The sequence below is a fragment of the Anabrus simplex genome, chromosome 14 (genome assembly GCF_040414725.1).
Source record: "Anabrus simplex isolate iqAnaSimp1 chromosome 14, ASM4041472v1, whole genome shotgun sequence".
In the NCBI taxonomy this organism is placed as follows: Eukaryota; Metazoa; Arthropoda; class Insecta; order Orthoptera; family Tettigoniidae; genus Anabrus; species Anabrus simplex.
The window spans coordinates 41,703,987-41,992,344 of NC_090278.1; positions in this window are offsets into that span (position 1 = coordinate 41,703,987).

Genomic DNA, 288,358 nt, shown 5'->3' on the forward strand with positions numbered 1-288,358 from the left:
CAATGTAAAGAGGATGAAAACAGCACGAAAATGGCTAGAAAAGAATCTGGAAAGCAAAAGACCTAGAGGCAGGCCAAGGAAAAGGTGGATCAGTCAAATAAAGCGAGACCTGGAAGGCAGAGGAGTGGAATATCACCAAGTTGAGACCTGGATAGACAAAGATGGAAAGCGCTCTTATACTCGGGCGACTAGAGACCTTTAAAGGATGATGATGATGACCATCGTTTTATTTTCATGCCCTTCGTGGCCCTTATCTTCCCTTTCACGATTTCCTCATTGTTCAAAATGTCAGTCTTCTTTCAGTTTTCCTTTTATTAGTGTTAATAGAGGCGAGAGGGGGGCGCGATAGCCACCCTTTGAACATCAACACCATCTCTTAATAGAGGATAGTTGCACAGTTATACTTCCTCACAAATTAATAATCATCGCCATGAGAAATCACCTGAGGATACAAAATTTAGATGCACCCTGTATGATTTAATTTTACGCTGACCGATTCTCAGCTATTAGCAGAATGCACGCTGGATGGTGGCGACCTCTCTATATAATGGAGAAGGGCTCGCCAAAGTTCTGTTCCCGCAGTGTCTTGGCTCCACACAGCAATTAGCACTGCAATGCCTGATGGGAAATCGATGTCGGCGCAAGGGGGTGAAGAAACGGCTGGGAGATGACAGCAGGTGACCTCAAAGGGTGAGAAAACAACAAGAGCGTATCATTTTATAGATCTATATAAGCCGGCATGTTCTTTGGGCCGTAAATCCACAGGGCTAAGCTCTTAATTTCTGCCTTAGCACGATACCCTACATCTGCTCTAGTTAATCTGTCATATTCACACCTTGGTCAATCCCTATCGCTTCCATGAAAAACTAACTGAACAAGTCCTCGGTATTTATTTATTCATTTATTTATTTATTTATTTATTTATTTATTTATTTATTTATTTATTTATTTATTTATTTATTTATTTATTTATTTATTAGTGCCTTTCTTGCATAGGCGAAGTTACGGCTCGAAGCACTATCTTACACTTAACCACATGCTAATTAAAATCTTAAATAAAGGGCAAAGACACTTAAAATACTTAAAATTACATAAATTAATAGAATTAATAGAATGCTTATATGCCAGTGAATGCCCGCCCGATGGCCATGATCGTAAAGGCACTGAAGTCTAAACGATCTGACATCGAGGTTAGCCGGTTCGAGTCCCGAAAACATTTTCACCATCAGAATGTTGGCCGGCAGGGTAGGGGAGGTGGTGGTATACAATTTCTAATCACTAGATTGCGTGCCAAAATCCTGGATTAAATTCCAAACCTCTCCGCAGTGCTCATATGGAGTGACGGCATATGACGCTGTTGATGGTGATTCGTCCGTCGGATGGAGACGTTAAGCCTGGAGCAGACCCCTTGGTGCTATTCGACAGGAGTAGGCTATGTGCCGGCACCGGGTTTCACCCTCTCTCTACTATCATATATCACGTCATTCATTTCATCTCATGAACTCCTCTCATGAGGTTGACATCAGGAAGGGCAACCGGTCATAAAAACCCGCCACGATACATTCATATCACCTCATACCCGACCCCGTAGAGAAACAGGACAAGGGTTGGACAAACAAACTTGTATGCCAGTGAATGCTTAGTACTCAGTTATAAACTTGACAGATTGCAAGTACTAGAAAAAAAATTTTTTACTAGTGGCTTTACGTCGCACCGACACAGATAGGTTTTATGGCGACGATGGGATAGGAAAGGCCTAGGAGTGGGAAGGAAAGGGTCGTGGCTTTAATTAAAATACAGCCCCAGCATTTGCCTGGTGTGAAAATGGGAAACCACAGAAAACCATCCTCAGGGCTTCTGACAGTGGGATCCAAACCCACTATCTCCTGCATGCTAGCTCAAAGCGGCGCGCCTCTAACCGCACGGCCAACTCGCCCGTTAGAATAATTTGTAAGAAGAATATTAGGCCCTATAAAAACTACATAATTTTGAAAATTAAGAAGTAATAACGAAATTTATCAGAACATAGAAAACATATCTGTAACATTAAGGAAGAGGAGACTGTTACTTTTTGGACATTTTTACAGAATGGACGACAGTAGACTAACCAAAATGATCTTCACGTATCTTTGGAAGAAAAAGTCAACAACCACCTGGATTCAAGAGATCAAAAACAACATCAGAGAAGAAGCAATGGGAAGAGAAAGTTCCAGGAAGAAAGTTTTAAAGATGGAAGGGAGGAAAAGAAATCCAGCACAAAGTGGTCTGAAGAAAGAAAAAGAAACATAGTGAATGAAGGAATATTGGAAGAAAAGGAAGAAACAACAATAAAGGATGAAGAATTCAATTTGGAACGTGGTCCCTAACGCAAGGGGAAGAATTAAGGGGCTCCGGTAGAGTGCACCTTTCCTCATCATCTAATGAAGGTACACGTCTGAAAAAACGTGAACCTTCGATGGCTTTAGCACAGGGATTTCCAAAAGTAATGTTCCGTTTGGCAGAATTTTTTATTTAACACTATCTTTTTTTGCACTTTTGGAGGTGCTGTATAGTCAATAATTCGCACGCTATGATGTATAATACAATATTCATAAATTAAAATACTCACAGAAACATACTTTCAAGGCAGTCAAAGTTTCAATGCATTCCAGAACAATAACTCGGGTCATCTGGATCGTCCTGCTAGGTTTCTAACAGCCTTCTGTTTAGTATTCTTCTCTTTTCTCGTGCATTATTTTCCACTTCCGTTAATACTTTATCTGAAGCCCTAACCCTTTATTTGTCAACCTTATACATGGCCCTTATCGTGCGATACCCAACGCTAATTACCAAATTCCTTCAAAGTCTCACACCAAAACAAGTTGCCATTGTTAAAAGTCATTACAGCATCGTAAATACCAAAATGGAGATCATTAATTGACACAGAAAGTGTTTCTGGAAGTCTTGACAAAATAACACAGTTGATGCACTCATTCTGATTTCGGGTACGACTATGTAAACACTTTTTCGGTAACTGTACATCAGATAGGTTCTTGAAAATAGGCCAAGTTTGTTTATGACAGCGTGCGGTAAATCATCCTTGTGTACAAATATGCGGCCTGCTGCTTACACCTTGTGTCCGTTCCTTCGGGGCAGAGTCCGTGATTAGTGGACGCAACGCTGCGAACACTGCTTCCTCTTAAATCGTTTACTTGAAGCATTTGTAGGTTGCAAAATTGTATGTAGTATACTCCAAATTAAACAGGACAATCCAAAGATCAATAATTAGCAAAAAAGAACGAAAATGACATGCGTAAATTCCATCATTTTCTACCGTGCTGTTGCCCGTTAATGGGAAGTTAATATGAAAGGCAAGATAAAACCTTACTCCATATTTGCTTTAGTATTTTCGTTCCGTTCAATCCATTCAAACTTCATTTTCAAAGTTGCGAGGTTACGGCGATAGAGTTTAAGTCTGTCCAGAGTGTGAAACCAATCTCGTGATATCCAACTTGAGTGAAAGTTGGAAACTAATATGGAAGCATCAAATAGGTGTTCTGCATAAGGTAGCTTGAAGTTAGGCAGGGGTGAGATGACTACGCGTGGAGCATAAGTAAACTAGTCCAGCTTTCAAAAGTGTTGCCCTTCTCGTGTAATACATGACAGGAAAGTTAGATGTCCCTGAAGTTCAAGTTCATAATGAATACACTTGGATGCCTTTCCAGTATCAACTGCTTCAAAGACTTACTGTGAAGTAGAAAGGGTGGCCTACTTTGTCGTACTGCAAGGGATCTCAATACAAAGTAAGGTACAGGAAATTCAAATAATGTCTTCAATATAACCGTCCCGAGTCTGACTATAAATCCACGATATTCACTACATTTCCTCCCATGCTCAGCAATATTATACGCGTAATTTGATTTCCTAGTAACATTGTCATTTTACGTCAGTTTGCAAAGGATCCGGGGAAGTTTCTGATAGGTGTAGACAGTTATAATGGAGTTCAACATGTCTATAAACACATTTACAAATTAAGGCAATCGAAGGTAGTTAGATGATGCGGGAAAATATCGTATTATTATTATTATTAATAATAATAATAATAATAATAATAATGAATGTTACCGTGGTTTAGGTGGACCAGCAGAGGTGAAAGAAGGTGCCGGGATGAATGGGTCTAACTACAAGGTTAAAGTAAATTTAAAATTTTAACAAAGGTTATATTTTCAGAAGAAACAACAAAATTATAACAACTTATCACTTGGTGAAATAACAACTTGGAAACAAGACTTAGAAAGATCCAAGATTTCAGAATTTTAACACTCTTGGGCTACAAGCCCTAGATTATAATTTTGAGCTCCTAGCTCAACTTTTACAGGCGAGGACAAATTGTTCAAAGGGAAGAAAGCCCCTAATCCCTTGAGAACGTGCTCCCAACTTCACATATCAGGCCTCCCAGAGGCACAGTTACCACACTAGAAAAGAGTTTTTCAAGCCTATTTAAGGCAATACCAGAAACTTACAATTATCTGCCATCAAGGCACAACTTACAAAAAAGAAACACGGGTATCTTGTGCCCAACCTACTGGGCCTTAGCAGAAGAGAACAGGTTAAGTAAATGGCCCGAAACACCAAATTGAATGGAGGCGTGTACTTGCACTCCTAAATATGCGTTCTGAAAACCTAAAAGGCACTAGACCGATGAAACAGGGGCTATTCCCAAACTATGGGGGTGACTCGTATAAGAATAATTTAATACATTACGGAAAAGAAGAAAACCAGTTACAAAACGTAGTCACCTCAAACCAATATGAAGGGGAGCTCGAGAAGGTAAATCACTCTCTATCCCCGAATTACAGTTACAGATTTTATGAAATTCTCACATTACGCGGCAGAATTTACATTTTAGAGAAGTTGGTTACATATTAAAGTTTCGGACCATTCCATCGGGTTAAAGTGCGGAGCTAGCAAGAAATAAAGACGTTAAACGGCCATTACCGTGCTGAAGAACTGCTGCCTGCAGAAAGAGCACCTCCCGCCTCCTGCTTCACATACACACACACACTGATCTTGATCAAGTGGGCAGGAGACATGAAAATTGGCAGTTTATAAACCCTCAGGGAAGGTTCGAGACCTTTCATGAATAATCAAGCCACACCCTCTCAATTTTATTGGACCATAAAAAATTTACATTCAAAGTCGAAGAAGAAATCCAGGATTGGTCGGAAATTAATTACAAAAATTAGCGATTGTCTGGATTCAAAACTGGCGGAAAGAAAAGATAAATATTGCCAACCCACAAATAAATGAACGAAATTTAGTAATGAAAAAACTTATGAATACAAAATTTCTTCAAAAAAAAGTTCTTGTAGTGACATCTGTTGTAGAAAGTCCAAACTTCTTGATAAATGGTAACCAAAACAGGTTGAAATACACACAGTCCTGGAGACTTTACAATCACAAAATTAAGGTAGTGTCATCTTCTGAGTAAAAGTTTAAGGAGGGCTAGTTCCAAGTTCACTGTTCCTCTAGTAGAGGAGGTTTTATTGGCGCAAGATTTAAATGTGCGGCGTAGAGGTGTACCTACCGGTACAATAAATAATAAATAATAATAATAATAATAGGATAGAATACAATTAGATAATATTAATTCTCAAAACAATTCTGTAAAGCCCACCCGACTAAATATAGGATGAAGTGAACAATGTAAACAGGAACACAGCGAGAGCATGAAGAGATACTGGGAAGAGAAGAAAATCAAAAGTGCTAATGAGTTTAGGCGCACTCCTTATTTGGGCATAACGAATCAAAAAGAATAACCTCGATTTGCTTAGGAGGAAATTCGGGAGGAATCAAAGTCAACTGCATGGTTTTTGCTCACTTACGGAAAATCCGGAGGAAGCGTCCATATAGATCACTTCCTAGAAAATATCGCTAACAAGACGGGACCAAGGATGTCGAAGGAGACGACCAAGTTCATGATGAATGAAAATATGGAACACAATTCCTTGGAACAGAGATTGGACGGATTCAGAGGGTTAAAAATTCCAAACACATCGGTGAAATCATATAAGAGAACGCTGCTGTAGACGATCGTGTCTTAGAAATGGAGAGAGCTTATAGACTAACTAAAAACATCTACAACAATAAATGCATCTCATGGAATAAGCCATAACAACATTGTAGTAAAAACAGAATGCCTGCATGTCAACGAATGCCTTTCCGTGAATTGCAAGTTTGAGAAGGTGGGGATCCTAGCAAGGAGAATACTACGGAAAATGTTGGGCCCAGTCCAGACTGAAGCCGACTGTAAATTCCAGAACAACAATGGAGTCTATACAACTGTGGAGAAAATTTCAGAGACGATGAAAAAGAGCTTATCATTTCTCGGACATTTGTACAGAATGGACAAAACCAGACTAACCAAAAAGTTATTCGACCACCTGTGGAACTAGAAGACATCGAAGGCATGGATTAAGAAAATTCGTAAAGATCTAGAGAAGTCCAACACTCAGGAAGTTCAGATGTTAGAGAGGAATACATTTCACACGAACCAAGTGGCTCGTCTATGCAGAAGGAGGCGGGGAGGCTCAGAAACGACACAGTCGACACCAACATCAGCAGTTTTGAAGTGTGTTGTTCATCAATATTTGTATTGTAAAGTGAAGCACACCAGATTGTTTAGTTTGTTATGCTTTTCCAGTTGGATCGAGGCTGAAGGTGACCCAGTGTATCTGGGGTCGACATTAGTCCCACTATACAAGCTCATGCACCCTTCTCGATATGTGGACACATTCTTGTGTTGTTATTCCCATTGCTGTGTATCAATGTACATTATTTCATTTGTTGTAGTGTGGGAGTTAGATAATGCTCCAAGGACTGCACCAGAACAAACAGGATATGGGACCGAAATTAAAGAGATGTACACCTTTGGCTAAAGAGTTGTTGGCGCCTTAGTCCTACTTTGTACAGCGCTCCAGTGTCCTGTAAGACAGGAAGATGCAGCTCGATACAAAGTTGGAAACTAAGGTCCAAAGTTCATTAGCTCGCTACAAACTTGTGCTCTAGCTGCGACAGAATGTACGAGTCTAGAAAGTTGATTGGAAGACAAGAGTACTGGTTCAAGAGACGTGTCTTAACTGGCACTCAATTCAGGAGATAACGAACCAAGCTAATGAGATTGAGATAAAAAAACTTTATGTTATCACAAAGTCCAGGAAGACTATCACTATTAGTAGTAGAAAACTCTATTAAAGGGACAGAGAATGCCCTATCCTCAAAATATTAAATCGTGGAACACTTAAGGAACATTATCTCTAAACCAACTTAAGTCAGGCAAGCAATATTTTACAAGTTTGGAATTGTAGTGACTGATGTTAGTAAAGTAGGAATTGTTCTTTTATATCTAACTCCTTTCTGAATATGCAGTCGAAAACAAAAGTCTACCTACACTTCAAAATGTCATGTAATTGTAATCAAAGCAAAACAATTTACTTACCTGCAGTCACAAAATAAACTGATAGACTTGTAAATACTTCATGGCGTTAATAACTAACTATACAACTAAATGTCATATAGCGTACATTTCTGAAACGAAACAAATATTCAGGAACAAAAGTGAACAAATACTCAAAAAAAATTCATTCTCAGACCAAATTTTGAAGTCAGAGTTTGACAGAGCTGCGAGAGACCTAAATAAGAACAAGGCACCTGGAATTGATGAAATACTCTCTCAATTACTGACAGCCTTACGAGAAACCAGCATGGCAAGGTTATTCCATTTAGTGTGTAAGATGTATGAGACAGGAAATGTGCCATACGAATTTCGGCAGAATGTTGTTATACCTATTCCCAAGAAAGCCGGTGCTGACAAGTGTGAAAACTACCGCACCATTAGTGTAGTATCTCATGTCTGCAAAATTTTAACACGTATTATTTACAGGAAAATGGAAAGACACGTTGAAGTTGAGTTGGGAGATCAGTTTGGCTTCAGATGAAATGTAAGAACTCGTGAAGCAATCCTGACTTTACGTCTGATCTTAGAGGATCGAATCAAAAAGGACAAGCCCACGTACATGGCATTCGTAGATCTAGGAAAGGCATTCGATAATGTTGATTGGACCAGGCTATTTATGATTCTGAAGATGATAGGGATCAGATACCGAGAACGAAGAATTATCTACAATCTGTATAAAAATCAGTCTGCAGTGATACGAATCGAGGGCTTTGAAAAAGAAGCACCAATTCAGAAAGGAGTGAGGCAAGGCTGCAGTTTGACAGCCCTCCATTTCAATGTTTACATAGAACAGGCAGTAACGAAAATCAAAGAGGAATTTGGAAAGGGAATCCCAATCCAAGGAGAGGAAATCAAAACCTTGAGATTTGTCGATGGTATTGTTATTTTATCTGGGACTGCAGATAATCTGTAGAAATTGCTGAATTGTATGGACGAAATCTTGAATAAAGTGTACAAGTTGAAAATAAATAAGTCCAAAACGAAAGTAATGGAGTGCAGTCGAACAAAGGTAGGTGATGCAGGTAATACCCTTAAGTTAAGAAATGAAGTCTTATAGGAAGTACATGAATATTGTTACTTGGGTAGTAAAATAAGTAACGGTGGCAGAAGTAAGGAGGACATAAAATGCAGACCAGCACAAGGAAGGAAGAGCTTTCTTAAGAAAAGAAATTTGCTCACTTCAAACATTGATATCGGAATTAGGGACATGTTCCTGAAGACTTTCATCTGGAGCGTGGCATTGTATGGAAGTGAACATGGACGATAACTGGCTCACAAAGAAAGAGAATAGAAGCTTTTGAAATGTGGTGTTACAGAAGAATGATGAAGCTGAAATGGATGCATTGATTGAATCACAAATGAATAGATACTGAATGGAATTGGTGATAGGAGATCGATTTGGTTAAATTTGACGAGAGGAAAAGATAGAATGATAGGACACATCTTAAGACACCCATAACTTGTTCAGTTGTCTTTTAGGGAAGTTCAAGCGGTAATAACGGTAGGGATAGGCCAAGGTATGAATATGACAAGCAGATGTTCGCTATAGTAGTTATGTAGAAATGAAAAGGTTGGCACAGGTTAGGGTGACATGGAAAACTGCATCAAGCCAGTCTTTGGACTGGTGACTGAAACAACAAGAAGTGGAATATCAGTCCCAGAAGGCGTTACGTCAGACAGTCTCAGTGTTCCAAGTTACTAGTCTGTGAAATTGAGGACTTCAAGGGTCAGCTCTTCATCCTCCAATAAAAATATCCTATACCATGCGAAGAGAAGAATATGCAAGACACAAGGAACGCGAGCTATTTCATGACGACGTTAAAAAGGAAAATGAAGGGTTCGGTAAATATATCCTAAAGAATTCCAATAAAAGACTGTCTAGCTTTGGGCTGTATTGTGTACTACCCTACATATATTGCTTTTCTTCTCTCTACGCTTCATTGGTTTTTGTATCCTATCTAGCTTCCGCAAAGAGAATTATTACCCAAATCTTTACAGTCTCCCGAACACAGAAGCAATTCCCTTGAGGCATCGTGCGCCAACTCGCTCTGACGTTTAATGCTTGATGTATTGAGATAGCCACTGTCTGGAAGATATTACAGTCCACAGGTGTTTCAACTTTAAATCACTCCATCTGTTAAGCGGAGTTAGGACTGAATTTTGGAACTTCTAGAGTTTTTATCAGAATTTTACCAAATTTAGTTATTGCATTTAGGTAAAAAAATAAACACAAGTTCTACCAAATTAGAGGAGTGTAGCTCTATAGGTTCAAAAGTTACTTCAATTCTTTATACATAAAATTAGTACCGTAAAAATGCCCCTTGCTTAACAGATTTCATTTTATCAAGCTGAAATTTTTCTTGGAAACATTATTCTTATATAGTCATCTCCGTACAGACCATGAAGGCCCTTGGAGGGTTGGAAGGTAAAGGCACTTGATGGGGTAGGTTGGTCAGCTTTATCCCCGGCCACCTTTGCCCCAGGAATTAACCTGGTACTCATTTTTGGTGTAGGCTGAATGAACCTGACGTTCCTGTGCACCTCCAGAAGTGGAAATGTCGTTTCTTAAGTTTTACGACTTCCTGACGGGGATGCGAACCCACGTCCGTACCGCCGCGGCCAGGCAGCCCCTTTGAAAACATTTCTCAGCAATTGTCCCGAAAGTTCAAGGGAGTAATGGACTTGAGTCTTGGATAGCTCTATCAAACTAAAACACAATCACTTCCAGCCTAGTCCGCCTCTTTGCTGTAGTGGTTAGCGTGATTAGCTGCCACCCCCAAGAGGCCCGGGTTCGATCCCCGGCTCTGCCACGAAATTTGAAAAGTGGCACTAGCGCTGGAACGGGGTCCACTCAGCCTTGGGAGGTCAACTGAGTAGAAGGAGGTTCGATTCCCACCTCAGCCATCCTGGAAGTGGTTTTCCGTGTTTTCCCACTTCTCCTCCAGGCAAATGCCGGAACGGTACCTAACTTAAGGCCACGGCCGCTTCCTTCCTTCTTCCTTCTCTATCCGTTCCAATCTTCCCATCCCTCCGCAAGGCCCCTGTTCAGCATAGCAGGTTAGGCTACCTGGGCGAGGTACTGGTCATACTCTCATTTGTATCCCTAAACCCAGAATCTGAAGTTCCAGGACACTGCCCTTGAGCCGGTACAGGTGGGATCCCTCGCTGCGCCTTGCAGTACGTACCCATGGCCAGTAGGTAGTAATGTTCGGTCTTTGAATGTAAAATCGTGAAAAATCATATATATATTCAACTATGGGAATCCACATCACATATGAGTGTTACGCTATTAGCCCCAGTTAAGAATTGCTGGTACATCTAATACACTGAACGTATGTTGAACATTAAAGCTTGAAATTTTCTTCATCAAACGAAAACGAAAAATAATTCATGCAGTAGAGCGTTAAAACAATTTCTGATAAGAATTACATCGCAAAAAGCATTTTGTAGCGAGTAAAATATTGAAAAATTGCGAAAGTGAAAGAGAAAGAAGGCAAAAGATTATTTACTCATTTCAGAACTGCCCTGCGGCATATGTCTCCCCTTCAGACCTCATTATTAAAGCCCAGATTTTCATGCGGTAATAGACTAGATTCCAAACTAATTTGGTTAGTAGGAAATGTCGGCCACCCGCTCTTCCATAACGTAGCAAGAGTAACATAAATTATAGGGGTTCTGATGGACCGTACCCCTAATGTTTATGCTAACCCCATTGCATAATCGTTGTGAAGGTAGACTATACTTGCTTCTCGCTTCAGTAAGTTTGCATTCTGACCTATTAATGCATAAAATTCCGGGTTCTACTCATTATCCTTTCTGCCACTTTTGATGTCTTCCTCTCACGGCTTCTCTTTCTGCCGTGACCCACAAGGTCATAACATACTGTGCTTTTTCAGTGCGTGTGGTAGGTCTTTAAATGCATTGCACTTTGTACTTAACGGTCACAAAGGGCTTTAAAAATGGCGGGGCTATTTAATTGATACAGTCGAACCTCGATATATCGAACGTCCATTACTCGAAATTCAAATTCCTGGCCGTTTACCCTATTCTTCCCGTGTATTCATTTCTCTATCACTCGCATTTCGGCAACACGAATTTATCGATCTCTCGAAGCAAAGTATACTCTGTAACTCGAATTGTGTGCAACATTGACGGTGCAATACAGCATTTGTAGTTTGTGGGGAACAAGTAAAGAAAGGGTTACAATGATGCTGGGAGCTAAAATGACGGGAAGCGAAAAACAAACTTCTAGTGATGGGAAAATCGGCGAAGCCTTGTTGTTTTCCGTTTGCGAATCGCTTACCGGTCACTCGAAACAACCGGGAAGTCGTGGGAGACAAGCTCCATTTACGAAACTTGGCTGCGTGATTTCGAACATACATGCAGAGTCAGTCGAACATAAATGGCAGTATTTCTCACAGGAATAAATATTGTTGAAAAGTATGTGGAAGAAATGAAGGTTAACAGTAACAAACAGAAGAAAGTATTTATTTTTTCTGAAGGTGTTAACAGAGGTAAGTTGGTTTCATTACTGCACGTACTGTATTCTATCTTCTAAAAAGTTGCCTTAATAAGGCTCATACTTAAAGCAATGGCGTAAAATACGAGTTTGTTAGTAGTATATTTCTAAATACCGTATTCGTTATAAGCCGTAGATACAAGTGATTCAATTAAACGCTATACAGGCTCAAAAACGGTATTCCCTATATCTCGAAATTTCGATTACTCGTAATAAAATTGATCTCCAGAGTTGACTCGAGATATTGACGTTCCACTAAAGGAGGAATAGACTATATAATTATTTTCTTTCTGTTTTCAGAATTGAGCCTCTATCGACCAATTTCATTCTCAATGTCGTTTTAATCGTCTGCCGGCGTTGATATCTTGGCAGTATCTCTTGAGTCCATCGATCAAAGCTTCCTTCCGCTCTTCTGCTAAACAGCCTCTCCATTTGCTGGGTTCAGTTTCCACCATGAAACACTGATGTCTTTTCCCTATCGTTCTGAAACTAACCCTGTCACTGATTCTATCCTCCTTAATGCCCACCTCTCTCAGATCTTTCACACACTCTCGGAACCATCTCAACTTATATGCCTTTAGTTTTAGAAAATTCCAGATTTTCCTTCTGTGCCGGTCATTATGCATTCTGAAGATGTGCTCATATAACAGCAGTGTCCTCTTTCTAATTGCTATTATTATCGGTTCCGTCTTGCTGTATATTTCTTTATAGAATTTCAGTCAAACCTGCTCGTCAAGCCATCTGTTGCCCACGGTCTTCCGTAGTAGCCTGCGTTCTCCTGTAAGTAGTTGATAAACTTGTTCTTTTCAATTCATGCACAGGGTCTCCGAAGCATGTAAGTCTTCTGGTATAACAGCAGTGTTGTAATATCTTAATTTGACTCCGAAACATAGCATCTTATTATAAATGTTTTAAGTCAATTCCAACGCCCGGTCTCATTCCCGGATGCGGATATTGGTCGCTTCTTGTTCTAGTCCATTGTCTTCGATTACTTCACCCAGGCACTTGAAACTTCTCGACTCTTCCAGTCTTTCCATGTTCTGTTAACATCCATTCTGGACCATCGCCCAGGTGGTAACGGTTCGCAGGAATCCACCGCTCCTAGGAGCGCAAGCAGGCCTTCGGATTCTGGGGATCCTGCACCTACATGCTTAGAAAAGGATTCCAAGACTGGAATTGACTATATTTTTAAGAATAAAACAAAAAACTCTTTTAGTTCCAAAAGTCAAATATTTCAGACATGACTCCCCTTAATGTCTGACTGGAACATTCCGCCTCTTAAATTATCACCTCAACACCAAAGTTCTGCAAATCGGGGATAAATGCCTTGTGGCCTTCGGAGAAGCCTAGTGAAGGTATTTTGATTTGACTCCCCTTTAGGGGACCTGCGCGCCGTAATCTGTTCAGTGCAATTGTATCTATAAGTGGACGATGATGAAAAGCCATTGTTGTAATTTATGGTATTTTAGTGTTTTGGTCGTTAGTCCATAGACAGGTTTGATGCAGCTCACCATGCTACACTACGCTGTGCTAACTTATTCATTTCTACCTAAGTACCTACTACATCCTAGATCTGATCTAATATATATGTCGTATTCATACCTTGGTCCACTCATCTCGTTCTTACCATCTAAGTAGTAGAGCTATACGGGTTCTAAATCACTGGCATCAGAATTTTTTCTGATGAATCAACACCCGAGATCATTGACCCCGGCCAAGGTCACTGACCCTATGACGTAATGACCACGTGACCGTGACGCCACATTTTACAAACAAGGCCACGTGCTTGACTACGTGCTTTTGACAGCTGAAATCTATTCTAGTTTTAAGGCTAGCTGCCCTTCTCGACACCATCCTGGAAGGGTCTAACCTCAGACGATCCTAGTTTAAGGCTAGCTGTCTTTCTCGACATACCCCTTTCCAACACCATCGTGGACGGGACCTAACCTTCCCGAAAACAACTTAGCGGGGGCTAAGGACCCAAGTTTTAAGGCAACTTGCCCTTCTCGACACTATCTTAGAGTAGGGGATCTAAGGACACTAGTATAAGGCTAGCTGCCCCTCTAAACACTATCTTGAAGGGGGCTAACCTCAGAGGCCCCAAGTTTTAAAGCAACATGCCCTTGTAGACACCATTTTAGAGTGGGGATTAAGGACTCTAGTTTAAGGCTAGCTGCCCCTCGACAGCGTAACGTTACGGTGGCCAGCTCAATCCCTTCTTCTCCTCCTCCTCCATCTTACAGTTTTACGGACAGATGCCCTCCTGCGCTAGATGTCCCTCCCCTCCTCAGAGGAAGCCTAACTACACCATCAGTAAGGCTTTACCTCTCCATTCGACGCGTGACCTCTCCTCCTGAAGAAGACTAAACATGTTGTTAATGAATCCTGTTACAGAGGACCGGTAATGATGTTCCCTCTACTAAGAGCATCAATATATAGTCTGTTATTATCTTAGAGTGAAGATTTGAATAGTCAGCATACATTCCCCATCGTGCTTTGAACAGAAAAACTTACCTTGATTATATTATAGAAAGAGGGAGGCGATGCTGTGTTGATAAAAATAAGAGAAAACTAACACGCAGGCAGATCATGATTACATGGAATTAAACTATCTCTCTTTCTCTCTCTCTCTCTCTCTCTCTCTCTCTCTCTCTCTCTCTCTCTCTCTCTCCTTATTTCGCAAATATAACATCAACTTTATCACGAAAACAGAATAAAAAATTATATTTTCGAACTCTGGTTTCTCTCTGTTCATCATCAGAATAAACATCTCTAATACATGCATTACATGGATTTCAAACCTTGAAAAAATCATGGATTAGAACCCTGTTCTCTCAGTTCATCGCGAGAATACGAGGGTTGGGGTAAACGTCATGGCAACTTTTTTTCTTGAAGATACCAGTCCGGGTGGAAAATGTGACATATACAGACGAAAGGACAAGGTGTTAACTACATGTGTGGACAATGAATAGCACTGAAATATCGTAACACACTAATTTATTACGGTACTATACAAGGCAATATGGCTTTTCTGGTGTAAAAAATTACAACACAGTACACATAAAGTTGACATGACAAACCTGGGCCTAAAGACCCTCAAAGTAGTCCCCTGCTACTGATACCACACGCTGCCAACGATGTGGGAGGCGCTGAATACCATCTGCCTCAGCATTTGCCACACCATGTGTGAATCTGGTCACCTGTTGGCGCACATCATTAGCAATGTCCTCTCGTGTTGCAAATCGCCTACCACGTAGTGGTTCCTTAATCTCTCGAATGAGATCAAAGTCACAGGGCGAAATGTCGGGAGAGTACGGTGGGTGCTCCAATTCTTCCCATCTCCAACGTCGCAGCAGCTGCCCTACACACTCTGCTTTATGTTGTTTTGCATTGTCGTGCAGGATTATTGCACCGTCCTTAAGATCCGGACGTTTCTATCGAACGCCACGTCGTACCTGTCGCACCAGGAAGTCCTTGTATTACTGTGCGGTCACTATTCTGCCATGTGGAACAAAATGGCAACCAATGACACCCCTGATGTCAAACGCGACGATCACCATCAATTTGACTGGGGAAAGATTCTGACGGACCTTTTGCCTCCTTGGTGATCCAGCATGTCTCCACTCCGCAGACTGACGTTTCAGTTCTGGTTCGTATGCCCTGGCCCAAAATTCATCGATGGCGATTATTCGCGACAAGAATTGATCGCCATCCTGTTGCCAGCGTGCAAGGTGGTCGGAATATATTGCATAGCGCACCAACCTTTAAACTTCCGTCAGTGCATGCGCTACCCACGGCGACGCGATTTATTGCTATGTGATTTACGTCGCACCGACGCAGATATGTTTTATGGCGACAATGGGATAGGGGAAGGCCTAGGACTGGGAAGGAAGCGGGCGTGGTCCTAATTAATGTACAGCCCCAGCATTTTCTTCGTGTGAAAATGGGAAACCACGGAAAACCATTTTCAGGGCTGCCAACAGTAGGATTCGAACCCACTATCTCCCGGATGCAAGCTCACAGGTCCGCGACTCCAACCGCACGGCCAACTCACCCTGTGCGATGTGATTTTGCGCAGTTGCAGCTCATTACGCAATATCCTGTGGACGGTGCGTTTCTCGATGCCATTTGCCCTCTCTAACCCCAGTAGCATCCATCGTCTGTCTTCATCCAGGAGCTGCTCGATGACGGCACGTGCCATGTCGGTTCGCACACTGACAGGTCGTCCCGAACGTTGCTCATCACTGGTTGACACACGTCCCTGCTGAAAGTTTCCTACCCACCGTGCTACTGTACGGTATGGTAGCCCAAGGGCTTCCACTAATTCACTGTGACATTCCATCGCATTTCTCCCTCGAAGAACGGTTATTTTGATGTAAGCGCGCTGCTCAACACGGGTTACTTTCATCTCGTACGACACTCACCAACTGACTGATTTCACAGCCCTCGCTACACTACTACTAGCTATCACAGAGCCATCTGTTGTTCTCCATACACACTATGGCTGCAGAACGTCGACACGACACATATACGTTTGTGATCCGTTCACGTATCTACAAGAAAAAGCTAGTTGCCATAACGTTTGCCCCAATCCTCGTAAAATATCTCTAATGCATGGAATCGAACCCTGTTCTCGCTGGATAAATGCATGAATAAGCATACCTCACTCCTTATTTCGTATGCTGTCTACACATGCTTCATAAAACATGTACCGTAAAAATTCATACATGGAATCGAACACTGAATCTCTTAGATGTGTAACAACAGACTATACACGTTGACAAACACACTACTTCTTTAATGTCTCACGCAGCCAACACTCTCCATCTCAAAACCGAACACACGCAACAATACAGAATTGATTGTGGGACAAGCAAATGCTGTGAGGTAGCCGTTACACACATATATTTATCACTACGTGCAAACACATACACGAGTTTTAATTCTCTCCACACTCATTGACAGATACAGTAATTTCATTTTTAGTATTTAATTGTGATACTTATATCCTAAAAAGGACATGTTATAAGGGAGAGGGTAGTAACACATACCCCTTTTTCTATCGAATAGCATTGTGAGGATAGCATAAGGCTTTACGTCCCCATCTGACAAACAAAATAACTATGAATAGCGTCCTCTCGCTGCGGAAAGGATTTTTGGATTATTTTATTATCGATCACATTTTATCAATAAATCATAGTAATTAAGATATATTGAGGTGTTATTCATAGCTTGCTGGAAGAGAACTAAGATAGAACTAAAATATAGCTTAATCTACTATTTCAGATTTTGAAGCGATGCGTTAGGTGGAGACGTCAATGAATAGTTACGATATTTGATTACCTATCGGCGTCTTCTTGAATTCACGTAACATATAACAACGATAATTACCCTGGGATAAGAGCTGGCTGGAGTTTTCTTATGCGGACGGTGAAATATATAAAGAGAAACTGTGAGTCTGCTTGTATGTAACAGGTAATGTCAGGGACTACAGGGTCGATATTGATATTCCTTCACAATATGAAAGATAATATAATTCAGGAGAACATAGGCTATTTATGAGCATCATCCTGTAATATGGAAGTCTTCGCGTCAGAAGCGTGACTGAAGAAAGATCAGCAATAATACATCGGTTGGCCGGCAGGCGCCTCCCGTTGACTCATCACTGCCCGCTCCGCGGCAGAGCAACAAGGACAAGACTTCGCTCACTTTATCCGTGGATGACATGAGATAACAATTAAAGTTAAGAAAATAAGAATTAAGAAAATTAGTAATTATGAATAAAGAAAATAAGCTCGAACCTTATGACGGGAGATGTTGAAATGTTCTCCTGCCTTGACATCGTCTCATACACACGCACACGTAATTGAGGCTGTTTGAACATTTTCGTAGCCTGCAAACCCCGGCTTCTTGTTGTTCAAGTCGTCTTGTGGCCGTATGTTCTCATCTTACCTTTTCCTCGTTATGTACACGTTTTTTTTAACACTTCGCTTCTTATCAATAACGAACCTGTTACTCTCAATTTGTTTACGAGTTTGCGCACGTTCTCTCTATGTGGAGGGCGTACACCTGGAAGTTGTGTTACAAATCACCTAATGACTTCCCTGCAAGACTCTGTTTTCACATAATTATGGTACCGTGTACACATGTGAAGGCATTACGAGAATTATACCCCGCAGTAACACTTCACAACTCTAGAACAGTTGGAGCGACAGATCAACCCTTAAGCACGGACATGAACTGCGAAGTGCGGGCGTTACTGCGCTGTGTAACGGGCAGTGATGAGTCAACGGGAGGCGCCTGCCGGCAGCCAACTCACTGTATATCGCAATGTTTCCCGGCCTGTATTCACACAAGAACTATTTGTCTGATGGAGGTAAAATGTATAGCTAGTACCTAGACGATTACTTAATATTAAGCTATCCTTTTATGTGGGCCATGTAGTGATAGAAAATGGGAAGCAAGTTAGTGGAAAACATACGCCTAGGACCCTTAAAACTGAATACGTTCTTTGAATGGTTAGTCCTATTAAAGAATGGAGCGCATCAAGGGTACTTAAAATTCGATTTAGTATAAACATATATAAGTTTTCTTCGTATCTCTAGTAGTTTTCGGGAAAAAGTGTTTTGCTTTCTTTCGGCGCATGCTTTATCCTTGTTCTCCTTGTCTTGGTTTCTCTCACATTAAAACTAGTAGACGGAACGAGCTCAAATGTTACAAGCATACAGCTGTAACCCTTGCTTAACATATAGGCTACTTACTATTACAATGTATATAAAGGGATATTTTTTTAGTTTTCTTAACGTCGCTCTGACACGCTGACATGACGACGATAGCATAGTAGAGGCTAGAAGTAGGAAGGGTGCGACCGTGGCCATAATTAAAATATAGCCTTTCTTGTGTGAAAATAGGAAACCACGGAAAACTATCTTCAGGGCTGCCGATAGTGTGGAGCGAACCCAACGTCTCCCGAATGCAAGCTGATTGCTACGTGAGCCAAGCTGCAAAACTGGTAGTAGACAAGGGAGCTTGTCATTATAATGAAAACTCCCCATCCCGGACTTCACATAAGAAACGACTTATGGCAGCTTGCCGTCATGTTTCTCAGCTAGTAAATAAGGAAGTGTATCCCTCAGATTAGGATGTATATTTTTGTGACATTTCCAACGTATCTTTCCCCTTACGCCTAGAAAAGTACGTTATACTGTAACTATACAGACGAGGTAGTAAACTTGCCTAAATGGCAAGGCGAAATCAGCGAAATTTCAGTTACTTCTTGACTGCATACATGGTAAAGGAAATTCACCTGTGAAAAACCTAAAATCTAAAATTTTCATCCCTTCACCTTAGAATTTTGATCATTTTATGCCAGTATCAATACGATGCAACATACAAAAGAACACTTTTTGAGATATGAAAAAAATTAACAAATTTTTAAAACTTTCCGACGTATTTATAAAATGTTCCTCAGGACAAACAGCTGAACAGATCTGGTTGAAAAATTGTATCTGATTTTTAAAATAGTAATATAAAGAAGTGATGTGTGGCTTCTGACAAATTTTAATTACATTAAAAGAAAAAAATTTTCACATAGACATAACTCAATTTTTATATTTTATGACGATCATCATAAAAACACCATTTCTCATTAACTATTGCATATGTTGTAAAATTTGCAGATCAGTTAGTTATTCTATTGTATCTGAAACTATCCTAAGGGTTTCAAGTAGATTGGCTGAAAATTGTGGCATTAGGAGCTTTTTGAATCTTGAAAAGTGCTGGGGGAAAATCCTGACAAAAATGAGATTGAAATTTTAGAGATGAACAAAACTCCAGTACCTGAATCTAGTTGACTTATAAGCAACATATGTTGGACCGTCCACCGCCTTCGTCCCAGTCTCACTAGCAGTTATTGAGAGTTTTAGTTTCTTCAGGCTGTTTTGAACCCTTTTTGTTCAGACACTCCACGTTTGTCCCTCATTACACCTAATTTTCTGTCCTGAGCTGCTAAATTAACACCTCTAACACTTGCCTTTAGTTTCTCACTTGCTTCACAACCCATGTTAAATTCAGCAATTGTTGATGTTACAGCAATCTCCAATTTTTCCTTTGACACAAACACTTCCTTCGGGCCTAAATTCCACTATGCAATGATTCGTTGGCATTCTGTTTTTAACTTACTGTGCAGCGCTCTAAAACCTCATTCGAAGCAAGTCTTTGATACATGGGTATTATTTTACACACTACCTGTGGAAATAGTATAGTCTTCATGTTGCTACTGTCACGTTTTGTTGAATCTATGAAAAACGAAACTGAAAATATTTATGAGAATAGTGACAATGCGAGGCAATGAGCACTTGCCCAGGATCATTTAAATGGCCACTAAGGGATTTGAATGACTGATATTCAAATGAAACAAAGCGCAAAAGGAAAGTACAAGGTATGCACATACTAAAAACGTAAAAAAGACAAAATGGAGTGTTTGCAAAATTGTTATCAGATTTTATCAATACATTGCCTTGACTCTAGTACAAGGCACTCACTGCTGCTTTTCTATGGTTCTATGGTTTCTATGGTTTTCTATGGCTCACGTTGCGCGAAACACAGTAAATTCCCAACATGGTGTGGAGAAAAGAAATCCAGCTTTAAATTTCATTCCAGATTCCCGGCAAAGGCACCACCGGCGGTAAAACACGTGAAATACATATGTTTCTCGGTTAATGTTCCACTGTGGCAGAGCGGAATATATTTACTGTTGTGTTAGCTAAGTTTTAATTAAAGTATTTTACGCTGCCCTCATATAATGTCAACTCCAATTCATATTTTCTCTCTGTGTGTTCGTAAACGAGAATGCATGGAGGCAAGCAATAGGTAGTGTTAATATAAAATATTTATTGCGTTCCTGAATTATACTAACAAATATTTGTGAGTTATAGGGAGCACCAAGCTCCACATCTTATGGGCCATGAAAGATACTGGAGGATTTTCTATTTATTCACATCAGAAGCACCATATTGTACACACATGTCAATGGAATGTCTTACATAGCTAAATACTAGCTGATGTACCCGCGTTTCTCTACGGAATTCTATACTGTATACAGAACTCTCGTATGCAAGTAAGATCGCATTAAATTGGGTAGCTCTTAACGTTACACCAGAAACGCGACGACCATACCTCTTTTCTCATGTGAAAACTGTTGCCTAAAATCAGTCGCAATCAAGTTGGGGAGTTTTCATTATGATGGCAGTCGCTCACCCTCCACCTGCCTTTTTACATCCTTTTGTGGATTTCCAAACTGAAATCAACAAAGGTCATTACAATAGCGTCAATAGGAAGGTCAACAATGCTGCAATATAAATACTTGATCAAATGAAAAACCGCACATTTTGTCACTTTTAACGAACAGTACTACATTGCCGATCTAAGGGTCCAGAGTTCCAGAGCTTGAAGTACCAGCCCTGAACACTCCTCTCCCATTGTTTCGTTAAAAGTGCACAGCGGTAATTACAATCAGTGCCTCAGCGTAGGAATCTAACAGCTGGAATACAATGATGAAACAGTGTGTTACGTACCATTAGTTATCAGCAAATTTATAAACCAGAGGAATGTCATGATAAAGAAGAGAGTTATCTAACACGCCAGGTACTTCCAGCCAATATTCAAGCCGGAGGTTATACTCGGTACGCAGTAGTACCCCATCTATCGGAGATGAGAGGCAGCAGAAGAGACAAGCACATCACAACAAACAATGGTCAATTTAATGTTATCGTTGACCTATTTTTTACGCGTACGATATTGTGGGTTTTCACATTTAGTTTTCTTCCGACTCTGTGATATAAGGCATCAAATATAAAGTGAGTCCTTCTTTCTTTCGAAGTGTCATATCCCTTCCAGCTTTCCTCTCTGATTAGTGCTGTATAGAGGACGCTTGACTATTTGTACTTCCTCTTAATACAATAACTACCACCACCACCAGTCTTATCATAGTCGGTACGGTAAAACAGAATAATAAGTAAATGATCGTAAATTGTATTCTCTGTGACTTATGTTATGAAGTATTCTTCGATAGGACCAATAGTAATAGGTAATTAAAAATTAAAATTTTAGGTGCCTCCATCTAAACTACCATTTCAACGAAGGTGGATAACATTATTTATATCATAGACTGTAGTTCTTTATTTCCAGACAGTACATACCAGTTCACATTAAATTCTGTTTAACCATTTTTTCATGGCTGAGTGGACTTAGCAATGAAAATCCAAATTCATGAATATCACTGTTTTCATAGCCGGTACGTTAAAAATGTGTAAGGTATAAATGATCGAAAATGTAATTCTATATAAGTTCAGTTATCTATAATTTATCGATAAAACCACTAATAACATGAATACTATATTTGAAAACTAAACTCAACATTAATACAATTATTTATGGCCTAGATAGCGACTTACTCCCCGACTTTACATACGGATTTCCATAAATTCCCTCCAGCCGCTTTCTCGTGATGCGTGTATATACATAAGACAGACAGACATTACGGAAAATTAAAAACTGTATTTGCTCGTTTCTGTGGACATTACCGATACAGAAAAACCATTCTTTATAATTCTGAGCAATGTACAGAGAAAACTCTTATTTTATATACTGTATATAGATAGATCAATTGTGTACACTATTGTGAGCAAAGATACCAGTAACAGAAACCTAATGAATTACAAATATTGGTCGAATAGAGAAAGTAAAGAAATTCAAATACCTTGGAGAAATAATTCAAGAACATGGTTTAGAAAATTCAGCTGTAAAAGAAAGGTTACATAAGATGGAAAGAGCGTAAGGCATCACTAAGAATTTTTACAAGAAAACTTTATTTAAAAACCTTAAAATAAGGCACTGTCTGCACATTTCTCACAATTCAATGAGATTTGCATTTGTGTATCTGTGAAATGGTAGTTTATTTCTCAAATATATATGTTATTAATGGTCCTATCTATAAAGATAAGAAACAAACGTTATACATAATACACTTTCTGACTGTAGTTTACTCATATATTTGATACGATTTATCACCTCTGTATACAAAAGAAACACACCGGAATTTAAAACAATTCGCTAAAATCGTTCGCATCACAACGAAACAGAGCTAGAACATAGTTCCTAGCTCATTTATTAAATGAGACGTTTAGAGTAATGAAATGTCGTATGGCTTTTAGTGCCGGGATATCCCAGGACGGGTTCGGCTCGCCAGGTGCAGGTCTTTCTATATTACTCCCGTAGGCGACCTGCGCGTCGTGATGAGGATGAAATGGGGATGAAGATAACACATACACCCAGCCCCCGTGCCGTAGGAATCAACCAATTAAGGTTAAAATCCCCGACCCGGCCGGGAATCGAACCCGGGACCTCCTGAACCGAAGGCCAGTACGCTCACCATTCAGCCAACGAGTCGGACGACGTTTAGAGTAATAACGGCAAATTCCAATTCTCACTAAATTTGTGGATCAGAGTAGGAGTGCAGTCTCCTGTAGCAGACTGAGACACTTTTGATTTGACCGTCAAAGGAGAATTAGGTCAGTGAATGGAGAACGTGCAATGCAACTCCCGTAAAACTGTCCTAAACAAGTTGGGTTTAAGTTGCGTTGCACCGGTGTTCTAAGGGATTTTGTATGGTTTTCGAGTTCCGGTACCTTTGCAAAATTACAAAATGATCTTCTGGAGTATTTTCTTCACTTTTCCTTTCCGTAGATGGTTAGGATTTTTGACGCATGAAATGTCCAGAACCAGGTAATCTTTAGATCCAAGATTCACAAATGGCAAGTTGACCAAGAGGAAACAGCAAAGAAGAAGACCGGAAAATTTGGTTTGAAGACAGAAAGGTAGCCCACAGTAAGAGAGAGAGAATCCATAAGGGATAGCTGCCCTAGAACAAGGGGTACCGTACGCTAACAGGATCAAATTATTATCCATGTTCGCACTATTTATCTTAGGTTAAAATGAACTTATATTTTTTTAATTTTGAATTTCCCCTGTTGTAGCCCTACAGCTATCCCCGATCAGGAAAACTTTATTTTTCTTCACACCTACCGTACAAATTATGATTTACCATTGCCAAAGAATCTCATGAAACATGTAAACAAATATATTTTAGACACGAAACGGGAATACCAAAACGAACGAAGAAATTCATTGAAAATTTTGTGACAGATCCTAGCGCACCGAACAGTAACCCAATCACTTCCCAGCAACTGGCGGGTATGTGATACTTTTCCTCGAAGTACTTGAAACAGGGTTCGTAGTGTCTCTTCTTTTCAGAATCAACTTCTTTGGCCTGTGAACTGTTACCAGAAATCATTCTCTCTACCTCCATTGCTGTCACTTCCGACTTAATAATAACATATTCTAAGCTTTCCCTCTTGTACAGACCGATGTAGAGATAGTTTCGTTCGAGAGCTGACTTACATACAGTACCTCCATCTTCATTGCAAACGGTTATGCCTTTCATCATTTAGTCTGTGAACCTCCTCAAAATACTCTACGTAGTGCTAATGGGCTTATTCACAAATATATATCTAATAATAAATCCGTCATGAGTCTAGAGTCCTGATCAGCGTTGGCCTACCAAGTGACCACTGCCCAGCCCAAATGTCTGCAGATTACGAGGTAACGCATGAACCTTATGGCCGTTATTCTTGCCTGTCAAGACTGGGGTTCTTAGCATTCTTTGCCCCGTCCTTTTTTTAGGAATAACAATTAGGCTATCAAGGAATATTAGCTATTGGTAATTATAAACAGAAGAATGTAAACTACAGAATGAAATAATGTAATGATAATAATATACCAGCAGAGTTTAAAAAACGTAAAGTGGTACTCTCGTTCGTCAGTAGAGAGAGCAATGGTAAAGCATTCTTAAATTCAAACATTCATTGTTAGAAAAGTTTTACTCGTGAGATTTTCTTAAGATGCGTAGCAAATTTCCCTGGGAAACGAAAAGAATTTCGCCTTCTTTTCTTGACACGGTAAAAGCCCGAAGACTATCTGAGATGCGTAGAAGCAAGGTCAGCAATCTCCACTTTTACAGTAGAAATAAAAAACTTTAGAGGTGTTCATGGAATGAAAATTCGATCAGTAACTATTTAGTTACGTAAATTGACATCAGAAAAGCAATTGTACATTTTCTTTTTATTGCAAATCTACTGTGATATAAGATAATAAAGCTCTTAATTAGGAGATTGCTGACTTTGCACATCAGATGGGGAAGAAATTCAGGTTTCTAGCAGAGCTCTGAGTTTATTTGAAGAGTTGAAATTAAAATATGGATTACAACAGATTATTAAACTATACTCTGAAATAGTATTTCACAACACTCCCAAATGTTTGGGCCCGTTTTGTTGGAACTACATAAATATTAAAACTGAAGTTATCTTCTACATACAAAATTCTGGAGGCTTTTCCATTAGTTCACATGCACAGTCATTAGTGTCTGTCTCGTAAGGCAAATCGGATGTATTGACATTGGCAATTAGCGGCTTGTAAAAATCTAGCTTTTCATTCTGACGCCAGTTCTCACTAAAGCGAATTCCAAGCAGTCGTCTGACAGGAGCAATTTTCTTAGGATTGATAAGGTTTTGTTGCTGTGGTTGGATGATTTTCGGAACCATTTGCTTGACATTTTATAATAGCTACTATCATGAATTCACTCAGTGGAAGCACCACAAACACAAAATATACCACTGTGTCATATTGTACTGTAAACAAAATAAAAGAGATGATGGACAGTCACATGGCCAAATGGGATCTCCGAATGGCGAAAGCAGATATTTCAGGCTTTGCTTCTCAGATTTTAGGAAATCATCATGGAGATTGCAGCCTTTCAATAGGGGAACTAACCCACTTACGGCTGCTTTTGCTTCTCATAACAAGTGGAAAATATCAAGGAGAATCGATTACTGCCATAAGGTAAGTTATGAAAAAATGGAGATTGCTGACTTTGCTCCTAGGCACTGAAAGCCTACGAAAATGTTTTTAATGGACTGCATATGCACATGTGGCTGAGAGATATGACAGCATTAGGAGATACCCGGTATTGCTCATGTTGCGAATACCTTGTTTCAGAGGCTTCATACAGTAGCGACGTAACACAATCATATACATTATTTCAGTAGTATACATCCATTTTGCGGCGCTCACAAGTAAGCGATCGGGACAAATGAGCATTCAAAAGAAAGAGAATAGACATTAGCAATGATGAATTGCACTCTCATGTCATCAATATCGATAATTTCCTTAAAACATTAATTTCAAAGTATTGTACGAAGTGTGCGATTTGCAAATCCTGTTGCGGTAGGAAAATACGTGCCATCATTGCAGTGCACTTCACATTTTGGCCGCTGAGACACCTGTTCTATATCATAATTATCACCTAAGAAAAGAATGATAGTAAAACCAAAATTTGCTTTCGGAACATTCGTCAGTATAATAATGCACTTGCATTTGTTCACAATAAATGTTAAAAAATCAAAGATTACATTAAGTGGTAAGTAAGACTGTCTAATATTGTACTGATTTGTGCGGGCTACTCCACCACATACTTTATGAATATGCGAGATTTCTTGCACGGGTCCCCCTGTATTTAATGATTTAAGAAGTACAATTTAGTTATATTCCTTCACTTTAGTCCCCCGCAAAGTCTATTACATTTTGCTAAACTTTGGGAAGCTGTAGGGGACCGTTGCCAAAGTGTTCTCTGTTGATGACAGCGACGAAGTATAGATGCTACGTCAGAAAATCGGCGACCTCGGAAGGGTTCCTCCAACATCGAAAACAAGTCGAAGTCACAAGGATTCACGTCTGTGAATTAAAATTGCGCGGACAAACAAATATACAGACAACAAACAGTACCCGGGTTTGTGGGATAGAGAGGACGGCGGTGGAGGTGGGGGTTATATAAATCGAAAGTGAAGAAACAAATTAAAAACTGGTAAGTTTTCGACGTTATCTGAGCAAATTTCCACCGAGAGGTAAAGACTGACAATTTACCAGTTTAAGTGCGGTGATTATAATATTTTATTCAAGACCATACAATAAAACTTTCACCCAAGGACCAATATTACACATTTATTAAAATTTAAAGTACGGCATGATCATATAGTTAAGCCGGCCATGAGCAATAAAACCTTAGATAATCATGTATCAAAGGATCTCCAAGCATATTAGGCTCTAAATGAGTCAGTACTAATACAATACACTTTACCAGTCATCAGGAGGTTACGATGAAATTTTGGCTTGTTCCTTTGTATAAACTGACACCCAATAGGGCTTCAACACACTCCTAAGCCTGGGGGAAAGTAAATTTAAATTTCAAAGCTTCATGTATTATTATCAAGCCTTACATAGATTCAAACATATACTCCCCCAAAATTTCCATCATTACTCAGACCAACATTCTTTTTGGGAGGTCGACTAGGGCATTTTTAGCAATTATTTTAAAAAGTGAGATACCCCTCACAATGATATTTGTCCTCAAAAGCTGTTCTAGAATATTTCCAAACTTGATTTGTTCAGCGTTGTTAATTATGTTTAATAATTTGAATTGCCACCGGCCTATTCTTAGCCATAATGAGCTGTGGCCATCACAGTTCTACTCATTCTTCTCTCTGCACTAAGAAACTAACAGACACTAAAGAGACTGCCAGACTGTGGAATAAGCGCGGCAGAATCATTACTCAGTATCCGTGACCTTGGCAAAAATGTATATACCCCTGCTAGCCTTTCTTACAGCACATGCAAAGTGTCCACTACATGCTGTGGCGCTATACAAATCGGTTAACTGCGACGAACGATATTTTGTGTTTATTTCCGCTAACAATAAAGAAAATAATTAGCTGATAAGTAGAGCCGGGATTTTTATGAATTAATAGGTTAGAATGCAAACTTACTGAAGTGAGTAGCAAGTATAGTCTACCTTCACAACGATTGTGCTATGGGATTTGCATAAATATTAGGGGTACGGCCCATCAGAACCCCTATAATTTATGTTACTCTTGCTACATCATGGAAGAGCGGGTGGCCGACACTTCCTACTAACCAAATTAGTTTGCAGTCTAACCTGTTACTGTATAAAAATCCGGGCTTTACTGATAAGAGAACGCGGCTTGTACAAATTGCTTGTTTTTAATCATTCTAGTGGATGCCAGCCAGTGCCTACCGGTGCCATTTCTGTACGTTGGTGAGTTGATGTGGAATCCAACGGGACGTAATTCTACTTATGTTAAGACATTTCCTCAGAATCTGTCACACCGTTTGATGACTGAGACCAACCTCTACGGGTAATTCCCGGACAATTCATCCTTGGTTTACGGAAACGCGACCACTCACGATGTGAATCTGATCTTGACGAATGGACGGCCGAAATCCGCGAGTCTCACTCCGACCCTCATGAAACGTCCTGACTCATCCTGCAACCGTCCTATACGGTAATGCATTCTCGCTATAGGCTTCACGTAATCCTCTATAACATTCTGATGCATTTTTGCCCCGGGAAATCTCGATTTTAATTCTCTAACGCTGGTCACCCTTTCAAAACATGCTTTAGAGCGGTGAAATTGACACTCTTCACTTCAACGCCACACAGCAATAACACTCCCAACTGGATGCACACTACACTTTGACAACGGCGCCACCTGACAGCACTTACATACTATTTGCTCATGAGCGATCTCCGCGAGAGTCTGGACTACGTTGCCGTTACTTTACTTACAGCCCTTGTATCCAATTGTGACTGGTAACATGAAGAGAACACAGCCTTGGTGATAACAGTTTTATCACTGTTAGTTCTATGTATAGAGTAAATTTCTTTATTTTTATTGTCCATACACTAAATAAATAATTACGATGAGTCTGCACTAATACGTCCTTTGCTCTACAGACGACAAATCCTGTCACAACGGATGGATGCGGAAATGCTGAAAGAAGCCGGCTATAGAAATGCGCGCAGTCTATTGGAGAACTTGTATTGAGACATATGTAAGCTGCTTTTGTCAGCAGCAGATGACGGAGATGGCACAGTATGTCATTTCCAGCGAGGTGCTTTCATTGGCAACCGAGTAATCAAATGTAACAAGAAGGAAAGGAAATGAAAAGAAGCGATAACCTGCCTGATGCAGTATTCCTTCTACAAAGAGGTACAGTAATTCAATAGCTAGCAATAACCGGCAACTGGTTTGGAACTCAAAGCGCGAGGAATAGCTGTAGAAAATAAATCACTAGCGTGAATGCAAAAAATAATACCCTTTAAATCAATCATTCTTTCTTTCTTAACCCTTTTACAGAACCAGACACTATTAGGAGGCAAACAAAGACTGGAAGCAAAATTTGGAAAAGGCCTACGGCAAGGATGTGGACATGTCATGACTGATTCATCATCGCCGAGCCAAAACTACTGGACATAAAGAAATGAAAGTTTGCGACTACATTTTTATCACAGTGTAAGTACTCACTAAGGAAGGATTTTTGGATACGCGGTCGCTAAGAGGGTGAAGGGGGGTGCGGATTTTAAATTGAATATATCTCAAAAACTTATGAGTTTGAAGACGTGAAAATTAGTATTTTGAAATCTCATTTAAATATAAAGAAACACATAATATTCTTGTTTTCAGAAAATCTACTTAAGGGCGGTAAAATTAAGTGAAAAGTGGTGGAATGTTTTTTATGAGCATACTTATATGTCAAAAATATTACGAAGGAAATAAGAAATATTACGATGGCAGAACTCGTTCACGTCAGCCAGAATGTGGCTGTATAACCCAGGAAGTAAGACATTTCAGCGTCTTTTATAAGGTAAGCCTCGCTTTAACCAGGTGCGCGCGACGTAAGTTCGGCTGAGGCAGCTGCCATAGAGCAGAATACAAACACTGCGCGTTCGGTCTGAGTTTATATGAAAGAGCCTGTATATACATTCTTACCAAGAATGTTTTAATTATATTTAAGTCAATAGAGAAGCAAAGATCAAATTTATCACATGTAACCAACAACCGTGGCATACAAGTTAAATTCAAACTGTAGATACAATTTGCAGATAACCGAAAATAAAAGAACATGTGGAGAAGGCGGTAAGAGAGACCGGTACAGGGGATAATGACCAAATTGCCAATGAGTTGATGGATGGAGAAAAACTTGATGAAGGGAAGGAATTGAGATATCTAGCAAGTCTGATCACATCTGACGGAAAAAGAAAACGCCCGAACTACACAGGCGAAGGAAGGTTTACAAAAAAAAGGAAATTTCTACTAACATCTACCTGGAGGTACGGAAGCACTTCGTGGAAAGTTTTCTATAGAGTGTTGTAAGCTATGGGTCGGAAGCATATACCCTGCGGAAAAGCGGAAGTACTGAAACTCAAAGCCTTTGAGATATGGTGCCGGCGTTGACTCCTAAGACACATTGTACTTATAGCGTTACAAACAAAAACTCTTTCGAAAGAGCAAATCAGACGAATCACCTCGGTAGCTACATTTTATTTCGAGCTATCGAAATTTTGAGATTAAAAATACTGTTTTTAGCATATACAGCGCATATTTGAATCGTATGTATCTACGGGCTTGTACTGAATACACTAACAAACTCATATTTTACGGCATCGCTTCAATTATGACCATTATTAGAGTAACTTTTTTGAAGATGGAATACAGTACATACAGTAGTGAAACAAACATACTCCGGTAACACCTTTGGAAAAAATTCGTTAGTCTCTTCTGTTCTTTTACTGTTAATCTGCTTTACTTCCACATACTTTTCAACAACATTTATTGATGTGAGAAATACTCCCATTTATATTAGACTGACTGTATGTAGGTTCGACACCAGGCAGCCAAGATTCGTAAATGGAGCTTGTCTCAACGACTTCCGGGGTTGCTTTCGTACGTGACCGGTAAGGAATTCACACGGGAAAAACAACGAGGCCTCCCCGATTTCCTGATCACTAGAAGTTTCTTCTTACAGTTTCCATCATATTCGCTCACAGCATCACAGTAACGATTTCTTTACTTGTTAACTGTTCCCCACAAACTACAAATGCCGTATTGCACAGTCAATGTTGTACAAAATTCGAGTATTTTTTGCTTCAAGAGAGGAAACGTTGGCTTCGAGAAATTGAAAAATTCGTGTAAACGAATTTTGAGTAATAGAGAAATGAATACACGTGAAGAATAGGGCAGACGGCCAGGAAATGGAAGTTACCTCGATATTCTGAACATTGGAGTAACGGAGGTTCGTGGCATCACGGTTCGACTATATTTACTGCTTGTGTTTCTTCGTGTAAGGGCTATGAAGCCTTCTCTTACACTAAACCTAGATCAACAAATGAGAAGTGTCTAAGGAAGCCTAACTTCGCAACAGATAAAATAGGGCTTTATCCACCCATGTACTCAACAAGTGAAATTTCCACCTTTAAAAAGTTGTGGGAAAAGCACGTGGAGTGCACCCATTGTCGGCTATGGTACGACTTTTAAAGAATTACGTCTTGCTCAACGAATTTATGTATGTATGTATGTATGTATGTATGTATGTATGTATGTATGTATGTATGTATGTATGTATGTATGTATGTATGTATGTATGTATTTATTTATTTATTTATTTATTTATTTATTTATTTATTTATTTATTTATTTATTTATTTATTTATTTATTTATTTATTTATTTATTTATTTATTTATTTATTTATTTATTTATTTATTTATTTATTTATGGAAAATTACACAATATATATAAAATAAAACAAAACGACAGTTTGGTTTTTAACAATCTAAAAAGGAAAACAATCAACTGGGCACCTGAAATATTCAAAGTTTTATATATAAATTGTCCAGCCACTCCATAGCCATTATAAAGGCTTGAGCAAATTCTTCCAGCGAACCTAAGTACGCCCAGTTACGACATGCCGGATAAACTCCACAGTCACAGGTAGGTGAAGTCCTCATGCCCCACTACTCCCATGGATGGTCCGTACCCTCTTAAGGGCAACTCACGTTTTACGTGGCAGATCAGAAGCTGCTTGTGGATATTATACAGAGACTGCCACTCCTTCGGAGGTGCACTGTTCCATTCCTGCCTCCTTTCTACTGAGGCGTTGATGAGTGAAGCTGATTTCTGCCCGTGGTGTGGTAGTTGGAATTAAATGTACATTACTGAGATGAACGTCAGCACTTATGATCTGGTGAATGCTACACTGAGCCAATCAACAAAGATTCTTGGCCCTGCCTTAAGAATCCTTCAATTCAACATAGAAGGCATAAACAAGTCCAAGTAAATCGATAATGTTCAACTAATGTAATGGACGTCGGCGAAATATTGAATTTTAAACTGATACAATTAACACTAAGTCGTAAATAATTAAAATCTATCCTATAAAGTAATTACAACTCGATTAGTAATTTTATGCTACTAGTGCTTTATCTCAACTTGAAACTCGTAAATTGACTTGAACGTCCAATGTTTAGAAATTGTAGACCGTTACCGTGAAAATATTTGAACAACGCATCTCGAACCACGGTATCAGACCATAGAGACTTCACGCCTTAATTCGCACAGCCACAAGGCTGGCTGTTCTCTGTTATATCTTAGAATTTCTTTTTAAATATGCAAGTATACTGCTCTATTGAACATTCACTTTCATGAAGTTTTTATATTGGCCCACCAAGCCCCGTCTGCACTCAAATTTACCAGTGACAACTACTCAAATGTAATTGAACGATTGCCTCAATGCACTTGAGACAGCCGAGATATATCTCCTCATTAACATCCCATCACAACAAACCTTTGAATGGATTACTTCCAACACCCAGTCAGAGCTCCATAATTAAGTGAAGATGAAGGGAAAATTATTCGCACCTCCCTGAATATCTACATCGTTCATGAGAAAGTCCTGTGTATTACAAGCTGTCTCCTGAGGCGCTAATAGGATGTAATCTGTTCACTGGGCCGAGTAGTCAATGTTTGTGCTTAATTATCCTCTGAGTGGCCCACTCACCCCTTTAAAACCTTTGAAACACTAACATTTGGTGTATTTAAAGTCTCTTCAATTACATTCTCAATTAACAGGAACTTGAGTGCCAGATTTGCACTGGAAGAAGTTTCAAAAGGAAAATTACGCGCTATGCAACGTCTCAGTCACTGTACTGTAAGGAAATAAATAGATCATATATATTAAAAAACGCTAAACAAGAGGGAGATTAAAAAGGTGCGGTTTGTATCAAAATATTCCAAAACGTCTCAATAGATCAGGAAAACTTCTTGAAAAGTCAAGGGAAATATATTTATTTTCAAGATCAAATCATTAAATGACCACTCCAATAATTGCAGGCGAAGGCTTACCCTTACCCGCAGGTTTCTCAGCGATTAACACTTCCCCTGATGACTGAATAATATTATTCTCTGCTAGACATTCTTTGCTTCTCTGACCTTCGCCAGCTTCTGAATATACTCAACAGATGGCAGAACGTTCCTTACGTATTGCTAAGAGAAAAAAAGTCTACGTACGTACAGACGGGAAGCTATCAAGTCTACTAGCCTTGTGTATGACCATTAATAAAACGCTTGGAGAAATGCGTGAAGAAGTGGGTAGTCCACTTGCTCGAACGGTATTCGGCCACAGCCAATTGTAGTCTCGGGCAAGATCGTTTGACGTTAAGATCCAGATACGGCCGAATGGTCGAAGCACAGGTAACATTGTATGGAAAGGTAAGGGTGTATTCTGCACGAAGGCAGGTCCGAACCTCCGCAGAGGTGTGACTGAGCTGGAGTTTACGTGCGGTAGGGTGGCCAGTTCCTTTCTGCTCCTCCATTCCCTTAAACCCCACCAAAAGCGCGTGGCAACCGATCCAAATCTTGACCACGCCGAATGTTGCTTAACTTCGGAGATTTCACGGCATCTGGTGTTTCAACACGGCTACGGAAAGAAGTGTTTTAAACTAAATTACGAATGAACGAGTTATTATGTACCGGTATTGCATGTTTAAAAATTATTGAAAACGACAGGCAAAACAAAATGACTGCGACAGAGATATGAGGACTGCTGGAGAGTAGCACGGCTCCACCAGTTGTATATAATGTCATGAATTGTATTATTCAAATATATATAACTATAATTCATATAAAGGTTGTTCAAAAGGAATACGGACTGGTCTCTGGGAACACAGACTACGTAGGAAGTTCCTGGACTGGCCCTCTAGTGTCGCTGTGGTGTTCTACTGTTGAGAGTTTACACAACAGGATGTTGTCGTGACAATTCTTCACTAGCCCTAGCAAGAGGCAGTTGCGTGCACAACTAGGGTCTCTGTTGTGAATGGTAGTTGAATGTCAACGGCGGAACTTGAGAATGTCGCAGTTTGAGCAACGGGCAAATTTCAAGTTCTGAAAATCTGCTAGCGAAATGTTTGAGAATATGAAACTGAAATCGTTTGAATCGCCACGGCAGGAACATGTCACGAAGAGGCAGGTCAAAAGACTACGTGATAAATGAGTTGTTAGCGCCAGTCCACGAACTGTAGTACATGCGTGTATGTTGTGTTGCCTCAACTATTGGCGCCAGACCACGAACTGTACTGCATGAGTGTGCGTTGTGTTGCCTATACTATTGGCGCCACTCCACGAACTATAGTACATGAGTGTACGTCGTGTTGCCTAAACTATTGGCGCCAGACCACGACCTTCCTGACTGTACTGCATGAGTGTACGTCGTGTTGCCTGAACTGTTGGCGGCAGACCACGACCTTCCTGACTGTACTGCATGAGTGTACGTCGTGTTGCCTAAACTATTGGCGCCAGTCCACGAACTGTACTGCATGAGTGTACGTCGTGTTGCCTAAACTAATGACGCAAGTCCACTAACTTCTTGAATGTAGTAGTGTACATATTGGATAATATACACTATAAGAAAACGAAAACTTTCTGGTGATAGCTGGAGTAATTCCACTGATAATTTAAGATTTGTTAAACATAGACTGGTGCCTAATAACTAACACTAAATTTCAATTAATTGCAAATGATCTCCATTTAGGACTGTCCCACAGGTGGAAGATTCCCTACCAGTTCCTTGCCTAGAATTTTCTTAAATTATATCAAATAAATGTTGTAATTCTATTAAACATTACCTTTGAAAAATTAGTCCAATCTCGAATAGCTCTTTCTTTAAATGAGTATTACTCCAATTCGTCCTCTTGAACTGCACCTTTATCTTCACTGTATGATGTTATCTACTCTCTTAACTCTGCTCCTTTGTCTGAAATCTCCCAGAACAAATAGTGCCACTTTTTTTGGATCTCTTTCCAGTTCTCGTATTTAAGTAATCCTAATTGGGGTCTTACCAGCGACTTATACGCCCTCTCCTTTACATCCTTACTACAATCTCGAAACACCCTCATAACCATATGAAGAGATATGTAGACTTTATTTACAATCTCCTTAATGAAATTGACTACTAAAAGGACTTTAATTGTGTTTTGAGGTCGAAGTTGTGGTGTGTTCTAGAGGGAATGGGAATTCCATCTCATCTCATTTTACTTATAAAAGACTTATAGGATATCAACTGCGAAAAATAAATCATACGTCGTGTCATTCTACGACGTACAGAGGTTCACTTGTGTTCTCCACCTTCCTGTATGGACGTGAAACTCGGACCGTAAGAGGTAAGGACAGAAACCAAATCAACGCCCTTGAAATGCAATGTTGGAGAAGTATGTTGCGAATACCGTGGACAGCCAGGTGAGGAAATGGTTCTGTCATCAAGGAAATTGGAATTCAAGAAATCCTATGCCATGTTGTGTGCCAAAGAATCCTGCAATTCTTTCGTTACATTATGAGAAGAGAGGATGACAACCTGGAAAAACTAATTGTCCAAGGAAAAGTTACTGGCACAAGGTCACGAGGAGGGGTCGCAAAAAGATGGGATAATCAAGTAAGAGAGATCATGAAGAATTACTGTCCGAAAAACGCACGTTCGTACCGAAAGGCATCAGCTTATAGGTCACGATACTCAGTCATGAGTGGAAGGAGAGAATGGACATTTTCCTTATAGTAACACCTGGCCGTCTCTATCTGTATCTGGTTCGATTTGCTGACGAACTTCTTGCCTTCTTTTACATATGTGTACTAACTGACATGGCTATCATGGTCGCCTTTGACATCTCATTGTACACGCAAATTTAGCCCAAGCAGACCACAGATGTCGCCTTTGTCGTCCTGTGATTTTACGACGTTATGTTCCTGATCTTGTCTATCTGTCTTTTCCACGGCTCTTATTCTGATGCTTGTTGTTTAAAGGGGCCTAACATCGAAGGTCATCGGCCCGGCTCTTATTCTAACGTTTTATCTTGGTGAAGGGTAATGGAGAGCGACTCTAGTTCTTACAAGCGTCATTTCAAACGTTTAAAGAGGGAGGTCCGGCTCCATGGCTAAATGGTTAGCGTGCTGGCCTTTGGACACATGGGTCCCGGGTTAGATTCACCGCAGGGTCGCGAAATTGAACCATCATTGCACGGGGGCTGGGTGTATGTGTCGTCTTCGTCATCATTTGATGCTTATCACGACGCGCAGGTGAGAAGACTTTCACCTGGCGAGCCGAACATGTCCTCGGAGGTTTCCAACGTGCTTTATTGCACTTAAATGAATGGCCTGATTCGGCCAGCCAAGTAAACAACACCCTGCTACCTTCTAAACAGCCAATCGTTCCGAATTCAGGGCCACCTCGGTGGACTGAGTAGCTGAGGACTCTGGAAAACTCCAGCCAAGTAAACAACACCCTGCTACTCTTGCTCCTAAACCTTCTAAACAGCCAATCGTCCCCAATTCAGGGCCACCTCGGTGGACTGAGTAGCTGAGGACCCTGGAAAACTCCAGCCAAGCATCCCTCTCCCTATCGCCCCTCGTCCTTGCAAGAACTCAAACCCCGCCAAGAGAAACCAACAAGACCAATGAAAATTCTCACTTCCTACGGTCAAAACCACTTCCAAATGCCTTCTCCCCACTAACAAAAGCGTTACTAACTCTCAGTACCACACCAATTAAATACCACTCCCACAAAATAGTAATCATCACCACGACTATTGGAAACCACAAGATGAAGCACTGGTTCTCGGAGACGAGGTGGGTTCTCCCGCACCAAAACGTTGCTTAATAAATGACGCTGCTTTTCAAAATTTAACATCCGCACATCATCATCATTGCCGGGTCGGGGTACTCCACCTTCCCCTTTCCTTCCACGATCTTGTCCCAGTCTAAATTTCGTCTTCTTATTCCGCTCTTCACTGATTCAATCCATCTTGTTCTAAGTCTTCCTCTTGCTCTCTTGCCCTCGCACTTTGCCTCCAGCATCTGTCTTGGAATTCTATTCTCCTCCATCCTCTTCACATGAACATCCGCACACTCACATGAAAATAAAGTGTCAGTCTACGAAAAATGTGACAGTCATTGCGAAACATCACCGTTACAGGCCCGTTGCGATACCCAGGCAACATTGGGCGTGGTCAGCACCTGGATGGGCGACCACCCAGGGGTGACACATATCGAAACGCATTGTTCACGGCAGACCGACAGAGGAGCGCAATTAAGGGCACCGGTATAGGTGGAGATAGGTGTCTGATACCAGGGCATGGTAATTTATTAAGTTATTAGGTGAGTTATTAGATACTTCTCTAGAAGTGTGGTTTTTTTAATGAACAAGAAAACAGTCTTACTTAGAAGTTGCAGCTACATGTTACATTGACTGTGCAGTGTATACACTCGTACTTAAACATTGTTTTCTTGTTCATTAAAAGCAAATGCACTTCTACCAAAGTACTAAATAACTTACCTTATTGCTATATTGGATGACGTTTACACACTGTCAAGTCAGTGGTGACTGATAACCATATCTCGCAAGGGGCTCCTTTGCTCCTATCATCGTGTACTTACGTTGTTGTTGTTGTTGTTGTTGTTGTTGTTGTCTGAGTTATCAGTCCATATACTGGTTTGAATCAGCTCTCCATGCCAGCCCATACTGTGCTAACGTTTCATTTCCACATAACTACTGCATCCTATATCATCGCACCTTGGTCCACCCCCACCGTTCTTACAAAGTACACGTCCCTCAAAAACCAACTGAACAAGACCTGGGTGTCTTAAGATGTGCCCTATCATTCTATCTCTTCTTCTGGTCAAATTCAGCCAAATCGATCTCCTCTCACCAATTCCATTAAGTCTTTATCCGTGATGCTACATACCCATCTCACTTTCAGAATTCTTCTGTAACACCACATTTCAAGAACTTCCATTATCTTTCTTTCTGATCTACTTATCGTCCATTTCTCACTTCCATACCGTGCCACGCTCCAGACGAAGTTCTTCAAAAAACATCTTTCTAATTGCTATATCAATGTTCGACGTGAGTTCAGTTTCTACAGGCGTAATCATGCCGCTTCTTTACGATGAGTACATCCGCTCGTCATTCGGGTACTGTCCTCACTGCCACCGCTTCTCTGCGGTCCTACGGCTCGGTACTCCGCGATGAAGTCTTAAATTATACTCCTTGTACGAACAGATCGATCAAAAAATGTCTTCAAGTTGGACGCAGCTTTTCTACTTTGAATCGTGATTTTGAACTAATACAAAAGAGGTGAAAGACCTTGAATGCCAGAAGATGGATGGTGTAGGGGCTGTAATAGAAGAAGCTAGGCCCTCCAGACCTTTAAAAGCAGCAAAGAGACTCATTAACACAAACAATCCTCAGAAAAGAGAAGTGTATCAGTCTCATGCCGCTCGCTTGGGGATTCCCGCGGCCTATAATTAGAAGTACGAAGTATTAAATAGAGACATTGACATGGAAAAGGTAGTAAGTCATAAAAAGTGAATATTATAAGAGAGGAAAAAATAGTCTTGCCGACATTGTGAAGCGGATGATATTGAACAAATATCAAGTATAATCAAGGAGTTATCAGTGTAACAGTTCAACACAAAGTTATTTTTCGGGCATAAATTATGCGATAAAACACATTGTAAAAACTCACTGTCTTATAAGTTTTCCAGCTGGCGTGTGTGATTGAAGCACAAATTTCACAGTGAGACGCACTATATTCTTGATCAACGAAATCCACCATGGCCAGTAAGTCCTTCAGTTCCCTGATGTTTGGTCTCCGTCCAAATGGTCATGAAGTCTATATGTTGTTGATCGTATGATAGGACCGTCCTCGTTTTAGGATATTGTGATCCTACCACGGTTCTCTTTGAATGTGCCTTGTCTTGTCTGATGGAAGTTCAGCTCTTCAAATCCTTATCCACCTCACAGTGCTAATCTTAAGGTGTTCAATATTGAAATATCTCTTGCTTTCTATGGCGAAGTCACAAAAATCCCCAGGCGTCGTCATGATTGCATGAGATGGTTGAAAATGTTTAGCCTCTCCGCAAATCCTTGTGGGCCCATTGTTGGACACACGTAATACCTATTTATAAAACCAAATAACTAGTATGAACATCATATCAAGATACTGGCAATAACGATTTTCCATTTTGAATGGAATAGGTTCAGGAGACATTCTAGGAGTAAAAATATAAATATAACGAACTACAACAGCTATAAACAAGGTTTACACGCCGTTGACTGTCAACAAGTGGCAAAGAGGCAAGGTCTGACTTTCCACCTTCACCATGTCAAACTTTGTGGGCTTAACATTGATTCCATCTTGCGTCAATCGTAGAAGCAAATCGACTCTACCAATTCAATTGCTATCTTCCCATGACATTTGCATCAGCGTTTATTACTTTCTCCATGAAAAAACTTGATTTCGAAGTTCTTGACTTACTAACGTTCCCAACTTAATAGTGAACTTAAACATTATAACCAACTGGTCCGCCTACTCAAAACAATTTATAATATGTTATATTTGTTACATATTTCGTCCCCTAAGGGACATCATCAGTTATTGTAAATTAATATTAATATATCACAATACAAATTAGATATTATTAAAATTGGAAAGACACATTAAAATACTGATGTGTGGTACGACATTTAAAATGAGATCTTAGAAATGTTGTTAAAACTGTACTTCATATGATCAATAAAAACAATTGAATTGTCCATTATGCTCTTGATAATAGTCTTGAGAAATAACAGCACTTGTTTTAAATCAGATACACACTTACCTCAGTAGAATTGAGTCCTTCTCCGCACATCGGAGCCAATAATAAGGAATAAAATATTACTCATAAATAAAAAGAACTTGACCACTACGGCCCCGAGTTGACTTTAAATTCTGAAGCATTCAATGTACATACTATCTAAGGAATATATATCAAAGATATAACACGTCTTTCATCAAGAGATACATATCAAGTATGCTATTCACAACAAATGATCATTTAAGATTTTATAAAGTACAACTGTTATTTCCCAAGAATATTATCCAGAGCGCAATAGACAATTCAACTGCTTTTGCTGATCATATGAGGTACAATTTTAACAACATTTCTCAAACCTTATTTCAAATTTCGTACTATACATCAATATTTTAATGTGTCTTTCCAATTTTAATAATATCTCATTTGTATTCTGATATATTAATATTAATTTATAATAACTGATGATGTCCCTTAGGGGACGAAACATGTACTAAATATAATAAATTGCATATTGTATTGAATAGGCGGACCATTTGATTATAATATTTAAGTTTCTCTTAAATATTTACTATTTGATTATAGTCAATACGGGATTAGTATTACTTGAAATGAAGCTGTTAAAGCTTGTTACATGTAACTTTGCCATGTGAACGCCTCAAGTAACTTATACTCTCTGTATTTGAAGGTGCTAAAATTCGGCGAAATTGAGGAATCGACGCAACACTGCATGTTATGAACAGGGGTAAAATGAAGGATTTTCTCAACCTGGAATAGCAACACTTCTGTGATGATTTAGAATAAAGAGAAAGGTTTATTAAAAATTGTGCACTATATTCGTCCAGGAAATAAAAAGTTTTACTTAAACGTTATTGTGCATTAAGTAACTTCCAACATGTACTAGTCACAATATTTATTATTCTTTTAAAGACAGTTTCTCACACAATGTGTGTGTGTATCGTCCGCAGTACAAGTTTGTCTACAACAACACGCAATAAATCACTTGTGTGATACGCCATCAGATAGCGCTCTGATTAAGTTTATCAGCCCATGTAATCAAGTTGGGAGCGGCGACACTTCACGGCTTATCAAACAAGATAAAGCCTAAATATGTTTAGCACATGATAAGCGCCAGATTGCAATTTTTAACGTTCTTTTGTTAAATGTGTGTAACATGGCATCTATTGTTTGTTATCTTCCTGGATTACAAACAATCTGATATCCGAATACGGCTACTGGGCAAGCTGTGGCATCATGGTCAGTGAATGAAAATGTTTCATAACTCTAAAGGACTTCATTGGAAAGCTGAAGAATGTAAAACAAAACTCAATGCTGATTGTCAATTTAATAACTCAATTGAAGACTTCCTCCTAATAAGGATGTAAACAACAAATATTTGAGAAGTGAGATTTCAGTGAAAATAGGGTGTATTATCACCAGATTCCGGAATTTTTGGTATTGATAAGTTAGGACAGGGCCCCTCAGGGTGCATGTACCGATGCACTGCACTTTGCTAGGTTTACCAGATTGCAGACCCGCACTCCTCGATTTTGCTCTACGCCTGTCTCCTCCTTTCTCATTGCTCTGCAGCGCTCCGCCATCCGAGAAGATTTGAGCCGAGATTATCCGAATCGCCCCGAGACCGCTGTACGGCACACAGAACCTCTGCGCCTCGGTTTGCCCGCGTGAGATTTTTGGGTTTGAGAGGCCCTAGGTTAGTATACAAACTTACTTAAGGGAGCAAAAAGTATAGACTACCCTGTACAACGGTTAAGCTATGAGATTTGCATATATATTAGGGGTACAGTCTATAGAACTCCAGCAATTTATGTTACTCTTGCTACTTTATGGAAGAACAGCTTGCACGATCCTTTCTAATAACCGAATTAGTTTGCTTTCTAACGCATTAGTGCCTAAAAGTCCCATGTCTAATGGTCACGCCTCTATGCTGCGGTGTCATCTTATGTCTTACATTTGAACTTCAAACTGTTTTCAGCCAGCAGGACTTTGTCCTCCGTGGTGTGCTTGTGTTTGTTCTCCAGCAGGTGTAATAGATCACTTACAGTAAATAAAGGCCATAGAGGAAATAACGTACATATTTTGAAATATTTTCTTAAATTATTATTTGTTATTGTTACTTTTTACAACTACACCAACAATGCTTGCTATCATTTGCGTTCCAAGTACACGTACAGGAGTTCTCTTCTCTCATATGCAAATACATGACATACTAATGTTATTACATTTAGGTCCCGTTAACGGCATTTGAATATTTTCGGCGACGCCGCGGTGCCGGATTTTTGTCCCGCATGAGATTTTACGTGCCAGTCAATCTTGTGAGATGTGCTATTCTCTGCTTGTTTATACCTCAAATATAAACTATATATTGTGTCTTTGTTTCCTTTAGAGTATTTTATCAGATAATATCATGTGTTCAAATGTAATTTTGTTACCGAGTGAGGTGGACGTGTGGTTAGGCGCGTGAAGCTGTGAGCTCGCATTCGGAAGATAGTGGGTTCCAACCCCACTGTCGGCAGCTCTGAAGATGGTTTTCCGTGTTTTCCCATTTCCATACCAGGCAAATGCTAGAGCTGTACCTTAATTCAGGTCACGGCCACTTCACATTCCAAGCCCTTCCCTACCCCATTGTCTCAATACGACTTGTCTGTGTCGGTACTACGTCAAGCAACTTGTAAAAAAATTTAATCTCATTACCTTTGTATGATACAGCTAGACTCATTATAAGATGTCATAGCCATCTTATTGACAGTGCTGAAGATAGTACTTATTATAATTAGTAATACACTGTCGTATCAGCACAGTATGTAGGCTCACTTGTGATGCCTGCAAAATATTTTATATAGGAAGGACTGGCCGAACCTTTAATCAAAGATATTAAGAACATTTCAAGGCAAAAAGGTACAACAAATATTCAGGTTTTGCGGAACACATTTGTGACAATAATCATAACATTTTGGGGATCGAAAGGGACACGAAATTAATTGTTAAAGATAATTACGGATTTGATCTAAATACCTTCAAAAATATTGAGGTAATAATTTCGTGTGGCTATTTCTCGCCGAGTGCAGTCCTTGTAAGGTAGACCCTGCGATGAGGGTAGGTGGTATCTGCCATGTGTATGTAACTGCGTGTTATTGTGATGGAGGGTAGTGTTGTGAGAGGTGTGTGAGTTGCAGGGATGTTGGCGACATCACAAACACTCAGTCCCCGAGCCATTGAAATTAACCAATGACGGCCAGCACGCTTACCGTTCAGCCATGGAGCCGGACAACATTGAGATATTCCTCGCCCAGAAAACGGATCGTGATAAAATTTTAAATGAAACAGTCGCAAGCAACATATTGTTCACAATCTTGAGGTAACGTATTATAATTTGCTTCCAGCGTGCCCGTACTTAAAGCTGAACGTTTGCCTAATACTAGATCAACAGCCTGAACACGAGGATAATCCGGCCCTTCCTACGATATGTCATATATACTTTCTACATAATCATTATTAAGTTTTATATATATTTATATATTGCGTGGGTACTTTTACACTTTTTTTTGTCTTTTTTATGTTTCTAACGATTGAAAGATAAGAGGTATAGAACTAAATGAGGCCACAACACTAGTTGCAAATCGAGGATTGTGGCGACGTTTAGTAAATTCACAGAGACTTGCAGACTGAACGCTGACAGGCATTACAGTCTATAATGATAATGTATGTATATATGTATGTTTTCTTATGTTACAGTTGACTTCAACACGGCTCCATTTTAATTGTTTATAAATCAATGTGACAACACACTCGTGTAAAATCAAATGTTTTTAAAATAATTTCAACACTGATGATGGACCTTAGAGTCCGAAAACCGGTTTTTTTAAATTTAGTGTGCTGATACGACTTTTATAATAATAGACTCTGTCCTTGTGACAGTCCACAAAGACTGCGAAATCTTTGAGTTTCTCAAATAAATATACAAAGTAATACAATTCATTATTTTAACCTGAATCCATATTTTTATAGACACCTGTAGTCAATCGGTGAATACGGATGACACATTGATCGAAATGACTTCAATTCCAGGCAATGAAAGAAGCACACGAATCAATCTCGCATATCACATCCATTAATTATGCAACCCGGTGGATGTGTATCGCGGGAGAGTATAATCTGCTTTATCAAGCCCAATGAGCCATCAGTGAGGACGTGTCCGTCTCTGTTATATATAAAAAAGAAATCCTCTTTCCCCTGTTGAGTTCAATCATTCAGAACTGACCTTTCACGTGAACAACATGAAATATTAATACCTATCATGTAGACGCCAACACGTTCACGCCACTCTGCTAGTAACTGTTATTAGAGGATCGAAAATTCAGAATTGATGAGGGACGTCCCAATGTCTATCATCACAGCACATCTACTAAGGTCACGTTGTGCCGAAGAGGAAAAGTAAGGTAACACAATATCATTATAGGCAATTTAGCAAAAATAATTCGAACTAGCTGTAGTATGCATCATTGGCGGGAGATGTGCATGATTACATTTTTGTCGACTCCTGGCGTTGCTCCCCAGGTTCTCAGGCACATAGTTAGGCATTCCTCTGCCTGTCAGCGGCTTGTTGTGACATACTCGCCTCCTGACTCATCGGGGCACTTTTCAGTTTCATATTTTTTATTGTTGTTGATCACTATTTGATCTCTTCCTCCCGGAAGTATAAAAGAAAGCCTGTCATCGAGTTAATATGCTAAATATTTGGAGATAGGCTGTCACTATTGTGACGGCCGCAGGGTTTTGAGGGTTTATGCAACCTGGTGGACGTGTATCGCGGGAGAGTATAATCTGCTCTATCAAGCCCATAAGTGAGGGCGTGTCCGTCTCCGATATATATATTTTTAAAGAGTTCCTCTTTCCCCTGTTGAGTTCAATCATTCAGAACTGACCTTTCACGTGAACAACATGTATCTCTTATTAGGAATAAAAGACAAATATTATGTTGCATAATAAATTGTAACCGAGCTCAATAGCTGCAGTCGCTTAAGTGCGGCCAGTATCCAGCAATCGGGAGATGGTGGGTTCGGGTCCCACTGTCGGCAGCGCTGAAGATGGTTTTCAGTGGTTTCCCATTTTCACACTAGGCTGTACCTTAATTAAGGCCAGGGCCACTTCCTTCCACTACCTAGGCCTTTCCTATACCATAGCTGAAATAAGACCTATCTCTGTCGGTGCGACGTAAAGCAAATAGAAAAAACTTGTATCTAATAAACCACGGTACATTTGGAATGTGGGTAAAAACTCGGTGTAGAATCAGCCCGTGATAAGAGAAAATCCTAATAAAACCTTTCATTTCCATTTTTAAATTTGTTATTCTATACAACTGACCACGATATATTCAGAACGACAGCTAACCTCTAACTGAGCGCGCGAGTCAACACAGCGCCATCTTGTAACAGAGTATGCGTGTGACGTCACAGATTTAGCACGAATTTTGCATTGCATTGAAATGCTATTTCATGAAAACCACTTTTCAGATTTACACGTAGATGCCATCTTGTGTGACGGTAGACACCAGGCATATGCTAGTGCTGTATCCTAATTAGCACCAAACTCGCTTTCTTCCTACTCCTAGCCCTTTCATATTCCATCGTCGTCATAAGATCTATCTGTGTCGTAAATCTAATTGTGAAATTTAACCACGGTAATCCTTGCTCATAAAGAACGAGTACATTACCTAGACTACGTGGTACATCACGTGTAAAAGGGAGATTATCCAGGAAAATACTGAGGGCTTACTTGAACCCACATCACCGTAAAAGTGTACTGTTAACGGGAGACGTGAACGAAAATGCACTGATTTTCTAAATTCTCCGTAACTTGGACACTATTTCAGTTAGAATCGTGAAACTTTGAACATTAATTTAAATGGCATTGTTCTTGACTATAAACATTAATCTTTTAATTTAGATTTTAAAAAATTGAAACAGATATTCATTCAAATTTGAATTTTGTCATGTTGATGTACCTTTAACCCAGCAAAGCCGAGCTCCTGGACCTTGTAATTTGTTTAGTGATTTCTAATAACATGATTTAATGCCTGCATTTCTAATTTCATGCCTATTTCGATTTTAAAGAACTTTTGAATTTAAAAAAATTCCGAAAATTATATATTAAACTCTAAACTCCATAAGATGACAGATTTTGTAATTTCCTTGCAAAAAATGTATAAAAGTGTTTAGCCTGCCTGTATATCAAGTTTTAGATTAACAAATTGAGTAGTTCGAGAGAAAAAGTACCTTTGTCATAGAAAATAGGAAGTGAGGGATATGACGATAGAATTTCACAGCCGAGGTTCTCGACCTTGTAATTCTTGTAGTAATTTCTAAGAACATGATTTAATTCCTGCAGACGTCTCATGCCTATTTCGATTTTTAAAGAAACTTTGAATATGAAAATTCACAAAAATTATTTATTAAAATTTAAACTCCATAAGATGATATATTTCCATTCCCTTGCATGAACATGTGTGAAAGTGTGTAGCCTGTCTGTATATCAAGTTTCAAATTGATATATTTTGCAGTTCCAGAGAAAAAGGTACCTTTGTCATTGAAAAAAGGAATTCTAGGAAATGACGACTGAATTTCACAACATGAAACCTCGCGCGGTATTTCTCAAATCAAAATAACATTTTCGCGCTGATCGCCATGCTTTATCAACCGAAAATGAAAATTCACAGTCTTGTTCAATACCCCTAAATATGGTATCGTCAACCGCTTGATAAAACATTTATAAGAGCTGAGCAAAAAAATTAAAAATGCTAGCATGAAAAAGTTGGGGTGGCACGTGACACGCATGTGTTAGGATTTTAGTGCACATAGACACTGAATTCAACCAAACCCTTTTGGGTTCTAGATTACCAACATCCAATAAGCCAGCAATTTCAGCGAAAGAATAATCTTAGTTTTGAAGTATTTCGTGCACGTGTCCCTTTGAAGGTGACGCTAAACACCTGGTAAGAAATTCTATTTATGTGCCTTCTACATAGCCTGTTCTTCTTCAATAGTCTGTTCATCTTTGCCGGTATTTATCGCACATCCCTGCTCAATCCACCTCTCACGCCGCTGATGTATCTTTAACATGAATTACTGACTCCGCTGCAAGCTCAGTAATAACCCCTTAATTCACCTCCACTGCACATACATATTTCATGTCTTGGTTAATGCGATGCATCGTAATAGAACACTTGAGGTAAACTCAGTGCCGTAATCCTCTTTGTGAAAGCGTGAACACGCAACGCAAGCTTACTGCCTCCACAATATGTACACACAAACATCGATACCGTAGGAACGAATGTTAGTGCATAAGATTCTGAAAATATCTCAACCGGTCAAACTCCTTACCACAGATCATTACAAATAATTATAATCATATCCATCAGCACCTTGAGTTCACACAGAACCACAATTTCACCTCACACACGAAAATTCGAAACAGGGTTCAATTCAAATTTTGATCATTTCTACTATTTATCGTTTGTTTTATTTATTTTTGGTCTGCTTTCCGTCCAATATTCTTCGTATGCTTGCTTCCTTTCTTGCTTTTTGACTGTCTACAAGTCTCTGTTGTTTCCTTGATTTTATCTTTTTTGTCTTTCTTTGTATATTTGTCCCTCTGCTTGCTTGAGTGTTGTATGCCTGTCTGTCTACTATTTTTTTGCTTGTTGATTGTCTATTTGTTTGCAAACATTTCAGTTCGATGTTTCTGTTTTGTGTATATTTTTCTGTCAATGCGACGGAAATGTTGTTTTGTTTCCTTCTTCCATTGTTTGTTTGTTATCCGCTTGTCTCTCTTTTCTTCTGTTGGTACATTTCTCGTCTGTTTGTTTGCCTATTTGCTTCCTTTCGGCTGTACATTTGTCTATTTCTGTCTTTCGTTTCTTCGCGTTTCTGCTTGCTTGTCTGTCTGTGTGTCAATTCATATGTATATTATTCCGTGTGTTTGCCTGCTTGTCGGATTTTTGTATGTCTGTATTTGTTTGTTTGATATTTGCCTATTTACATTCTTCATATGCACTTACATTTAATTGCCTGGCCGTCAGTCAATCTCTTTGTTCGTTCATATTGTACCGGTTACGACCTGTACATGAGTATTTTTTTTAGTATAAATCACATTTAATTATCACGCGTGATGTTCTGAGCACGCCTGGTTTGTTTACCGCCAGCGGGGCAAGCAAACGAGTGAAGGACAGCTGTGAGCTGTGACGTAGCCACAGGGGCTAGTTAGACCACCCGCCGGTCACACACGTGTTACCAGCCTGGACTCGTATATTCTAGACTCCACGTCACATCTTCTGGATTGTTCGACGGGGAAAATTTTGTAACTCCCGTAATAATTATGCTAGCGGCTTGAGCGATATGTCATCTTGTTTGGGATCACCTGAACGTCGCAATGCTCGAGTTTGAAGTAAATCCATCGTGGGATTCAGGAGATATTCAGTCAAGCCGTATTGTGACGTAGACGTCCCGGATGGAATAAAAGGAGGGCCCACTGTAGCCTATTCACTCAGTTACAGCTGAGTAGTCAGCGTGGACACACTCGCTGCTACTATCGTCAGTCCCGACGGGAACTCTGTAATTTTCTAACTATTCATAAAGTGAACTTGTATTTTTCTTCGAGTGTGGGAGAACGAATTCTTCCAAGTATTCTCAAGTGGACTTGTAATATTTCGAGTGTCAAAGAACATTTTCCAAGTCTTCATAATTGAACTTACAATATTTACGGGTGTTCGAGACTGGAATTTTTCCAATTATTCATGAAATGGACTTGTATTATTTACGTGTGTTAAATTCATAATTGGACTTGTATTATTTACGTGGGTTAAAGAACAAATTCTTCGTAAATTGAACCTGCAATACTTGCGAGTGTTAAGAGACTCATTCCTCTAATAAACAGTTATTTATAAACTTTGCTAGTGATGATCTCTGAATGTGCTCAAAGTTCCCGTAAGCATAAATTTGTGATTTTGCCGGTACTGATTCAAAGACTTATAAATTTCGCCAGTGATAGACTGTAAAATTATTCATGTGGATGGACTTGTGTTTTTCGTCCATGTTCATTCAAAGACTTGTACATTCGCCAGTGTTGATTCAAAACTTTATAAATTTCGCCAGTGATAGACTGTAAATTTATTCATGTGGATGGACTTGTGTTTTTCGTCCATGTTCATTCAAAGACTTGTACATTCGCCAGTGATGAACTTTAAATTTGGTCATAGTTTCATGAGAAGGGACTTGTGTTTTTTGCCAGTATTTATTCAGAGACGAAGACTTTTGCTAGTGGTGAACTTTGAAAGTATTCATAATCCTCGCATACAGAGACATCATTTTACGAGTGTTAAATTTTGAAAGTCTTGACGAATAATAACCAGTGACTTTGCTAATAGGTTAATCACCCAAGGTTTTTTTGAACTCAGATTTATCAGTACTGCGAGTGACCTTGGAAACATCAACCCTCTCAGTCACATTGGACTGAGGTAGTAAATGATTATCTGCAACATCATCAGGATCATCGGGGTTCAACCTGGGCCTCGAAAGTTCGAGGCATCTCTACCTTCTACCAACCCAGACAGTCCAGCCGCTTCTGTACGGAGTCCCTGGAATCTTCTGGAACGTGATCCAACCTGCCCGGCTTGCTGAACTGGAGAATCCGAGCCATATTATAGGACTATATCTACCTGGAGGTGATGTGCAATTTCATGTCAGTCAAAGTCACAGTTTTCTTGTAGATAGGACCCTACCTCGTGTACCGAGCCCTAGCTACTAGTCACCCACTTTTTTGCCATGAGAACTATATACTTGCTTACTTTAAAATATAATATGAGAGTCGGGCTCTTTTACCGGTACAATATATTATTAATTTTCCTGTTTTGTTGTATTTGTTCTGTCAGTTTGTACGACATGTTGCTTAATTTTGTTTCATTCCTCGATTGATTGTCCGTTTCTTTTCCAATTTATACATTTTTCGTGTGATTGTTTGACTATTCGCGTTCTTTGTTTGTCTCATTTGTTTTCTGGTTGCTTGTCTGTCTGTCTGTCTTTTGTATACTTATCCGTTTTTTCTGATTTTTGTATGCCCAATTGTATACTTTTGTTTCCTATTTGTCTCTTTAATAGATTATATATTTGTTTGCTTTCGTGTATTTGTTAATCTATTTGTTTGTATAATTTTACGGTTTTTTCTTTGTTTTCTGTCGGCTTCTCTGTCATGTTGTTCTTAGTTTGTTCTGAATTTTTGTCTTCTCCTTTGTCTATTTGATTTTTGGGGTTTTGTTTGGGAAAAATTGTGTAAAAAATTGTCTAATAAGTCAGTATTTAATTTCAGCGATACCCAGGTTGCGCACCGGACTATACCTTAATCGGTTAGTACATTTTGACGTACCAACATCAAGGAAATGCCCCATTTGTCCATTATTAGTAGGTCCACAAGGAAAAACTTTGGACTGGTACATTTTCTCTGCTACACGGATATGTTTTTAGGGCTTAGAAAATGAGGCACCTAGTAGTGATACTTTGATTGTTCCCTACTTAGTAGCCTCTTACGACACGCAGATGTACAGAAAATGAATCCCTTGACTCCACCCACATGAAAGATACAGAGTTCCGATAAATTGAAAGGAAAAAGTGAGTGAATCCACAAAAGGATGCTAAGGATTTAAAACAATTGTGATAAAATGAAACATATTCTAGATCTTGTTAATCAATACTACTCTTAGTAGTAGTAATAATGAGAATATTTATCAAAATGGACAAGCAAAAAATTAATCTTCATCAGATTTAGTACAAAATTAATTGCCTTAGATTTAAACAGTATTTTATTATTTAGAATGCTAATTTTACTGTATAAATATTGCACGTATAATTTGTGCTTTTCTCTTCTTTAAATATACATTCCCTTATTGTTTTATATAAGTTTGCTGTTTTTATCTGGTTTCCACTGCTCTCTATTTAATGTTTCTATTATGGTGTGGTGTTCTGTTTCACGTTTTCGTCTTCCTCATCTACAGAAATGTTCTCTTATTAACCTAGTTCCAGTTGAGTTTCTAACTGGCCAGAGGGTGCTCTCATTTCATTTGCGCACAACAGGGAATGGTACTATTTAATTCGGTGCAAGCTTCTACTAGCAACAATCAAGTTCATTAGTACAGTCCAAACTCTTGTGTAAGTTTTCGTGATTAAACGAAGAAATAAATAAATGTTCTTCTTCTCCTTTTCTCTAGTACTCTCTCCTCACGGTAGATTATGGAGTATTTCTTATTTTGTCCTTCCTGTTTTGTCGGGCTGAGTGGCTCAGACAATTAAGGGGCTGCCTTTCTGAGCCTAAGTTGGCTGATTCGATCCTAGCTCAGTCCGGTGGTAATTTGAGGTGCCCAAATACGTCATCGCCGTATCACTTGACTTACTGGGTCGAAAAACTCATCCGAGACAAAATTCTGGCACATCGGAGTCTCCGAAAACCGTAGAAACAGTTAGTTGGACGTAAGCAAAATAACATTAAGAAGGAAGTCAGCTTCCAGACGAAACTATCTTTACATCGGTCTGTTTTCAGACCAACTTTGCTTTACGGGAGCGAAAGCTGGGTGGACTGAGGATATCTCATTCATAAGCTACAAGTAACAGATATGAAAGTTGCAAGAATGATCGCTGGTACAAATAGGTGGGAACAATGGAAGGGGGTACTCGCAATGAGGAGATAAAGGCTAATTTAGGAACGAACTCGATGGATGCAGCAGTACGCATAAACCGGCTTCAGTGGTAGAATCATGCGAGGCGAATGGAGGAGGATAGGTTACCTAGGAGAATAATGGACTCTGTTATGGAGGGCAAGAGAAGTAGGGGTAGACCAAGTCGACGATGGTTAGACTAATTTTCTAACGATTTAAAGATAAGAGGTATAGAAGTAAACTAGTTGCAAATCGAGGATTCCGGTGACGTTTAGTACATTCACAGAGGCTTGCAGACTGAACGTGAAAGGCATAACAGTCTACAATGATCCGTATCCAAGTTAGCACATCGTAAATGTCAATATCTACAGTTTTGCTCTAATTGTGTTTAGATTGGCTCTATAGCCGCTAGATGGCACCGTACAGCGTTATCAGATCAGTACAGCCTGCACTGTTGAGACGCCACTCTCTGTTAGGACCAAGGAAGAACAGCGCACCGTGGTCTGAGCGTGTACCAGGAGCGGAAATTCAGAGAATACTTTCAGCACAACACAGAGACAATGTTTTGCCACTGTGAAGTGTTTAGCAATGGATTGAACAGTTCCAAAGGGATCGCACGAGCGTGAAATATGAAGAAAAATCCGGGCGTCCATCTGCAGCCGTAACTGGTGCCAATATTGAACAAGTGCGTGATATGATCCTGAATAACAGACGAGAGATTGTTGTATGAATTTCCGTTCCTGGTGCACCCTCAGACCACAAGAAACGGATTACGAACGCTGGTGCAAGCAGAGAGTGGCGCGGCCATCTTTACATCGCATCATCTAATAACACAGACTCAGACAACGCCACAGAGTCATTGACTTGCCCTCCGTACTCTTAGAGGTCGATCATCTACTCTCTTACCTTTGCGATCAGTAAACCTCGAATGTTTAGCCAGTCCGTTAGAATGCAAACTAATTTGTTTAGTGGGACATGTCGCGCAACCCGTCCTTCCTTACTGTAGCGAGAGTAACATAACTTCCAGGAGCTCTGATAGACCGTACACCTAATATTTATGCAAATCTCATAGCATAATCGTTGAGCTTTTATTTTACTCCCTGCAGTAAATTTGTATTCTGGCATATACGTGCCTAATAATAGTACTAGGAATTATGGTGATGGTGATGATGATGATAATAATAATAATAATAATAATAATAATAATAATAATAATAATAATAATAATAAATATTTATGAGATCTAGATTGCGTTTCTCTTTTCTCACAATTCATGAGCCTTACCATTCATTTGTCAATACATTCATTTCCTTACGTTTTATCTAAACACATTATCTGCCATGTGAGTCAAAGAAGGCGTTATATGTAACCCCTGAATTGTATCTTCTAAATATTAAAATGCAACTTAACGTGATTTTGGTAAGGTTCTATATCCAAATTATTATAATGGAGTAATTCTGGAACATGGTATATGCGCGGGTGAGAGGCCTATTATATTATTACTTTAATTTACTGAGATTATCGTTGTGCTGCCTTTTTCTGTTTCTTAAAGTTATTATTATTATTATTATTATTATTATTATTATTATTATTATTATTATTATTGTTATTATTATTATTATTATTATTAATTTTGTTGGTGGATTTCTTTCTACTTTTCTTGGTTCATATTTGTGGTTCCCGTTGGACTGTTGTCAATGTTTTGAAAGACGTTTTGTGCTAGTTTCTGTGTTCGTTATGGATCATTGTTTAATTACTTAATGGGATGGTTTATGTCCGGTCTTATTCGGGCATTACCGTTTTCCAGGGCCTCCTAAAATTAAAATTTTATAACCGGCATTTAAATCCTCTGTTAATAGGTGGTTGGAGGAAATGTTAAATTCAAAATATTATAATTATATTATTGTAATATCGTGGTTGAGGAAGCTGAAATCGGTTTCTAGCATTTCTTAAAGATACTTATGGTTTCCCTCCTCAGATTATTCGCGTCCGTGTTTTCTTTCTTTCATTATTGCGTGTCATCCTTTTATCTTATCTCCGGTACGTTAATTTTGTGTGGGCCTTGCCTATTGTCTTAAGTGAGATGTTGGCTTGGTTTTCGGGAAACTGCATGCTTCGTGTGTACCATTGTTTGTTTTCTGTAGAATTTTAAGTGTTTCCCTTCGTAATTTGTAAATTATTTGTGACATATTTTTATTTGGTTCGTGCGATTTTCTCTTGTGATCTCTTAATTATTTACGTGTGGAATATTTGGTTGGCTATCGTTGCCTTTAATATTATGTGTGATTCCGTGTTTCTGCGATGATTGAAATCCTTGTGTACAGGTTCTAGAAACAGATTTCAGTTTAATGAGATTAATTGTAGTATACCTACTTACAAGGAAAAGTTGGCCAGTTGTGTAATTAATATTTAAAGCACGGATCCGTTTAAACATTTGTCATTGAGTGATTCGGATGCGAGCTGCAGTCTCCGCTTATTTCTTGGTACTGTAAGAGTTACTTTAGTGTGTAATCTGAAGGTGTTTTCACGTTTTATTATCTTAAAAATATACATTTGTTTCCTATTTTAATGAATTGAATTATTATAATTACTTTTTCTTCTTCTATTTACTTATATATTACTACATAAAAATTATTTTACGTTGTTATCCGAGTGCGCACTCCTAATATATTTTCCTTTAAAAATTGATTTTTATCCATAATTCAAAGAGGTTATTTACTAATTTATTATTTCTTCAGTTTTCGTTCATCAATTCTGTTTAATTTTTTTCTAATTTTAAGTAAAGTTCAAGTTATTTAAACATTTATCTTACTTTCATTTAGCAGTTAGTAATGTTGACCTGGCAACACCTCAAGTAGCTACTTTGATCCTGCCCTTTTCCTTTACGTTCTGTGCCCTCCACGCTCGTTTTGTTAATGCTGCTGCTGCTCGATGGTAAGTATTTTGCTTCTTGTGCTCATTTGGTGATATTTATGGGTTTTTATTATCATTCCTGTTTTTATCTTTGTCGGGTTGAAAATTTTATAAATTTTTCACAGGCTGTAGGAGAGATTATACATATTTACAGGACGAATTTTGGTCTACAACATGAGTGTATGTACTCGTGTATCCTCATCTTACAAATCAAATTATTAGAGAAACAGTTAATTCTTCACTTAAATTTCTCTCCTCTCAAGAATCTATTCCCCATCACTTCCACCTAAATCCTCACTATGGCACGCGCAATAATTCCCATCCCCCTTCGACTGTCCTCAGCAAGTCAATACGTCCGCCTGTAGCTCGGCTGGCCGAACAATAATCAAGACGGATGCCGCAGGGGAGGAGTATACAGTCCCGCAACACAATCTCAGTGTACTGTATACAACCCCGCCATTAGTTACAAATGTAGCTGCCGGCAGCCGCGCCGGGTGTGTTTACCACACTACTGCCTTGTGTCCAACGTCATTGCTTTGATTCCAGTGAGTTAAAAGTAATATCCTCGGTATAGCCTATCGTGATTGTTACTCTGAAACCTTGTATCATTAGAAATAACTAATTAAGTTCGTGGATTGGCCGTCTAGTGTCGCTAGTTCCAGCAAGAGGCAGTACGGTCTCTGTTGTGAAGGGAAGTTGAATGTCAGCGGCGGACTTTCAGCAACGAGAAAATTTCAAATTCTACAAAAAATTAGGCAAATACGCAGCCGAAACATTTGAGATTATGAAGCTGAAATCGCCAGAATCACCAGGACGGGAAAAGGCGGATCAAAAGACTGTGTGATCGCTGAACTGCTAGCGCCAGTTCACGAATGTATTCACTGTAGTATGTACATACTGCAACATGCCCTACGGTGCCTTTCTCTTCAATTTTGCCTCACGAATGGGTGATAAATCTAATGCAACCTTTGGTGGCCTCGTAGTCCTAATTCTTACCAAGTTCCAGGTTGGACTGATAAAAATATAGGTATCACCATCGCGCTGTACTTCCTCATACTTCACCTCAAGTTGTAGTACTAATTTAATATGATGTTGCCCGTGCAATATTTCCACTTAAATGTTGCTAATTAACTATCCGAAATCGGGGATGGATATACCAATCAAGTGCGGTGGTTGCATGTCCATATTAAGTCAATATCTCAGGGTAAAAACATCTATGTATATTCAAAAATACTATTTACCTTCGCAAGTTCCGTTGAAGAGGTTGCATACTTCAATATGTTACTCATTTTCTCCAAAATCCTACCGTAGAATCAATATGAGCCTCTGAATATCATGATTCCGAAATACCAGTCTAAATATATCCTATAACTACTCTTCCTATCTCTACCTTTGAAAATAAACGCTAAAATAATCTTAAAACTAATTTATTAGCATGTCAATACTATAATTAACAAAATAATGATCATCTTTGGTAATAGAGCAAAATAAACTCGAATATCACATATTATCTTTCTTGACAACTCAAATTAATGAATTAACATAATTAAAATTGGGCAGGTATCTTTAATTCATTTGGGCAATTATTATTTTGCTGCGTGACCACATTTCATCATTTTATTTCATCATGGGGACAATTAGGATTTACTCTTTATTAAAGGACGGAGTGGTCTTTCTTTCCTTTAGGTCTATTTGCAGTACTCTTTGGAATTAGTTTGGGAATTTGCGTATTGACTTGTTTATGGTATGAGATAAGTAACTCTTTCCAATTATGACTTCAAAATGCCATTTTAAGTATCTAAAAGAAATTAATCCTAACCATAAATATTAATTCCAACATCCTTATATATTAAAAATGTGTGCCAAAATAAAATTAAATACCTTCATTTACGAGTGCCATCTCCATGTTCTTCAACCGTCATAACCCGCCAGAATCGTACCGATCAATTAATTATTATGTGTATTTTCAATTAAAATGGTTTCTTCTACTGCCTACTAATTTTACCATTTTCAGGTTAACGCGTGTTCCAATATTGTATATTCACTATGTGAGACAAATACATATTACTAGGCGACTATATCTCTTTCCCATATGCACTTCAAATACATGTAAATTACGATCAACCTATCTCCATATTTCATTTGAGTTCGACCAATTGACCATTTAACCTCACTGCTACACTTAATATTCACGTATCTAGGCCTTAATTCCACTGCTTGCCTCATTTTCAATCACAACATAACTGTAGCTAAGCATAAATTCGCGCCTATTTCCTTCAATCATTTACTTACACAATACCTATTCAATATCTCAAATCTCCAACAACATATTATCATTTATGCTTTTAATTACTGCGATTCCTCCGCATACAATCAATATCTCTACTCAGCTTCTTCATAATGTCTACCACGTCGCAGTAAAACATTTCTTTTACCATAATATCTACTCAAAACACCGCAAGCTGCTACTGTTTATTTCAACTCATCGTAAATATGGACGATATTGGCCTAGTTATTCAATCTGGTCATTGGGTAGCCTAGGTTTATTATTATTATACTGCACTTCACTTTCATATCTCAGCCTCGCCTAGCTTGAATACGACGTTCCCCTAAGCATATAGGTTCAAAAACATCAATTCTCTTCCCGATACTGCTCACATTAACCTCAGATCAAACTTATGAGCACGGCAGTATATTACTACACATAAATAATACGTATCTGTGGTTATTTTCTCCGGCATATGCCTTAGAATTCACACCTTGGCACAAACAGGTCATATCTTTGGCACTTCAGCATTCCTACAATTATACTACACCAAATGAAATACTTTATAGTTAAATTTCTTATAATGTTACTTATCTCAGGCCATTTTATGTCCGACGTTGCTTTCTTCTTCCTCCTCACGGCATCTCGGAACGTCTAACCTTGTGCTGGATTACGTCATGCTGGATCTCTAGGTCTTCAGGCTTGAGCTTACGATGATCTGGTCAGCCTTCCTCCATCGCTTTAGGCTAGCTCCATTTCGTGTCCAATTTCCATGCAACGAAAAGATATTATTAAATTGATAGAATACATCTTAATTTTCAGTATATAGAGGTCTTCCAAGGACTTTGTCTAACTGTATTTATATTTCTTTTCCTCTATAGATACTGCTCAGATTCAATTTTATTTTCATAAACTGGTTCTTCCTTGGTTTTCTATGTTGTCTGAATAATGTTCTTTAAATCTTATAAATGGGCTATACGTATAATTTGAGGAAAATTTGGCCGTTTATTAAGTCAGTGTAGGCCTTATTTACGAATGCCGTATTCCGACACCTCTTCTTCCGTACAGTATTTGAAATGTATTATGCGTGTTTCCCTGCCGTTTTTACGTATTTTCCGGTAGTTTGTTTCTGGATTCTTCCTTCGTATGGCTCCTATTATGGTTATATTGATTATGTCAGCTAATCTTCTGGTCAGGTAATTGCAATTCACAGTTCGTTTACGACGAAAATCTTCTTGCCAAAAAAGCTAATAATAGAACGTTTTTCAATTTTTTTACGTACAATGGTTCATTTCTCATAGAGTTTCCTTTCCATCTCGCCAGGCACTGCCTCATAATTGCGGTGAACTTGTCATAAAAAGTTATTCCGTGCATTCTCAACGTTTGAAGCTGATCTGCGCCATTTTTGTTCCGATCTATATTCATGTAAATTGACGTCAATCGTAACGTAATGGTACAATAGGTGTACGCTGTATTGCCTGCACTGTAGGCGCCAGTCCATGAACTTATTGCCTGTAGTATTATAACGTTTTCAGCAAAGATAAAGAAATCATAGAACGTAATTAAAAATTGAAAATGTAATAGAAAATACAAGTGTAAAAGGGACTGGTTTTAATTCATTGTCAGGTCATTTCCAAATTTTAACTGAATATGCATTATAACACAATAAATTAGTGTGACCAGACAGAACAAACGCATTATTATAGAAAGTATTTCCGTTAAAATGTTTGTAGTTTAAGTAATATTGAGGAGCAAATATTCTGTTAGGTACTTTTGTCACTGGAACTCTAAATAGTTCCATATGAAAGTCACAAATTTCACTTCAGTCATCAGAAAACTGACTGCATATAATATATACAATTATCAGAATTAAGTTATTTACAATGAACGCACAGATTAGTTAAATAATATTAAATCGCCGAATACAACAATATAAAATAAACTGTTCTGTCGCCTTTTTATTTATCGATTACTTTTATTTATGTATTTCTCAACCTATGTATTTACACATCTATACCCCCGGAATTCAGGCAGCAGTAGGTTAGAATATAAACTAATTCGGATAGTAAGAAGTGTTATCAACCCTCTTTTCCCTAACGCAGTGAGAAGAACATAAATTCCAGGGGTTTTCATAGACCGTACCCCTAATGTTTATGCAAATCTCGTAGCATAACTTAATCGCCAATCAAATATAATCTGTAGTAAGAAACAGAGGAGGACAACCAGCAATATTTACCTTCTATAAATTTCATTTCTTTAAATAAGTGACTCAGAAATTAGAAAATACATGAGTGATTGCACACTGACAATGTACAGCACAGATTTGCAGAGCGAGAAGCTGGCACATTCACCCTTCCTCTCAAAACTCAGCTGGGCACATTGGACTGTGGTTCTACCTGTTGAACTTCCTATCAACTAAACTAATGACGTCAGGCACATGCACAAGTTACTATCATAATGCGGCATGGCTACGACATCCCTTTATTACAAAAAAACACATGTTTTCAAATTTCAACTTTTTCACCCTATTCCTTCTTTGGTCCTCAATTTGTATGGCACATTTATAAATATTTTATTATTAGATTACAACTGGAGAGGGATTTTAGGTATTTTCATAAACGTGTATTTTTGTCAGTTCTTTTTGGACCCTTCTTGTCATACGGAATGACGCACAGATGTTCTTTCGTTCTTTTACTAATAAATAGCGGAAGTTCGTGGTTAGGGAAGGTAAACCTTCACTAGTGCATGTATACCACCACTCTATTGATCAGCGAATGCTTACCATAAAATGAATAAAACACATCCACTAGTGAAGGTGAACCATGTGGATGTGTACAGTAGCAGATTATTAACGAACCTCCTATTAGCGTCCTACCATGGTACCTGGCATCGGCATGAATGTAACTGTCGTAAGTTGGTTATTGTTACGTTATACAGTAGCGCAGGTAAGGTTGAGTCAGTGAAATTCTACAAATTTCGTAGAGTATAATGGGGAAACTCCAATTATATTGTCTTCATGGACAGAGGAAATTAGGAGTCACGTATCAGCAAGGTATCACTAAACTCTGTACGAAAGAATAACGCCAACGACTACAAATTTTTTATGAGATATGAAGTGGTCGAGGTGAATGGAATAACGAAATTAATACAGCCAGTTACTGAAGAAGACAAGATTCAGTACCATATTTATGATGAAGAACTGAATTAAATTCTACATGATGTTCAATTCCGTTCTTTTTTCATCAACTTCCAGTGCAAGAAATTATTTCTTTTTCTGCCCGTAACTTATTCTTTCATGCTATTTTATGTAATATGATTATGTTTTCAAATCGCAGCTCATAAAATGTAAGTTTCCAAATATGACTGTGTTTCGTTATTGCAGCACCATGGTTCACACACTCGCTACCTCTTGATCAGCACAAGCGATGGTGCACCATCACTGAAACTTCCACTACAACATATTTCTTACTCGCTTCAGTAAGTTTCCATTCTATCCAATTACTAACCAAAAGTTCAACCTATATTTATTACCATTTCATATCTAAATTTCTCTATTTCATATTTATTTATTATTAATTTATTAAGTATTAATTTGCATATTTCATGTTATTATATATTTTTATTAAATTCAATCACTTATTGGTTAATTATTGACAAAATTAGATAACTCGAACAAGTTGTTCTGCTGTTGACTTTAGTGCTTCACTCCAGCTCGAAATTCTAAGATATAAGATAAAATATTTCTTCCAGTGGAACCCGCTGCCTCAGGAATTATGTTGAAGAAAAGTCTTTGCAGATAATTGTTTGCGAATATCTGAAACAAGATATTCAACCTTTTAACACCACGTTCCCACCGTTTCGATTGTGAATGCCACGAAGATGTAGTTGTCCGTCAGTGCTCTGTATTTCGTCCTTTTATTGCGCACGGCCAATTCCGCAGAAGAACCGGCAGCCTTTCAAGCCAAGTGTGAGGCAAATGAGATGGTGCTAAAGTTTTAAAACACGTGGCATCCCACAGGAAAGATCTGCCTTTGTTCCATGGGACTAAATTCAGACCATCATGTATTTATTTCTTCTTCTACTTGGTTCGAATAGGCCTACACAGGACCACGCTTGTTCAACTGTTAGGCTCTGATCTTTTCCCAGTATTCTCGCATTTTCTGCTGGTGTAACTTCTTTCTTTCATCTGTACATGGGTACCTTCATTACGAGGTTTTTCCTGAAACCCATGGACTTCTTCCAGGGTATGTCGTACACGCCGTCTATCTTGACGATTTGATATGCCCAGTTCTTCAATGTCCTCAGTTTCTGTCAGCCAAGTGGTAAGAATCTTTTTGTTCTGTCAGAACATGAGCAGGTGATTGGTCCACCTAACTGCTACCTACTCACCTTCGTGGACCGGTCGAAACTGGATGGAAACTTCCAGGATATGAATTCGGGCCTCTTAAACTCGCGATATGGAGTAAAAACAGGTTGACTAGAAATGTAAAACAGAGTTTATTAAAATAAACTAGGTAAATACATTAAAATGTGGATACAAAAATAAAATTGGGATATACAAACGGGAACGGGTACTCACATACATAGTCCTTGAGGGTGTCGTAATCACAATCGAGTCTTTTGACTCACAAAATTCAATCTCATGAATTTTTATACAGACGTAACAGAAGCATAGCGAAAAGTGATAAAACTGTATTCAATTCCTTTCTCTTTATTGACAGAGATAATTAAGATTCGATGCCAAGCATTTCTTTCCCAAGGGCAAGAGACGTCCATGACAGGTGAAAGAAGCAGCCTCTACATAAAAGGAATACAATCTTCACATCAGACAAGACAAGGCTTCTCCATTCTCTGTCAACCATTTGCCACAGTTGGTCGTCCGTACGAGGCTGGGGCAGAGTTTGCAAACGGCGTCCAATGAGATCCCACACGTGTTCGATTGGTGAGAGATCCGGAGAGTACGCTGGCCACGGAAGCATCTGTACACCTCGTAGAGCCTGTTGGGAGATGTGAGCAGTGTGTGGGCGGGCATTATCCTGCTGAAACAGAGCATTGGGCAGCCCCTGAAGGTACGGGAGTGCCACCGGCCGCAGCACATGCTGCACGTAGCGGTGGGCATTTAACGTGCCTTGAATACGCACTAGAGGTGACGTGGAATCATACGCAATAGCGCCCCAAACCATGATGCCGCGTTGTCTAGCGGTAGGGCGCTCCACAGTTACTGCCGGATTTGACCTTTCTCCACGCCGACGCCACACTCGTCTGCGGTGACTATCACTGACAGAACAGAAGCGTGACTCATCGGAGAACACGACGTTCCGCCATTCCCTCATCCAAGTCGCTCTAGCCCGGCACCATGCCAGGCGTGCACGTCTATGCTGTGGAGTCAATGGTAGTCTTCTGCGCGGACGCCGGGAGTGCAGGCCTCCTTCAACCAATCGACGGGAAATTGTTCTGGTCGATATTGGAAAAGCCAGGGTGTCTTGCACATGCTGAAGAATGGCGGTTGACATAGCGTGCGGGGCTGCCACCGCTTGGCGGCGGATGCGCCGATCCTCGCGTGCTGACATCATTCGGGTTGCGCCTGGACCCCTCGCACGTGCCACATGTCCCTGCGCCAACCATCTTCGCCACAGGCGCTGCACCGTGGACACATCCCTATGGGTATCGGCTGCGATTTGACGAAGCGACCAACCTGCCCTTCTCAGCCCGATCACCATACCCCTCGTAAAGTCGTCTGTCTGCTGGAAATGCCTCCGTTGACGGCGGCCTGGCATTCTTAGCTATACACGTGTCCTGTGGCACACGACAACACGTTCTACAATGAGTGTCGGCTGAGAAATCACGGTACGAAGTGGGCCATTCGCCAACGCCATGTCCCATTTATCGTTCGCTACGTGCGCAGCACAGCGGCGCATTTCACATCATGAGCATACCTCAGTGACGTCAGTCTACCCTGCAATTGGCATAAAGTTCTGACCACTCCTTCTTGGTGTTGCATTTGCTCTGTCAGTCAGTGTAAATACCTGAAACCATTAGGAGTAGAATCCGTAGGTTCTATTTAATCATATACGTTGACTCCAAACAGAGGGTCATACTGGGAAAATAATGAATCCATTTAAAATATCATTTAAAAACAATAAGAATCATCTCATAGCCCAACGTCTCTATGTTTTCCATTCAAGCCAGTTTTGCCTCCCTCTTTCAAAGAGTAAAAGAATCAAAGATAAGTAAGAAAGAAATGCTTTTGCAATCTTTCATAACAAGAGGTGCCATCTGTCTAATCGGGATGAACTACACGTCAAGTTTGAGAATATCAAACAGTCACATTAATTTATGACATCAATAAAGAACGCAATATCGGAACGTTCAACATGAAGGTAACTTGGTGAGGCACATTGGTCAGTCTTTTGGGAGGCGGTCTTACCATACGGCCATAGAAAACTACTCTCCTTTTTCTAGCACAAACAGAGTGTCTCCCCATATGTTCCTAGAGCTCGGAATTGTGCCTTCTATGGCATTATTCATCTTCCTTTAGCGAACCTAATGTTTTCTGAGAGTTCTTCTCTTTCTCTATTCCAGACCTCTTCGTTTCAATGAATGACACCATTTATTTATTTATTTATTTATTTATTTATTTATTTATTTATTTATTTATTTATTTATTTATTTATTTATTTATTTATCTTCAGCTAGTAATGTAAGGTAAGGGTTATAGTGCCCGAAGGCAGGTCCGAACCTCCGCAGAGGTGTTCCTGAGCCGGAGTTTACGTGGGGAAGGGTGGCCAGTTCCTTTCCGCTCCTCCATTCCCTTACCCCAAACAACAGCGCGTGGCAACCCATCCAACTCCTGACCACGCCAAATGTTGCTTAATTTCGGAGATCTCACGGGATCCGGTGTTCCAACACGGCTACGGCCGTTGGCTATCTCCAGCTAGTAGTGCGACAATATTCGGCAAAACTATTTCGCCCAACTTGGCAGCCAGGAACATGCAGGCCTTCACATATCGTAGAGAACAGCCGTCCTTATTTAATAGTATTCTTCCATGGTTACAATTATCTTCATTAGGGCTCACTTCTTCCTCCAAATGCTCTCTCTCTCTCTTATTGGCATTCGCCATTGTTTACACTTCCTATTCGAACGTATGCAGGAGTGAAAATAACAAGGGAGGTCTAATGGAACAAAGGAATGCTTGATTACATTTATGAAGAAGAGACAAAGTTCGATTATTTACTCGAGGAATTGACGTTCGAAACCATTTCCTTGCTCCCTCCTGGGAGGTGCCGGTTCATTTATATAGATTCTGCGAAGAATTGGAACCGGAACAGTAAAGAAACGAAAATACAGGGGAGTATAATTGTTAATGACAAAGAAGACGTAGTAAGGATGAAATTACCCCAAAACTTTCGTCTGTAATTTGGCAGGGTGAACGCATAGAATACAAGGGAGAAATGCGGTGTGAGCGGGTAGAATTTCAACAGAATATGATTTCACCCTCACAAATGAAGCGTGTTTCTCGTTAGTTTGGAAGCCGAGAGTTGTGAAAAGAATGAAAATTGACTGGAAGATTACCCCTCAGCCAGCGTTGTGGTACTTGTGAAAAATAACCGGTGGTGTGAGGTCCGCACTTGTTCAAGCCTGAATAAAGTTTACAATTTCTAAAATATTGAATTAGATCAACAACGCTGTAATTAATATTAGTTCTAATCATAATCAGTTAGTATTAATTATAATCATTTGTCTTAATTATTGACTTACAAGGAGAAGCTAAACATTCGATCAACCAATTAAGTACACTGAACACTAACTCGTGTAATACGCTTTCGCTTTCGAAAAAAAAAAATGAGGACAAATGTCATGACGCAGGATGCGCTTCGGACTAAGTGGAGGTTAATTAATTTCGTGTGGTTATTTCTAGCCGAGTACAGCCCTTGTAAGCAGACCCTCCGATGAGGGTGGGCAGCATCTGCCATGTGTAGGCAACTGCGTGTTATTGTGGTGGTCGATAGTGTTATGTTTGGTGTGTGAGTTGCAGAGAAGTTGGGGATAGCACAAACACCCAGACTCCGGGCCAATGGAATTAACCAATGAAGGTTAAAATCCCCGATCCGGCCGGGAATCGAACCCGGGACCCACCTAACCGAAGGCCAGTACGTTGACCATTCAGCCAATGAGTCACCTACTTAACTCAAATTGACCTCACAAGTTTTTGTTTGCAATTACCTAATCGTCTTGGGATAACATTTTAATGGAAGTTAAAAACTTAAACTCAGATTGGAATTTAGTCCTGCTATTGTAGGCCGTTAGAGTCGAACCCCGATATCCCGGCCGTTTGTTCTATTCTTCACGTGTATTTATTTCTCTAATATTCGAAATTCGGTTACACGAATTTCACGATTTCTCGAAGAAAACTACTCCCTTGAAGCAAAAAATAGTCTATACTCTAATTTTGTGGTTTGTGAGGAATAGTTAAGAAGTAAATAAAGATTTACAGTGGTGCTGGGAGCCAACATGACGGGAGCCGAAAAACTAAAAGTTCTAGTGATCAGAAAATCGGCTAAACTTCTCTGTTTCTCGGGTGTGAATTAATTACTGGTCTTGTGCTAAAGCAACCCCCGAAGTCGCGAATGACGAGCTCCATTTACGAATCTCGGCTGCGTGGTACTGACGAGAAGTTTCAGCGTGAAGGGAGGAAACGTTAACAGTAACAAACAGAAGAGACTAACGGATTTTTTCCAAAGGTGTTTCTTATTTCACTATTGTATTCTGTCTCCTAAAAAGTTACTACAATAAGGGTTGTAATTAAAGTGATGACGTAAAGTAGAGTGTATTTGTATATTTTATATACTGCTAAAAATAATGTATTCTGTATAAGTTCGTAGACGCCGGCCTCATGGTGTAGGAGTAGCGTGTGTGCCTCTTACCCGGAGGCCCCGGGTTCCATTTCCGGCCAGGTCAGGGATTTTTACGTAGACCTGAGGGCTGGTTCGAGGTCCACTTAGCCTACGTGATTAGAATTGAGGAGCTATCTGACGGTGAGATAGCGGCCCCGGTCTAGAAAGCCAAGAATAACGGCCGAAAGGATTCGTCGTACTGACCACACGACACCTCGTATTCTGCAGGCCTTCGGGCTGAGCAGCGGTCGCTTGGTAGGCCAAGGCCCTTCCACTGTATCTCCCACTGGTCCAGGAATGTAACTGTTATTATTGAAACTATCTCTTCCTTTTATTTAACTTTATTTACCGTTGCCGCACTTACAAACCCGGAACCTCTGGGCCTTACGATTTGATATTCCACTGCGCATCCCTATTATAATAACTGTTTTATTATTGTTCCCCTTCTTACGTGTTCTCCATTGTCGAACTCAGGCTCTCCCAAAAACCTGCTACAGTAACACCAAGATAAAATGTATAAATCTGTTTGTTCCTCAGTCACCTGAACTGAAAGTTAAAATATCGTTTAATACGAAGATCATTAATAAGTCTGATCCGCCTCTGTGGTCTAGTGGTTAGCGGAGACCCGGGCTCGATTTCCGGCTCTGCCACGAAATTTGAAAAGTGGTGCGAGGGCTGGAAGCGGGTCCACACAGCCTCGGTAGGTCAAATGAGTAGAGGAGGGTTCGACTCCCTCCTCAGATTAAGAAAAGTCACTACTTTCATATTACTGAATTAGCTGCAGGAAACTCTTGCGCTCTGTTGTACATAACTCGAGTGGTACACTGGACCTCACAACGCCAAACCCCACGGCACTTAACGCCCTTGAAAGAGCTTTGGCCTGCCCAGTGACCGCTGCTCAGCCCGAAGGCCTGCAGATTACGAGGGGCGTGTGGTCAGTACGACGAATCCTCTCGGCCGTTATTCTGGGCTTTCCAGACCGGGGCCGCTATCTCACCGTCACAAAGCTCCTCAATTCTAATCACGTAGGACCGAGCTCGATAGCTGCAGTCGCTTAAGTGCGGCCAGTATCCAGTATTCGGGAGATAGTAGGTTCGAATTCCAGTATCGGCAGCCCTAAGATTTTTCCGTGGTTTCCCATTTTCACACTAGGCAAATGCTGGGCCTGTACCTTAATTAAGGCCACGGCCACTTCCTTCCCACTCCTAGCCCTTCCCTGTCCCATCGTCGCCATAAGAGCTGTCTGTGTTGGTGCGACGTAAAGCAACTAGCAAAAAAAAAAAAAAAAAGAGAATCACGTAGGCTAAGTAGACTTCGAAATAGCCCTCAGTTCGAGAGAAAAATCCCTGGCCTGGCCGGGAATCGAAACCGTTGCCTCCGGGCGAGAGGCAGGCACACCTCACAACGCCGCTTAGGTAAATTTTCTGTTCTGGTGCGACTTTCTTTATTGTTGTACGAAAATCGGTTTCAAGTTATAATTATGGCTAAACCCGGATCATCAAAGTTGTGCATCGGCACTGCTTCTTTTGAAGAAGAGGTGTTAGCGATATTGAATGAATACAACAGGGGCGTAGAGGACTCTGACAGTGACTACAACTCAATGTTCAGCCTTTTTTCTTTCTTTCTTTCTTTCTTTCTTTCTTTCCTTTCTTTCTTTCTTAATCCGTTTACCCTCCAGGGATGGTTTTCCCTCAGACTCAACCAGAGATCCAATCTCTATCACCTAAAGGGCAGTGCCTTGGAGCCCCAGACTTTGGGTCGGAGTATACAACTGGGGATGAGGACCAGTACCGCACCCAGGCGGCCTCACCTGCTATGCTCAACAGAGACCTTGTGGTGGGATGGGAAGATTGGAAGGGATAGGCAAGGAAGAATTAAGGAAGTGGCCGTGGTCCTAAGTTAGGTACCATCCCGGCATTTGCCTGGAAGAGAAGTGGGAAACCACGGAAAACCACTTCTAGGATGGCTAACGACGGAATCGAACCCCTTCTACTCAGTTGACCTGCCGACGCTGAGCGGTTCTCGTTCCATTCCCCGTCCCACCTTTCAAATTTCGTGGCAGAGCCTCCAGGGTTGGCAGCTAATCTCACTAACCACTACATCACAGAGGCGAATAGAGATAAAACTATTATGTGATATACCCTCTTTATTGGTTTATGTCACACTAACTTCTTTAACGGAGGTGCCGGAATAAGAATAAGAATAATATGTATCTATATTCAGTCTTCAGCCATAAGGCTATTTGTATCCTCAACACCCACACCATTAGGTGTCATAGATGGACTAGGCATCACTAAAGAGGCGTACTAGGGAAATGACGAGTGAGGTGGTTCCCTGTTGCTTACCTCACCGAGCCAGAAGTTGCTATTACATATCAGTCTGCCAAGCCCACTGAAATGCTTACACTAACCGATCCTGTGAGCAACATTTTCACACCATCCATAACAGGGACTGACTGCATAAGGAATGGTATTACTAGCATCACTCATACCTCAGTCACTTTCCTACTGTCAAAGCCAAGGATGAGACTGAGACAGATCAATGAAAGTAAGACATAGTGCACTGTAAAGACTACATCTCGCCAGCAAAGGCGAAGAAGAAGATTAGTTTGGAAGAAAGGGTCTTGGAAATCCTCGAAGGACAGTGCCAAATGTTTCAAGAACAAACCACGAAAGCTGATGTATTTATGGCCATCTAGAGGTATTATTATTATTATTACTATATTGTACTTTATTATCTCCATATTATCATAAAGCATAATAATTATTTTCGGGGGTAAATTGACGAGTGAAACAATCGTTATACTTTGACCCGTTTCTCCTAAAATTGCATAGACCTAATTTACGAGGTAGATAGGTGTTATTGTTGTCACCTGTTATATTAATACAACATTTGAGAACATTTCTTAACTACAAGGTACAGATTTACAGTATCATGTCCTTGTATTGTACCGCCTCTTTGCGTGACGTCATCACAGCTACAGTAGTACTAGCGTGCTACTGCCAGCTGAAGACGAAGGGGTAATCGGCAGCTTTACCGTGCTCCACTCTGTATTTATATACAACATTTACAGAAGTTTGATGATGAGATCAGGAGAGCGCCTGTCTTAGGGACCAAACATGGCGGCCTTTCTCAGTACCTCTTCCAGTCTAAGCACAGCCATTTCCCGCCGCCATCTGGTGTCGTGCTACATTGACGAGCGAGGAAATGAAGAACTCCAGCGGCAGGACTTGATGAATGTACGGTTCTAATGGCGCTATTTCCTAACATCATTTCAGGCTAACTCGAGCTTTGAGGATAAATGGGAGATATGAATGTTGCAACAAGGGGACGTGGAGCTGGTAAGCGCAGAGCCTCAGTGAGGAGTGTGTCATCTGAATATATAGTCTTCCTTCCGTATGTAGTTCTTTATTTATATTTATATTTATATTTATATTTATATTTATATTTATATTTATATTTATATTTATGTTTATATTTATATTTACATAAACCTGATACTCCTCATACAGGATAAGACAAAATGGCCTTTGTAGTGTTTGGTTTAATTTATGTCCTGAGGTTTAATTTTATCCGGCGGTTTGCCTATTTGTCTGTTACCGCGTTATGGGAAAACGGATGATTGGATGTCCATCAAATAAGTTCAGTATAAGGCTGGTACTACTCTATCAAAGAAACTTGTCAAAGATCTTCAGTAAAATATCTTTCATAAAATATATGACTGTAATGGAGGAATATTTTCATAAAACGTCCTTTTATAGAATTTCTTTGATAAAATGTATAAGCATCGTGCTATCCTTTGCAAAAAAAATTAATTTGTTAAATCCAAAACGACGGATCGTTAGTTAAGTTGCAACATTGCTACGACAAAACTGCTTATTTCTGAGTATGAAATGTTGTACAAGACAAGACACTAGGAATATGAAAATAGTAATTTAAAACAGCAAATGTATTTAAAGACAGCGGAGATGATAAAGGATGCTCAGCTTTGGAAGTGAAGAAGAAATTGAATGGATTACATAGCCAGTATCTGGTTGAAAAACTTAAATGTAATTTTTAAATTATACATTTCTTCTAATTCATTTCATTGCGTTTATTGTAAGGAAATTCTTGGAATGAATACGCTGGCAACGTGGCGAACGCAATGTTATCAACTAAATGCTTGAAGGGTAAAGTGAACTGTCCGGCTATACTGGGGTTGATTGCACTTCATGTTCCAAGCAAACGAACAAGGCAGAAATGCACATTCAACCTGCCCAAATGTAGTCCGGTTGCACATGAAAATTCTTGGTTCACGCAAGCCCTTAGTACCATAAATAAGCTGGAAGGGTCACTCGACATTTTCCACCACCCCTCCACTGCAATTCGGAAAGCTATTCGCAATGGTGAAACGCGATAATTTCGTAAATTATGTGAATTATTATGAGAATAGTCTGTAGAAAATACGCGAACATGTTTATCTGTATGTTTATATATATTTATATATATTATTTAATTTTCTATTTAATTTTTTATCACATCATCTGTAATTGGAACATCCTGTATGTGATAAATAAATATATTCTATTTTCTGAGAAGCCACATGAGAAAACCTAACACCACGTGAGTTATAAACTTAGAGTGTGAAAAATGAGAAATATGTAGAACATGAGCTATACTCTCTTGTGATGGTTTAGTTTAGAACATACCGGTACATATGATAAGACATTTTTGTCATTACAATATAAGTAAAAAATAATAGTAGCTAAACATGCACTCAACTGTTCATCAATTTTTACTGGTTTTCTACTTACAAGCTGATTTACATCGCACAGACACAGACGACGATGGGACAGGAAAGGCCTAGGAGTAGGAAGAAAGCGGCCGTCGCCTTCATTAAGGTGCAGCTCCTGCATTTGCCTGGTGTGAAAAAGGGAAACCACGGAAAACCATCTTCACGGCTGCCGACAATGGCGGTCGAACCCACTATCTCCCGGGTGCGAGCCCACAGTTGCGCACCCCTAACCGCACGGGCAACTCGCACGGTTTTTACTGAGCTGTGATAAAATATTTTTTTTGCTAGGGGCTTTACGTCGCACCGACACAGATAGGTCTTATGACGATGATGGGATAGGAAAGGACTAGGAGTTGGAAGGAAGCGGCCGTGGCCTTAATTAAGGTCATTTGCCTGGTGTGAAAATGGGAAGCCACGGAAAACCATCTTCAGGGCTGCCGATAGTGGGATTCGAACCTACTATCTCCCGGATGCAAGCTCACAGCCGCGCGCCTCTACGCGCACGGCCAACTCGCCCGGTATAAAATATTTTATGTAGTGTAATGGTTAAATGCATGTATATTTCAATCTATATTATAAAATAAGAGTTTTGTCTGTACATTGCTCAGAATTTAAAAAAGAAGCATGCTTGTATCGGCCGTGTCCACAGTAACAAGGAAATGAGTTTTCTTAATTTTCCGTCATGTCTGTCTGTCTGTCTGTCTGTCTGTCTGTCTGTCTGTCTGTCTGTCTGTCTGTCTGTCTGTCTGTCTGTCTGTCTGTCTGTCTGTCTGTCTGTCTGTCTGTCTGTCTGTCTGTCTGTCTGTCTGTCTGTCTGTCTGTCTGTCTGTCTGTCTGTCTGTCATGAGAAAGTGGCTGAAGAGAATTTAATTAAAATCGGTATGTAAAGTCGGGGAATAACGCACCATAATCTAGGCTATGGTAGTACAATATGCAAGAAGCATATAATGGCAATAATTAAGACAAGAGTATGTTCCGTCAAACGAGCGAAGCGAGTTTTAGAATTTCCATACTCGTGTCTTAATTACCATTATAGACGAGTTGCATACGACTGTTTAAGCTCGACGAAAATTATGACTCTATTTTTTAATATTCATAAATTTCTGTCGAGATGTCGCTTCACAGGTGAGTTTACTGAACAGAGCGCATGCGCTGGGTTATTGATTTTCCGTGAGTGGATCAGAGACCTTGACAATGTCGTATGTTTTCAAAGCTTTGATGGAAGGTTGTCATAACCCAGCTTTATTCCAAATACAAATTGTTTATTGCACAGTTGGTGAAGTGAATTTACGGGGATGTGCCGTGTCGTTGTGGAATATTGGAAGTAGAAAGTAATTATAACTGTTAGAACTAGAAGAAAATGATAGTTTAGATATGAAATTACGATTTTTATTTTTTATTTTACTCTTTCTTTAAATATTAAATTAGATTATGTGTTAAATACTGTCGCTTTATCATTGTAAATATAATATTAGAATAGTTCACATATTAGGTTATTAGACTGATTAGAAGCATTAAAAAATCGCATGTGGACATTTACCACTGTAATTGCGATTATAAATCCTTTAGTGCGCAATAAATAAATAAATAAATAAATAAAGATGTGTGTCCGACATGCTTGATTTTGGAAACAGGTGTGAAGCTAGTGCGTTGAGCGCAGGTGAGATGCTATCCTTACCTAATTGGTCAAACAGTTGTATCATGAACTGCGATTGGTGGAGAACCTGCATCATAATGAAAATCTGAGCTCTGATTGGTGGAGAACATGTATCATAACGAAATTTGAACTATAATGAGCCTTATTAAGATTCAGTTTACTGGCATATAATATTCATACTTCGGCACCGTCGAGCATAAATAATTTTATTCGCACACAGTGGAACGGTAGTTTAGGGGAAGGTCTAAAATTCAATTCTCAAAAACCTATGACTTGAATCTTTCACGGTGTGTAGAATTATTTAGTTCTCCTTCCAGGTTGAACCTTGTTGTTGTTTTCTGTACATTACGTATAGTTTGCCGACGTTTGGAATACAATAGAGCATTCTTTGTCAAAGCGACTGAAATACCCCCCTACTCTATCCGAGGTAATGAGTCTCCTAGATAGGGGTATTTCAGTAACCTTGATGAAGAATACTGTAATGTATTCGAAGTGTCGACAAACCGTACGTAATGTACAGAAAACAACAACAAGGTTCAACCCGGAAAAATAACTAAATAACTCAAAAATCTATGTTTTTAGTGGTCCAAACTACATGTAATTAAATTTCCCATCATTTATATCTTATTCATTTTTACCGTACCGGCGATGATAACAGAGATATTCACCAATTTCGATTTTGTTGCTAAATCCATATCAATGCCAAGCCATGAGAAAATGGGTGAACAGAGTGTAATAAAATTCGGTGTGTAAAGTCGGGGAATAATTACCCACATTCCTAGTGTATGCCACGTTTTATTGAATTTTATTTCTAATGAGTAAGTCTACAAAACCCTGCGGCTGTTATAATACTCACAGCCTACCGCCAATTTTTTAATCATATGTTTTTCTTTTCGAAACTACGATTTCATTAACTGTTATTTTGATTTCCTTGTTTCGTTTTCATTGGGACAGACAATGACACGGCGTCATGTTGGCAGGATGTTTAATGGAAGGACAAAGGGACGAGGCTAGCTTTATATCAGTTGAAGCAAAGACACTGGCACAAGGAAGGCCAACTACAAACAGCTACAATACGGGACAGCCTCGAGGGAAGCGGCCTAGAAACAGGAGGCATTGTTCCGAGGTTACTATGGTGACAGTCTCAGACTTCAGCTACTGATATGAACAACAAACCTGTGTTCGTATAGTGTGACAAGCATATCAATTGAGGTCACTCAGTTAATGAAATGAGACCTGCAAGCGACGAATAAGAAATTACTACCAGTTTCCCACTGCCTGCACCCGGTTCAAGATTGACTGTGTGACCTGCAGAACGCTCTTAACTGTATATAGTTCTAGTTCTTCAGAAGGTTATTACGACACATTTTAAGATAAAATATCTAGTGAATTTCACATGTAACGTACTTTTACGAACAACACTCGTATGTTACATGCTCCAAGACTCAAAGACTTAGTTTTTTAAGCATTTTCCACGATATATATTAATCTTTAAGATGTTTTTAAAAGAAAATTAAACATATACCGTTATTAAATATGTTAATGCTGTTTTAATGTAATATTAACAAAAGATTATTGAAGGGGTAGAAAGGTGCATTTTTAACTTGTTAGTTGAATTTTTTTACATAAATGTGGGCCAGAAAGAAGGTGTAGGTCTGATCACTCAGAAAAATCGCGATGCTTTTCTGTGGATGGTTTCCAGTTCTCGTAGCAAGTAGTCGTAGTATGAGTCCCATTAACTGGACTTATACTCTAAGAGACTTATACGCCCTCTCCTTTACATACTTGCTACAAAACTTACATCATCTCATAACTAAAGCCCGTATTTTCATGCGGCAATAGATTAGATTGCAAGAAAAATTCGTTAGTAGGAAATGTCGGCCAACCCGCTCTTCCATAATGTAGAAAGTATAACATAAATTATAGGCGTTCTGATGGGCCGTACCCCTCATGTTTATGCAAACCCCATTGCATAATCGTTGTGAAGGTTGACTATACTTGCTTCTCGCTTCAGTAAGTTTGCATTCTAACCTATTAATGCATAAAATTCCGGGCTCTACTCATAACCATGTGCAGATATCTGTAACCTCTCTTAACAACCTTGTTAATGTGATTACTGCATTGAAGACCTTTCCTTATATTAACACCTAGGTACATCCTTCCACTCAGTGCTCCTGAGTGCGTCCTGTTTTCTTATCCACCAATTGGATGGAGTAAACTTTTGATATTCTTCTTCTTCTTCTTCTTGCGTTACGGCCTCTGTAGGACCACGGACAGCTCCTTCATGGATTGCATTTTCTTCTTCTCCTCCCAGAACCTCTTCATCCTTTCTCTTCTTCTCTCCCGCTCTTCTTCCGAGATATTCAGTATCCTCTTCTCTTGTCTACTCCACTGGTGACTCTCAATCCTTTTCCTGTATCCATCCCTATCGTTGATCTCTGGCATATTAGTCGGTATGTACTTGCTAAACTTTTGATATACACATACGCCTTCGCTTTTCTGCTTTAAAGGGCATCTTTTTTTTTTATTCCTGGTCCCTAATACATTTCCTGATTTTCATGGTGTACAGCAGACCCTAACGTGTGTGTTGTTTAGCAGCAGTTTCAGTGGAACTCACCATCTTTGCTTCCCTTCACCCAAATGAAGCACTAGCCGAAACTTCGAAATGTGAAGGTAAAAATCGATTTATGTATAAAATAATTACCCTTCTGGGTGAGGAATGGAAACTTTTAATAAGTAGGTAGCTAAGAGATAATCCCACATTCTACAAGATTAAATGTTCTTATATTATGCTGCTCGTGATTATGAAGTATGAATATTTACGATGTTATCTTCCGGTAGGTGTATTACGTTAATAAGGAAGCCGTGACAAACGTTTATTTTTGTGTAACTGCTACATATGTCACTGCTACAATAAAATAACTGTGAAAAGTAACAGTCAAAAATAACCTACAACGTAATTCACGCTTTACTGATCATGGCTTCAAGCTTGTCTCCTTTCAGCTGTGTTGCAAAGTCCTATTCATTCACTCCGATATGCGCGCACGCATCATTCCACTGTTGAAAGTCGGTGCAGCAAAACACGCATTTCTATAAAATTAACGAGAGGCAGACAACAGATGAAATGAGAAGACAACATAGCGTCTTTTCTGATATTTAGAGGAGTGAGTTTGACAATGCCTCGCTCAAGGATAGAGGACAATAAAACATGATGATCTGTCTGCCAAACCTCGACACAAACCAGTACAAGAGGATCGATTAAGTAAAATGAAGTAATGTTATCTATAATATAAATATGGAAAGTTAGCATAGTAATTTATTTATAGTACAATAAGAATTATTACAATATTATAACGTGGGTAGCCATGCCCGATGTCTGAGTCAACAATTACCCCTGAGCAGTTGAATATGTCTAACAGTTTACACTTGAGTTACCAGATGACAGCAGCAACTTATGTATATTATACACTGTAGTGTATTTGACTTACAGCAATCTCCTACGAAAGCACTCTCACTTGGAAGGCATGCGTAGAAATCATCCTGGGTAGGGCCCACATCTTCACAGACATGCAGGTCTCCTAATAGACCGTCTACGAGAACAAGACCCGCACCTGGCCTCTCCGGAGGCCAGACGACATTATTAGTATTATTATTATTATTATTATTATTATTATTATTATTATTATTATTATTATTATTATTATTATCTGAACTCTGAAGGTCATATTCTGTGTCTGTAAGCTGCTACTAGTGACAGTTACCACTTCCCAGTTACTGTTTTTCCTAGTACATAATTCTGTTGTCGTTACTCAGTAACCTGTTATTTTTTGGCCTCGTTACATTCGTAACAGTGACAGGCATGTAACTGTGACAAAGTAACTGCTACGTTATTTTTCAACAATTTCTACTTTCCAGTCTGTCGAACACAGAAGTTGAATATAAAAATTACACAATAACATGCATTTGTTTTTATTAAAAACGAATAAAAATTGAACAAATATAACATGTTCCATTCTTGAAAGAACAACGTCAGATTCTATCAAGTCACACTAAATAGTTAGAAAAAATATTTATATTTAGGTAATAAATGCTAGAAGCCAGCCCTGTGGTGTAGGGATAACATGCCTGCTTCTTACCCGGAGGCCCCCGGTTCGATTCCCGGCCAGGTCAGGGTTTATACCTGAATCTGAGGGCTGGTCCGAGCTTACGTGATTACAATTGAGGAGCTATATGATTGTGAGATAGCGGCCCCGGTCTAGAAAGCCAAGAATAACGGCCGAGAGGATTCGTCGTGCTGACCAGTAATCTGCAGACCTTCGAACCGAGTAGCGGTCGCTTGGTAGGCCAAGGCCCTTCAGGGCTGTAGTACCATGGGCGGTCAGTAAATGTTGGAATAGAGATAAAGGATGAAATAATTAATATAAGCTCCAGAGTCCAAGTTCCTAAATATTAAACAGAATTACACATAGAACTTGTCAACTTCATCGGCATATGCACCCTCACATGATGAATACACTGTGACAGTAATTCCTCCAACTGCCAAATCTACCCACATAATTTGCTCATTTACGTACCTGACAGAAACTACATTGCACACAATAGTTTTCCTGATGAACAGTCCTACCCCACAAAGTGCCCTTTCATGTTTAACACATCTTAAGGAAACGTTATGATCTCTTCCCCGTTATCTGTCTTTATCCGAATTTCACTAACACCAAACACATCCTTGTGTATCCTCATTGCTGACATAACAAGTCAGCCCCAATAATATTAATAGTTCTCCATCACCTTCTTTGCCAAGTTGTTTTCATGGATTACCTCGCCTGTCAAATGGAAAGGGGACTCCGTTACTCCGTTACTTTCTGTGAAGTTCTGTGAAGCAGGATGCTACACTTAATTACACATAGTCCTAGTGAGGATCTCTCCTCTAACGGTTTAGAGACCAACAGTGGATTGTATAGTCCTAGGTGCCTAGGTCGAAGATGATGCATGACTCACAATATGACCGAGATGCCCACTCCCATTGCATAGCAACTCGTATCCCGACTCTCAGGACCACTTACTAGGTCACTCAGCCGTTGCCCATGGTTCACGAACTAGGACATGACTAGAGTAACACACATCCCTATTTTTTAATAAACCTCATGTTATATAACTTTATGTGCAAATGTTTGGATTTCGTCATCATCATATTTTTTTATATTTTTTGTTTCCAAATTTGGGTAATTATGGACCATATCGAATTTTCAAGGCTTATTTTCCTCTCTTCTCTTCTTTTCTCTTCTCCTTCCGGAAATTGCATTCGTGTTTCGTGCTAAAATTGATCATAAGAATGTATTTGATCGTCTCCTCACAATTACAGGCCTTCAGGTTGCATGTAGAATTAAATGAACGGCATTTGTATGCAAAGCTTCTTGAAGGAGCCGTTCGACTTAAATTGGAATGCATTTTCAAGCGAATAGAAGATGATGTTATTGGAAGAGCAGTTAACAGGAGGCTAAAAGGAAACCTAACGATAGCATCTGCAATTATGTGAAGAACTAGAGGGGGAGTCTATAGGAATGGTTACTTTTGTATCGGAACGTAAACGACAATTGCTACTTTGAGGGCTTACAACTTACCAATGTACTCTGATCTAAGAACTAACCTCTTTTACTAATGAAAGAAATTCCCAACCTTTTTCTAACATCGAATTATATTCCTTCAGTCCATCGGTTATTTCCTAGCTCCGTGGTGGGAAAATTGGGTGGATGTGATGCGAATGTAAATCACACGACCATTGTAGGCTGGCTGAAATGTAAGACTTCTCTATAACAAGGCCCACAAGAGTTGGAGTCTAACGTTTAGCGATAGCACCTCAGTCTAAATCACATTAGAGAATGACTCGTTTGTACATTGAGGAAATGGTCCTTTCATGGACACATTAGAAGAATGGATTACGAGAGGTTGTCCCAACAAAATACTCTACAAGAAAACTGGAAAACGTAGTCTGGGTGGTTTACAGAGGTGTACAAATACCTAGCAGAAGTGAGTGTCGAGGAGGAAGAGATGCAGGACATTTTTTATTATTAGTTGTATATCCTACAATGATATTCTGCCTAAATCTAACAAAGTATACCATAACATTTCAATATTTAATGTATGTGTAACCATGAAGAGTTTTCTGGAGTTAATCCTTATCGTATGCTTTAATACAGAGGTGATTGCTAACAATTTGGTTGGAGCCTTTAATGGCCAAGACTCCTAGGGGCCGAATTCATAGACAGCACTTGTACATAAGTATATTACCTACTTACAGTAAGAGTCCCACTTATTGCTATAAGTGGACCTCCCAGACACACTTAAGTGACTGACTTATGTTGCAGCAACATGGAGGATAATGATTTACTGAATATGTTGCATTTGACTCACAGAATACTTTCCATGCACACAGCAGATTTGGAAAATCCTGTCTAAATGTAATGTGACCAACAATTTAAAGAATGTTTAGTTTTAGTAAAGTGAGAGTTATGAATATTTTTGTTCCTTTGATTGAGAGAGTGAACATAACCTCTAGAGGACTCACTATCTCACAATTAATGACGATATTGTTTTGAGATTTTATGCCACCTTTTAATTTCAGGTTATTGCTATTATTGTTATTATCATTACCGGTATTTCGCTTAATTCATTGGAAACGTGTTACAACTTGATAAGTAAACAAGACTGTAGGCCTATGGAATAGTAAAGAACTATACTCAGGAAACTGAACGTGTAGCACTACCACCATTTATTTTGAGGTTGATTTGTGCTAATTATATCAGGTTAGTCAACCAATAGTTTGCCGGATTATATCAGAAGTTTCTGAAATAATGGCATCACACATCAAAACATACTATTTACATTTTATTGGGGAAGTTATTAGGCCTATTAAAACGTCACGGCAACGGATATATTTGTCAAATTATTAAAAGCGGTGTAAGGCTAGATATTCTACATTTGGATTAATTTTTGTATAGGTTCGAGTACCCGGATAACTATAAAACATATTATATTAAGAAGAAAATTAGACTCTGAGCATTTCCGTAGTTTGCATTGTCCACAACAAGTTTTTCCCACGTCATTCATATTCTGATGAAAAACTGCGTCGGTCTGCTTGTTCTATATTACGTGCATCTACTTCGACACAAGTTCTTACAGGCGCCGTCTCAGCTCGCTGTTTTGTTATCCATTCTGATAACCAAACACAATATAGACGATCTTTTAACCTCAAAAATGTCGCGTGTGATGTCCTTCGATAAACAAAACACAATAGATCAACCCACTATTCGGTAGCCAGAACTATACGATCCAGAAAGCATGGGCATTTCGTATACAGCATTGCCACATCTCCAGTGTATCAATGAGTGCTGTTTATGAAATGTAAACTCATATAAGTGAATACTTATTATAAGTGATCCCTTATCACTTAAGGGTTCCACTTACGTATAAGTGCTGACTAAATCCCAGTATACACTCTTCGGAATGCCCACACTTTTGAAGAACTCAACTAAGACTTTTTATATGGTTGCTCTTGCTCCGATGAAAATCCCTACAACCCTTATGCAAGACATGTGTTATGATTCCTTGAAGTAGCTGGTGTCTGTTTCATACCTCACATCCGGTTGTTTCCACCGTCAGCAAGACATGGCACCTCGTAACCTTTCTGGGAGAATGCTGCTGCTTTGCCTAACTATGTCTCCCAGTGGACATGAACCAAGAACATTCAGGTTCACTGCACGGCTACGTCCAGAGAGAGCCCGTACTGGAATAACGTTGTATTGCATTTCCACTCTGATCCGGAGAGTCCTTGCCGCGAGTTCTTAATGCACACCATTTACTTCATTATCTTTCAGGGTTATCGGATCAGTACAACTTGCGCTCTTGTAACGTAAAAATGGGCGCCCCACTCTCTGTTTGCACCAAGGAGGAACAGCGTTTCGTAATCCGTTTCTTGTGGTCTGAGGGTGCACCAGGAGTGGAAAATCATAGAAGACTTTCAGTACAATACGGGGACAATGTTTTGCCACAGCGAAGTGTTTACCAGTGGACTGAACAGCTCAAAAGGGGTCGCACGAGAGAGAAGGATGAGGAAAGATCCGGGCGTCCATCTGCAGCCGTAACTGAACAAGTATGATCCTCAAAAACAGACGAGTGATTGATGATGACGTGGCAAAGCATCTGCCGTCGATTCAGCTCCGATCAACTGGTGAAGGAGGCGGTGCATATGTGCCTTGCTGCGCAACCAAAAGCGTTTTTTCACAGACGGTATCAGAAAGCTTGTGAAACGGTGGAAGATGTGCATTTAAAAGCAGGATGACTATGTTGAAAAATCATATCGATAAAAAGTGTGTACTCTTTTTGTGATAAATTGATTGCAGATTCTTATTGACTTGCCCTCGTAAAGCGATTAATATTGGCAGGCTAGTTATAATTCATATCAAATGTTTGCTCTTTCTAATCTAACCAACAACAGCCAAGAAGCACTTTATTCAATAAAAATGTCCACTCATTTGTATCTAAAAGTGGAATCCAAATCTCATACGAAAAGATCTCCTTGATAGTTAGGCTACCAACATCTCGTAGCTCACTTTGGCAAAATCCCTCAGGTGAATAATGTCAAATATTTAGGGGAAATTCACTCATCGCAGGGAATAACAAGATAAGACAAAAAATTAAAGTTCTCAGGGGAAGCGATTTTTTGTCTTTAAACAATACGAAATCAGCGATTCAGCAGATGTTGTCAAACAATTCTGCGTTGTATGAAACAGCTTTCCAAATGATGTTTTGGTTTGATTTTGTTTAATTCAAAATATTAATGAATAAGGCCCGGATGTTTTTGTTCGGTCATATTTTCGAAATCTTGCCGCTGTCTAAATTAACATTAAATTGAAAATATACTTTTAAAATTTAGAACATTCAATAATAACTAATAAGAAATAATATTAATTTTATTGTTTTTGAATATATTTAATTACTCAATTCACAAGTAACTCTCGACTCTGCACAGAATGAAATAAATGACATTTCGACGGGCGATCAGAAAGAATTACAATAGAAAATTGCATATGTTTAAAAGTTTTGAAATAGGAACGATCTTCTATTTTCATGCAACGTTGACTTGTAACGGGAAAAAGATTTCTCAAAGTCGCATGTTTGAATAAGTCATATTATTAGAGTTTAATTCAGACTCACTATTCTGTCACTTTACATGCATCTGTCTGTTTTTATACAGCTTACCCTCCTCATTCACACACAGATATATTTCTAAGAAAGATAATTGTAAGAAATTACAGACTACAATTATATGTGAAAAATTTGTCTTCGAGATCATTGAAAGCAGGTATGCGAAAATGGAATAGAAAGACAAAAATACGAAAATTCAAGGGGAAATATGGCCACAACATAAAAAATTACCGCAAAATGACAAAAAACATTAAGAGAGCCGAAATGTGGTTTTATATGACCCGTGAAAATTGCAATTTTTAGCCACCGTAGAATAAAACCATGCTTTTTTGTATTTTCCACGGATATAACATAGGTAAATAAAATATGACATCATAAACATCCGGGCCCTATTAATGAAGTATCTGCTATGGATTGTGAATTAAACTGAGTTGCTCTACATTGACAAGGCATTATTTTCTGATGCGAACCACTCAAAACCAAAATGGAGTAAGTGCACTGTTACTCTGTTTAACAGCAGCAGCGGTGTAAATTCTCTAGCAATAATTCATTTACAGGATAATAATATCCACGTCCACAATAACTACAGAATATGTATTACAAACTGACTTACCGAGCTCGATAGCTGCAGTCGCTTAAGTTCGGCCAGTATCCAGTATTCGGGAGATAGTAGGTTCGAACCCCACTGTCGGCAGCCCTGAAGATGGTTTTCCGTGGTTTCCCATTTTCACACCAGGCAAATGCTGGGGCTGTACCTTAATTAAGGCCACGGCCGCTTCCTTCCCAGTCCTAGCCCTTTTCTGACACATCGTCGCCATAAGACCTATCTGTGTCGGTGCGACGTAAAGCAACTTGCAAAAAAACTGACTTATCTGGTTGAAGCTAGTTTTACTAACAATACTCAGAACATCAGCAAGATAACTCAACTTATCTGGTTCCTAGTGGTGGTGGTGATCATTGTTTAAAGGGGAAGTACAACTAGGCAACCGTCCTCTATATAACACTAATCAGAGAGAAAAAAGTGAAGGGACCTGACACTTCGAAAACTGAAGGTATCGGCCAAAGAAAGACAAGGACCACGAAGGGCGTGAAAATGAAAGACTCCGTAGGCCTTGCAAATGTAATAGCCTCGGGATCGGAAAAGAACAAGGGTTGATCAGGGAAGGTCGCATAGGACAGGTGAAAATGAGGAGCCTGGAACAACTAAGTGGAAGCAATGCCAGGACTCAGCTAAAGGCCCCGTTGTCGTCAACCGGCTCTCCAAAGTTCAGATCCCCTGGGGCCCCTTTGCCTCTTACGACAGCAGAGGATATCGTGGGTATTATTTAACCGAGCCGAACCACAGCGCGTATCTGGTTCTTACCGGGGACTGATTTACCTTACTGAATAATCTTTGGCTATTTCTTCAGATTTATGACAAGACGAGTTACGTTTTTAGTGTCAAAGGATAGGGGACAGTGACCTTAGTAGGTTCATAATAAACGCTGATCATTTGAGCCAGAAAGGAAATTCCTTACGAAAATATTTAGCCCAGTGTGCATAGCAGGAGTGTGGATGAAAAGAAGGTGTCCTGAATTATACCAGCACTTTGAGAAAATATCAGACACTATTGCCGAAGGACTATGGACGTTTCCTGGATATATTCAAAGTGAAAGACTTACTAAAAGTATATTTTTATGCCTCCTCACTAAACATCACGAATAACGGGATAATCGAAATTTAAAAAGACCATCAAGAAATCAACATAACAGGTGAAATGATATGGGACAGGCCTAGGTTTAGAACGTTGGGGAACAAACATTATTTTGCAGGAACACCACCACTGCATAGACTGAAGAAACAACAGCGAGAAGATGAAGAGATTCTGGGGAGAGAAGAAAGCAAACTCATGCGTTAAAGAAATTCTACCGCACCCCTTAATTGGGCAGAAACTTGTGAAAGAATATCTTCTGACATTGTGCCCTTTAGCCGGCCTACCTATCAATTTCTTTTTTTGAATATTTTCAAAGAACATGGAAATTTATCGAACATTTTCCTTGTATTCCAATCCCTTACCTCTAGTCCTACAAACAGATGTTTGCCTCAAACTTTATCTTCACATTATTATTTTTCTTAGTTATAAAAGCTACACTCAAGGTTGTGCGTCAGCTAACATCATTCGGCGCCATCCCTCGACTGACAGCTCGGAACATTACTACTTAGTCAGACAGCCCGTCTCCTTACTCCCAAGTCTTCCTAGCACAAACGCTGCAACATTTTCTTAACACTACTTGTATCTCGTATCATGAATCCTGGAACACTGGAACCATACTCTAATTGGGGTCTTACCAGAGACTTAGCAATACTTCCTTACAGGTGCTCTCATATAAACTCACATTAAATGCACGGTGTTTGTATTCTGCGCTGCGACCGCCCTGTTTTAAGCTTGTATGAAACCTTACCTTATAAAAGATCCCGGAAGTGCCGTCCTTCCTGGGTTATACAGGCATTGTATCTGGTAACCACACTCTGGCTAACATTTGAGATTTCATTCGTAATGTTTTATTTCAGTTTACCCCATCACACTGTTATATCTGGAGGACGAGAAACTAGACCAGCACTGATCACTCTGTCAGCAAACACTTCCCAGATTGTAAGAAGGAAATCTTCTGCTGTATGAGCAGGGGCTGAAAACACCCACGGAATTTTTCTTCTTCCTGTAATTGATGGAAGAACGACGTCAAAATGTCGTGCTCAGTCATTCGTCTTGCGGTACAGCAATCTTCCTATCATAATGAGCGACTTCATAAAAACACGCTCCCTTGTCAAATCGAGAAGGGAATTATTCAGTACAATGGTGGGCCCTCCTTACAAACGCCAGTTACACAGGAGTTGAGTTGGAGAATGGCCCCATTCCTAGGATTTTCCGCACACCAATAGCAAGAGTTATGACTGTTCACGCGACCCAGGCCTCATCCGAGAAAAATACAAGCTGTGAGTTGAATCAATCCTCTCAGAATATCCCACTTTCGTGATTGGATCAGCAGATGTGCGGTCTGATGTGTAGCTCTGTGTCCAGAAGAAACTGAAACCCCTACGTGTTGTGCTGATTTTGTGAGTAATTTATTCGGTAACCGTTCAAGATTCACACCAATGTCGTTCAGCTCTTCCTCTGTTAAACCGTTCGTGTTAGCGCATGTTTTTATTGAGCACTGATCCAATCATTTGAGATGTATTTACAATCTGTGCTCGTGAAGGTGGCAGATAATTTCTGAACGAATGCATCGCATAACCATCGAGCCGACTAATGTTTACATAGCAGAATACGGCGTTGCAATGATAACTGTTAACAGCTGAGATTCAGACTGGCGACTGATGCTTGCGAGGTCGAACACGTACAGGCTGCTTGGCGCGTGCAGCTGACCTAGCGCAGAGTACGAACACTGTGCGCTCAGCATGGGTTTATATAAGAGACCTTGCACTACTTAGTTAATTATTACAGTGGCATTCGAATCCTTTTATAATATTTATCTGATACGTGAAGAAATATATCACAATTTCTTCATCTCCATGTAGAACAGGTGATATCGTTTCCTGCATCTACTGTACTTTGTGAAAGACTCCTCGACTTTGAATACCAATGTTTCTCTTACACATCACAGAACTGGTAATTCGTAAAAAAAAGTTTTTCAAGTTCCCCTTTTCAAGACAGAATGCACTAAACAGTCTGTTTGATTTGAGCTTATACTTTAAACGAAGCTTGCTTAAGTTTCGGATTCAATACCGGATCCTGAAAAAGTTTTCAATTGAGTTGAATAAAGTTTGCTCGCGGAAAGAAAGAAGAATAGAACTCTGAGCTGAGAAGTTCCTGAAGGTAAAGAAATGCCCTCTCAGCACACAACATTTATAATCACCACTTTTTTCGCCTACAAATGTAAGAACATGTAGATCGTTCAATATTCTTGTTAGCTTCAAGATGATGATGTTTATGCAAACTTTCTTCTCTTCGTGTCAGTCAACACAAATGATCTGTCAGAGCGATGGCAGCTGAAGTATCCTCTACTAGAATATATCGCCATTATATTGAAACATATTGTTCGTCAAGACGAGGGGGATAATTCATCCGTCCTTCAAGAAGCCGTGTATACTACTTCTAGAAAAACACACACGCATGTTTCAACCACGCATTTCCCTACGCAAGTTAACCAGACTAGGACAGTTCACTAAGTATAGTAGGTCTACGAATTATTGCATGTGGTTAAAAATTTGTGACATGTTCTTGAACATTTACGCCACATATTTGTATGTTTATTTTCTTTTTATGAAGGAAGCCATACTTTTTAGTGTCGACTTAGTTTATTTAACTTAAAAGCTTTTCGATCCGTCTCATTAGAATTGAACTCTCCCATCCTCTAGTTCCGGATTACCACGAACTTGGGACAGAGTAATCATTTATTCAGAATTATTTTGATACTTGGATGATTTGATGATCCAAATACCTATTACAGTCTTAAATATTACAATTGCCATCGCTATTTACACCCAATCTCTAAATTATAATTTCTGAGTGTGTTTGTTTTATTTACCCTATAAATTAAGGCAGTCGTAATGCTGTACCTTCTCCTCACTAGTCCTTGAATGTGGGCAGATGATTTTAATATGATATTAACTCATGTCTTTTGCGCACACTGAATAGCTTTAGCATATGTGCTACGAAAAAGGTAATGACTTTTTAATATTCTCCAATTTAACATTTCTTCTGTAGATATTTTATTACAAAAATAAACTATTCTAGAAATGTCAACCAAAGTAGATCCATACTACCACAACGGTGTGGTAAACGTTTGGTAAACATCTTATGGAAATTCACCCAGTACGTTAGAAGAAAAGGGAACATTTGTTTGGGAAAAAGAGATTGTGAGTGAATTCCTTTTAAAATAAAAATTTCGATAAAACTCACCTACTGCAGAATAGAAGCTTTAAAATTCCTCCGCCAAAACAACAACCCATCTTGCGATTTCAGCTCAAGCAGAGTGACCATCTATGCAACAGATATTTCCCTTCGAAATACGCCAAACCACAGCCTGAGATATGTGTTAATCAGTGATTCATTGCACAAAACGTGTCTTGAAATGCAAGTGCACCGATATATTAAATAAATAACTTAAAACAGCAAATGAAACAAAATATGTCACATTAAACAAAATGATTCACACGTTAAGAAAATGTAAAAATTTGCCGATTTGAATCTTTACGTACTTCCCTTAGTGCTATTTGTTTTACGGCGCACCGACCCAGATAGGTCTTACGGCGACGATGGGATAGCAAAAGGCTTAGGAATAGGAACGAAGATGCCGTGGCCTTATTTAAGGTACAGCCCCAGCATTTGCCTGGTGTGAAAATGGGAAACCACGGAAAACCATCTTCAGAGCTGGAGACCAGTGAAATACGAACCCACTATCTCCCGAGCGTCAGCTCACAGCTGCGCGCCCCTAACCACACGGCCAACTCGCCCGGTAATGAGTTCCCTTAACAATGTCACATAGTCTAGGACAGAGATGGCCTATCTATGGCAGGCGTGCCACAAGGTGGCAAGCAAACGCGAATTCTATGGCATTCCTTACAACATACTAACATATTTGAATGTTTTCAACATGTAATGAATAGGTCGAAAATCTACCTACATTACGCTTTAATAAAGAAGTATGTCACAATTAATTCTATGGCCAAATGTTCTACAGATTAGCGCCTGTGTCATCTCCATCGCCCAGTATCGGTTATTCCCATAAGACCAATGTATAGCGGCTATCGTGCACATTAGCCACTGTGTCATCTCCATCGCCCAGTATCGGTTATTCCCATAAGACCAATGTATAGCGGCCATCTTGGAGAAATATACCTTATTTATAAAATCGACCTGTTTTTAAATGTAGTTTTCTGTGATGTTTGCAAAATGAAACGATGAAACACTCAGTCGAATGGAATTATGTGTAATGCAAACTTATACCTAAATGAAGTCATATGATGGGTTACATGGTGATTTTGAAAGAAAATAAACGATGGCACACGATACCGTAAAAGATAATAAACAAGACTTTAACTGACACGAGAGTGGATGAAGGTTGACATCCCTAGTCTAGAAAAACATGCATCTATTAATTTGTGTTAGTGCAAGTATTTATTTATGTCACGAGTCTAAAGAGAGGTATCCTTAGCTTACAATAAACATTATGAATTAATTGAATGACTGTATGAATGAATTGCCTGATTGGATTGGACTCATGTATTTATGTAGATAGAGAATGTGATTTCTACCTCAGGGGTAATGTACAAGATGGTGGCAGCGCGCAACTACTTAGTGCTGGGGTCCCCGAGACAAGATGGCCGCTATACATTGGTTATATGAGACTAGGTTTAACTAGCTGGGCCAGGGGCTAATGGTGGTACATTGTTTTTACGGGCCTAACTTAGGAGAACTTTGGGGAACTGAGACAAGTGCTGCTATACACTATTCGAATAGACCCAAATAGGGAGCTGCTTCGGGGTCTCACAACTTGTAACATATGACCTATTAGTTTTATCAACCTAACTTTGGGGAACTGAGGCAAGGGCCGTAAGAAAAGTGTATAGCAACCGTGTTGCCCAGTTGCCCTCGCCTTAGTCCCTGACAGGATGATAAAACTCATAGGTCAAAGTTACAAATTATGAGGCCCTGAGGTAGCTCTCTAGAGTTCGGTCCATGTGAATAGGGTATACCAGCCATCTTGCATAGCAGCCCTTGACTCAGTTCCCGAAAGTTAGGCCGATGAACATAATAGACCATACGTTACAAGTTGTGAACGCTTGAGGCAGCTCTCTTGTTAGGTATATACGAATAGAGTACAGCAGCCACCTTGAATCAAAGGACTTTTGCGGCCAAAACTTGGACCGATGAATAATTTAGTTAATACCTACTTAGAGTTAACACTTGTTTTTTATTAAAACATTAAGAAAAAGGAAACAAGGAACACTACTGGTAGCATAAATCATGACAAAATGAAGTTGCATCAAATAAAATTACAAGTTGAACACAGGGCACTAAAATGAATCAGAATTAATGAAAAATTAATTCAAGTTACAAAATTGTTAGAAAAAACTTGCCTCGTTCAAACGTGAAAAATGATATAAGAAGACTTTACACCATTGTGGATTACAATTGATTTCTGATAGAAAGATCGACGCTTAAACTCCTACGACAAATTCAAACTTGAAATAAAATAAATTGTGCAACAGGAAATGGCACAGCAAAATTAATGGCCAATGGCCCCACAGGAGTTACCTTTCGACTTATTCAAACCAATCAAATTTAAATGTTTAACCGAACGCTTGTTATCTTGCACTTGGAAACATCTCGAAGCTTGTATCTTGTGCACGCTCCAAAAAAATCGACACGTGTGTACAGAGTGCCCACAAATTTTGACGATAAAATTTAACACAATTTTAAATGATCCAAAATTTACTTGAAGAAGTCCAAATGTATAAACTCTCGTAGCACACGTCACAATTTCTACGATAGAAATTAAACAAATTCACAGAGACATTCCCACCCTGACCTACTGTGTAACTGCTTGCACGGTAAGACGGGAAATGTAAACGAGGCCTTCAACAAAATTGTGTGAGCCCGCATACGTAAAATGTGCTTGTTTGTTTGTTTGTTACAGAACGTTACAACTAGAAGTCACACATGCTGTGATAACGTGGAACAAGGGAAACATTGTCATACTAAAACCTTTAAAAATGTTAGATAAACCACCTGGACAGAACACTGTAACAATTCTAAGAAAAAATGACAGTTTGCGTAAAGCCAAGTCAGATTGTGTTGCTATACAAATGATTAAAGACTCAAGAAGAAAAAATATAAAATGGGAAAATGAACCCAAAGATAATGAGGACCCTAATTATAGTGAAGGATTCTCTTTCACCACTTCCTAGGAAGAGATGCGTAAGATTTTTCTGAGATATACATGTCGTAAAACATGATGTTTCATTTTCTCAAAACTACAAATTCTGAAACAAATTTTCCCGTTTTCTCGGAAACTATAAGAGAAACTTGAATTAATATTTCACAATTTGTAAAATCTGCTGTATTGAAGTTGTGGATCCTCAATCATAGTGACTACACTAGTATTTCTGCTGTAATAAAAATATGAATTCACGCTTCTCACAAAAAATTGGAACGCATGAAAATTAATTTATACATGTCTTTCGAAAGACAAAACCACAGCATTTCTGGATCAGAGAGATGCACAAAGATCATTCATCACTCAATTTACACTGAACATTTCAGAGAAATCCGTTCAGTAGTTTCTGAGAAAACAGGGAATGAATTTGCTTAATTTAACATTGTCGGTATAGGGCCTACCGTCTGACATTGAAGTATACGCATGGGAAATGCAGTAAGTCATAAAATTTGAATTTTACAAGAGAAGAAAAATAGTTTTTCCAACATTCTGAAGCAGATGTTACGGAAAATAAATAATGTAGAATCAAGGAGTAATCCATTTATAAGTTCACCACACAAATTTATGCTAACTACGTTTCAGGCACAAAGTGTGCGATAAAATACGTTGTGAAAAATCACTGTGTCACCAGTTTGTCAGGTAATGTGTAAATTTCAAGCGGAAATTTCACGATAAATCAAATGATACTTTCATCCAAGAAATCCAGCATAGCCATTAAGTCCCTTTTTCAGTTCTCTGGTGGTTAGTCTTCTTCCAAATGGTTGAAAGATCTATACGTTTTTGATAGGACCGTCCTCGTCTGAAGATATTGTGCTCCTTCCAGGGTTCTAACATATCAAAGACCAAATTCCTTCATTTTTCTCTTTCATACCCTTACTCTTATGGATACCCATTAGCTAGCACAATATTTTCTTTATTTCTCTGTTCGCAAGTCTTTCTTTACTGACATTATTTTGCTAATTTCAAAAAAATTCTGAAATGATCGTTTGTTTGTACATTCTGATATAATCATCCGTTTCTCAATGTCTTCCCATTTAATAGTTACTTTATCACTCAATCTATTTTCTTCGTTCTGGATCTCTTTCTCCCAAGCCTCTCCCATTCCTATTCTGTCTAGCATTATTTTCACCTTGCTTATCAAGCACTCATCTTGTACATGTTCCATCTCACGTTGTTTTTCAAAATGTAGTATTACCCACCAAACCCCAGCACCATATTTGTTTTCCTTCTTTAATCTTAACCAGTAATCTTTTACTTCTCTAGCTATATCTGCTTGTATACTCATATCTTCACATATAATTCTGACTCATTAGATGTACATTCTGACAGCTCCATTATTATATTGTAGAACTTACTATCTATTTCAAAAATGGTTTTCACTGCCGCAGATGTAAAAATCTCGGCAATAAGCCGGCTTTTGGGTGGTTAGACCGTGTGCGTTTGCAGAGTTTTGCCCAGACGTGCCATTTGGGCTCATCAGTTTGACTGGCACACCGCTCCAAGACTCTGCTTAGCATTGGCAGACCACCCAAAAGCGAGTTCTATTCCCGAGATTGTTGCTATCTTTACCCCTAATACCTTACTTACTTGCTTCTGCAATGCCCCATATTTGTGCTGCGTACGATGCTCTGGCTTTTGCAAGTAAATTTAGAACATTTTTCTGTAGTTCATATGGAGTATTTGAAATACACACCATTAAACTAAAGAATGATAGGTTTTGCTTTACAAAAACATCCTTAGATTCAATCAAATCACTTTAAATGTTTACGTTACGTGAACTACTCACTAAATAAAACTCAACTTGATAACGATTATTTTATTTGCATCTAACGAATCATTTTCGAGAGACTTCCTTATGGAATAGGGAGTGGACAAGTGTAGAATTCTGTGCATCGAAGGTGGAAACTGATTCAGGCCCTAACGAAACTACCACGAATGAAAAATCTTTGTTAAAAAGAGTCTATATGACTGTCAGGCAAGACCATGCATCAATACTTCACATCACAGTCTGCAAGAACACATCGATCATCTGTACTCTAACGGCCCCGTTTGATATGCCTCTCAGTCATGGTCATTCATCAATACTTCACATCACAGCCTGCAACATTGCATCCCCAACATCTGTGCTCCAACACTCGTCTTTGATAATATGTCTCTTAGTCATGGCCATCTATCAATACTTCACATCACAGCCTGCAAGATCGCATAGACCATCTGCACTCTAACACCCCTCCTTGATAATATGTCTTTTAGTCATGGACATCCAACAATACTTCGCATCACAGCCTGCAAGATTGCATCCAACATCTTTACTCCAACGCCCCTCTTTGATAACAGGTCTCCCAGTCATGGCCATCCATCAGTACTTCACATCACAGCCTGCACTGTGGCTGGATCACATCACAATTTTGTGACGCAACTTTTCAGATGACCCAAGACATATTTATGTCAACAATGTAGAAATTTCAACTTTGTTCCCATAAATAACTCAAGGAATTGGATCTACTTCAACTTACTACTTTTCTTTAAATAGTACAGTACTTTAAATAGTCTTTCAACTTGATATTCCAACCCTCTTATGCTGCACTTGTCTTAACATCAACAACGAGAAAGGGTTGAGCACTCAGCCTCAATCAATTGAAAGCCGATAAAAACGAAAGGGTGTCGCCACAGCTCAGGAGATTTACTGGGGGGGTACATCAAGTTCGTTACCATGGCAACGGCACTGGCCCCGATGTACCTACGAAACTGGCGGCCTACACAGAAAATATAACCATGGTGATAATCCTCAGTTTGATCTCCCCGCTGTTTACCAGCTTAATTTCCCCTCCAACAATATTTCAAACGCAGTTTAAAGTCAGAAAGGGAGTGTTGTACAAGCTTACCAGCAAGGACTAAAAGTATTTTAATAAAAACATACATGGAAACACAATTTTAATACGAGAACTAGGGTGATTATTAATTTAGGGTGAAGGAACGCATTTGCATTATTTTTATTTATTTAATTTACTTTTTCTACTTTTATTTATTTATTTATTTATTTATTTATTTATTTATTTATTTATTTATTTATTTATTTATTTATTTATTTATTTATTTATTTATTTATTTATTTTTATTTAACATTTCTTCGTACATAACAGGGATCCGCCTCTGTGGTGTAGTGGTTAGTGTGATTAGCTGCCAGCCCCGGAGGCTCGGGTTCGATTCCCGGCTCTGCCACGAAATTTTAAAAGTGCTACGAGGGCTGGAACGGGGTCCACTCAGCCTCGGGAGGTCACTGAGTAGAGGTGGGTTCGATTCCCACCTCAGCCATTCTGCAAATAGTTTTCCGTGGTTTCCCAATTCTCCCCCAGGCAAATGCCGGGATGGTACCTAACTTAAGGCCACGGCCGCTTCCTTCCCTCTTCCTTGTCTATCCCTTCCAATCTTCCCATCCCCCCGCAAGGCCCCTGTTCAGCATAGCAGGTGAGGCGGCCTGGGCGAGGTACTGGTCATCCTCCCCAGTTGTATCCCACGACCCAAAGTCTGAAGCTCCAGGATACTGCCCTTGAGGCGGTAGAGGTGGGATCCCTCGCTGAGAAAAACCGACCCTGGAGGGTAAGCAGATTAAGAAGAAGAAGAAGACACACAGGACTTATTATGGGACCCAAAAATCACAGGGTACCTATTTTGCTTTTCCGTAATATCCGGCTGGCACTTACAATATTAATAATCTTCTTCTTCTTGTTTCGTTGATGCCCCTTGGAGCACGTGGTTCTTAACTCTGGTGAGCTTTCTTCCTAGCTCAATATGCCTTCATCTTTGCACTGTGGGTTGCTTTCCTTTCCTGGACCACTTCACTCTCACTTCAGGACGCAGTGTTTTAGCTGTCAGCGACTGAAGAGTGCCGGATATTCTGATCAGCATTCTAAATGTATCCCTGTTGAATATATCTTCGGGATCAGCTTTAAAATATTCTAGGTCTTTTCGAACCAATTTCGTCCATTTAGCATTAGTCCCCATCCCTCTAAAAATCGTGTTGGAAATTGTTTATGTCAGTCTCTCGTTGTCCATTGCGACTCTGTGGATCAGTGGTAGAGTGTCGGCCTCCGGATCCCAAGATAGCGGGTTCAAACCCGACAGAGGTAGTCGGATTTTTGAAGGGCGGGGAAAAGTCCATTCGACACTCCATGTCGTACGATGTCGGCATGTAAAAGATCTCTGGTGACACATTTGGTGTTTACCCGACAAAATTCATTAAATCTCACCCACAGACACCTAGGAGAGATCCGGTTTACTCGATCAGCCATCTAGCGGGCCTACAGTAAAACGGAATGTTGAAATTGACCAGCAGACAGCCAGATGGCGTCAAATTGAAATGCCTGCACACGGTAGCTGAGGCCATATTATTATTATTATTATTATTATTATTATTATTATTATTATTATTATGTCATCGTAAAAGATAAGTTCCCTCTTCCTCATGGCTGATGTCATGTTCTCTAAATATTGGTAAAGCTCAGATAGATAGATAAGAAATGGGTGAGCCTTGTCTTCGCAGAGCTCCACACGTAGGTCTATGAAGACCCTTTGTGCCCCTTAAACAGGTTTGCCTAGTCCAGCCCTAGTGCTCCTATAAAGGATACTAGTATCCGGATATTGGCATTCCTGATGTCTTTGGTAAAGCTCGTTGTTATGCCTAATTCTGTTTTCACCTCCCTCTTTAATGCTGCTCAGGATTTTAACTTTGAAAATCTTTCTTAGATCACACAGTACAGGGCCCCTTTTAGCAAAAAGGTAATTGACTAAAGTATTGAGGGTAGAGAAATGGTGAAGATGTCAGAAAGCGTGTTGTGGAGAGCTCTATCAAATGGAGAAACAAAATTTTAGAAGTCATATCCGGTCCAAATGTTATTCAACAAAAACCGTAAAAATAAACTTGTTCCGCAATTATTATGCGGTGTTCATTTTAAATATTTCAATAAATAGATTGAACATTTGTTAAAATATTCGTGCGCCATCTGTTTGAATTTCGAAAAACTAAGGTCTCCAATTCGATTTGAAGGCGGTCATGTATGTTGTGACAATAGCGTTACTAGTGGTAGGGTTAGTCAACCAATGAGTTTCCAGTTTGAGGTTATGCTATCACGTGAGTATGCCATGCGCCATTATGCTTCCAACACATAAACATCGTCTGGTTGCAAATAATAGGTCATAAAAGTGGAAAAGCTTAAAGCGGTAAAATATAGTGATGAACCAGGAACGTATGGTCATTCGGATGAAGATCCCGTGATAGTAAAGCGATCAACAAAGACAACTGATGAAGATAATCGAACTAAAAATACTTCAAACGATATTAAAGTGCACTCATCAACAAGAACAACCAAAACGAGGCGATATCACTCACGAATCCGGCAACTGGTGCAACCATAGTGAGGAGTTCAAGAAGCCAGATAAATCGTTTGACTTAAGTGACTATAAAAGACGAGAACACCCTATAGATCTCTATACGAAGTTATGTTTATTTTGCTTGGTGGTATTATCGTATTCTGCTGGAGTGACATGAAGATATGCGCAACTCTTCATAATTAAAACATTGATTTGTGGATGATTTATCCGTTAATAACGATTACAAGATAAAGTTACCGTATGGATAACAGCGTATTTTTAAGAGTTCTTATCGACAAAAAAGTTTGCAACATCGATGTTCGATTGAGGAATATGATTAAGTGTAGAAGTTTAATTAATAAGTCTGTTCGACTTTTAAATCCTTACATGATCTGAGTTCAGACCGACGTAAGCTAGATTGGTTTCTATCTTTATAGTGGATGAATATTTTAGTACGAAATGACCAAATAGTCAAAATAATTTTTATTTGGAAAATAAAAAATCAAATATATCTGAAAAATATGTATTTATATGTATATAATGATAGTGATGAATATCGTGTACGTTGTAAGCAATCTCATGGTTTAAAAGTTCCCTCTTCCACATTTCATGAAGGAACATTATCAATGTTCAGTTGCTTGTCCAAAGGACTAGAACTGTGGATTTTTCTCAGGATCTTTCGTTCTTTCAGCTCCAAATACCGTAGTTGTCTCTTTTTGACCATTTTCAAGCATTCTGAGGTGTACAGTACAGAAGATCTTACCACGCTTTCATTTTGCCGAAGTTTGAGGCGAAGTGAAAGAGATTTTGACTTATATTACATAACATCTATTTTATATAAAATGTAAAATTAGTTTTTCTTATTTTATTATTATTCTCCATTGTCTTTATTTTCATTGTTTTATTATGTATTTACTTTTATTACTATGGTTGTTGAATGTAATGTTACTGTATATTTTTAAAGAGACAAATAAACAAATATCATTATTAAAGACCAGATTTTTAGGAGTAATAGGTTAGAATTCAAACTTACTGAAACGGGTAATAAGTATAGTATACACTACACAACAGTTATGTTATGAGATTTGCATAAACATCGGGGGCACGGTCCGAGAGAACCCCTAGAATGTATGTCACTCCCACTACATAACAGAAGAACGGGCTAGAAGACACTTTCTAATAACTAAAGACCGGACTTTTATCCTGTAACGTGTTAGATTGCAAACTAATTTCGTTAGTAGGAGGTGTCGGCCACTCGCTCTTCCGTATTGCGCCAAGAGTAACGTCAATTCTAGGGGTTCTGATGGGGCCGTACCCCTAATGTTTATGCAAACCTCATAGCATAATCGTTGTGAAGGTAGACTATACTTGCTACTCGCTTCAGTGTGTTTACATTCTAACCTGTTACTATCTTGGGTCTAATAAGTAATTATATAGACAGCATTTAGTGTGAAATACTCGTTGGTTATTGATAACGATTAAATATTTTAATAATGTTTATTTACTTCGACTTTTCCCAATTAAAGACTGTCGCTGAGTACAAATTATACAGTAAAAGGTGAGAAATTTTCAAAGTGATTTTGAGGAGTTGATTATGTACTGGATGGTTAGTAGGCTACATTTAACATTTGTGATTTCATTTAAGTGGTTTGGGAGATGTGATTCATCAGCATTTGCACTGAAAAGTTCAAGGCACCACAACAAATAAATTGCATAATGAAGCTGTATTGTCAGCCTCAACAAGATAGAAGGTCGTAATGATTGGGTAACTCAACCTTTACAATACAGAACCACATTAATCCTTTACTTTTTTATTTTTTTAAACCGGGCGAGTTGGCCGTGCGGTCAGGGACACGCGGCTGTGAGTTTCCATCCGCGAGATAGTGGGTACGAACCCCACTGTCGGTAGCCCTTAAGATGGTTTTGCGTTGTTTTCCATTTTCAATCCAGGCAAATGCTGGGTCTGTCCCTTAATTAAGACCACGTTCGCTTCCTTCCAACTCCTAGGTCTTTCCTATCCCGTCATCGCCACAAGACCCATGTGTGTCAGTGCGACGTCAGCATGACGTACATTTTTGTGCCTGTCTGTAAGTCAGGCTATGGTAGAGCAGTTGATGATTGCGATTTAATCAATGACTTATCCATACATTTTTAAAAGTCAAAATGACTCAAGTCTATCAGTTCATGTTATTAAAATATTTTGTGTTATAGCAACAAATTATTAGATGATAAAAGTCCAGATATGACAGACTGAGTCAATTTCACTCTTATAATCCATGGATAAGTCATTGTTTTTAGTGCTACTAAGAATATCATGTGTCTTTTATTATAATTATATCTAGGCTGAAGATGTCTCACATGGAAGAGACGAAACATGTTCTTTTCAAAATAAAGTAAAATAAAAAGGATTAATACTTTACAGTACTGTATAAGTGCAATTACCCAATCATTAACACCTTTTATCTTGTATATTTCAAGGCAGTCACTGAAACTTATCGTATTAACTCTTTCGCTGCTGTATGCCAGATACGTTGCACCATGAAAATCGCATTATTGCGAGTTCATAATTCCACTTGCTGCGGGCGTCGCAGTTCCTCAGTACATCGCTTCTGGTAGCCTTCTGACATCTCTTGACTGCGTATAGAAATATTTGAACTTGCAATTTTGTAAAAAAAAAAAGTCTAAAAAGCGTTTCCTCAAATTTTCAATTTGTTAAAATTATCATACCACCAGGGACTACAGAAGTTCTCTCTAACGTATCTTGCAATGTGAAAAATGATAACTTACCAAGAAAAAAATTTTAATCTTATTACGCAGCCAGAGAACAGTATGTGCAAGAGAATTCCCCAGCGAAAGAGTCAAATAATTTGCAGACCTTGGCGAAGAAGAACGGTATTAATCCGATGACTTCGAAACCATCCAGCACAATGGGATGGACGGTTCTCATGTTCCTCATTGGTTTGTGTTTCGGATGTCTCGAATCTGACCGACTGACCTATTATAAAGCCATTTCGATAGTTTTCGATGGGTGCTACCTGTAAAAGAGACACCGTTGACCGAAAAGTTCGATTTCCTTAACGCATGAGCAGAACGTGCTGTATGATGCTTCCCTAGCAGTTTCTAACAATCCTTGTTTGATAAAATAAAATGTTAGCTGTTGCAGTCACCTAAGTTAACTAATATTTTCAAATAAAGATTATTTTCCCCCAGATTTCCTGTAATGTAAATTAAACTACAGTATACTGACATCCTACCATGACGAATATAAGAAAAAGTGTGCGGACTCCTCGAGTTCAAGCGCGCCCCGCCAGGCAGCGCTAGACTGGGCAAACACCACAGCACCGATGCTGGTCTTAGGAATGATGCCAGAGGAAACGTATTACTTCGTAACTGATAAGTATATACAGTGTCTTTTCTTAAAAAAAACAATGAGAGATTACAATTAAAATACCACGGTAGGGTACAATGGAAAACTTCATACATGAAAATAAGAGCTATGGCCCTCATCACACGTTGCGGAAAGCAGAGGTTACCGGAGTGTACATATTCAGATAAACAACACATAACTACCAGCATATTGAACCCATGACCTTTGTGCCCTAAGAACATTATGCATAATGTAACAATTAAACTAAAAGTTGGATTCTTGATAGCATGGATTTGACACGTGACGAGGGGGTGATTACCTTCGGTCCCACGCTCTGGGGTACGTGACGTCAACCACACGTGTCGACGGCGGAAGAATCTCAAGTCATTTTTATGAACTATTTCAAAGCGCGTGTACATGGCGTGACCACGCCAAGTCAAAAAAATATAGTGCCTATCAAAGGGGGTCAATCATCTCACAAATCGAACCCGTAAAAATTTTAAATGTCCATGAACACTACCGCCAGAAATGTAGCAAGCATGTAGTCACTTTCAAAACTCTTGAAATTGCAGTTTAGGTAAGTCAGAAAATTTATAGAAATTTTCTTGGCGGCAAAGGGAGAGATCCGAAGAGAGGGGGTAACTGCTATAAATATGAAGGGACGCCATGACGAAGTCTCCTTCTCCGGCATTTGTGATACAAAGCGGACGAAAAATTGTTGAGCTGCTCTGCAAAATCAAACCAACGAAAGTAGACTGAGTTCAACTGCAGATTTTAGCCATTGCGGCTAAGTCTTGACTCCACGAGGTGATAGTTTTCTTGAGTGAAATAATTGTACCAGATAGGACGGTCAAAGTACTGAATAAATTCTAATGTGATTAAGTAATTCGTGTGCGTAAATAACTATAGTCCATCGTGTGCACTCAACAAACAAGTGAAGGGTATTTTCTTTTTTTTTATGCTTTATTCCAGGAAACATGAAGAAAATTAATAATGAACTGTGAAGCCATGAATGTAAAAATGGCTAAATAAAATCCCAGGGTCACAGGTGAGCCCTATGACGAATACTGGCGTGACGACATGAGGTAGGTGACTTTCCATCTTACTACCTCTTATATCTTGTCTCGTGATTTCTTGTATTTGAATGGGGATATACGACGCAGTGGTCACCCCTACTAAGTTTTGTAAATGTGAGAGTACGACTAAAAGAGTCATTTGTTTTATTTTCCACTTGGATAAAGGTTTGAAGTCTTGCGAGTGCCGTATAATGTTGTAAAAAGTTATTGAATAGGGTCCCGAAGTGATATCACGTCTAATGTAGATCGTCATCCGTGTGAAGTGTACTGCCTATATTTTGTGATGTCAAATTAAGATGTTCATTCAACGTAAAATTCTTCTGTCTGCAATTTGACGTTAATAATAATAATCCATGGTCACTCATTTTCAATCGAGTGGAAGCGCGCTGTCGAGTGAGAACCTAGGGTGATGAATTTGGTCACGGAGAGAAACGTTTTTATTTAATGCCCATGTTAAACTGTGTCTGACTGACAATAAAAGATCTAGTAGAATGTTTCAGTCACTTCTCGTAAAAATCAAGTTATTAAATACGATATCATTTATGCGAAGTTATTCATGATTAATGCATTGTGCGATATTAGACGTCGGGATTTCTAGTGAGGATTTTATTCCAGTTCTTTGTCGATGATAATTGTGGAGCTGGGAAACAGAGGTTAGTTTTGTGAATCAGGTTGGACCTGTCATTGAAGCCGGGACACGGAAGCCCGAGGAGTGTTTTATATGAGTTGAGATGAGATGTGCGAATCAGGTTAGAGTCCTGTCATTGAAGCCGGGACATGATAGCCCGAGGAATATTTTATGATGTTGAGAATGGAAAGAAATTCATAGAAATCCATAGCGGTATCAATTGGCGATGCGTATAATTAGTGTGGGCATCTTGAAGCATAATCTGTGCATTTTGTTGGTTAGAATATCGTATTTGTTTAATTATGTCGGCAGAGTTTAAAGGGAGCATTTTGAGAAGTCAGTCAACTGTAATTATAACCAGGTGTTTCCTGTAACTGCCAAGCGAGCTCGGGGGGATGAGAGGCCTCAGCTATGATAACGGGAAGGAGTGGAGTTGAGATTGTACTGTAATTCTCGGCCAGGGGAAACGTTAAAATGCTGGATTTAGTTGAAATTCATAGCCGGTAATGATCTAAGTATTGTGAAATACTGTAATTGGGGATGTAATGAACGTTTGAAATCACGAACTTTGAGTATAAGGAACAGAGTAACCTAATTCAGGGTTGTCCAAAATATAGAGCGATGGTCGTGATGATCGGTTTGTCTGTGAGGGGTGTGCAAAATTCATTATGGTAATGACGAGATATGACATCGTAATTATATGGCGAGTTGTTTGGTTTGTGCGTAGATTATTAGGATATCCAAGTGTTAATAACGGTTAGGACTAGATTAGATTTTTAAGCGTGATATCACGAGACAGGATATATATAGCTGGACATGAATTATGTAAAATTCTTTTCCAGCCAGATAAACATCGCAATATTGAACTCACATCACAGCTGCGTAGAAATTTGTGAAGAAACCAGAGTCCGCGGAGATAAAATTTGTTGTTCGTTAATATTTCGTTAAATCTGTACCGGGCGGTACACCTCCACGCCGCTTATTTAAAATTTGCGCCAATTGAAACTCCTCTGCTGGAGGAAGTCGGAACTTTATCTACGGTATTAATTTTCAAGTTTCTCAGAAGATGTCACTACTGGGAAATGTTGTAGTTTCTGAACTGGGTCGTTTTCGACGCATTTTTGTTTCCCTACTGTAAGAAGTGTGAACTTTCTCTTCTACAGGACACTACTGAAGATCAACAATAGTGCACCCTAGTGCGAAGTGAAAGAACTGGTTTTTTTGAGAAATTTTTATTTCAAAAGTTTGTTTCTTGTTAAATTTCTTTCTGTTATTGTTTAAGTTGGCTGTATACCCCTTTCTTTCCCCTTGTTTTGTATTTAGCCAATCCCGAATTTTTAAAATTAATTTCTAACCAATCAGGCGTATCTTCTCCAAAGGGGATATGTTGCTGTACCCTAGCCAATAAAGTGATTGTGGGCGGGTGTTTTCTTCCCTGAAACGCCTCGAACTTTCCGCGAGAGTATATAAACTGCTGATTTTGGGGTCTCTGGGCCACTTCTGTACCATCTTTCAGTGTGTAAAGTACATAGCAGGGGGCGGGAAGCGCCTCTTTCTTCGGGCAGCAGTTCAACAATAAGGTAATGGCCGTATAATAACTTCTTTTCTTGCTAGCTCAGCAGTTTAACTCTCGGGGCGGGTCCGAAGCGTTTCCACATTGTAACTTTCCCTAAAATGTAAAGACACTCTGTATTTATTCTATCTTTTAAACTACATATTGGGATAGAGAGTGCTTAACCCTCTCGAGCTCCCACTCATATTGTTCTGAGGTGAACTTATTTTTCTCAACCGATTCTTCCGTAACAGTAATGTAAATTGTTTCTTTCTTAAGTCACCTCTTTAGTATGGGATTAGCCCTTGTATTAACGGCCTAGTGCCAAGTAGGTTTTAAACAAAGTGTATTAGGAGCGCAAGTTCGCCTCCTCTCAAATTGTTATTTTAGAGGTCATGTAATTAATCTTTTTCTCACTTAATAGACCTCAGTAGGTTGGGTATTTTACCCCTGTGTCTATGTCCTGAGAGGACAACTTGAAGGTGGAGTTTGGTGTGGCCTTTGAGAGGCTTAAAGTTTGAGAGCGAGTGGCTCTTTCTTGAAAATTGAGTGTTGTATGCCTCGAGGAGGCTTTTCTGTGTAATTTGGAGCAAGTGCTCCTGAGCATGAATGGGGTTTTCTGCCCCTCTGTTAAAACATATTTTGGAGTAAGGTTGGGCTGATTGCCCAAGAATTGTGAAGTCGGGGCGCGAAGCCCAAATCCGGTAAATATTGTAACTATACTTTGTTGCCTTACTACTCTGTACCTGCCATGCTTGTTATTTCTTAATTTTGAAAAGAAAATATAACCTGGTTAAATTTTACATTAACCTTAATTTCGTAGTTTGAGACCCGTTCACGCCCGCACCTTCTTTCACCTCTACCTACCGCGAAAACACGGTAACAAAATCATTTAAATTTATTTAATTATTAAATTCAGTGAAATCGCATTTGAAATAACTTTAATCTAGCGAATAACTTGGAGATGCATTCTGGAAATTTTAGTTTGTTTTCTGGGGAATATTAACATGTAAAGTAACGATTAAGGGGACATATCCGAAGGAAATGGATTTTTACTGCCACAAAGTTTGTGAGCATTGCTATTGTTGTAATTATTGAACTTTGATTGATTGAGCAGTGAATGTGCTGGGGATAGTAAAGTGGAACTTTGGTCATCAACCGATGTAACTTAATTGTGTTTAGCCTTCAGCCCAGAAACTTGGATGGTCAGGGGGTCATCAACCTCAGTGACTTAGATTAGGGCCATATGCCATCGTAGCATCATTTCCTTGCGGTCATCATCCACAATGACTTTAAAGTAACTTAGAAGATTAGATGTCGGTCCATGACATAGACGCAGGTCACATCGATTCAATTAAGGGTCCATGCCGTAGAACCACTGTGTGGCACACACCGATTGGACGGCCTTAATTATACTCAGAGTCCAGAGTTCGTGTTACGAGGGCTGGACCATAACGAATCACTATGATGGTACATGTGGTCTCACATGGAAGCCGAATTTAAGGATTTCCAGACTTTCCTTTCTTAAATGATTAATAATTGAGACAATGGTTTCTAGTAAGAATGCCCATCAGGCAGTTACGTTAAAGTCTCACACCAGTGTTCTGACGTTTATGTAAAAATGATTGTGGTGTCCAGTGGACACAATTGACTTCTATGATACCATTGACATGCTTCAGAATTTTCCTGAATAAATAGGAATCTTTTAAACAGACCTTTCATACCAGTAGATAGATTAGAATTAATGAACCCTACCTTTACCTCAGCAAGTGACGAAGAACCCGAAACGACCCAAGAGACAGATCTCATGAACTTTGCTGATAGGTAAGGAAGGTAGGTATCCCTCAATATGGACCTAAAGGGTCCATTAAAATGGCTTCCAACGTGGTGGCATCAGTCACTTAACAGTGGAGCCTAAGTCACGATAGCGAGGAGGATAATTGTACACGTTGTGCATCATTAAAATGTTGCCTAACGTGGTGCCTTCAGTCACTTAAGAGAGGGCCTAAGTACATCGAGAGAAGAACTACAAGTTAGGTTGGTTGACATCAGTGAAACGATGACCAATTGTAGGATTGTTATACGTTGGTCGACCATTAAAATGTCGCACCAACGATGGGGCATAAGTCACGATAACGATGAGGGAACCTAAGTCACGATAGCGATAAGGATATTTTGAAAAAAATCGTGTACTAGGGGAAAAGAGAAATAATGTTGAGGCTATGCCACATTATGGATGATAAAATCGTGCGCCAGAGTTGATAGTGAACTCGAAGAAATAGATAAACGCCCGATGAGTAAGGCTAGGAGATACCACTATGAGAATAATTTATCTACTGAATGAAAGGTATAATTTAAGTGTGTTAGTGTAATTTCCCAAATTTTTGAATACTGGTTTGAGTGTTTTGGCTGATCACTTTGATCGAGTGAACATTGCATTTCACGTTTTATTAAATAAAACTTTTAGAGAATATTGCATTAACAGTGTGATGTGTTAGATAGGAGGATGTTGTGATGTTTATCGTTGTAGTCCTATTATACGCCGTTGAAGTCTCGGGCTCACCGATGACCTATCGTTTTCTGTTAAGTACAGTATGTTTATGCAGGAGGGAGAATTGGCCCAAGGGCCGTTGTACCAAATGATCAAGGACTTAAGTGAGAATATTAAATCTATGAGTGTAAGGTTGAAAACAGTGGACAATAAATTAGATAGTGCAGATGTAGAATTAAAAGGTATGAAGGAAGTTGTTCAAAATGTTGACATTAAAGTGCAGGACACGCAGGATAGTTGTAAGGAAGCTAGCGTTGATATTAGGAAGGACATTGGTGACTTTAAACATGAAATAAATCAGCAGTTTATAGAAACTCGCGAGCTACATCGTGTTCTTAGTGAAAATCAGGACATAATTAGAGGAGACCTCGATAGGCACGTCAACGAAAGTAGGGAACTACATCAGCAGTTGATGTCAGATCAAGCTGAGCTTAAGGCCGATCTGAAGACAGAGGTAGAGAAGTTCAACATCATGCGTGAAGACGATAAGTCAAAGGTCTTCACAGCAATGAATGAACATAAGGAAATGTTGTGTAAAGAGATAGCCGTCGTAAATGACAAAGTAGACCAGGTAGCCGAAGACGTCAAGGCAACTGTAGACCAGCGTATTGAGGCCATTGACTTTAAATTAATCCAGATGAATAAAGAGGATATGAGAAAATTAGGTACAACTCAGGAAGAAACGGCTAGGAGTATTGAGGAGGTACAAGCAGATATTGAGGAACTAGGAAAAGATCTAGGCGATACAAGGGTAGACCTATCGAAACAACTTAAAGACACCCAAGATAAGGTCATAACACTGAGCGACGAGTTGACATCTGTTCATGAGGCTCTTAAGGGGGAAGTTAGTGCCCATAAATTAGAACTGGATGGGTTAGTGAGCAATATCGTAGGAGTCCAGGCCAAGATAGAGGAAGTGGTTAGTAAATCTCGCCGCACCTCAGATATGTCGTTCAGTTGCCCTAGCAACACTAGTAGTCCCATACATCCTACAGGGAACGGACACTTTGACAATTCTACCCATTCTCAGGGGCAAAACGTCACGAACGTCATAAACATGATTCGACTTAAGGAAGATCAGCCTAAGAAATTCGATGGCAGTGGTACCCAGACGCCAAAGGGTTTTCTTAGAGAACTTAGGGAGTATATTCGCGATAATAGGATACCTGAAGAGAGGCAACTAAGGACTGTGGAACGGTACCTAGACGGAGTTGCGTCGCTGTGGTTCAAAGGTTTCCGATATAGCTTTGACACGTTCGAGGAATTTCAGACCGCATTTTTGGGCAAATTTTGGAATTCTGAGATTCAGCAGAACCTAAGGCTAGAGTTATATAGTCGCCGGTATAACACAGCAGGACCGCCGAAATTTTCGTTATACTTTACCGAACAATTAGTTAAGTTCAAGGAACTGGAATCAGCCCCAAGTCAGCAAGAACTGGTTCAGGCTATCCAGAAACAGTTCCCACCGGATATCCAGAGAATATTAATTGCTGCGAAGGTCGAAACCCCGATGCAGGCGGAATTGATATTACGGCAGCTGGACCAGACCCATTCGCATCAATCAGCCCCGCGAATAGTCAGGCATTCAGAGCCCCAGGTGAATGTCGTAAATCACAGCCAGGAGAGCGCGCCAGATAGGGAAGTTTCACGAGCACCGAGATATGAGAATGAGGGGCGGCGGTTCGACACCAGGCCATACCAAGGTAGGAAGAACTGGGAACAGCCCAGATACCATCACGAAGAGTGGGACAGACGCCGAGAGCAATGGAGAAGAAACCAGGGTCGATACCAGGGGAACTCAGATCTAAGACGAAGGAACCCACGCGGGAATGAAGGCAACAGAAGAGGGGATGGTTACGAAAATTCCAGACGTTCTGACCGTTGGCACGGGCCTGAAGAGAGAAGGAGAGAAGGGGACCAGTATTTGAGAGAGCTGAGGTCAGGTACCGGACAGGACAAGTGGAAGGACAGCATCCAGCGAAGGGAAGTCAACACTGACTGTGTAGAAGCTCAAGACATGTCCCATACTGGAGCTATCCGAAAGACCTACCACCTGGATAGGGAATTAAACCCTAACGCGCCTCATTTCGACGAAAGTCTGAATTCGTCAAATGAGCGGGGAAAAAACCGCCAAATTTCCAGTAGTGGTTACGAGACAGGATTCCCACACACAGCCTGAATATGTTTCTCGCGACGGCTGGATAGTAGCCCAGGTTGACTCCTGGATTATACAACCAGATGAATTAGTGGAAGACCACCTCAGACAGGAGGTTAGGAAAATAAGAGAGCTACCAATCATTAATGTCAGGATATGCAACTTTAAGGTGAGCTGTTTATTGGATACAGGCGCCAGCATCAGCTTAATTTCACAAAATGTCTTTAACGAATTGTCTACTCGGAAGAAACTGCCAGAAATTCCTGTAGCAAATATCAAAATTAGAGGAGTCATTCCCGACAAAACTGCCATTTGTAAAACGCAGACGTTTTTGGATTTGCAGATAGGAGACATGACATTTTCGCATCCTTTTGTCATAATTTCAAAGCTGCACTATAATGTTATTCTTGGAGCAGACTTCATTTGTGAAAGTAATGCCGTCATCGATTTAGGAAGGAGAGAGGTGAAATTTAGGAAGGATGACGGACCGGAATTAGTAGCTCTAAACGAAGAATCATTGGGTCAGACTGGGAGAAGAATGTGTGAGGAAGAAGTCCATTTCACTACCGTTTCTAAGGAGACAGAAGAGGAGATAGAACAGGGAACAGAAGAGGTCAACCAGGAAGAGTGGGATGTCCTCGAGACTGAATTGGGAAAGGCTGTAGAAGATTTGATAAATCAGAAAGTATCAGAATGCCCAGGGACGGCGGAAGAGAAGATGAAGTTGAGGGAACTACTTCTCAAATATCAGGATGTATCCGATTCAAAGCCAGGATGCATTCCAAATTTCAAATATGTGTTGGCTGTAAATAGTTGGGAGCCGTTCAAACGTAGGCCGTATCCCATTCCGGAGAAACATCGCCAGGAGGCTGGAAAAATTATTAAAGAGATGGAAGAAAGTGGGTTGATTTCCAAGGCAAATACACCATTCGTTAATTCCTTAGTTACCGTTCAGAAGCACGACGGGTCCCTGAGGGTATGCTTGGATGCGAGGGTCGTAAATGACAGGCTAATCCCTGAAAATGATAGAGCTCCTCCCATCAAAGAAGTTATTAGGAGGTTCAGGGGCAAGCGCCGCTTCACTAATATTGATCTGACCTCGTCGTATCATCATATAATGCTCGATGAGAAGTCAAGATTGTTTACTGGATTCCTGTATGACCAGCACACGTATGTTTTTAACCGTCTCGCGTTTGGAATAAAAAACGCCGGTGCAGCTCTCATACGCGCCCTAGATCGCAACCTCACCGAACAAGTTAAGGCCATAACTACGCGATATGTCGATGACATATTGCTTTTGACGAAGGATTTCGAGGAAAATCTTCATCATCTCGAGTTGCTACTCGAAAATCTCAGGGTGGCTGGTTTTAAGATCAACTTGAAAAAATCAAATTTCGGACAGGAGGAAGTTCTCTTCTTAGGACACATCATTGATGGTGAAGGAGTACGCCCTAACCCAGTGAAATTGCAGGCAATTGACAACTTTCCAAGGCCTATCAAGGTAAAGAACGTCCGACAGTTCTTGGGTATGAGTCAATTTTTCAGTGATCACTGTCCAAATTATACGGAGGTTGTGGCTCCATTGCAAAACTTGCTAGTAAAGAACAATCGATGGAAATGGTCTAGGGAACATGAGATATCTTTTCGGGATACTAAGGAGATGTTAGCTAGAAGTGTGAAGCTAGGGTACCCGAATTTCGATAAGGCCTTTATCTTGCAAACTGATGCTTCCACCGTAGGGATTGGTGCAGTTTTATACCAAGAGGAAGGAGAAGAACCCAAGAAGAAGAACTACTTGGCATTCTTTAGCCGTAAACTTAGGAAACACGAGCTAAAATACAGTGTCACTGAATTAGAAATGCTTGCAATTGTTCAATCACTACAGCACTGGAGAAAGATGATTTTTGGATTCCCTATAACCATTAGGACGGATCACAAGGCCTTGACCTTTGTGATGAAGACGGTAGTTGCTAGCGAGAGAGTAGCTAGGTGGGCACTGTTTATCTAGCAGTTTGATCTGACCATCGAGCACTGTTCAGGAATGTCAAATGTCCTGGCGGATGCCCTAAGTCGAAACCCAAACGATAACGAACATGAGGTGAACTTCGTGGAGTTAACTGACGAAGATAGAACCTTTCTAAATGAGCTGACACGATTACCAGAATGTCAACGACAGGACCAGTTCTGTGGCAGGTTAATTTCATTGTTGAAGGGAGAACTTCCACATGACGACCCAGGACGTGGAGAAGTTGAGAAGCTAGCTGAGAGCTATTTGTTTGTCGACAACACCTTGTTGAAATTCATAGACAAGGATCACACTAAATCTCGAATTGTGGTACCACCACCACTTAGGAAGGGTCTTATATGGCATGCCCATAGGATAACCGGTCATGGTGGGATTGACATGGTCACCGCCACCCTTCAGGAAACGTTCACTTGGGTTCATCTACGAGAAGACGTGAGAAGCCTTGTAATTACATGTGACACATGCCAGAGGGTTAAGGCGAACCCGTACCTCATTCGACAGGCACCGATACCTCTCTTACCAGCTAAACCTCGTGAATTGTTCGCGATGGATATTTACGGAGTCCTTCCCAAGTCACGTAGAGGGAATAGATACGTCTTGGTAACCGTGGACGTATTCTCTAAGTTCACATCGTTATGTCCATTACAGAAAGCAAACACTAAATTGGTATTAAGAGCTATAAATAGGACCATAATTCCAGCTATGGGGAAGCCCAAGTTTTTATTAACGGACCACGGCACACAATTTACCTCAGCTCAATTTAAACAGGAGTTGCAAAGGCTTGAAATTCGACATATTCTTAGTTCAGTTCGCCATCCTGAGGAAAACCCGTCAGAGCGAATTATGCAGGTCATCGCGAAGTTCTGTCGGATCTTCTGTGCTCAAGAGCATTGGAGATGGATGGATGTGTTGCCTATCATAGAAGATTGCGTGAATAACAAAATCCACGAATCTATAGGATGCGTCCCAAATGTGGTTCATTCCAATATTTATCCTCTGAGACCATGGCACGCAGTGGTGAAGTGTCCTAGCGACCCACGGCCGACTCAAGCGATGCGCATTGAAGAGACAGATAGGCATCTTCGTCAACAAGCTGACCGACGTTTGAGACGCGTCAAAAATAAGAGATTTCATCGGCCCTTGAAAGAAGGCGAATATGTGCTTGTTCGTAAACCCGCTCTTTCAAAACCTGAGGACAAGTATTACGCGAAGTTTGCACCGTTGTATATGGGTCCATTTAAAGTCATCCAAAGTTTCCGAAATAATTCCTATAAAATCCAGTCGTTAGATGGACGCTCTGAGGCTATTTTCAATGCAACCAATTTGAAAGTTTATCGCAAACCTGAAGATATGGTGGTCCAGGAAGTTAACCTCATTGAATCAGTGGTGGATCAAGATGTGGAACCGCTCGAAGAAAAGCAGGATGACCCACTGAAACGATGTAGGGAATGCAGGCAAGTCCCAGACTCTGTGATATTGAGAGCATTTGAGGAGTATTGGAATCTTACAGAGAAAATCTCGATAGAACAGGGAGAATTTGAAGAAGGTTCTGAGGAGGAAGACTTTGACGGCGAGGAAGGGATAAATAGCTCAGTCAAAAATTCAGTGGAGAACTACCAGGAAGCTGAAGGCATCAACCAGTATCCGTACACCAGAAGATGAACAACTGCATAAGAGAGAGGAAAGGAATTTACATTCAAAGGTCATGTTTCAACAGACGTCAAAATTAGAAATTTCGCCATCTGGAGTATTTTAAAGGAAATTCCTTGTCACTGCGCGAAAGGAATTCGTGTCTTGGGGGAAATATGAACCCATGACCTTTGTGCCCTAAGAACATTATGCATAATGTAACAATTAAACTAAAAGTTGGATTCTTGATAGCATGGATTTGACACGTGACGAGGGGGTGATTACCTTCGGTCCCACGCTCTGGGGTACGTGACGTCAACCACACGTGTCGACGGCGGAAGAATCTCAAGTCATTTTTATGAACTATTTCAAAGCGCGTGTACATGGCGTGACCACGCCAAGTCAAAAAAATATAGTGCCTATCAAAGGGGGTCAATCATCTCACAAATCGAACCCGTAAAAATTTTAAATGTCCGTGAACACTACCGCCAGAAATGTACCAAGCATGTAGTCACTTTCAAAACTCTTGAAATTGCAGTTTAGGTAAGTCAGAAAATTTATAGAAATTTTCTTGGCGGCAAAGGGAGAGATCCGAAGAGAGGGGGTAACTGCTATAAATATGAAGGGACGCCATGACGAAGTCTCCTTCTCCGGCATTTGTGACACAGAGCGGATGAAAAATTGTTGAGCTGCTCTGCGAAATCAAACCAACGAAAGTAGACTGAGTTCAACTGCAGATTTTAGCCATTGCGGCTAAGTCTTGACTCCATGAGGAGATAGTTTTCTTGAGTGAAATAATTGTACCAGATAGGACGGTCAAAGTACTGAATAAATTCTAATGTGATTAAGTAATTCGTGTGCGTAAATAACTATAGTCCATCGTGTGCACTCAACAAACAAGTGAAGGGTATTTTCTTTTTTTTTATGCTTTATTCCAGGAAACATGAAGAAAATTAATAATGAACTGTGAAGCCATGAATGTAAAAATGGCTAAATAAAATGCCAGGGTCACAGGTGAGCCCTATGACGAATACTGGCGTGACGACATGAGGTAGGTGACTTTCCATCTTACTACCTCTTATATCTTGTCTCGTGATTTCTTGTATTTGAATGGGGATATACGACGCAGTGGTCACCCCTACTAAGTTTTGTAAATGTGAGAGTACGACTAAAAGAGTCATTTGTTTTATTTTCCACTTGGATAAAGGTTTGAAGTCTTGCGAGTGCCGTATAATGTTGTAAAAAGTTATTGAATAGGGTTCCGAAGTGATATCACGTCTAATGTAGATCGTCATCCGTGTGAAGTGTACTGCCTATATTCTGTGATGTCAAATTAAGATGTTCATTCAACGTAAAATTCTTCTGTCTGCAATTTGACGTTAATAATAATAATAATCCATGGTCACTCATTTTCAATTGAGTGGAAGCGCGCTGTCGGGTGAGAACCTAGGGTGATGAATTTGGTCACGGAGAGAAACGTTTTTATTTAATGCCCATGTTAAACTGTGTCTGACTGACAATAAAAGATCTAGTAGAATGTTTCAGTCACTTCTCGTAAAAATCAAGTTATTAAATACGATATCATTTATGCGAAGTTATTCATGATTAATGCATTGTGCGATATTAGACGTCGGGATTTCTAGTGAGGGTTTTATTCCAGTTCTTTGTCGATGATAATTGTGGAGCTGGGAAACAGAGGTTAGTTTTGTGAATCAGGTTGGACCTGTCATTGAAGCCGGGACACGGAAGCCCGAGGAGTGTTTTATATGAGTTGAGATGAGATGTGCGAATCAGGTTAGAGTCCTGTCATTGAAGCCGGGACATGATAGCCCGAGGAATATTTTATGATGTTGAGAATGGAAAGAAATTCATAGAAATCCATAGCGGTATCAATTGGCGATGCGTATAATTAGTGTGGGCATCTTGAAGCATAATCTGTGCATTTTGTTGGTTAGAATATCGTATTTGTTTAATTATGTCGGCAGAGTTTAAAGGGAGCATTTTGAGAAGTCAGTCAACTGTAATTATAACCAGGTGTTTCCTGTAACTGCCAAGCGAGCTCGGGGGGATGAGAGGCCTCAGCTATGATAACGGGAAGGAGTGGAGTTGAGATTGTACTGTAATTCTCGGCCAGGGGAAACGTTAAAATGCTGGATTTAGTTGAAATTCATAGCCGGTAATGATCTAAGTATTGTGAAATACTGTAATTGGGGATGTAATGAACGTTTGAAATCACGAACTTTGAGTATAAGGAACAGAGTAACCTAATTCAGGGTTGTCCAAAATATAGAGCGATGGTCGTGATGATCGGTTTGTCTGTGAGGGGTGTGCAAAATTCATTATGGTAATGACGAGATATGACATCGTAATTATATGGCGAGTTGTTTGGTTTGTGCGTAGATTATTAGGATATCCAAGTGTTAATAACGGTTAGGACTAGATTAGATTTTTAAGCGTGATATCACGAGACAGGATATATATAGCTGGACATGAATTATGTAAAATTCTTTTCCAGCCAGATAAACATCGCAATATTGAACTCACATCACAGCTGCGTAGAAATTTGTGAAGAAACCAGAGTCCGCGGAGATAAAATTTGTTGTTCGTTAATATTTCGTTAAATCATTTAAATTTATTTAATTATTAAATTCAGTGAAATCGCATTTGAAATAACTTTAATCAAGCGAATAACTTGGAGATGCATTCTGGAAATTTTAGTTTGTTTTCTGGGGAATATTAACATGTAAAGTAACGATTAAGGGGACATATCCGAAGGAAATGGATTTTTACTGCCACAAAGTTTGTGAGCATTGCTATTGTTGTAATTATTGAACTTTGATTGATTGAGCAGTGAATGTGCTGGGGATAGTAAAGTGGAACTTTGGTCATCAACCGATGTAACTTAATTGTGTTTAGCCTTCAGCCTAGAAACTTGGATGGTCAGGGGGTCATCAACCTCAGTGACTTAGATTAGGGCCATATGCCATCGTAGCATCATTTCCTTGCGGTCATCATCCACAATGACTTTAAAGTAACTTAGAAGATTAGATGTCGGTCCATGACATAGACGCAGGTCACATCGATTCAATTAAGGGTCCATGCCGTAGAACCACTGTGTGGCACACACCGATTGGACGGCCTTAATTATACTCAGAGTCCAGAGTTCGTGTTACGAGGGCTGGACCATAACGAATCACTATGATGGTACATGTGGTCTCACATGGAAGCCGAATTTAAGGATTTCCAGACTTTCCATTCTTAAATGATTAATAATTGAGACAATGGTTTCTAGTAAGTATGCCCATCAGGCAGTTACGTTAAAGTCTCACACCAGTGTTCTGACGTTTATGTAAAAATGATTGTGGTGTCCAGTGGACACAATTGACTTCTATGATACCATTGACATGCTTCAGAATTTTCCTGAATAAATAGGAATCCTTTAAACAGACCTTTCATTCCAGTAGATAGATTAGAATTAATGAACCCTACCTTTACCTCAGCAAGTGACGAAGAACCCGAAACGACCCAAGAGACAGATCTCATGAACTTTGCTGATAGGTAAGGAAGGTAGGTATCCCTCAATATGGACCTAAAGGGTTCAATATCAAAACAAACATCCATAAATATTAGACTTGACTTTTTAATTCCCCATTTGCTGCTGCACTCCCGTCTTCAATATTCTTTTTCTGTTCCTGATGGTGTCTAGGTTCCTTTTCTTCTTGGGAGTTTCACGGGACTTATTCTCACTTGAAATTTATTTCCGAAAATTAGAGAAAATATGAGGTATTGCTCCTGGTGCAATTTCCATTTCGCACGAGAGATATATGCTTTTTCACCACTCACTAAAAAATTATCTGATTTTACATAAAAATCATCAGAGAATAGAACATGACAAATTCTGCTATTACACGTTAACACAGTATCCTACCGTTGAATAGTCCTGGCCCATTTTACAAATTTATTTCTACCTTCGGTCTGAAAAAATCGCAGTCATCAACTACTCTACCATAGCCTGACTTACAGACAGGCACAAACATGTACGGCATGCTGAACAATTAAATTAATGAAAACACGTAAGATACGTGCTTGAAGCACATAACACACAATGAACTTAGTTCAGGAACTAAACACAAAGAAAATTCAACTTATTCACTGAAATATCTCGCTCAGTAACGTCCCCTTCACTTTTCTACACCCGGCTTGCCGGAACTACTGGAGCACTTGTTGGATATAATCGCTTGCAGTGCTTGCAGTGGTGGGAAAACGAACTGTCATGCTATAATGGCTGAGTCCTCACACTTGTTCTTATATTCTTCATGACAGTACTAAAGTTCGTGGACTGGAACCTACAGTGTAGGCAATACAGCGTACACGCATGTACTACAGTCAATAACTTGTTGGACTGGCGCATACAGTGTAGGCAAGACAGTACACACCTATGTACGTACTACAGTCAATATGTTCCTGAACTGGCGCTAATAGTTCATGCCTTTTCGCGTGTTTCTTTCCGTCGTGATGATCCGGGCGATTTCGACTTGATCATCTCAAACTCTTCGCTAGTGGATTTGTCTAATTTCTGGCAGAAATTGAAATTTTCCCGTAGCTCAAACTATGACATTCTAAAGTGCCGCCGCTCACATTCAACTACCCTTCACAACAGAGACCGTAGTCCTGCTTATACTGTAAGCACGCAACTGCATCTTATTAGGACTAACGAAGAACTGTGGTGCAAACTCTCCGCTGCAGTTCACCACAGCGACACTACGTAACCAGTCCACGAAATTAATGACTAGTGCGTGTAATTAAAATTTAATAACTCTTGCTCGTGGAAGTATTAAGAACTCACATGACCAGTAATGGGCGCATTTCGTAAATCTTTTAAAATTGCTAATAGATGCGATGTCACGGAACATAATTATCAGTATACCTATTGGGAGAGAGGCTTTGAATTCTAAAGGAAAATCTTTTTTTGCTTCTCCTGCATTTGCACATAGGACGTCTTCATTAATCCATACACATTTCGGGGGGGGGGGAAGGAGATAGACATACACACAGAGCACCAGACGTCTCTAAAGTGGACTACTCAACACCTCCCAACATCTCCACTTCTATTTGATCGGCCGGCTGACGCCACACCTCTACTTTCACACTCCGCCGACCTCACAAAGCAAATAGGCTGGAAGTTGGCCTTCCCGTCGTGCCAAACTGCATTATCCACGATGTTGATCTCACGTATTCTGAAGAATATCGCCACCACTTCTTCCGCATTAACTGCATCCCAGTTACAAATGTATCTCTGGTACAGGGCAACTTTGTCCCAGACGTTGGGTCCTTCTACAACTACCCACAGTAGACGCCGTACAGCAACTGATCCACCACAGTGTGTACTTCTCCACCTCCATGCATCGAGTGGAATCTTGTCTGCACTACTTCGAAGACGAAGTTGAGCCGATCGCCACAACAACTCCACCTCCATGGATACCACTACCAAAAACTTCGTCCTCTTTCTGTCACCACTATCACCTCCTCTGCTCACACCTCCCCAAAGTTCCTATAACCACTAAAGTTATGTCCCATCCTTCCCCACTTCTGACGTATTCTCTCCCCATCCGTCAAACCCCACATCACGCTTCACTACAGCCACCTGGATAGGAAACTGCCACTGCTTATTCATCCGACACAGCACGTCCACTGTCGTCACCACCGCCGCCCGACTGCAACACCATCTACAGCTGCGTTGTTCGCGGCATGAACCTGAAGCCATATCTCATGAACTCCGCAAGGCAGGATTCCCAGTGAGAAGGGCGTTCACTAGGCAGATGGCGCTGAACGCCTCATCGACATCTTTACGGCTGCCACTATCGTGTTGAACCTCTCGTACTCCTCCTCAAGCTCTGACCTGCCCTACCACACCCCTCCTCATCCGTCCACCTTGTCCACATATTCGTTTTTATCCACCCCCACTCAGTTACGTTTCACCACCACCTCCGTCTCTTACTCACTTCACTTGTTAACATCTCCTCCTTATTTCATATCCTTGCACCCCCGTTTAAACCTTCCCTTCTTTAAATCTCTGTTATACGTGCATTTGTCTCTGTATTTACCTAATTTTATATATTTAATTATGTACCTATGTTTACCCAATATTGTAATCTATTATGAAATTCAATAAAACTTAGCCCAATCGTCATGAATTCCCCTTCCATCTCTTTCATTTCTCACGTCCTTTACCCAACTCTTTCTTCCCGCACATCTCTCCAACCCGCCCGCATATCTTGGCCAGAGAGAGGGCTTAACCCTCTAGGTGGCCCGTCCCACCCCTTCAGGCTGGGAAATGAAAGCATTTGATGATGATGGTGATGATGATTATGACGGGGAACAAATAAAGGAAAATATGTTATTTCAGAACAAAAACATTTTGATTAAAATGCAATTGATTTTGAAACTTAAACCTCGCTGTTCTGCTCTCAACCACATTCTCCGTTTTACAAAGAGGCTTCTTTTCTCCTCAATTTCATCATCTTAAAACGTTTTCATTCTCTCTTCTCGCCCTCAAGAAGGACACAAAAACCTAATTAACTATAGAAGCTTCCGTCTTCCTCGCGGCAAATTATTTTTTTCTAATCAAAGTGAATGAATTCTTAACATAATTTGTCTAACACGATGAGAAAGGCGTGCGGTGATGTAATATAATTAGTTACAAAGCACAAAGAGTTTCGTTTCACAAGACTTACAACAGAAAAGTGTTGAAAGTGCCAAGGATAGAGTCATTTTCCAAGTTAATGAGCTGCGGGGTGGAAGGTTCCGTAAATAGCTCTGTCACGTAATCGTAACGAGCGGATGCAAAATTAAGTTAAAAACCAATCTATCTCGTAAGTGGGTTAGTAGACAACAACCAAACTGGAAGTGGCACAATGACAGGGCTATATAACACTTGTTATTGGTTAATAATTATCTGCGTAAACTGATTTCATACAGGTGTCGGGTGAGAGGTTTAAACCATCATCAGTACAGTCGAGAACAGGCGATCGTGTCGATACATCCTAAGAGGCAGTCAGGTGGTAACGAGTCACCTGACAAAAAATCATCATCATTTCCCTTTCCCAGCTGAAACCGGGTGAAGGCAAATATGTTTGCTCTGCACCATTCCTCATCCAGCACTGTGTTCAAGTCCAGGTTCCGTTGTTCTTTGCTGTTCTTCATAGAGCATATCCTTCGTAATCTTGGTCTTCCTGATCCTCTCTTCCCTGTCATCGCCCGTCTTCTTTTGTCCACTTAACATGTCCAAACAATCTCAATCTGTTCTGTTCCAGGTTGCCCCTGTAGGTTGGGGCAATATAACAGCACACACGGTATCCCCTGCCTGTCGTAAAAGGTGACTAAATTTAGAGCCTGGGTTGGCGGCAACGGTGCCCTTAGCTGAGTCCTGGCATTGCTTCCACATATTTGTGCCAGGCTCCTCACTTTCATCTATCCCATCCGACCTCCCTTGGTCAACCGTTGTTCTTTTCCGACCTACTGAGTCTTTCATTTTTTACCGATGCAACTGCAGAACTAACTATGAAACTTTAAAGGGCAATGAACTCTTGCATACGATTTATATTTTCTTTGAACTTTAGGAGACATATTTCCCCTTATTATGAGAAGCTACCCTGGTTGAAAATCGATCAACTAAGAAATCTGCATACTACGACACTAATTTTTCGACTTCTGAACGAATCTACACCTGAATACCTGAATACCTAACCTCACATTTTAACTTCCTCTCATCTATCCATGGACATAATACCAGATCGACTTCTACCCTTCTGATACCGATTAATCATTCATCTGTACACAGCCACTCTTTCCAAGTGTCTGGGACAAGGCTATGGAACACACTCCCTGTTCAGTATACGCAATAGCACTTCAACAGTCTCATTTAAACGGTCTTGTGGAGATTTTCTCTTAAATACGTGATCAGCTTGTATGAATGTTAGTGGGTGCAAGTATGATTTAGAGCTAGGTGATGTAGATAGGCTAGATAGTATTAATCAATGAAAATAAAAATTATGTTATAATATTACTCCATTCATTTAGGTATAGCAGTTTCCGAGACTGTTAATGTTATTTTTCCAAATTATGTGACTATGTACTGTGTGTTGTGGTTAAGTGTAAGAGAAGGTCGTGAGCACTAACTTCGCCACATGCAAAGGCATAAAATAAATAAATAAAATAAATAAATAAATAAATAAATAAATAAATAAATAAATAAATAAATAAATAAATAATGTCTTTTTGGCCGATAGTTTCATTTTTGGACGTGTCGGATCCCTTCCATGTTTCTCTCTGATTAATGTTATATAGAGGATGATTGCTTAGTTGTACTTCCCCTTAAAACAATAATCACCACCATTACCACCTGTTCCAGGTTGTCACTTAGCTCTTCATTTCTCACTCTATTCCTCCTGGTCTTCTGGACCCTACTCTCATCTCTCTGAGTCATTGCCCAGGTTTCTGCTTCATATGCCATTAGAGGTAAGTAACATCCCTTGTACAATACTTATTTAGCCTTCATTGGTACATCTTTATTCCATATTAATGCCCATAGCCGGTGGAGGAGAGCACTTCCCAGTTTTATCTTCCTACTAATTTCCATATCCATTCTTCCATTTTCTGTCAGTTCACTTCCCAAATGAATCGATTAGTTTTAAAACCCTGTAAGTCACATTTTTTGACAATTTCGTTGTATGTGACAAAATGAATGTTGAAGCGTAGAAACATCATTTTGTGTAGAACACCCGTAAGTCTGCTGTATGCAAAGACCGTGAAGGGATCATCAATATTTGGTTGGGTTTTTAAACTCCGTAAGTGACTGACTCAAGGTAACAGTGTTTTACCGCTAGAGTGTGCTGTCGATAACACGTATTTCACTAATCGCGGGAAGCACATTGTTATAGAAGCGTTTCCAATTGTTGTGCACGCATGTGTTCTTCAGACGATAATGATGTTAGTGTAAAAATTAGAAATACGCATTTATATAAGTGAAACAAATTCAAACGTAGGCTGCAATAACAAAGAAGGGTGTCCACGAAATAGTAATGTACCTTGCAGGTAGTTTGATATTTAACCTAATATTTTCTTACTAATGATGCATAATTTAATTGAAAATAACTTCTCCAACCGTTCTAATATTTGTCTTCTAGAATTGTGTTTATAATTGGAACACCACTAACAAGGAGTAAATGGGGAATTTTCATTTTCATTTAAGAAGCATGTTCCATATCATTAAGTATAAAAATATTCATAATATTATAAATTTCTTGTACAATTTTTCGAAGAATGTATTGGTACTGTAAATGTTTTTAGTTCTTTATAAATTAATAAAGCAGATATACATATCAGTAAATCATACGAGTATGATTTTTGGTTTTTCTTGCGTTGTTCATTTGGTTTTAAAACCCCGTAAGTCACAAAGTTTTAAACTGTTCTATAGACAATGTTAATAAAAAATAAAACTTCATATCCTATTTCCATGATGTCTTTCTAAAGGTATTAATCCTCAGAGACAAAAATGTTTACAAATATTCTCTGGTTTATTCACCAGTCAGTTTACATTTCGTAACTTGCCGCGTTTCTACAATAATCGATTCAAATATTTGAACTGTTCTACTGTTTTCGGTTCCTTGCCTCCCCATTTAACTTCCTCTACTCATCACCATTGCCTTGCTCTTTTCCCATTTTTCAATCGTTCTGTTCAGTACATTACATTCATTCTTTTCTCTCTGTACTCCTCCTTTTTGCCTTTATGATGTCATCCATTGTCATCCTTGAACAGTGAAGGTGACCGCAGATTATCTGTTCTTCTCACTCTTGTCCTCACACAGTTGCACATTTGTCATATAATGCTTTAATCTTTATTATTAGTTCTTTGCCATTGCCCCTGTGTATCAGGATTTCTCAAAATTTTGATCTGGAGATGCTGTCGTATGCCTTTCCTACGTCTATAAAATCCATTACTATAACCCTTACATATTCCCAACTCTTTTCCGCGATCTTCCTTCTTCTTTTTCTTCAGCGTCCTGCTGTCCTGGCTCATGTCAGGGTGGACATTGATGCTATGGCCCATCGCTGTTTTTGTCGACCCTTTGATCTCCCACCTGCAGCCCGTCTGGCGTCTGCCCTTATCACATGTCCAAATCATCGCAGACGATCTTCATCTCTCCCTGATGGATGCGATCCAGCTGCCCACCTCCCGTCTCCATGACGCCAAGTCGACGCTCTGTCTCAGTCGTAGTTGGCCAACATTAGCAACCATACAGTGCTACAGGTCGGGTAGATTTATGATTTGAGATTACCTTTCATCTTCCGGTCACAAGTGACGCCAGTTGTTGTTCTCCATTTCGTGCGGACTGCGGATAACCTTGCATTGACCTCTTCGACAATTCGGCCATCATCAGCGATCGTGGAGCCAAGGTACTTGAATCTTGTCACTCGTGGCAGGGCCTCACCGTTCACTAAAATGGTTCCGTTCGCTTGTGGATCTGACGTCATATATTCAGTCTTATTTTTATTTAGGCGCCAGCCGATCACTCCATTCTTGTGTTTGGCATTGCAGATCAACCTGGGCCTCAGAGGCCAACATGACATCGTCTGCGAGGAGAAGCGTCCATGGCAAAGAACGGTGCAGGTCTGCTGTTACAGCGTCCATCACTAGAATGAACAAGAGCGGTGAGAGTCCTGAACATTGGTGAACGCCGACGGTTGGAGGAAGGTCATTGGATGCTCCTGCGGCGGCCTGAACATAGCTCCGTGTGCCTATATAAAGCAGCTGAATCCAACTGATCTGTCTCACAATGAAAAATTAGTTCCACTGTTGACCTTCCACTTCTGCCAAAAAGTATGGTAGAATATTACTTACCAGAACTAATAAGACATTGTATTTCCCCAAATGGAGACTGACCCCTAGGACAAGATAGATGTTAAAGGTAACTGTGACGAGTTGATTGCATAATGGTTGATTAGCACATTTTCCGTACGTTGTTGCACTAAATAGTTTGGTTCTTTAGGACTTGGATAAAATATTTCAAGGCAGTCATTACAACTTCTCTTATTAATGCGTGACCAAGGTTTAAATATTTGCACAACTAGACTGTTACGTGGGTTTCCGTGGTCCAAAACAGGGGTTTCCAACATTTAAGTGCTCGAGAGCCACATTGGAAACCTCCGACATGATCGCAAGCCGTATTTTAATAATAGGCCAATTTTCGTAAAATTCCGCAAATAGAACAGAGGTACTAGTATGAAGTATGCGTAGTTCAAGTGAAAGGAAGGGGTTTTTTTTGTAAGTTGCTTTATGTCGCACCGACACAGATAAGTCTTATGGCAATGGTGAGAGAGGAAAGGCCTGGGAATGGGAAGGAAGCAGCCGTAGCCATAATTAAGGTACAGCCCCAGCATTTTCATGGTGTGAAAATAGGAAAGCACGGAAAACCACCCTCAGGGCTGCCGACAGTGGGGTTCGAGCCCACTATCTCCCAAATACTGGATACTAGCCGCATTTAAGCGACTGGAGCTATGGAACCCGGGGAAACTACGGTTTAATCATTTTAATTGCTTAACCCTCTTGGAGCCGGGAGCCGAACTGGTCGGCCCCTCACCATCATCTGGAAGAGACCAGAGCTCCGCCTCCACTCTACTACTGTAAAGTGCCAGGCCGTTTTTAGAGGAAATACATGCATTTTAACATTCGCGTATATCTATCGGTGTATGGCAAATAAACCCCATGGCACTACAGACCTTGAAGGGCCTTGGCCTACCGAGCGACCGCTGCTCAGCCCGAAGGCCTACAGATTACGAGGTGTCGTGTGGTCAGCACTACGAATCCTCTCGGCCGTTATTCTTGGCTTCCTAGACCGGGGCCGCTATCTCACCGTCAGAGCTGTAATCACGTAGGCTGAGTGGACCTCGAACCATCCCTTAGATGCAGGTAAAAATCCCTGACCTGGCCGGGAATCGAACCCGGGGCCTCCGGGTAGGAGGCAGACACGCTACCCCTACACCGCGGGGCCGGCCGAATGGCAAATACCGGCAAGAAATGTTCTACACATCGACTACATGAAATGAACAACTGGTTCAGATTGATATAAAGAATTCAAAAGTAAACGTTTTGAGATTCTGAAGGTGTTCGTTATCAGTAAAGCCCGGATTTTTATGCAGTAACAGGTTAGATTGCAAACTAATTTGGTTAGTAGAAAGTGTCGGTCACCCGCTCTTCCATAATGTAGCTAGAGTAACATGAATTTTAGGGGTTTTAATGGGCCGTACCCCCAATGTTTATGCAAACTCCATAGCATAGTCGTTGTGAAGGTAGACTATACTTGCTACTCGCTTCAGTAAGTTTCCATTCTAACCTATTAATGCATAAAAATCCGGGCTCTAGTTATTATTGTTGATATTATGGTTGTCGATAACGTTCATATTTATGAAGAGAAAAACAGTTTCGCACTTTCTTTCTCAATATCTACTTTTAAAATATCATCTACGATGCAAAAGAATATACGTGATAATGTAGCATTTATTTCTAAATATAATTCTATAAAATAATTACATTGAACGGGAAAAATAAAAATAAAAAAATAAAAATTCAAACGTATGTCACTAACGAAAATAAGACAATTTTACTCACCGATGAAATTCGTGTTGTGGCAAATGCTGAAAAGAAATTTTATGTGTTGGCTAGATTGTATAAAATAGATCTGAGTTACTAAATAGTAAAAAAAATACCAAAACACGAACTGAAATTAATAATGTATTCAAAACAAAACTTAAAGAAGGACAGTTTATTGGGAGTAGCGTGAAGGGTACAATGATATACAGTTATGAGAGCCTAAGATCCCAGCAATGTACTTCCATGAGTACTTCCCTCAATATTTCTTCAAGTGTGCAGCACTGCGTACGAATGAGAGAAGAAGGAAGTCGCATTCGGGAGAAAGTGGGTTCGAACCCAACTGTTGGCAGCCCTGAAGATGATTTACCCTGTTCACACCAGGCAAATTCTGGGGCTGTTACTAAATCAAGGCCATGTCCACTTCCTTCCCACTCCTAGCCCTTTCCTATCCCATCGTCGCCTTAAGACCTACCTGTGTCGGTGCGACGTAAAACAACTTGTAAAAAAATAAGAAGAATTGAAACCGCTTCTTACACCAACGGCAATTGAAGTATTTTTTAGTGTTCACTGCGTGCTACATTGCACAAAATGTCCACAGTGAGGCTAGCATGCAGTTTAAGATATGATATCATCACATAACCATTTTATCATGGTTAAGACCCAGCACTGGCATCTTTGAGGGTTCATTTTCCACCTAAGAATGGGTTTTAATTTTTAATTAAGAATAACCTATTCAGCCCAAGCGAATCCTTAAAAAGAAATATTATTTATTTATTTATTTATTCATTTATTTATTTATTCATTCATTTATTTATTTATTCATTTATTTATTCATTTATTCATTTATTTATTTATTTATTCAGTTATTCATTTATTCATTTATTTATTTATTTATTTATTTATTTATTTATTTATTTATTTATTTATTTATTTATTTATTTATTTATTTATTTATTTATTTATTTATTTATTTATTTATTTATTTATTTATTTATTTATTTATTTATTTATTTATTTATTTATTTATTTATTTATTTATTTATTTATTTATTTATTGACTTTATTTATTGACTTTAGCAGTGGCGAAGTTAGGGCTCGTGGCCCTCTCTTACACTTAACCACATAATTGATCTACAGATAATACATATGTAAAAGAGCTGTACTATTCTATCATAAAATAAAAGATAAGCTAAAAATTACAGATTTGGACAACATATAATGAAGAAAGAAAGCAGAGTTCAACAAATAAAACAGAATAAAATTCGGAGCATAGAGATAATGAGAAAGAGACAAAGTCATAATGAAAAAGTAAGATACAAACTGAAAAAATAAGCAATACATAAAGAGAACTCAATAAGTAATAAAATAAATGGAAATATAAGTATGGCAATAAAAGTGATCTATGTACATGAGTAAGAAGCTAAATATTATGTACATTACACTATAATAATAATAATAATGATAATAATAATCACAATCACACAACCTATCATACGTCATCATACACACGAAACAGTCAGCGATATTCAACAGGTGATATCTACATGCAATCTTAAATTTCGATATTGAGTCTGAGTTCCTGAATTAGTTCTGACTTGGGTGTATAAAGGGTATACAAATGAATATATTTTTGCAAGAGCTATGAAGTATTTTTTCACATTTCTTAGAACATTTTTTAAGACCTCGCGGACCACTATTTTTAAATCCCTAGTCTAGAAGGAAAGAACCGTTGGATCAAAGACTGGACAAAAATACGCCAAGAACCTTTTAAATTTAGAATATATTTTCTAAGTTATCTGTTGTTCGATTTGATAATGTTTTTAAACCAACAACAATTTTAAACAGTAACAACAAGTAGAATTTAGCATAATATTTGCAGAATCATAAGTATGGAGAAGAAGCTCTTATTTTACCATACAAGACTTAAAATCGTCACAGGTTTACAAGTATCTTTGGTTAAAGAGGCTAGAACAATGAGGCTTCAGCCTTTAATAATGAAGTTGTCCTTCAGAGGAAAAAACGAACCTTCCAAAACCAAGGTATCAATAAGGGAATCGAACTCTTACTTCCAAAGTTACATTTCAGAAGGGTCTCGAACCCCGAGACAAAATTTCAATTTTCAACGTGCTAATGGGCCAAGAATACCCTTTACGAGTTCGTATCAGAACACCTCTTATTATTCTCAAGAGCTAATCGGCTTTAACACTCGCCACTTTTACTCAATAGGCGAGCCACACACACACATTACCGATCGATCCAGAAACACAGGAATCGAGGCTCATGCTAAACGGCCAAGAAAAGAAAAACAAAAGGTTAATCGAAAGTCCGAGAACAAAATGAAAGGGATGATAAACATCTCAAGCAATCCCGTGACATGACTTGTCATAAAACCTAACAGGACAGAAGGCTCGATGACATAGACGATAACTATTTACTGTGTTATGGGCGTTCGGCTAACTAGTTGGTAAGTATTTACTGACAATTTAGATGGTTAATTTTTTATCTTTCTGGTCATATTTTGTCTTTATTTACTAGTACCAGTGATCGCCGGTACGGATGGTATAGTAATTGGTAGCAGAGCGTGGTTATTGCAATTTATGTACCAGTAGTCCATCTAAATTCTATCCTAGCCTATAAAGCTACATAATTAAATCTAACTGAAGAAAATCAAGAGGAAAAACTGGCACAAATATTCCTTAATAGAAAGAGGATTTAGGGATTGGAATAATTTACCAAGGGAGATTATCAATAAATTTCCAAATTGTTTCCGATTATTAGGGCCATTCAATGAGCCGGAGGCTTTAAAATGAAAACCGCTAAAAGATCTTAATGAAACTGTCTGCGGAAGAAGGTGCGGTCCCTATAAGAGTGATTAGGTCCTAAACTCGCCGCTGGAGAGACATGGACGTACCAGCTGACGACAGAGCAAGCACGGTTTAAACGTCCACTGCACCCAGTCGTACTGATAACAGTGAAACGGGGGCTAAAAGGAAAGAGCAAAGGGGTACAGAGCGTTTCCTGACAGCAGAATGAGTGAGGGGAAAGAAACTTCATCTAAGAATGGCACAAGTGTCCGGAGAACACTGCATGCCTGTTGCAAGGGTCAAGGCGTGGCACAAGCGATTCAGAGAAGGAGGCATGTCGTTGGCTGATGGTGCACGGTCCAGCAGGTGGATGCCCTCATTATGCAAGACCAGCAAGTTACGGCAGCAGCCACTGCCTCAGAGGCCAGTGAGAGCATCGGAAGTGTTCAGGCCACCACTAAGGGCAGATTGAAATTTCGTTAAAAGTGCGCCAAATGGGTGCCCCCAGAGTATTCAACGAGCACAGGAAGCATTTCGAATGGACCTCTCTCTTGAACATCTGCTGCGCTATGCCAAGGAAGGGAGTGAGTTCCTGTCACGAGTGGTCGCTGGAGACGAGACATGGTATCATCACTTCAAACGCGAGTGAAAATGACAAAGTCTTCAGTGGAAGCATGTAGGGTTGACGCGATCCAAACATCCAACGTGAGATAAAGAAGGCTCTGAGGGGCAAACGATATACCTCGTACACCGAGATCAAGCAGTACGTTCGGAACTGGTTCACAGCACATCCCCAGAATTTTACGAGACGGCCATTCATCGCCTTGTGTCGCCGTGGGACAAGTGCCTCAACAGTGCTGGGCAGTACTTTTGATAGAGGATTTCATTTTAAAGCCGCCGGCTTGTTTCGTTTTTAACGGCCCTTATATTTGAGAAAGACTAAGCAAACAACAGATAGGGAATCCGCCACCTAAACGGCTGCCTTAAGTGCAGATCAGTGCTGATTGAAAATAATTTCTTCTTCTACGTGTGAAGAGTGTGTTGTCAAAATTTGGCGATACCTTACCGTAACACCCTGTATACACTAGCTGTCAGTATCTGGCCTGAGCTCCGCACATCCCGACGTGGTAGGTATCACTGACCTTACAGGCTCATCTAATATTTCAATACTCCGCAGGTAGCAGAGCAAGAAGGAAAGCAATTAATTATAATGTGGAATGTTCACCTCGTGCCAGAGAAACAAATTACATGAATAAATTCCTCGCTACAAGAACCGGAGTTCTCTCTCTGACAAGTCTCGTTAATAAATATGTTACATATTTCAACTCGTTGTTCTGCAGCTTCACACAGTGTAGCTAAGAAGTCCGACATCCTCCAACAGAGAAGTGAAAATTACTATCCACTACAAATAAAACTAACGCAAACAAATAAAGTACAACCATAGTTCTCCTTTGTGATGGTAGAACCTTCAATACACACGACATCAAAATAATGTCCTATTTAAAAAAATTAAAAATCAAAGTTAAAAATTCGACGTGTGTAGCTCAGCTGATATTAATAATTAACGACTTACATAGAGTCCGAAAAAGTCTACATTACACCTTTGACAACGCTAACTGAATGTAAGCTATTTTGATACCTGTACGTGTAACGTCCTCCCAGACAGTGAATATATCTGTCCTTGGTCCAAGAGCATGCGCTGTAATCACACACAACCCTGTGAGACATACTGGGCAAGGTACAAAATACACTTCAAGAGTCAGTCACAGGTACCATACGAATTATGTATTAACCCTTAAGTGCACAGCTTGTTGTATGATTTGACGTGTGTGCATTCACTTCTACCTCGCAGACGAACTCGTTAGGGGTCGCCTCTGTATTAAAAACGAACAATTTTTTATTTTATGATTTTTCTTGGTAATCAGCTGAAGTGAAGTGTAAACATTAAACAGTTAAAGTAAAATAAATAAATAAATAAAGTTTACCTCAGAGAACTCGTGAGCAAGGACATCCCTAAGACTGAAGTGTGGCAGTAGCTACAATAATCGCACTGCTTTGCAAATACTGGTACGTAAAACATTCAAAACGCTTAACATTTTGACTGGTCCAAATAAAAATATTTTGACGAATATATTTCAAATATTTTGTTCTGATAATAAGGAAATAGATAATAAATAAAGAAACTGAGTGAAAAACCATTCTGTTTAAAATAAATAATAAATTGCGCATTTAAATGTTAAGATTTATTCTATAACTGTCGGATCGAGTTGGAAGTTTTATTCACAAATATGTTCCAAAAGAACTTAAATACCAACTGCAAAAGAGTTCTTTCATTGCGAATAACTAGTGAGGTAGTGAAAAGAAATCTTTCAAGTGATCAGACAGTTATTAGAAATTATAAGGCGCGAGGTAGTGTAAAATTTCAACCCAGAAGTGGTTGACCTCAAAACCTCTCTGATAGACAGATAAACAATACATCGTGAGAACAATGAATCCTTCAACTAAAATCACAGCTACTGAGTTGGCAGTGGATATCGCACAGATTAGTGCAATGACTGTCAATCCCATTACACAATAAGAAAAATATTTTAAAATGCGGGTTTTCGGAACAGATCAGCAAGAAAGGAACCTTACATTCGCGACTAGAACTTGCAACATTGCACATAGTTAGGGACTCAAATTATTGAAATAACGTTCTCTACCTAGAGGAGAGAAATTTCCATTTATTTCAGCTGGATGTAAAGCAGAAAGATTGGTGAGAAAATAATGAAAGCCTCCAGAACAAAAATCGTGTTCCCTTAGTGAAATATGGAGGTGGCAAAGTGCTTGTTTTGGGTCGCATGTCCAGTGCTGGGGTAGGCAATTTAGTGTTTATTCAAACTAAAGTGGATAAATGGAAGTATCTGGATATATTAAAGGAAAATTTTAAACAGTCTGCTGAAAAATTTGTGCTAGGGAATGACTGGGTCTTTCAACAAGACAACAACATAAACATACCTCTATAATAGTGAAAAAATGGCTGTTTTACAATATTATCAAGCAGTTACATTCACCTCGCCAGTTCCCTGACTGTAACCCCTTTGACCACGTTTGTGAAGAACTCCATAGGAAGGACGATTTGTAACTTGCCATACGAGCAGAATGGAGTAAAATTTCACCAGATGTCACACGATACCTAGTGTAATCGATGCCCCGCCGTTTGGAAGCTGTGATAGCCGCAAAAGTTGGAAACACAAAGTACTGAACCTAATACAAGAGTAACAATTGTGAATGTATGTTCACTTTTGTTCGTAACATTTCTTCCGTTTAGAAAGTGAACAATATCCTGCCTTTCGTTCTACAGTTAGTTAAGGCGACACTCCGGAGATAAAAATCTATATTTTGGTGATTTTGGTGATTTTTAATGACTGAAATTGAAAGGATTGAGTTTATTTTTTCTTCTGACGAAGTTATTCCGCTGAATTCAAACAATTTATCACTGTAATAATGCTTTGTTTGTCAATCGTAATTTTACATTCAAATCCAATTTTTCTCCCATAATATTCTGCCAAATGTAACAAAATTTATATGGTATATGTACCACACCTATATTAAGAAAGCTGGGTATGGAATTTTTTACTGCAGAATTTTTTCAAGTAGCAGGAGTTTTTATGTCCAAAATTTTAGAGAGTAAAACTTACACAAATTTGAGTACGATATCTCTCCTCATGTAAATTATGTACAGAAAAATCGAAAAGTAGTGCTTTTAAAATAAATATTAACTATCTAATTTGTAATTTACATTATGATGTTAATTAAACTTCATGAAGAAATTGAATTAAACATTTAAAACAATTATTTTGGAAAAACTATTAACTGTATATGAAAGAAATGTTTGTGTTATCTCTACTTTTATGAAGGTGACAATCCCACAAAGCTTCGTAAAAATCCATGCTTCAGGTAAAAATATATTTTTATCTCCGGAGTGTCACCTTAATAATGCGTAAGTGTGTCTGCAAGTCTATCATTTTGTTTTATAAGTAGAGATAAGTTAAAATGTTCCGTTTTATTTATATCTATATAAAATTTTGCGGTGTGTGTAGACTTTTATTTCCGGCTGTATATACTGATGAATGAGATGTCTACTGATTTGCACAGGAGTATTGCAGCCTGCAGTTAGGCTACGTCAGAATACCAAGCGATAACAACCGGACATGTTCCTCAGCACTACCCGTCTAATGCACCCCCTTGCAATCCTCGTTCAGCAACGACGAATACAACCGAGGCTCGCAGATGTTACAGAACTTGTCTGGGCATAATGAACCCAATAATGTAACAGAGGATCGGTCGTCCATTTTTCCTAAACTTTTTGCTTAATCGTGAGAGGTACCTGGTTCATAACACTTATGTCATTCGACGCACAGCACTGAATTCGCAACACAAGGTTAGCGGTGAAGATGTTAACATTAGCATTCAAAATTCCCCAGAAAAATGCATGCTGTGAGCGGATATTATCAGCGAACGGAGTACATACATGAGCGCGTGACTGAGTATTGCACGGTATCCACTGTGCTGTTGGCATGAATACAGCAGAGTGCATTGCGTGAGTCGACACATGTAGGGGAGTGGACGAGCAGGGCATCGGGGAGGACAAATTTACAGCATCATTTCCTGTAAGTTTTAGCGTTTTTGTCTTGCGCCGGCTGAAATATACTACAAAAATGAAACAAAATATCAATATTCACAGTATATGCAATACATAAACAATTAACAGATATTAATTATCACTAAACATTGCCTAAGGACCCTTAAGTCGAGTTCTAAAGGCAAGACCTGTGTAAATAACGTAAAGAAGATGTTTGGCGTTAATAGTTGTGTCCATTTCCGATTAACACCTACCAAAACACAATAACAATGTACGGAACTACCTTGCACTTAGTTTTCTTAGCCTATATCCAGGATACTCTGTTCTTAACAGCCCGTAATACCTGACAATACATCAGGACGTGTTTGCTGTTATTACATAACTTATGTTACGTGGATATGTCGTTTCAGTAATTATTTTGCAGTGTGGCGAAACTTGACATGCCGAAATGTACTGTGTTTACCAATGTGCTTCATCAAACACATGCACTGTGCTCACCCGAAACCAGAAGGAGGTTTACTACTAGGACTTCAGTATTGTACGCCAGTCGGTTCAGGATACCTTGGTGCAACATCATCCGGACATGACGAACAGATGTTGCTCTGTGATACGCCGCCATTACTAGCAAGGTTGCAAGCGAGCGACACGTCAGTGTGCTACGGCAGGGCACCGCCAAGGACACTCTGCATAGGCTAACACAGAAGTTGCTCACGACTGAACTTACATTTCTTTGACGATTTTCTGGTGAGCTTTCACTAGAAGGAAATAAAATACACTAGATATCGATTTTATTGTTTCAGAACACTATGTCCTCTTCCAACTTCCGTTATGTATTTTGAGACACCCCGTATATTTAAACACACAGACTAGCTACAGTACCCGCCATTGACGGGAAAATGATATAGTATCTACACTAACTCCCCAGCTACTTCCCGGCAATATTCAGGTACGCTGTTTTACTCTGGACACAGCAGTAATCCCATCTATCGGAGATGAGTGGCAGCAGAAGAGAATTTGTTGCTACTTGCTCTACGTCTCACCGACACAGATAGGTCTTATGGCGACGATGGGAAGGAAAGGCTTAGGAATGGGAAGGAAGCGGCCGTGGCCTTAATTAAGGTACAGCCGCAGCATTTGTCTGGTGTGAAAATGGGAAACCACGGAAAACCATCTTCAGGGCTGTCGACAGCGGAGTTCAAACCCACTATCTCCTGGATGCAAGGTCAGAGCTGCGCGTCCATAACCGCACAGCCAACTCGCCCGGTACAGAAGAGACAAAGCACATCACAACAATGATTAATGTAATGTCAATGTCGGTAGGTTTTATGAACTTTCGATATTGTAGGCATTCGCATTTAGTTTTCTGCGCACTCTGCGGTATTAAGGGTATCTAATATAAACACAGTCCTCCTTTCTTTTATGACTACCTCCCGTCTTACTCTTCAAGTTATCGTTACTTTACCGTTTTTCCTCATTTTTATAACAATCTTCACAATGCTCCTCGATAATGACCGATGACAAAAACCATGGCCAGTTAATAAGATCGAACAGTATTTGAATGTTAGCAACATCGATATGGACTAAGCAGAAAAAGTCTACATTCAAGAATTCTGTTATCATAGCCATTACCGTAGAACTTTATAAGAGAAGCATGATCAGAAATTGTATTCTCTATAACTTTTCTAATGTTGTGCTTCTCGATAAGACCAACAGCATAGGTGTTCAAAAATTAAACATTAGGCTTCTTCCCTTAAACTACCATTTCAACAAGAGTGAATAAAATTATGTATAGCCTAAACTGTAATGCTCCACTCTCTGACTTTACATACCGATTTTCATTATTTCTCTTCGGCCTTTTTCTCCGGATGCGCGTTCATACATACAGACAGACAGAGATCAGGGAAAATTAAAAAGTACTTTTCCGTGTCATGTGGACACGACCGATACAGAAATACAATTCTTTTTAAATTCTGAGCAATGTAAAGACAAAAAGGGTCGAATATTTAACAGAGGAGGCAGCACGCAAAAAAAAACAATATCTTTGGAGTTATCATCCATTGCTTTCGGTAACAATGAACACGATATTCCAATAATTTACAGGGGGTCGTATGCAACAAAAGACGGAAATATGTATATATCTAAACGTTGATAATAAACCTACCAGGGCCTTGTGTTATAGTCTTACTAAGATGAGGCACCAGCCCATTTTCATCGTAGTGTTAGGCAACACCTACAACGGATATTTCATGAGCGATGGATTGCTCGGGAAGAGCCAATATCTTGGCTTCCACGTTCTCCTGGCCTTAACCATTTAGATTTTTTGCTTTCAGGACATGTAAAGACCACGGTGTATGCGGTCCCCATAAGTGTGCGGATACAGTACAAGAACGTTTGTTCAATTCCTGTGATGCAATCCGGAAACAGTCGCGGATGTTCCAACGAATGGTGTTTCCATGGGACAGAAGGTTGAAGGTTGCATTGCAATTGATGGCAGTCACATGGATCTCATCTTGTGAGCAGTAGGTCAAGGACATCGTGATTATTGCTGTAGTAGTAGCGGACCATAAATCCGAAGACATTGGGTTTACAATGACTGTTTATAGAGTTTTTTCTACGTTTTTTGCGTGCTGCATCCCTTCTAAATACTGGCACTATTTTCAACGACACCTATATAGATAAAGTACAGGATGATTCAAAAGTCCGTTAACATTTGACGAGGTAATACTTCACGGAATATTGGAGGAAGAGAGGTACCGATTGACACACATGATTGGCATGACATGCGATTTTAATGACACCAAAATACAGTACACAAAATGACCAACAGATGGCGCTTCGTACGATACACGAGCAATAATTACCACAACAATACAATGTACCACCATAGCAATATTCGAGGGACAACGTTGTGAACGCACTGTACAGCATATCGGTAGGTATGGTGAGAAATCGATGTCGGATGTTAGCATCCGTAATGAGGTCGCGTAGACTTGAGGCCTCAGGTAATCCCACAAGCAATAATCACACGGATTGAGGTCGGGAGACTGAGGAGGCCAACCATGGCATGCCGCGATTGCAGGCGCATCTGACCCCATCTCTCAAGGACACCCTGTATAGTTTGATTGATAGATAGATAGATAGACCAGTACATTTATAATGTACAGAGTGCCCCAAAATCCATTAACATTTGACTAGGCAATACTTCACGGAATATTTACACCAAAATAAAGTACACAAAATGACCAACAGATGGTGCTTCATAAGACACACAAGCAATAATTAGCATAACAACCCAGGTTTAGCAAAGACAATTTTCTTTATAACACAAGCTCAACATGTCGGCTATCATTGAAAGAACTAAACAACTTTTACATAAAGTCAACACGTAGGTGCACTTATGTCACAAGCCATTTTATATAATGTTTTAATCATATTATATTAAGGACTACCCGTTATTCCATTGTGTAACACCCACTTGGATTTATAATAATAATAATAATAATAATAATAATAATAATAATAATAATAATAATAATAATAAATCATAAATTGTATTGAAAAAGTGGACTTGTACGGGATAATTCTTACATGAACTTTTACCGATTGCAATACGGAATTTATAACTTGCAACCCCCTGTCCTGTGTGGCCATATTTATACCTGACATGTAGCATCATCTGTGGGTTATTTTGTGTAGTGTATTTTGGTGTCAATAAAACCCCATGTCATGCCAAACATGTGTGTCAATTATTACCTGTCTACCTCCAGTATCCCGTGAAATATTGCTTCGTCAAATGTCAATGAACTTTTGGGTTACCCTGTATGCTCCACACTTTTTCAATTTCATGTCCTGGGCACGTAAAATAAATTAATAATATTAATTATGTAACGTGGTACACTCCTTTGGCAATGTGAATTTATCTTCGAGTTTTTTCCTGTTTCGTTAATAATTATTGCTACTTGTACGTGTGGCGAAGTGCATGGACACAGTTAGTCAGTTATAACAAATAAGGTTCACGAACATTATTTTTAATAATAAAGATTTAATGTAGAACAGATGGGAATTGACAAATGACCTATAATTAAGTACTACTGGACAGATATTTATGGTGGAATAAATTTAATAATGTTCATCTGTGGGTTGAATCGAAACACAAGTTCGCCCTGAGTGAGAGAAACAACACTAATTAAATAAGTTCCTGCATTATGGATAGCTTCAATTACCTTTACTTCACAGTCATATTTTAAAGCTAATCAGTTGAAATATGAGCCCGTTTAAAACTCAGGTTCCTTCTACGATAATCCGCTTCATATTTAACATTAAATACATTTCGAGGTGAGCAAGAGGCAGTGATAAATGTGGCTGAAGTCACAAGTATCTCCATTTCGTGCAGCGAAGTCGTTAACAAGAACACGGCAAGATGAGGTAGTGAGACTTCATTTCTCAAGACAATGAAACACGATTTAATTAATTTATTTATTTATTTATTTATTTATTTATTTATTTATTCATTCATTTATTCACTTATTCATTTATTCACTTATTCATTTATTCACTTATTCATTTATTCACTTATTCATTTATTTATTTCTTTATTTATTTATTTATTAAGTGGCGAATTTAAGATTATTGGACCACTCATACATTTAACCACATTCTATGCTAAAGGTGTATTCTTACAAATTAAGTTGATGATTATGACAACAATGAGAGTGGTGGGGGAGAGCAGCTTTTAGCAAACAATCTTCTCTAAATAAAGCTTGTGTCTAACATGATGACAGTGGGTAATAATCATTATTCTAACAGTACGTCAAAACAAACAAATAAGCTACAGTATAATACACACTATTGGTTCTAGAGTTAGGAAACTAATGCTCGACGTGACTTGGTGCGTCTTAATACTAGTAACTTATGAATTGATGTAAATACCTAAGTAGCACGTCATTCTCGTGCATTCACCTGGCTGTGTGCTTAGGAGATAATCCCCGCAAGATGTTCTAAAAGAGTCCTATGTCCGATATTTCCTAACTCCCAAAAGGAGGGAATTCCATAACCTGGGACCAGACACTTGTGACGAACGGTTGTGCACTGATGTACGATTTGTAAGAGAGGAGTTAGATCGAGTGTAGCAGAGGTAGCTAAGATCAGGGGTAAGATACTGCGGGGTTGCTTCAGTTAAAAGTTGGAAGATGAGTGTAGCATTGTGCAAATGCATTCTGAAGTGGTTTATCAGGTGAAGTGCAAGGTCAGTGGAGGAGGCAGTTTGAAACAGAACCTCCACCATGCTTAAAAATTAAACATTTTATTGTTAAGTTTGAGACGCATGGAACGATTTGTGATATTCACAAAGAAAGGTCAGGAAGAAAGCGTACAGCTCCGTCGGCTCTCGTGCTGGAAACGTTTGCTGCTTCTGCTGCGCAATGTGGATAGAAAGTGGGAATTAGCAGAACAAGTGTACGACGACGCAAAGTGGAAAGTTTACATCCCACGATTACCGTATGCGCTTAATGATGACAATCCTGATCGTCGACTGCAATTTTGCGAATAGAATCAACAAATGGAAGTCAAGATGAACACTTTCTGAAGAAGGTAGTGTGGTCTGATGAGGCCCAGTTTAAACTTGCTAGAACAGTGAATCGAAATATGTCGGGTTTATTCTCCTTCGGTTAACATTTAAGTGCATGTTAAAATAATTTAACAGTGAACTTAACCAAATTAGCATTTAATCAACATGGGTTAAGGCTATAAATCTGTTAACATTTAACTGCATGTTAAAATAATTTAACAGTGAACTTAACCAAATTAGCATTTAATCAACATGGGTTAAGGCTATAAATCTGTTAAACTCTCATTTAATTTAACTGACCAGCTTTAAGCAGTTAAATTCTCTGTTAGCTCAAAATATGGCAGGTGCATTAGATGAAAACTTCTGTATCTTGGATATTTCCAATAAGATAGGCCTTTTCCAGAAAGAGATAGAAACAGAAGAGATGATTTGGTCGTGCGTAGACTAACGGCGGTATGCACATTCAATTCACTCGTACAAATCTTCTGTCAAGCGTCAGTTTCAGCTTTGAGCACGCATCCAGTCTGTTTACTTTCTATAAAAGGTATACACTTGGAAATAACTTGGAGAAGAAGAGAAATCTGAACGGCGCATTATCTTCTCGGCTTATTTCACACTAGTCTTTAGAGCAACAGAAAATTCACGGTCAAAACAAGAAATCGTATTAAATGCTGACTTCACAAGCCTTGGCTTACAGCTGTATTCAAACAAAAGTGCATCAGAGTTTGCTCAAAACTGCATGGTTTTGCCACGGCCTTCTAGATCCTCACTGATCGTGACTCTTGTGAGAGTTTACACAGTGCTAGCTAACAGTTCCCAGGAAATGTTTGGATAAACGCAAGAATCTTAACATGCTGCTAATTATTCAACGCTATGTTCAGATACAATGAGTACGTGGTCTTTTAACTAAGACTGAATAAACCGGACCATAGATGTGTTTACTGGGCACCAGAAAATCCGCATGTTCATGAAGACATGGTGGTCAGTCTACCAGGGGTTAAGGTCTGAAGTGGGGTTTAGTAGGACGCTTCATCTGTGATTGTACTGTCACTGGAGAAGGGTTTGGAAATGTTAAGCATATTAATTTTACGATCTGTACATGCGCTTTATATATTCACACAAAGCCTAATGACTTAAACAATTCAATCACTAAGTTAAACGAAGACCTAGCAAATGTTAATGACTGGACTAGCAGACATGGCCTGAAAATGAACCCATCAAAATCACAGGCCATCATAATTGGCACGTATAAATCTCATGCTAAAATACAAAACATGTATATACCCAGTGTTATGCTCAGTGGAATACCAGTAACATTTAGCGATCATGTAAAGAACCTTGGAGTAGTATTCGATAAATATTTAAGTTGGTCGGAACACGTCACAAAAATTTGTCAAAGAGTATTCTACTCATTACATTCTGCAAAAAGGATGAGGGACTTCCTTCCAAGAAACACAAGAAAATTATTAGTACAGAGTCTAATATTTCCAATATTTGACTACGGAGATGTAGTTTATAATAGTATGAGCAAAACACTTTCATGTCGACTACAGCGAGCCTACAATGCTTGCGCTCGATTCGTATTAAATATCCCAATACAAACTCATATTAGCCCTTTCCTCTCTCAGCTGTCGTGGCTAAGATTGACTGAACGACGTAAATACCACGCTGTTTCCCTTCTCCACAGTATTGTGCAAACAAACAAACCAGACTATCTTAGAACAGACTTTAAATACCTCTCCCCTTCCGATAGAGCTCCCTCAAGGTCATCCACACTTTCCCTCTTGTCCATTCCCATTCACCACAGTAACTCTTACAACAACTCATTCATACCTGCTACCATACGTTCCTGGAACTCAATCCCAGCTGAAATTAGAGGCATAGGCAATCCGAGGCTATTTAAAAGGAAATGTTTAATGTGGTATTCAAATATGTAAAAAGTAGATTTCACCAACGTAAAATTTAATAATTAGCTCTTAATTAACAATAAGGATAGAAATTTTAGAGGTTAAGTAAATTACTTTTAGTGATTTTTAGAAATACATGTAAAAATGATTTTATAAAGCTGTTGTATAATATGGTTTGGCATAATAGCAGGCTTCATAGCCTGAGCCCCGCCATATAAGAAAGGCAATAAACTAAACTAAACTAAACTTTATGGAGCTAATGACGACGTCTTCTACCAACAAGACGAGACACAACCACACTACCATGTAGCAAGCCAGGGCGAACTTTCCTGGATGACAATCTAGTCACCAGATATTGCCCCTACGGACTTTCACATGTGTGGAACTGTGAAAGGTAAAGTCTATCGACGTAAGCCACACACCTTGGAAGCGCTTCGCGAGGAGATTACAGCGGCATGGGCAGCGAACTCCACTGAACGTTTACCGGCGTATTTGCGGCGACCGCTCGTCGTTCTGCTATGTGTCCGACAGGCAACGGCGAAAATTTTGAACGTCTATGCCCGGTTTCTTCAGCTCTGTGTCAGATTTTACTTAACAAATGTTAACTAACGGTTATTATTACTTAAATGTACCCTGTTTCACCAACACATTTTCAGCATGTGTTAGGAAACAATTGTTAAAGACAAATTAATGCTTTCCATTACTTTTCTGAAAGCGTTTGGCAGTGAGTGTCTTTCGTTTCTATGCATAAAGCGCTCCTAGTGGTATGTGCGAACAGTATTTTGTCACACATTGTTGACACTGTTATAGGTTATGGTTAGCGGAGACCGGTAAGAAGTAAACATGTGCAGTAAAAGATAACAAACGCGTTATTATAAAGAATTCGAGACAAACTTTGTTATAGATTTAATTTGAAAATATGCGGGTGTACTTGAAAAATGAAAGAACGGACTTTTATATCACAGCATTGAATGTATTCTTATAAGAGTGCAATCTAAGGCTCCTACAACACCGGAAAAATATGATAATTGATATGCATATTGAATGATTTCGGGCATTCTTTTACTGTGGGGAAAATAATGTAATGTAGCAATGGCTGCAGAAACTCTTTGCAGAACCCTACACACACCTGTCCTACACTCATGAACGAAGTCCCCTATAATTACATGAAAAGAGTCTGAAGCATAATATCTAACAAACAACTACGAGCAACTGCAGCACTGGAGACACTGTTAAGTTTCTCTATCTGGGAAACTCTAACCAATTTTCAATTTCTTCTAGTACCTTGCTCCTTATGGCTTTGGTAATCAGGTATCATTGTAGAAAACTTTCTTCTGACAACTCTAAAACGTCGTTGATTCTTATTATGGGTTGTACCTTGCCTATAAATAGTCTCCATACAGCATTCAAGCTTCAAACTTTACGTCCTCTATGTGCTACCAGAGGTTTAGCACAGGTCTGCTTCAATGTTAATTTAACACAATTATTGGTGAGATGAACATTTCGTTAAATTGTGTGTTACGTCTACGTAACAGCACTGATAACACTTAACTGGATTCTAATGTAATCATGTGCTTAAGTGAAGACGGTACTACATTCTGATCAATATTTCAAGTAAATAATAATAAATAAGTACTTTTACCTGTAGGTAACTGTAAAAGATCAAGTCTATCGACGTAAGCCACGCACCTTGGAAGCGCTTCGCCAGGAGAACACAGCGTCATGGGCAGTGATCTCGCTGGAACGTTCACCGAATTTAAGGTAATAGTACACTGAAAAATTAGAAAAGTTGAAATAAGAACTTTGAGAAAAATACTGGGACCTATAAGAAACAACGATGCCGGAATTTAGTCTACGATCAAACAGAGAAATATATTTTATAAAGTTGAAAACTGACTACTATAGTGAGCAATATCTTCAACTTGTTGAACAGCCAACGTGCTTCACTGAAATTGAAAAGGACATGAAGAACACTGGAATTAAAATATATACGATGAAAAACAGAACGCAGGATTACAGGAGAGAAAGAAATTAACAACTGGAAGAAAATGCAAGTTAAATGCAAAGAAAAGTAACCAAAGTTGGTTTATCGTACCCTAAAAAGGTTATTCTAAGAATAAGAAAAATAAGAAGAGGAATAAACAGCTTTAAAGAATGGTGTCAAGACTAACTGTCTAGCTTTGGCTGATGATATAGCGATACCTTCTAGAAACACAGATACAGCTCTAGAACAGATAAATCTTTTGAAACAACAAGCTGAAAAGGCTGGAATTAGGATCTCCTTGTAAAAAAAAACGACTTGACTAATATCCCCTCAGCTTCCGAACAACTAAAGACAAGGTATGTTAAGATTGAAAGAGTTGACAGCTTCAAATATCTCTGTTGGATTGTGCAGATGGGATGTAGTGAAAGATAAGCTAACAACAGTAGAACTGCAGAACACGCGACCTGTACAAGGAAAAGACAATTTCAATGCAAGGTAAACTCTAACACTACCAGTCGGTGATTAACCCTGAATGTCTCTATGGATGTGAATGCCTCCGAGTTACTGAAGGGCTTGTCTGAATGAAGGTGAGACTTCTGAAGGGGAGGTCCTTCGAAAGATAATGGACCAAAGATCGTGGCTGGACAATACAGGCCGAGAAGACGAGAGGAATTTCATCGAAAAACCGAAAGAGTGATGGAATCAAGCGACGACTCAAGTCCTATGACCACCTATTTAGAATGGATGGTAAACGTTGTGACTAGGAATGTTTTTACCGTACTCGATAGTAGACCTGTGATAAGTGGTTCAGACAGGTCAGGAAGCATGTAAAAAATCATTGGACTAAAGTACAGAGACCAGATCAGTACCTTCAAGGGCTTTCGTGAATAAGGACAGCAGAAAGGAGATAAACTGCCAGAGAGAGGATGCAACAATATTGGGCTGCAAAACAACTTCTAAAAATATGAAAAAGTTGCTTATTGTGGTCTGTAAAGGATGTCAACATCTAAAAAATAGTTTTTGTTCTGTAATGACTGTAAACATTTTTCTATTACAATTAAATATAAGCGATACAGGGTTGTCGATGACACATTTAATTCAGGATGTGTATTGTTCTGTGAACATGTGACATAAATCTGAACAGAACCCAGACAGGAATTCAGGATTATAGTCTCGTTGTTTGTTACTACCTACATAATGGTAGTCTTTTTAGGAGGCATTGTTCATAACGGGACTGGCTACAGCGTGAAAGTTACGAAACTCTGTATTCTCAGCGTAAAATTGAATAATAAGGCTTATTATTACCACAGTACACAACTCAATGTTGGGCCTACATTTTTTTAAATTTTCAACTTGCTCACAATTTCAAGTGGGGAAACCTTCGATAATATGCGCGTATTTACTGGTCTTAAAATACGGGGGTGGGGGGGTTGGTTCCAACTTTAATAATAATAATAATAATAAGCCCAGTAATAAAATGTAAAACACTTTTTAAGGACTCGCTGAAGTAATTATATACGCACTTGATGGGCTTAAAATACAGCTTTCTTTAAATTTCAAACAATATAAAACATGATAAAGCTCTCAATAAAATATATCATACAGTACGTTTTAAGTACTCACTAAGGTACTTATATACGCATTCCCGGAGCGTGAAGGTTCCTTTTATTCAATTTCAAATAACACTTCTGCTCTTTTATTAATGTGTACCTGAAAATAAATTTTAATTAAGATAATTATTCTATCTTAATTCTTTCATGCCTGGTATGAGTAACCGTGTCCGACTCGTTGGCTGAATGGTCAGCGTACTGGCCTTCGGTTCAGAGGGTCCCGGGTTCGATTCCCGGCAGGGTCAGGGATTTTAACCTTAATTGGTTAATTCCAATGGCCCGGGGGCTGGGTGTTTGTGCTGTCCCCAACATCCATGCAACTCACACACCACACATAACACTATCCTCCACCACAATAACACGCAGTTACCTACACATGGCAGATGCCGCTCACCCTCATCGGAGGGTCTGTCTTACAAGGGCTGCACTCGGCTAGAAATAGCCACACGAAATCATTATTATTATTATTATTATTATTATTATTATTATTATTATTATTATTATTATTATTATTATTATTATTCCTTCGTTATGCCCATTCATAGAGCGCGTTTGAACTTGATAGTTGGTTTGATGGTTTGTGCCTTCTTATCCTCCCAAAATCTCTTCATGAATGCACTGTGTTGCATCTTGCGTTCTGTCGACCACTTCCTACCAGTTGTCTTTTTTGGTTTCTCCCTAAATTTATGATTAGCTACTTTGGTTCTAAAAGCTCCACGATTTTCCATGATGTCGTCTGTAATATTTATTTCTTGGAGGTCCGCCTTAGTTTCTTCTAGCCATTATTATTATTATTATTATTATTATTATTATTATTATTATTATTATTATTATTATTATTTCCGACTCGTTGGCTGAATGGTCAGCGTACTGGCCTTCGGTTCAGAGGGTACCGGGTTCGATTCCCGGCCGGGTCGGGGATTTTAACCTTCATTGGTTAATTCCAATGGCCCGGGGGCTGGATGTTTGTGCTGTTCCCAACATCCCTGCAACTCACACACCACACATAACACTATCCTCCACCACAATAACACGCAGTTACCTACACATGGCAGATGCCGCCCACCCTCATCGGAGGGTCTGTCTTACAAGGGCTGCACTCGGCTAGAAATAGCCACACGAAATTATTATATTATTATTATTATTATTATTATTACTATTATTATTATTATTATTATTATTATTATTATTATTATTATTATTATTATTATTATTATTATTATTATTATTATTATTATTAGTAACCGTGTATGCCTCTTGAAGGGAAGAACACCAAATGAGTGGAGAGTTGCTATAGTAGCCCCTGTGTATAAAGCAAAGGGTGATAGACATAAAGCTGAAAATTACAGGCCAGTCAGTTTGACGTGCATTGCATGTAAGCTTTGGGAAAGCACTCTTTCTCATTGTATTAGACATGTTTGCGAAATTAATAACTTTTTCGATAGAATGCAGTTCGAGTTTAGGAATGATTATTGCACTGAAGCTCAACTTGTAGGGTTCCAGCATGATATAAAAGATATCTTGGATTCAGGAGGTCAAATGGACTGTATCGCGATTTACCTATCTAATGCATTTCATAGGGTGGATCATGGCAGACTAGCGGAAAAAAAGAGTGCAACTGGACTAAACAAAAGAGCGATTGAATGGGTGGCTACATTTCTAGAAAATAGATCTCAGAAAAGTAGAGTAGGCGAAGTTTAATCTGATCCTGTAATAATTAAGAGGTGAATTCCTCAAGGCAGTATTATTGGACCTTTGTGTTTTCTTATATACATACATAATATGGGTAAAGAAGTGGAATGAGAGATAAGGCTTTTTTCGGATGGTGTTATTCCGTATAGAGTAATAAATAAGTTACAAGATTGTAATCAACTGCAAAATGACGTCGATAATGTTGTAAGATGGACGGTGGGCAATGATATGGTTATAAACGGGGTTAAAAGTCAGGTTATGAGTTTCACAAATAGGAGAAGTCCTCTCAGTTTTAATTACTGCGTTGATGGAGTGAAAGTGCAATTGGACTAGAGTGCAGCTCGATTTGTTTTGGGTGATCTCCGAAAAAAGAGTAGCATTACAAAAATGTTGCAAAGTTTGGGCTGGAAAGACTTGGAAGAAAGAAGACGAGCTGCTGGACTAAATGGTATGTTCCGAGCTGTCAGTGGAGAGATGGCGTGGAATGACATTAATAGACGAATAAGTTTGAGTGGTGCCTTTAAAAGTAGGAATGATCACAATATGAAGATAAAGTTGGAATTCAAGAGGACAAATTGGGGAAAATATTCATTTATAGGAAGGGGAGTTAGGGATTGGAATAACTTACCAAGGGAGATGTTTAATAAATTTCCTATTTCTTTGCAATCATTTAAGATATGTATTCACGTTTCGGGCTAAAATCTAAGTTATGCCACCAATTTCCTTGAAATATGTACAGGCAAACACTTGTATTTAGGTAAAATATCTACAGTATAAATATTTCCCACACACTACTGTTTTCTAAATAATTGATAAAAACTTAATAGTTTTCATAAATTTACAAAAAGCGTAGTTTTCTGAAAAATAGTTCCATTTCCAAATTTCTTTTCACAGAATAGATCCTAATAAACCTTAAAATGAACTGAATAGAATATACGACTTAGCTACTATGATGGTTCGTGGATATATTTTTCATAAAATCCTGAATTTTATCATAGTCTTATTCATTAACCTAGTTCTACGTTTAACAGGCTTTGATTTGACATGTCAATGGATTGTTTAACTTAAAATCTTAGGACACTATGATCAATTATATGGATTTTGGACAAATTGACGGATGTGCAAATTTGAGCTTGACTATGGCCCGGAGATCAGGAATTGTGTGCACAGTGGTCCATTTAAATGCAATTTACGGCCTTACTCTATGTCTCATGTCAACGATATTTACATTTTTGCAAAGTAGACACGTCAAGTCTTCATATGATATCAAAACAAAATATTGAATATTTTGCTGATTTCTTGATGGTGCAGTACTTTTGCATCCGTTTCTTGGCAAAAGCCAGAGTAAAGTGTAGCTTCCACCGAAGTCCCAGTCTCATCCATGACTGTGACAATATGGAAGCTGCTGGGGTATGGGTGGTGCTGAATAATGACATTCGGAGCACACCCAATGCGTCTGAGTGTTGTGAAAGGTGTTGCTCATAGGGTTAGTCGTGCTACAATAGCACTACCTGTCCCAGGGCGGAAAGCAATGCCTAACTATCTCACACCTCGTCTTGCCTAGTACGCCTCATTTTGGTGCTGCCATTGTTTTTTTTTCCTATAGCCGCATGGCCTTTGAGGATCCAGCCAGCCTCTGAGCTGATGACCTAACAGACACAGACAGACACTATCAGTTTCAAACCTGAATACATACCTTAAGAATAGGCTAGGAAAACAACAGATAGGGAGTCTGCCACCTGAGCGACTGCCCTAAATTCAGATCATTGATTGATTGATTGATTGATTGATTGATTGATTGATTGATTGATTGATTGATTGATTGATTGATTGATTGATTGATTGATTGATTGATTGATTGATTGATTGATTGATTGATTGATTGATTGATTGATTGATTGATTGATTGATTGATTGATTGATTGATTGATTGATTGATTGATTGATTGATTGATTGATTGATTGATTGATTGTAAGAGGTTCCAACATCGAGTAGAATGAGACTGTGATTTTTGTGGAATTGAGCACGTTGTTTTTTTCGAGATCGATGAATCCTCAGCTTACCCTACAAAAATACTATTCCGAAGATAATGGGTTTACAACCTTTTCTTGTTTGTTTCTTGCTAGCTACCCCCTGTGTAAATACTATTACTAAAGTTTTCAACCCTTGGTTGCAGCTCCAAAGGTTCCGGTCTTGTACCATTCTCTTCATAAGATTGACATCCCAGCTCCTCCACCAGTTGACCAATATATTCCAGTCTAGGCCTTCCCCTGCAATTTCTTCCTTCCACAGAACCCTCCAGGATGAAGGGTACTAAAATCTCATGTCTGATTACACTGCTCGACAAAAATGAACATTTTTTATTGCACAAGAATAAAAAGAAGAAATTCTAGATGTATTTTTCATGCTGAAATCAAATATCATTTCAGTTCTTTCACATCAGACAGGAATTCTGTGCCATATTTATTTTAATGTTTTATAATTTGTACAGGGAACTCTTCAATGTGTAAGACTGGCCTAATTGCAGATGGCAAATTCGGATACGTAACTGTACCAGTCGGGTTGCGAGCCCCGTGCCTGACAATAAATAATGTATGTATCAATTTAAAAAGATCTAAACATTATTCAAAATGCTGCACATTTACCTAAAATATTTTTATAAAGTTAAAATAAAAACTTAGCATCGCAAATCAGAATAAATACAAAATAACACTAATAAAAACGTCTTATGCTCGCTTGTTATAGGACAGACCACAGTTCTAGTGCTTTAGACTGTTCCTTCACGAAATGTGGAAAAGGGGACTTTTATCCGATGTAACGCTCATTTTGTAATCCCGTCGCTTTGGTTGTTCTTGTTCATGAGGTTTACGTTGTATTTGTAGAAGAATTACCTTCATCAATTGTCTTTGTTGATCGTTCTACTATCCGAATGATCACTCGGTCCTATATTTCACCACTTTAAGTTTTTCCGATTTTCTAACGGATTATTTGCAACCAAACGACGTTTACGTGTTGGCGGCTCAATGGCGCACGACCTACTCACGTGATAACATAACCTCGAACCGGAAACTCATTTAAAAACTAAATCTACCACTAGTATCGTTATTGTCACATCATACATGTCCCTCCTCAAATCAAACTGGAGACCTTAGTTGTGAGAAATTCAAAAATCTGGTATACCATTTTTTGACAAAGGTTCAATATAATTATTTAAATATTTCAAATGAACATCGGACGATAATTGTGGAGAAAAGGTTCATTTTTAAGAATTGTCCTTTTACGGGTTTATTCCGAATAACATTTGGACCGGATAAGATTTCCAAAATTTGATAGAGCACTCTAAAGCACGCGTTTTGACACCATCACAATTTCTCTACCTTCAACACTTCAGTCACAACTGAGTGAAATAACTCAACTTTACGTTTTTCCTAAAGTGGAGCCCTATACTCTGTGATCTAAGAAACATTTTCAATGATAAAAAGACGACTTATTAACGACATCAACCCCTACTTATCACTTGTTTGAGAACACCGTCTATCTATGAATGTTGAAGTTTTAATTCTTCTTGTAATCTGGTTACAAATTTATGGATATCCTCTTTGCTGTCTCCTACGTTCGACAGCATTCTCCACGTGTTATATTCTTTACCGCAGGCGAGGCGCACCGGTAATGATTTCTCACGCATAATAGCATTTCCTTCACTGCCTCAAAATTATTCTCTATTGTAGTCCATTTACATTGTGCATTTGATACAACGTATCCAATAAAATTTTGCCTTTCAGCGTCGTATGTATAACATTTGTCAGCAAGAAGAAAGCTTTTTTTCCTATGCGACAAGCTGCGCTTGAGTCCGATACCTCAAAAATCAAGGCTCTCTTCTTCAAACGCCGTGATGTACAAATGATAGGCAACTATCACAGCACTCTCGTCCCGCGGGTCTGTATGCTCAGCCCCTGGATTCTATGTTCCAGTGTCATCTACAGATACGACGGAGAGTAATTCCAAAAATGAGTTTCGTGAGTAAGTTATGCCCAATGCTTTTGATGAGAAATACTTCCGTAATTTCGAACCGGTACCTGGAGTGATGAGCGTTATAAAAATAGAACACACTTTGCACTAGCTCATTTTCACCGTTACACAATAAAGCACAGAATCATGGATATGTTTTTGCGCTTATAAGTCCAGCTCCATGGCTAAATGGTTACCGTGCTGGCCTTTGGTCACGGAGGACATGGGCTCGATTCCCTGCAGAGTCGGTAACTTAAACCATCATTGGTTAATTTCGCTGGCACAGGGGCTGGGTGTACGTGTCGTCTCCATCATTTTATCCGCATAACGACGCACAGGTCGCCTACGGGCGTCAAATCAAAAGACCTGCACCTGGCGAGCTGAAGTTGTGCTCGGACACTCCCGGCACTGAAAGCAATACACCATTTCATTCGGGCTTAGAAGATGAGGAAATACACAGATTCTTTGGTTGTTCCTCTCTGGCAAGGACGGCCTTTGTTAAGAAAAGAAATGCACTCACACCGAACGTTAAGAAAGACGTTTTGGAAGACTTTCCTCTGGAGCGTGCATTGTATGGAAGTGAAACACGGACGATAACTAGCTCAGAAAGAAAGAGAATAGAAGCTTTTGAAATGTGGAATTATAGAAGAATGCTGGAGGTGAGATGAGAGGGAAGTGTAGGCGGGATATACCAAGGTATTAATATGACAAGCAGATTCGAGCAGATGTAGTAGTTACGTAAAATGAAAAGATTAGCACAGGATAGGGTGCCATGGACACCTGCATCAAACCAGGATATGGATTGATGACTCTAGCAACAAACAGATTATTATTATTATTATTATTATTATTATTATTATTATTATTATTATTATTATTATTATTATTATTATTATTATTATTATTATTATTATTATTATTATACATATATCATCATTATAGACTTATGCCTTTCAGCGCTCCGTCTGTCAGCCTCTGTGAATTTACTAAACGTCGCCACAATCCTCGATTTGCAACTAGTGTTGTGGCCTCATTTAGTTCTATACCTCTTATCTTTAAATCGTTAGAAACTGAGTCTCACCATCATCGCCGTGATCTACCTCCATAACAGAGTCCATTATTCTCCTAGGTAACCTATCCTCCTCCATTCGCCTCACAGACCCCACCACCGAAGCCGGTTTATGCGTACAGTTTCATCCATCGAGTTCATTCCTAAATTAGCCTTTATCTCCTCATTCCGAGTTCCCTCCTGCTATAGCTCCCACCTGTTTGTACCAGCAATCATTCTCGCTACTTCCATGTCTGTTACTTCTAACTTATGAATAAGATATCCTGAGTCCACCCAGCTTTCGATCCCGTAAAGCAAAGTTGGTCTGAAAACAGACCGATGTAAAGATAGTTTCGCCCAAGAGCTGACTTCCTTCTTACAGAATGCTGTTAATCGTAACTGCGAGCTCACTGCATTAGGTTTAAGACATCTTGATTCAATCTCACTTACTACATTACCATCCTGGGAGAACACACAACCTAAATACCTGAAATTACCTACCTGTTCCAGCTTTGTATCACCAATCTGACATTCAGTTCTATTGAATTTCTTACCTACTGACATCAATTTAGTCTTCGAGAGGCTAATTTTCATACCATACTCATTGAACCTAGTTTCTAGTTCCAAGATATTACACTGCAGGCTTTCGACACAGTCTGCCATTAAAACAAAATCGTCAGCATAGGCCAGGCTGCTTACTACATTTCCACCTAACTGAATCCCTCCCTGCCATTTTACACCTTTCAGCAGATGATCCATGTAAACTATGAACAGCAAAGGTGAAAAATTACAGCCTTGTCTAACCCCTGTAAGCACCCTGAACCAAGAACTCGTTCTACTCGTTCTCACTGAAGCCCAACATAACATAAATGCCTTTGATTGATTTTAATAATCTACCTATAATTCCATAGTCCCCCAGTATGGCGAACATCTTTTCCCTCGGTACCCTGTCATATGCTTTCTCTAGATCTACGAAGCATAAACACAACTGCCTATTCCTCTCGTAGCATTTTGCAATTACCTGGCGCATACTGAAAATCTGATCCTGACAGCCCCTCTGTGGTTTAAAACTACACTGGTTTTCATCCAACTTCCTCTCAACGATTGATCGCACCCTCCCTTCCAAGATGCCAGTGAATACTTTGCCTGGTATACTAACCAATGGGATACATCGATAGTTATTGCAATCCGCCCTGTTCCCTTTCTTATAGATAGGTGCAATTACTGCTTTTGTCCAATCTGAAGGTACCTTACCAACAATCCATGCTAATCTTACTACTCTATAAAGCCATCTCATCCCTGCCTTCCCACTCTACTTCGCCATTTCAGGTCAAATTTCATCTATCCCTGCTGCCTTATGACAGTGGAGTTTATTTACCATCCTTTCCACTTCTTCAAGACTAATTTCACCAACATTATTTTCCTCCTCCCCATGAGCTTGGTTGTTCGAAACACCACCAGGAAGATTTCCTTTCACGTTGAGATGATGTTCAAAATATTCCTTCCACCTTCCCAGTGATTTCCTGGGATCTATTATGAGTTCATCTTAATTACCCAAGACACTGTTCATTTCCTTTTTCCTTCCCTTCCTTCCTAATATTCTTTATTACTGCCCAGATAGATTTCCTGCTGCTTTACCTAGACTTTCCAGGTTATTACCAAAATCTTCCCAAGACTTCTTTTTCGATTCAACAACAAACTGTTTCGTTCTGCTTCCTTCATCTCTGTCACCGGTTGGTGGGACGGAGAACTGAAACTACAGTGTGTTTGGAAATGTAATTTTTTTTATTTGTCTGAAGGATTTAATTTTTTGCAGCTCTGAACTCTACTGGAAGTTTGTGTAACGGCAATAAATATTGAACTGTATGAACATTGCAACATGCAAAAGTGTTTTGAAGTGATTTTTTTAAATGTAGTTTTTATGTAATCTGATGTAAAATTTGTAAGGTGATTTATTTTGGAGCATCCTGTACCTGTACTGCAAGCGCGGTTTCCTATGATGAAATTTTGGTGTTGTAATCGTAATGTTCCAGAACTTGTGCAATTGCTAACGATGTTAAAATGACCATATATTGTCACGAGATTTCTTATTGGCAAAAAGGTCCAGGAATCTAGGGTAAGTTTGATCTTATTGGTTGATTGTAATCGGGCCATTTCCGGCCTTGTGGCCGGCTTCGAAAAATGATGCGTGTGCTCGGCGTCAATTTCCATCCGACCGCCCTCGCCAGCGTTCGCGCTCGAGGGCTACTACCCTCGGGAGCTCCATCTTTCCGCGGTAAGTGTTATTTCAGTGTTTTTGCAATGTTATTCTCAATGTTTTCTTGTTTCGTTTCATTTAGTTTTATTCCTTTTGTGTTTCGTTATTTCTTTGCTTAATGTCATTTTAAAAGTTTAATTTAATGTGTCCGAGTTTACCCTAGGTTTCAATTGCCGTAGTTTCAATTCTTTCATTCATTAAATACTTTCGCTTTAAACTATACCTTTAATGTAGCATCACCTTCATTGTTAAATCAAATTTTATGTTAAGTTACTAAAGTATGTCTTGTTTCCGTGTCGTGGAACTGTATTTTGTAAAACTTTCTTGTCATTTTTAATATAGTTGAGCTAGAGGGTGTTTCTTATAAGTCTTTTCTCCCCCATAACGTCATACGTTCCCATGGACCTCAGTAGGGCTTCCCAGCACGTTCCACTATCCTGTAAGTGTTCCCTGTATTTGGTTTATATGAATTCTCCGCCACTGCGTCATTTTCCTATCTCATTATTATTATTACTCTTATATTACTTTCTATTATTATTCTTATTTTATCATTATTTTTTCTATGTTATTATTATTATTTATGTGTAACTGTAGTTGTCCCCAAAAAATCGGTTACAATCTCCATACAACTCCCTGTCTGCCTTGTTTGGAGCCATTTCTGATAAGCCTCCTTTTTACGTTTACAAGCTGTTCTCACTTCATCATTCCATCAAGATGTTCGCCTTTTCCCATCTTTACACACAGTTGTTCCTAGGCATTTCCTTGCTGTTTCTACTACAGCATCCCTGTATGCCACCAATTCACTTTCTATATCCTGAACCTGCTTACATTCTACTGTTCGAAACTTCTCACTAATTATATCCATGTATTTCTGTCTAATTTCCTCGTCCTGGAGATTTTCTACCCTTATTCGTTTGCAGACAGATTTCATTTTCTCTACCCTAGGCCTAGAGATACTTAGTTCACTACAGATCAGATAGTGTTCTGTATCGTTGAAAAATCCCCGGAAAACTCGCACATTCCTAACAGACTTCCTGATTCAAAGTCGGTTAAGTATAGTCTATTATGGATCTGGTATATCTAGCCTCCCATGTGTAGCGCTGAATAGCCTTATGCTTGAAGACTGTATTCGTAACTGTTAAACCCATATTAGCACAGAAGTCCAGCAAACGCTTCCCATTCCCATTAGTTTCCATATCTTCCCCACATTTAGCAATCACCCTTTTGTATCCTTCAGTTCTATTCCCAACTCTCGCATTGAAATCGCCCATTAGCACTATTCTATCCTTGGTGTTGACCCTGACCACGATGTCACTCAATGCTTCATAAAACTTGTCAACTTCATCCTCATCTGCACCCTCACATGGTGAATACACTCAGACAATTCTCGTCCTAATTCCTCCAACTGCCAAATCTACCCACATCATTCGCTCATTTACGTGCCTAATAGAAACTATGTTGCATCCAATGGTACTCCTGATAAACAGTCCTACCCCATACTCTGCCCTCCTATCTCTTCCTCGTTATCTCCTACCACATCCAGATGCATCCTCTTTGCTGACTCAGCCAGTTCTATTTTCTTTTTTCCGTAAGCCCCGTTAATATTGATAGCTCCCCATCGAATTCCATTTCGTTCACCAAGTTGTGTCCAAGGAGTCCCTCGCCTGTCAAATGGGAGTGGGACTCCGTTACTCGCATAGGTCCGAGGCTTGTTAAAATGTTCTGAGCTCGGTAAATTCGTGAAGCAGGAAGCTACCGTACCTACACATAGTCCAAGTGAGCACCTACCCTCTAACGGGTTAGGGACCGCCGGTGGATTGTATAGCCCTAGCCATATGAGCACAAGGAAGGCCATGACTCAGAATATGTCCGAGATGCCCACTCCCATTCCATAGCAACTGATATCCCGACTCTCAGGAGTCAACCGTTTCCCATGGTTCACGAACTAGGACGTGACTACAGTAACCCACAGCATGAACCATTTTATTATTATTATTATTATTATTATTATTATTATTATTATTATTATTATTATTATCTGATTTACAGGGATCCTCCGTGGCTCAGACGGCAGCGCACCGGCTTCTCGCCGTTAGGTTCCGTTGTTCAAATTCCGGTCACTCCATGTGAGATTTGTGCTGGACAAAGCGGAGGTGGGACAGGTTTTCTCCGGGTACTCCGATTTTCCCTGTCATATTTCATTCGAGCAACACTCTCCAATAGCATGTCATTTCATTACTCATTGCCCCAGAGGAGTGCGACGGGCTTCGGCAGTCAGCACAATTCATATCCTCGCCGCTAGATGGAGGCTTCAACAATTCCATTCCTGAACCGGTTGAATGACTGAAAGCAGGCTGTGGGTTTTCATTTCATTTCAGTTAGTTAGTTAGTCAGTTAGTTAGTTAGTTAGTTAGTCAGTTAGTTCGTTCGTTCGTTCGTTCGTTCGTTCGTTCGTTTGTTCGTTCGTTCGTTCGTTCGTTCGTTTCGACCCATAAAGGATCAGATCAAACAAATCATGATTTGTTCTCGTTGTTGTTGTTATTGTTTTTCTTGTTCTTCCAGAATTCTTCCATCATGTCGCTATGTTCAGTTCGACGTTCGTCAGTTCTTTTTCCGATAGATCTGCTGGGCTTATCTTCTGAAGCAACTTCCCAAGTGCAGATCTTATGTCTGAATGTTTTGCGGTCTTCGATATCCGTAGGTGTGATGTTGGCGTTATTGAGATCAGTTTGGACTTGTTTGATCCAAACCGTTGTCGTCTTTAATGTTTGTGAGTACATCAATATTTTCTTTGTTAGTCGGTTGTCATCTAGCCTCATAACGTGTCCATAAGATTTCAATCGTCGTTTGCGGAAATCTCTTTCAATGCTTGAGTATTTTTCTGTGATCTTGTGCGATTGTAGATAATATCCTTCATCTGTAAGTTTTGGGTCAAGAATTTTTCGGATGATTTTCCTTTCAGATTTCTTGATATTCTCGAGTTATTATTATTATTATTATTATTATTATTATTATTATTATTAATATTAATATTAATATTTTATACGAATGAAAAGAGCAGTCATTAGCGATGGGGCAAATGCTCTGGAACTCTGCTCCACAGTCACAACTGGGAGATATTTTTGGAAGTCCCACTGATGTATTGTGAAGACACATCTCCCACAATTAGAGTGGAACCTGCTCAAAGATGCTTATATTCCTCTTGGAAGCTCAAAACCAGCTGGACTAGGGTTTGGATCAAAGAGTCTGCTGTCACTCAGGAGCTGCATTCATTCACTGCTTTCCCCATTCCACTCTTAGATCGAATCTCAGTACAGAAGGTTGGGAATAATTCCAGTGTCAGTAGCCTGAAGAGCAATAGGTGGAAAAGTTCTTCACGTTCCAGAAATAAATGTCCGGCCCCTTGTAAACAAATCTGGTAGATAGGAAAGGAACAGAGAGGGAGGACATACCCCAATAAACAGAGTCAATAGAGAAAGGGGAAGCGATCCCAGCTTATATATCCCCAGAGGGTGGCTACTTCCTAAACATACGGACCGGTCTGGCCAGCTGCCGTCCACAGTGAGATTATACAAATACATCTCTGTGTTTCTTCAACCACGATACCGAATATTTCAACACACTTGTGAATCTCTTGAAACCAAGGACATGTCTTCCTGACCAGATCTTACAAAAATTAATTTATAATAATACTATTGTTTTGCTTTACGTCCCACTAATACTTTTACGGTCTCGGAGACGCCGAAGTGCCGGAATTTAGTCCCGAAATAGTTCTTTTACGTGCCAGTAAATCTACCGACACGAGACTGACGTATTTGAGCACCTTCAAATACCACCGAACTGATGCAGGATGGAACCTGCGAAGTTGGAGTCAGAAGGCCAGCGCCTCAACCGTCTGAGTCACTCACCTCTGAAAAAGTTAATTTAATAATAAGAAGCAGAATAATGAGAATCCTCTGGTAACTCAGTTTGGCAAAACCCGTCAGGTAAATAACTTCAAATGCTTACGGGAAATCATCCAATCATCTGGATTAAATCGTGAAAAATCAGAGAGAGGATTTAATGAACGTAGGTTATCGTTGCTCATTGTATTAACGTAAAGAAAAAATGTCTAACTGGATTAAAGGCACTATATATATTTGCAAGGCATGTGAAGTTCCGATAGTGAAGGCCAATGAAATTTGGCGGAAAGCTCGGCTGTATTAATAAATATATATAGTGCCTTTAATTCAGTTAGACATTTATTTCTTTACGGTAAAAGGGAGGATTTCTAAATTGCAAAAGTCCTATAGAATCGCATGAACAGGTACAACAAAAAGTCTGTTTCAGAACACTAAAGTAAAACATTATAACACTGTAATGAAGCGTGAAGTGTCCCATACACTGGAACCATACTCTAGTTGGGGTCTCACCAGAGACAAATATGCTCTCTCATTTACATCCTTACTACAACCCCTAAATACTTTCATAACCATGTGCAGAGATCTGTACCCTTCATTTACAATCATATTTATGTGATTACGCCAATGAAGATCTTTCCTTATATTAATACCTAGGTATTTACAATGATCCCCAAAGGGAACTTTCACCCCATCAACGCAGTAATTAAAACTGAGAGGACTTTTCCTATTTGTGAAACTCACAACCCGACCCGTTTATCATCATACCATTGCCTGCTGTCCATCTCACAACATTATCGAGGTCACACTGCAGTTGCTCGCAATCTTGCAACTTCTTATTACTCTGTACAGAATAACATCATCTGCGAAAAGCCTTATCTCTGATTCCACTTCTTTACACATATCGCTGATAATATATAAGAAAACATAAAAGTCCAATAATACTGCCTTGAGTAATTCCCCTCTTAATTTTTACAGGGACAGATAAAGCTTCACCTACTCTAATTCTCTGAGATCTATTTTCTAGAAATATAGCAACCCATTCAGTCACTCTTTTGTCAAATCCAATTCCACTCATTTTTGCCAGTAGTCTCCCATGATCTACCCTATCAAATGCCTTAGACAGGTCGATCGCGATACAGTCCATTTGATCTCCTGAATCCAGGATATCTGCTATATCTTGCTGGAATCCTGCAAGTTGGGCTTCAGTGGAATAACCTTCCCTAAACCCAACCTGCCTTCTATCAAACCAGTTATTAATTTTGCATTCATGTCGTATATAATCAGAAACAATGGTTTCCCAAAGCTTACATACAATGCATGTCAAACTGACTGGCCTGTAATTTTCAGCTTTATGTCTATTACCCTTTCCTTTATACACAGGGGCTACTATAGCAACTCTCCATTCATTCCTTCATGCAAACAGTAATTAAACAAGTACGTATTCTTTATACATATATATCAATGATCCTGGGATCCTGAGATCGGTTCTCTGTGGTCTCTAATGGGACCTACAGTTCCTCTGAGGTGATCCACTTGGTGTTGGAAGCCTTTCCCCTACTTGTCACTGTGCAGGTTCTGTTGGTGAGCCCGTAGAAAGTCAGTCACCTTGTGACTATGTCTTCCTGATATTCGTAGAACTCCTTGTTGCGCCATCCTCCTCTCTTATGGCTCCTAGTATCCTCAAGATCTTCCTCTTTAAGTTCCAGTTTCCTGAGTGGGCCCTTGCGATTCATCAAGAGGCACTCCGAGCCATAGAGTACTACTGAGTGCTTCAGCTCTTGGAGACGTTCCTGGAGGTGTATATGCTTTTACAGGAACGATAGGCACGTGGCGTCGCTTGCTGAAATCCATTCTCCTAAGTACTTGACTGCAGGAACTTTACTTATGGTGTTGTTTCGTAGTGGCATTGTAGAAGGACCTTGGTTTATATTAGTGATAAACTCAAACTTCCCTTGATTCACCCTCATGCCGCTTTTTGCTGCATTACTGTAGAGGCTCTATAGCTGGTTAGTAACCTCCTCCATGCTGTTGGCCAGTAGGGTGAGATCATCAGCAAAGGCTAGACAGGGTACACCAAGGTTGCCTTTCCTGTACCCAAGCTTCAGTCCCGCTTTTGATGACAATGTGGCAGTCCATTCCCTATTATAAATAATCAGAATACTTGTTAATTGTTTATATAAATACCAGCAATTACCCGCTTCGCCCGCTATGTGTCATGTTGTTCATTAATGTCCCCCAGGGACGTACTTGTAATATTTAGGGATAATTAAATAATACGCATGAACTGTTGTGATAACAGAATATTATACGAACAAACACTCGAAAATGCTTCACAAATAGAAATTTAATTATATTTGTTTTTGTTACAGTTTGGTAATATTTTTTGAACTTATTGCGAATTATTGATATCGATTTCTTACCTTTTAACACCTCTTCTAACTTAAAAATCATTAATCCAGTACAATAACATAAACAATATTACATGTCACACAGTTTTTTGCTAGTGACTTTACGTCGCACCGACACACACAGGTCTTATGGCGACGATGGGAGAGGAAAGGCCTAGGGATTGGAAGAAGCGGCCATGGTCTTAATTAAGGTACAGCCTCATGTGAAAATGGGAAACCACAGAAAAACATCTTCAGGCCTGCCGACAGTGGGATTCGAACCCACTATCTCCCGGATGCAAGATCATAGCCACGCGCTTCTAACTCGCCCGGTAGTCACACAATTTCGAACGTAAATCTTTAAAGTCCAGTGAGTTCCAAACCTGGAGCAAGCTACATGAAACACGGAGTTTTTCGAATTATTCCCTGCTATATTAGCATTACGTCAAATTTTGTAAAGAAAGATAGAAGTCAACAGAAAAACCTGCGTAACATTTATTCACTTGGAAAAAAGCCTTCGATAAGGTTGAGTGAAAATTGTTTTTTCCCAGTAATGGGGAATGCGGGACTTGACTGGAAAGTCAAGTGCCTCAATCTGAATTTTTATAAAGCTCAAGCCACTGAAGAAAATATTAATAGTACCACAAGAGAATAAAAAATTAGAAAAGGAGAACGACAGGGCTGCCAAATGCTTCTCATACCTCTTTAACTTGTTCAGAGGAAATGCAGTGAAAGAAATCTGGTAGATTTTTTGCAGTAACAGGTTAGATTGCAAATTAATTTGGTTAGTAGGAAGTGTCGGCCACCCACTCTTCCATAATGTAGCAAGAGTAACATAAATTTTAGGGTCTTGATGGGCCGTACCCCCAATGTTTATGCAAACCCCGTAGCATAGTCGTTGTGAAGGTAGACTCTACTTGCTACTCGCTTCAGTAAGTTTTAATGGTATTCAGGTGCACAGTATCCTATTTTCAGATGAAATTACTATGTTAGCTAATTATTAAAAGGATATGAGTAAGATGATAAGAACAGTCAACAAATCCTCGCAAACATTTAAACTAAAAATAAATATAAATAAAACAAAATTCATGATAGTATACAAAAAGAAGTCTCTAGGTATAAAAAGTTTAAAATTAAATAACAAGTCACAGAATTCTCATATTTGGGAAATATAACTACCTCTGATATCAAGTCCCTTTCGGAAATCAATGAAAGAATAGCGGTAGCAAAACAAGCCTTCCGAAATCAGAAGGCTTCAGTTTGGAGACCAGAAAATTATTTCTCAAGATCTTTGTTTGCAATGCGCTACTGTAACCTGGGAATTAGTAAAACAGGAAGTAAAAAACTTGAGGCTGCAGAAATGTGGTTTTGGAGAATTTTAAAAAAGTTGGATGGAAAAAAAGACAAAACACCTTGTTTTTAGAACTTAAAAGATATTTAATTAAAAGCGATAAATAAGATGCCATATATCAGGAACTCCGTCGGTTAACTAGCATGTGGTTCATATAGCAACATTAAGGGGCTAGCAGAAGATCGTCAGATGTGGCTACAGCGACAAGGCATTGCCTTAAGTAGGTGGTGATGATGATGATGATGATGATGATGATGACATTCAGCGAATGTCCTTGAGATTTGTTTATAGTCATCAGGAAAGCTTCATTACAGTCTCATAAACCAACAACAGTACCAGGTGCATGCATAAGTCTTTTCCGGTTTCACTAAGAGATGGCGCCAGCGAACAGTACTCAGCGTATGAATTTGACACATACGTCAGTTTGTTCGTCTGACATTAAGCTACCAACACACACAAGTTGAGTCCGCCAAACACGAGCGTCTGTGGTGTATCGTTCAGTGATCATGTCGACGTTTGTGCCTGAAAAACAATATTTAATCAAAAGAAAAAAGGCTGCGGAATGTCATCGTTTGGCGGTAGAAACATATGGTGAACACGCATCATCGATGAGCGCATGTGAGACATGGTTTACACCATTTAAACGTGCTGATTTTAAAGTGAAACCCAGCGCGCTCTGGTAGACCACAGAAGTGCCAAGACGAGCAATTTCCCGGTGAAACCGTTACTGCACAACGCTATCATCAACAAATGATTAATTTAAATCACGCATTGATCCAAAGACGACCAGAGTGGGCCAGAAAACATTGCAAAGTGGTTGTTTTTTGCAGAACAATGCGCCGTTTCACACAGCAAAACCAGTGAAATACACCTTGAATTGCTTGGATGGTACATCCTTCCGCACCCGCCGTACTGTCCCGACCTAGCACCATCTGGCTATCACCTCTTCGCATCAAAGGGACACGCCCTCGCAGAGCAGCACTTCAGCAATTTCAAGTAAGTTGGAAAATGGCTCGAAGAATGGTTTGCCGCAAAAGACAAGCAGTTTTTCTGGCATGGTGTTCATAATTTACCTGAAGGATGTGCAAAGTGTGTAGAAGCCGATGGCCAATATTTTGATTAAACAAAAAACGAATTTATCTTGAAAATTACGTGTTTTCTTTACCACAAAACCTTACGCATGCGCCTGGTAACCTGTATGTTGGCATTTTGATACATACCCAACATAATCCTATGTGCGACTGTGAACCTACTGAACACTTACGGACAGCAGTCACCAGACATTCATTAAATGTTATTTTAATATGTTTCAGAGAATCGAGGCACTATTCCTGTTGGCTCTACAGGTTACGAGCTCACCTCAGACTTGCACTGTGCTCCCCCGAGTGTAAGAACGGTCACTGTAGTGCAATAAACACGTGTCGGTGCGACTCTGGATTCGCCAATGCAGACGACAACACTAGTCAGTGTTGTCCATTGTGCCCTCAAGGGTGCGCAGATGGCGGGAGGACCAACAGCACTCCTTGTCCTTCCCCCAGCAACTGCCTGTGTCCCCCAGGATGCGCTCAGGATGAGAACAACTTGTGCTGCTCTCCTCTGTGTCCTGAGGGATATCGCACGGTGATTAACTGCACTACCCACATGTCGTGCAAATGTCTTAGAGAAGGAATTAAGAAAGGAAGAAGAACGCCACTCTATGTACATATGATTGAAGCAACTAATCCGCACCTGAAAGTAATCATTCCATACTCATTCGCTAATTTTCCAGAGATTGAATTGCTACATTGTATCATGGAACAAAATCCAGCTGTAAAGTAAACTATCGCAGCAGACCATGAAGGTTTTAAAAAGCTTTTTTTTTTTTTTTTTTCGAGGACTTCGACGGATGGCGCCTCAAAATACGCAGCTGTTAAATTTTTGATCACGGCCTCCTAAAGTGCTAGAGGTTCACTTGAATGAGACACCTTGAGCTGGCATTACCATGGTTACGACCGGTCACTCCTTCAGCAGTTTCCAAGAGCGGGGAGGTGTTTTACAAATATCTCGGAAACGGTTGATTTTAGGGATTTTGGGGGTTCCCATGGGGATGTACCGAGTATTGCTTCTTCCAGTGAGGGGTATGAAATGAGCTTCGTTCGGTCCTTCAACGACAACTTCGATATATGCCTATATCTTGTTTTGTAGCTGCCTATGTAGATCAGTAGTAGAGTGTCGACCTCCGGATCCCAAGCTAATGGGTTCAAAGCCGGCAGAGGAGGTCGTATTTGTGAAGGGCGGAAAAAAGTCCATGCGACAGTCCATTGTCGTACGATGTCAGCATGTAAAAGATTTATGGTAAAACAGTTGGTGTTTATCTGACAAAATTCATTAAAACTCAGCCGCAGACACTCAAGAGAGATTCAGTTTACCCTGTCTGCCATCTAGTAGGCCTAGAGTAAAACGGAACGTCTAAATTGACGAGCAGACAGCCAGATGGCGTCAAATTAAAATGCCTCCACCCAGTAGCTGAGGCCATACGATTATTATTATTATTATTATCATTATTATTATTATTATTATTATTATTATTATTTTGCTAGTAGCTTTACGTCGCACCGACGAAGATGGCGACGATGGGATAGGAAAGGTCTACGAGTGGGGAGGAAGCGGCCGTGGCCTTACAGTAATTAAGGTACAGCCCCAGTCTGGTGTGAAAATGGGAAACCACGGAAAACCATGTTCAGAGCTGCCGATGGAGAGTCTTGCTGGAATGAAAGATGGCAGAGAAAACTGGAGTACCCGAAGAAAAATCTGCCCCGCCTCCGCTTCGTCGAGCACAAATCTCACGGAAATGAATGCCGTATGGCTTTTAGTGCCGGGATGTGTTGGAAGACTTGGGCTCGCAAGGTGCAGGTCTTTTTGATTTGACTCCCGTAGGCAACCTGCGCCTGAAGACGACACATACACCCAGTCCCTGTGCCAGGGGAAGTAACCAATTCCCGACCCTGCCGGAAATCGAACCCGGGACCCCTATGACCAAAGGCCAGCACGCTAACCGTTTAGCCATGGAGCCGGACTAAAACCACTGAACCCGGCGGTGAGAGGCCGGCGCGCTACCGCCTGAGCCACGGAGCTTACATACCCGGTATTATAGATCGATCATTCCAGTTGCATACAGACATTTTAGACATATGTTTGATAAGGGGACACTGGTACTGCACATCAAGTCAATAATTGCAGTGTGTAGGGGAAGTCCGTGTAATTTGGACCTGCGCGTAATATGGACCGATAATTGGTCACCCCCTGTCTGAGGCAAGGTCAGCAAGACAGTTGAGGGTAGCTTTCTTCTTGGAAGTAGTTTTACTAATGGAGGGGGAAGAGGAAAACAAATTTGAAACTCACATTCCTTATGAGGTGACAAGTAAGTGTACTGCGAAGTAGTTATTTCAGCCAAGGAGTGTTTAGATTTTTACAAGTACTGGTGAGTCCTCCTCTGTGGTGTAGTGATTAGCCGCCACCCCCGGAGGCCCGGGTTCGATTCCCGAAATTTAAAAACTGGTACGAGGGCTGGAACGGGGTCCACTCAGCCGCGGGAGGTCAACTGAGTAGAGATGGTTCGACTCCCACATCAGTCATTCTCGAGGTGGTTTTCTGTAGTTTCCCACTTCTCCTCCAGGCAAACGGCGGGATGGTATCTAACTTAAGGCCACGGCCGCTTCCTTCCCTCTTCCTTGTCTATCCCTTCCAATCTTCCCATCTCCCCACAAGGCCCCTTATCTGTAGGGCCGGGATGTTTATGCAGTAACAGGATAGAATGCAAGCTAACTGAAGCGAGTAATAAGTATAGTCTACCTGTACGACAGTAATGCTATGAGGTTTGCATAAACATTGGCATAAACCCCTAATGTTTATGCAAACCTCATAGCATTACTGTCGTACAGGTAGACTCTACTTGTTACTCGCTTCAGTAAGTTTGCATTCTATCCTGTTACTGCATAAACATCCTTATCAGCATAGCAGCTGAGCCCGCCTAGGAGAGGTACTGGTCCTCCTCGCCAGTTGTATTCCACTGACCAGATGTCTGACGCTCCAGGTAGAGCTGGGATCCCTCGTTGAGTCCGAGGGCAAAACCAACCGTGGAGGATAAGCAGATTAAGTAAGTACTGGTGAAATATCTAGGCAAGTTTTAACATAGTTTCATTCATAAATTTTATCTACTTTGAATATTGTTTAGTTTTTTATTAAATGTTTGCATCTCGTGTAATTTGGACTGCCCGAATTGACTGTTGCAACTATTGTAATCATTGCGTCTCTTCGTAATTTTACTGGTGATTCTAAAGGAATTTGTTTTATAATTTGAGGCCAGCCCCGCGGTGTAGGGGTAGCGTGCTTGCCTCTTACCCGGAGGCTCAGGTTTGATTCTCGGCCAGGTTAGGGATTTTTACCTGGATATGAGGGCTGTTTCGAATTCTGCTCAGCCTACGTAATTAAAATTGAGGAGCTATCTCACGGTGAGATGGCGACCCCAGTCTAGAAAGCCAAGAATAAAGGCCGAGAGGATTCGTCGTGCTGACCACACGACACCTCGTAATCTGCAGGCTTCGGGCTGAGCTGCGGTCGACAAATTATTTACTACAGTCGGAAGGAATTTTTTTTTTTAAAGTTTGCTTAGTATATGGCTAGTAATGAAAATCCACAACTTATTTATTTCCAGTCATTCGACCGGGTCAGGAATGGAATGAAGACCCCCATCTAGCGGCGAGGTGCCGGCTGCCGAGGCCTGTCGCACTCTTCTCGGGCAATAATTAATGAATGACAGATGAAATGAAATGATAGTGTAAACTGTTGCTGGAATGAAATATGACAGGGAAAACGGGAGTACCCGGAGAAAATACTGTAATAATTATTGGATTCACTACCATAGTTGTAAAAAGTGGGGTCATGAAAACTGCGCCAAAATTCAGGATGAACTGTTTTATCATTGTCCTACATTCCAAAAGTGACGATCACAACTCATAGTGTCGAACTTTAATGCATTAAATATCTTGTAAGTGTTCACACTATATTTACCAGTACAAATTACACGATAACAAATTTTAGAATAAATATTATTTTTAAACAAATTCTAAATATAATATTAAGATTCATTTCCACCAAATCATTTGATACATTGTACTAATTATAGTGTATAAAACAGGACAAATTTTCATTATGGTCAATAGTTATGGACATTCAAAGTCAAGTAATCCAAATTACACGGACTTTCCCTAATATATGCAATTGTCTAATAAAACAAGGCATGATTTTGGCGAGGATTATACTTAATAGGTCGATAATTTCCAGTTTACATCACCCCAGTGTTCGTAAAAAAGTTAAGCGTATGTTTTTAGCTCGGATGGTACAGCATAGATCGACTATTTCAGTTTGCACAATACAGTATCAAGGAGAGAAAGGAGAAGGAGGATGCATTGTGGTCGCGACTTAATTAATTTCCGTCTTGTGACCGCCCCCAAATAACTCCCTTCCTCTCCAGGGAGATTAAATGGAAAGAGAAAACACTTTCCTTCCTCCCCTATATTAACATAGAAGGGACGACTGCAGAAGAGGTGTCGGAAGTTGTGGGGGTGGATGGGCAGAAAAGGGTGGAGGGTTATAGAAAATCTTGTTTATTCAGTGTGTTCATCCAGTGGCTATTTTTATTTAGTGGCGTATGGCTTGAGATTGGATGGTTGAAACCTCACGGGGCGTTCTCCATAAGTTAGAAAGTTCAACTCCTTCCAAGCTGAGAGTTTGTTCCTCAAATCCATGAAATACAGCGGCGAGTAAAATGAAGTCTTAAATATTTCTTCAAATTTTTTATAATCAACTTAATATTAAAGTCAGTATTAATGTGAAAAAACTAACATTATGGTAGAAAACAAATCAAAAGGAAAGAAACGGCACATCTCAAAATTCGTCAAAGCACAATAGAACACGTGCGTCATCATCATCATCAATCACCACTGATCTGCACTTTGGGCAGTTGCCCAGGTGACAGATTCCCAACCTGCTGTTTTCTCTAGTCATTTCTTGAATAATTGCAAAGAATGTGAAAATTTAGTGAAATTATACCAATTCCTAACTCCCCTTTCTACAAACAAATATTTTCCCCAATTTGTCTCCTTGAATTTCAACTGTATCTTCATATTCCTACTATTAAAAACTTATTCTACTAATGTCACTTCACTGACAGCTCGGAACATACCACTTAGTCGAGCAGCTCGTCTCCTTCCTCCCAACTCTTCCCAGCCCAAACTTTGCAACATTTTTGTAACGCTGCTGTTTTGTCGGAAATCGCCCAGAACAAATCGAGCTGCTTTCCTTCCGATATTTTCCAGTTCTCGAATCAAGTAATCCTGGTGAGGGTCCCATACTCTAGTTGGGGTCTTACCAGAGACTTATATCCCTTCTCATTTACAACCCCTAAATACCCTCATAACCATGAGCAGAGATCTGTAAGCTACAGGTCTGGTACTAATTAGATCCTTTCCCAACAGAACAAAGATGGCGTAGGCCACCATAGCTCAATTGGAAGAGCAACCGACGCGAAATCGGGAGGTTGTGGGTTCGGATCCCACTGGTCTCTGTTTGGCCATTTTTGTTCTGTACTTAACATCTCTTCAACACGTACTAAATGTACGTAACACGACCTAATAGGTTGAAAGTTGGTTTCGATTCATGTATATTATTTCACTTCTATATAACTCGGTCTTACTGTGATCATAATTAATGTCGTCCTTCAAAATACATAACCTCATTGGCAGAAACATAGAAATCTGTACGGTACCTCCGTTATGAAATATTGAACTTAAAGTACTTAAAGACAGCTGTAATAAATTACCTTCTGCATTTCCTTTATTGAGAAAGTAGTTATCGGTACTGCGTTTCTAATGGGTTACTTCATCATGTTGACCAACATTGAATGCCTCTGGAGGTGAGTGCATTAAATGATGTTTGCTGACTGCTGCCATTCATGTGGTAAATTCTTTGGGTTCTGAGGCAAAAATACTCTTATCATACACTGACTGACAGAGCAAATGCAACACCAAGAAGAAGTGGTTCGAAAGGGATGAAAGTTGGGGAAAAAACAGAGACGGCACGGACGAATAATTGATGTATATTTCAAACCGATATGCAGGTTACACAATGCGCACGGCATCAACTCAGTAAGATGTAGGACCACCGCGAGCGGCGATGCACGCAGAAACACGTCGAGGTACAGAGTCAATAAGAGTGCGGATGGTGTCCTGAGGGATGGTTCTCCATTCTCTGTCAACCATTTGCCACAGTTGGTCGTCCGTACGAGGCTGGGACAGAGTTTGCAAACGGCGTCCAATGAGATCTCACACGTGTTCGATTGGTGAGAGATCCGGAGAGTACGCTGGCCACGGAAGCATCTGTACACCTCGTAGAGCCTGTTGGGAGATGCGAGCAGTGTGTGGGCGGGCATTATCCTGCTGAAACAGAGCATTGGGCAGCCCCTGAAGGTACGGGAGTGCCACCGGCCGCAGCAATGCTGCACGTAGCGGTGGGCATTTAACGTGCCTTGAATACGCACTAGAGGTGACGTGGAATCATACGCAATAGCGCCCCAAACCATGATGCCGCGTTGTCTAGCGGTAGGGCGCTCCACAGTTACTGCCGGATTTGACCTTTCTCCACGCCGACGCCACACTCGTCTGCGGTGACTATCACTGACAGAACAGAAGCGTGACTCATCGGAGAACACGACGTTCCGCCATTCCCTCATCCAAGTCGCTCTAGCCCGGCACCATGCCAGGCGTGCACGTCTATGCTGTGGAGTCAATGGTAGTCTTCTGAGCGGCCGCCGGGAGTGCAGGCCTCCTTCAACCAATCGACGGGAAATTGTTCTGGTCGATATTGGAATAGCCAGGGTGTCTTGCACATGCTGAAGAATGGCGGTTGACGTGACGTGGCGTGCGGGGCTGCCACCGCTTGGCGGCGGATGCGCCGATCCTCGCGTCCTGACGTCACTCGGGCTGCGCCTGGACCCCTCGCACGTGCTACATGTCCCTGCGCCAACCATCTTCGCCACAGGCGCTGCACCGTGGACACATCCCTATGGGTATCGGCTGAGATTTGACGAAGCGACCAACCTGCCCTTCTCAGCCCGATCACCATACCCCTCGTAAAGTCGTCTGTCTGCTGGAAATGCCTCCGTTGACGGCGGCCTGGCATTTTTAGCTATACACGTGTCCTGTGGCACACGACAACACGTTCTACAATGACTGTCGGCTGAGAAATCACGGTACGAAGTGGGCCATTCGCCAACGCCGTGTCCAATTTATCGTTCGCTACGTGCGCAGCACAGCGGCGCATTTCACATCATGAGCATACCTCAGTGACGTCAGTCTACCCTGCAATTGGCATAAAGTTCTGACCACTCCTTCTTGGTGTTGCATTTGCTATGTCAGTCAGTGTACATAGCCTAACAAGAGTGATATGCTTAGGTACTCTAACTAGTTTATGGATAACCCATAAACCTAAGCAGTACAAAGTGGTGGTGGTGGTGGTGATTATTATTTGAAAGGGAAGTAAAACTGGGCAACCATCCGCTATTAAAAATAATCAGAGGGAAAAATCTGAAGGGATCCGACACTTCGAAAAATGAAGGTATCGGCCAAAGAAATACAAAGGGCACGAAGTTGGTGAACATGAAATACTCCCTAGGCTTTGACTACTCTAATACCGTCAGTGTTGGAAAAGAAAAAGAGTTGACCAATGGAGGTCAGATACGAGAGAAATACTGAGGAGCCTGGCACAAATAAAGTGGAACCAATGTCAGGACTGAGCTAAGGGCCCCGTGATCACCAACCCACACTCCCTAGTTAAGAGTCTTTGGGTCCCCCTTTAGTCGCCTTTTACGACACGCAGGGGATACCTTGGATGCACTCTACCGTCCCCACAAAATGGTACAAAACCGACATCAGTATTATGTTTATGTCGACATCATTTGAAAAGTTGGGATTATAATTTCTATGGTTACATTCTTCAGTTGGCTTTTGTTAACAAAATCATGATGGAAGAAAATTTACAAATTTAGAAAAAAATTCCAACGACGGAGGAAATTCTTAAGAGTTTGGTGCGGATTCTATGTTTAGCCGTCAAAAGGGCTTAATTGAGACCCATTAAACCACGCTCTGCTACCACTTGTTACGGGGTTTCCCGTGGATCAGAAAGAGGTTAAAGAAGGTGCTGGGGTGACTGGGTCTAACTACGATGTCAAGAATAGATTTAAAACTTTAACAAAGGTTATACTTCTTTTAGAACTTCAAACTTAACAATTTTTCATAACAATGTTACAGGTACAATTAGCAATCATTAAACGAGATTGGGAAAATTCCAAGATTCAGAAGCCTAACACTTTCGGCTTTAATCCCCTAGTTTTACAATTTTACAAGAGGAAGAGCTATTATTTAATGAGGGGCAGAAATCCTCTAATTCAAGACCACTTGCTCCCTAAATCACAATATTTAGCCTCCTAGAGGCACACTTTACAGTTACGAAACTTGCAAAAGAGCTAACAGGCTCTGCGTTTCTTTCAGCCTGCTCGAGACAATCTCAAAAATCTTACACTCTCTGGCCTTCCATGGCCCAACTTACAGTTTGAAACAGGGGTATCTCGTACCCAACCTATACGGCCTTTGCGGAAAAAGAACAGGTTAAGTAAACGGCCCAAAACACAAACTGAATGGAGGCGAACTGCGCTCCGAGATAATGAACACTTAAAACCTAAAGGGCTCTAAGCCGATGAAACAGGGGCTATTCCCAAACTACTGAGCTGACTCGTATAAGGTTAAATAAAGGCATTACGGAAAGGAAGAAAAACAGTTACAAAACATAGTCACCTCGAATCAAGATGAAGGGGAGCTCGAGAGGGTACATCACACTCTATCACCGATTTACAGTCAAAGAATTATGAAACCTTTTACATTAGCCGGAGGAAGTTACATTTTAGAAAGGTAGGTTACATAGTTAAAGATTCGGACCTTTCCCTCGGGTTAAACTGCGGAGGTATCAAGAAAGAATAAAGTTATGTGGCCATTACCTTCCAGATGTTCTGGTTGCCGACGAAAGAGGCCGCCCGCCTCCCGCTTTGACACACACACTCAGATGACGATCAATTGGCCAAGAAACGTGAAAAGCCGCAGTTTATAAACCCTCAGAGAAGGTTCGAGAAACACCTCACATCGGACATATTCCAGGAATGAGAACAAATGAGCATCTTTTAGTACTGAGATGAACGCCTCAGCTGATTAATTAATGGTTTCCTGTCATATATTAAGAAAATTCAAATGCATTCAGAAAAAGTAAAATAGATTCATGACGGAAATGTATCAGGCATAGATCTTGACTACCCAGTCCACTGCGGCCTGCGTAAAATACCTCATAAGTATACATTTGCATTATGCATTGACGAGGAACCTAACGAGCTATGACATCGAGCTCTTCTTCAGCTACCTAAGACGCCAAGCGGAATACAATGACATTATGGTTCGTGTGGCGAAAGAACAAACAGACTGCAAGGCTGTTTAGAACATATCTCTTCTCCAGCTACTCAAAGTCCAACATTGTGTCTTATTCGTTTTCAAGATCGAGGAGCCCTCAGATACCAAAACTCATCGTCTGTGGCAATTGTGCAGTGAACGACGGAATTTGTAACTTCCGCTACGCAGTTCTTGTCCCGAAGAGAGTTACTAAAAGGTGTACTTTTTTTTTCGAAAGACATGTTCGACAGTGAAATTAAGTGTGGAAAGTGTAAAGGCGACAAACCACCTCTTTTTCTACTATGAACATTTCTGAGACCTCTGTTAGACAATATTGCTTCGAGCCACTCAAGTAGAAGAGAGAAAGTTTTGAAACTTGATAAGAAGCCCCTCAAAAGGAAAGTTTTGAAACTTCAATGACATATCGAAGCCAATGCAGCACCGCTCTATAAATAAAGTACTGTCAATACTCGCAAAAATATTCAGTTCTTTTTATTTAGGATATAATTTACTTATTGACATATACGGCCATGCGAATCCAAGGGGGCAAGAACGCGATCGTAGCGGCTGAATGGTAAAGTAGGATGCCACCGGTTTCCATGAGTGCATTTCAAGGCCTCGTATTATAGCGTAGGCAACGAAACAATCGGTTGTAACGGTAGTTGACGACTATCGAATAATTGGACAGTTTTCATTCGATAGTCCCGTCACTATCTTACAAGAGCTGTGACTGTTCAGTAATAATGTGTCACTGCTGCAGTGACTCGACACGTGACGAACCAGGTAGAACGCTGATGGAGCAGAGGAACAAGTCCTGGGAAAAGCACGATTTGCTCTGATCTTCGATGATGTCGTTACCATGCCGGTCTTACAAGGAGAGGCTAGACCCTGCGTCCACCAGATTTCAACAAGCTTCAATGTACCTGTTGAGGGACACTCAACAGTAAATAGTGTATGAGAGTTTAGGTCAATACCCTTTCGTTTTCGAAAAAAAAATTAGGTCAAATGTCATGACGCAGGATCCGCTTCGGACCAAGTGGAGGCGATAGAACACTAAAAGAAGAACAAATTTTACTTAAACATGTCACGTCCGCAACCAAATAAGTTCCGAAAATGTATGAATCCCCGATTCCAACGCTACGCATATATACTTGGAAAGTTTCTCCGCAGTCAACGGGAGCGGTGGCCGAGTGGTCACCGTTCTTGCTTGCCAACTTCGACAACGTGAGTTCGAGTCTCGTAACTGTAGTTTTGAACAAAATAAATTATTTCAGGGAACGTGAATATAAACTTTCTTTCTTTCTTTCTTCCTTTCTTAATCTGTTTACAATCCAGGGTCGGTCTTTTCCTCGGACCCAGCGAGGGATCCCACCTCTACCACCTCTAGTACAGTGTCCTGGAGCGTGAGACATTGGGTCGGGGGATACAACTGGGGAGGAGGACAGTACCTCGCCCAGGCTGCCTCACCTGCTATGCTGAACAGGGGCCTTAGTGGCGGATAGGAAGATTGGAACGGATAGACAAGAAATAAGGAAGAAAGTGGTCGTGGCCTTAAGTTAGGTACCATCCCTGCATTTGCCTGGAGGAGAAGTGGGAAACCACGGAAAACCACTTCCAGGATGGCTGAGGTGGGAATCGAACCCTCCTGTACTCAGTCTACTCAGTTGAAGTCCCGAGGATGAGTGGACCCCGTTCCAGCCCTCGTACCAGTTTTTAAATTATGTGGCAGAGACGGGAATCGAACCCGGGCCTCCGGGGGTGGCAGCTAGTCACACGGACGAAGATAAACTTGCGAACAGAAATATTAAGCAAATTGCAGTCCACTTTATTTTTTACCTGAATTAATGTCTCACAGTTACTGCTCCGCAGTGAAGAGAGGAAGGTAGTTCCTCGTCACATCTGTCACGCTATCAAAGACTCAAAGACGTGTAAAACTGGAACAGGCCGATTAGTGCAATACGAGAATACCAGACAGATCTGTTTTAAAGTTTAATGTTGAGTGGTTCTGTATATATTCTCCCATTATTTAAGTTTTAAAATTAATCGGTTGAATAAAAAAATTAGAAATCCAGTGCTCTGTATTAATAATAAAGAGAACAACTTCACATGTGCACGAAATTCGAGACCTTTCTTTCTTTTTTTGATGAATTTGCTAGCTTATTATCCAGGGAACTTAGTCCCGTCCGCCTGTATGGTGTAGTGGTTAGTGTGATTAGCTGCCACCCCTACGAGCCCGAGTTCGAGTCCCGGCCCCCAGGCAAATGCTGCGATGGTACCTAACTTAACGCCACAACCGCCTCCTTCCCTCTTCCTTTGTCTATCTCTTCCAATCTTCCCATCCCCCCTGTTCCGCATAGCAGGTGAGTCCGCCTGGGCAAGGTACTGTTCATCCTCCCCAGTTGTATCCCCCGACTCAGAGTCTGAAGCTCCGGGACACTGCACTTGAGGCGGTAGAGGTGGGATCCCTCGCTGGGTCCGAGGGAAAAACCGACCCTGGAGGGTAAATAGATAAAGAAGAAGAAGGAACCTACTCCCAAAAGGATTTAGTTGAATTCGGTACCTAAGTGCGTTAATAATATTAATAATAATACCGGTATTGGTTTTATGTCCAACTAAGTACCCTTTTATGGTTTTCGGAGACGCCGAGGCGATAGCACTTTGTCCTACATGAGTCCTTAAACGTGCCAATAAATCTACCCACACGAGGCTGACGTATTTGAGCACCTTCAAATACGACCAGACTGAGCCAGGATCGATGCTGAAGTGTATTAAGTAGATTGTGCCCATTTTTGTCATTTTAAATATATATTTCCGTAATTTTACACCACATTTCCTAAATTGTAAGTACGGATTTGCCTGCCTATTTTAGTAAGAATTACTGCCTGGTCTTCTGAGTTTTATTATTATTATTATTATTATTATTATTATTATTATTATTATTATTATTATTATTAACAAGCCCTGTGAAGTAGAGATAACATACCTTTCTCGTATTCCAAGGCCCTAGGTTCGTTTCCCGCCAATTGTAGGATTTGCAGAATTCCAGCATGATATAACAGATATTTTAGATCCGGGGAGTCAATGGACTGCATCGCAATTAACTTATCTAAGGCATTTTTAGGGTAGATCATGGGAGACTACTGGAAAAAATGAGTGCATTCGGACCAGACAAAAGAGTGACTGAATGGGTGGCTATATTTCTAGAAAATAGAACTCAGAGAGTTAGCGTAAGTAAAGCTTTATCTGTTCCTGTAATAATTAAGAGGGGAATACCTCAAAGCAGTACTATTGGACCATTATGTTTTCTTATATATATATATATATATATATATATATATATATAATTGATATAAGTAAAGAAGTGGAATCAGAGATAAGGATTTTTGCGGATGATATTATTCTGTACAGAGTAATAAATAAATGTCAGCATTGTGAGGGACAGAAAAAACCACGATAATGTTGTGAGATGGACAGCAGATGATGATAAACGGGGTTAAAAGTCACGTTGTGATTTTCGCTATTAGGAAAATTCCCCTCAGTTTTAATTATTGCGTTGATGGGGCGAACGTTCCTTAGGGTATCACTGTCAGTACCTAAGGAAAGATCTTCATTGGGGTAATCACGTAAAGTGTACAGTTCTCCGCACATGGTTTTGAAACCATTTAGGGGTTGTACTAAGGATGTAAGTGAGGGGGAGCGGGCATTTAAATCTATGGTAAGACATCAGCTACAATATGGTTCAAGTGTATGGGATTACTTGATTGGAGAACTGGAAAAATCTAAACAAAAGCAGCTCGATCTGTTCTAGGTGATTTCCGACAAAATAGCAGCGTTAAGAAAATGTTGCAACTTTAAGTTCATGTGGTGTTTTTAAAAGTACGAAAGATAGGAATATGAAGATAAAGTTGAAATTCAAAAGGACAGATCGGTGCAAATATTCGTTTATATAGCAAGGGGAGTTAGGAATTGGAAAATTTTATCACAAGTTGCTTTACGTCGCAGTAACACAGATAGGTTTTGTGGCGACGATGGGACAGAAAAGGGCTAGGAGTGGGAAGGAAGAGCCCGTGACTTTGAGTAAGGTACAGCCCCATCCTTTTCCTGGTGTGAAAATGGGAAACCACGGAAAAATATCTCAGGACTACCGACCGACAGTGGGGTTCGAATCCAATATATTCTGAACACTGGATACTGACGGCATTTAAGCGACTGCATCTATCGAGCTCGGTGAATAATATGCCAAGGGAGATGTTTCCAAATTCTTTGCATTATTTCAGAAAAGACTAGGTAAACAACAGATAGAAAATCTGCCACCTGGGCGACTGACCTTAATGTTATGTTATAATAAATTATTATTATTATTATTATTATTATTATTATTATTATTATTATTATTCAACGTGTGACCCTCCTGCTGGCGGGGTCCGTGTTGTTTCTATTTCGTTCTATCCTGGGCCACGTCATGGTGGAGACTGACTGCTTTACGTCCCATTAACTATTTCTACAGAATTCGGAGACGCCGAATTGCCGGAATTTAGTCCCACGGAAGTTCTTTTACGAGCCAGTAAATCTACCAACACGAGGCTGACGTATTTGAGCACCTTCAAATACCTCCGGACTGAGCGAGGATCGAACCTGACAAACCGGGATTAGAAGGCCAGCGCCTCAACCGTCTGAGCCACGCACACCGGCCTTAAATGCAGATGATTGATTGATTGATTGATTGATTGATTGATTGATTGATTGATTGATTGATTGATTGATTGATTGATTGATTGATTGATTGATTGATTGATTGATTGATTGATTGATTGATTGATTGATTGATTGATTGATTGATTGATTGATTGATTGATTGATTGATTGATTGATTGATTGATTGATTGATTGATTGATTGATTAGTAGAACGTTGTTCACTTGATACGAGATCCTCTCAAGCTCTTAGTTACAGGAAGAAAGAGCACAGTAAGAAGATAGGGTTACTGACCTAGTGTACATAGACCAACAGTGGTTGCTATGGTTACAAAGGGTCGGGAAATTATGACGATGATTCTCTAGATAGAACCCCCCTATCCCTCAGCCCATAAACATATCCGTGTTAAATTACGAACATTTCTGTAATCATTACTTCTTTGAGAATCATGTACCGGGCGAGTTGGCCGTGCGGCTGGGGGCTCGCAGCTGTGAGCTTGCATCCGGGAGATAGAGGCTGTCGGCAGCCCTGAAGATGGTTTTTCGTAGTTTCCCATTTTTCATACCAGGCTGTATCTTAATTAAGGCCACGGCCGCTTTCATCCCATCGACGCCATAAGACCTATCTGTGTCGGTGCGACGTAAAGGAAACTGAAAAGAAAAGAAGAAAAGAGAGAGAAAGAGAGAATCATGTGTAACACAAAGTTTACACGAATTCTCGGACGCACAGTTTAATTAATTTTAAAATCCACGTCACAGACTTGTGAAGGGCTGCTGTGGACTCCATTTCTCGATTGCTGTACATTCTTCCGTCGCGCTGGACGAGATCTGTTACCAGTCGGTAATGCAGTAGTTTCATTACTTACTTTAATCGCGCACTCATTACCGGGATGGTCTCACTTCTATACCATTGTCCGCGCTAGGTCGGTGTAATCAATTCTTCTTTTGTACTCGGATAATGCCCGCCATCGTTGTAATGGACGGTCGACAAAGGTGTGGACATGGACTCGCCTCAAGTGGAGAGAAAAATCTTCGTCAACCAAACCTAACCGAAGAAAAGGAATCACACCTCTGGCTGACTTAAAATTAGTGTTATTACAATAATTATTAATTATTTGCGAATAAGCTCATTAGGACTACGCAGATTACTTGGAGGCGTTTGTTTACCTTCCTTTGAGACCACATTTATTTCATTATGTTTGTTCCGAGGTATCTGTGGAACAGCAGAGGTGAAAGAATGTGCTGGAAGGAATAGGTCTCAACTTACGAAATTAAAGTTAATTTAAAACTTTAACAAAGGTTATATTATCTTTTCAAGATAAATAAATAACAAGTACAACAGGTACCCAGTAGCATATCAACAAATTAGGAAGGTACAATTACAGTTTGTTACATGATTTGGGCTTCGAGCACCAGACTCACAATCTTTGAACAATGAGCACAACTTTACCTATGTACAAGGTTCAACAAAGGGGCAGAAAACCCCAATCATGCCAAGGAGCATTTGCTCCCAATTACCCAGTAAAGCCTCCTAGAGGCACACAGAAAATCCACTTTTAAGAAAGAGCAAACCCGCTCTCAAAGTTCAAGCCTATTCAAAGGCCACACCAAACTCCACCTTCAATCTGCCCTCCAGGCACACAAGAACAGGGGTAATAATACCCAACCTACTGAGACCTATATCAGTAAAGAAACAGGTCAATTACATGGCCCAAAATTCTGAGTTGAATGGAGGCGTAACTTTCACTCCTAATACACTTTTAAAACCTACTTGGCACTAGGCCGCATACTAAAGGGCTAATCCCATACTAAAGAGGTGACTTGTATAAGAAGACTTTATTACATTAAGAGAGGAAGAAACGGTTGTGAAAACAAGGTCACCTCAAAACAATAGGAGTGGGAGCTCGAGAGGGTTTAGCACTCTATATCCCAATTCATAGTTTAAAAAAGCCAAAATTTACCAAATGTCTATTACATTTTAAAGATAGGTTACAGTAGAAAGGTTTCGAACCTGCCCCGAGGGTTAAACTGCTGAGCTAGCAAGAAATAAAGTTATTAAAAGGCCATTACCTTATGGATGAACTGCTGCCCAAAGAAAGAGGCGCTTCGCGCCCCCTGCTACATAATCACACTAGGAAAGAGGTTACTGAAGTGGCCCCGAGACCTAAAAATCAGCAGTTTATATACCCTCGTGGAAAATTCGAGACGTTTCATGAATGATTACAACCCGCCCACAAAATTTTATTGGGTAACAGCAAAAACTAATACACCAGACGAAGAAGAAACACCTTATTGGTGGAAAATTAATTACAGAAATTCCTCATTGGCCAAATTCAAAACTGGCGGAAAGAGAAGGGTTATATTGCCAACCCAAACAATGACTGAAAGAAATTTAACAAAGAACAAACTTATGAATACCAAATTTCTTACAAAAAAAAGTTCCTTCACTTCGCACTAGGGTGCACAATTGCAGTTCTTAAGTAGTGCCATCTAGAAGAGAATGTTCACACTTCTTACTCAAGAGAAAACAAAAACAAATCGAAATCGACATAGTTCAGAACACTTCAAAATTTACAGTAAAGACATCTTCTGAGAAACCTTAGAATTAATGTGGTTGTTAAAGTTCAGGCTTTCTCCAGTAGAGGAGTTTCAACTGGCGCAATGTTTGAATTAGCGGCGTGGAGGTGTACCGCCCGGTACAATTTTACTCTGGGTTTCCTGACACTCTACAAACCAAGTTGTTCTGGTCTTCTTCTTTGGACTTTCCACTTAGATAACTTGCCATTCGAGTTGGTTATTTCTGAAACCCTGTAAGTCTTCCTCTCTTCTTTATCTGTTTACCCTTCAGGGTCGGTTTTCTCCTCGGACTAAGCGAGGGATCCCACCTCTACTGCCTCAATGGCAGTGTCCTGGAGCTTCAGACACTCATTCGGGGATACAACTGGGAGGATGACCAGTACCTCGCCCAGGCGGCCTCACCTGCTATGCTGAACAGGGGCCTTGCTCGGGGTTGCGAAAAATGGAAGGGATAGACAAGCAAGAGGGAAGGAAGCGGCCGTGGCCTTAAGTTAGGTACCATCCCGGCATTTGCCTGGAGGAGAACTGTGAAACCACGGAAAACCACTTCCAGGATGGCTGAACCATCTCTACTCAGTTGACCTCCCGAGGCTGAATGTACCCCGTTCCAGCCCTCGTACCACTTTTCAAATTTCGTGGCAGAGCTGGGAATTGAACGCGGGCCTCCGGGGGTGACAGCTAATCACACTAACCACTACACCACAGAGGCGGACACCCTGTAAGTCATGAAATGTAAACTTGTGGGAAAACAGAAAAACTGACTTGTGAATAAACCACAAACTATTTGTAAACTGTTTTGCCTCTGAGGATCAATACTTACAGAAAGACATCATGGAAGTAGGATATGAAGTTAATTATTCTTTATTAACTTTGCCTATATATCAATCTAAAACTCTGTGACTTCGGGGATTTTAAAACTAAATGAACAACACTGCATTAATGAAGTAAAGATAAACCAAAATTCATACTCGTATGATTACTGATGTGCCTGTCTGCTTTATTCATGCATACATAATGCAGTACGAATAAATTCCTCCCAAATTGTACAAGAAGATATATAATGTTATATAAATATTTAAATACATAGTGAGACATGGAACATGCTTCTTAACTGAAAATTAAAATTCCCCATTCTCTCCCTGTGTGTGTGTGTGTGTGTGTGTGTGTGTGTGTGTGTGTGTGTGTGTGTGTGTGTGTGTTTTACAAGCCGCTTTACGTCGCAACGACACAGATAGGCCTTATGGCGACGATGGGACGGGAAAGGGCTAGGAGTGGGAAGGAAGCAGCCGTGGCCTTAATTAAGGTACAGCCCCAGCATTTGTTTGGTTGAAAATGGAAAACCACGGAAAGCCATTTTAGGGCTGACGACAGTGGGGTTCGAACCCACTATCTCCCGAATACTGGGTACTGGCCGCACTTAAACGACTGCAGCTATCGAGCTCGGTCCCTCCTCGTTAGTGGTGCTCCAGTTTTATAGCCTACAGTATTCCAGAAGACAAATATTAGAACGGTAGGAGAAGTTGTTTTCAATTAAATTAGGCATCATTAGTAAGCAAATATTAGGTTAAATATCGAACTACCTGCAAGTATTTCGTGGATACACTTCCTTGTAATTGTAGCCTACATATGAAGTGTGTTTCACTCTTGCTGTTTTATTTTGTTACACTTATATAAATGCGTATTTCTAATTCTTTTTTTTTGACAATAACATCATTATCGTCTGAAAAAAGACATGCTTGCACAACAATCGGAAATGCTTCTATAACAAACGCAAAACAACGTGCTTCACGCGATTAGTGAAATCCGTGTTACCAACAGCTGATGCTGACAGCACACTCTACCGGTAAAACACTGTTACCTTGAGAAACCCCGTCAGTCAGTGATTTGCGGAACTTTCAAAACCAATCCAAATATTGACGATAACTTCACGGTCATTGTATACAGTAGACTTACGGGGGTTCTACCCAAAATGGTGTATCTACCCTTCAACATTCATTTTGTCACATAAAACAAAATTGACGGGATTTAAAAACTAACCGATTCATTTGTGAATTTTGTACGTGAAGATTACCCTGTTTTGGACATCTGCTGGTGTAATTCCTCCCTCTTTCAGATCAGTTTTGATTTCACCAATCCATTTCATTGTGTCTCTTTTGGCAGTACTTCTGTTTTCACAGAAATCGATTATTTGTTTAGTAAGTCTGTCTGGGTGCATTTTTAACCTGCGTTTTCCAATGTCACTGTGAATATCTGTGTATTCTTTTATTTCCTGTCTCCTCTGAGTCGGTATTGTCCGTCGGCAAATTTTGGGCCTAGAATGGTTTGTTTTTATGATTTTGCGTTCTTTTTTTCCAATGTCTTCTTTCCTGCTCAAAATTATCGTCGTTGATTGAAACACAAATAAAACAGTTGACTGCTTAAAAGCATGTCGCACACGTGGTTACAAGCATGACCTTGTTACAGCATAACTCCATTAACTTCCAAACAATAACTCACTTCACCGTCAAGATCGCCTCTTTATATAGGTGCCTGGCAGATGTCTAGAAAGTTACGTTACAAAACAGCTACCTTCTTGAATATTCTAGACTGTCCCTACACAGATTACAACGAATAGAATATTCTCAATTGTTCTCCAGCATATTACCATTCTGGACGTTACAGTGTGTTTCACAATATTATGGATTACAATTTATATATACAGGTAAGAATACATTACATAATATTAATTTACAGGTATTTACATTAACTGAACTCATATGAATATTTCTGTTCAGCACGGTTCATGACATAACCTCACAAACAACGCGATCTTATCATGCTAATAATAATAATAATAATAATAATAATAATAATAATAATAATAATAATAATAATAATAATAATCGTAAAATAATAATAATAATAATAATAATAATAATAATAATAATAATAATAATTCGAGCTCGATATCTACATTAGTTACCCACAGGTGAGAGAATGTTTTTTTTTTTTTTTCAAGTTATACCTGTTATCGCACTTGCATCAAAATCGGGTACAGTATAAGTCGGCATCTAGCTAACACAGCGACAATTCAAGAACATGTAATTTCCAACATATGTTTGTTTTTTTTCTACAAAAATGTTTAAGAACAGGTTATACTGTTGCTTATGGAAGTTTGGAGTAAAGCAGACTTCCTATTACTAGTCATTTTATTATAGTTATATTAAATATTCATTAATACCTTGTTAATTTCAATAAGTGTTAATTACTTTATCATAAGATATTGTCCGACTCATTGGCTGAATGGTCAGCGTACTGGCCTTCGGTTCAGATGGTCCCGGGTTCGACTCCTATCCGGTACGGGGATTTTAACTTTCATTGGTTAATTCCAGTGACCCGGGGGCTGGGAGTTTGTGCTGTCCCCAATATCCCTGCAATTCACACACCACATATAACACGCAGTTACCTACACATGTCAGATGCGCCCACCCTCATCGGAGGGTCTGCCTTACAAGGGCTGAACTCGGCTAGAAATTGCCACACGAAATTATTATTATTATTACTAAGATATTAATAAAAGGGAGGTTAACAAAAAGAAAAAATACCTGCTATATAAATACGAGAGGGGCTGCCTGGCCGAGGCGGTAAAGGCGTGCTCGGTTCGCCAAGAAGGACGTGGGTTCGAATCCCCGTCAGGAAGTCGTAAAATTTAAGAAACGAGATTTCCACTTCCGGAGGTGCATATGGCCCTGAGGTTCAGTCAGCCTACACCAAAAATGAGTACCAGGTTAATTCCTGGGGGCAAAGGCGGCCGTAGAGCTAACCACTCTACCCCATCATGTGCCGCGGTTAACAATGGTGGAAGCCTTTACCTTCCACTCCTCCAAGGCCCTTCATGGCCTGTACAGAGGTGACTTTGTCTTTGTCTTTTAGACAAATAAGAGAATTACGCAATGATAGAGTAAGCACGATAATTTCTAATAATATAAGCACACTACTAGTAATTGTCATTCCTACCTATCCATTAGGATCTACAGATCTCACTCCCAATTTTATACAGACCCATTCTAAAGTCTCATTTACATCCACTATTTTACTCCAGTCAGTATCCCTCCTACACAGTATCCCACTGACAACAATCTCTGCATCCTTATCTTCCGTGCTACTGTAACCAGACCCCACACATCTTCAACTATGTTAGTACCTATTCCAGTTTGTCATAAGTTATTGGTACCAACGTGGAAAAGTACCACCCTGTAATTAAAGACCTCCTCGGCCAACAAATTTTTGTAAAGTGAGATTTCAGTGCGAATAGTGTGTATCATAACGCCTCTGTGCTGTGGTGTCATCTTATGTCTTACATTTGAGCTTGAAGTTGGCTTCCAGCCAGCAGAACTTTGTCCTCCGTGGGGTTAGGATGCAACATCAGTGCTTGTGTTGCTTCATCACCAGATGCAACAGATCATTTAAATAAAGGCCGGAGACGAAATCACATCTATATTTTGAAACATTTCCTTGACATTTTTATCGTTATTGTTGTTATTTTTATTATTACACTAATATTATTTGCTATCATTTGTGTTCCAAGTGCATGTACAGGATTTCTCTTCTGTTATATACAAATGCAAAACTTACTTGCAGATTATTAACGTTGAAAACATCTCTTACCAGACAAAGCAGGGGTCCATATACTATGAAAAACGAAAACTTAAGCAATTTCCTCAATTGTGCCTGTACCGGGAGATACACCTCTACGCCGCAACTTTAAATATTGTGCCAATAACTACTCCTCTGCAGAAGAAACTCTGAACTTTAAAAACTGGATCAATTCATAAGTTTCTCAGAAGCTGTCACTACCGTAAATTTTGTGATTACGAAGTTGTCAATACTGTGTGGATTTCAACATGTTTTGTTTTCCAATGATCAAGAAGTGTGGACATTCTCTTATAGATGTCTCTACTAAAAACTATGACCATGCACCCTGGTGCGAAGTGGAAGAACTTTATTTGAAGAAATTTTGTATTCATAAGTTTTTTCTTTACTAAACTTCGTTCTTTCCTTTGTGGGTTGGCAATATTAATCTTTTCTTTCCGCCTGTTTTGAATTGAGCTAATCCAGAATTTCTGTAATTAATTTTTGACCAATCATGTATTTCTTCTTCGACTTTGAGTGTATTTTCAAGACGGACCAATAAAGAAAGAGAGTGTGGCTTGATTATTCATGAAAGGTCTCGAATCTTCCACGAGGGTATAAAACTGCTGATTCTCTTGTCTCTGTGCCACTCGAACAACCTCTAGCATAGTGTATGGAAATGTAGCAGGAGGCGGGTAGCGCCTCTTTCATCGGGCAGCAGCTCTTCAACAAGGAAATGGCCACTTAACATCTTTATTTCTTGCTAGCTCAGCAGTTTAATCCGCGGGGAAGGTCCGAAACCTTTGCTATGTAATAAACATGTAATCTCCCATCGTTTTGTAAAACTTCAAATATCTTTAACTGTAATTCGAGGATAGAGAGTGCTTTACACTCTTGAGCTCCCCTTCATACTAGTTTGAGGTGACTACGTTTTGTAACTAGTTTTCTTCCTTTCTGTAATGTATTAATTTTTTTATACGAGTCACCTCCATAGTTTGGGAATAGCCCCTGTTTCATTGGCCTAGTGCCTCTTAGGTTTTAAAAAGCTTTCACGTAGGAGTGCAAGTACAAGCCTCCATTCTACTTAGTGTTGCGCGCCATTTACTTAACCTTTTCTTGTCGGCTAAGGCCCAGTAGGTTGGCTACAAGATACCCCTGTTTCATTGTAAGTTGTGCCTTGATGGCAATCATGTGTAAAATTCTGGTATTGCCTTTAATAGGCTTGAAAAATTGAGAGCGGGTCAGCTCTTTCTTGTATTTGGACATGTGCCTCTAGGAGGCCAGATATTGCTAGGTGGGAGCGAGTGCTCCATGTTATTAGGGGTTTTCTGCCGTTTCGTAAATATGTGGTTGTGAGCTGAGAGCTCAGAAATTGTAAAAGGTGGGGCTTGAAGCCCAGATTGGTAAATTATCTTTAGATCTTGGCTTTTCCTGATCTTGTACCTGATTTGTTAACTTGTTGTTATTGGTCAAACTTTGAAATTCTATGTGAAAATTGTTAAGTTTTGCTATTTTCGAAAATATAACCTTTAATGCAACTTTAATCAATATCTCAGCTTTGTAGTTAGACCCATTCCAGCCCGCACCTTCTTTCACCTCTGCATTCCACGGGTAACCCTGTAACAGTGTCGAAAGGTGAAGGGGTAAAAGACCCGGAAAGGTTTCAAATTATGAGTCTGGGATAGTTTTTCAAACTAAAAAAAAATCAAAAATCACTTTCGATCTAAATGCAGTTGCGTTAAAACAGCCTTGTTTCTTTTCTCGTTTTCTTTTTTATTCAAATTCTAGCCAAATTAACTTATTTACATAATTCTTTCTGTAATGTGTTCCTTGGTTCAATACCCTCATGCGTTGAATATTGAATTTTCACGACCGCATTGTAATCGAAACAGACTTTCGCCGGCTGGCCATTTTTGTTCTGTACTTAACATCTCTTCAACACGTACTACATGTACGTAACACGACCTAATACGTTGAAAGTCTGTTTCGACCCTCAGGCGTTGTTTTTTTAATTTTTGAAAAATGTCCACATCGAATGTAGTTCTAAAGGCTTAAGTGAAACTCTGCATTGACTCACATTAGCGCTCGTAGCGGTGCTTAAGTAGTAATAATAATGGCGTACGGCCTCCGAAGAGGCCTGGTGCAGGTCTGTTTCTAGTAGACGGCCTATTAGGCGACCTGTGAAGATGAGGATGATTTCTATTGTTGAATACGCCACACACACCCAACCCCCGAGCCATTGGAATTAACCAATTAAGGTTAAAATCCCCGACACGACCGGCAATCGAACCCGGGACCCTCTGAACCAAAGGCCAGTAGGCTGACCATTCAGCCAACGAGTCGGACGGGTGCTTAAGTGAAACCGTTGCCAACGAGATATACAAGGCCGGGAACTGGACCGATAGAAATGCGGGTCGCTAGTTTTACGAGCATCCGCTAGAGGTCTCGACATTGTGCTATGCTGCTCGCGCGAAATACATTCAATTAATAGTACATGTTGGTTTTTAAAGACGTAAACACTACAAATAATGAAGTTAGGACCACCTAAATGTGATTTCGAGTGACTGGATGTAAAACAAAGCACATTTAATTTGTATTTGGAATTATTTTAGGCAAAGTCAAGTGCGATAAATAATAAAAGTAGTACATCACTGCTCGTATCATTCACATTTTTAAGATCTTCCAACTTAAAGGCTTCGTCCTGAAGTACTTTTTCAAGTCATGAGCATCTGTAACTGTATGAGTTTCATTGTGGAGGATTGGTTTTACAAGTTTTGTAATGAGAGTTGCAGTCAGTACTCTCTGATCACACTCGTCACATTTGAATGCCTAAATGAAATTGTAAACAACAAAAACGTTAAGTTTTTAAACTAAATTCGTATTTCCCAGATAACGTAATGAGAGACCCGTAAAATTCAACATAATTTTGCAGATATTAAACAAATTTTCTTGAGGGATAGCGTAATGCTCCACGATCTTTCATCCTAATGAGGCACATCAGTGGACTGTCAGTAGTGGCGGAGGATATCTGTCCCAAGCATGATCCACAATTGGAATTTCCTTCCGCAACTCGAACATGATAACCACATATCATGGCCAAGGAAGACAACTTCAGAGTGACAGGTTTTTCTGAAAAGACATAGTGACATTCTTAATATCAATAGCGTCTAAGATAACATAAAACTTTCAGATACTTTAGACCTATTAAAAATAGTACATAATCGCGAATTGATTAGTTAGCTTACCTTCGAGCGTCTCATCAAGTATTTCCAGAAATGTTGTTGATCATGATTACGATTATCGTGTATTCTGGGCTTGATAGTCATTTCATCTATGATAAGGGATCCTAACGTTTCCTCCACCCATGTCAAATTCAGGCTTCGTAATGGAGGTTTTCTTTAATGAGGTCCTGGTGGTGATTATTGTTTTAAGATGAAGTACAACTAGGCAACCATCCTCTGTTTATAACACTAATCTGAGGGGGAAAAGTGAAGGGATCCGACACTTCGAAAAATGAAGATATCGGCCAAAGGAAGGTAAGGGCCACGAAGGGCGTGAAAATGGAAGACTCCCTAGGCCTGGGGAACCTAATACCGTCGGAGTCGGAAAAAAACAAAAGTTGACCAAAAGAAGTCGGATAGGATAGATGAAAGTGAGGAGCCTAGCACAAGTAAGTGGAAGCAATGGAAGGACTCAGCTAAGGGCCCCGTGGTCGCTAACCCACGCTCCAAAGTTCAGAGCCCCTGGGCCCCTTTTAGTCGCCTCTTACGATAAGCTGAGTATACCATGGTTGTTATCTACCGTCCCCACCAACAGGGGTATCTTTAATTAAGGATGTTATTCTAGGTTTTTTCATTCGAAAATCCAACATAATTCTTAAGTCGGAGGCAGTGAAGTAATCTAATGAATCTGTAGCCCATAAACTGAAGTCTCAATATTTATAATGTAAATTACAGACTCTCGATGACGTCCCAGACGACCAAAGCAAACCTAATTCCCTCCCCCTCTCCCCTGTCTGGATGTAGTAATTATCCACTTCTCCTTTAAAACTGGATCGGCTGGAAATGATTGAAAACTCCAATGTTCTCCTTTCTTTGACGAATTGGACTTAAAGTACAATATACCATATTTTATAGTGTATATGAAAGTTACTTGGAGTTCATTTGAACACTAACAATAAGTGAAATCTATACGTAAACGTATTAAATACACTTTTCTCCGTATGTTAATACCGCTGCCTACGTTATAATACAAGGCCTGGAAATAGAGCCCGTAAAACGCTATTGAAGTGGTCACACTGAAGTTCAATGCCGGACCGCTAGGATCGCTTTCTTGCCCCCTGTCTACCAGGTTCGCGCCTGTAAACCTGTTTATTAACTGAGTTGCTTGTGAATGTATTATGTATTCGTCTGATGTTAAGCATTCGCAGTTCCAGTCATGGTTTATTCACGAGAAATTAAAGGCAGTGGAATTTCGTTTCACACGTTTCCAGTGATTGTTCAATGTTCGAAGCATTATACAGAGGAAGTATTACGCATGAGATACGACTTCAAGCTGATGAAATTAGGCCTCTGTTCCTAAGTTTAGATCTGAGTTACTGGCACGTCATAAAAATTGGGCGATCCCAAAATTTATCACTGGACTTTTTTTTTATAAACAATGCTACCGTGACCGGCGATCATTTGAGAGGCCTCTTCGAACTCCTTAAATTAGGAATCCAACCAGAAAAATAATTCGCCCAACAAATTTTAGAAAATGAATGTAGCAAGAGCCAAAAATATTGTATTTTCCCCTGAAACAGTCTCTGGTTTGAAAAGTATGGAGGTGGTTGGTCTCGATAGCATTAAAAACAGTTTAAAATAAACGATCTGTTTTGTAGAGCATTTTATGAAATTGTTCGATGCGCATGACGTCTGCAACACCTCACATGGGATAACTATATTTCAGGAATGAGAACAAACGAGCATCTTTTAGTACTAAAGATGAACGCCTCAGTTGGTTAATTAATGATTTCCTGTCATATATTAAGAAAATTAAAATGCATTCAGAGAAAGTCCAAAAGATTCATGGGGGAAATGTATTAGGCATAGATCTTGACTACCCAATCCACTGTGGCCTGCGTAAAATACCTCATAAGTACACATTTGCATAATGCATTGACGAGGAACCTAAGAAGCTATGAAATCGAGCTCTTCTTCAGCTACCTAAGACGCCAAACGGAAAAGTGTCATTATGGTTCGTTTGGCAAAAGAACAAACAGACTGTAAATGCTGTTTAGAACATATCCCTTCTCCAGCTACTCAAATTCCAGCATTGTGTCATGTCCGACTCGTTGGCTGAATGGTCAGCGTACTGGCTTTCGGTTCAGAGGGTCCCGGGTTCGATTTCCGGCCGGGTCGGGGATTTTAACCTCCATTGGTTAATTCCACTGGCCCGGGGGCTGGGTGTTTGTGCTGTCCCGAACATCCCTGCAGCTCACACAACACTATCCTCCACCACAACAACACGCAGTTACCTACAAATGGCAGATTCCACCCAACCTCATCGGAGGGTCTGCCTTACAAGGGCTGCACTCGGCTAGAAATAGCCCTCAGATACCGAAAATCATCGTCTGTGGCACTTCTGCAGTGAACGACGGAATTTGTCACCTCGGCTACGCAGTACTTGCCCCGAAGAGAGTTACTAAAAGGTGATTTTTTTTCGAAGGGCATGTTCAACAGTGAAATTAAGCGTAGGAAGTGTAAAGACGAGATACTACCTCTTTCTCTACTATGAAAATTTGTGAGACCTCTATTAGACAACGTTGCTTCAAGCCACTCAAGTAGAACACAGAAAGTTTTGAAACTTGATAAGAACCTCTCAAAAGGAAAGTTTTGAAACTTCAATCACATATCGAAGCCAATGAAGCACTGCCAATAATCGCAAAAACATTCAATTCTTTTTATTTAGGATATAATTTACATATTGACATATACGGCCATGCGAATAGAAGGGGGTAAGAACGCGATCCTTACGGCTGAATGATGAACTAGGATGTCACACGTTTCCATGAGTGCATTTCAAGGCCTTGTATTATAGCGTAGGCAACGGCTAATACACTGCAGCACATGAAAACTATAGCACGATGTCGAGACATCTGGTGGCAGTACTGTGAACCTGGTTGGGGACATTTTTTCTGCTTAGAACTATCGCACACTTCCCGGCCTTGTATATCTCGTAGGCAACGGTGAAACTGGAGTCGGTCTTGGTGAAACAATGCGCTACGAACAATGCATTTACTCACAGTAGCGCTCGTAGTGGTAGAAAAAGGCAAACTGCTAATCTAATCGACCCGGATAACGATAGTTAAGAAAAGGATTGTAAATAAATAAAGAATGTATTCTCGTGCTTTATTCTATTTACCTAAAATTCGTAGCTCATATCCCTAGGATGTTCTCAACATTGAGTGGCTTGCTAAAGCGCTAGAACTGTGTTGTGTTTTTACCATCGTGTCACTTCCAATTCATACATTATGTTCAAACCTTATGTTGTAACAGTAAAAGAATTATTTGTACACTTGCATATCCAATTAGTTCAAGTAGTATATACCATGAATTGAACCACGAAATATACCTTTCCTCTCTCCTGAAGATTATTGATTTGTTGGTTATACCCATATCTGCGGAGGTCTTCAGTTAATAAATCAGTAATTACCATCTTGTCCGCTCCTTAAACGGAAATAATAGAAACTTTATTGTAACCTACCATATTTCAAATGTGCTCACCCGGCTTAAATCATCTCCAGATCAACCACGAACCTGACCGCGTGTTTACGGGCCGTTCTGCTGTAATTAAACCTGCTTTGAAAACACTGTTCTTGTTAGTGTCCAGCCTGTCTCAGGGAATGTAACTTCCTACTAACTTGAGGTGGACTCCACTCCCAGAGGGACGACTGTAATTGGACGAGCTGTTAATTGAGGGATGTTCTGGACACAAGAGGGACACACTGTTTTGATTGCGTTAGGAACATAGTTCCTCGACTTCACACACAGAGTATGCCTTGGAGAGGATCATCTCAGACTACCGCACGTTGAGAGTCGGAAGTAGTTTCCAGCCTCTCCTGCCCGCCCACTAATTCAAACTCAATATTGAAAGCATTCTAGGGATATGAGCTACGAATTTTAGGTAAATAAAATATAATAAAGTATGAGAATATGTTCTGTATTTATTCCTAAACATTATACTTCTTTTCTTAAATAATCGTTATCCGGTCGATTAGAGTTCTACCACTACGAGCGCTAATGTGAGTCAATGCATTGTTTCACTTAAGCACCACTACGAGCGCTAATGTGAGTCAATGCATTGTTTCACTTAAGCACCACTACGAGCGCTAATGTGAGTCAATGCATTGTTCCACTTAAGCACCACCGCGAGTGCTCATGTGAGTCAATGCAGAGTTTCACTTAAGCACCACTACGAGCGCTAATGTGAGTCAATGCATTGTTTCACTTTAGCACCACTGCGAGTGCTCATGTGAGTCAATGCAGAGTTTCACTTAAGCACCACTACGAGCGCTAATGTGAGTCAATGCATTGTTTCACTTTAGCACCACTGCGAGTGCTCATGTGAGTCAATGCAGTCTCTCACTAAAGCTACATTCCGTGTGGACATTTTTCAAAAATCAAAAAACGCCTGAGGGCACTGTCCAAAAGAACACATTACAGAAAGAATTATGTAAATAAGTTAATTTGGCTAGGATTTGAATAAAAAAGAAAAACGAGTAAAGAAACAAGTTATTTTAGGCTGTTTTTGTGGAACTGCATTTAGGTCAGAGGTGATTTTCGAAATTAGTTTTTTTAGTTTGATAGCGCTATCCAAGAGACACAGTTTGAAGCCTTCCGGGCCCTTTAGTCCTACAAATTTGGCACGGTTGCGGAAATTGCTTAATTTTACATTTTTGTAGTATGGAGACCCCTGCTTTTCCTTATTAAACATCGTTAACTGAGAATTTTATTCTATTCCTTTCGACAACAGTCCTCACATATTTCTTGAAAAGTCTTTTAATAATGAAGATTCGTGCAAGCTTTTGTAGATTTTAAAGATGATTGGTATCAAGCACAGAATTACAGTAAAAGTATATTCATTAATTTTGAGTCCGACTCGTTGGCTGAATGGTCAGCGTACTGGCCTTCGGTTCAGAGGGTCCCGGGTTCGATTCCCGGCCGGGTCGGGGATTTTAACCTTAATTGGTTAATTCCAATGGCACGGGGGCTGGGTGTATGTGTTGTCCTCATCATGACGCGCAGGTCGCCTACGGGAGTCAAATAGAAAGACCTGCACCTGGAGAGCCGAACCCGTTCTGCGATATCCCGGCACTAAAAGCCATACGACATTTCAATTAATTTTGTTTGTACACTTCGATTTTTCTGTCATATGTTACTTTTATCTGGGATCAGAAAATCAGGAAATCAGGAAAATGTTTTGGCAAGACCATCTACAATATTATCAGACCTTAACACGAAATCAGTATGGCCGACATATCAGTTGAATGTAAACAAGCCTGTGATACATAAACATAACCTTCTGATTATCGTATTGAATTGCTAAGTTGTCAATAATAACGAACAGAATATTTTACTTTTGGTAATAGACCAATACTATCAAGAAATAGCCTGTATTTATATAATCCATAAGTGGAAAATTCAAATATGTCTCTTCTATGAACAAGTATGGTCCAAGATATAGGTAACATAGGATTGCATGCTAAAATAAAAGTCATGCGGGAATATCTGATGCGTTTCAAAGAGTGGCAGTTTCAATTCAATCAATCAATCAATCAATCAATCAATCAATCAATCAATCAATCACTAGTGATCTGTCGTCCAAGTGGCAGATTACGTACCCAATTGTTTACCTAGTATTTTCTAAAATGATTTCAAAGCAGTTCGAAATTTATAGAATTGGAATTGATATAGTAGGGGGCACCCTTTATAAATTATTCCAAGCCGTAATTCTTCTCAAAATCAAATCAAAATCTCTTTAAATGAGGTGTCTACCTCGGTGGCAAATGGTACACTAAAATACATTATTGTCAAGCACTAAATTTTAAATTAACAAGAGACGAAGAAAATTTTCCCAGAATACAATATTATACAATTTACGCTAATAATTTGTTCTATTAAACACACACATCATCCTTAACCCGTAGAGAGCCAGACAACGATATATCGTTGTTTCGTACATACGCGTAAAGTGCCAACCACGATATATCGTTGTTTGGATAGCGCGCAATTCTATACGAGTTTGTACAACTTGGGCCGTCAGATTGAAACAGTTTACGTGTCCAGTCCATAGAGAATTGTCATTAGATTTTAACTACGTCGCTAGATAGTGCGTAAATTCATTCGTTATCATGCATTGAATTTCTAAAGTCCGTGTTCATCTACGACGTATGATCTCCATGCCGCGTGAGTAAAATGGCGACTAGCGGGAGAAGTTATTTTGTTAACGATGACGAACTGGCTGTACATCTTAATAATTTTTAGTAAAGAAGGGGATGATGAAGACTCAGATAAGGAATTCACTCCTCCATCAAGTGAGGAAGGGGAAAGTGAAAGTGTTATTTGGAGTGATAACGGCGCGTTTTCTGTAAACACTCAACCATGTGCTCAATGTCCGACATACTGAAAGTGGTAATCACCGTCTGATTGACAGTACTGATGATGACGGCTGTAACAATACCCAACAGCAAAAATGTCATGTTTTCCGTGAAATTCAATTAGGTTAAGATGCAAAATACCAACCCTCACGTGATTATTTTGATACTCATGGCCCGAGACACGCCCCTTCGTCAGACGCAAACCTATAGCGTATTTTCATTTTATTTTTTACGGCTCAGTTATGGAACTTCATAACTACAGAGACAAACAGATATGAGAAATCATGTCTTGTCACCACATGCCAGAGCACAGCAGTGGAGCCCGGTTGCATTGATTGAAATGAAGGCTTTCATTGCTGTTTTGTTGGAAATGGGCATAACTACAAGGCCGAGCATATTTTCTTATTGGGTCAAGAACTCCCGTTATATTCCATGGTTTGGAAATATGTTCTCAAGAAACAGATTCCAGTTGATCTTGAGATTCCTTCATCTTGTGAACAATGATAATCTATCACCATCTGGTCACCTTTATTACAACCCATGTGCCAGGTTCGATCTCAGTGCTGGCCATGCCAATTGTATATTACGATACCACTGTACATAACTCTTAAAATACTCAAGATAAAAATGTGGAACTTTATATGTTTATTCATCTGAAATAGGACATTGCAAAGAAGTCATCAATATATATCGTTGAGTTAAATTTTCTGGGTTTTTTTTTTTTCTGTTTGGTTTCTGATTTTTAAATTTTGGTGTTTGAAAATTGTTTGGAAAATATTTTTTTTTCAAAATACCCAAGGGAATTTTAGTGTCTTAATTTAGTTCAGCAGTAAGAGTGTATTCTTGTTAACAGTCAATAAACATTTCAAGTCATAGTTATAACATTTGTGAACTATTTAGTCCAGAGAGTGAGAACCTGCAAAATTCTCTAAATCTGTCTGGCACTCTTGGCATACTGTGAGCATCCGGGCCTGGCACTAAGAGGATTAATAAATTTATATTGTTTACAAAATTCTACTTATAATATCTTACAAACATAGTCAACTCATATACAGTATGTGAAATTACTTCTAATAATACTATACAACTGGTATAAGATTAAAATTAACATTGAATTTATTTACATAGGCTATTTATATTTTACCCATTCTGGATCCTAAGTAGCATAACGACCTGCTGCGTCTTAACCAGAGCCCCTTTTGCCACCACTTTTCAGAGTTCCTGAAGGGCCTTCACAGCTACCGTAGCGGTCCCAGGGCCCTCGAAGTCCCCACTGCACTTCACCCCTACAGGCAGTCCCCTACTTGGGCTGTCCAAACTCCATAGACCAGGGGATGGAATTAATTTATTCACACACATTTTTTTCATTTACAATATCCTGCACCGGTCGAATGCCCTCTAACATTTCATTTATTTTCTCTGTTGTTGTTTATTCTCTTCTTGAATACCTGTACAGATTTTGGAAAAGGATCAAACACTACCCCTGGTAAACTGTTCCAGTCCTTCACGCCCTTCCTATAAATCAGTACTTGTTTAAGAAATACATTTATTTGAATGACCTTTCTATTATCATACGCCTTTAAATGCAATAGCTTACCTCTTTCAAGAAATGTATTAGAAACATAACCTTGTCACGAATTCAATTCCCTCATAACAATGATTCTGATAATGATGCAACAAATTGCTATACTACATCTGTTTCACTTCAGATAACCAATAGGAGAATTGATTTTAAGTCCTTTCTGGTAACATATGCATTTTCGTATAAAGCTCTTTAACACCCAAATCGTTGGCAACGTAAATTTGTACTGTAAGTGACAGTATATCAGTTGATAAGTTGTCCTCTAATTTAACAAAGAGTATATAATCTTCATTCACAGATAAAATAAATGGCTTTATCACTTTTTATAACCTCACTTTTAAAATCTCAAAAGGTATGCTATAGTAATTGTGCTATAGTAATTGGCACCAACACCGAGTTTTGGCCTTATCCGAAAAAAATAGCTCATCAAGTACACGGAAAACATACTCTCCATTGATAAATTTATCCTCGAATGTTTTAATGCACCCTTATAAATGATTTGTAACTACGAAATCATCACTATGTATTACGTACACTTGGTCTGAATGTGAGGCACACAATACGATCGACACGTCCTAATACATCAAAATAGTTTTAAAACTAACTCTCAATAAAAACATCACTACACTAATGTTTCCTAATCAAACCAAACCAACAGAAAGAACTAAACTGATGCCTCACTCATGCTCATGTTTACATTTGAAAAAAACCGATCGTTGCACCATTTTAGCCAATATCAATAGCTGCATTATGGTCTGCTATATCAAGACCAACTAATCAGACGGTAATCCAGAAAAACATAGCGGACATCGGTGGGCGATCTGAGAGTTTGATGTTTATTCCGAGTCACCTCGAGAAAAGATCACTAGTCTAACGTCATGAAATGCAACTCACTAACTCAAAATATGAAAAATAATTTGATTTCAAATTGATTAATGCACAGAACTTTATTAGGCCTATCATTTGGTTCGAAGTTTACCTTACGAATGTTCTTAACCCATTTTGCCTTAATACTAGGTATTTTGGAAACGGGAACACTGAGGGTTGTGCACTGCCCCTTATTTACATCCAGGCACATAGCACATTCAACTGTATATATAATGCATAGGTAACTAAAAATAAAGAAAATACTTTCAGAGAAGAACACGAGAATCTTTTTTTTTTTTGCTATGGGCTTTACGTCGCACCGACACAGATAGGTCTTATGGCGACGATGGGATAGGAAAGGCCTAGGAGTTGGAAGGAAGCGGCCGTGGCTTTAATTAAGGTACAGCCCCAGCATTTGCCTAGTGTGAAAATGGGAAACCACGGAAAACCATCTTCAGGGCTGCCGATAGTGGGATTCGAACCTACTATCTCCCGCATGCAAGCTCACAGCCGTGCGCCTCTACCCGCACGGCCAACTCGCCCGGTAACACGAGAATCAACATTAACCTAATCAACACTGATATTGTTGGAATAAATGAGATCTCTGAGAAAAAACTGCTTCTTGCGGCACTGAAAGAGAATCCATGGCCTTTTTAAGACTATAAATGAATTTCATTTACGAATAATAATATTCAAATTTCAGTAAATATTTGATAACAACACAAATAAAACCAAACACATGCTAGCAATCCAGTTGCCGCCATTGTGGGCAGTTTCGATAGTTCGGTTATGGTCTGATCAAGACCGACTACAATATATCAGACCGTAATATCAAAACCAAGATGGTGGACGTCGTGGGCGCAGCAGCTGCCGACTGATGAAGGTTAGGGTAGCACGCAATAACTTCATTTCGACGATAAACCAACTCACGATTTTCGGAGATGTCGGAATTTAGTGCCGCAGGAGTTGTTTTACCTGCCAGTAAATTTACCGATACGAAGCTGACGTATCTGAGCACCTTCAATAATACTACTGAACTGAGCCGCGATCAAACCCGCCAAGTTGGGGTCAGAAGGCCAGAGCTTCAACCGTCTGAGCCACTCAGCCCGGCGTCACATTAAATTACTTCTGTTGATACCACTGAAAGAGCTACCTACACAATATCTGGTTCAATCCACCAGAAATTACGAAAAGATCACGTACATAGGCCTAGTTTGCAAACGGTGGTAGGTAATTTAAAATGATAAATGTAACATCATAGGGAAAATCACTGTTGCACCGATGAAAACGCTTCGCGAACAGGTACTCATCACATGTAATCAACTAGAATCACACATATTCTGCTAGAATAGATCGACAGCCCCACAGCAAAAGAGAACAACAAGCTCATTATTTCGAAATTTCACTTAGTCAAATGACGTTTTCTCTTAGATTACACTTCACTGGATAGATGGAAATCATCTGTTAAAATGATATTTATAACATCATTTTGAATGTTTAAAAATAATTTAAGGTGAGAAATTCCTCAATTTATTCACTCTCATAAGAACTATGAAACATAACGTGTTGCATTAGTTTCGAAGTGGTGGACAATTTCTAATGTTCAGCACTCGATAAAAATGAAGTACACCCGAAATGATTACGCCAGCCCAATAAAAAGCCCCGGTGATGGTAAGCCTTCCTTATTGGAAACTCTTAAATCGTATGTTGACATATGATATAGTAGCACTTCCAACCACGGTGGTAAACTTAGAAATGAAGCGTTCAAACACTAAAGATATGATAGGATTTTTCCCATTGAAGAACATGAGTAAAACAACTCTATTGACTCTAAACAATGATGTCTTTAACCTACATGGACGAGCTACAATTTGGTGTAGACTGCTTGATAACAGATATCCACAGTATGAATCGGAAGGTATTGGTACAATAAAACCCCTGAGTTACAAACGAAGCTAATCCCTGCAAGCCCCCCTGCGGGTGGGGGCGGTAGAATAATACCCACGATATCCCCTGCCTGTCCTAAGAGACGACTAAAAGGGGCCCCAAGGGCTCTGAACTTTGGGGCGTGGGTTGGCGACCACGGGGCCCTCAGCTGAGTCCTGGCATTGCTTCCACTTACTTGTGCCAGGCTCTTCACTTTCATCTATCCTATCCGACCTCCCTTGGTCAACACTAGTTCTTTTCAGACCCCGACGGTATTACTTATGGAGACCTAGGGAGTCTTTCATTTTCATGCCCTTCGTGGCCCTTGTCTTCCTTCGGCCGATACTTTCATTTTTCGAAGTGTGGGGCCCCTTCCATTCTTTCTCTCTGATTAGTGTTATATAGACGATGGTTGCCTAGTTGTACTTCCTCTTAAAACAATAATCACCACCACCATCCCTGCACCATCACTATTTCTTCCGTATAACAGTGTACAGTTTGCTCCATCTGTAACACTATACGGTTTGTTATACACCAAGATCTAGCCAAATGTTCCCGCAGGCAAGCACAGATTCTTTCAAATACAATTGCATCTAAATTACACGACACTTTGAAGCACATAGATAGACACTGAAGGAACATCACCATATCAATTATCATATATCTAAATGAATTGTTTTTTCGAGGAATACGAATAGGTCTAACATTTAGAATTAGAAAAAATAGTCTTCCCTAATCTCAGACTTACTCTCAGATGACATATGCACACTACTGTTTTGTAGAAATATTCACGATGTATGTACCTAATCCACTTCTCTCTTAATGTTTTATTCCTTAGAGAACTTAAGAATAGATGTATGAGAGGCATTGCCATAGTTCGATTAAAATCCAGTTCACAACACGATCAAAACAAACATATTCTCACATGGCTGCGTATAATTACAGATCCTAGTGACCAGTGACCCGTATAAATACACTCACACACTTATATTCTACATAGAAACTGGCATTGTATAATTTTTTGGCCCTTTCCAAATATTAGCACCACTCTTCCACTAAATACCTCTAAATTTTACCCTGAAAAGTGTCGTTTGTTAAGACTCCTTCCTCTTCACCTCCACTAACATATTATTTTATTCCAAATTAAGTAGTGAAGAGGGGGTTTTCTCCTCTGAATTGTAGGCCACGAATTGAGATTTTCCGACTCATCGGCTACTCCTTGGAAGCAGATGAGTAAAAGGGCATAGTTTTCGCCCTGGGACTCTCCATTTCTTCGCCAACAAAAAAATTGGTAGAGACGAGTTGTTGTTTAGTAAGAGTTATGGTTTAACAGGAGTATACAGTACCTGTGACCTCATGCTGTGCTTAGGTAGACATGCTATACTAGACTTAACTAAAGTTGGCGTCTGACAGGTAAGGTTGGAGGGAGGAGCACTGCACGTGCCATTTCAGGATGTTGCCACATTCCAGCATTCCTTTCTACATGCTCTTACCCCTCGCTTCCGGCTCACTTGTTCCCTCCTTCATTCTGACCGCTGTGATCTGTTGTAGACTACCTGGCCAGGCGGTGTCGTCCCATTTGCGATCACTCTTATACAAACAATCAGGTTCTTATCAGTGACAGGTTTGGCAACTCCCAGCAAGACGAGCTGCCCTGAAGTTTTATCGCCATGGCAACCGCCTCCCAGCAAGACAAGCTTCCCTGAAGTTGTATCGCCATGCCAACCGCAGTCGCCCCACCCTCGTTTCCATGGCAACCGCACAGCCACTCCCTTTATCCCGCCTCAGCAGGCAGTAAACGGACTTCCCTCTAAGAAATGTCAGACACCAACTCTTATTATTAGCAGTATAGTCAGCAGTCAACTGTTTCAACTGTGTTTTAAGGTTGCTATCTCCATGTGGCGTGTGCTTAGTGATGGGCAGTTGTTAAAATGGCGGTTTGTTGGTCTGTGTATTTCATCTGTGACAGCTGTGATATGTGTATGTTTATGTGAAGTAAAGGTGAAATAAATAAGTGCACCAACTGACAGCATTTTGTATGCGTCTTTGTGGATACATACATACATACATACATGGTCTGAATGACCAAGTCGGATAAATATGAAATGTGGCCGGTCCCGAGGTGTAGGGGTAGCGTGCCTGCCTCTTACCCGGAGGTCCCGTGTTCGATTCCTGACCAGGTCATGGCTTTTTACGGAGACCTGAGGGCTGGATTGAGGTCAACTCAGCCTGCGTAATTACAAATTAGGAGCTATCTGGCGTTGAGATGGTGAATCCGGTCTAGAAAGCCAAGAATAACAACCGAGAGAATTCGTCGTGCTGACCACACGACACCTCATAATCTGCGAGTGGAGAAATGGCGTGGAATGACATTAGAGGATGAATAAGTTTGAGTGTGTTTTTAAAAGTAGGAAAGAGCACAACATGAAGATAAAGTTGGAATTCAAGAGAACAAATTGGGGCAAATATTCGTTTATAGGAAGAGCAGTTAGGGTGTGGAATAATTTACCAATTGCAATCATTTAAGAAAAGACTAGGTAAACAACAGATAGAAAAATTGCTACCTGGACGACTGCCCTAAATGCAGATCAGTGGTTTGGTTTGGTTTGATTTGGTGCATTTTGAAGATTGCAGTGAACTACTTACTCACATTTCTCCTGGAACAGTGTTACAGAATTTAATTAAATTTTAGTTATCTTTCATGTTATTTTTGTGGACACGATTTAACTGAAAAGAAGAGCTGGGTAGGAGAAGAGGATGGGACGTAGACTTCATAAAAAGAGAACTGTCATTGTTCACTTATAATAGAGCGTACAAATATTGAACTAGCTGTTCAGTCTGGAGGTTTCAATATTAATCCCTGCCAAGAGCAGACACCTTCAAATGGAACGTGAATGGGATTCATTTAATGAAACGTTTAAAAGTCACTTATAGTGAAAAGAAGGCAATTACAAACGCCGGCTGGCAGATTCCACCAGTTGCATTTTATTAAACGAACTTGGAAACAGTTGCGCATTGCGATAAAACTGAGATCACTTAAAGGGATATTTCCTTATTACGAGTGCAGGGATTTTCAATGCGTGGTATCTTCAACAAACTTAAACACAGAGAATGTTAATGAAAATACGTCTATACAGTAAAAGCTGTCCTCAACGGAAACCCAATGGACTGGAAGATTTTTCCGCTGTATACAGGATTCCGGTTCATAGAGGTGGTTAAAAAATAACATAAAAATCATAAGTGCATACCTTCGTTAGATAATCCAGCAGTATGTTTATATTTTGTGTGGTAGTAGGCCTATATACAACAATGACTCTAATAATGTTCTTGGGTTTAAGTCTCACTAACTACTTTTATACTTTTTTCGGAGACGCCGAGGTGCCGGAATTCAATCAATCAATCAATCAATACTGAACTGCATTTAGGGCAGTCGCCTAGGTGGCAGAGTTCTTATCTGTTGTTTTCCTAGACTTTTCTTAAATGATTTCAAAGAAATTGGACATTTATTGAACATCTCCCTTGGAAGTTATTCCAATCCCTAACTCCCCTACCTCTAAACGAATATTTGCCCCAATTTGTCCTCTTGAATTCCAACTTTATCTGCACATTGTGATCTTTCCTACTTGTAAAGACACCACTTAGACTTATTCGTCTACTAATATCACTTCACATTTTCACACCAGGCAAATGCTGGGGCTGTACTTTAATTAAGACCACGGCCGCTTCCTTCCAACTCCTAGGCCTTTCCTATCCCATCGTCGCCATAAGACCTATATGTGACGGTGCGACGTAAAGTCACTAGAAAAAGAAAAAGTCACTCCACGCATCTCTCCACTGACAGCTTGGAACATACCACTTAGCCGAGCAGCTCGTCTCCTTTCTCCCAAGTTTTCCCAGTCCAAACTTTGCAACTTTTTCGTAACGCTACTCTTTTGTCGGAAATTTAGTCCCGCAGGAGTTCTTTTATGTACCGGTAAATCTACCGACACGAGGCTGACGTGTTTGAGCGAATTGGGGTCAGAAGGCGAGCTCCTCAACCGTCTGAACCGCACAACAATAATGACTCTAACCACACACACAAACGCTGGTTCATCAGCTCTAACAAAAAACTACTCTTGCTTAGAACCTCCTCACACTGCACAGTAGTATACAGTGCATACACTTATTTAATACAAATTGCACGTTTTATAGGAACACCAATAATAATAATAATAATAATAATAATAATAATAATAATAATAATAATAATAATAATGCCGTATAGGCGACCAGCGCGTCTGTCAGGATGGGGCCCTGCCTATGACGAATTCTACTGATGAAGACGGAACACGCACACACACACACACCGAGCCATGTGAATTAACCAATGAAGGTTAAAATCCCCGATCCGGCCAGGAATCGAACCCGGGGTCCTCTGGAACAAAGGCCAGCAAGGAAACCATCTAGCCATGAAGCAGGACATAACACTACAGTTCTGTCATTTACTCCTTCCAGTAATCCAGACACTACTATTCCTGGCAGCACGACACTCAATTAAAACACGCCGAATAACGTCGAACAATTCGCGTCATTTTCCATTAGTGAAATAGACTGACCGCCTCTGTAATGTAGTGATTAGTGAGATTAGCTGCCACCCCCCGGAGGGCCGGGTTCGATTCGGCGGCTATGCCACGAAATTTGTAAAGTGGTACGAGGTTAACTGAGTAGAGGGGGGGGGGTTCGATTCCCTCCGCAGCCATCCTTGAAGTCGTTTTCCGTGGTTTCCCACTTCTCCTCCAGGCAAATGCCGGAATGGTACCTAACTTAAGGCCGCGGCCACGTCCTTCCCACTTCATTGTCTATCCCTTCCAAACTGTCCATCCCCGCACAAGGCCCCTGTTCAGCATAGCAGGTGCTGCCGCCTGAGTGAGGTACTGGTCCTCCTCTCCAGCTGTATTCCCCGACCCATTGTCTCACGCTCCGGGACACTGCCCTTGAGGCGGTAGAGGTGGGATCCCTCGCTGAATCCAAGGGAAAGATCGAGCCTGGAGGATAAACAGATTAAGAAGAAGAAGAAATAGACTGTTATTTACGGCTGATAGCATGTCGGTAGTACTTCACATTACATAAACCATCTTCATCGTCTACCGAACGGGTAATATTTTAAAGCATAAAATGAATTTTTTAGTTCTGTCTGTTCTGTTGTTAAGTACCTATATAATCATTTTTAAAGCAAACTGTAGGTTTTAAAAATATGAAACAGAATAGCCATAACATTCAATTTCAAACATAATCTAGGATACTACTTGAAGTATAGGTAGCAGGTAGGGATCCTCTTCTACCACTACTAACCCCTGAAGGGGGAGGCGGGCCTCTTAGACGGTGACGCCGTCTCTCAGGCCGGGAGATTTGTTTCGGTGAAGGAGATGCTCGGAGAAGGTGAGGGGATTGGCGGCCTGGCCTGTACTAGGAACTGTTCCGGCATTCGCCATAGTGAAGGATAATGGGAAACCACGGAAAACCATTCTCAGGACAGCCGGCGTTTGGGGCCAACCGTGAGGTCCAGCCTTGTCCCGTCTCCCGAATGCAGAGGCGTAGAGCCACGGTAGAGCCGTGGCCACCCCTCCTCTGCTCGGTTGACCAGTCAGAGTGCAGAGCTGTTGGACCACGTATTAGCCGTGGCCGCTTATGGGCCGAAACCCACTCTGCATCTACCGACCGGATCCTTTCAGAGGCAGTCCTACCCAGGGAGTGACGAGTCCCAGAGCACACAGGTCCGGTGCGTAGCATCTGGTAAGGGTCTCTGCTCACGGTTGCGAGCAAGGTCAGAGTGAAGACCTCAGCGACATCTACAGCGGAGCAGATGGACTTCGGAATGGTGAAGGTTGTGTAAGATGCAGCCCAGTACACAGGGAATAGTATGTAAATATGCGTGTATGTTGAGTGCTCAGCCTGGAGGCTGGTTTGGACCTCAGCAGCTCCCACATCAGCCCCCATAGGTGGCCCAGGCGTCACTGAAGAGGTGTACTAGGGAAATGATCAGTGAAGTAGTTTGCCGTTGCTTTCCTCACTAAGCCAGAACTTGCATTTACATTTCAGTCTGCCAAACCCACCGAAATGCCTGCATCAACAGACCCTATGAGAGACATTTCATACCACTCATAGCAGGGACTGGTTGCATGAGGAATGTTATTACTAGCATTGCTCATACCTCACCACTTTCATACCGTCAAAGCCAAGGATGAGACTGAGACAGGCCAATGAAAGTAGCAAATTTGTTCTAGCCCACACCAGAAGACATAGTGCACTGTAAACACTAGGTCTGAGTACATTATTCATCAGCAGCGTTTGTTTCCTATGTAAGGGGCAAAGCAAAGCAAAGTCATCTCCGTACAGGCCATGAAGGCCCTGGGAGTGGTGGAAAGTAAAGGCTTCCACTATTCGTAACCTCGGCACTTGATGGGGGTAGAATGGATAGCTCTAAGCCCGGCCGCCTTTGCCCCCAAGAATTAACCTGGTACTCATTTTTGGTGTAGGCTGAGTGAACCTCGGGGCCAAATGCACCTCCGGAAGTGGAAATCTCAGTAATGGGCGGCCTGAATAATTGCTGGCAGTAGCTCTAAAATGCCTTTGAGAGTGGCGACCCCATCGTAACAATAGCTTGAAAATGAGCGATAGTAAATACCAGAGAGGCAACGGTGGAGAAGTACGAGTACCATCAACACCCCGACGTGGCAGGAGATTGATGATGACTACTTGAAGTACACTGAGTGGCCAAATGTCACGGGAAGGGGCGTCGCATTAGAAAATGTGCCGTGTATGACCCCTGAGCGTTGCGACTAGCTGCGGCGCAGCTGAGTAGTCTGTCACAGACATCAGCGTCGTGAAGAAGGCAACACGTCGTGAGTTAATACGTGGGATGATCATGGGTCATAGCACTGCGGAGAGTACACGTGAATTCGGGACTCCGACGACAACAGTGCCGAGGGTGGATCTTCAATACCGCAGAGGGAATGTTACCATCCGCGTAAACCGTCGCACGGGAAGACCAGAGGTGTTTAACAACGGACATCACGTCGCCTCCGCACAACCAGACTGGGCGCTCGACGGACTACTGTGAGTCAGATCACTGCCCAATTGAATGTTGGGAGTCAGGAACCGATTTCTACCAGGACTGTAAGGAGGCAACTGCACCACATAGGCTTCACCAGCTGACGACCAACTCCTGACACCTCGGCACAGAACTCAACGAACATCGGCAATGGACCATGGAACAGTGGCGGCGTGTGGTACGGACCCATGAATCTATCGAGCTGATGGGCGCGTGAGATTGTGGCGTATGCCCCATGAAGCTACAAGAAGGTTGTAGCCAGGCGGGTTGTGGCTCAGTTCTGGCATTCTCATGGTCGCAATTAGAGCGCTGACAGGGGTTCGTTATGTGGGCAGTCTTTCAGACGATCTGCACTCCTTTCTGGCCCTAGAGTACCCTGATGGAGATACCATGTTTCGACAGGACAATGTGCCATGTCACCGCTCTGTGATGGCAAGCAGGTGGTTCCAGTGAAGTTACGACCACGGATTGGCCCTACATATCCCCCGATCGTAATCCAATCGAGCATTTGTGGGATGCTGCCAATGCTGGTGTATGCTCCATGAAGCCCGCAGCAGTGCAAGATACGTGGGTCCAGATCCCTCCGGAACGATTCCAAAACTTTGTATAGTCGATGCCCCGCCGTATTGCTGTCGTTTTGAGGAGCAACTCGTTATTAACATCACATTCAGTGTCTTCCCATGACGTTTGCCCACTCAGTGTATATTAAACTGTATGAGGCTATTGGTATCAAAAGGAGCCATCTCCGCCTTCCTGCACTTTACAGTGGGACTGATTTTTTATCTAACACATTTCTATTCACTCTATCTGGGTGATTTGTGTCTTATATACACAACAGACAGGCTGTGAGCGAGTAATTAAAGAAAACCTACCAAGGTAGGTATTTTAAATTGTATTTTGGAGATTGTCCCTTTTAATACTAACTTTCAGATTTTCATGGATATTGCTCTTTTTGATACCAACATGTAAGGAGATTGGTCTTTTTGCTAATAACTTACAGAATTGTGATACCCACACTATTTTTCTTTACAGTAGATTGAAAGGTCAAGCATGTCACTGTAATGTACTGTACATTTATTTAAGAGTTACAAAAGTGATTAATAATGTTACCTAGACTGAAAAACGGAAGACCACCAGCACAAAACACATCAGTTTAGATTTGCAAACAATCTTATTACCAATACATTCAATATAGGACACAATAAAAGAAAGCTACAGTTTGTTTTGGTAATATAATATGTTCGCGCACGTTCATATACTTTCAAAACACCGAAAATATCTCCAGTATAACTCTAAAACCGAAAAATAGGCATACATAAGCAAGACAGTCTCAATTGAACCAATATGGCAGCACTCACATGGCATGAGCAGAAAGAGCTGATTGGTAGTTCTGGAGATTGTCACTTTTGATACCAACAGATGGCGGAGATTGTTCTGTTTGAAAGTCACACTGTATTTTCGTGCTCTGAAACGATGGGATTTTGTTCGTTTTCAAAAAGACAAACGACATATTTTTATGGACAGCTATTAATACAATACAACTGCATCAGTAACTCATTTCCAACGAAAAGTGGAGATTGCTCCTTTTGATACCAATAGCCTCGTATAATGTTTTGGATTTAGAGTTTCCACCTTGAATATTTATCATTATGCACACAACTAGACTGTAATTATAAAAGCATTGTTTGATCATAGAATATGCTGATAAATTCTTTTATTTTGATTATGATTAAGTATCGTATATTGATTGCAGTTAGATCAGAATGTAAATTTGAAAATGTTGCTGTTTAACTTTCATTATGTTAGATTCACAAATTAATTTATATTTCATTCATAAGTTATTTAAATTTAACTGTAGGACAAGGTGGTGTTAATGCACATATGAACAGTACCAATCTACTAATGTGTGAATTCGATCACTATTTTGAGTTTCCAAAAATATATTACATATTTGCAACATTGTATCAAATGTGATTAAAGTCTTAATTTATAAAAAATAATACAATACACTAGAGCCTCCATGACTCAGGCGGCAGCACGCAGGGTTATGTGGTTCATATCCCGGTCATTCCATGTGAGATTTGTAGTGCACAAAGTGGAGGTGGGACAGGTTTTTCTCCGGGTACTCCGGTTTTTCCTGTCATCTTTCATTCCAGCAACACTCTCCATTAACATTTCATTTTATCTGTCAGTCATTAATCAATAATTCCTACCCTCGCCGCTAGATGGGTGCTTCAATCATTATATTCCTGATCCGGTCGAATGACTGGAAACAGCCTGTAATTTTCAGTACAATACAATAAATTCTAACATTAACGCTTACAAGACATTTGAATTATGAGTGGTTCCCAAACAAATCTAAATTACACATATTCCGAATACTGTAGAAGATAATACCGGTACATGCTGTAACCTTCCAATGGCCTTCCGATTAGTTATAGAGACAATGAATGTTATGTTTAAGAAGTGGTCAACGAAAGTTACACGGAAAGATACGGCCAGCCGTTATACGTGTCCAACTGTACCTGTCAGCCGATATAACTCGCTCATTTGAATAAGAAATTGGATGGAAATAGAATAATGACGTAAATTCATAAGCTCAAACCCCGCGGTCATCGGATAATTATATTTAGAAAATAGTATTTAATGTATAAGTGGAAGCCAGTAAATGAAGTTTACATGTCAGCGGTAGAAATAAGCAAGTCTTATATGTGACATTCAGGTCCAGCAATAACATGCGGCGGAGGCCATGGTTTGAACGATGCCAGTTCAGTGAGCAAGAAAGCGTTGATGAGACAATCGTCAAGAAGATATGAGTGAATGGTGAGGTGTGTTCCTTTGCATAACTTCCTAATTAGAAGAGTGACATTATCATAGAGTACATTCCTGGAATGTCAGAAAAATATGTGAAGGAAATTTTAAACCAACGATGCGAACCAATATTATTGTAATAGTTATAAGAGGATTTTGTTTTATGAACAATGATATTATAAAAATTAAGATTGAAGGTCGAGAAAAGAACTGGTAGACACATTCTAAGAAAGAGCTAGTTGAAACTGTGGAACTTGGAAGTCATTGAGAGAGAAATATTGAAGGAAATAGTAGTAATAATAATAAGATCTGACATTCGTTATAAGAAATAAGGCGAGTGTTTTGGGTTAATATTAAGATACTGTGTGATATAAACATCGTTGTACTAATTCAACTGTACACGATTCAGGTTCAAATGCACACGATGGTTGAAGATTGCTTCTGTAATGTCATGATTAGATTCATTATGAGGGCTTGAAAGGGATTAGTGTCCTGACAGGCCTGGATCCATGGTGAAATGAAATAACAAGTTAAATCCAACCGAGTGAGAGAATGGAGAATAACTTCAAGAAATCGTCAACGATAACTGTCCGGCCCCATGGCTAAATGGTTAGCGTGCTGGCCTTTGGTCACAGGAGTCCCGGGTTCGATTCCCGGCAGGGTCGGGAATTTTAACCATCACTGGTTAATTCCGCCGGCACTGGGGCTGAGTGTATGTGTCGTCTTCATCATCATTTCATCCTCATCACGACGCGCAGGTCGCCTACGGGAGTCAAGTCAAAAGACCTGCATTTGGCGAGCCGAACTTGTCCTCGGACACTCCCGGCACTAAAAGCGATACTACCGGGCGAGTTGGCCGTGCGCGTACAGGCGGGCAGCTGTGAGCTTGCATCCGGGAGATAGTAGGTTCGAATCCCACTATCGGCAGCCCTGAAGATGGTTTTCCGTGGTTTCCCATTTTCACACCAGGCAAATGCTGGGGCTGTACCTTAATTAAGGCCACGGCCGCTTCCTTCCAACGCCTAGGCCTTTCCTATCCCATCGTCGCCATAAGACCTATCTGTGTCGGTGCGACGTAAAGCCCCTAGCAAAAAAAAAAGCGATACTTCATTTCATTTACCAAGATAATGTCTTTCTTCTCTTCTATCACGTAAAGTGCTTAGCAGTAGTGCAGATTTCTCTTTTATTTGTCATGAGGTGACATAATTAAGACAACTAAGACAACATTGAGTAACTTAGCAAACATTCGGTGATATCCGTAAGTGCGGTTAAGTTTCAATAAGAAGATATTGGAATTGTTCGTCCCATACAATATTCGACTTGTAAAGCACCCATTTCGTCGTAATTATTCCGGATCTCTTGATGATTATTCGTGAATATAAGTAATGTTTTCTTCATAATTGAGATGGTATACCAGATATTGCGTAGATAATCTTTGTGAGGTGATGTGATGTGATTTAAATGTCGATTTTAAGGTCTTATATGATAATTTTTGTATACCGGTACGCGTTCGTTGTGCAGGTGCAAGTATTTCGTCAGATTAATATCAGGATGATTATAACATGTTCTTGATAGTGAGATGGTTCTTCGGATAAAAATGCTTGTGTATTTTTGGGATGGATAATTATGAATAGGTATGTAAGGTGTTATGAATTATAAATGGTAGTATCGTCGATAAATATTTATATGATAAAATGAGGTTGCTGTAATATGTGGTTTGTTGAAAACAAGCATTACGGGAGTGTGATGTAGTCTTCGAAAGTTTCAACAAACTTTGAGGTTGAGAATGGTTGATTAAAAATGTTCATCATGCGAAAGTGAAGTGGCACCAACGATAGACAAGTAATAAGGATTTTTTTTTTTTTTTTTGCGTCGCACCGACACAGATAGGTCTTATGGCGACGATGGGATAGGAAAGGTCTAGGAATTGGAAGGAAGCGGCCGTGGCCTTAATTAAGGTACAGCCCCAGCATTTGCCTGGTGTGAAAATGGGAAACCACGGAAAACCATCTTCAGGGCTGCCGATAGTGGGATTCGAACCTACTATCTCCCGGATGCAAGCTCACAGGTAATAAGGTTTGATGTTGATGTTTTCACATAATTTTTTCGAAGATTGAAAGCACTGAAACTTGTATACGGTCATCAAAATATTAACTGATGGCACAACAAGATTAAACATTTAAACGGACGGTCATTGATAGAAGGTCTTCGACAGCAAATGACATTCAAATGTATGTAGTGAGGAGTATTATACTTAAGCGAGGTTGTTGTCACCTGAAACAGTGCATGTCTTGTATTCATTTGAGTAGATGCTTTATAGTGTGGATTTTTGTAGGCAATGGTAGATCTTCACGATTTTCAGGAAAATAATTCGAAGAAACCAGATGCTGGTGGATCATGTCCAGATCTTTTTTATTAATGATGGTATCAGCTAGATATTGTATATTTTAGGTGCAGCAGTTATGTTTTCAGGAGGTGCTGTTCCTGCTCTGATTGACTTTTATTTGTTAGACCACTGCCTTCGTGATGTACAGGCCGTACTGTAGCTCCGATGACGTCACAAAAAGAGGCGAACTGTTTCCTCCTACTGACCCGTCTAATGCAAGGACACGATGCGTCTGTACCTTTTGTAATTATGAAATATTTCAAATGCTTTATTAATATTACAGGTGAGACCACTAAACATGTAATCGTATCATAACCCGTAAGTCATGTCTATGTAATTTTGGGAGAAGTAGGTTTGAAGTGCGATCTACGCGGTCAAAGCTTCAGTGTTTTACTCGTCAATGTACCCAACAAATAATGATTATGCATTAATACAAATACGGAGAAAACAAACGTGCAGTAATAAACTTTACTTCCATACCTCTAGATAGCCATAAATACAGTAGCTTTCTTGGTTTTTGTTGTTGTTGACACTTCTGGCACTATCCTTCGAAGACTCTCTTGAGACCCTTTCTTGTATACACACATTTGTATCTTTTTTTTTTTTTTAGGAATAGCCCATGTTTTAGCAAATATTAATGCACTGATCGGCCAGATCTATTAGTTACTTCCCACATTCACGGAAACTGCCGAGGAATGGTTTTTACTCGCATTAAGTATGTGGAGAAAAGGCAGCGCGTTCGGTACTCAACTTTACGAACCCAAGAAATAACCATACGGTAAGTAGGTTCCATTGGTTACTGTCCACTTTTATACTTGTTCTGTATCAACAATAAAACGCTCTGTTGTAAATCTGTGAAACAAGAAAGTCAAAAGCAGAACTTATCATCAGCTCTGGAAAATGAATGAAACATACAACTTTATTATTTGTAACAGGTATTTCTTCGGTTGGGATTTTCGTTTTTCATAAAGGTAACCTGCCCCCATACGAAGAAAATGAAAATATTAATATCTATTTACTTGTATAGTTGTATTTTTGCCGTAGTACGCACAAGTTCTTAGCATTGTGGAAAAATGCGAACTTTCACACACTGTATTTAAATTTGTACCACATTATATTTACACAAAAACGTGTTATACGATAACAATTAAATGAATGAATTACACGAGAAGTATTAAGGCCCTTGAATTTACATTATTCACGACGTGAAGATACCATGCCTAACCTAAACTATGATATCTCATTATCTTAATAACAGGTGTTTACGTAAATCTTGATGTGATAAATTTAAAGAAAATACATGCAATATACTTAAATATAATTTTTTTGTCTCTCAACGGTCACAATTATCGTAAGAATGCCCCCAGTCCTTATGGATTACATTCACAAGTACAATTTGTAACATTCGCTTAGCTCGCCTCAATTGATCAGCTGATGGGTTTGGCGTGCTTTCTACAGTACGGCCTGTATATTACGAAGGCAGTGGTTAGTGGCATATAAGTCTCTGGTAAGACCCCAACTAGAGTATGGTTCCAGTGTATGGGACCCTCACCAGGATTACCTGATTCAAGAACTGGAAAAAATCCAAAGAAAAGCAGCTCGATTTGTTCTGGGCGATTTCCGACAAAAGAGTAGTGTTACAAAAATGTTGCAATGTTTGGGTTGGGATGAATTGAGAGAAAGAAGAAGAGCTGCTCGACTAAGTGGTATGTTCCGGGCTGTCAGCGGAGAGATGGCGTGGAATGACATTAGTAAACGAATAAGTTTGAATGGCGTTTATAAAAGTAGGAAAGATCACAATATGAAGATAAAGTTGGAATTCAAGAGGACAAACTGGGGCAAATATTCATTTATAGGAAGGGGAGTTAGGGATTGGAATAACTTACCAAGAGAGATGTTCAATAAATTTCCAATTTCTTTGAAATCATTTAGGAAAAGGCTAGGAAAACAACAAATAGGGAATCTGCCACCTGGGCGACTGCCCTAAATGCAGATCAGTATTGATTGATTGATTGATTGATTGATTGAATAGACCTAGTTGTAATGTCTTGAATAATATATGATTACTCATGTAAGAAATAGCAGCGTTGGACATAGGTTATTAGGAAACTCAAGATAATAGTTCATTCATGCAAAAAGCCATAACATTGATGGAATTTAGAAAGATAGAATCTTGGGCCAGTGAGTGATAAACCTGAGTGAAATAACTTAATTGAACATTTTCTCATTTTTAATTCTATAATTGGCGGACAATTAAAAGATGATAGCATAATTTAATGGATTGTGATATTAAGCCTTCAGCAAGTTCCACGTTGGATTTTATTACAAGCCAACCTTGAATTTTAAAATTAATTTATTATATTGGTGATATTATAATATGAACCAACAAAGCATTCAATATCGATTTCATTATTATATTTCCAATCATGTTGTGATGTGAGTACCATTGTTATTTACTTCTACTTACTTTTAACCAATTAAACTGGAAAATCCTTCCAAGAAACTAAAATTCTCGATATTTTCATTTATTAAATTAGCTTTGCATAATTAGTTGAATGAATTATTGCCATAATAATGGCCAACTTACTTAGTATACTAAAATGTCCTGTGAAAAATTAAAGTTGAAATATTGTATCTTATCTTGTCGTTTGAAACATAGCCAGAAAATACCAGGTATAGGGACATATAAAAACACTCGTTCTTGAAGTCTTGATATACACTGACTGACAGAGCAAATGCAACACCAAGAAGGAGTGGTCAGAACTTTATGCCAAATGCAGGGTAGACTGACGTCAATGAGGTATGCTCATGATGTGAAATGCGCCGCTGTGCTGCGCACGTAGCGAACGATACATGGGACACGGCGTTGGCGAATGGCCCACTTCGTACCGTGATTTCTCAGCCGACAGTCATTGTAGAACGTGTTGTCGTGTGCCACAGGACACGTGTATAGCTAAGAATGCCAGGCCGCCGTCAACGGAGGCATTTCCAGCAGACAGACAACTTTACGAGGGGTATGGTGATCGGGCTGAGAAGGGCAGGTTGGTCGCTTCGTCAAATCGCAGCCGATACCCATAGGGATGTGTCCACGGTGCAGCGCCTGTGGCGAAGATGGTTGGCGCAGGGACATGTGGCAGCCCGAGTGACGTCAGCACGCGAGGATCGGCGCATCCGCCGCCAAGCGGTGGCAGCCCCGCACGCCACGTCAACCGCCATTCTTCAGCATGTGCAAGACACCCTGGCTGTTCCAATATCGACCAGAACAATTTCCCGTCGATTGGTTGAAGGAGGCCTGCACTCTCGGCGTCCACTCAGAAGACTACCATTGACTCCACAGCATAGACGTGCACGCCTGGCATGGTGCCGGGCTAGAGCGACTTGGATGAGGGAATGGCGGAACGTCGTGTTCTCCGATGAGTCACGCTTCTGTTCTGTCAGTGATAGTCACCGCAGACGAGTGTGGCGTCGGCGTGGAGAAAGGTCAAATCCGGCAGTAACTGTGGAGCGCCCTACCGCTAGACAACGCGGCATCATGGTTTGGGGCGCTATTGCGTATGATTCCACGTCACCTCTAGTGCGTATTCAAGGCACGTTAAATGCCCACCGCTACGTGCAGCATGTGCTGCGGCCGGTGGCACCCCCGTACCTTCAGGGGCTGCCCAATGCTCTGTTTCAGCAGGATAATGCCCGCCCACACACTGCTCGCATCTCCCAACAGGCTCTACGAGGTGTACAGATGCTTCCGTGGCCAGCGTACTCTCCGGATCTCTCACCAATCGAACACGTGTGGGATCTCATTGGATGCCGTTTGCAAACTCTGCCCCAGCCTCGTACGGACGACCAACTATGGCAAATGGTTGACAGAGAATGGAGAACCATCCCTCAGGACACCATCCGCACTCTTATTGACTCTGTACCTCGACGTGTTTCTGCGTGCATCGCCGCTCGCGGTGGTCCTACATCCTACTGAGTCGATGCCGTGCGCATTGTGTAACCTGCATATCGGTTTGAAATAAACATCAATTATTCGTCCGTGCCGTCTCTGTTTTTTCCCCAACTGTCATCCCTTTCGAACCACTCCTTCTTGGTGTTGCATTTGCTCTGTCAGTCAGTGTAAAAGGCAACTTGATGATGATGATGATGCTTGTTGTTTAAAGGGGCCTAACATCGGTCATCGGCCCAAAAGGCAACTTAAGAAGGGCCAACAGTAGTTTCAGATATCAATTAGTAAGAAACATCAATTGTTTTATTTACTTTATATTCTATCTTAAAGGATTAAGAAGGCCCAATGGGTCCAAAACATGTACCAATTGTGTGAATTTTCTTCAAAAAGTGTATTTTAAGATACACATGTATTGACTAAGGTGGACCATTTATATAATTTTTGCTTTACTGTACAGTCAATACCTAAAAGTCTGGCTCCATGGCCAAATGGTTAGCGTGCTGGGCTTTGGTCACAGGGGTCCAGGGTTCGATTCCCGGCCGGGTCGGGAATTTTAACCATCATTCGTTAATTTCGCTGGCACGGGGATTGGGTGTAAGAGTCGTCTTCATCATCATTTCATCTTCATCACGACACCTGGCGAGCCGAACATGTCCTCGGACACTCCCGGCATTAAAATCCATACGCCATTTCATTTCAACACTGAAAAATCTAAATATGAGGATTGATTTTTATATTGTGATACAAGTACTGTTCGACAGTATAAGTACAAGCTCAGCCAACGGATCAAGGCAAGATTCGAGCATACACGAAACACCTTCATTAAAATGGAGAAGCTCCTCAGCAATCACAATCTCACAGTGGATATGACACCCCAAGTGGTCAGGGAATAAATATTTATCACCCTTCTATATGGAATGGAAGGGCGGACTCTTCTGTCCAAGAAGCTGGAAGCCTTCGAAATGTAGGTCTATGTTACGTATCTAGTGGACTGAAACAGTACGGAATACTGAGGTGATGGAAAGACTGAACAAGAAGACCGAAGTATTTCTTTCCATCAAGAAGCGGAAACTTGAACATGTGGTGCGGAGAAAATATATAGCATGACACGCTTCGACTTGGCAATGGAGACATCGCCAAAGAAGAATCTGCTGGCTGAAGAATTGAGGGACTGGTTCAAAATGAGCATAATGTGACATTTTTGACAACACGTACTGAAAGATTTAAGTAACTATGATGTGCACCAACTTTCGATTGAAGATGGCACGGCAAGAAGTATAAACTTTGGACAGATAGGTCTAAATGAAGAGTAGTATTTAAGCACATGAGATGTTTGTATAAGAGTAAAAATATTATATACACTATCTTATATTATACCATTTTTCTATGATGATGATAAGCGGAGCCGTTCGATATGGCAACCCTGTTGTCATAAGAGCAATACTGTTTTCTTAACATGGAACAAACTATAGGAATCACCTCAGTTACACAAAGCTCCTTAGAAACCTGTATGAAAATGCCACTCTTTAGGTTTAAATTAACAGTGATCAGAGCACAAAAGATATCAGTGAAAAGAGGTGTCCAGCAGAAAGGGAGAATTTCTCCTAAACTGTTTATGCTAAGACTGAAATACACCTTCGAGAAACTTTCATAGAAGTCAAAAGGATTATTAGTCAATGAAACTGACCCAAATCACCTATGTTTTGCAGATAACATAGTAATTATAAGCAGTGATCTAAAAGAACTAATGTAGCTGAAATGCTACAGGATGTCAGTTCCAAAATCTACTGGGCTGCATGTTAAACCTTACAGAAACAAAAGTGATGGGCATAGACCATACCCACACAACCTTACTGAATCTGTTAAAAAATATATCTCCTTGGGCTACACTATAAGCCTGAGATGACAAAATCAAACAACGGAGCTCCAACACGGAATTGGGATGAATTAGGAAACCTTTGGCAAACTCTGCAAAAAAAAAAGTTTGTCAACCTGAAGTGTAAGGTTTACGAAACATGCATACTGCCAGTTGCGACTTAAGATTTTGAAACCCCACAGTGCTGAGAAAGTATATATCAGCCACAGAGCTATGGAGCTTAAAGGACTGTGTGAGAAACAAAGTCATGAGAAGCAAAACAAGAGTGAGAGACATTGAGGTGGTTGGGCATGTACCAGAAGCTCAAAGAACAAGAGGATTAAGGGACTCGTATGCTTCGTCCATACCAGAAGAACCATTTCAATACGACATCTGCTAAGAAACGATGGTCTTGGTAAAACAATCATCAAAAGAGAAACTGAGGTTAGGAACACCAGAGGCAGGCTAAGATTGGTGTACGTCAACCAGATAATAGAAGATACCAGCTGCCTGACTTTTTTTTTCAAGTTGTTTTATGTCGCACTGATAGGTCTTATGGCAATGATAGGACAGGAAAGGGCTAGGAGTGGAAAGGAATCGGCCTTGGCCTTAACAAGGTACAGCCCCAGCATTTCCCTGGTGTAAAAATGGGGGAACCACAGAAAACCACCTTTAGGGCTACCGATAATGGGGTTCGAACCCACTATCTCCCATATACTTGATACTGGCCGCACTTAAGCGACTGCAGCTATTGAACTCAGTGCCTGACTTTTAGCACTCGCTAAAGGAAGGATGAAAGAGAGTGATGTGGCGAACTACTGCCAACCAACCTGCAGGTTGATGACAGAAGGAGAAGAATCTACACTCACCAGACCATAAAGGTGGAATGCTTCATTTTTTTTCAAAATTCATCATTTGTTATGTAAATAATACAAATAGATTCCTTAGCTGGGTATATTTTAACTTTAGGTTCTTCTTCCTATAGTGTCCTGAAAGTTGGCCTCAATCACAGCGAAGTCTGTACAATGTTTGGCTCTCCTCATCAGTCTACTTGAATCTAGACCTGTCCAGTTCCTCAGCCAAGAGTGTTTCCTTCAAAAGCGACCTCTACGTCCATCAGTTTAGTAAGTTGTACTTACCATACCTCATAATATGCCCGAGGTAGGCTGACAACAGCATTAGAGATGTAGTCACTATATGAGCTCTGTACCATCCTTTGGAAAGACACATCTTTAAGGCATTTATTCTCCTAATGGAGTTAGGTTGTTCTTTCTAATTCAGAGTCACTCAAATTTTATTAAAATAAATATAAATAATTATATGACCTCAGCTAGCGTGTGCAGACATTTCAATCTGAAGCCATTTGGGTGTTTGTTCGTCAATTTCGACGTTCCGTTTTACTCTAGGCCTACTAGATGGCAGACCGAGTAAACCGTAACTCTCTTGGGCGTCTGTGGCTGAGATTTAATTAATCTTGTCAGGTAAACACCAAATGTGTCACCAGAGATCATTTACATGCCAACATTGTACGACATGGAGTGTCAAATGGACTTAATTCCGCCCTTCAAAAATCCGACTGCCTCTGCCGGGTTTGAACCCGCTATCTTGGGATCCGGAGACCGACACTCTACCACTGATCCACAGACAGTACAAATGGGCTCTGTTTTAGCCCATACTGTATTTTGTTAATGAAAAATAGCCCAATCCTTCAACCAAACTATCTACACTTACAGGACTAAAAAAGTAATTTTGTCAATAAATAACAACTTTATATTGTTTCATTTTCTGTCTTGTAGATAGTATTGTTTAACTCTCTGAACACACTCTGTAAGTGGAATCTATTTTATAAATTCCAGTTAGCACATATTTTAAATTTGGTTTTCAGAAATATTCACAGTGAGGCAGCTTCAAGAGTAGCACTATGAGCATGGGGAAGATTTTGCGATGGCCTTCATGGACATAGAGAAAGCATATGACAGTATCCGTACAAACAAGATCTGGGAAGCTACAGGAGCAAAAGAAGTACATGACAAGGTTGATAAATATGTATGATGGATGTGAAAACTGTGTTAAAATCGGAACCAAAAGAACTGGATGGTTTAAGTTAACAAATGGTGTAAAACAAGGAAGTGCCCTGTCACCTCTACTGTTTATAGTGCTGATGGATGATGGTGGCAGCCCACCAACAATGTAACCCACACACACACACACACACACACACACACACACACACACACACACACACACACACATGCACTTTGTGCAGAAAACATTATATTTGTATTCAATTTCAGTTCTCTGAAACAAGGAAATATTTTTTTTAAAGCAGTGTCTACAAGCTCTGTTGTCTTATCAGCTAATTTGTTCCTTTATTCCACTTCCCAATCACCACTACTGACGGATGATACAACACAGACCATTAGGGAGAGAAGAATGAAAGCAGTGTTGTCTGCAGATGATCTACTAATCTGGGGAAACAGTGAGCATGAAGTGCACAAAACAGCTAAATGTAAGGGAGGAAGTTGTGTCATCTAATGGAATGAAATTCTCAACCCAAAGGAGTGAAGTGCTGGTAACGATACGAAACAAGAACCGAATGTATAGTTGCATTACAGTTGAAAAGAGCTGACGGCTTTAAATACCTGGGGAGTGTAATTGAAGAAAATGGAGGAAAGAGGTTGAAAATCAATGAAAGAGGAAGGTGTGCAAATGGATTCTTTAAGAGTGTGGGAGGATTGATATGGAACAGGGATGTAAAGGAGTTATCTACAAAACTTATGTTGTGCCAGGTTTGACGTGGGTGATGAAGGAGAGGGATAAAAGTAGAATACAAGCAGTTGAAATGGTGTTGAGTAGGTTTAACAAGAATGGACAGAGAGTGGTGGTGATTATTGTTTTATGAGGAAGTAGAACTAAGCAAAAAAAATGGAAGGGATCCGACTCTTCAAAAAATGAAGGTATCGGCCAAAGAAAGACAAGGGCCATGAAGGGCACGAAAATAAGACTCCGTAGGCCTCAAGTGCTCTAATACCATCAGGGTCAGAAAAGAACAAGAATTGACCAAGGGAGATCAGTAAGGATAGATGAAAGTTAGGAGCCTGGCACAAGCAAGTGGAAGCAATGCCAAAACTCAGCTAAGGGCCCTGTGGTCGCCAACGCACACTCCCAAGTTGGGAGCCCCTGGAGCCCCTTTTAGTCACCTCTTGTGACAGGCAGTGGATACCGTGGGTCTTATTCTACTGCCCTCACCCACAGGGGGTTAAGATATGAGAGAGTCCAGGAAATGGTAAATGAGGTACCCCTACAGGAAAAGGTAGAAACAACAAGGCTGTAGTGGTACGGACATGTTAAGGGAATTGGAGAAGAGAGAAAGATGTTAGAAATGGAGTTGAAGGGAAGGAGACCTAGAGGAAAACAAATGGCTGAAAGGTGTAAAGAAGAGCATCGAGGCAAGAGGAGGGAACTGGATGACAGTGACAGAGGAGAAGTGGTGGATGGACAGGAAATGATGGAGAGGCGTATGTTTCAAACAGACCCAGCTCCAGATGATGATGATAATGATGATTCAGAAATACTGGGGGAATCTTTTGCTTATGTTTACATCAGGTGCCAACAAAAGTGATCCTTTGCTGCAAATAATCTTTAGCTAGTGCCACAAAGAAAAATAACTGTCTACTGTGACATTTCGACCTGTATTCAATATGGGTGCTGCTATACATGTTACAACACTTGTGGCATCATTTTCAATTTTATACAGGCTGTCTGCTTGTTTTCCTGCACATACCTCCAAATTGGAAGCGTAGAATGTGCTAGCATATACTAGGCCATACATTTTTATGCCATACTTAATAGGTGTATTGGTAATATACTGTAGACTCTAATAAATACAGCTTACACATTGAATCTTCGTGAATATAGATCTAGGAATATATACAAGAATGCTGGTGTATCAAGCAGTTGTCATCTCCACCCTGCTCAATGGACGTGAAATCTGGACTCTACCATAATCATCATCATCATCATCATCATTATTTTACAACTCCAGTTTTCTGGGTGTGGTGTACAAGTTCTTGCCATCTCTTACTGTCTGCATATATCTTCTGTTCCAGGACATCTTCTCACTTGAGACCTCTCTCCTCCACATCTGATTTCACTGCATCTATCCAGCATTTTCTTGGCCTTCCCCTTGGTCTTCTTCCTCGGACATTAAGGTTGAAGTATTTTCTGGCAGGTCTCTCTCTCTTTTCATTCTCATAATGTGCCCATATCACTGGTAATAGGGACCTCAATGCCAGCTACCTTCTGTTTACTTCATTCTTGATTTTGTTTTTCTGAGTAGTTTGATTCGTAGTTCTAATGAATCTCATCTCTGTTGCCTGAATTCTGTTGGACTCTATATTGCCGTGGTATGAAGAAATTAGAATGCTTCCATCAACAGAATCTTAGACATACTATGAACATCAGATGGGATGACTACATTCCAAATACAACAATTCTGGAGAGGGCAAAGATGAACAGTATAGAAGCCACCATTGTTGGCCACCAACTTAGATGGATTGGATACATCTAGCGCATGAATGATGACAGACTTCCTCAAAAAATTCCGTATAGTGAAATCAGTACAGGCAGGAGACCCCATGGAGCACCCTCTAAAATATTATAAAAATCAGATTATGAAGACTTCCAGAAGCACTGAGATTGATCCAAGTACTTGGTATATCACTGCAGAAGAGCACACTCACTGGTGCACTACTTGAGCATGAACATCATAAACAGGAAGCAGAAAAACATCAAAGGCGTGTTCAGGCTCAACCACAACCTCCACCCTCTAAAAGGTCAACCAATCTGGTCATATGTTTCATGCCAGGCTTGGCCTCCTTAACCATCAAAGGGATCTGCATCCTGAATTTAAATGTTGCAAGAATCGCAGGAGAGATATTATGAATACTCGGATATGAGCATCAGCCAACAAAGATACTCAAAATGCACAGTGGTCCCGAAAAGCTTCCAAAATCTCATCTACTTTTGAATATTCCCCAATCTGATAACCAGGCTGCCAATGTGAAACAAAATCCTCAAGTAGTTTCCTAGAAGCTGCCAGAGTGTCACTTGACTTACATAAGTTTCTAACATTTATGCTGTCAAAAATCACACTATGAAGTAATAGATAGAATCTCTGCATTGATTTCATAGTTGAAAACACTCATGTAATGTTCCATCATCAAGGCATTTATATTTTTTAAATTTTTTTTAAATGCTATTTATTCAGGGCATCGACCCATGTGGATCTTTTGCCCTACTGGCAACATATTGTATGAACCTGCGGGTAATTGGAATGGCAGTTGTGTGGAATGGTGTGTGCAAGGAAAGGAAAATTTAAGGACGTCACAAACACCGAGTCCCCAGGCTAGGGATATTATTCATTACAATTTAAAAACCCTGACCCTGCCGGGAATCAAACACAGGGCCGCCGGGTCACAGGCAGATGTGTTGCCCCCTACACCACGGGGCTGGACATCATCAAGGCATACACCTGTCTATTTATATGCCAAACCTTCTTAACCCTCAACAAACGTCATGACACTTGTGGTGTTGCGAGGTCCAGGGAACTGCACATGTTGAAGGCTGAATAAGGTTTAAAACGAAGAGCCTCTGCGGCTCAAACGGCAGCACATCGGCCCCTCACCACTGGTTCGGTGGTGCCAATCCTGGTCACTCCATGTGAGATTTTTTGCTGGACAAAGCGGACGCAGGACAGGTTTCTCTCCAGGTACTCCGGTTTTCCCTGTCATCTTTCATTCCAGCAACACTTTCCATTATAATTTCATTTCATCTGTCAGTCATTTAATCATTGCCCCAGAATAGTGAGACAGGCTTCAGCAGCTGGCACAATTCCTATCCTTGCCATCCCTGACCCGGTCAATGACTAGAAAACAGGTTGTAGGTTTTTGAAAGTTTTCAATTTCTGTAAAATTTCATTAGATCTACAATTGTTAAAAATTCTATTCATTTACCCTAATTTCACAAAGAAATAATTCCATAGAGCAGTAGTTATCTACAGGTTTTTGAAATATCATGTACTGTAGCTAATGTTTACTTTAATCAAGTTTGCCATAAATACTCAAAGGAACTGCTTAAATATATAAAACATTTCTAATTGTTTAATTTCAATATGAGTAGAGGTCCCAAAAAAAATGGTAAAATGATTCATTAAAAAAAAGAAAAATTATGTGGAAAGTGACAGATCTTACATTTTAAGCACTTTTGAAACATATTTCACATAGTCATTCATTCAAACACTTGGAAAATTAAAATATATCCTACTCATAACACCAAGATGAATATGTAAGTCGGTTCTTTCCTAATTCACCTCAATTGAAAATCACTAAACCAAACCCCATGGCGCAACAGCCCCAAATGGCCATGGCCTACCAAACAACCGCTGCTCAGCCCGAAGGCCTGCAGATTATGAGGTGTTGTGTGGTCAGCACGCTGAAACCTCTCAGCCATTATTCTTGGATTTCTTGACCGGGGCTGCCATCTCACTATCAGATAGCTCCTCAATTGTAATCACACAGGCTGAGTGGACCTCAAACCAGCCCTCAGATCCAGATAAAAATTCCTGACCTGGTTGGGAATCGAACCTGGGGCCTCTGGGTAAGGGACAAACACGCTACCTGTACACCACGGGGGCGGCTCTTGAAAATCACTACCGTATGATAATCAGAAGCATCATTGTCAGAATCCTCTACGCCCCTGGTGCATTCATCTAATAATGCTAACACATCTTCTTCAAAGGACCCAGTGCCAATACACAATTTTTATGATCCAGGTTTAGCCACAGTTATAACTAAAAAATGACTTTTGTACAGCAATAAAGAAATTCGCACCCGGTGTTGTGAGGACCAGCGGACCACTCAAGTTATGTAGTTAGTACAACAGAGAACATTTACCTGTTATCGCAACAGATGCTGGGAGGTAACTGATTAGCTTGAAGGTACGGGAACTGTCGAGGTCATTGCTCGAAAGAGTGTGGGAGGTCCCAGGGACCTCATGGTGCTTGGCAAGGGTTAATACTGGCCATATAAAGAAGTCCTAGTAAACCAGACATCTCTTCAAATTTTGTGTTGCTACAATCTCTTTCCCTACCATAGTTTCCATGAATTGTCCTAAGATATATCGATGGCCTAGATTGAATACCTCGTATCTCAAAATGTTCTTCCTAGCCATTATTTCCCTTAAGACTGGTCACGCCTCCCAGCCACACATGAATATGCAGTCCATCAGAACAATGTTCATTGGGTTTATTTTCCTATGCTGCTGCGTAAAGGAAAATGAACCTTATAAAATTATACTGTAGGAGTCGGTAAATACGTCACGCAGACATACTTTCCTATAGTACGGTACGATAAGGTTCATTTTCCTTCACACGTCGGCATAGGAATAAAGAACACAACGAACATTGTTCTGATGGACTGCATATTCATGTGTGGCTGGGAGGCGTAACCAGTCTTAAGGGAAGTAATGGACAGGAAGAACTTTGTGAGATACGAGGTTTTCATTCTAGGCCGTCGATATGTATGTAGTGTATTGTTTGCAATATCCTCAATAACTTCATCTGGTAAAAAATAATTTCCAACTGACAATAACAGTTCTTCTTCCATCTCCTGCAACTTCTTTTGCACCCAGAACAGAAGTCACTATATGCAGCATTTGGTGCATACATTAGGTCCAGGAGGATGAACTCCCCAGTGGCTTTCATTGTCTCTGACTAAATAACAAGCCCCTGCATTGTTTCTGTCATAGCCCTTGTGGGTGGGGACAAAGATGAAGAATACACCCACAGTATCACCTATCTGTCGTAAGGGGCAAATAAAAGGGGTAACCAAGGGATGATACTTTTGGAATAATGAGACAATCTGTGATTAGTACCATTATGCAATGAACACCATGGGTCAACTTTACTTGCGATTAGTACTACTACTTGTGCCTGGTTCTGCTAGGAACACATACTGCTACTGCCTCGAGGTGAGTCTATGATTTTTTTTTTTTTTAATGCTATTTGTTCGGGGCGTCGACCTATAGAGATCTTTTGCCCCTACCTGCACCATGTGATATGAACCTGCGTGTAATTGGAATGGAGGAAGTGGAGAGTGTTGAATGTTAGGAAAGGAACGTTAAGGACAACACAAGCACCCAGTCCCCAGGCCAGGGATATTAATCATTTACAATTAAAAACCCCTGACCCAGCCGGGAATCGAACCTGGGGCCACCAGGTGACAGGCAAATGCGTCGCCCCCTACACCGTGGGGCCGAACTAGGTCTATGATTAGTATCATCGGGGGAGGATTACTATAGGAGTAGAACCATTATATGAAGAACACCACAAGTCTATATTGCCTGTGAATGGTGCCATAATGTGTGATACACCCTGAGTCTACATTGCCTATGATTAGTTCCACTATGTGAGCAACACCATGACTATATGTAGCCTGTGATGAATACCACTATGTGAGGAATACAAGGTCTATCTTGCTTGTGAGTTGTACCCTTATGTGAGGAATACCATGGGTCTGTGCTGCCTGTGATTAGTACCACTATGTGAGCAACACCATGACTATATGTAGCCTGTGATGAATACCACTATGTGAGGAATACAATAAGTCTATCTTGCTTGTGAGTTGTACCCTTATGTGAGGAATACCATGGGTCTGTGCTGCCTGTGATTAGTACCACTATGCAAAGAACACCATGATTCTTTGTTACCTGTGATTAGTACTACTATAGGAGAAACATCATGGTTCTGCTTTACCAGTCATTAGCACCATTATTATTGGCCAGTGACCTGGATTTTGTACCCCTTTGGACAAAAAGTATCATCCCAGAGCACAAGGCATTATGAACTGGATCCACTGATCGCCATTCATTTTAGATTCTACTATACAGACAAGAAATGTGTTCAATACTCATTTATTATAAATGGATTTACATTAGTACCGGTTTAGATTCTAGCCTTTAAAGTTTTAATTATTGTTTCATTTCATTGCACCTTGTATCTTTGGGGGCCGATGGTCTAGTTGTTAGGCCCCTTTAAACAACAAACATCATCATCATCATCATCATCATCATGTTTCCATCATAACTGGAACCACTAGAAGACTGTTCAGTGTCTGCTGAATGGTCTAATTGCTCATTGTCAATGTCAGTGTTGATATGGATGTTGATTCCCATGGGTATTATATTGTATTGGTAATGTCAGTGTTGTCAAACTCTACACGTCTGGCACAACCCTGGAAAGGGCGGATCACTTCTTGTACCTCAGGAGTATTCTCTCAATGCACTGTACAGTATCTCTGAGAAGGACATGGAGAATAGAACACAGACTGCCCATGTGGCTATAAGACGTCTCTCACATGAAGTGTTCCAAAACAAAGATCTAAGGATTAGCACAAAAATAATGGTGTACAGAGCTGTTGTTATATCTCACAGCAATAGTGGCTAGCTCTAAAGGGCAGAGAGTCATGTGTCCCTCCAGCTATGTAAATATTACTGTATGGCAGGGCCTTTCATACGCCCAAAATCTCACACGTGCAAACTGAGGTGCAGAGGTTCTGTGCACCGTGCATTGGTCAGACTCGGCTTGACTCGGATGGTGCAGTACGCTGAAAGCAACAAAGCGTTCGGTGATAGACGGCTTGTTTATCAGTGAAATAGATAAGCACAAGACAACAACATAATAAAGGAGCAACCTGTTTCGAAGAAAGCAATGACTCCCAAAAGTCCATTTCAATCAAACTGGGAACTTTCGTATTTATTTACATTTTTGTCAGTCATGATGATAAAGCCAAATGCTTAATCTGTGGGACAATTTTAACATGATCATCAAAAAGATAAAAAGATCTATTCTTCAATACAAAGACTTTGCTCGAATTCTACCAGAATTTGTCGAAGGAAGATTTCCTAAGCTGCATCGAAAAGCAGCTAAGATTATTTCTACGTTTGGTTCCAGATGCATATGTGAAAGAGTTTTTCTGTTTTGACTTGTATGAAAACTGGATTGTGTGCAAGTATTCTGATCATAATTTAAAGAACGCTCTCAGAATTTCTTGTCAGCCGATCCCTTGTTCCAGACATTACTAGTATAATTGCAAAGAAAAAGGAAAGGAAAAGCTAGAGAAGATAAATTGTCTGCTCAAACCACATTGAAGGAAGAGATTTTTAACACTGGTAACCCTGTCCCATACAAATGAGTGTCTCCACTCACCACACGTAAACATTTCGCAGTGAGGGGAGAAACAGCGGAGAAGGTGAGAAAGATGGAGACAGACAGATGTAGGGAAAGACGAGTGGGGATTTGCACTCTGATCAACCTAGTGAAGCCGTCTCCTGCACCATGTGCCATGCAGTGCACCAGCACATGTACCCTGAGAGGCCCAGTTGTATGGTTTTAAAAGTATTGACACTTTGAGTGCTAGCTGCAGCACGCAACTAATGGGACAATGTTTACTTCTGCCGCATAGTTCACTTCCTATAACTTGCTGGCTGCTCTTCTCTGCAGATCCTTCCTTAGGTAAGTTTGGATGCACAGAATGGGGGGACTTGGGAACTGGCAAGTTCCAACCCCTGCTAGCAGAAATCCAAGAATGCTTAACGTGCTGAGTCCTACGTCTGTTTAAAATGCAAGTGTGAATCATGTTATGCTGGTTAATGAAATTAGTCACTATACTATTAGATAATATTTAGTGTGGTGTAGTTAAAATGAAATCTGTCATATGCAGTGTGCACATACAGCACATTATTTAAAACTAGTGTAGGGGTAACGTGCCTGCCTCTTACCCGGAAGCCCCGGGTTCGATTCGCGGCCAGGTCAGGGATTTTTACCTGGATCTGAGGGCTGGTTCGAGGTCCACTCAGCCTACATGATTAGAATTGAGGAGCTATCTGATGGTGAGATAGCGGCCCCGGTCTAGAAAGCCAAGAATAACTGCCGAGAGGATCCGTTGTGCTGACCAAATGACACCTCATAATCTGCAGGCCTTCGGGCTGAGCAGCGGTCACTTGGTAGGCCAAGGCCCTTCAAGGGCTGTAGTGCCATGGAGTTTGGTTTGGTTTGGTTAGAACAAGTGGGGCAATATAAAGGGTGTGAATGTTGGTGTAAATCCCAGCAAGGAGTGTACAAAGAACATAAATGCTTATGTGGTTGTCAGTCAAGTAATGAGCTTTTCTGTTTTCTAAGCATGTTATTTGGACTTGACTTGGTTGAAACCTGGAGGAACAGATTCCAAACGCTTGAAATAAAATAAATTAAAAACACAAAAATTCCTATTCATGCACGGAATATAGAAGCATGATGACTCACTGGATTCTGCTTATTGCCTATAGATTAACAAACATAATGATTGGGTTAATAAAACAGAGTATGCATTTGTTTACTTGCGTGTGTTTTTTAATAAGAATACAAATTTCTGAAAAAAGTAATGTCCCTCCGCCAGTCCCCCTCACCAGCTACTACCGCTCTACACGTGTGAAACCGGGAACACTTTCACCAACAAAATCTTAGCTCCATTATGAACATCAAATGGGTCGACTATATAATGAATGTTATGGTTCTCGAGAAAGCACAGCTAAACAGTATAGAAGCCATCATCATCACTCATCCGCTTGGATGAGCAGGCCATGTCTATCGTATGAGTAACAGCAGACTCCCTCGGCAAATTCTGTACGGTGAACTCAGCACTGGCGAGAGGACTTGTGGTGCTCCTTTGAAGCGATATAAAGATCAACTTAAAAACCAGACCATGTGAAGAGTAGATATAAACCCAAATACTTGGCATACTCTTGCAGTGCATCACACTTGTTGGCCTGCTGCTATCTCAACTGCAGTTGTACAGTTTGACCAGGAAAGTTGAAGACAGGAAGAGGAAACTTGCCTGAGAAAGAAAATACATCAAACACTACCATACACACACCCCTAACCCCAATTTTCCATTGGATACAACAAGTGTGGCCGAACGTTTTATGCAACAATTCGCCTGACAGGCCATCAGCATCGCCTCCATCAGGTGGACCAATAAATTATGAAACTGTAGGCAAGAAACGTACACTCAGATATGGGTACGGCAAATTCACAAGGAATGTCCTGCAAGATTATTCATGGTAAATTGCATTCAGTTGAAATCATAACCTCTCAGACATGATTTATGCTTGTACAGAGGTGAACATGCGTATTTGTATAGCATAACATCAGATAACAAACTATTTATATATCATGTAACAGTCCTTGTTAATGCTCAGTTCATTATAGGCTAGAAGTATTACAATGCTTGAGGGGTGTGGTCTCTGCTATGGAGAGCCTGAGTTGCGAGCTGTATGCCTCACCACGAATGGTGAGAACGATGCTCCGGACACTAGAAGGGGCAAAAACCCTATGATTGATTGAAATATGGACGCTTATAAAAAACCAATTAAAAAAACTTCAACATCAAGGGAAGCCTTAGGAAACTCCAGTAGAGCAGATCCGGGAGCAAGCCCAAGATGAAAAAATGTAGACAGTAGTCCCAATTGGACAGGCTGTTGCCAACTCAGAGCAAGAAATGGCAACAGAAGCTCCAGTAGAGCAGACTACTGTCAGAATCAATCAACAGGGTACCAAACTTATAACACAAGAGCGGAGAGTGCTGAATGCCACTTCAATCGACAAGACAGGAAGTACAGTTGTTTTAGCCCTTGGTAAAATAAATTTTGAAGAGCTCAAAAAGAGAAGCCTTAAGGCTAAGCTCGGACTTGGGCAGATCAAGTTTCAAGTCATCAGGGAAAAAACAAAACCCAATGTTGATAAAGATGGGGCTGAAGGTCCTTCAGGCCAATCCTCAGCATAAAAAAGAAGCTATGGCCAATTTCACCAGGAAGTTCAAGTCCGAGGCTATTGATGTGGCCGTTATTCAAGAGCCATGGGTAGTCAAGGGCAGAGTTAGCAGGACTGGCGGAATCTGGAGGTAAGCTGATGTACGATACAACATCGGAAATACCCAGAACATGTCTTCTTGTGAACAGGAAATTAAAATCTCTTATGTTGCAGGAACACTGTTCATGAGACTTAACTGTGGCCAAGATTAAACTTGGAAATTGGGAGGGATCCAGAGAAATAACCATAGGCTCTGCATACCTCCCATATGACTCAACTAATCTGCCCCATCAGAAGAAGTTGAAAACCTAATTTGCAACGTAAAGAGGAAAGGCGAACACCTAGTCCTTGGAGCAGATGCAAATTCACACCACACGGCATGGGGCAGCACGAACTGCAATGTATGAGGTGAGTTTTTACTAGAGTTTATTATTGGAACCTAGTTGGCGATACTAAACCTAGGAAACAAGCCTACATTTATAAATAAAAATCATAGGAAGGTAATAGATATTACACTAAACACTATGCATATTGGAAACTTTATTAAAGACTGGAAGATGCTAGAGGAACCACCGTTGGCAGACCACCAGCACATCCAATTTGCAATACATTCAAGACTATGTGGGACTGAGCTGTACAGAGACCCAAAAAGAACTAACTGGGACAGATACAGAGAAGTTCTAGGGAAGGCTGTACAAAAAATTCCAACTAATGTGAGAGGACAGAAAGAATTGGATGAGGCACAGGAACTATTAGAAGAGGCCATTATAGACTCATTCCATGAAAACTGTCCTCTCAAAGAAAAGAAAAATGCCAAAAAAAGTAAGGTGGTGGAACAACAAACTAGCCAAAATGTTGTATAGAATATCATCTAGAAATGATATGTGGGACGTATATCATAGGAAACTCACCGAGTATAACCTAGAGATATGGAAAGCAAAAAGAAAATCTTGGAGACTGTTCTGTGAGGAAGTGGAATCACACACTGAAACAGCAAGGCTCCAGAAGGTTCTGAAAGCAACCCATATAAATCAAGTGGAGACACTGGAGAAACCAGATGGGTCATTTACTCAAACGGGGAGGGACACGCTGGAGATACTAATGGTGTGTCACTTTCCTAAGGCTGAGGAGATGACAGAAAAAGAAATGGTTGGAAAAGAGACCGGAGCTCAAAAAGCAGACTGAAACTGTGCCAACAGAATAATAAATCATAACCATGTAAAATTAGCAATCAACACGTTTCATCCTATAGAGGCTCTGAGGCCAGATGAAATACTTCTGATACTCCTACAGGAAGATCGGGAGATACTCGTCAATGCCCTGACGGACCTTTTCAGAGCTAGTCTAGCTTTAGAGTACGTGCCAAAATCATGGCCTGAAGCTCAAGCAGTATTCATGCCTAAGCCTGGAAGGGCAAATTATGCCCAAGCCAAAGCATACAGACCATTATGTTTAACCTCCTTCACGCTGAAAGGTATGGAGAAAATTCTGGATAAATATATCAGAAGAACAATGCAACTGAACTCAACACTACATGAAAATCAGTTTGCATATAGACCTGGCAGATTCACTGAAGTAGCACTCCACCAGTTGGTTTGTAAGCTAGAGGAAAGCCTAGAATATAAATAAATTGCACTAGCAGAATTTCTAGATATAGAAGGAGCCTTCAGCAATACAATTTATGACTCTATGAACAAAGCATTGGAAAAGAGCAAGGTGAGTATAACTGTCATCAAATGGATTAAATCCATGTTAGACAGAAGGAAGTTAAAAGCAACCCTGTTTGAAGAAACGCTGACGGTTAGGGCCACCCGAGGCTGTGCTCAGGGAGGAGTTCTTTTACCTCTGCTGTGGAACCTCGTGGTGAGCAAAATCATAGCTATGCTCAACAAACAAGGTTTTTATACACAAGGATACGCAGATGACATAGTGATGGTGGTACGAGGTAAGGTGATGAGTGTTATCAAGGACCTCATGAAAAGATCGATTAACCTTGTGGAAAACTGGTGTCGGGATGAACGAAGAACAACTATCAGTCAACCCGAACAAGATAACTCTGATCCCTTTTACAAGAAGGAGGAAATTAGAGGGAGAGAGATCACTGAAGCTCTTTGGGCAAGATATATCTATATATATAAAATAAGAGTTTTGTCTGTACATTGCTCAGAATTTGAAAAGAATGCTATTTCTGTATCGATCATGTCCACAGTAACAAGAAAATGCAGTTTTTACTTTTCCGTAATGTCTGTCTGTCTGTACATGCATCACGAGAAAACGGCTGAAGAGAATTTAATAAAGATCCGTATGTAAAGTTGGGGGGTGAGCCGCTACAATCTAGGCTATAAATCATTTTATTCACGCTGAGTGAAATGCTAGTTTAGGGGAAGGCCTAAAATTCAATTCTCAAATATTTATATTATTAGTGGTCATATCGATAAATACTGCATAACTAAAGTTATATAGAATTAAATTTCTGATCATTTACGTCTTATGCATTTTTACCGTACCGGCTATGATAACACAGATATTCATGAATTTGGATTTTTGTTGCTAAGTCCATATCAACGCCGAGCCCCGACAAAATGGGTAAACAGAATTTAATGAAAATCGGTATATAGAGTTGGGGAATAAGAAACTACAGTTTAAACTATAAACAATGTTATTCACCCTGGGTGAAATGGTAGTTTAGGGGAAGGCCCCTAGAATTTAATTTTTAAATACCTATGTTCTTAGTCCTATGGAAAAGTACTACATAACAAAAGTTATACAAGAATACAATTTCCGATCCTTTATGTTTTATTCAGTTTTACCGTACCGACTATGATAAGAGTGGTATTTCAGAACCAGAAGAGAATTAATAATGTGAAGGCCTACAATATCGAAAGCGTGTAACATTGATCAACAATATTACACTGGCCATTGTTTATTGTAATGTTCTTTGTCTCTTATGCTGACATGCAACTCCGATAGATGGGATTACTGCTGCGTACCGAGTATTATAGCCTAACTGAATATTGGCGGGAAATAGCTGAGGAGTTAGATAACTTTCTTCTTTAGCATGCCAATTCTCTGATTCATACATTTTCTGATACTGCTGGTACGTAACACACTGGTTCATCATAGTATGCCAGCTATTCGATACCTACTCTGACGCGCTGTTTTGAATGAGCAGTGTGCGCACTTAAGTCAGAGGCTCAGTTAGTAGTAGTAGGAGTAGTAGTATGATCCCACCCATAGCACTAAAGCCCTTGAAGAGCCTTGGCCTACCAAGCGACCTCTGCTCAGCCCGAAGGCCTGCAGGTGACAAGGTATTGCGTAGCCAGCACGACGAATCCTCTCAGCCGTTATTCTTGACTTTCTTGATCGGGGCCGCTATCTCACCATCAGAGAGCACCTCAGTTCTAATAACGTAGGCTGAGTGGACCTCGAACCAGCCCTCAGGTCCAGGTAAAGATCCCTGACCTGGCCGGGAATCGAACCCGGGGCCTCCGGGTAAGAGGCAGGCACGCTAACCTTACACCACAGGGTCGGCCAGTAGTAGTATGAACTGGTCTAGAATTACAATTTAGGCCTATTCCAAATTACAGTACCACAATTCACTAAATAACTCAAAATTCAACCCTGAAATCAGCCGTTTCTTAAGAAAAGCTTCTTCCTCTTCACTTTTATTAAATCTACATTAATTTTATTCCAAATTAGCAGCAAAGATGTGGTTTCTTCTCTGGCTTGGAGGAAAAATTGCCTCCAAGTCAGATAGTTATTTCCCCCGCCAGTGTAGTGAATTGAGATTTTCCGACTCATCGGGTACTCCCAGGAAACAGATAAGTAAACGGGCATAGTTTTTGCCCTGGGACTATCCACTATTTGAATCCCCCGCCGAAAAAAAGACGAAGATTGTTCACGGATCACGGATGTCTGCATTTTGGTCATTCCAGCTCTGTAGCTTTGGACTGTTAGTTCGGCAGCATAGTACTGTTCGTTAAAAGTGAGAAAATGTGTGGTTTTTCATTTGATCGAGTATTTCAAATGAAAGCATTGCTTTGAATCGCGCCATTCCTACTGACGTCATTGTAATGACCCATGTTCATTTCAGTTGGGAAAACCACTAAGAGAGTCTTTCTATAAAGGCAGGCAGAGAGTGAGTGTCTGCCATTATAATGAAAACTCCCCAACCTGATTGTGACTGACAGTAGGCAAGCTGGCCTACCATTACAATGAAAATTCCCTAATCCAGTCTTCATATGAGAAAAGACGTTGGTGACTTCCCCGTCGTGTTTCTAGGGCAACGTTAAGAGCTATGCAATTTAATATAATCTTCCTCACAACGTTTACACTACCTAACCAAGAATTCTGTATAAAATTTAGAATTCCGTAGCGAAGCATGGGTACATCAGCTAGTATATATATATATATATATATATATATATATATATATATATGGAAGAACAGGCACTGCACCTAGGTGTAGTGTTAGATAGAAATCTAACCTGGAATCCACATATAGAAAGGAACATAACCCGAGCCAAGAACTTGCTGTATGCATGTAAAAGAGCTGTCAGGAAGACATGGGGCGTAAGACCATCAATGGTAATATGGATATATACAATGATCATTAGACCATTGATGGCCTATACTGCATTCATCTGGTGGCAGAAAGTAAGACAAGGAAAAGTCAATAATAGATTGGATAGACTACAGAGATTGGCATGCATAGCCATAACTGGGGCTATGAGAACTACACCGACAGAAGCCTTGAATACTTTACTAGACCTCCCATCACTATGCAATTTCATAAAATGACAAGCTAGAATGAGTTCATATAGATTCGCACAATCAGAGTGCTGGAATGCACAAGGACCCAATCTAGAACACTGTAAAATTAACAGAGGAAGTTCTACACATACCTTCTGATCATATGATACCAAAGTACAACTTTGAGAAACCATTTTTAAAAAAGAAGACTGGGATATCAACAAATGGAATACTGGTACTGAAACAGAAGATATAGTGCGATGGCTCGAAGACTGGGGGTGGCACAGGAGGAGGGATCAACGGGGGAAGACCTGAGAGATCAATCCAGATGAGCCTGGGCAAACACACTACAGTCTTTCAAGCGGAAAGGATAGCTACGTATCACAATATATCTTGAAGAAAATCGGAAAATGAACTATAGGAATAAGAACATTTTCACCTTTACAGACAGGTCAAGCAGCCATTAAGATACTAGAAGCAGTCCGGATAATATCCAGAATCGTCTGGTATTGCCATTCACTTCTCCAGAAGCTTTCAAAGTACAACATTGTCAAAATATAGGTACCAGGGCATGCAGGTAAAGAAGGAAATGAAAAGGCAGGTAAACTGGCCAGGAAAGGAGCAGAAACACATTTTGTAGGCCCAGAACCTGTATGCGGGATTTCCTATGGACAAGCCCGACACTACATAGGAAAGTGGGTACAAAAGAAACAAATGGAGAACTGGAAAAGTACTTCAGGATTCAGGCTTGCAAAGGAACTGATAAAAGGACGAAACAAGAAGCATACTAAAGAACTGTTAAAACTCAGCAGAGAAAATATAAGATGGGTAGTAGGACTGTTGACAGGACACTGCCATCTGTAAAAACACCTACATAGAATGGGAGAATAAGAGACAATATATGTAGAAAATGCAATGACGCAGAGGAATCAGCTGAAGACATAGGCTACTTTTCGAATGTGAGGTGCTGGGTAGAATCAGATTCTCCACTCTAGGACTACCAGGTGAAGAGAAAAAAAAATCCAAGAAGACCCAATAAGAACAACCTGCAGCTCTGTGAAGGGAGCAGGTATATCTAGGTGTGAATAAAGGAAAAGTATGGTAGAAAAAGATCTTAGAGGACGACACGAATTACGAACTAATATTTAGAGGCCCCAGGAAGAAAAGGAGAAGAAGAAGAAGAATTACAGTGCTAATAAAAAACAATACCACTAAAGTCAATTTGTTCATGGACTGGTGTTAGCAGTTCAAGGATCACATAGTCTTTTGACCTGTCTTTTTCTCATCATGGTGACATGGACGATTTTGGCTTCATAATCTCAAATGTTTTGCTAGTGGATTTGTGTCATTTTTGGTAGAACTTGAAATTTGCCCGTTGCTCAAACAACGACATTTTCAAGTTCCACCGCTGACATTCAACTACTGGGCCCATAGTTCTGCTTGTACTGTAAGCACACAACTGCCTCTTGCTGGCACTAGTGAAGAACTCTCCACTGTAGTGCCCCACAGCGACACTAGAGGGCCAGTCGATTAGCTTAATTATATATTATTATATCCTCAAGACAGTGATTTATTTTAATGGGTACTGAATATTGGATCAGAACTATTTTCAAGTATATGCTATCTATTTTTGTCATATGTGTGGCCAATTTGTTTTTTAAGTGTTTAAGATCTTGTGGCCAATGATGGCCTGATGTCAATAGGCCAAAACTAGTACCAAGATTAAAATAAATTGAAGAACTAATTTTATATTTATTGATTAGGTGGATTACCTCATTTGTCTACATTAACAGCTGTTTCTATGAGACCGTTCTGTTGTGTAAAATAAAGAGATGAACCTAGTGGTCTGTACTAATGCCAGGACAGTAGTATAACAACGGACAGACAGACCACACCCAGTTGCCCATGGCTGCTTACAGGCAGTGATGGAAGAGTACAAGGAAAAAGTAATTGGGCTGAACAACAGGTACCTGAGAAATATTTTGCTTAATTACAAATTACTTTTTCAGCGAGTAATCAGCAATTACTTCACAGAATGCTAATTGTTTTTTTTAAGTTTGCAAGTAAAAGATTATATTCATTTCGTGTAGGTTTTTTTAGCATAGAAATCATCACTACATGAGACTAGACATAAAACTGTGGAGTTATATTTTCTCATCATTTTTGATGTCCAGTATCTTCGCTGAATGGTGAGCACAATTGTCTTTAGTTCAGACGGCCCTGGGTTTGATTCCCAGCCGCATCGGAAATTTAAACCTTAAACATTTCATTTCCTTGCCTCAAGAAGTGGGTAATGTCGCCAACAGTGGCATGCACTGAACACATTCGTTACCTCAGCTGCAAAAATGTTTTTTTTTTTTTTTAAATATAGGCAATAGTTGCCCCACAACACTCTCTACAGTCAATATTACCAGTTTATAAGGCTGCATTTTTCGTGGAAAGGTCCAGGGTGCGAAATCGCGGCGGGGAAGGGAGGGATTTCCCCCCCCACCCCCCGACGATTTTATCTCAAAGGTTCCCCCCACTAAAATTGCCCGGGGTTTATTCCTTCATTATAAAATAACGAGGAAAATGTAGAACATGTATAGTTTATTACTGAAATTAATGATTTTTACTGTGCATATTTCCATAGAAACAGACTGTCAGACCTTGAGCAAGAAAACAACGCAGCAGTGGCAGCCAATTGTTCATGTTTCATTCTGCCAAGTCCATCTGAAACGCAGTGAGGCCCTCCTCCCTTGTCGTTGCTGTAAGTAGAGCGAGCTTACACCACTCCCGTACTTCTTGGAGAGGGCGTGTTTCTGATGGGTGTCAATAGAACAATATTCACTTAAGGTGTGTACAAACCAACAAATTTGTTCCCTCGGCACTTAGCCCCGCTGGATGAAGGTTACGCTAATAAAGCAATAAGTCAGGACAAATGACTTGAGTCAGGACAAATCGCGCCTCGTCTGGCCTTTCATAAGAAAGGGACAGTCTATCATAAACTTCTCAGCTGGTTGAAATAACTTTCTAATGTTTATCATTCTTCTTATCGCAACAAAATTCAAACATAAAGATCTGCAATTTACATTTCTCTGAGGGAGGAGGTATTTTATTTACAGGGGAATTTTATACCCCCTCCCCCGCCAGATACTACCTGCAATAAACACCCGTATTTAAGCCCTATGACCCTTTCCCCTGCGACCCCCATTTCTTTCTGATTTCGCACCCTGGAAAGGTCTACCTGAGAAAGATCTTTCAAGAATATTTTCAACAACACACTTACACATATTTCCAAATTGATGTTCACGGCAGTGACAGTACCATAATAAGTTAATCGAGAGCAGATTTTAAACAATGTACTTAGTTTCACCCAGTGATGCTTCATGATAGTACAGTCATCGTTTTCACAAAAATACACTGGGACTAAATATTTGTTTTTAACTTAAAAAGCCTAACCTAAACCAAATACAGTAGAGACAATACACGACACTTACGGATTTCGCCTTGCTAAAATGGGAGACAATTCGACGGTGGCGCTCCTAGTGACTTGACCTGAACAAATCGCGCTAAATTCAATTCTCAATGGAAATGTATATACGGAAATGGATAAATAAATTACGTCTAGAAAGAAAGTGGTATTGAGATATTAATTTCGAAGTTGCTAAAGCAATTCTGGATAAATGAATGAAGGTTATTATTCAAAGACTGAAATTAGACATATAAACAAGGTGTGAAATGGACTGCTGTGAAATGGCTTGATCTTTCATTTATGCATTACTTTTTTAGCTTTAGCATACCTGCCTGAAATCTTACGGTTGGATTTGTCTTTTTTTCCTCATTTAAAAACATCGTATCATCACATTAAGACATTTGTCAATAAAAATATCGGCACATTCCTTACACATATGATGCAATGAATTAACATTTAATAGCTGGACAATTTTCCTCTTAACATGAAGCCTACTAACAGAAAGAAAATCTATAAAATCCCGGCTTTAATCTGAGAAGAAAGATAAAAGAAAGAAAAGTTTAAAAATGTTGTTGATAGTGATGCTTTGAGGAATATTTACGTACAATCAGAGTAAAAATGTAACATACCCTTGGCTGTATAGTCGAGGGTTTTTAAAGTCGCTGGCCTGAAAATGATCTGAACAGATCTTATAATTCTTATACAAGCGTAACGTCCCTTCTTTCTTGTACACTTTATCCAAATCGCTTCTGTAACATTTCAAAACCCACAGATCACACCTACAACAACACATCGGTATTGAAGGTTAACTGCTACACTATACAATAAAATATGCGTATTATATTTTAAGCCCGTTAAAACATGGGTCGAGCAGGTCAGAAGATTATGAAGTACTATAAAAATCTCTGTCACTGGAAGAATATATATGCAAACACAATATTACTTACATGTTCTTGTCACGAGGGAACCTGAAGAACGACCGCGCATTTTTCTCTACTTCGTAATTACTGCAGCCAAACACAGCACATACCTTTCCCCTCATGTTGAGAGGAGATATCAAGGAGTGACACACGCTACTGTTTAATTATGTCAATTCACTGAAAACGCATAAATAACACCAAAAACTTCACACAAAAATACACGTGCTCTTATGACAGAATCAGTACCGTTCAGGTCTATCCGCTAGAGTGAGCTCCAATAGCTGTCTCTCGATATCTCGCTCAGTGTCGCGTATTGTCTCTACTGTATTTGCCTAAACTGAATCAGCATAATTTAACTGGTATTTTACCGTCACCGAAGTTCTATAGTTTCACTCGCTTACTCAATATATGTGCATCAGCGACAAATGAGGGAAACTATTTGTCATGACGTACCGGTATAACACATGTTATATGGCGCCCGGTAATGACGACGTAGTGTTTTATCCTCCGAGTAAATTAACCGTAAAATGTGACGAAAAGTGCGGAAATTGCCCTAGAGACGTAAAAACTAATGAAAATGTTGACTGGATTTGTGAGCAGTGTGTTCGGAATGTTGTAGTTGGCGACGGCGTTGACGACGAAGCACCGAAAACAATCGATGAGGAATATAAAAGTGCATTAGAAATTATAAACATTCTACAAAAGGACAATGAGGCTCTTAAAGTTGAAAATCAAGAATTAAAAGAAAGACTGCGATCGCTAGAATTTTGGGACTGACCATTCTTCGAGTGATATACCGGTACCAGTAACAAACTCGAGCACGTGGTGTCAAGTCGTTTGTGGATGGCCGGCTAAGAAGAAATCTACAACTGAATTTCCGGAAATAAACATCAGAAATAGGTTTTCTGCCCTAAATAATTTAATTCTGGAAGAAAGTGATCGCGCGCGTGAAACCAAATCACCGCGATCCGCTGCCGTTGCCGTGCCGAGTTCTTAGAGAGTCTTCACGGGAACGAAGGGGGCCCAGTTTCCGTTCAAGTTGCTGCACGGCGGTTGGTGGCTGAGGGGGCACTGAAACAGTAAGATCTCCGCGACAGACTTTTTATTGGAAATTTTGCTTTAGGGTACTATCATATTGGTGAGGCTGAGGGGCCAGCAGCGTGGAAATTTTATTTGCCATTGGTGCGGTTTAGCAGGAGGCGGGAGCTTGGTAATGGCTGTTGGGCAAGGACAGCAGAGTAACCATGGGGAGGGTTTTACATAGTTGTACAAGGTAGATGGACAAACACAGTGCAGAAGGCCTTAAAAATAAAACCCAAAAATATAACCGTTGGGGTTCTTACAAGGAGTTGAAGATCCAATGAGCAAGTAATTTACACAGGTTTCACCTGAGACAGGTGAACCCTAAAGATCCTCTCGGTGGCTGGGTTACTCACTAAGAATGTAACAAGTGTCAAAAAACTAAAATGACACACGGCCCATGAAATCTGGGGGCAAACTTGCCCGCGGGAACAAACCTTTTAAACATGAATTGATTTCTGACATTTAAATGGGTGGACCTCCGTCCATACACATATCTAGTTCATTACCAGGGTACAAAAAGAAGAAAGAGCAACTCACTTTACGATATAAAAACACTGAATCCAAAAATAGGGGGACACGGAAATTTAGTAACATTCTATCAGGGAAGACTGTTATGATACACTCCCGAAGAGATAATGAATGGCACCTACTTCCCAGGAGGAATTTTTGAGATGGTAAAATCTTAAAAAATATCGAGAACTTCACAGGGATGAACCTCAAATTAACGATGCAGATGGTTTACTACCGTATAAGAGCCTGCCCCCCCCAAAAAAAGCACAACTCCCAGGAGTAATTAATGTGTAGAACCTCATCGATAAATCCAAAGGCCGAAACACGCGTCATACCGATATAAACGTCCTACCGGGGATAATCACTCTGGGGTGACTTCGTTACACCCATGTTAAAAGACAAATTACCCTATATAAATTACACATGAAAAGAGGTAACACCATGACCTCACAATACAGACAAGAAATACCACGAGAAGATGCATCAATACCCAAAAGGAGCAACATACTCCCAATACATCCTCCCATTCTCTTACGTCATAAATACCCTAATTCACAAAAGAGAAAATGTATATCAAAAGGAGCCTATAACTCCCATACAAGATCCCCTATTACACAAAAAATATGACCCTACAAAGCATCAAAATACAAAAGACATCATGGGTGAACTTGAGCAGGAGGACCAGATAGCGGGTTGAAAGAGTAGAAACACATCTCAAATGAAAGCAAAATTCCTCAACTGAGTAGGCACTGTCAGAAATAGAGAAGTGAGACCGAGAAATGTGTATGTCGTGAGGACAAAAACAGGGAAGATCAATAAACATGACGGAGACCACTTTAAGTATGTTGGAAGCTTTACCCCATCTGACCCGTCAGCAACGGGAGGGATATATAAAGTGAAGACACAACAGAATGTTGGCCGAAAGGAACACGTACTTCGTTTGCATACCTCGCAATCACGCAACCTTACCAACCAATACGTGCCGCAAAATTAGAGTACCCTACGATCAAGCCTACGGAATAGACGATATACAGATCCTACCTAGAGAAGGCTACAAGTCCCAAGGAACTTAGATTCCACACAACATAGAAGGCTTCCATTACAGAGAACTAGGACGTAAGCGACACCTGAACGCCACAAAGCTCATTAGATACACGGGAAGAATTGGGGAGAGAAATGCCCGACCCAGGAAAAAAAAATAAGACGAGCAAATAAAATATACACATTTTATCATAGCAGACAAACATTAGATGTGACATCCAGCAAGGCTAAACAGGAGAGATAAGGAGAGGTTGGCCTGAAGGTATAGTGCCTATACAATGAGCGTAGGTCTACCGCAAAGAATTTAGCCCATGAACATACCCAACGACCTCTCCCAAAAACTACATCTTAAAGGGGCAACCGATAGGAAAAGTGCAGTTAAAAAGCACTCGAAACGAATGACAAGGTTGATGTCACACAACCAAAACAATGATCATCACCCAAACCAGTTGGTACACCTCTACGCTGCAAAGTACCTCTCTACAGGAGAAACCCCGAACTGTAACAACTGAATCAACTCTACTGTTTATTAGATGTCACTGGGTGTTTTTGATTTGCTTTTGTTGATCAAGAAGTGTGGACATTCTCTAACAGATGTCTCTACTAAAAAACTATGATAATGCACTCTGGTGTGAAGGAATGAACTTTCTCTGCCAATCCGATAGCACCATCGTTCTTAACATAACATGAAGAACATTGATTTTTAGTCAGTTTAGTTATGATATGCCCTATTTACTAGATACTGTAATAGGAGTTGGATCATGGGTAAGAAGCGATATTATGAATGCAGTAATTTACCGTAAAGTGGGGTAACTTCGGCCACTGACGAATAGCAACACTTATTTTCTCCTGCCTCCTCTACTGAAAAAGATGAACCACTTGCAACAACTAAAATGCATGTACAATAGAATGCTCTATCAACACTCGGTGGTCCAAAGAACATTGGCGGGCTCATTTTTGAGTCAATCAATTTTTTTCGCAGCCTCGACTATTGTCTTGTCTGGTAACAGCAGGAAACAAACTGCTCTCTAGACCCAGCATTCAATTCCCCATTCCAGTGGTTTATCAGGTCAAAATGTAAGTACGTCTGGTAACTGATCAACCCAATTTGATGCATTTTATTCAAATAACTTTTTCAGGAAATAGTTTTGTGATAAAAGTTGTCCCCTTCCGGGGTAACTTCGGCCATGCCAAGAACATACAGAAAAACATTATGTGGCCGCGGGTATTGTAATTACATTCCCGTTTACTTCAAGAATGCTTTAGAAGACATTAATAAAGCCACAATAACAATAAACGGGAAAGTTTTTCCTGAGAGGGAGGGGAAAGACGGTTGCCATTTTCAGTGATAAATAGACAAATATAAGTTGACATGGACAATGCACGTTTAAGAACTTGATTGATGGTCCAGATATTTTCTAATTTATAAGACAGTGTATTATGAGAACAGTCTGCAAGATTGCTCCTTTTCCAATCTCCTTTTCTCTCCATACAGTTGGGCTTTATGATTTTCGTACCTTTTATTTATTATATTTTGTACCATTACAAACATTTGTACAATGCAACATGTAATTTGTAATATCATACAATACTTGCACACTTAGGCTAAATAAAAGAGTTTCTTCTTGATGAAAAATGTGAATTTGATCACTGTACATCTCTTTCGCCACAACTCGTTTTAATTTGTTTGTGATTGTTGATACTGGGCATTCTTCAGGTTTTTAAAAAACATTCATGGTGGCTGAAGTAAGATTACATCGAAGAAAACTTTGTTTCTTGAGTTATTTTTATGGTGGCCGAAGTTACCCCAAAACATGGAGTAACTCCAGCCGCTCTTTTGATAATCATAATTCATTACTGAATAACAATTAGAATTATGTTCATATTTAAAAATTAAGAACAAACTTGGCAGAACTTATATTATATTTTTCAAAAAATTAGAGGGAATATTTCACATTTTAATTTTTAAAATATAGGAGAAAGTGGCCGAAGTTACCCCGTTTCACGGTGCTCTAAGAACTGGAGTGTTTTTTGTAGAGACAGTGTATAGTCCGCGCACCTTTTAGCGATATTACTTTGTACGGGGGTGAGGAGTAAGGAGAGAGCTCTTCTGGTTCCGGTTATACTGCCAACTGAATGGAAATGAAATCTGAATCGAATCGATAATACGATTGATCAATATGAATTTTCTAAACATTTATTATTTCACGCCAACACATACATTATTTAACATTATATAACATTTCTCGATGCAAATGTTGTTCCTAGCATGAATTCTATAGTTTGGGTTTGCTGTGTAAACAACGACAGTACGAGTACTTAAAGTGTACGCCAGATGTCGCACAGCGATGCATAAGCGATTTATAGTTTGTGTTTCAAAGGTTGCCAATATGAATCTCGAAGATAACCAAGTTCAACAGATTCAGCACTAGGGTGTGCATGTATCACTAAAAGGTGCGTGTACTGTAGATTCATACTGATGAAATAAGAATTTGTAAGCTATGAAAAAGTTAATGATGAGAAAATTGAAATTCTAGGTGTAAAGCTCAACTCTGAAGCAACTTGATGTTTTTGGGGTGTACAAACCTGAAGAGGATGATGCTGATGCAGAATTATTTTATATGATAATCAGTTATGTGGGAAATGACACAGAAAGGAATGTGATTGTAGCAGGTGATCTCAATTTACCATATGTTAACTGGGAAGGTAATGCAAATGACTAAAAGTATGGCCAATAAATGGTGAATAATTTAATATGGGAAAGACAGAAAGTGATGGAACCAACTAGAGGGAAGAATAATCTAGATGTGGCAAGACATTGAATGTATAAGCTGTTTTATAAGTAGTTAAAAATAAAGTCAATAGAAAGAAAAATTGTAAAATCAGGACTACAGTATTACACAACACCAAATGGTTGATAAGACAGGAATAAAGGAGCTTTTAAAAATGTAAACAGCCCATAGAATGGGTTTAAAGTAATTGTTGAGGAGTGTGAAAACAGTTATATATGAGGGCAACTCTATAAATATCTGCTCTAATTGTCTTTAGATTGGCTCTATGGCATTGTGTGCTCACCAGCCACTAGATAGCACTATTTCCTATGTCTGTGGTAGGTTTCAGTGTTATCAGATCAGTACAGCTTGTGCTGTTGCGATGCGCCACTCTCTGTTTGCACCGAGGAAGAACAGTGTTCCGTAATTTGTTTCATTGTGGTCTGAGGGTGTACCAGGAGCAGAAATAGAAGACTTTCAATGCAATACGAGGATAATGTTTTGCCACAGCAAAGTGTTTACCACTGGACTGAACACTTCAAGCGTGAAGGATGAGGAAAGATCTGCAGCTGTAACTGATGCCAATATTGAACAAGTGAATAACAGATGAGTGACTGTTGATGACGTGGCAAACCACATGCACATTAGCCACGGTTCTGCTGTTCTTCCTTGGTGCAAACAGAGAGTGGTGCGGCGCAACAACACAAGCTGTACTGATCTGATAATGCTGAGACCTACCACAGCCGTAGACAACGGTGCCATTTAGCATCTGGTGAGCACACAACGCCATTGAGCCAACCTTAAGAAAATTAGAGCAAAATTTCACATACTTATTAACTTGCCTACATAGGTACCTTTAAAGATGGTAAGGAATAGTAAAGAACTGGTAAATTATGACACAGACTTAAGGAGATTAAGAAGGTGGTGCAGGTTAGAAAAAAATAGAATTAAGATAAGTTGTGGAATAGTCCTACACCACACTCAGCATTTCCTTTTTAACATCTGTTAAGAAAACTTTATAATCTCACATTTCTTCCTCGTTTTCTCCCCTTACTCGAATATCTTTAACACATGCAGGGCGTATCCTCTTTGCTGACTCAGCCAGTTCTACAGGAGGTACTTACTTTCTTTCCTTCTTCCATACACCCCATTAATATTGATAGTTCCTCATCGAATTCCATTTTGTTCACCAAGTTGTTCCCAAAGAGTCAAATGGAAGTAGGACTCCATTACTCCCATACGTCTGGGAGGCTTGCTTAAAATACTCTGAACCTGTGCTTCAGCTCACAAGCTGCTACTGCAAACATCAACTGAAACACTTCTTAAGTGCAGTAGAATTCAGGTAAGATTTGTAGTAGCATTCCTCACAGGACCCACACCAGTGAAGGAGCACTTAAATAAAATGGGAATTCTAAAGAATAATTTAGAATGCAGGCTGTGAAGGAAGAAGATGTGAACTATCATGATCATCTGTACATCTAGCCCACAATAGGTATGGTATGGGAATTTAATCACAGAACCAAAGGTATTAAACACAGAATCACTATAATTATTTAGCATTGGCTTTGCATATCACAAATATTCAGAAATAAAATAAAATAAACAGTCTATAGGCAGCAGTGTATCGAGCAATGCTGATGGGTGCTTGTTATGAAAAAATGAAACCTAAAATATCAATATCATAACAGTATAAAGCAAGCAGTGTAGGCATGCGTACATTTATAGATGGTTACCGCAGAACGGGGTGAATAGAAACAAATTTGAACTTTGGACTAAAAATGTACTTATTGCTTGTTAAGTTAAAACAAACAAATACTACCCAAAACTCAGGTCTGTATTGCCCCTCTCAGCTTATATATATATATATTTTTTTTTTTTTTACGTCGCACCGACACAGATATGTCTTATGGCGACGATGGGACAAGGATGGGCTAGGAATGGCAAGGAAGCGGCCGTGGCCTTAATTAAGGTACAGCCCCAGCATTGCCTGGTGTGAAAATGGGAAACCACGGAAAACCATTTTCAGGGCTGCTATAATATAATTATTATTAAATTATTTTATTTCAATAAAATTTTAAAAAATAAAAACATGGTGTTTCTAACCACCCCACAGATAGGAGTGATTATAAACAGTGATATAAAACATGGTTGTTTCTTTTAAAATGAAAGAGAGGTCAGTAAAAACTATGAAGTATATATTTTTCTACTAATAATAAATAAACATTTGTTTCACAAGATAATGGTTTCAAAATTAAGTAAAATATATGAAAATGTGTTAGTGTATTCAAACTTAAGTTGAACATACAGAACACTGTTCTTTACCATGACCTTGGTACTGTATTGTTAATAAACTGTTAAATCAGACAGATCATCCTGAAAACATAGCATCTCTTTGAAACAAGCACTTGAACGGAGAACTGACAATGGCAGTTTTCAGATCATATTGCTTCTCAAGACAAAAGAAACTTCTCCAGTCATTGTGAACTACTTGGTTTGAGGAACTCTTCTTAAAAATGTTCCATCAAAACCACCATCAATAAGGTAACTAACTTTGCAAACATAACATCTAAAATATGTTTTTGTTTGTCCATATACTTTGACCACAATATAGTCACCTTGGCTTATGTATAGACCAGTATTTTCATATTGATCAGAAGAATCTGAAGAGGACAAGTAGGCGCTATCATACTCTGATGATGAATCAAGACATTTTCTGTATTTCTTGGCAATTTTTTTCATTGCCTTGGCCTGTTTAGATGCAGAAGGGCTTCGGTCACTGTAAAGTGAAGTACGGGGGGGTTACATCCTCCCCATCCACGTTGTCAAAGTCTTCAACACTAACACATTTACTTTTGTCCGTTTTTGCCTCGGTTTAGGAGGTCTGGTCTTGACTAAGACTTTGGAGCAGTTCTTTAAAGCTATTGTCAACAGCATTAGCGGATTCTTCAAGGTTGTTCATATCCTGGTTTTTGTCTATGCTTCAGCTCACAAGCTGCTACTGCAAACATGGGAAACTATTAATTAATGAACCAAGTAAGAAAACAACTGAAACAGTTAATACTGATACCTGGGAGTGTTCACAACACCTTATTTTGGTCTAAAGGCACAATCGAACATCTCCTCTTCTTCTTCTTCTTCTTGCTAGTTGCTTTACGTTGCGTCACAGATAGGTCTTATGGCGATGATGGGATAGGAAAGGCCTAGGAGTTGGAAGGAAGCGGCCGTGGCCTTAATTAAGGTACAGCCCCAGCATTTGCCTGGTGTGAAAATGGGAAACCACGGAAAACCATCTTCAGGGCTGCCGAAAGTGGGATTCGAACCCACTGTCTCCCGGATGCAAGCTCACAGCTGCGTGCTCATATCCAACATCTCCTAAATCCAGCAATAATATTTTCTTCCTTCAAGGAGTCACACAACTCTTTCAAAAGCAGAGGATATTTATCCTTAAGAACTATTACCTCGTTTCTTCCTGGGCCTTTCTTCCATTCCTCTAATATTTTTCACCAAGTAGTTTTAAGAGGTCAAAAAGAAACCACATCCAGTGGTTGTATTGGGTCTGTTGAATTTGCTGGTCAGAATATAAATCTTATGTCGTCTTGACACAGCTTAGCTGATTCTAAGGACATGTGTGAAGATAAATTGTCTCCAGTAAGAAACTCCCTCCCTTCTAGCTTTTTCAGATGTGGAACAGCAACTGTAATGACCCAATTCTTGAAGCAGAATGAATGGAACCAGCCAGATTTCGTTCAATTATATCTTGCACATTTTGGGCTGCCTTCGGTCCAGCTTTGATATAAATACAAAGCCTTATACACAACATAAGGGAATAGTATAATGCCTTCTGCAGTGGCTGCAAACATTGCGGAGGTTGATGCCTTTGAGGTGACTTAGTTCCGCTCCGTGTGATTACTTTTTGTTTTCCTGGATCATACTTAAGGTTGGTCTCGTCATAATTTATTATATTAGACAGCGGCACATTCTCTATTTCGTTTGACACTTCATTGAAGTAAATGTTGATGGTTTCTCGTATTACACCAGCTCTGTAGTGTTTTATATTTTGGGACATTCGCACTGCCAACTGACCTTTGTGTCGTCTCATAAATGATTCCACAAAATCACGACCGGGGAAATTATCCTTAAATCCTTTCACTTCCTTCCCCCTTCTGTCCAGCCCCTTTCGCTGCATATTTTCAGTCTATCTGCAAACAGCTTCTCTTCTTCAAAAGACACGGCAGTTTGTCCACCATGATGTTTAATGTTGGGGCCTCTTATTAGGTGTCTGTATAGTATACTACAATGAATTCCATGTTTTTTCAGTTGCTTTCCGCAGGTGAATGCCAGATTCGATGTCACAGTAGGCATTTTTTATATGATCAGGACTATGTTTTTTGTGACCACCTCCAACAATGGGTTTGTATTTCCATGGCATATTTGAACAGGAACTCTGAAACAACATAGATTTGTTAGTTATGCATATTTATTTATTTATTAGGTTTATTACGACCCCTGAGGATCACGAGTGACTTGTTCGGTACGTCTTCTTTCTTCCCAATACCTCTTCATTCTCTCACTCCTCCTCTTTCTCTCTGCTTCCATGATCTGAATCTGGATCCTGGTATCTGTCCATCTGTGACCTTCCACGAGCCTTTTGTATTTGGACCTATCCTGTACTGTCATCAGTGGATATTTTTCCTTTATGCCAATAGTCTCCCAGACTTCCTTCATCCACTTATTTCCAGTTAAGCAGGTTGCATTCCATATCTTCTTCGTCAGCCTACTGTCATCCGTCCTCATGAGATGTCCAACAAATCCTAACCTTCTCTTTCTTATCACACTCGAGATTGGCTCTATACCCGTATATAGTTCCTGCCTTGATCTGTGTACCCAGATTTCATCTTGCTTTTTGGTGCCCCATATATGTCTCAAGATTCTTCTTTCCTCCTTCTCCAATTGTATGCAAGCTCTCTTGCCCAATGTCAACGTTTCAGTTGCATATAATGCAGCATTCCTGATGGTTATCATGTAGTGTCACACTTTGGCGTTCCTCGAGAGGTTCTTCTTTCCATATGTAGTCATGGCTGCATATCATAGTTTCAGCAGCAGTTGAGCTCTGTCTGTGGTACTTTTGTTGCTTTGTACTTTACCCGTGATGTTCTCACCTAGGTACCGGAAGCTGTCGTCTATATCTACCACTTGGCCTTTTACATTCCAATCCGTCTTTCCCTATGGTCGATTCAAGCTGTGCTTCCACTCTGTTCAGCAATAATCTCGAGATTATCTTGTACCCAATGTTTAGCAGTGAGATACCTCTGTAGTTATCCATTAATCTTTTGTCTCCTTTCTTATGTACTGGTATAATTATGGCTTCTTTCCAGTCGCTAGGTATCTTCTTATTTATCCAGATGTCCATTATTATTCTGTACATGCTTTCTTCCATTGCAGGACCACCCCATTTGATCTCCTCGGCGCATATACCATCATTACCTGCTGCTTTGTTGTTCTTGAGATCCTTGATTGCCTTCACAACTTCTGTTCTGGTGGGTGCTCGTCCTTGGTTGATGTCTCTGCTGTACTGTAGAGTCATACTCCCTGTGGGTGCTTCTGTATTCAGTAGGTCTTTGAAATATCTTGCCATTTCCTCACATACGTCTTTTTCACCTATTTTCAACTTGCCATCTTGTCCTTTCACAAAAGGTTGTCTCGCCTCATAACCCTTTATCCTGCTCTTCATCTCCTTAAAGAAGGATTGTGATTTGTTTTTCTTAAACGCATGATCAGCTTCTTCCAGCCTCTCATTCCACCTTTTCCTTCTGACATTCCTGATCGTCTTGGCAGCCATCCTTCTCGCTGTCTCGAATGTTGACAGGTCCTCTTCCTTCTTGGTAGTCTGCCACCTTACCCACATCTTCCTCCTGTACTCTACCGCCTCTTCACATTCTTCTGTCCACCACTCATGCTTCCTTCTCTTGTTATTAGTGGCCAATCGTTTGGATTCTTCTCTAACCTTATCCTTTTTTTTTTTTTTTTTTTTTTTTGCTAGGGGCTTTACGTCGCACCGACACAGATAGGTCTTATGGCGACGATGGGATAGGAAAGGCCTAGGAGTTGGAAGGAAGCGGCCGTGGCCTTAATTAAGGTACAGCCCCAGCATTTGCCTGGTGTGAAAATGGGAAACCACGGAAAACCATCTTCAGGGCTGCCGATAGTGGGATTCGAACCTACTATCTCCCGGATGCAAGCTCACAGCCGCGCGCCTCTACGCACACGGCCAACTCGCCCGGTAACCTTATCCTTTAAGGTTTCCCATTTACTCTCCACTGTCAGGTTCTGCATGTAGTGATCTCTGTTTTTTTTCAGCAGTTCTCTGTCGATATGGTGTGAGTTTGTGTTCGTGTTTCTCCTAGTTGTGTTTGGTATCCATCTACATTTGATTTCAGTAAGATAGTGGTCAGACTCCATTCTGCAGTTTTTCCTGACTTTGGTGTTCATGATCTCCGCATGGTTTTTGTCTCGGATCGCTACGTGGTCTATCTGCCTTTCACCAATTCTATTGCCCAGACTTACCCAGGTTCTCTTTTTACTCGCCTTGGCTTTATAGTGCGTGGTCATGATTCTCATCTTGTCTCTTTTGCACAAATTCGCAAGCCTTTCCCCATTCTTATTTGTTCTCTTGTGTGCAGGGTAATCCTACAGGGCCTTTGAATCTCCTTTCAGTGCATAGCTGTGCATTGAAATCCCCAGCACGATCGTGACACCTCTCTTGTTTGCTTCCGTTACTACCTTATCCAGTGTGCTCCGGAAGTTCTCTGTCCCTGCCTTGTCTGTTTTGTTCTTATCATTCGTGGGGGCATGTGCATTGACAAGCGTATAAGTTTTATTGCCAATTTTCATCATCAAGTATGACAGTCTCTCATTCACACCCCTCCAGTCAATGATACTACTCAAGAAGCTTCGGTCTACTATAAACGCCGTACCAAACATAAACGGCTGTTGCTTCATCTTGATACCCGGTTTTCCCTTCAATATTACATATCCTTCTGATTCCACCGTATCTTCATCTCTGAATCTCGTTTCCTGTAGAGCCAGTATGCCAATTCCATGTTCTCTCATTGCATCCAGGACTTGTTTCAGTTTCCTCACTCTGATCATGGTTTGTATGTTGATGGTTCCTAATTTAAAAGTTCTCTTGGGTCTGATCTTGTGTGACCGGCGTATTGAGGATGTAGAGGTATTGGGGAGCTCCGACTCTCCCTCCGCACACGATACAGGTTCCCCAGAATCCAACAACCTGCTTGCGTCGACTGAGGTCGACGGAGGATTAACCCCCTGGGGTAAAGTAGTGATTATCATGTGCTCCATGGTTACTTCACAAGCCGAAGTATTAAGCTGGGCTACCGCAATATCGGTAGCGTTGTTACAACTGAGGTAATGAGCTCCAGAGGGCATTTTATACCTTCTGCCAGGATAATGTTCACGCTAGTTGGTCAGGGCTGGGAGTAGGCATTTCCTCCATACCCCCGCCAATGCTCGGGTGGCTGACTGCAGTGGTTTCCCACTGGGCGATGGAGTCGCCACATCCCTACGCCTGTTAGTTATGCATATAACATAACTAGAGACTGGATAGTAGGATTTTGTATAGTATTAATATAGCTTACTACATTTTTTTTAAAATCTTGCTGTCATGCAGTGAATAGCAACACCAGAATTGGTATGTTTCTATTCCCCCACCAATTTTAAAAACCTAATCTAAAAAATATGAAAATTCTCAGAGCTGATTTTGTTAAAAGTAAAACAAACACCAACCCTTACTACTGTATTTTATTTTGATGTTATTGGTAGTATTTACTTACCAGAGAAGTTCAAAGTAGGTGGGAAAATATCTTGAAAACTTTTATGACAGACACTAGGGTAAAAGTCAATCTACAGTGCTGCCAAAGAAAAAAAACATAATTTCCTTGTTGGTCTAAAGTGTTGCCAACCCCAAAACAATAATAGTTAAAATAATTTCCAGTAATTATATATTCAATGTAATATATGTATATGAAATTTTATCTCTATTCACCCTGTGTTACGGTAGTCACAACTTTTACCATGATCCTCTCTCTCTCTTTTCATCATTGTACATGATAAAGACTACAAAATGTGTTACATAGAAAACAAAAAGATGTTTCTTTTCTGAGGTATGGGAGCCAGCTGCAATGCATTCTTGGAAGTGAATGATTTGCAAAGCAAATTACATTATGTCATCATACGGTACGGTATCAGTTTTTATTGCTGTGTTCATGGGTTGAAAGTACCTCGCGGGGATCACTGTAAGTACTGGATCATCCAAGTATCTTGCAACTGGGCAGGAGAGAGGGGAACCTGCAGGGACTATTTGTCTCACAACACAGTTTCAGTGAGAGGAATGCCTGTGTGCAAAGTGAAGTGAGAATACAATACAAAGAAAATAATAATGACAATATGGTAACATAATATCTCGGACAGATTGCTTTAAATACCTGGGAGAGAGAATGAATAGCAAACAACACACAAGAAAACGTAGCTATAGATATAAGAGTAAACAAAATGGAAAGGATGTTTCGTATGACAAAAAATATATACAATAACAAATCTCTATCCTGGAACTTGAACTAAAGACGTTATCAAACAGTGGCCCAGTCACAAATTTTATGTACCGTATGTTGGGTATTCAGCCCGAAGGCTGGTTTGATCCTCTGCAGCTCCGCCAACAGCTGTCATAAATAGCCTAGGCGTCACTGAAGAGACGTACTAGGGAAATGAGGAGTGATGTAGTTTCCCGTTGCTTTCCTCAAGAAATTTTATATGCATCCAAAACTTTTAAACTTACAAGAATTGGGGATCTTGAGAAATGAGAAAATGTTGAAAGAAGAATTTTGAGAAAAATACTGGGACCTATGAGAAACAACAATGCCAAATTTAGACTACGATCAAACAGGGAGCTATATTTAAAAGTTGAAAAACTGACAGCTCTAATGAGGAAAAGAAGACTCCAGTTTCTTGGACACATTTACAGAATGAATAACAATAAACTAACTAAACAAATCTTTAACTTATTGAACAGTTACAAATCCAAGCCAACTTGGTTCACTGAAATTGAAAAGGATATGAAAAGCACTGGAATTAAAATAGACACTATCAAAACAGAACATGTTTCAGAGAAGTAACAAGAAAATACATGATTTCAGGTGAGAAAGAAATTAACAACTTTAAGAAAATGGACTCAAGAGGAAAAGGAACAACATTCTCAGAAAATGAAGTCCTTTTATCAGACCCCACTGGCCATTTTTTCTGCAAATATGACCATAGTTTGGAAATGAAGAAAGTTAAATGCAAAGAAAAGTAACCAAAGTTGATTTATTGATTTATTGAACCCCTCAAAAGGGTTATTTGAAGGAGAAGAAGCAGAAGAAGAATATGCCTAATAATTCTATTCCCCTTCAAGTGTTTATTTACGATTCATATGTTTTACAAAAACTGCTCGTGCTGTTAGGAAATTATTTCAAGTGAAATTCCGAGGTGTTTGAGTTCCAAGTCCATAGATTGTGAATGGGAGAAGGAAAGGAAGTGAGGACATGCAGTACTAGCAGAAGAAAATGTTGAAGACATTTCTCCTGAGAAATCTCTTAGCTATCTTTCTCAGCAAATGGGAATTTCTTACTATTCCATACAAAGGGTTGCGACGTTACTTAAGTTAAAACCCTATGAATGTACCGTGGTGCAAGAAGCGAGTGATCCAGTGGCGTATCCTGGAATCTCCACTGAGGCATGCAACTAGTAACCATGCAGTTAACACAATGTATTAAGTAAATTTCAATTCTACTCACCCTAATTACATGTAAGTGAACTCGAGCCAAACAGTTTTACTGTAAGTTCCTGGACTGAACGTGTGTACACAATTCTTGTTTTCTATTTTTAAATTTACGAGAGTCCGCCTCTGTGGTGTAGTGGTTAGTGTGATTAGCTGCCACCCCCGGAGGTCCGGGTTCGATTCCCGGCTCTGCCACGAAATTTGAAAAGTGGTACGAGGGCTGGAACGGGGTTCACTCAGCCTTGAGAGGTCAACTGAGTAGAGTTGGGTTCAATTCCCACCTCAGCCATTCTGGAAGTGGTTTTCCGTGGTTTCCCACTTCTCCAGGCAAATGCCGGGATGGTACCTAACTTCAGGCCACGGCCGCTTCCTTCCCTCTTCCTTGTCTATCCCTTCCAATATTCCCATCCCCCGCAAGGCCCCTATTCAGCATAGCAGGTGAGGCCGCCTGGGCGAGGTACTGGTCATCCTCCCCAGTTTTGTCCCCGACGCAGAGTCTGAAGCTCCAGGACACTGCCCTTGAGGCGATACAGGTGGGATCCCTCGCTGAGTCTGAAAAGCCGAGAGAAAAGCCAACCCTGGAGGGTAAGCAGATTAAGAAGAAGGAGAAGAAGAAGAATTTTTTTTGCTACGGGCTTTACGTCGCACCAACACAGATAGGTCTTATGGCAACGATGGTATAGGAAAGGCCTAGGAGTTGGAAGGAAGCGGCCGTGGCCTTAATTATGGTACAGCCCCAGCATTTGCCTGGTGTGAAAATGGGAAACCACGGAAAACCATCTTCAGGGCTGCCGATAGTGGGATTCGAACCTACTATCTCCCGGATGCAAGCTCACAGCCGCGCGCCTCTACATGCATGGCCAACTCGCCCGGTAAAGAAGAAATATACGAGGGAAGGTAGAGGTCTCCCGGCTTGAACTATTTGAATCTTTTCATCAAACGAACGGCCAGTAAACTGATTTACAATTATATCCGTTTTAGACTCATCCATCGTTAATACCACAATAAGCGCAAAATATAATAAAAGACCGAAAACGACGAATAGCACAGGAACAGCACACACAGAATGAACTCACTAATCAGCAAAACACACAATGAATTAACTCACTAGTTAGCCACAACTGAAGCACTGGAGGAAAGTCACCTCAGTGGCATTGGTCAGTTTCGTCACGTTGGGTTCTCGCTGGGGGATAATCTGTGGGTCCCGTTCGCTGTAAACATGTCGACTTTCTCCAAGTTGCTAACAGATGGCAGAGGGTAGCACGGGTATGGGGTGACAAATTCTGACCAAGTTTCAATTGCAGCGAAATCGTTCGGAGGGTTTCAGAACTACGTCTGCCACCGAATGCAATTTTAAGATTGAATGCCTTGCATCCTTAACTCCGCCATGCTGTCTCTTTCTTCCTAGAGAGGAGTAGACGGCGAGACTACACCAGCACCACACGTAGTCAAGCAACGGAACTAGTACAGTTGCGCGGACCTTTTGAACTTCTGAGAGATGAAATCGTTAATATTTGACTTAAAACAACCTAAAATCGTACATCAGACAGTTCTTTGTGTTATCATAACGCATGCAGTGAATGCCTTGCATTCAAGGAGAATACGCCCCTGGAGTGATCCTGTGTAAGATTAAATTTAGTGAATGGAGTTGAGGCTTTCACAGGCAGTGTTATAACCTACATCTGTACTTTTCAGACTTATAGGCTGTTGTTCAGAAACATATAGAAGACCTGATGTTTCACCAGAAAATGTGAAGAGTTCTGCTGTCTTCGACTGCTACGAAGCTCTCAGTGGAATGGAGTGGTATCGCAATTTCACCTCAATATATAGTGCTTACCTATTGGTCTGCCATGCTCAAGAGGCAGTCACTGATTAGCTGTTCTTTGGCCAAAAACTGAAGCGATGTCGGGATGTGTATTTTTCATGCTTATTTTCATTGTGGAAGAAGGGTAAGGGCAATGCTACATGGTCATGGGAGGCTGAGGATCCATTCTCTGTTGTATACATAACAGATGATATGCACAACACAAAGGAAATGATTTATTTGTGAACACTTTTCACTATGTACAATAATAATTCTTTTTGTTTTTTGCTCAGTCTGAATACGAACCTTTACATAGGCTGTACACTAGAAGGTAAATATTGCCGCCCTATTGTCTTTTGTTTAATGGCTCATCACTGCTGCCAACTTGATTAGTTACATATTAAAATCACCAGACTAACAAAATAACCTCCATGTAAGCATTGATAACAAATGTTCCCCTACCCAAGGAATTGATAAAAGTTAAGAAGAAATAAATCAAGATATTCATAATTAAGTCATTTTCCACTCCTGTCATAAGTCTGTATCACTACAAATGATACCTTCTTCATTAATTTTGTTTTTCAATTCCTCATAGCAACGTATAATAATCTCTTGACCTGGTTTATTTAAAGGATGTAACATTGCTTTCCTTTTTGAAGGAGTTCTTGCAGATTTTTCTTGCTTCTTAGACATCCTAATCGAATTCTATACATAAGTATTGGATGAAATAAGACCATAATTAATAAAATGCATTATTGGAACATGCCACAATTCTGCTTAACTGGTATTACAAAAACAGATTTACAATCCCGCAGAAAAAGAAAATATACTTTAATAATACCCGCAAATGTATCACTAGTGACTTTAACAATACTGCAGTGGCAATACGTAATTCTGGCAAAAACCATGACTGTATAGTGCCAACATGCCAGATAAACAGTAACTGTAAGACATCATAACAGCAAGTATGGTCCCTAAACTGTATGGTTATTGACACTGAAACAAACCCAACAGTTAGAAAATAACTATAAATCACTACCTTCAGTATTAACAGGGGAGAAACAGTGAGGTTGTACGCTTAGTGTATAGGCTTACATGCTCAGGAGTATAACTAATAACATACATGAGCTGGTTGATCTATTGGAGAAGTCATTAACAAACTGCCTAACGTAATATTTAGAAAAAATTTACATTGCCAGAACACAATGCAAATAAAAGTTTCTGAAGGCTGTTGCCTAGAAGATACATTCCAAGAACGAGAAAGAACACAGCCAAAAACTAAATGTATATTACAATTGTAATACAAGGGCTGGCCAGAAGAGACAAAGACTAAGTAGACTAGTATATTGAAAATAAGAGTAAGTGAGGCTAATGGGTTTGTCCCGCGGTAAAACCTCTCACCTACACCTCAGTCCACCTGTCCTATGCATCTTTAAAAGAGGGGAGACATCTGTGCCTGACTTGTGGTGTATAGCTGGGGACAAAACATGATGACCTCGCCTCACACCACTACCCTTCGGCGGCAACTCAGTGTCTATAGCGGCTTATAGGAGTTACTACGTCAACTCTAGCCAGAGTTGCAAAACCGCCTACCTCATTAGCACCAAAATAACCAGAACACAAACAAAATATTTTTGTGGACTTCATTACAAATTTTTCATTTCGATGTAAATTGAGTTATTTATTATTACAGTATTATTAACTATTAATAATGCTAAAAGGATCACTAGACTGCTCTCAACAAGAAGAAGGAGTAAAAACCAAAGAAAGTATGGAAGAAGGTGGTTTGGCAACCTCTCCACACCAAAGAAGGATCACTTAGAACTCGTTAACCCAGCAGGGTGCAGAGTGTGATTGACAGATGGCTTCCAGCTCATTTCCAGGAACTGAGGTCTTCATGCTTTGTCCCTAAGTATAACTTGTCGCTGGAATGCCTGCATACAGCATCTGTTCGTTCTCCACCTGGATGGCTTATATATGCCACTAGCGGGATGATGTCACTGCTCCGTATGCTCGCTGACAGGAACGCTCACTGAGTAGCGTGCTGTGTTCAAAACAAATGTGGGGCACCACAACACTCTGCAACAGAGACCAAGTTCAAACTACAGTCTGATCGTTTACAATTTGTTTTATTACAAGATATTAGAATCATTCCGTATTGACAGTTTTCACTTTAAAAAGGTGAAAAAATTGAGTGTATCCTACTAATTCAATACATCATACATTCCATCATTAGATGGAGTAATCAAATTCAAGCATGTTTCGGCTCGTTTGAGCTATCTTCAGTGAAAGTTGGGGGGGGGGGGGGGTAAATAATTTACGTAATACAAGCTTTAAAAAAATGCCAAAAAACATAATGAAGGAACAAATGAAAAAAACAAAAGAGAGCCTAGACGGAAACAAAATTAACACAATATACAATATTTACATCATCATGTGGAACAAAAAACAACTCACTGTGATAAAATTCAGTGAAACAGGGGTTAATACAAAACATAATTGAAATTAAAAACTGTGTTAACCTAAGAAGATGAGAAATTAAAACAAATGATACAAATGGAAATGAACAATAAATGCACATAGTGAGGTTGCGGACCTCTTAGTTTACAGAATATGTTTGTATTTGATTACTCCATCTAATGATGGAATATATGATGTATTGAATTAGGAGGATACACTCAATTTTTTCACCTTTGTAAAGTGAATTTGTTTTATGTCGCATGGACACAGGTAGATCTTATGGCCATGATGGGATAGGAAAGGGCCAGGAGTGGGAAGGAAGTTCAAACCCACTATGCAAGCTTTATAGAGTAATAAATAAGTTACAAGATTGTGAGCAACTGCAAAACATGAAATGGACAGCAGGCAATGGTATGATGATAAAAGGGAGTTAAAAGTCGGGTTGTGAGTTTCACTAATAGAAAAAGTTCTCTCAGTTTTAATTACTGCATTGATGGGGTGAAAGTTCTTTATGGGGATCACTGTAAGTATCTAGGTGTTAACATAAGGAAAGATCTTCATCACATAAATGGGATTGTAAATAAAGGGTTCAGATCTCTGCACATGGTTACGAGAGTGTTTGGGGGTTGTAGTAAGGATGTACAGGAGAGGGCATATAAGTCTCTGGTAAGGCCCAAATAGAGTATGGTCCCTGTGTATGGGACCCTCACCAGGATTACTTGATTCGGTAACTGGAAAAAATACAAAGCAAAGCAGCTCAATTTGTTTTGGGTGATTTCCGACAAAAGAGTAGCGTTACAAAAATATTACAAACTTTGGGCTGGGAAAAGTTGGGAGAAAGGAGGTGAGCGGCTCAATTAAGTGATAGGTTTCAAGCTGTCAGTGGAAGATAGCATGGAATGACATTAGTAGACGAATAAGTTTGAGTGGTATTTTTAAAAGTAGGAAAGATCACATTATAAAGATAAAGTTGGAATTCAAGAGGACAAATTGGCGCAATTATTTGTTTATAGGAAGGGGAGTTAGGGATTGGAATAACTTACCAAGGGAGATGTTCAATAAATTTCCAATTTCAAAAGGCTAGAAAAACAACAGATAAGGAATCTGCCACCTGGGCAACTGTGCTAAATGCAGATCAGGATTGATTGATTGATTGATTGATTGATTGATTGATTGATTGATTGATTGATTGATTGATTGATTGATTGATTGATTGATTGATTGATTGATTGATTGATTGATTGATTGATTGATTGATTGATTGATTGATTGATTGATTGATTGATTGATTGATTGATTGATTGATTGATTGATTGATTGATTGATTGATTGATTGATTGATTGATTGATTGATTGATTGATTGATTGATTGATTGATTGATTGATTGATTGATTGATTGATTGATTGATTGATTGATTGATTGATTGATTGATTGATTGATTGATTGATTGATTGATTGATTGATTGATTGATTGATTGATTGATTGATTGATTGATTGATTGATTGATTGATTGATTGATTGATTGATTGATTGATTGATTGATTGATTGATTGATTGATTGATTGACAAGTCTCAACGCTCCATACAAAGCACTTCACTAACCTCTTCTCACTCATCAGTACGCTTTGTTTCATGTACACTTCACTTCTGATTGTTCTTCCTAAATATCCGAATGCAGATACGTGTTTTATTTCCTCACCTGAGAGAACTATCTTTGCTGATACATCCTTCTTTTAACTCGTGATCATAAACGTGTCATATAAATCAGTCAATCCAAAACATGATAGTAACACAGGTAGACGTAGCGGTCCCATCCTTCCTGTCACCTTCAAACAAGAGTAACACGCCTTTCTAAGCCAGCGCTTTTAAACGGAGAAACCCATTCCTGATTACATATTACTGAGGATGATGCAAACCAGCAATCTATAGCTCTCTGACAATATTGCGAATTAATTACGCTTATTTTGTGTTATACTCGAGTAGAATAGAAATGAGGTGCAAACACGTTCATCAGAAACAAAATTGATGATGTTAATCCATTTTTTTTTTTTCTTCAGCATAACCAAAGCAAACCACGATACAACAGCCCCGAAGAACCGTGGCCTACCAAGCGACCACTGCTAAGACCGAAAGCCTCTAGATTACGAGGAGTCCTGTGGTCGACACGACGAAACTTCCTAGCCGATTTTCTTGGCTTCCTAGACCAAGGCCGCCATCTCACCGTCACATAGCTCCTCACGTACGCTGAGTGGACCTCGAACCAGCCATCCACTCCAGTAAATATCTCTGCCCTTGCCGGGAAATGAACCCGGGTAAAAGGGAGGCACATTACCGATACACCGCAGGGCTGGCTGTATTATTATTATATATATTATATAATAATAATAATAATAATAATAATAATAATAATAATAATAATAATAATAATATGTCCGCCTCCGTGATGTAGTGGTTAGTGTGATTAGGTGCCATCCCCCCCCCCCCGGAGGCCCGGGTTCGATTCCCGGCTCTGCCACGAAATTTGAAAAGGGGTACGAGGGCTGGATCGAGGTCCACTCAGCCTCGGCAGGTCAATTCAGTAGAGGGGGGAGGGGGTTCGGTTTCCACCCCAGCCACCATCGAAGTGGTTTCCCGTGGTTCCCACGTCTCCTCCAGGAAAATGCCGGGATGGTACCTAACTCAAGGCAACGGCCGCTTTTTCCCTCTTCCTTGCCTATCCCTTCTAATCTTCCCATCGCCCCGCCCCATAAGCATAGCAGGTGAAGCAACTTAGGCGAGGTATTGGTTCTCTTCCCCAGTTTTACCCCCGACTGAAAGTCTCACGCTCCAGGACATTGCCCTTGAGGCGGTAGAGGTGGGATCCCTCGCTGAGTCCGAGCGAAAGACCGACCCTGGAGGGTAAACAGATTAAGAAAGAGAGAAAGAAAGACAAAGAAAGAAAGAAAGAAAGAAAGAAAGAAAGAAAAGTAATAATAACATTTACAGAGCATAACATCAGCCATGAGAAAGAGGGGGCTTATCTTCTACGGTAACATATTCAGAATGGATAACAAGAGACTGTTTCATTTCCAGACCTGACCATTTCTAGAGGGAAGGGGACAAATGCTAAGTGAACAAAATTGGTTCGAAAAGACCTAGAATTTTTAAAAATTGATTCCAAGGATATATTCAACAGGGATAAATTTAGAATGCTGATCAGAACACCCGAAGAGCCGATGACCTAGATGTTTGGCCCCTTTAACCCTTTCCGGTCCTAAGCGCCCGAAAGCGCCCGGCTGCATTATCTGCATTCGTCTGCGATCTGTGCGATAGTTTTTTAATTTTTCTCATCAGTGAAGTGTTTATAAGGCATTTATGAACACGTAGTGCAATCTGCAAGTCTTAGGAAATAAAGGAAGAGAGATAATCTGTCTTGACGTTGCCTAGGCAACGGTCTTGAACTTCCGCGAGCGCGTCCGTAAACATGGCGGGATTGAATATCGCGTATATTGAAAGTGAGCTGAATATGGGCGAAAAAAGTGACACAGAATCCTTCAGTAGGGGTGCAGGTGAATTTTTAATGAGTGAATAATGTATCAACGAAGATAATTTTAGTGATAACAGTGATATGAATGAAAACGAATATCGATAACTCGGACCTGATGGCGATGCCACGTCAATTCAGGTAACACAAATACTACGTTTCGTTACTCCGAATGATTAAATGGATGATGTTGAACCTGCGCATAATTCGGAAAGAGTATTAGGGGAAAGAGATTGTTTTTTACGTATGTTAGGAGGAGAAAAACTATTCAGTGACATAGCCTATTGCGCATATAACAATGCAGCCTTCAAACAGTCGCATTCCGGTAAGATAAAAACAGATTGGGAAGACCCTTGCCCAGATGAAATAAAATCTTATATACATGGGCATCATTCCACTTCCAAAATCACTTGATTATTGGTTTTGAGGGATTCAGACCACATGGGAATGTGACAAATGCAGACTGTCTCTGTGTCGAGTATCACGAGGAGGGGGGGGGGACACATTATGACTCAATAAACAGAGAAATGGATGTGATGGTATATTTTCTGATGTTATTGAAAATTTGAATTCATTGTGATCAATAGTTTTTACTGTATTTAACTTTTTCTGAAACGATACGGTCTGTTTCAGTTTTTGCTAAATAATAGGTTGAAACCTGGGGATAAGCGGAGTAAAAATGCGGGCGGGAACGGGAAACAACAAACAGCGAGCTCGAAAGCTGCAGTCACTTAGATGCGGACAGTATGCAGTATTCGGCAGCCCTGAACATGGTTCTCCGTGGTTTCCCATTTTCACACCAGGCAAATGCTGGGGGCCGCGTCCTTCCCACTCCTAGCCCTTTTTACTATCCCATCGTCGCCATAAGACCTATCCGTTTCGGTGCGACGTAAGAAACTTAAAAAAACGAAACAGCAAGCATCATCAAAACATCCGACACTCTCCAGTCACTGACAGCTAAAAGATTGCGTCCAGGAGTGGGAATAAAGTGGATTCAGGAAAGGAAAGCAACCCACAGTGCAAAGAATGAAGGAATGCTGGGCTAAGAAGAAAGCTCACCTGAGTTAGGAACCACGTACTGCAAGGGGCTTCAACGAAACAAGAAGTAATAATAATAATAATAATAATAATAATAATAATTGTTACGGAGTTTTGTGGATGTGCAGAGGTGAAAGAAGGTGCTGGGATGAACAGGTCTCAATCTACGAAATTAAAGTTAATTTAAAATTTAACAAGGTTATATTTTCTTTTCAAGATTAAGAAATAACAAATATAACAGGTACTCAGTAGCCGAAACACAAATCGAGAATGTACAATTACAGAGTTACAGAATTTGGGCTCCGAGAGCCAGACACACAATTCTTGAGCTATAAGCCCAACATTACGATATACAGGATTCAACAAAGGGGCAGAAGACCCCAATCATGTACAGGAGCACTTGCTCCCAATTACACAGTAAAGCCTCCTCGAGGCACGCAAAAACAGATTTTAAGAAAGAGCAACCCCCTCTTAAGTTCAAGCCTATCAAAGGCCACACCAAACTCCACGTTCAAGCTGTCCTCCAAGGACATATACACAGGGGTAAAAATACCCAACCTACTGAGGCCTATTCAGTGAAGAAACAGAAATATTACATGGCCTCCACAATACCAACTTGAGAGGAGGCGAAACTGCACTCCAAATACGCCTTATTAAAACCTACTTGGCACTAGGCCTCTAATGCAAGGGCTAATCCCATACTAAAGAGGTGACTTATAGAAGGAGACAATTCACATTACGTTAAGGAAGAAACGGTTGTGAAAATAAGTTCACCTCAATGCAATATGAGTGGGAGCTCGAGAGGGTTAAGCACTCTCTATCCCAATATGTAGTTTAAAGAGATAGAATTGATACCAAGTGTCTTTACATTTTAGGGGAAAGTTACATGGTAAAAGGCTTCGGACCTGCCCCGAGAGTTAAACTGCTGAGCTAGCAAGAAAAGAAGTTATTAAAAGGCCATTACCTGGTGGTTGAACTGTTGCTAGAAGAAAGAGGCGCTTCCCGCCCCCTGCTACATACTTTACACACTGATAGATGTTACTGAAGTGGCCCGGAGACCCGAAAATCAGCAGTTTATATACCCTCGTGGAATGTTTGAGGCGTTTCAGGAATGAGAACACCCGCCCACAATCCTTTTATTGGATAATGGCAAAAACTACTAAACGAAGAAGAAACACCTTATTGGTGGAAAATTAATTACAGAAATTCCTTATTGGTCAAATTCAAAACTGGCGGAAAGAAAGGGTTAATATTGCCAACTTAAACAATGACTGAAAGAAATTTAACAAAAGAACAAACTTATGAACCCAAAATTTCTCCCAAAACACAGTTCTTTCACTTCGCACTAGGGTACATAATTGTAGTCCTTCAGTAGTGCATCTAGAAGAGAATGTCCACACTTCTTACTACAGGTAAAACAAAAATGAATCGAAACTGACATAGTTCAGAACACTTCAAAATTTATAGTAATGACATCTTCTGAGAAATCGTTGCATTAATATGGAAGTTAAAGTTCAGGCTTCCTCCAGTAGAGGAGTTTTAACTAGCGCAAGGTTTGAATTAGCGGCGTGGAGGTGTACCGCCCGGTACAATAATAATAATAATAATAATAATAATAATAATAATAATAATAATAATAATAATAATAATAATAATAATAATAATAATAATAATAATAATCCACAGCCTGTTTCCAATTTGGATCGGGAATGAAATGAATGAAGCCCCCATCTAGCGGCGAGGATAGGAACTGTGCTGGCTATAGAAGCCAGTCCCACTCCTCTGGGGCAATGATCAGTGACTGACAGATGAAATGAAATTATACTGGAGAATATTGCTGGAATGAAAGATGACAGGGAAAACCGGAGAACCAAGAGAAAAACCTGACCCTCCTCCGCTTTGTCCAGCACAAATATCACATGGAGTGACCGGGATTTGAATCGCGGAACCCAGTAGCGAGAGGCTCGGGTGCTGCTGCCTGAGTCGCGGAGGCTCTAATAATAATAATAATAATAATAATAATAATAATAATAATAATAATAATGTCCGCCTCTGTGGTGTAGTGGTTAGTGTGATTAGCTGCCAACCCCGGAGGTCCTGGTTCGATTCCCGGCTCTGCCACGAAATTTGAAATGTGGTACGAGGGCTGGAACGGGGTCCACTCAGCCTCGGGAGGTCAACTGAGTAGAGGTGGGTTCGATTCCCACCTCAGCCATCCTCGAAGTGGTTTTCCGTGGTTTCCCATTTCTCCTCCAAGCAAATGCCGGGATGGTACCTAACTTAAGGCCACAGCCGCTTCCTTCCCTCTTCCTTGCCTGTCCCATCCAATCTTCCCATCCCTCCTGAAGGCCCCTGTTCAGCATAGCTGGTGAGGCCACCTGGTCGAGGTACTGGTCATCCTCCCCAGTTGTATACCCCGACCCAGAGTCTGAAGCTCCAGGACACTGCCCTTGAGGCGGTAAAGGTGGGATCCCTCGCTGAGTCCGAGGGAAAAACCGACCCTGGAGGGAAAACAGATTAATAATAATAATAAGAAGAAGAAGAAGAAGAAGAATAAGAATAAGAATAATCGCACGGCCTCAACTTGCGACAGGCTTCGGCAGCCGGCACAATCCCTATCCTCGCCGCTAGATGGGGGCTTCATTCATTCATTCAATTTCTGACCCGGTCGAATGACTGGAAACAGGCTGTAGGGCCCTCAAGTGCCGTGAGCAGGCTGCCTACGAATCAATTTAACTCGTCAGAGTAAACCATGTTTCTGTTGAACGATCTGTGGGCAAGTTTTAATTAATTATTTTGTCAGGTAAACACCAAATGTGTATCCAGAGATCTTTTATATGCCAACATCGTATGGACCTGTCCCTGCGGCTACCTCTGCTGAGTTTGAAGCCGAGATCTAGCGATTCGAAGACCGACACCTTTTCTCATGACCCGTGTTTTGTCACGGTCTTACTAATGAAACACCTTGATGATTATTTAATATTCTCACCATGTACACACTAATGGATAATTATGCATTAATTCCTCTTGGAAGATGAGCCCACTGCATGCGCTACATGTAAGAGGCGGTCAGTCCACTAACGGACTTTTAATATGGCTACCTGAAGGTCTTCCACTGTGAATGTGCTATTGACATGTTACCTAATATCTCCTTGCAAAGTGGACTTGTTCCAGAACTGGCTCATTTACAGTAGAAGCATCAACACACCGTGACACTCATATTACACATTAATTCGTACAGGAGGCATAATAAATAATGGTGTGTGACCTCCGAAGGGGCCTGGTACAGGTGCTTCGATTTTACGTCGTGTAGGCGCGTCTGTGAGGGTGAGGCCCTACCTATGATCAAATCTAATGATGAAGACAGCACACACTCTCAGCCCCCGAGTCATCGAAATTAAGCAATTAAGGTTAAAATCCCCAACCGGGCCGGGAATCGAACTCGGGACTCCCTCGGCCAAAGGCCAGCACACTAACCAATGGGCCGAACTAAACTCGTGTCCTCATCCCTAGGTACTGCAGCTCTTTTCAGGCACACACCTAATGGAGGTGAGCTGCATGTACCATTTTAAGCACATTCTTAAATTTCTGCCAGTACTGGGAATCGAACCGGGTCTACGAGGATAGCATCAAATCGAACTACCCGTTACGCTACGGAAGCAGACACAGGTATGATCAACAAGTGTAATGATGGCTTCAGCTAGTGGACCTGAGCCCATCCAAAAATCTGAGATTTTCAAAATTCGAAAGGACGTAACTTAAAAAAGGCCAATAGAAACCAGGCCGAAAAGACAGGAGCACAATTATTAACAATGTAATTTCGTATTTTCCGAGATAATATATGGTTGTTATTTGAAATGAAACCTACAAACTGTTTTCCTGTCAGTGACCGGGTCAGCGATGGAATGAATGAAGCCCCCATCTTGCGGCGAGGATAGGAATTGTGCCGGCTGCCGAAGCCTGTCGCACTCCCCCGGGGCAATAATTAATGACTAACAGATGAAATTATATTGGAGAGTATTGATGGAGTGAAAGATGACAGGGAAAACCGGAGTACCGGGAGAAAAACCTGTCCAACCTCCGCTTTGTCCCGCACAAATCTTAAATGGAGTGACCGGGATTTGAACTACGGAACCAAGCGGTGAGAGGCCGGCGCGCTCTCTCCCGGGCTCAACGAGGGATCCCACCTCCAGGAGGAGGAGGAGCAGTACTTAGCCCAGGCGGCCTCACCTGCTGTGCTGAACAGCCTCGAGAAGAAGTGAGAAATCACGGAAAACCACTTCGAAGATGACTGAGGTGGAAATCGAAACTTCCTCTAATCAGTTGACCTTCCGAGGCTGAGTGGACCTCGTTCCAGTCTTCGTACCATTTTTTAAATTTCGTGGCAGAGCCGGAAATCGAACCACTACTCCACAGAGGCGATATATTACATCGTTGTCCCTCGATATTCCGCTATCTGACAATGTTGAGGTGAGACATACTGACATGCAGCACATGTATCACTTAGAAAGAAATTTCGTTGGTACAGTTCAGGGCTTTCCAAATGATAGCCCGCGAGGGCTTTAAAAATTCGTTTAAGAAATGTGAAGAAAATATCTCATAGCTCGTTCCAAAACGTATTAATTTGTATACCTTTTATAGACCCAAGTCAGAACTAATTCATTCTTTAATATTATTTCATTTTTTAAGTATTCACTTGGTCTGAATAGATTACTTTTTATTTTAAAAGGTAAAAATCCAAACTTCGGCGAAAAATGAAACCTCACAAACCATTATAAAAATGGCCATGGGATCCATGCCAACCTCACTGTAGATATTTTATGCAACGTAGCATGCGATGAATACAAAGAAATACTTTAATTGCCATTGGTGTAAGAAGCGGTTTCAGTTCTTCTCTCATTGGTAGTACTGGCTGCTACGCAATGCTGTACACTCCAAGAAATTTTCAGGGAAGTTCTCCTAGAAGTACATTGTAGGCTCTTACAACTGTATATCATTGTTCCCTTCACACTACTCCAACTAAATTGTTCTTCTAAATTTTGTTTTGACTAACTAACCAAATGGCACTACAGCCCTGAAGGGCCTTGGCCTACCAAGCGACCGCTATTCAGCCCGAAGGTCTGCAGATTACCAGGTGTCGTGTAGCCAACACGACGGATCTTTTCGGCCGTTATTCTTGGCTTTCTAGACCGGGGCCGCTATCTCACCGTGAGATAGCTGCTCAGTTGTAATCACGTAGGCTGAGTGGACCTTGAACCAGCCCTCACATCCACGTAAATCTCTGACCTGGCCGGGAATCGAACCTGGGGCGTCCGAGTAATTTGTTTTGACTAGGTTATTAATTTCAGTTTGTCTTTAGGTAATTTCTTTTACTTTTTGCCGTTTGTCAAATAATTCAAATGAACTGACATTGTTGGGTAGGCGCTACTGAAATGAAAATGATAATCCATAGCCTGTTTCCAGTCATTCGACAGGGTCAGGAATGGAATGAATGAAGCCCCCATCTAGCGGCGAGGATAGGAAGTGTGCCGGCTGCCGAAGCCAGTCGCACTCCTCTGGGGCAATGGTTAATGAATGACAGATGAAATGAAATAATATTGGAGAGTGTTGCTGGAATGAAATATAACAGGGAAAACCGGAGTACCCGGAGAAAAACCTGCCCTGCCTCCGCTTTGTCCAGCATAAATCTCACATGGAGTGACCGGGATTTGAACCACGGAACCCAGTGGTGAGAGGTCGGTGCGCTGCCGCCTGAGCCACGGAGGCTCGGTAGGCGCTACTCTGCTTCAAAATTCAATTGATCTGGCTAAAATAGATTTTGTTTGTTTTTAACTTCACTCTTTATTCGATTGTAAAATAGTGGTTTAAGCAATTCAAATTATTAAACCTTCATTTCATTTAAATTATTCATATTATTTCATACTGGCACCGCTGTTCTATTTTCGGACTTTTACGAAAATTACCTATTATTAAAGTGCGACCCACGATCGTGCTTAATGTTTACAATGTGGCCCTCGAGAACCTCACAAATTGGAAACCCCTGATATAGTTGTCATTTGTACCGGGGACCATACGTTCCTGGAATTCTCTCCCCGTTGAAATTAGAGACGTAAGCAACCTAAAGCTATTCAGAAGAATGTGTTGGAAATTTGACCTACACTCAGATTAATTTACTCTTATGAGCACCCTTAAATGTTAGATTATTAAGTTAAATGAATAGAATATCAATGTAAGGTTAGAAACATTATAGTTTATATTTTTCGAGATATAGTTTTAATAATAGTAAATATTATAAATTAATTTTAAAATGTTAAAATTACTTTTATGATGTTTTACATTTCATTCAAATTACATTTCACATTAACTTTAAATTATAATAAACTTATTTTTAATTTTAAGTAGTTATAATGTTCAGTATATTATGTTTATGCAGGTGCATAATTATATGGTTTGGCATAATAGCAGGCTTCATAGCCTGAGCCCCGCCATGTACAGAAAGACATAAATAAATAAATAAATAAATAAATAAATAAATAAATAAATAAATAAATAAATAAATAAATAAATAAATAAATAAATAAATAAAAATAGTTCATGCACTACTGAACCTTTCTTGTCAGAGTTCTAAGATGAAATATTGTCACATGTTGGACTTTCTAGGCATAATGACGATATAATATTCTGCACGAAATGGATGAGAGATACAGATATACTTTGCATGTTTCTACCGCTGATTTATTCATGAATTCAAAGATCCCCGACAGCGTTACTATTTGCTTTACGTCGCGCCGACACAGACAGGTCTTACTGTATAGCGACAATGGGATAGGAAAGGTCTAGGAGTGGGAAGGAAGCGGCCGTGGCCTTAATTAAGGTATAGCCCCCCCCCCCCCCCAGCATTTACCTGGTGTGAACATGGGAAATCAAGGAAAACCATCTTCAGTGCTAAGGACAGTCGGGGTTTGAACCCCATCATCTCCCGAATGCAAGCTCATAGCTACTTGACACAAACTACCCAGCCACTCGTTCGGTTGTTTAATTATAGGACGAATCACCCAAAACTTGCACCTCAAATATTTCTCAAATGGAAGGTGCTATTGATGTGTTGTGAAGAGTAATTGTAGCCCATACACAGATTCAAATACATTTTGGACTGTGTATTCTTTTTAAAAGTTACATTACTAGTATGAGTAGCCATTGCTTTTTTGTGGGAGCCATTTCTTTTTAGTTTTGACTTAACCTAATTTCGTGAGTTTCTTCAGTCTATCGAAACTAAGGCAGGATTAACAAAACTAGAAACTAAAGAAACAAAAAACTGCAGATTAAGAAGTGGAAATCTGTTTCAGCTTCAGCTGCATTAACGGGTGCTTCTGTGGTTTTAGTTGCCTTGTCGATGGGAATGGTTGGATTTATTTTAATCATCTTCTCAATTTCAATCTTTACCTATAAGAGGATGGACACATTATTAATTTGAAGTCTGGATCGCATTTACACGTGTCATTTATACTTGTAAATAGCAAATTCGAAACAGTAGGCCCATTTTTTTAAAGAAGATTATTGTTAAGGTGACCGATAAATTAGGTACGTTTAGTGATGAGTAACATTAGTTCATCCTGTATTTTACTCAGACAAGCGTTGATGATTACGGGAGAATATAGGGTTTATTTTTCACCGAGAATGTACGATTGCCGACAATTAAGGATTGTTGTTCATCATTTTAAAAGTACTTTCAGTGGCACTAGTTTAATCGAAATTCAGCACCGCCCCTGGAGAACGATATTTCCATGTGTGTGATGTTAGTCGTTGAAGCACTTAGAACAGTGTATATATATATCTGTTAATATAGTTCTAACGGTAAAAGTATATCAGAAATTATACTTTCCACAACTGTTTTTTATGTAGAGGCTTTCGATACAACTAATACTAACGGAGAAATGTCATATTTCCTGTTAACATCCTTTAGTACTGCTTCCGCTGTACAGTAATCAAATAATGATGCTACTATCACTGAACTCAAATGTCGAGTTTTGAGAAATGTAGTAACGCAACAAATAAACAAACAGTTAAACACGTAGACAAACAAATAAATCAATAAATAAACAGAGAGACAAACAACGTGAGAACAAACAAAAAAATGAACAGAGACGAATAAAGAAACAAACTAACTAACTAAGACTTAACAAATAGAGAGACAAAGAGAAAGTAAAACAAACGAAAAATAAACGGAGAGGCAAACAAGTAAACAAATAAAGAGAAAGACAAACAAACAGAGAAAAAAACAAACCGAGAAACAAACATAGAGATGAAGACAAAGACAATCACAAAATAAACAGAGAGACAAATAAATACACAAAGACAAACAGAAAAACAAAAACAGAAGGAGAAACAAAGAAAGAAATACAGACAGAACATATATAAACAAAGAGAGTTACAAAGAGAAACTAAAAATAAACAGCGAAACAAACGAACAGAGAAACGAAAAAATACACGAGAATACACGTAGAGACAAACAGATATAGAACCAAACAAACAGACGGACAAGGAAAGAGAAAGAAAACAAACATATAAAATATGCAAACAAACAGAGAGACAAATAAAAACACAAGCAGAGAAATGAGCATGCACATAAAACACAGAAACAAACAGATACACAAACACTGAACCGGACTTTTTGATTTATGAATACCTAATTCGAGATAAAAACGCAATTTGAGGTAAAAGTTTGAAATGCCAAGGCTAAAAAATAATGATATTTCTATAGATGTTGCTTGAGGGCTGTTCTGGAGCTAAACTTCACTCACCTGGAGAATAAACTCTGATGGCATTACAGTCTGTTATGAAACAAGTTTTCTTCAAACGGGACCATTTCATTAACCTGAAACTGACGAAACACGCTATGAGAGCTGCTCTTTTCAAATCTTCGTCTTAACTCGTGAGATCAACGGATGTGAAAGGATGGCTCTTCAACAAATATTGCGAGATGGTGTTAAGAAACCTTCTCGGCATGATTAATGGTTATAAAAATCGAGAGTAGCAGCTAATTTCGAGGTCATCTGACAAGAAAGTGAAATATGATCGGTACCAAACCAGTGACAGCGGCTTTGTGTGATGTCAAAACCAAGACTCATCCAAACCTGGACGTTGGCAGCAGCAAGTGCTCAACCCAACCTACTTGTGATTGCCTCACAGGATCCAGCGTTTGAACATGGCTACGCCATTGGCATAATAATTACGATGTAGGACACTGGCAAGTCTATTTTACAGAACGAAATGTTCGGGCACCGTTTCATAAAATAAACATGGAAATGTCTTAAATCCAAGACAACAAAATCTCGTCGTCTCTGGAAACCGTACAAAATTCTTACTCGGACGTAAAACCAATAGCATCATTATCATTAAAACTCTGAATTGTTGGGTTCGTTTCGGTTCAGAAGAAAGTAGCTACGTCATCGCGTGCTGAACTTCTGGAGAGAAGCTGTGACGTCACGCGGGAGTCCTCCTCCACTTTGTAAAAACAGGCTCGGTATAGTTCACTCCGTTTCCTCGTTCAGACATCAATCAATACTGATCTGCATTTAGGACAGTCACCCAGGTGGCAGATTCCCTATCTGTTGTTTTCCTAGCCCTTTCTGAAATGATTTCAAAGAAATTGGAAGTTTACTGAACATCTCCCTTGGTAAGTTATTCCAATCCCTAACTCCCCTTCCTATAAATGAATAGTTGCCCCAATTTGTACTCTTGAATTCGAACTTTATTGAATTCGACTGCCTACAGTCGCCACTACTGTGACGAATAGCAGATGACTCTTGACCAGTGACAGTCCAAGTGGAGTACGTCAAAAATGTGCCGGTCCTGAAACCGCCTCGCTTCTCAGGTCTGCAGTGTTGATGGTGATTCGTCCGTTGGATAGCTACGTTAAGCCTTGAACAGACACCTTGGTGCTATTCGACAGGAGTAGGCTATGTGCCGGAGTAGTATAATAGGACAGTTCTGCCGCCGCCACCACCACCACCGGCTCCCAGAGGCCTCCTCCACCACCACCACCACCACAGCCAGAGGCCTCCTCCACCACAGCCAGAGGCCTCTTCCAGTGCTGCCAACTTAACCTAACTAGCGCGAAATTTGAATTGGTAAACAAAGCCACGTGCTTTTTTGACAGCTATCATCGACAACAACGCATCGCTAACCTCAGTACTGCCATCTTGACGGGCCTAACCCTCAGTAGTACCAACTTAACCTAACTAGCGCGAGATTTGAATAGGTAAACAAATCCACGTGTTTTTTGACAACCACGTGCTTTTTGACAGACAACAACGTATCGCAAACCTCAGTACTGCCATCTTGACGGGCCTAAATCTCAGTAGTACCAACTTAACCACACTAGCGCGAGATTTGAATCGGTAAACAAATCCACGTGCTTTTTTACAGCTGTCATCCGCCATCTTTAAACTACAGAGCACCGTGCTGCCCTCTTTATCGCAGTAGCTGCAAATTCGTCACCTGTCATCGGCAGTGCTGCCATCTTAACGGACCCAAACCTTAGTGCTACCAACTTAACCTCACTAGCGCGAGATTTGAATCGGTAAACAAATCCACGTGCTTTTTGACAGCTGTCATCCGCCATCTTTAATCTAGAGAGCACAGTGCTGCCCTCTTTAGCTACTTACCTTTGAAATGTAGTGGCGGATAATTTGAAAAATGCTTTTTGACAGCAGCTATCTTTGAGCACCGTGCTGCCCTCTTTAGCTAGATACTTTTGAAATGTGGTGGCAGGCAATTCCACGTGACAGCAGCCATCATTAATCAAGAGAGCACCGTGCTGCCCTCTTTGTGGTGGCGGCAAATTCCACGTGCTCTTGTTTGGAAACAAACTCACGTGCTTTTTTTGACAGCCGACATCCGCCATCTTTAATCAACAGAGCACAGTGCTGCACTCTTTAGCTAGATACCTTTGAAACGTGGTGGCCGCAATTTGAAAAAATCCACGTGCTCTTGTTTGGAAACAAAGCCACGTGCTTTTTTGACAGCTGTCATCAGCCATCTTTAATCAATAGAGCACTGTGCTGCTATCATGCGGACAATTTCGTCAGCTGTCATCCGCCATATTTAATCCACAGAGCACCGTGCTGCCCTCTTTATGACATGTAGTAGCGGGCAATTTGAAAAGTTCTGCTAGATGTCATCCGCCATCTTTAATCAAGAGAGCACCGTGCTGCGATCTTTAGCTAGATACCTTTGAAATGTGGTGGCGGCAAATTGAAAAATTCCACGTGCTCTTGTTTAGTAAACAAACTCACGCGCTCTTTTTCAGCTGTCATCCCCCATCTTACATCGCAAACCTCAGTGCTACACTCTTTAGGTATATACCTTTGAAATATGGCGGCGGATAATTTAAAAAGAAAAATTCTACATCAGCCATCTCTCGACGCTAATTGCACAGGATGGTGGCTATACATGACACCTTAAAGGTGCTTATGCAAGATGGCCGCTATACATAGATTCTTATGAGACACCCTTGGGATGCTTGCGCAAGATGGCGATTGCTCTTATCAGGCGGCTTAAGAGTCCTTGCACAAGATGGCTAGAGACGCCCTAAGGACGCTTGCGCAAGATGGCGGACGCAAGATGGCGGCTATACACGACTCCTTATGAGACGCATTAAGGGTGCTTGCGCAAGATGGCTGCTGCTCTTATGAAGAAAGCTAGCTTAGAGGCTAACGTGTCATGCTAGTTCGATTCATTAAATTTGGGGCTTAAATGCAAAATGTTAAATATCTCGAAAACGGTGCATCGTAGAGCAAAACGGACAAATTTTTTCTGCCCAATACCTCGGTTCGCAGTATGAGGAACAAGAAAAACATAGTCTAATGATGAGATCAACGGTTCTGTTCCTACTTAGGCCCTTTGGCATTTGCTCTGTTGAAGCTTGTAATGAAGCAAGTCTTCGTAACATGATCAAGTCTAGCTATGGTAGAGAGTATAACGTGCCGTGCAGGTTCAATTCATTAAATTTGGGGCTTAAATGCAAAATGTTAAATATCACGAAAACGGTGCATCGTAGAGCAAAACGGACAAAATTTTTCTACCTAATACCTAGGTTTGCAGTATCAGGAACATGATAACATAAGAAAAACATAGTCTAAGGGTGAGAGCGACAGTTCGATTCCTACTTAGGCCCTTTGGCATTGGCAGCTATCTATTTCTACAAGATGGCGGCTATACATAGCTTCTTATGAGACAGCTTAAGAGCGCTTGCACAAGATGGCTGCTGCTCTTATGAGACGCCCTAGGGGTGCTTGCGGGAGGTAGCAGCGACAAGACGATGACTATACACAGCCGCTTATGATACGGCCTAGAGGTGCTCATACAAGATGTTGGCTGCTCTGATGAAGAAAGCTAGCTTTGCATCGTGCAGGTATTTTTACAGCACTAAACCTCATACCTTTGAAATGTGGTGGCGGGCAATTTGAAAAATTCGACGTGTTTTTCTTCACAGCAGCTATCTTTAGACAATAGCGGCTATACATAAGCTGTTAAGGCCTCCTCTTATGTCAAGGCATAGTTCTATCGAACAAGTTTAAACCTGCATCGGAATAGCTAGAGTAAGCACGTGCTGCAGTGATGGCGTCATTAAGCATGTTTAGACTTGCAAATCACAAAAGAAACGTAACACGACTAGAATCGAACACTGCACTCTATGCCATAAACTTTATCATGTGATCGGAACATTGATTGAAGTGTTTAGAACACTAAATAAGTGATCAAGACTAAAATAGAACACTGTACTCGATACAACATGTATTTAGAACATGTCAGGGGATAAAGGTTCTAAGAAGATTAGATTACCGCACATTCCTTGTAGGGCTAATAGGCTAAAGGGCAAAAGGGCTAATGGGCTAAAGGGCTAAAGGGCTACGGTGCCTCTCCTCTCTTTATCCGGGCTTGAGACCGGCTCTACAACTAGAGGCGGAGTTAACACCCTAAGGAACGGAGAATGTTGGGAAATAATCTTTACGAATATAGCTACTCGATCGGCTATATACTACAGGTGGATGACTTAGGTGAGGGTAAGCGCTTACTTAATAATACCTACACGACGTAATTCAAGCTCTATTTCAAAAATATCTTCTTTGAACTGTGTGTAACCAGCATCATGATAGGCTGTTAGCAGTTGTAAACGTTTTACGAGTACGTTGGGGTCTTTACAGTATCCTATATCTACATAGGGTAGCAGAGGTTTGTTGTGAACTTCGAGTCTATATGCAGACAGTTGATGTTTAGGTACTTGTTTTAATGTAATACCTGCGTTACTAGGTACAAACTTAAAATTTTTCGATAGCGATGAAGCGTTGAAATTTCCTTCTTCTTTACATTGCATCTCTTCCTGAGATGTTTGCACTGCGACGGAACGTGTAGTAGGCTTAGGAAATGAAGTAAAATCATCAAGCTGTAATGGCAATGAAACATTAAGATTTTCTTCTTCTTCTATTTTCCCTTTACTACTGTTTCGATCAACATCATTATCCTTATTATCATAACCATGATCTTGCCTCTCTTTATCTTGAAGTTTGTGCTTAGTAACAGAACTTGCAGCAGGCCTAGACAACAAGGGAGAATTAAAAATCTCTCGCAGAGGTGTACTTTTTAAACATAAATCAGTGTTCGCTTGAATATGGTTGAGCTCTTTGTATTTTGTTCGCGATGAAGCTACATTACACGCGGCTTCATGACGTTGAGCGTTGTATGCGTTCTTGAACTCTCTTCTACAATGTTTGCATTGAAAAATTGTCCTACATGATATCTCATGACGTCTGTTGTGATAGCTTCGGGAAAATGCTTTTCCACACTCTTCGCAAATATACCTAGACATAGGTTTTTCCCTGACGGACTTTTAACTACTGCTAACAGATTCTTCTTTAAATCTACTTGACACTTGTTACTCTGTACTTCGATGATGTGAACAGCTTAGCTATTAACAGTAAACTAACACAAAAGCGTATAACCAAGGTAGCAACAGTAAGGTTTAAGCCCATCAAGATGGCAAGAGTGAGGTTAGCAATGTTCTGCTGTTGGATTTTAAATTCCGCACTATAACATGCACTAGGTGGCAGCCTTGAGGTTTACCGCCGTCAAGATGGCAGCAGTGAGGTTAGCAACGCTCTATTGTCCTTTAAAGTGAGGTTAGGGTCCGTCAAGACGACAGCTGTCAAGAAAGCACGTGGCTTTGTTTACTAAACAAGAGCACGTGGCTGTGACGTCACGGTCACGTAATCAATCCTTAGCTCGACGTCGTTAAGAGCAGCATTAGGATTAGCTATGTTTAGAAATCTTGGGAACAGAGCAGCAGTATTAATTGCCATGATTCAAAGCGTGTACACATCACCATCGATTTTACATGCATCGACCATCGTACTAAACTTCTTCCGCTAGATCGTGCTGCTATCTTAGCATAACCTAGGCGTATGAAGTTACAGTACAAAGAATAGCCATGTTTCAAAGCGTGTACACATTACCTATCGATTTTGCATGCATCGACTCTCGTACTAAACTTCTTCCGCTAGATTGTGCTGCTATCTTAGCATAACCTATACGCATGGCCTTAAAGTACAAAGAATTTGCCATGTTTCAAAGCGTGTACACATTACCTATCGATTTTGTATGCAACAAATATCGTACTAAACTTCTTCTGCTAGATTGTGCTGCTACCTTAGCATAACTTATACACATGAACTTAAAGTACAAAGAATAGCCATGTTTCAAAGCGTGTACACATTACCTATCGATTTTGTATGCAACAAATATCGTACTAAACTTCTTCTGGTAGATTGTGCTGCTACCTTAGCATAACTTATACACATGAACTTAAAGTACAAAGAATAGCAATGTTTCAAAGCGTATACACATTACCTAATGATTTTGCATGAAACGACTATCATACTAAACTTTTTCCACTAGATTGTGCTAAAATCGTGTGAGTGTGCTGCTATCTTAGCATAACCTATCAAATTTACATGCATCGACTATCGTACTAGGCTTCTTCCGCCAGAGCATGCAGCAATCGCTTTTGTGTATCCCTAACCCATGTGTACGAACTTAAAGCACAAAGAAGAGGTATGTTCCAAAGCGTGTACACATCACCTATTGATAATGTATGCATCGACTATCGTACTAAACTTCTTCTGCCAGAGCGTACGATTATCGCTTGTGTCTGCACGAACTTGATGCATAAAGAATAGCAATGTATAAAAATCTCGTACACATAGCAGCAGCATTAAGTATAGCCATGTTTAAATGCGTGTACAGATCATGTATCTATGATGCACGCAGTACTAAACTTATTCCGCTAGAGTGTACAAAGTTCGCATGTGTTTGTGCTGCTATCTTAGCATAGCCTATGTGCATGAACTTAAAGTACAAAGAATAGCGATGTTTAAAAATCTTGTGAACATGGCAGCGGTAAGAACAGCAAGGTTTAAAAGCGTGTGCACACCACCTTTTGATAATGCATGCATCTTCTACTAGAGCGTGTGACCATCGCTTGTACCTACTGCTATCTTAACATAACCTATGTACACGAACTTAAGGTATAAATAATAGTTATGTGTAAAAATCTTGTGAACATAGCAGTGTTAATTACGTAGGTGTAGACATTGAAGTTTGCATACTGACGCTGCATACCACGTGACCGTGACGTCACAGCCACGTGCTCTTGTTTAGTAAACAAAGCCACGTGCTTTCTTGACAGCTGTCGTCTTCACGGACCCTAACCTCACTTTAAAGGACAATAGAGCGTTGCTAACCTCACTGCTGCCATCTTGACGGCGGTAAACATCAAGGCTGCCACCTTCTGCACGTTATAGTGCGGAATTTAAAATCCAACAGCAGAACATTGCTAACCTCACTCTTGCCATCTTGATGGGCTTAAACCTTACAGTTGCTACCTTGCTTATAAGCTTTTGTGTTAGTTTACTGTTAATCGCTAAGCTGTTCACATCATCGAAGTACAGAGTAACAAGTGTCAAGTAGATTTAAAGAAGAATCTGTTAGCAGTAGTCTAAAGTCCGTCGTGGAAAAACGTATTTCTAGGTATATTTGCGAAGAGTGTGGAAAAGCATTTTCCCGAAGCTATCACAACAGGCGTCATGAGATATCATGTAGGACAATTTTTCAATGCAAAGATTGTAGAAGAGAGTTCAAGAACGCATACAACGCTCAACGTCATGAAGCCGCGTGTAATGTAGCTTCATCGCGAACAAAATACAAAGAGCTCAACCATATTCCAGCGAACACTGATTTATGTTTAAAAAGTACACCTCTGCGAGAGATTTTTAATTCTCCCTTGTTGTCTAGGCCTGCTGCAAGTTCTGTTACTAAGCACAAACTTCAAGATAAAGAGAGGCAAGATCATGGTTATGATAATAAGGATAATGATGTTGATCGAAACAGTAGTAAAGGGAAAGTAGAAGAAGAAGAAAATCTTAATGTTTCATTGCCATTACAGCTTGATGATTTTACTTCATTTCCTAAGCCTACTAAACGTTCTGTCGCAGTGCACACATCTCAAGAAGAGATGCAATGTAAAGAAGAAGGAAATTTCAACGCTTCATCGCTATCGAAAAATTTTAAGTTTGTACCTAGTAACGCTACTGCTGAAGCACGTATTACATCCAAACAAGTCCCTACACATCAACTGTCTGCATATAGACTCATAGTTCACAACAAACCTCTGTTACCCTATGTAGATATAAGATACTGTAAAGACCCCAACGTACTCGTAAAACGTTTACAACTGCAAACAGCCTAGCATGATGCCAGTTACACACAGTACAAAGAAGACATTTTTGAAATAGAGCATGAATTACGTCGTGCAGGTATTATTAAGTAAGCGCTTACCCTCACCTAAGTCATCCATCTGTAGTATATAGTCAATCGAGTAGCTATATTCGTAAAGATTATTTCCCAACATTCTCCGTTCCTTAGGGTGTTAACTCCGCCTCTAGTTGTAGAGCCGGTCTCAAGCCCGGATAAAGAGAGGAGAGGCACCGTAGCCCTTTAGCCCTTTAGCCCATTAGCCCTTTTGCCCTTTAGCCTATTAGCCCTACAAGGAATGTGCGGTAATCTAATCTTCTTAGAACCTTTATCCCCTGACATGTTCTAAATACATGTTGTATCGAGTACAGTGTTCTATTTTAGTCTTGATCACTTATTTAGTGTTCTAAACACTTCAATCAATGTTCCGATCACATGATAAAGTTAACGGCATAGAGTGCAGTGTTCGATTCTAGTCTTGTTACGTTTCTTTTGTGATTTGCAAGTCTGAACATGCATAATGACGTCATCAGTGCAGCACGTGCTTACTCTAGCTATTCTGTTCGATAGAGCTATGCCATGACATAAGAGGAGGCCTTAACAGCTTATATATAGCCGCTATTGTTTAAAGATAGCTGCTGTTAAGAAAAAGCACGTAGAATTTTTCAAATTACCCGCCACCACATTTCAAAGGTATGAGGTTTAGTGCTGTAAAGATACCTGCACGATACAAAGCTAGCTTTCTTCATAAGAGCAGCCACCATCTCTTGTGAGCACCTCTAGGCCGTATCATAAGGAGCTGTGTATAGTCACCGTCTTATCGCTGCTACCTTGCGCAAGCACCCCTAGGGAGTCTCATAAGAGCAGCAGCCATGTTGTGCAAGCGCTCTTAAGCTGTCTCATAAGAAGCTATGTATAGCTGGCATCTTGTAGAATTAGATAGCTGCCAATGCCAAAGGGCCTAAGTAGGAATCGAACCGTCGATCTCTTCATTAGACTATGTATTTCTTATGCTATCATGTTCCTGATACTGCAAAGCTAGGTATTAGGTGGAAATATTTTGTCCGTTTTGCTCTACGATGCACCGTTTTCGTGAAATTTAACATTTTGCATTTAAGCCCCAAATTTAATGAATCGAACTAGCATGACACGTTAGCCTCTAAGCTAGCTTTCTTCATAAGACCAGCAGCCATCTTGTGCAAGCACCCTTAAGGCGTCTCATAAGGAGTCGTGTATAGCCGCCATCTTGCGTCCGCCATCTTGCGCAAGCATCCTTAGGGCGTCTCTAGCCATCTTGTGCAAGGACCCTTAAGCCGCCTCATAAGATCAACCGCCATCTTGCGCAAGCATCCCTAGGGCGTCTCATAAGGAGCCCATTATAATGCCATCTTGCGCAAGCATCCCAAGGGCATCTCATAAGAACCTATGTATAGCGGCCATCTTGCATAAGCACCTTTAAGGAGTCATGAATAGCCACCATCCTGTGCAATTAGCGTCGAGAGATGGCTGATGTAGAATTTTTCTTTTTAAATTATCCGCCACCATATTTCAAAGGTATGTACCTAAAGAGTGTAGCACTGAGGTTTGCGATGTAAGATGGCGGATGACAGCTGACAAAAAGCGCGTGAGTTTGTTTGCTAAACAAGAGCACGTGGAATTTTTCAATTTGCCGCCACCACATTTCAAAGGTATCTAGCTAAAGATAGCAGCACGGTGCTCTCTTGATTAAAGATGGCGGATGACAGCTAACAGAACTTTTCAAATTCCCCGCTACTACATGTCATAAAGAGGGCAGCACGGTGCTCTGTGGATTAAATATGGCGGATGACAGCTGACGAAATTGCCCGCATGATAGCAGCACAGTGCTCTATTGATTAAAGATGGCGGATGACAGCTGTCAAAAAAGCACGTGGCTTTGTTTCCAAACAAGAGCACATAGAATTCGCCGCCACCACATTTCAAAGGTATCTAGCTAAAGAGTGCAGCATTGAGGTTTGTGATGCAAGATGGCGGATGACAGCTGTCAGAAAAAAAGCACGTGAATTTGTAAAGCACGTGGAATTTGCCACCGCCACGAAGAGGGCAGCACGGTGCTCAAAGATGGCTGCTGTCGCGTGGAATTGCCTGCCACCACATTTCAAAAGTATCTAGCTAAAGAGGGCAGCACGGTGGTCAAAGATGGCTGCTGTCAAAAAGCATTTTTCAAATTATCCGCCACCACATTTCAGCTAAAGAGGGCAGCACTGTGCTCTATGGATTAAAGATGGCGGATGGCAGCTGTCAAATAAGCACGTGGCTTTGTTTCCAAACAAGAGCATGTGAAATTTTTCAAATTGCCGCCACCACATAGAGTGCAGCCCTGTGCTCTCTTGATTAAAGATGGCTGCTGTCACGTGGAATTGCCTGTCACCAGAGTGCAGCACGGTGCTCCTTCGATTAAAAATGGCTGCTATCAAAAAGCATTTTTTCAAATTATCCGCCACCACATTTCAAAGGTAAGTAGCTAAAGTGGGCAGCACTGTGCTCTATAGATTGAAGATGGCGGATGACAGCTGTCAGAAAAGCACGTGGATTTGTTTACCGATTCAAATCTCGCGCTAGTTAGGTTAAGTAGGTACCACTAAGGTTTAGACCCGCCAAGATGGCAGCACTGCCGGTGACAGGTGACCAATTTGCAGCTACTACGATAAAGAGGGCAGCACGGTGCTCTGTAGTTTAAAGATGGCGGATGTCAGCTGTCAAAAAGCACGTGGATTTGTTTACCCATTCAAATCTCGCGCTAGTGAGGTTAAGTTGGTACTACTGATGTTTAGGCCCGTCAAGATGGCAGTACTGAGGTATGCGATACGTTGTTGTCTGTCAAAAAGCACGTGGCTGTCAAAAAACACGTGGATTTGTTTACCTATTCAAATCTCGCGCTAGTTAGGTTAAGTTGGCAGCACTGGAAGAGGCCTCTGGCTGTGGTGGTGGCGGCAGAACTGTCCTATTATACTACTTGCCGGCACCGGGTTTCACCTCTTCCTTCCTACTATCATATTTCACGTCATTTATTTCATCTTATTAACCTCCTCCGATGAGATTGACGTCAGGTAGGGCATCCAGTCGTAAAAACTCGCTACGAAGATTCATGTCACTGCATACCCGACCCTATACATAAGCGGGATAACGGTTCGACATACAATGGATCAGAAGGTTATGTCAGTTTCCACAGAAAAGCTGGATCACTGAGCAAGTGGCCGTGTGATTTCAGTCTCGTAGCTATCAGCTTGCATTCGGGAGATAGCGGGTTCGAATCCCACTGAAGATGGTTTTCCGTGGTTTCCCATATCACATCAGGCAAATGCTGGGCTGTGCTTTGCCTCTCACTCTTCTCTCTCCGTGTTCCTTTCCGCTTCACCAGAACCTACGTCCTTTTCCACATTCCCCACACCCAGCACACAATACTGGCCGCCTCCCAACTCTGTTTAACAATATTTATAGGGGGCAAGCTCTTATCAAGTAAAGGTATATTCGAGAGGGGTTTAAACAGTCTCATAAGGGTAAGTTCATGTCAAGTGGTTATACCACCATCTTGACCCACGACGACTTGGCTATGAACATGGACATTCTCATGGTTTTCGATTTGGACAGTTGTTATTAGTAGGCAGTGTACCGGATCTTGCTATCTTTTGTTATGTTTTTATATTTTATCATGAAAGTTTAAACTTGTTAATTAGTCTGTTGACAGTGCAAGTGAAATTTTCTCCGTGTAGCTGTATCTTGTGCTTCGTGAATAAATCTTCTGCTTATTCTTCTTCATCTCTTTACCCTCCAGGGGAGGTTTTTCCCTCGGATACAGCGAGGAATCCCACCTCTACCGCCTCAAGGGCAGTGTCCTGGAGCTTCAGACTCTTGGTCGGCGGATGGGAAGTTTGGAAGGGATAGAGAAGGAAGAGGGAAGGAAGCGACCGTGGACTTAAGTTAGGTATCATACCGGCATTTGCCTGGAGGAGAAGTGGGAAACCATGGAAAACCACTTCGAGAATGGCTGAGGAGGGAATCGAACCCACCTCTAGTCAGTTGACCTCCCGAGGCTGAGTGGACCCCGTTCCAGCCATCGTACCACTTTTCAAATTTCGTGGCAAAGCCGGGAATCGAACCCGGGCCTCCGGGGGTGGCAGGTAATCACGCCAACCACTACACCACAGAGGCGGACGTGACGGTCGCTTCCCACTCCTATACCATCGTCGCCATAAGAGCTGTCTGTGTCGGTGCGGCGTAAAGCAAATTGGAAACAAAAAAAAACTGGATCTGGTAAGTTATCACCTATGTTGGTGTCCGGCTCCATGGCTAGCGTGCTGGCCTTTGGTCACAGGGGTACCGGGTTCGATTCCCGGCAGGGGACTGGGTGTATCTGTCGTCTTCGTCATCATTTCATCCTAATCACGACGTGCAGGTCGCCTACGGGAGTCAAATCAAAAGACGAGCTGAAGTCCTCGGACACCTCCCAGCACTAAAAGCCATACGTCATTTCATTTACCTATGTTGGTATCACTGAGGGCAACTTCACTTACGACGGCCAACTTTTCTTTTAACTCCCTTTTTGTTTGTTTATGAATTACCTCTAAAACAGTTTATATTCCTCACTGTGGTTGTCTGTTTGCTTTCGCCGTTCGCCGCATCCTTTAGCTCCCGCTAAAGATGACTGGTTAACCTTCGAGTCCCTGTACCTTAAACACCTTGCATTTTTTCTGTTAATGCACCTGACAAATTCAAAATTTTGCTCGTTAACTTTTCACTTCCATGATGTAGTGATTAGCGAGATTAGCTGCCACCCCCGGAGGCCCGGGTTCGATTCCCGGCTCTGCCACGAAATTTGAAAACTGGTACGAGGGCTGGAACTGGGTCCACTCAGCCTCGGGAGGTCAACTAAGTGGTTTTTCGTTGTTTCTCACTTCTCTTCCGGGTAAATGCCGGGATAGTACCTAACTTAAGGCCACGGCCGCTTCCTTCCCTTCCAATCTTCCCATCCCCGCACATGGCCCCTCTTCAGCATAGCAGGTGAGGCTGCCTGGGCGAGGTACTGGTTCTCCTCCCAAGTTGTATCCCCACCCAAAGTCTCACGCTCCAGGACACTGTCTTTGAGGCGGTAAAAGTGAAATCGCTCGCAGAGTCCGAGAGAAAACCAACCCTGGAGGGTAAACGGATTAAGAAAGAAAGAAAGAAAGGAGCTTTTCACTTACTCGTGCCTAGTTTTCTCGTCTTCTCTTTCCAATCTAACCTCCCCAGCCCAGTAGTTCCGAACCTAGTGTTATACTACTCTTTCATTTACATGCGTTTCCTTCCCATTCCCTTCCAGACACTTTCGTTCTTCTCACCGAGCGAGTTAGCCGCGGGGTTAGGGGCGCGCAGCTGTGAGCTTGCATCCGGGAGATAGTGGGTTCGAACCGCACTGTCGGCAGCCCTGAAGATGGTTTTTCGTGGTTTACCATTTTTCACACCTGGCACTCCCTAGGCCTTTCCCATTCCATCGTCACCCTAAGATATACAATTTACACTATGGTTTTTTTTTTTTTTTTTGCTAGTTGTTTTACGTCGCACCGACACAGATAGGTCTTACGGCGACGATGGGACAGGAAAGGGCTAGGAGTGGGAAGGAAGCGGCTGTGGTCTTAATTAAGGTACAGCCCCAGTATTTGCCTGGTGTGAAAATGGGAAACTACGGAAAACCATTTTCAGGGCTGCCGACAGTGGGGTTCGAACCTACTATCTCCCGAATACTGGATACTGGCCGCACTTAAGCGACTGCAGCTATCAAGCTCGGTACACTATATGGGTACACCTTAAATATATATATAGTCCACATTAAAAAGATTAATGTGGAGGGCTTTCTGTCTTTTTTGTGCGCGTCAAGAAACATCTATATATATAAAATAAGAGTTTTGTCAGTACATTGCTCAGAATTTGAAAAGAATGGTATTTCTGTATCGGACATGTCCACAGTAACAAGGAAATGCACTTTTTACTTTTCGAATTACTGTCTGTCTGTCTGTCTGTCTGTCTGTCTGTCTGTCTGTCTGTCTGTCTGTCTGTCTGTCTGTCTGTCTGTCTGTCTGTCTGTCTGTCTGTCTGTCTGTCTGTCTGTCTGTCTGTCTGTCTGTCTGTCTGTCTGTCTGTCTGTCTGTACACACATCACGAGAAAACGGCTGAAGAGAATTTCATGAAAATCGGTATGTAAATTCGGGGGATGAGCCACTACAATCTAGGCTATAAATTATTTTATTCGCGCTGAGTGAAATGGTTATATAGAATTACATTTCCGATCATTTATGTCTTATACATTTTTACCGTGCCGGCTATGATAACACAGATATTCATGAATTTCAATTTGTGTTGCCAAGTCCACATCAACGCCAAGCCACGAGAAAATGGGTGAACAGAATTTAATGAAAATCGGTATATAGAGTCAGGGAAGAAGAAACTATAGTCCAAGCTATAAACAATTTTACCGACCCTGGGTGAAATGGTAGTTTAGGGGTAGGCGCCTAAAATTTAAATTTTTAAATACGGTACCTATGTTATTGGTCCTATAGAAAAGTACTACATAGCAAAAGTTATAGAGAATACAATTTCCGATCATTTATGTTTTATTCAGTTTTACCGTACCTACTATGATAGTGGTATTTCAGAGTCGGAAGAAAACTAAATGTAAAGGCCTACAATATCGAAAGCTCATAACATTGATCAACAATAACATTACACTGACCATTGTTTGTTGTGATGTTCTTTGCCTCTTATGGTGCCCTCAACTCCGATGGATAGAATTACTGTTGCGTACCGAGTTTATTTTATTTTTATTTGTTTTCTTTTGCTAGTTGCTTTACGTCGCACCGACGATGGGACAGGGAAGGGCTAGGAGTGAGAAGGAAGCGGCCGCGGCCTTAATTAAGGTACAGCCCCAGTATTTGCCTGGTGTGAAAATGGGAAACCACGGAAAACCATCTTCAGGGCTGCCGACAGTGGGGTTCGAACCTACTATCTCCCGAATACTGGATACTGGCCGCAATTAAGCGACTGCAGCTATCGAGCTGGGTGCGTACCGAGTATAACAGCCTGACTGAATATTGGCGGGAAATAGCTGGCGAGTTAGAAAACTTTTTTCTTTAGCATGTCATTCTTCTGGTTCATACATTGTCTGAAACTGCTGGTACGTAACACACTGGTTCATCATACTATTCCACCTATTCGATCCCTACTCTGACGTGCTGTTTTGTATGAGCAGTGTGCACACTTAAGTCAGAGGCTCAGTAGTAATAGTATGACCTGGTCTAGAATTATAATTTATGCCTATTCCAAATTATAGCACTACAATTCACTAAATAATTCAAAATTCAACCCTGAAAAGGGCCGTTTCTTAAGAAAAGCATCTTCCTCTTCACTTTTATTAAATTCTACATTCATTTTATTCCAGATTAGCAGTGAAAAGGGGTTTTCTCCTCTGGCTTGGAGGAAATATTTGCCTCCAAGTCAGATAGATTTTTCCGCCACCAGTGTAGTGAAATGACAATTTCCGACGGCTTGGTCATTTCAGCTCTGGAACTTTGGACTGTTAGATCGGCAGCGTAGTACTGTTCGTTAAAAGTGAGAAAATGGGTGGTTTTTCATTTGATCGAGTATTTCATATTGCTTTTAATCGCACCATTCCTACTGACATCATTGTAATGACCTATGTTCATTTCACTTGGGAAAACCACTAAGAAAGTCTTTCTGAGGATGTAAAAAAGCAGGTGGAGAGTGGGTGTTTGCCATTATAATAAAAAACTCCCCAACCTGATTGTGACTGGTGGTAGGCAAGCTGGCCTACCATTACAATGAAAATTCCCTAACCCAGTCTTCACATGAGAAAAGACGGTTGGTGACTTCTCCGTCGCGTTTCTAGGGTAACGTTAAGAGCTATGCAGTTTAATACAGTCTTGCTCACGTGTACACTACCTAACCTAGAGTTCTGTATACAATGTAGAATTCCGTAGCGAAGCGCGGGTACATCAGGTAGTTTGTTATAGAAGTTGTTTTACGTCGCACCTTATGACGAAGTACGACGATGGGATAGGAAACAGCTAGGAGTGCGAAGGAAGCAGCCGTGGCTTCAATTAAGGTACAGATCCAGCATTTGCCTGTTGTGAAAATGGGAAACCACGGAAAACCATATTCAGGGCTGCCGATTTGGAGTTCGAACTCACTACCTCCCGAATTCTGGATACTGTCCGCACTTAAGCGACTGCAGCTATCGAGCTCGGTTGCCAAGAATTTGTACATAGAATCGATTGTCAACTGTAGCATCTTATGCTAAAGAATAAAATAAATAAAAGTCACCATTAGACCTATCTGTGTCGGTCTGACGTTAAATAAATTGTAAAGAAAAAATCCAAATACACACAGGCTTGCAGACTGAACGCTGAAAGGCATAACAATCTATAATGAGGATGTATGTAGTGTTAATATTGCTAATGAAATATCCCAGAAGTATTAAGCGTATCCAAGCGTGGCATATTTCTTGATCATGTATCCGGTCGTATATCTCGCGGCGTGTTTCACAATATTGTAATTCAAGTGAACCGATGAAAAATGTGGACAGGAGAGCAAGAAGGCTCTAAATCGTGTTCTGTGTAACTTAATCCACAAGCAGGTGGCGTCAGGTCGGGCTGTTGCTTCATTTAACGCCTGGGAAGAAGAAAACAAAGGAGAGTCGCGCTGCGCTCTCTAATCAATGATGGGAGGGGAAGTGGTTACAGGAGAAAGGCTCGTTATGTAGTGCCAAGGTTTCACAAGTGGAGATCGAAAAAAAAAAAAAAAAAAATGTTGAACCGTTTAAACGGGGAGTTCTAGAACACTGGCTGGCATCCAGAACGAGTTAGTTGATAGCCTTCAGAAGACACACAGCACAACAATCATGGCTCAAATACGTTGCTAGCCGATAACGAGGTCCTTGAAGCAAACGACTGCACCTACTTAACCTTTTTTCAAAAAATATGCTCTGAATTACAACTTACAGCATATAGAAGCCATGACCAGAGAATGCATTTGCAACCCTGAATGGAAAGCACTGAGGCCTTCGATTCAAAAGTCCGGGATTCGATTCCCGATTGGTTCTTTACGTCGCACCGACACAGATATGTCTTATGGCGACGATGGGATAGGAAAGGCCTAGGAAGTGGAAGGGAGCGGCCGTGGCCTTAATTAAAGTACAGCCCTGGCATTTGCCTGGTGTGAAAATGGGAAACCACGGAAAACCATCTTCAGGGCTGCCGACAGTGGGGCTCGAACCCACTATCTCCCGATTACTGGATACTGGCCACAGAAATATAAAGAAAGTACACAATTATTTTAATATGAAAACCTACAACCTGTTTCCAGTCAGTGACCGGGTCAGGAATGGAATGAATGAAGCCCCCATCTTGCGGCGAAGATAGGAATTGTGCCGGCAGCCGAAGCCCGTCGCACTCCTCTGGGGCAATGATTAATGACTGACAGATGAAATGATAGTGGAAAAAGTTGCTGAAATTAAAGATGCCAGGGAAAACCGGAGTACCCGGAGAAAAACCTGTCCCACCTCCACTTTGTCCAGCACAAATCTCACATGGAGTGACCGGGATTTGAACCACAGAATCCAGCGATGAGAGGCCGACGCGCTGCCGCCTGAGCCACGGAGGCTACAATTATTTTAATAACTAGAAGGATTCCTGCCGGCCCCGTGGTGTAGGGGTAGCGTGCTTGCCTCTTATCCGGAGGCCCCGGGTTCCATTCCCGAATAGGTCAGGGATTTTTACCTGAACCTGAGGGCTGATACGAGGTCTATTCAGCCTACGTGATTCGAATTGAGGAGATATCTGACGGTGAGATAGCGGCCCCGGTCTGGTAAGCCAAGAATAACGGTCGAGGGGATTCGTCGTGCTGACGACACGACACCTCGTAATCTGCAGGCCTTCGGGCTGAGCAGCGATCGCTTGGTAGGCCAAGGCTCTTCAAGGACTGTAGTGCCATGGGGTTTAGAAGGATTCCTTACCGAAACATTATTTACGATGTGGCCGGCTAGGGAACACATTTCAGTCTGCGTAGCGGCCACCTCCGCAGGCAGGGGTTTGATTCCCGACACTACCGCGAAATTTGAAAAGTTGTATGAGGACTGGATCGCCTCAGCCATCGTCGAAGTGGTTTTCCGTGGTTTCCCACTTTTCACCCAGACAAATGTCTGAATGGTACCTTAAACCCACGGCCGCTTCCTTCCCTCTTCCTAGTCTATTCCCTCGAATCTTCCCATCCCTCAATAAGACACCTGTTCAGTATAGCAGCTGAGACCGTCTGGGCGAGGTACTGGTCCTCCCTAGTTGTATCCTCCCAACCCAAAGTCTCACACTCCAGGACATTGCCCTTGAGGCAGTAGAAGCAGGATCCCTCGCTTGTCCCGGGGGAGCCCTAAAAGATAAACGAACTAATTGATCAAAATTCCAGTTTCCGATGATTTAAAAAGACTCAGTCCCTTCCAGTACCAACAATCGATAGCTGTTTACTCTCCAGGGTTGCTTTTTCTCTCGAATCCAGCGAGGGATCCCACCTCTATCGCTTCAACGACAGCGTCCTAGAGCGTGAGCCTTTTGGTCGGGGGATACTATTGGGGAGGAGGACCAGTGCCTTGCCCAGGCGGCCTCACCTGCTATGCATAATAGGTGCCTTGTTGGGGGATTCGAATAAAAACACTAGGAAGAGGGAAGGAAGCGGCGGTGGTACCATCCCGGCATTTGCCGGAAAACCACTTCGAGGATGGCTGAGGTGGGGATCGAGCCCCTTTCTACTCAGTTGAACTCCCGAGGCTGATTGGACCGTGTTTCAATTCTCATACCACTTTTCAAATTTCGTGCAGAGCCGGGAATCGAACCTTCGGGGGGTAGTAGCTAATCACACTAACCACTACACCACAGTGAGGGTCACATATGTGTCTTCTTATTCTTCTTTTCCTACCGCTTTTCCCACACTTGTGGGGTCGCGCGTGTGGATTTGGCCCTATTTTATGTCCGGATGCCCTTCATGACGCGACCCTATATGGAGGGATATAATCACTATTGCGTGTTTCTGTGGTGGTTGGTAGTGTAGTGTGAACATGAAGACGGACACAAACACCCAGTCCCCGAGCCAGAAGAATTAATCAGAAGCGATTAAAATCCCCGACCCTCTGAACCGAAGGCCAGTACGCTGACCATTCAGCGAACGAGTCGGGCAGGAGGTCACTTATGTGTATTTCTACACATTAATAGTGGAAATTTCCGTAATGATACTCGATTCTTACCGGGAAATCATTAGCCTTATTCTGTAGCTCGTAGCAAACACTGAGTGTATGCTTTAGCAATAACAAACTGCCATCCCCAATTGCAGTCGTCCAAGTAACGACACTCATGAGAGGAGATTAGTATTCACTGCTGAATTGGAATAACACGGTGCTGACAGCTTCGTGTTATTGTTTATTTTAATTAAATATCTCAGCCAAAACAAATTTGTACCGTGTATATCTCTTGGCCCGTCTCTGTGGCGTAGTGGTTAGTGTGATTAGCTGCCACGCCCGGGGGCCCGGGTTCGATTCCAGGCTCTGCCACGAAATTTGAAAAGTGGTACGAGGGCTGGAACGGGGTCCACTCAGCCTCTGGAGGTCGACTGACTAGAGGTGGGTTCGATTCCCACCTCAGCCATCCTGGAAGTGGTTTTCCGTGGTTTCCCACTTCCCTTCCAGGCAAATGCCGGGATGGTACCTATCTTAATGCCACGGTCGCTTCCTTCCCTCTTCCTTGTCTATCCCTTCTAATCTTCCCATCCCCCCCGAAAGGCCCCTGTTCAGCACAGTAGGTGAGGCATCCTGGGCGATGTACTGGGTATCCTCCCCATTTGTATTCCCCGACCGAGAGTGACGCTCCAAGACACTGCCCTTGAGGTGGTAGAGGTGGGATCCCTCGCTGAGTCCGAGGGAAAAACAGACCCTGGGGGTAAGCAGATAGATAAGAAGAAGAAGAATAAGAATAAGAAGTCTGAAGGAATTTTCGTGTTATTTTCACAATACGCAGCTGTCCTGCCATCTAGCTTCAACTAAACGTAGCGTAATCGTTGCCAGCAGTATGATCTTTGAAAGTGCAAAGAAGTAGGTTATAGCATCTTTGAAGAAGTGTTCCGGATGTAACTTCCCAGTTACTGTTAGTCCGTGGCATGGCGTTTGTGGGTATCCTGTAGAATAGGGTTTCTCAAACATTTTGTCTCTGAGGCTCCCTGAGGATATCGCACGCACGCCCAAGGATCCCTTAGCCACAGAACGTAATACTGCATTCAGTAAACAAAACCACAATTTTGTAATGATATTGTTACGTTCCAGCCCCGTGGTAGCCTTTTTCGGTACTTCCAGGAAAGGGCTAGTGACTTAGACGATCGGGGATCTCCTAGCCGGCTTGTGGGATGGGGCCGGCCTTTCTCTGTATTGTTCTCGTCGGCCAGCTAACCTGCGAGTTTCTTGGAGATTCAATGAAAATATTCCCCCTCTAGCCACCTCGCGAAAATTTTGGCTCATATCACCCGAGGTATAAAAAGGGAGGCTAGCTGCGGACAGTCGGTCAGAGTTGGGCTCCGTGGTGGAGTCAGAGTTTGTGCTGGACTCGGGATCAGAGTTGGGCTCCGTGGTGGAGTCAGAGTTTGTGCTGGACTCGGGATCAGAGTTGGGCTCCGTGGTGGAGTCAGAGTTTGTGCTGGACTCGGGATCAGAGTTGGGCTCCGTGGTGGAGCTATAGTCAGTGTTGGACTCCGTGGTGGAGTCAGAGTTTGTGCTGGACTCGGGATCAGAGTTGGGCTCCGTGGTGGAGTCAGAGTTGGCGCTGGACTCGAAGTCAGTGTTAGACTCAGTGTGTTGGGGTTCGGTGGCTGGACTGAGGGCGACAGAGGTGTTGGCCGTCGCTAGTGTCCCACCGAGGTCTGAACGAGGATCTGTTGTTGTGGTGTCGGAGAGTCCAGTGAGTGGGTGGGCTGGAGACGACGGAAGACTGTACTGTGTGTTTGTGTATTTCAGTGGACTGAGGCTCGACGTGAGTCAGCGAGGGAAGCCGCTGTCGTGAGTGTGAAGGTCTTAATGTTTGCTGTTGTGAGTATCGTCCTGCATGTGACTGTGGACTGTCTGTGGAGTCGAACCAACGAACAGTGGTCGTGAGTCGAGTGCTCACATCCAGCGAACTACACAC